Raw genomic sequence first — 288,358 nt, 5'->3', positions numbered from 1 at the left:
CGGCTGTTGTGTGCTTTAAATACCTGCATCATGTACTTGAAAGTTGTCATCAATCTATCTCTGTCAGGTACCTTGATAATATCAAAAAATTCCAGGTAAAGTAAGCCTAATTGGAGAACTGTATGTTCACAGTGCTTCACTCTGTCAAATTCAATTTTCTGCACCTTCTTCTTCTGTTTTTGCTGGACAAATATAACAACTGTTGATCCGTTGGGCAATTTCAGTTGTAATGGTGTGGAAACAATCTGTTCATGCTCCTGAGTAGTAATAGTGTTGGCATCAGAATCCCTGGCCCACACATACTCATCAATAAATTTGTCCATAGTATCTTGAACCCATTTTTCTATTTCTTCAGCAGGAACACCATTTGGTATATTTTTTGTTGGCTCTCCATCCAAAGTTTCTAGGCCAAAGAAATTGCACAAAGCCTCTACTATGTACGCTCGGGGAAAACTGATGAAAGAGTCCTTGTCATGGTCATAGTGGTGTTGCACTTCCTTCTTAACAGTTTTCCTGGAGAGCTTGATTCTGGCCGCATTCATTGTGCCTTTGTCAAAAGACTTTTCATTATAAAGTGTATTAAAGATCAACAAAAGAAAATTCATTGCAGTGTGCCAAAGTTCAAAAGTGATGGGATATAAGTGGCTGTAGCGACCTTTATCTGTCAGACATCCAGCCCTCAAACTTTTGGCCCCTGAAAATCTTTCTCTAGTCAACTGGTCACCTCCTATTGGTATTTGAGCTATGGGTTCTCCAGCAGCTTCATAAATCTCACTGACTTTATCTTCATAATGGTCCAGTATTTGCACCACATCTGCATACTTCTGCTCATTAAGTGGCAACACTTGGAGTGGGACAGCAAGATTTTGTTTACTTAGTTCTTGGTTGTATTCTCCGAGAATGTGGGATGGAAGATTTTCAAATAGAAATTTCAAGTTGGGTAAAAAGTCTCTTGCAACCTGAGAAATGAGAAATCTATAATCATTCTTAATTCTTCTCTCATCTTCAGCTGTTGGAAGAAAAGCTGTCATTGGCAGATATTTAGGATCCCCTTGTGGGGTATCTGGCAGATCATCAAATGACTTTGTCTGCATGATAATAGCCGATGCAAACCAATTAAACATTGTGCCATGTTGTTTACTTCGCTCGTGTTTTACTCCTACTTTAATATTACAGTTATCACCAATAATTCTGAAAGTATTGTTGCTTTGGACCCCTTTGACAACTTCATTCATGTGGTGGTTCCCTATATCTTCCATGACAGAAAGAGCTCCTGCATATGAAGTTGTAACTCCAAGAACCTGAAGACGGTCAAATACCTAATGTGAAATACAAGAGTAAATTTTAATAAAACATGTGATTCATTTTCATTAAATCCTTGAAAGAGTTAAAGATGATGTAATGACTAAATACTGCATGAACCATGGAGCATGTCTGCAAATTAGAGTGATTGTAGTGTTCTTAAATTGTTTAGTGATATTTAATTGATATACTAGTACCCAGCAGTATATCTTGAAATTATATTTGAATGGTCACCTATAAATTCATTTACTTTAAGAAAATTGATTTTTACTTCCATATTACAACATATCAGATAGATATTGTAAATTTACTATTCAACTATGTATTTTCTTACCAACTCATCAGTAGAGTTTGTTTCAAATATGGGTAATAAAACTGATTTTGACTCCTTCATTGTACCAAATTACTTTGAAGTAAACAGGTGACAACATTACCATATCACTGAAATGCAGCAGAAAATACAACATACATCCCAAGAGACATGGCACTATTGCGCAAAACCATACTTTTTCATGTTCTTCCATCAATACTACAAACAATGTCTTTTACATTTTAAGATACCTCTTAAACAGAATGTAGGCTGCTGTAAACCAATTACTACTCTAACCTAATAAAGAAAATCTAACATCACAATCTAACATCATAATCTTCCTTTTTTAAGATTTAATACACACCTTTTCATGAACATGCTCATCCATTAAAACAATGGATAAAGTTTTCTGCAGTCTTGACAACTCGTGGAACCTTACTGCCATTAGGCTACTGTAAATAAATGAAAGTTTAGCAATTAAACCTTCCAGGTACTCTGTGGAACTGCATACTTCCATCCTTGTGGTAGGGACTGACACTGCTAGAAGACATTTCAGCAGGAAAGGCTGTTTCTCCATTAGTTCTGAAAACAGTTCCTTAAAAGAAAAGTCTCTGAGACTATGGTAGTCTTTTGGAAACAGATAACTTAATTTTGATCGAACACATTTAGATGCCGCATATTTTTCTATGTCAAATAGAAATCTGTTTTGTACCGCCAATTTCAGAGCTGGAATTTTAAATATACAATCAGCTATAGTGGTAGCATCAGAGTGTAGTACTGAGGTAAGTAACTCTGCACGGTCATCTGTACTTATACTTTCTACTTCAAGCCTAGACCTTAACATGTCTTGGATTGGCGATTTCTCTTGGTTCTTAAATATGTTTCCTGGAAGTAAGCTTGCCCAAAAACTGGTAGATGTCCTATGATAATTTTGAAAAAGACAAGAAAGAAATTTACAAATTAGGATTATATATAGATGAAATGTTTTTAACATGTTTATCTTCAGAAATTAGGAATTTAAAAAAATTAATTTACTTTTTGTTCTTGATTGGTAATGCTGGTAATGTTTGCGTTGGAAACACACACACTTTCTGTCTGGGTGCAGACTGATCTCGATGCTACCCCACCTTCAAACAGGGATTTCACTTTCCTGTACCTACTGCGGCACATTTCTCCTAAAAATTTAATTATCAATTTGGGTACAAAAACATATTAAATATGCTATAGAGATATTATCAGTAAATGGCAAACAAATCAAATGAAAACCTGCATTTCAAATAACAAAGAATTTTACCAGTTCTATTTGTTCCACAATGTTTGTTTAACTTAACAGCACAGTTTTCCCAAAATAAATTTGACCCTTCATTGGGAACCCCACCAGCTTGGTTAAGGAAAGTTTCTAGGAACACCTTTTCCTCTTAAGTCCATGCTTTCCTTTTATTTTCAAGGGACTATAAAACAATAGCAGAAATTTTTATAACATATTTTTCATTAATAAGTATCATAAATTTCTCTATAATTATATATGTTTCGTTATATGTGTAAAATGTTCCATATGAGCAGTCACGATGATCATGATGCATCTAAAACAATAAGCTTAAGTTTTAAAATCCTACACAAAATTCCTGTTTCTTCGATGGTTGCAGAGGAGTTTCTTTGGTAGGGGAACTCATATCCCTACCCCTCTTCTTTCTGGGAACCGCTGCATAAGAGTGAAAGGAGGGTATTCTTTCATCTCGTTCCCTGAAAGATATTTTACCTTTTATAAATATGAAAATTACAAGTATACCCTTGAATTCAACTCGTGTCAACAAGGTGTAAATAACCCTGATTCATATTTTTCATAATCTGCTTGTAGGCTAATATGAACAAAATCAAGAAAAAAAGTTACAAAAAAAGTCGTAAGTACGTTTCCTAATCAAAACATTACGTTTTTTGAAAGAATATGATCTGAATTAACATTTCTACACATCTGCACATTTATTCCAAACAAAATCTTATCAAATAATGTATTAAATTTTTGACATAGAGGAAATTCGAGCTATTTCATATGTATTTTCAGTCATGCAAACGTGGCCCTGCCGATTTTTCGGTGATTTCTGTTAGTGTATAGCTAAGGTAAAATTGTCAACTTATTTAGAAAGTTAAGCCATCCTTGGTTAAATAATTATAGATTGATATTTGATTCGGGGGGTATGTAAACATTGCAAAAAAACTGGGATAAATAAATAAAAGGGCTCTGACATATTTAAAAAACTACATTTTTCGATACAACTGATTCTCGTTTACACTCGGTAATGGTTGGTTGAATTAATTTTCATAGTCATAAGAAGATATTCCCGATTTTTTCTTCGGTGGTAAATTCCTACCTCTTTCCAGATGTGGAGGTCGCCATTTTAAAATTTCGTCGGCCTTTACCTGACCCAAAAACGAAGTGAAAGGCAGTGCCGGGGGCGGGTACCAGACTACCGAACACGTTACCTTGGACAAAAAGACATGTAGAAACACGTTGGGAACAAAAATAATATGACAACCACTTCACTGGCAAGGCATATCCAATGAATGACGAAACAAGACAGACTGAAATCCAGGCACAGATACTTCAAAAATCCTTGATAAGTGTAGACCGTTTCCCTGTGTATATTATAACATCGCACATGCGTAAACTACACACTGTGGTAGATTGAGCAATGTCAATGATCGCATGGATTTTAGGAACGGAGCGTTTTTGTAGGAACGGGTGGAAACGATGTTACGTTGTTACTTTCTTGGATTGACTATCATTTAGCTACTGTGTTGGATGTAATGCCGCCGGGGTTTTAAAAATGATGCAGACGTTATGCATTCTGTATGAACGACACACGTGTGTGATGTGCATGCAAAGTAAGGAAGCACTATCTGTGCAAAAAATTACGGATACCTTAAATAATTCTTTTAAAGAATAAATATATTTTGTATTTTTTTGATTGTTGTTTCCTTTATTATTTATTACAAACATTTTACTACATTGTGTAGTTCATGCATTTAGGTGTCCGTGCAACCTGAATGCTTCGATCAGAAAGCAACCGACCGTAACTTTCTCAACCGGTATATATACCCCAATGACAGTAGAGGAGCGATCAAAATAATACACCCCTACGAATGTGTTCGGAATGTTTTCTTTATCGTTGTAAAGTATGTAATAAATCCAGAGGTGCTCGAATGAAAGTTCACGAGACTTCACTGAGATTTGTTCAGTTCCTGTGAAATTTCGAGCGGAAGTATAAGTGTTCGGATAATATTCTCAATATACGTAAGTACTGGTCGATTTTCATATCATATTCTACTTTGATTTATGTTAAAACATCAACATCTTTTAAGATGTATGTCTTATTTCACCATCTAGCGGTTTTTAAAATTAAACGATGATATTCAGAAGAGAGTTATCGTCCATGTTCAACCACGTGCAGAGTGGTTGATAATATAAACATTGGGTTGCTTAATAAAATCATAGCCATGTTTGATGCTTGTGGTGTGCAATACCATGTTTTTAAAAAATTAATGGGTGAATGTTTTGCATAAAAACTTAGTGTATCGAGCCATTTTCAAGGAACATTCTGCATAAAATAGTACAGTCTGTTTCACTATTGATGTTATTACTAGGGGCGCGGATCGAAAATTAATTCTTAGAGGGGATCTCTACTACGCATGTTAATTGTTGCAACAGCAGAAACAAACTATTTTTTGTATTGTCTCGTTTATTTCTAGAACACATTTTATCCACCAATTAATGAAAATAGTTTAAATTTATTTTTGACTACAAGTACAGTGTACCTAGATTCTCTAAAATAGACTATGAACACGAGGCACGATTTTTACTGCGAAACAGAAAGGGTAAAATAAAACCACGTGGTCTAATAACCAACCTAGTTTTCTAAATATGCATCTACATTTAATAATAGACACCTCGCGATAGTATAGCGAACGAAGGACTAATTTATCGGAAAAGGTATGTTGTTTTTCGTGATGCATTTATTTAAAATATGAAAACACCAAACTTATGTAAGGTTGAACATTGAATGGTGGGGGTAATTTGTACTAGTTGCGATAAAATTTGCGGTAGGCTTGGAACATCACACATCGATTCTCCCAACTTGTGGACTCAAAACCGTGGTTTGCGACGATGGGAACATCCTAAAATACATGCATATTTATATTGTCTTAAGATTAATCAATCATACCAAGAAGTTAAAACAATCAATTGTTATCCAGTTACCGATAAAGTACTTCAAATCTAAATCTTGAGAAAACTTGTATTCAAACAAGAGTCCTTAAGGGCCACATCGCTCATTTGAGGAACAATGGACATGAAAAAATCAGCTAAAGGGAGTCATGAAACAAAATTTCTGGACAATGTTAATTTATGCTGGTACATGTACATGTATATATCTGAAAAGGTTTCGTCAGCATGTCCAGGGTATAATAAAGTATATAAGTTCCATAGGACTAAGTTTCGGTTGAGAAGGGCAAAGAACCATTTGATTAATTCGGAAAACATTGATGCAGAATTGTGGTTGATGTATAAATCAGGGATCTGTGGCTGAAGAAAGCCTGCTTATAGCTAGCACCAGCGCAAGTTCTGTTATGATTTCAATTTATGATTGTCTTAAATGTGGTCAAAACCACTTCCGCAGCAAATACCTGTTCCAATATTCAAACCACCCACAAAACTAGTACGTCAAAAAGATTTCCTACAGTGTCGGCCAAAAAGGCAATGCCAATCCTGATATGACTATATTTCAAAGGCCATTTCATCAATAATGATCCAGTTCTTTAAGTCGTTGGGATTTAGGTTACACCCCAGTCAATGTTTCTGCATTAACCATTTTGTTACAAAACTATCCAAACGAAACTGTAGCTGCTTCTACATGGGTATATTTACATTTTCCAGTGTCTTTGCCTGTGATAACACTACGTATCGATTTTGTACTATAAAACCCATAATACAAATGACGCCAAATTGAGGCGCCAGCGGGGTTTGCTTATTTATATTTAATCGTACGAAGGTTTAAAACTATATAAATATAAGTAATAAAGAATCATTCTTTGAATATTATGAGGTGATATTTTCGGTCGGGGTGTGATCAAATCTATCATAAAGCCCTTCGGGCTTTATTCGATTTGATCACACCCCGACCGAAATTATCACCTCATAATACTCAAAGAATGATTCCTTATTCCTTATTCACATTTGGTTTTTCATTGAATTACATGGGTCCTAAGGGTCGGTCCTCTATCTTGTAAAAATATGGTACCTGCTTCAGAAAATAAAGACCAATTGTTAACTAAATTGAACAATCTAAAAGCATTATAAATATCCATTTTTCCTTACTCTGCATTTGAACCAAGGGTTTGTATCATGTTAAAAAACAGCTTGATCAAATGATGAATAGTTGACACTGCAGATTTCAGGATCAATGAATTCATTAATACTATTTGCACGAGAAGCCACCTTGTTTCTTTGGTAAAACTTCTTTTTAAAGCTTTTAAATGGGGGACACCAAATGGGCCAGAAAATGCGACCTAATTCTATTTCTTTGTTCAATTTAGCCAACATTGGTCTTTAGAGTACGCTAAAGAGTCGCAAATAGCATCCAGAGTTTCTGCTACTAAACGAAAAGCTGCTATTCCTCAAAGAATATTATAGGGCATTTCCTGTGGTGTCCAGAAAGTAAGAAGGGGTGTTATTGAATACGGCCTGAAAGGGTATTCATTGTCTCTAATTTAATTTTCGGGAATATTTTTTTTTTTCGAAATGAGCACAGACTCATTCTTTAAAAACCAACTGCCGTGCATACTTCCCGGTCATCTTGCAACCACATTTGTCAGCATTAAATCATTGTCACAGATTGTTTGAACATTGATGGAAAAAATCCTTTTCTGTTTCGAAACAGCTCTACCATGTCACCTCCAGGTGATTGTATTGGGTTATCGGTGCAGTCTATTGCTCCAACTACTCCCGCATCACCACTATGGTTCACAAAACCCCTTTTGATTTCAGTTAGTTTATTTCCCAATGGGAATACCACAATTACTCTCATTAAAACTGTATGTATCATTATTCAATTCTAAAGCTTCACAGCTCTAATGAGATGCGGGATGATATTGCATCTTCAAGGAAATTAATCAAAATCATGTACTAAAAGAATCCATATTGCATTAATGTTCTTTTGCTTCTTTTCTCAAGGTAATTTTTGTAACCAACGCATCGAAAATGTTGTATCAATCTCCTTATCCCAGGTATGTTATCTTACCTAAAAGCATAATTTATCGAAAACCATTTTCAATTAATGTTAAAGTTTCTATAAAGGGACATCTCACTAAACCATAAGGCTTGATAACTGTTTTTAAAAGCGTACGGTGTTTTCAAAAATTATTAATTTTTTAACTATTGGTTTTTAAAGGTGTCCATTTTGATTGAATTTTTTTTAAACTTACATTAAAATAAAAATGAGGACATTCCAGCTATTTGTTACCTTTTTAGCTGCAATATGATCTTACAAGTCTGGCTTGTACAAATTACTATGCCTTAATCAGGTTAGCAATTGAACGTTCTGTCGTTCTGTTTTATAAAACAGTTTGCATTATTTGAAGAAAAAAACCCATTGTTTAATTAACAGTTTTTCTTAACAAATGAGACTCAGGAGGTGTTCTTTCTTGATTAAATGATTAATCCTGAATAACAATTTAAAAACCTAAAGATTAAGCAGTCACTGAATTGGAAAATTTGAATTAAGTATCGACTTGGTCATTCCACATTGCACATGATATAAACTTATATAATTAATTTTACACGTCAGATCAATGGAAAATATCTTTTAAAGAGGTTTTAAAACAAGTCTAGACGCTTCAAAATTCAAACAATCATAGCATTGAAACATGTATGACTTATACAACCTGGGACCAAAAGGTGTTTGGTTACACCGTTTAACAATGAAATATGCATTTTAAAAAATGCTTAAAATGACATCTTTTGTTGTGCCCATTGTACGCGCAAATATTAAATCTTCTTTCAAGGGTGTGGGAACAAACCTAACTCCAACTGTTAATCATTGGATCTAATCGTGTGTTTGTAGATAGAAGTGTGATTTGAGCGACATAATAAACGGAAATACTTTATATATTTATTTGGTTCCAAAACGCAGGTGAGTTATAATTTATTTTACATTCTACAGAAGTTCTAGCTTCTACGACTACGACTGACATACTAAGGAGTAATTTAAAGTTACGACATTCACAAACTTAATCAAAGTACTGAACTTACTGAAAGTACTGATAAACGGAGGCATCAAAAATGAAAAATTACACAATACAAATAAAAAATTATAGAATACAAATAAAAAATATATAATACAAATGCCATTTGAACAATGTACATTGAAAACTATAGAATACAAATTGAAAATTATAGAGTACAAATTCAAAATTATACAATACAAATGAATATTTATGCAGTACAAATGGAAAAGATCGAATATTGCAACGTTTGACATGCCGTAATAATCTATAAATTATGCATTAATAAATATCTATCCTTTATATTAAAACTTGCATGTACCATAATTATTGTTTGTATGTACATGTATCTACTGTCATTGCCATTAGGTACTTTGGCAATATTTCAATTGTTAAGTAAATTTTACTTGTTATACAAATAAAAAGGAGGCTACTGAATGTTGATATGTTCATTCATTGTAACGAATTTCAATTTATTTATATTATCTTTTTTGTCAAAACAAGAGTTTAAATGTTTTTCATTCAAAGCTATTTATATTCGAATAAAATGTAAAAAAAAAAAAATGTATTTTTGAAGTGCTGTTTAGTTACATGTACCATGGTAACACTATTATGCTATTCATTTGCCCATAAAAAATGTTCAATAATTTCAAAATTCAAAATATTTTGTATGCGATAGTTGTATTCTGTATAGCTGAAACTGCCGCAATATCTTACAATGTGTGTTCAAAAGAGCTTAGAAGGACCATTTATTTATCAAAGGTATTTAAACATAATTTATTTTATCAAAATTATTTATACATAATTTGGAAACCCATTTGAGTAAAAATATATAAATAAAATATGTTTTTTTTCTTCTTATTCAATGGTCAATATACATGTTTTCCTGTCAATTTGTAATCAAATAAAAACATTCTTACGATATGTAAAAATCAAATAAGAAAGACATTGTGCAGAATTATCATTTCAATGTGTTGTTAGTGTGTAGCCACCTTAGTTTTCTAAGCCTTTAAATTGAACAAAAAGATTTAAAAAATTCATCTGGATCTGCGTTTGTACAGGCTACCACTTTTTCCTAAACTTTGATTATATTCTGTACTTAACATTCCTTGATTTCTTTACAAACATTCGACTTTCTCATGCCCAGATAGGCACTGACCGCCCCGCTGTATATTTAGTCTTTAAGCGCTAACTCACTTTTTCAAGGGGAGGGGTAGTGGTAACATAACACAAAGTACTGAAGTACTGTCGGGAGTTGATTTTATTGATTATTATCAATTTTAAAATCAACGATATGTTATGCAAATTTTTATAAAATGAATTCTCGAACTATTCCGATAAGAATTTCGAGAAAACCCCATAACAATCATGTTGTGTAATATTTAGAGATAGAATTAATTCCATCAAACTGTGTATCAGTAATCGAAATGTTTCTAAAAATTGTACACGTCTGGATCCAAGCAATGTTGAACTCTAGTCTCGTTCAACCAGACGCTCGGCTGTCTCCGTTAATCTCCGACTACCAAGAGAGACTCTCTGCTTGTCGGAGATTTACGGAGACAACCGAGCGTCAGGTTGAACGAGACTATATTGAACTCTAGCGTAGGAATACATACAACTACAAAAAGCAATTGAATCGTATTATATAAAATCTGACTATTTTTAAGGTATTTATAGATACTTTTCTTTTGAAAAACAATGGTACAGCATACAGTACACCGAATTTATCTATTATTTTCAAGATCTACGTCTTGTCAGCGGTGATGATTTGTGCTTAGGTCGAAACACTGTTTCACTTTCGGTTTGCCAGAGTAACTGCCTAGGAGAGTTGATTGAAATCAACTCCCAAAAATCAGTCTATACGTGACTTTCACCCTTTATATAGTCAAAACTTTTATTTAGCAGCCGATGCATCGTTTTCAGTTTACAGCCGGTGCTTACAATCCAATATTTCAAATAGCAACCGTAACTTTTCAAATTCGTGTGTATTCCATAATTAAATTTCTTTTAAAATATGCTTTCATGTTCACTTTGTCTTCCTTAATTCATGAACCAGAAAAGATTTTCACGGGTCAAAACCAATACAGTCTATTTTCGAAATGAAAATTTAGCGTTAAACCTTGTTTAAAGTGCATTTTGATAAGTCACCCGCATGAGAAATTTTTCTATATTTGGTTACTTATTATGTCATTAAACAAATTACACTTATTATTAATTACAATATTTCCTTACAAGTTGCGTGTATACGGATTGTTTTAAAATTTTCTTGATTTTGGGAGACTTTTCTTTGATTTTGTGGCGTGACCGATGAAATCTATATCGACTAGCAGCTGGTTAATTTTAGGATAGAAACATCGAACGCTGTTTTTACCGATTGTTTTGTATGTTTTCTCAACAATGAAAACAGTCATCTAAAAGAGAAGTATAATTCATATTAAAGTATCAAGAACTTGATTGTTGAACAATACATCAAACATATAAACTATAAATGAGTGCACACTATATAGGATAGCATATGTTTAAGACAAAGTAAAAGTTAGAATTTCTACAGATTTGACTTGTGGTTTAAAAAAATGAATATGAATTTTGAATTCCGGATAAATCTTTAAAGGGTAGCTGCAGTGCCGGTCAGTTTTTGATATAATGGAGAGCTATGTGTAAAAACATCATCCTGAATATTTTACAGCGATCGCATAAGTAGTTTTTGAGATATTTGGGGAAAACACGATTTCACACCTGAACGAGTTTTGAATCAAGCCGATTTGGCGCGAGATGAACTGTGACGTCACGGGGTCATCGCCGCTGTAAGAGAAACAGGAATATCGTGTGAAAACTGTTCGTTTTCTTGCATTGTTTTATCGATAAATGATCATTTTTTTCTGTGGTTTTATTTCCATATCAACCCTAGATGACTAAATATACTGTTGTATGAGTTTAAACCCGTATTTTATCGAACAAAAATGCCGATTTCGGAAAATTGTTTGCTTCATGAATTTAGTCAAATGTGTAACACGTTTTTCATATAAATGCACACTATATGTAGCAAAATGACAATTAATCAAAGCACTATTGTTATAAGAAACATATTTTGTTAATAATGTCATTCTTTCGAATGTTTTTTCCGTGACACTATTAACTGAGTAATAATATTGATAACACATATTTCGTAAAAGGTAACGCGGGATCTATTCCTCGTAAAAGGCATAAAATTACAAATGATGGCGCCCGATTATTCAAAAATATTGATATCGGACCAATAACAATCAAAAGAGTATTTATTCTTTAACAAACAAACAAACACGGAATTATAAACGGATCAATACGAAAGTCCAAGATGGCTGCATGATTAAGTCTGTCTCGTACGATAATGGAATTTCATTTTACATTTATTTACATCACTTGTCAAAATGTTCAAGTTTATTCAGATTTCATAATTAATCGTTGTCAGTACAACAATTTAAGCTACATGTATATGGAGTTAAAGCGTTAAAATTCTGACCATACATGTAGCGCTCGAAAGAAAGTTGCACTTTATTAAAAAAGAAATTATAAAGACCAACGTAATTACTTCCGAAATAAATACTTAATCACAATATAAAGGTTTAAATTGCTGAATTGTAAATTTCAATTGGGTCATTATTTAAGTGATTAGATAAGTAACAATAAAGGCATTTACTTCGAACATTAGTTTTACTATTTGATAGTCTCGTGCATGTTCTTTAATCACTGATTGACGGACTATACACGTGTATTAGCTTATGAATGCTTGATTTTACACAGTCTAATTTATTTTTCTGTTTTATTATTTAACAATTGAGTAGCTAATTATACAAATATCAATTTACCAGTCTAGAGGTGTGAAACCCTCTCTTTGTTCACCAAACTCATGTACCTTGTGAATACATACCCCAGATACACATGTGCCTGGAGCAGTGGCTTCGTTAGTTTACCTGTTTACCTGTGTCATTGTCTCGGATCCCTCGTGTGTGAAAGGATATTATGTAATTAAAAAATAAATAATGAACACAAATCTCCCCATGCAAGCGTTTTAAGATATCGTATTCATCGGTAAAAAGCGACGAGAGTAGCAAATTTTAAATTCCTTTGGAAATCTGATTGTAATAAAATAATTACGGATACAAATTACTAAATCTACAATACTTAAAATATCTAGATACGTCAAAACATCAGACCTATATCAATCATTTTGGCTGAAAAATCGAATTTAATTTGTATAGCTTTGTAAAGAAATTTCCCTTCTGTTGACCTCGTGACGTCACTTCCGCTGAAGCCTCGTTATCGCCTAATTCTGTTTTCTCTTGATTAGATTTCCAAAAGCAGGTAAAAATAGCCACTTTGAAGCGGCGTAACTCCGTTATTTTGCACCGATTGCGATGCGGTTTTTTGCATTAAATTTAAGTAAATAAACTCTTTGACATATGTTTCACATCGCCTGGGCTGCAGAAACCCTTTAAGATGCACATGCAAGCTTATTATTGCAGTAGAACGATTCAATATTTTAGTACATTCAAGACTTCTATTCTTTTCCTAACTGTGTTTGATGGTTTTTTTTGTTAAAGCTAATTTTAAAAATAATATACTTGTTTAACTTTTAACACCCTCTTAATTCTTTTTTAAGGGAAAACATGTACATTATGTCAAATGTTTTAACACTTTTCAACGTACAATACTCGTATCAGCTTGTAAAAGCACACCTTCATCCCAACTTACTTTGCAACCGACAGCGCTGGCCAGACATGCAGGATAAATCAAGCCTCACCTCACGTGGCCTGGGTACTTTTTATAATTATGCACCCACTGACAGGATGTTTAATTCATTTGTTTCATTATCCCTGTAGTAGGTTTAGTATCCATGCCAAACGCTCTACTGATTACAGGCAGAATTAACAAAAATAATCGTATAAATTAAGTAAAGTAAAACTAAACGTAAATATGCCATACTACGGTCACGGTTGACAGCACTTTGGGGAGGGATATATTCAAGCTTTACATAGCAATGGATCAACTTGTTGAATAGTCATGTTAACTGAATCGATGCCAGTGGTAGGGGTTGGGGTAGCTATACCTAAAAAATACGTCTCTGCAGGAGAAGTTACATGTATATACGACACAGACAAAACACGCTATGTTTATCCATCAAATCTCATAATTAAGGTCTTCTGTTTCCAACGGAAGACCTTGTAGTTTTCGTACGATTTCTTATTCTGTCGTCACTTCCGGTACCGATTTTTCGGCTATTTTGTACATTTGTACGACCTATTTTGTGCAGAGTTGATCTCAGAAACTATCAGAGATATGAGAATGAAACTTTCAGGATAGGTAGTCTATAGTTTGAAGTTGTGCACTATTATGTTGTTTTACGCTAGTGGTGCCATTTCTTGTAGCTCGCCTAGGCTTGAAAATTGGGAACGAATTTTGTTTCAGCATTTTTATACGTTATGATCTGTATCTATTTATTAGTTGATATTTTGTTAGTATATAGAACAAAAGTGGTAGATAATTAAAAGTTTTTTTCAACAAAATCAAGAAAAGGGGGCTGGCCCTTTAAATAAGTGGTCAAGACACTCGTAAACTCTATTTCAAATAACTTAAAAATGATAAAGATTTTGTAATTCATTATAGAAGCAAAGTTGTTGCTCGTAACAATATCTATCAACAAAAAACCATTGCCACGTCCATCTATTACGTAATAAGGGATTTGTAGGGGTCAAAGTACTTAATCTTTGACGCAATTTATCTAGAGAAGGAGACATATTTTGTTTAGCATTGTAGAAGACAAAATGCTTACATTGATGATTTTAATCGATTCCATTAAACAAAACACCAATGTCTGTCCCCATAAAGGATCTAAAGGGCTGGCCCCTAAAATATTTCATCATTTGTATCTCAAAAATGAACAACAATTTTAGATTGGTGTAAAAACAAAAAATGTTGGTATTTTGAAGACCTTTTCAAGGAAATCAAGAAAAAGGGGCTGGCCCCTTAATTTAGGGACCAAGACACTCGTAAACTCTCTTACACATAACTTAAAACTGATCAAATTTTTGTAATGCAGTATTGAAGCAAAGTTGTTGATCGTAACAATATCAGTTTGTAAAACTCATTTTCACACCCATTGATGACGTTATTAGGGATTAGGGAACTAATATCTTAAATCTTTAATGTGGTGCATGTGAAGAAGCAAATAACTTTGTTAAGCATTGTGAAGGATATTGACAGTCGTATACATTATCTGAAAGCGAGGGGGTTGAGGGTGAATTCTAAAATTACATTGATATCTTAATGGCATCGATTAAAAAATTGAACGGGAGACCTACTCGATACTCGTAACGAGAACGTATCTAGATATTCAATATTTTTGTCAACACTAGCTGGTTCTTGAGGAATCCTCATTATTTGACGTCACGGACAGAAAGCTGTATAAAAAGTTTTAATAACCACTATACACCACTGCATGTGGACCCCAAAAACATCATTTTTTTAATTTGAAATTATATGAGTAGCTATATAATTCAAAACCAAAGTCATGTTGCAGCATCTTTTGGCAGTTTTTTCTTCTGATTAACTAATAAATTAGTTACAAAATACATGAACAAAGCGCGATGCTTGTGATTTTGTAAAATGTTTTATTGATATCACGATTTCCAATCTGATTAATCAATCTATCAATATCTAACAAATATCTAACCTTTGGTTCAAGTTTCTAAGATACACCTAGCCAAATATGTTTTTATACAAAAATTTTAAGTTTGTTATTCACTTAATTTTTTCTCTCTTTATTTTAGACTTTTTCACGGTACCAAAAAATGCGTGATCATGGACAATGTAAAGGGCCAGCTCATTGATGAACCTAAAATCATTACATATATACAAACTAGTTATGATAATTCTGTATTTGATCATGACGTGGTTTGTCTGAATGATGAAAAAGTATGGACGAGTGGTATTGGCAGTGTAATAAGATTATACAACCTGCATGGGGAAGTATTGGATTCAATTGACATCAGGTCGGGGGAAATGCCAGAAAAAATAGCAGTGACAAAAGATGGTGACCTTGTTTATGTTGATGTAAAGGATAAAGCTGTGAATATGGTGAAGAATAGACAGACAGAGACAGTGATTAGACGCCGTGGATGGAGTCCAACCAGTGTATGCAGTACTTCCTCTGGTGACCTTCTGGTAATAATGATTAGTGATGACATTCACCAAATAAAAGTTATGCGATACTGTGGCTGCACTGAGACACAATGTATTCAATATGATGACAGTGGACTGCCTCTCTATTCATTAGGTGGAGTTTTGAACATGAAACACATCTGCGAGAACAGGAATCTGGATATCTGTGTATCAGACTACGACAATGGCGTTGTAGTGGTGGTCAGTCAGGCCGGGAAGCTCCGGTTTACCTACACTGGTCCACCATCTATGGTCAAGAAATCATTTCATCCAGTCGGCATCACTACAGACAGCCAAAGTCGGATCCTGGTAGCAGACATGCTAAACAACCGTATCCACATCTTGGATAAAGATGGGTACATAATACGCTTTATCAGCAATTGTAATTTACGCGCTCCACTTGGCCTATGTGTAGACACGAAAGATTACCTTTTTGTGACCGAGAGAGACACTGGTAAAGTGAAGAAAATTCAATACTGCATTCCATCTACAACATGTAAGGTCACCAATTAGAAAGATGTTTATAAATTTAATGTATGATAGAAAACATGATAAATTTCTTCTAATAATCAAGATAATAATGCATTTTACATGTCATCGGCAACTAATTAATTGAATTTTCAATTAAATGTAAATATTGCATCTGTTTTAATAAATTACGTGAATGTTCACTAATTAGGTCTTTCCACCTTTCAGGTGAAAGACCTTTTGTATTTCTTTGGTTTTTTATAAGGTCTTTCCACCTTTCAGGTGAAAGACCTTTTGTATTTCTTATGTTTTTTATTATTATTATTCTTATTTTTTTTCTCTTTTTTTCCAGGGACAGCTTTTTTATTTCAAGCGATATTGAAATTCTTTCTTTATGTTATTGGCTATTAAAAGTTATGGTCCCAAATGACCCTTTGCTCGATAGCTCCCAGAACTTACAAAGTTATTGCCCTTGTGAACGAAAGGCTTGTTATCGCTACTATTCTGAAACCATAAGAGATAGAAACTCGGAACTTTTACCAATGTCTTTAGTACACTTAGAGGATTCTTCAATCTTTTCATACCGAAAGGATCTGAGCCCCCCTTCTAGTAGTTATTGCCCCTGAAAGTATTTACATTTCTATAAAATCACTTCCAACTTTTTAATTGTTTTTCATAGAGACTTCGGACCACTTGGGATGGAAGCGTCTACCTTGGCCAAACAAAATGACATAAAAGTCAAAGGTCAAGGTCATTTGGAAATTTCTTAATTAATGAGTTTTTAGATCTCTTTTGTTTAGTGTAGTAAAGAAAAAAACTTTTTCATGGATGTAATAGGACATCTTAAGACATTTAAAAATATATTCCCTTGACTCCTTCCTTTAGATAGTTACAGACTTATTGCCCCTATTTACGAAATGCTTGTTATCGCTACTCCTCTGAACCATAAGAGATAGAAACTTGAAACTTGTACTGATGTCTTGGAAGTTTCCCTAGTATTTCTTTAAAAATTTAAACATGTTTTTGAAACCAAAATCGATAATTCCTTGCATATGTATAATCACTTTAATATCCTAATATAACCTACAGTTATATTATGGTAGAATCAGTAAATGAAAGATGTCTGAATGTCTAGAATGCCTCCAGTTTCTCCAAAACGACATTTTACAAGCTCTTTACTTCCTTTGTAAAATGATACTTAATTGATAAAACTAGTTATCCCATGATTTAATATAGAATGTCAAGAAACTATTTCACTTTTTTCATTATTCCCTAAAAGCTGTTAAATGCGGGGGAAAAAATTACAAATCAATTATGGCGTCGTAATGATTATAGGACCAAAAAATGACACTATGAAATCTTTCACTAGATCTTGTCCTTAATTAAATATTAAACAAATGTATTCGTAAACAAAAACAAAAACGAAAATTTTTAGAAAAAAAATATTTTTTCCAAGCCAATTGCTGTTTAAATTAAAACTAATTCCAATTAGAGTTATTTCAAAACTGGTATGAAGTTGAACGATTTTCTAATAAATGATTATTCAGTTCAAGAATAATTAGTCGACAATATACTCTGCTGCGAAAAGATTTCTGATTTATTCTCTGACTTAAGTTTTTTTTATTCTTGTTGTGAAACCATAATTATTAGATAATTATATTACTGTGAATGGATTTTTCCATTTTCCCGACAAAGAGCATACGGCGGGTGTGACCGGTCAGCAGAGGATGCTTACTCCTCCAAGGCACCTGATCCTAACTCTACCTTTTTAAAAGGGTCGTGTTTGCTTCGCTCCTGTTTTATATTTTTCCTTCGGATTTTGATTGTGAGCACTTCGTTATCACCACATGTCATGTGAATCGAAAACGTACCTGATGTTTTTTTCTGGGTTTTTTTTCTGTTGTTTGTTTGTTTGTTTGGGGTTTTTTTTTTGGGGGGGGGGTTTGTTTTGTTTTGTTTTTTTCATTTGTTTGTATGTTTTGCACTATTTTGTATTGTTTGGTTAATATGTTTTTGCTTTTGAATTGATTTTGCTTTGCTCTTTGTTGTTTATTAAAATTTGGTTATTCTTTGTTGATATTTTAAAGTTTAAGGCTTGATTAAGATTTTCATCAAAATAGCAAGATCTTTAGCGATGGTTATTTGATATGTCTTCATGGTTTCCTATAGTTATGTCGTCATCTTTGGTTAAGGTTGATAAATTTTATGTGCATTTTTTATCGTATACATCAATGTATGCAGAAGTTAACGGAATGCAATCTTTTTGCATATGAAGTAATACGGTAAATGTTTCAAAGATATATGCTAAGTCAGTGAACTGAAAATGAATGAATGAATTGTTATTTAATTAGATATTTCATGAAATATAAGGTATTGAAAACACATCCAGCTATTTTTTCTGTTGATAATCACGTCCTAAATTAACAGAAACCATTACTATATGCTGAAACATTGGTTTTGATTTACTAGATATCTTATGCTTGGATTTGTAAAAAGAGGACACCAAAAAGGGAGGAGGGGAAATACAAGTAATTTTACGTATCCATAATCAAAACGGTTTCTTAAAAAACACTTAGACAGTTACCGCCCTTTTTGTATGAAATGCTTGTTATCGCTTCTCCTCTGAAACCATAAGCGATACAGATCGAAAGTTTTACCAATGATTATAGTTCACTTAGAGTCTTTTAAAATCTATTCGTGCCGAAAGGACCAAACACTCCTTTCTAGCAGTTATTGCCTTTCTTAGGTTCTTGAAAAACAATTACAACTTTTTACTACACTTCGTACAGACATCAGACCACTTGGGATCCAAGCGTTTGCCTTGGCCGCAAAGAAGGACATAGACGTCATAGGTCAAGGTCATTTGAAACTAAGTTGATTAATGCGTTATTATATTTCTTTTATATATGTTGATATTGAAAAACATTTTCTTGGATGCAGTAGAACTCCTTAAGACATTTCAAAATGCAACACTTTAGCGCCTACTTAAAAATAATATTAAAGTCATTGCCCCTTTTGTACAAAATGCTTGTTATCGCTACTCCTCTGAAACCATAAGAGGTAAAGAATTGAAAACTTTGCCATTGTCCTCAGTACACTTAGAACCTCTTTCAAGGGTTAGGGTTAGGGTTAGGGTTAGAACGGTCCGATGTCCAGTTCTAGCAGTTATTTGTTTATTGTTTATTTTAAACTGTGATAAGTAATATAAACAATGAAATCTCGATGCGCCGTCTTAATATTTTTATATCAACTGATTACAAGCAAACATTATGCAAGTTAATTTTATTCTGGCTTAATTCAGTTAAATAATTATATTTAACTTAATTATTAATACCGGTTTGCTTTTATTGATAACACGATGTTTTAGATTAACTTGTATAATGTGTCAATGCAATCAAGATGTTGATCCCGACCTAAATTTGACTTCAGTGAAATAAGTTCTTAATAAAAGGTATCTATAGTCTGTCCCAAGTTATTGCTTCCATCGCTTTTTGATGATTTTTAATAAAATTACACATACCTGTGAAAGAAATATAGTTGAAATCGTTAAAAGGGAATATATCCAAGATATCTTCATTGAACAATTATCCCTTTCCACTCAGAAAAATTCACAGGAACGAAAACAGATTCCTTACGGAGATTTATAATGGGGAATGTTTACATCTTTTCTCCATTCGGAATACACTCGGAATACATTGCGCAATTTTTTAACATAATCATCCGGGCTTATTAATGGCTGTTGCAATGCAAAATCTCCGTAGACTTTCAATTTCGGGATGTATATTGAAACCTGAAGCGGTAGAGGGGGCGTTTTCAAAACAGATAATCTGGACATTTTTTATATTAGTGGATGAACGTAGTTTGAGCACAAATGTATTTACTATTATTGAAATATCATGCAAAAAGTGGTGGAAGCAAAAACTCGGGACAGAGTTTAGATAGGATTTTTTAAAATCAACTTAGTTTTTCTCGAATATTTAGTCAAAAAATTATTCGATAAGGGCAAATATTCGTTACAGGTCTCTTAAAATGGTATTGTTAAATACGTCTAGCTTGTCTATAACACCTTTGGTTATTAGACAATTTAAGACAAAGTTATAGCACCTTTAATATTTTCTAATTTCTTTTTTGGGGGGTTTAGTTTAAGCATATTGTATTTTAATTTTTTCGTGTTTATTTTTGTTTCTATAATATCCTCTCTTTCTTAAAGGTTCCCGTAAGCAAATATCTGCTTCACTTAAAATGTCTTGCTCGATTCTAATAATAGATATGTTCTTGTTCTTTATTAACAATATATGTTTACAAATATAATTTCTAAATTCTAAATTTACAAAGTATTTTTTTTCATTTTTCTTCTTGGTCTATCGAATTTACTTTTGATCGTCTACATTTACCTTTAAGCATTTAGTATTAGTATTACTAATTTCTTCCAATTCATTATGTTTATTATCAAGTTGTTGAATGTGATCTTGTATCAATGTTTTTTTTCTAAATTTACATTTAAAGCTTTTCCTTTTATTTAATTTTCTCAAATAAGTTGAGTATGAAAGAGTTTTCCTTCTTATTTCCATGAGGAAGGTATCTAAAAACAAATGGTTTACTGTTTATTATCATCGGGACGGATGATACATTGTCTTTATCATAAATTGTTTATCACAAAGGAGGGGCTTTGTTTTCTAACGTCTAAAACTATTTGTTTAACTATTTTGATATACTCTTTGTCAATAAATAGGAAATTATTAAATTTCAATATTTCTTATTATAAATGCATAGAACAATAGGAGAACGATCTGACGTATAACTATATTCTATTTTATTAATTGAAAACATATTTTGTAATGTATCTAAGATTAAACAAAAATGAAGTGTGGCTTATTTTACTTGGTTTTTCCTTCTTTTTTAAACTTTTTTTTAAAAATTTGGATTGCTTACGAGAACAAATGTCTTTTAGGTTAAACATTTCGATATGTCTTAATACGTCAAGTCTCGATCTAGGATCATTCAGGCTATTGTAATTCATTGAATCTAACTCTTTATCAAAAATTAGATAACAATCACTGCCGATTACATTATGTTGATTCATAAAAAGATATTCAGTATGCTAAAAGAAATTTGAAAAGAAAGCAGGTGTATCCAGATTTAAGCCATTTATTGGGAGTTGATTTTAATCAACTTTCCTATGCAGTTACTCTGACAAACCGAAAGTGAAACAGTGTTTGGACCAAAGCACAAATCATCGCCGCTGACAAGACTTCCTTCTTGAAAATAACTTATAAATTCGATAAAATGTATGCTAAGCAATGTTTTTCAAGGAAACTTATTTATAAATAAATGTACCTTGAAAATAGTCAGATTTTAAATGGTACGAATAATTTAGATATTTTTTTTGTAGTCGTATGTATTCTTACGCCAGAATTCAATATAGTCTCGTCCAACTCGACGCTCGGCTGTCTCCGTAAATCTCGTACAAGCAGAGAGTCTCTCTTGCTTGTTGGAGATTGAACGAGAGTTCAAAATTGCTTAGATCCATAAATTTTCCAGATATATATCTATCACTGATACATAGTTTGATTGAATTAATTCTACCTTTAGATATTACTTAACATGATTCATATGGGGTTTTATCATTCTTGTGTCGAAAAAGACCAAAAATTCATATTATAACAATGTCATAATTCAAATACAGATTAGAAACTACCCCTTACTTGTAATGCAAAATAAAATATCATTGATTTTAAAACAAATAAACATCGATAAAATCAACTCCCGTCAGTTCTTCGGAACTTTGATTTTTTGTTAAAATTGTTGTTGTTGTTAAAATGAATTGCTACACACCTTGAGTTTGACTTAAAAGCCTTAAAACCCATTTGTAATTTAATCATATTTTCTTCTTTTTCTGTAAAATAAGTATGTAGTAGTCAGTAAATATAATAATGGTTTGAAATGGTCTTTTCTATGTTCATCACAAAGACCCTGGCAATTATCTGTAATTTTTAAGGTGGTTTTTTTTATGTTTGTTTAGTTGTTGCACTATTGTAAAAGAGTAAAAAATAATGATGCACTTCTTCATTGTGACAATAGAGGAAGGAGTGTTAAACATAAAATGCACTTACGGATAAACCAGATAGCACGATGTTGTTTTAATTTTATTTTTTCTTATTAATTGTAAATATGTGTTCTTGTTACTTTTATTTTTTAGATTTAAACACTAACACATTGCATGAAAAACTTGTTTGATATATTAATTCTCCTGTTTAAAGAGAATAAAAAAAAGTTGTCTGCATAATAAATAAAAATTTATGAAAACTGTCACTTATTCAATATTACAGCATTTTTCTTTCTTTCTTTTTTAACAAAATATGAATATTTTACCTCAAATACGAGATCAATTTTGTTTAAAGCTATCTTCATTGCAAAATGAAAATGTATGGTTACACTGTCAAAAAATAGCATGCATTTTAAAACAAAAATCATTTTTAAAAAATCAAAGTACTGATAGTACTGAAAGGCGGAAGCATGATTGCAAGTTGTCAATGTCATAGTGTTATTAGGGTCTTCCGTCTTCAGCGAAAGGCCCTTCTATTATTCTATTGTTTCTTTTTCACTTTTCTTCTTATTCTTCTTTTTTTTTCTTACCGATTTTGTGCAGACGATTTCTCGGAGATAGCTCAATCGATTTCATTCAAATTTTCAATATTAACGCGATTTTATCTGAAGTGTATTGTTTTCTGTCCATTTTGGAAAATACACTTCCGGTCGGAAGTTATCGTCCGTTTACGAATTTAAAAAGTCAATTTTGTCTGTCAGGTTTCTCAAAAACGAGTAAACATACAGGGCTGAAATTTTCAGAGATGATAGATCTACCGTTTTTCTGGTGCACCTGGGTCAAGAAAGTGTCCGCCGTCACTTCCGGTCGTCACCGGAAGAAAATTTGAAAAATTGAATTTTTCGACTTTTTTATTTTTTAATATTTTTTTTTTTTTGGAAATTTTTACATTTTATAGAGTCTCTTACTGATTCAGAATATGTAATTTGTTTTAAAATCAATCAAGGCATTCTCGAGAAATTAAGCGTCAAAGTTCTGAAGCGAGAGTCTGAGTAGCTCAGTCGATAGAGTCGTAGATATGGCCCAGGCGACCCGGGTTCGAGCCCCGAGTGCCGAATTTTTTCCCCCTCCTTTTCTGCTTAGATCTGATTTTTTTATCTTTAAAATTATTTTCCGTTTTGATTTTGTAAAAGAACATACAATAATAGCGCTTTTCTCCGTATTTGAGTATTTAGATCCATAGCTATGTATTCATACTGAAATAAAGTTAACATGTTGAAAAAAATCAAAAGTTAACCGTTTAAAACAACGCTTATACAGCGTTTTAATATATGCATTTTATTTAGAATTTGTGTAATATGTGACATTTAGAATTTAATATTCTGCGTTTAAAATAGAAGTCACCGACCGACCCCCCCCCCCCCCACCCCACCCCCATTTATAAAATCATTTAATTTTTCTGGCCCGATTTTACTTGATCTTTGATCTTGGACCATAAATATCAACTTAGTACCATTCTAGATTACTGTACTAATTACCAGACCAATTCGTTCATTATTAACAAAGTATGAACTTTTTGGTATTTGAGTTTCAATTGTCGTGTTTGACATGTACTGTAGAAAAAAAATCTAGTTCCCAAGCCCTTCACTCAATTCTAATGAAATTTTGTGTAAATGTACCTCGGACCCCATTCTTATTGTCTGCCAAATATTCAGCGGATTGAACAATTAAGAAGAAATTCCTGAGATCAAGCGGCGAATATAGCCTGTACGGGGAATTAAAATTTACACAGTGCAAGGGATATTAGCAGCCGCGTATTATTTCTGTTGCATGTATATTTCTTGTTTTCCGTTTAGTCTGTATCTACGATAGCGTGTGAACTATTTATGAATGTTAGAACTGTGGAAATTACTGTCAGCAAATTTTTACCGAATAAATTTACTTGTTACTGATTTCGTTATTTCTACATTTATAAAGATTTTATCAATCCTGTTGAAATAAAACAGTCAAACACAATAGTAAACGACACGAAAAAAATCTCAACATAGAAATACATGTGTAAAATGCATCAGTCATTGTTTTAGGACTTTACTTCCTGTGATTGTCGTTAACCGAATCCGAAATCCACACCTCAAAATTCTACTTTCGATTTATTTACGACAAAAAACAAGGAAGGTCTCCCCCCCCCCCCCTCCAGACACAAAGACGCATCAATATTTCAAACGACCTCGCACTGTTACCAAACCTGAGTAGTCAGACATCACACACGTTGTTTTTCATCTCATACAAAAATTCAGCTCCAGTCCCGCGCGGAAACGCCCCAAATACAAAGAGAAATTCGGGAATTATTTCGCGTCAGCCATGTTTTGACGTGAACCTTCGCTGAAATACTGTTATGACACCTGCAAAGGCTGTGTGTTCTAATCTCGCCGGACCCTAGATTTCTTTTTTCTCTCTTTTTCTTTCTCTCCATTTTTAGGGTCTTCCGTCTTCAGCTGAAGACCCTTCTATTATTTTATTGTTTCTTCTTCACTTTTTTTTTTCTTTACAATTTTTGTGCAGAAGATTTCTCGGAGATGGGTGGTTTGATTTTTGTTAAATTTTCAGCATCGATCTATTATCATCTAAAGTTTATATACTTTTTTTTATTTTGTAAAGATAACTTCCGGTTTGGACTTATCCGCCATTTTGTCAATTTTTAAAACGTTCTTGTCCACACATTTTCTCAAAAACGAGCAAAGATAGGAAGCTGAAATTTTCAGAAATGATAGATGACATGCACACCTAGCCTCACGAGGAAAATCTTAGCCTGGAATTTCCGAGTACGGAAGCTAGCTGGGGTCAAAATATAGGACACGTTTTTGACGAATACTTCTTGACCACACATTTTCTCAAAAACGAGCAAATATAGGAAGCTGAAATTTTCAGAAGTGATAGATGACATGATCATCTAGCCTCATGAGGAAAATCGTTGTCCGGAAATTCCGAGCACGGAAGCTAGCTGGGGTCAAAATATAGGACACGTTTTTGACGAATACTCCTTGTCCACACATTTTCTCAAAAACGAGCAAATATAGGAAGCTGAAATTTTCAGAAATGATAGATTACATGACCATCTAGCCTCATGAGGAAAATCATTGTCTGGAAATTCCGAGTACGGAAGCTAGCCGGGGTCAATATATATGAGACACGTTTTGGACGAATTCTTTTTATCCATGCATCTCCTCAAAAACGATTTAAGAAAAATAGCTAAAATTCTACAGATTGGTAGAGGATATACAAATCTAGCCTCACAAGAAATATTATTGTTCGGAAATTCCGAATATGGAAGCTAGCCGGGATCAAAACATAGGGCACCCTTTGGATGAATATTCATTGTCCACACATGTATTTTAAAGTTAAAAAGATAGAAAGCTGAAATTTTCAGAAATGATAGAGGACATGATAGTCTAGTCTGACGAGAAAAATCGTTGTCTGGAAATTCCGAGTAGGGAAGCTACATTTTTAAACTCATATTAAATGTGTTAAAATGACCTCAGACTAATTTTGAAACATAATATCTAAGTTGCACTTTTAATTCTGCATCTAATAAAATCTTTTTGATATTGATGGGATGAAATTTAAATTTTTTGAAAATTTAAAATTTAATTGAATCTTGTTAAAAATACCTCAGACTAATTTTAAAACAAGATATCTAAGTTGCGCTTACAATTCTGCGTCTGATGACATCTTTCTTGAATAGATTGGATGAATTTTAAATTATTTAAAAATTTAAAATTTAATTAAATCGTAATAAAATCATCTCAGACTAATTTTAAAAGATGATATCTAAGTTTCACTTACAATTCTGCATCTAATAAAATCTTTCTCGAATTGACGGGTTAATTTTTATAATTTAACTTTTAATATAATTTGCACTTACAATTCCGCGTCTGATGGCATCTTTTTCGAATTGATTGGATGAATTTTAAATTTTTTGAAAAATTTAAATTTAATTCTATCGTGTTAAAATGACCTCAGACTAATTTTCAAACATGATATCTAAGTTGCACTTATAATTTTGCATCTGACGACATCTTTCTCGAATTGATTAAATGAATTTTAAATTTTCTAAAAAAATTGAATTTAATCAAAACGTGTTCAAATTGTCTAAGAATAATTTTAAAATTGGACTGAAGACCCACTCGTTGCTCGCAACGAGATCACATCTAGTTATAACTATTTTCTTTATAAGAAGTAGTTTGATAACAGAAAACACTATTCTAATATGTCAATTAAGATATATACATGTAGTAAATGTGGAAATACTCAGTTACTGCATCAGATTAGTCTGGATCATGATTTAAATAAAGATCAAATTAGAAAAGCAATTTAAACATCAAAACATTTATTTTTTTTAAGTACATTCGTATAACAGTTGATACCGATATGCAAGCTGAAATTACAGGTATACATTTTCATTTATTATGCCGATTTATTAAAAATGTTCATTTTGACATCAAAATGATGAAAGGATATTAAAGTATTAGAATTAAGTAAACTGAACTTTTGAATCTGCAGTATTTTATTCTTTACATTAATGTTTCACCCCAATACAGAAGTTACATTTCTACATCACTTGATTACAGTATTTACACGATCAAATAGTCTGTGTGTCATTTTCCTTACCTGAGAAGCAATAGCCATTGATAAATCAGCTTTATAGAATAATACACAAAATATCTGGACAATGTGTATTAAAAAAAGGTAATCAATAAAGAAATTGTGATGCTTTCTTAATATATTCTCAAGTTTAACAGTAACATGATGATTTCAAAGTCATTTTATATGTGGAGAATTGCAGACCTCTAAATGATCCTCAGATTGCAGCTCATACATTTTGTTGACAAATGTTTAAAACATAAACAGTGTATTTACTTGCTGTACTGTATACCAAACATATTTTACAAAGATCAAACATATATGCAATACAATGTGTATTACAATACAATGTAAAAGCCCAGTAATTTATGGATAGCTATAGATTGATATTCAATAATGTACAAATTATGTGTCCTTTACAATTGCTCCATGTTGAACTGTCAAATCACAGATCTCTAGTACTGAAAACATTTGAACTTTTAACTTTTAAGCTTTTATTTTAATACTAATGGAATCTTCAAGAGAACTTCCCCCATTACAGAACATAGACTTCCAAAGAATCCCTTTATGGCTGCATGCCGTAAATGTGTTTTTGGAAAGCGTGTAATCCTTGAGTTTGCCATTTGTGGTAACAACAATTTCAATTCACTAGTGTTGTCTTGTATCCATTATACCATTATACAAATGACAACTGTCTTTTTCAGCAGGATATTCTAAAATGAAAATTAAAGAAATATAATATAAATGTAACCATATAAATGAATATTTTCAAAGGAATTTTTAGTCACTTTCATTATAGAGTAATGATAACATAGTTCCGAGATACGAGTAAATACAGTAGGTAAAAGGATAAATCATATTAATGTTTTTTAAATGTTCAATTAAATATCTGTATAATAGCGTATCTGGAATATTTATTATATCAACCAATCAACTGCATCTTCTATGATATTTAAAAGCTACATTTGAGATATTTTAAAAGAAAATCCATATGTATTATTCATGAGTCATTTTAAAACCAAGCTGAATATTGTAATTTTTTGTAAGCAAAATGATTGAACCCTACATCATACAGTGCAGTATGTCACGTATTATAAAATCACCATATGAACATATAGATCTGCAAAGATATCACAAAATTTTAAAGGCTTAAAAAAAGGAAATGTTATCTTCCTTTATATGCGATTCAATTGTGCTAAATTTTATTCTTTAAAGAAATCCTTTACGCCTCGCTTTCTACAGTATTCATAACTATAGACCGACATTTCAGAATTATCGATGAATGCCTAACACAAACAATATAAATTCTTTCATAAAATTTATGTATTTATCCAAGATTTCTCTGATTTTAACCCCCGCTTTTATATGGTAGCAAGTCTCCACCGCACGTCACATTATACAAGCGGGGATTAGAGTCAGAGGAATTGCGGATGAACAATGAACCAGCTCCTCGATCAAGAAAACGTTATCACCATTATTTAAACATGAAAATCAAAACGATGAGGTAAACGTTTATACAATGAGAAATAACAAATTAGTTACCTAACTTACCTTAGGTATGTCTAAGATGGACAGTCATCATTTGTTCTCAACGTGGGTTTGTTGACAAACATTTTACACTGCAGTATTGTCTGAGATTACTACGCAAAACGTTGGTATGTTTACAAATAATTTATAGGCATAGTATAATTCTAATAATCTTTTTTAAATATAGTTATACACACCGTTGTTTAAAAAATAACATTCATTACCTGTTTCCCTATTAATTTTTCCTTCTATACTCAAAAACACACAATTTTAAATTCAACTACTTTTTCCCTCGCAATTTCATCTACAGGCATCAGACTCTGTGCTTATCCTTTGTTTATGTCGCATACCATCGCAAGAGTTATCGTTCGTTCGTGTACTATCAAAAAAGTTAACTCACAGATCTACCACTTGCTATCTTGCTATTAGGCATTTTCAATGGATAATTAAAAACGATAAAGTTAAAAGTTAGAGACATACCGCAGTTCTATCATCAAAAACGGGGGGGGGGGGGGTAGATAGTTGTATGCCCTTAGTTTAAATAACATCCGATAGATTAACCATAAAAAAGGGCAGGAATTTGACCTTTGACGTAGAAGGTCATGAAAGCAATTGCAATAGGCGCTTTTCCGCCTAATGATTGAACCCAATTGATCTTCTTATTGGAATCATAAGACATTTTCCCTAATCTCCTTATAAATAACTCATCATAATCACTATTTTTACGGGGTTTATATTTTCCGGAAGAATCGTATTTTTGGTAGAAACAATGTCGTTTATATTTTTCAAACGTAATGTAGATTTTCTAGTTAATTCAAATTTGAACACTTTTGGTTTTCGTGATATTATATTTGGTAATTGCAAGCGTACCCAAGAGGAATTAATTTCAATGGAATTCATGAATAAGACTAACCAGATTCTTAAATTGAGATTCAGATGTGTGTATTTTTGTATGAGTGATCTCTCTTTTTATCCTCGGTGATGTAAAAAAACGTATTATGTCAAAATACCTATGTCTCGCGGCGAAACAGGTTAAGAAGGAAAACAACTAACGCTTTTTTACATTCAATTGCAGATGAAGTGTGTCAAAGTATAAATTGATAAATGCCTCTTTGCCTTGTATCTTGATTTGGACTTTAAATCGAAACTGTATGATAATTTAAAGTTTATTATGATGACCTTTCATTCAGAAACAGCTAAAATTGGTACACTGTTCCAAAGAAATATAAGCTACAATGTATTTAATGTTAATTATTGTAAACTTTCAAAAGTATATTCATATTATGCTAGCTAGTTAATCTCACATAAGTTTTTTTTACGTAAAAAAGAAATGGCAAACTGATAAATGCTACTGTAATGATCTATAGTTAAAAAGTTAAAAGTACTGAAAGTACTGATAGGCGAAAGCATGATTGCAAGTTGTCAATGTCATAGTGTTATTAAGGTCTTCCGTTTTCAACGGAAGACCTTATTGTTTTTCTTAGGTTTCTTTTTCCCTATTATCAAGGTCTTCCGTTTCCAACGGAAGACCTTATTGTTTTCGTACTGTTTCTTCTTATTATTTTTTTCCACAAATTTTGTGCACGCGATTTCTCAGAAACTATTCAGCCGATTTTGACAATTTTTTCACAGATGATTGCCAGAGGTCATAATTCTAGACGTTTTTTGAAATTTTGAAATCGTCACTTCCGGTACCGAGTTACGGCGGAATATCTATCTTTTTACGACCTATTTTGTGCAGAGCTGATCTCAGAAACTATTAAAGATATGAATACGAAATTTTCAGGATAGGTAGTGTATAGTTTGAAGTTGTGCACTATTATATTGTTTTACGCCAGTGGCGCCGTTTTTTGGAGCTCGCCTGGGCTCGAAAATTGGGTACGAATTTCTATTCAAAATTTTCATACGTTTTGATCTGTATCTTTTTATGAGTTGTTATTTTGTTAAGACATGTATAACAAAAGTAGTAGATAATCATGAGTTCTTTCCAACGAAATCAAGAAAAAGGGGGCTGGCCCCTTTTTTTTGGGGGGGGGGGGGTGGCAAGAAACTCTTAGAGTCTATTACAAATTACATCAAAACGATTAAGATTACGTAATGCATTATAAAAGCAAAGTTGTTATTTGTAGCAATATCTATCTGGAAAAGTCATTGCAACACCCATTTATTACGTAATTAAGGATTTGTATACATTATCTGAAAGTGTGTGTGTGTGTGTGGGGGGGGGGGTAATTCTAAAATTATATCGATTATTCATGGTATGATTAAAAACAGAAATCACAAGGAAGACCTACTCGTTACTCGGAACGAGATCGTATCTAGTTAAGGTCTTCCGTTTCCAACGGAAGACCTTATTGTTTTCGTACTGTTTCTTATTATTATTTTTTTCCACAAATTTTGTGCACGCGATTTCTCAGAAACTATTCGGCCGATTTTGACCATTTTTTCACAGATGATTGCCAGAGGTCATAATTCTAGACGTTTTTTGAATTTTTGAAATCGTCACTTCCGGTACCGAGTTACGGCCGATTTTCTATTTTTTTACGACCTATTTTGTGCAGAGCTGATCTCAGAAACTATTCGAGATATGAATACGAAATTTTCAGGATAGGTAGTCTATAGTTTGAAGTTGTGCACTATTATGTTGTTTTACACCAGTGGCGCCATTTCTTGGAGCTCGCCTAGGCACGAAAATTGGGCACGAATTTTCATTCAAATTTTCATACGTTTTGATCTGTATCTTTTTATCAGTTGATATTTTCTTACAACATATATAACAAAAGTGGTAGAGAATCAAAAGTTCTTCCCAATAAAATCAAGAAAAGGGGACTGGCCCCTTGATTTAGGGGCCAAGACACTCGTAAACTCTATTACGAATAACTTGAACATGATACAGATTTTGTAATGCATTATAGAAGCAAAGTTGTTGATCCTAACACTATCTATCAGAAAAAAATCATTACCACGTCCATTTATTTCGTAATTATGGATTTTTAGGGGCCAAAGTACTTAAACTTTGACGCAATATATCCAAAGAAGGAGACATATTTTGTTAGGCAATGTAGAAGAGAAAATGTTTGCATTGATGATTCTTATCGATTTCACTAATCAAAACACCAATGTCTGTCCCCATTAAGAATCTAGAGGGCTGGCCCCTAAAATATTCAATCATTTGCATCTAAAAAATGAACAACAATTTTAGATAGGTGTAAGAACAAAAAAAAGGTAGTATTCCTAAGAGCTTTTCAGCGAAATTATTTTCATATTCTTTAATACTATTTTATCGCGGTAGTAGGTATTTGAAACACCGATTATTAAACTGTGCCTATGGTGCTCAGTGCATGTTCATCATACTATTAATTTATTGGGGTGAGTATACATTTTATAAAAATACTATACTCATATACTCAAATATGATTAACGCATTATAAATATTTCAAAATTACGCAAAATATATTATATCCATCATGTTCAACACATTTTTAAAGTAATTAACATCATGTCAGATAGTCCGTTTCCGTTCCGTCCCGTTTTCCTTCCCGCGTTTTATCAACAACGCAACCCATTCGAGTTGTAATTATAATACTTTATTCATAACAATTTATTGTAATGTACTCGTAATTAATTACGCTGTTCAACAACGTTCTGTTGGTCCTTGCTTGTGTGATCTATGCATGCCAATATACTCTGACAAATTAGATAACTATAAATCGTATTTCATAATACGTACATGTTGTACATACATGGAATATTCTTTTAAAAAGTATTTCTTCACTTCTGCAGAACAAATTATTGCAATAGATTTATTTTTTTTGTAAGCATAAATTAAATACATAATCCATTATAAAATGTTGTTGAGTTGATAAATGTACTTATTTTTAGTTTAAAATTTTGCTATTTGGGTTCATTTGGGTTAACCGGCGAATCGGAGAATTAGCCAATGAGCGTTACGTATCTATATTTGGCTTTGTTTACAAAGATCTGTAGCTGCTTGAGAAGTTGAACTTCTTTTCAATCCCTTCAAAGTGTAAAGACTAGAGACATACGCATCAATTATCAAAGAGAGTGTGTGTGTACATGACAAGAATTCAGTGTAAGTATAGCAGTAAGTGCATGCATTTGGGATGCAGTTAATGTTGAATTTTCTAACAAAAGTGAATCGTGGGTATTCATCGATTGCATGCGCCATTTTGTACTCAAGGGCTTCAGCGGATATAGTTTGATGAAATCATTAAAAATATTTCAACACACAAAAATTGGAATGGTTGAATACTGTGTTGTGTTATAATTAATTATGCTGATATAATTTGTTAAAGTAAGATAGGCATATCTGCAGAGACATGACTATAGACAGGTCCAGCGCAATCTCCTGATTTCTCCTGTATGTGTAGCTCGAAAAAGCTATTCAGAATACTCAATAGGTGCTGATTAGGGACGTAAATACATTCCTGGTATGATATATATTTCTTAAAACGCCAGTTATGACAATTGACATGCACTTATGTAGAGATCTGCATTTTGATTAGATTGCTGTCATGGCTACATGTATAACTTGTCCTGTTAGCATAAAATTTTAGTTATTCGAAGGAACAGAGAGTGTCTCAACATTCAATAAGATTTCTCAAGGTATGTGGTAAGAGCACACGTACGTGCTATCACAGACTGGAAATGTAATGTAATAGTTATAAACACAGGGATGTCTGATTTTCAATGTACCTGTCTGAATTATGCATTATTTGTGTTCGAATATAGACAGTCTACCTATACATCCCTGCGAATGTTATTGTCATTTAAATTTGAGTTCTTGTGGTTTTATTTCACCCTTTCACTTTTGCAGTAAAAATCATGCCTCGTGTTTATAGTCTATTGCATAGAATCTAGGTACTTGTAGTCAAATATAAAATCTAGAGGTTTATTGATTTTAAAGATTATCTTCATTAATTGGTGGATAAAATGTGTTATAAATAAATGCGACAATCATACTTGCCAACACCCGATTTTTCAACCCTCCACCCGATTATTTTTTATGACCCAGCGGGTCATGCTTTTCACCCGATTTTTGTCGAACAACCCGAAAATCTCCCGATTTCCGGATTTGGTTCTTAAATTACATTGCGCGTTTGATTTCCAGTTATGAACCCAAGCTGACTTGGATTTACGTAACGCATAAACAATGCCGATGGCTATAACAGACACATTAAGTGTAATTATTATCGTGAGTTGTTTTGACTAAGCGAAGGTTTAAATCATTAAGTATGATGGCTTCCAATAAGAAAAGGTCTTCATCGGGGCCAGCGGAATCAAAACCAACAAAAAGAAAACGATATTTTTGTACCTATCAACATATCTGGGAAAATGAATTCCCATAGGTAAAACAAAGTAATAGAGTACACAACGAGGCTTTTGTGTTCTATGTAACGCACATTTGAATATTGGATTTTGGGCCCTAAATGATCTGACTAAACATTAAAAAACGCTAAATCATGTATAGAATGCTTTTTAATACACAAAAAACTTCCAAGTCACTTACAACTTTCATGCCATCATTTACAGAGTTCAAAAGCAAGGTTAATGTAGCAGAGACTCTTTTTGCATTTTTTTTTAGCTGAACACAACCTTCCATTTTCTGTGTCAGATCACTTTACAAAATTCAAAATCAGCAACTGCATGTTAGTTAAAATGCTTCTTTGCAATAAAGTATTACACATATTAAGTTTTAACACATATTTCTATTGTATATACCTATGAAATGCATGGTAAATATGTCGTGAATGTCGTTACGCGCTATGACCAGATTTTTTACTTTTCAAATCTGGTCATGACCAGATTTTCACATGTTGGAGGTTGGCAAGTATGGCGACAATACAAAAAATAATTTTTGTCTGCTGTTGCAACAATTAACATGTTTGTAGAGATCCCCCCTGAGGATTAATTTTCGATCCGCGCCTGACATAGTAATAGCATCAATAGTGAAACAGATTATACTATTTTATGCAGAATGTTCCTTGAAAATGGCTCGATATACTAAGTATTTATACAAAACAGACACCCATTATTTTTGTAAAAACATGGCATTGCACATCACAAGCATCAAATCAAACATGGCTATGATTTAATTAAGCAACAATGTTTATATTTTCAACCACTCTACATGTGGTTGAACACGAACAATAACTGTTTTGAATATTATCGTTTAATGTAAATAACAGCTAGATGGTGAAATAAGACATACATCTTAAAAGGTTTACATGTTTTAACATAAATCCAAGTAGGATATGATATGAAAAAGACCAGTACTTACGTATTTTGAGAATATAATTATCCGAACACTTATACTTCTTTTTGAAATTTCACAGGAACTGAACAAATCTCGGTGAAGTCTCGTGAACTTTCATTCGAGCACCTCTGGATTTATAACATACTTAGCAACGATAAAGAAAACATTCCGAACACATTCGCAGGGGTGTATAGTTAGGATCAAAAGCGCATATGATATTTATTGTTGCCTTCATTTAATGACGCTTTATTGCAGAAACCAAATTCCTTTGATATTTTACTTTTTCTGAAAAAGGCTACATGTATTAAGGTAGCTTATTACACTGTGAAATAGTTTCAAATCAGCAGAAAATTACTTGATTTATATGATAGATATCATAATGGACAAGAATTATTTAAGTATGATAGGCATAGAATGTGTGCACAATTATGGATGAAAAATTACACATGTTCAAAAATTTAATTGTTAACATGAACAAAAGCTCTAGGCCGCTTCGAACTCATGATCTGTGGTTCAGAAGCCCAATACTTTAACCACTGAGCTACGACAATATACAACCCAATCAAAATATTTAAACAGTTTAACAAAACATTTAAATAGCTATCTTGTGACGTAGTGTCTTAAAAAGTATAAGTGTAGGATTAGTGAGGTACGTTAATACTTTACATAAAATCGTATTTATTTATAACTAAGGAGAGGGGGGGGGGGCGGCCAGACAGTACAAGTTTAATGAGTGAAATATTGAGGGGAAAGTATACAAGTTGGAATGCAGCGCTTTACTATCAATAAAGGAAAGCTATTTAATGAATACTATCTTAGAAACCCTCCTCTTTCTGATTCTAATTTTAAAGTCATCAACTTTTTGATCCTATATACAAAACATTATATTTTTCAATGTCTGTACAACAAAAAATTCCAATATTTACAAGTCTGCTATGTCATTTAAACATTAAAATAAATATGAAATTGAAAAATGTGTTGCTATCACTATCAGAAACTCTTCTTATGATAAACATAATGATAGATGGTTTGAATGGAAAAATCTTTTTCTTAATATTTAATTCAAGAGGTTAATTCATTTCAATTTATGCAAAATTGTATCAACTTGAATAGTTTTCTATATTTATAAGATCATGACTTTTATGTATGTTTGAATGTGTTATATGTATTATTGAATGAAAAACTGTAAATCAAAAAAAATCTTAGAAACCCCAGTACTTTAAAATTTCTATTACTTATGTCGACATCAAATCGCGTAACTTTTGAGAAAATATGAAAACTAATAAGCCAAATTTTTGAGCTAGTCCATTATGGGAGGTAAACACTTAAGATTGTTGTTATTTTTAACTTGGTTTTCCATTGGATAAATCTGGTTATTCAATATTGAAATGGTAGGGCAGACGAGTAGGCAGCTGGCTTCCAAAAGGGTACCCTTATGGTATGGATAACTCCTCCTACAGTGTTCAAGATAGGTAGTTGTCATTTTGCAGTTCAATTGTTCATATATAAGAGATATGCATATTGCTAGGATTTTGATTTCTAATAATTTATGAAAAATACCAGCTGTTGAACTTTTCAGTTTTTGGCAATATATTGCATATAGGGTACGCTTATTGTACAGATAGATCCTCATACAGTTTTCAAGATAGAAAGTTGCTTTTGAAGATCAATTGTACATAATTATGTAAAAGGTGTGTATATTGGTAGGATTTTGATTTCTGATAATGATAAAATTACCAGTTTTTAGCTCACCTGAGCTGAAAGCTCAAGTAAGCTATTCTGATCACTTTTTGTCCGTCGTCCGTCTGTCCGTCTGTCCGTCTGTCTGTCCGTCTGTAAACTTTTTACATTTTGAACTTCTTCTCTAAAACCGCTTATCCAATTTCAACCAAATTTGGCACAAAGCATCCTTATGGGAGGGCGAATATAAATTGCAGAAATAAAAGTCCGATCTGTATTCAAAGCGGAGAAAACCTTGAAACTGTAGAAAAAGGGGGTGCATTTTTAAAAATCTTCTTCTCAAGAACTACTGATTCCAATTCAACGTAGTTTAGCATAAATTATCCTTACGGGAAGGAAAATATAAATTGCAAAAATTAAGGTCTAATTCTGTTTCAAATCTGAGTTATTACGAAAATAATAATAAAGGAAAGGCGTGTTTCAATCAGTTTAATAGCCTCGGATTCGGCATCCGGTAAAATGGGTAGACAAGACTTGGCCTGGGCAAAACAAAAGATAAACAGTTATTAATCTGCCAATCTCATTAAAATTTCAGGATATTTGATGGACCAGTATATTTGTATTTGCTGTAAATATTGCTGCAAAATAATGCGTATTTGGAATTGACGATTGCCGATCTGCCCCGGCTTTTATTTTGCCAGGGCCCGGTTTTGCTTACCCATTTTACCAAGACTCGTATTCCATACTTCTAAAACGAGGTTCTTTGTTTAAAGCAGCCATGACATTATACGAAAAAGGGTCGATCTGACTATGATGAATTTGCTTGTTGTGCAACAGTTCGCGTATGAAGGGAAATTTTTGAAACATGAAAAATATATTGGTGCCGATTTTGTGAAGTAAATTGAGGCTAAATATTTCAATGCGTTGACAGTTTTCACACATGACGTTGATGTTAGCTTGTTCTGATTTTCGTTTCGTTTTCATTATTTATGCTTTGTAACCTGGAAACTGTCGTCTGTATTTTGTGATTTTTACGTATCAAATCAAACAGAGACTTCGGTAAATCAAACAGTTACGTTAACTGTTTACCTGCGCAAATTAAGCAAAATCTGATGTAGGAGTACTGAAATACAATTCATTCTATCGGTAATTCGGCATTATTTTTTGCGTAATGGTAGATTAATCCAATAGGTTTTTGTTGAGATGCTCGGCATTTTCTCTAGTTTATTCAGTTTAAATAGAGTTTGATATCGCTTACGGAAATATGTAGGTATATACATGTATATAAATGATTCATTTCGAAAAAATAAATTGTGTTCTTTATTTGTTATACATGTAGTGCATGTTTCTTGTGTTTAATTGTTAACAATTTCTATTTACTAACCATTTTTGTGTGTTTGCTTCGAATTATAAGCAAGATACAGAGATTTGCTAACAATTCTATGTTTGTACACAGATCTTAAAAGCTAAAGATTAAATCAAAGTACTGATAGTACTGAAAAGCGCTAACCCAGCTTCTGTATGTATATAACAGATAATTGTATATAGCATTTCAGCTTCTGTATACGCACTATATTTCCTCATCACTGCATGACAGTCCCTGCAATGATGTATGTAAGCCCCGTACATTAATTTCTCAATAACCCGTAAATTAGATTCACAATAGCCCGTGCAGTTATGTGCATAAACCCCTGAAAATGGTTCCCTAACCAGTTTAAATGATGTATACTTTTGCTTATAGGGGGCGGTTATTCGATGCACCGGAAGTTGAAGTCTAACGACAATAAAGGGCTGAGCTATGCTTTAAAAAGTAAAAAAATTGTCAATATTTATTACGAAAATTTTCAAAATCTGTTCTTCCAGAAACCAACTTATTGAATTATAAACTTAACCTTTTTAGCTCACCTGAGAATGGGGCCACAATGGGGGTCGAAGTTTAACAAATGAATATATAGAGTAAATCTTTAGAAATCCTCTTCTCAGAAACTAATCGGCCAGGAAAGCTGAAACTTGTGTGGAAGCATCCTCAGGTAGTGTAGACTCAAAGATGTGAAAATCATGACCCCTGGGGATAGGGTGGGGCCACAATGGAGGGTCGAAGTTTAACATATGAATATAAAAAGTAAATCTTTAAAAATCTTCTTCTCAGAAACTAATTGGCCAGGAAAGCTGACACTTGTGTGGATGCATCCTTATGAAGTGAAGATTCAAATTTGTAAAAATCATGACCCCCGGGGGTAGATTTGGGCCACAATGGGAGATCGACGTTTTACATAGGAATATACACAGTTAATCTTTAAAAATCTTCTTCTCAGAAACTAATCAGCCAGGAAAGCTGACACTTGTGTGGATGCATCCTCAGGTAGTGTAAATTCAAAGTTGTAAAAATCATGACCCCCGGGGGTAGGGTTGGGCCACAATGGGGGATCGAAGTTTAACATAGGAATATATACAGTAAATCTTTAAAAATCTTCTTCTCAGTAACTAATTCGAAGGCAAAGCTGGAACTTGTGTGGAAGCATCCTCAGGTAGTGAAGATTCAAAGTTGTGAAAATCATGACCCCTTGGGGTAGGTTGGGGCCACAATGGGTGATTGAAGTTAAACATATGATTATTTACAGTAAATCTTTAAAAATCTTCTTCTCAGAAACTAATTAGCCAGGAAAGCTAGAACTTGTGTGGAAGCATCCTCAGTTAGTGTAGATTCAAATTTGTGAAAAGCATGACCCCTGGGGGTAGGGTTGGGCCACAATGGGAGGTCGATGTTTTACATAGGAATAAACAGAGTCATCTTTAAAAATCTTTTTCTCAGAAACTAATCAGCCAGGAAAGCTGGAACTTGTGTGAAAGCATCCTCAGGTAGTGTAGATTCAAAGTTGTGAAAATAATGATCCCCAGGGGTAGGGTGGGGCCACAATGGGGGGGGGGGGGTCAAAGTTTAACAAAGGAATTTATAGGGTAAATCTTTAAAAATCTTCTCAGAAACTAATCAGCCAGATGATTCTTTATAATTGTTAAGACTTTGGCCCCAGGACAATTCTTTGGCCTCACAAGAAGGTTGAGAGTTTACTGTACATTTATATCCCATATATAAACTATTGTTAGGGATCTTTTTGAGAACTGCAATACTCAACACATGATATGACTATAAAATCATCCTGTTAGAAAAGGGACTAATGATTATAAACATAAGAATATCCAGGGGAAAATGGATTTTATTTATACAGGATTTACATGAATTATTGTATATTGTCCAGATAGTTTGTATTATGACTCCATTGAGCTGATTTTATCATACCTATTGTTCCTCAGGTGAGCGATGTGGCCCATGGGCCTCTTGTTGAACTTACCGTAGTCATTTTATGCATATAGTGTATCCCTATTGTACTGATAACTCCCCCTACAGTTTTCAAGATAGGAAGTTGTTCATATATATATGTGTGCAGAATGCCAAGATTTCGATTTTTGATAATTAATGAAAATAAAAATAGCATTTGAAATTCGTCATTTTTTGGCAAAAAAATGCATTTAGGATGGGGGGGTGTCTTGTACTGATAACTTTTCCTACAGTTTTCAAGATAGAAAGTTGTTCTTCTGAAGATCAGTTTTACATATATCATAGGTGTGCATATTGCTAGGATTTCAATTTCTGATAATTAATGAATACAATTCATATAAAAGAAAACCGGGTTTGCTGTCGCATTGACAGTTTTTCATTTGTTTAATCCTGCTTTCCTATAAAAGCTACTTTACTTTACCTCTGCATTGCTACATTTTATATCCTTTTGGCCACACCAATATAATTTTCTTGTTCATTGGAATTTTGTGTTTTAATAATAAAATGATCATTTTTTGTAGCCAAAATATTTAGGTGGTATATAAATGAATTTGAGCGGACAGTTATATTTCTTCTACTTGTTTTTTCATTTATAAATTAAAACTATTTAAAATGGAAAAATAGAGGGGAAAAGAACATAAAACAGCACAGAATTTCCTGAATGCGTAAAATTATTAATAATGTTAAATATTAAGTTCTGTAAGCTCACCTCAGCTGAAATCTAAAGTGAGCTTTCTGATCACATTTTGTCATTCGTCTGTCTGTCTGTAAACTTTTCGCATTTTCAACATCAGCCAGGAAAGCTGAACCTTATGTGAAAGCATACTCAAATAATGAGGATTCAAAGTTAAGAAAATCATGACACTCCCCCCCCCCCCACCCACCCCCCCGGTGGAGGGTGGGCCACAATGGGGGGGGGGGGTCAAATTTTTACATAGGTATATACAGAGTAAATCATTAAAAAGATCTTCTCAGAAACCAGTCAGCCAGGAAAGCTTAAACTTATATGGAAGCATCCTCAGGTAGTGTAGATTCCAAGTCGTGAATATCATGACCACCAACGGTAGGTTGGAGCCACAATGAAAGGGTCGAATTTTTACATAGGAATATACAGAGTAAATCATTAAAAATCTTCTCAGAAACCAATCAGCCAGGAAAGCTGAAACTTTTGTGTAGGCATCCTCAGATAGTGTAAATTCAAAGTTGTGAAAATCATGACCCCTGGGAGTAGGGTGGGGCCAAATGAGGGGGGGGGGGGGTCAAATTTTTGAGGAATTTTAAATTAAATTTTTCAATGTTTTTAATTTGAGGAATTAAGCACATTCACTCTGGTGCATTAAGGTTCACTTTTCTTATTTCACATATAGGATTTTTAAAAACTAAAATACAATAACTAGTAAGTAGTGGAGGGAGAAAATGTACCTTTATGCTCTCATGTATTTAAATCTTTTTATAAAGTGATGGGGGGAGGGGGCTAAAATAAAGAGAACTGGAAGTTAACTGTGAACAACAAATGAAAATTTTGTTATTTTTATTTACATCTACCAAGTAATTATTTCCTCTATTTCTTACGAAAACTTACAGTTAATTCATAGCTCTATAGAAACAGCCAGGCTGAAATGTACATGACTTGTTTATCGATTGGTCGAAATATACAGTGGCTGAAACTTGAGAAGAAATTGATAGGTCTGAAATTGACAGGCCCTGTTTATCGATTGGTCAAAACCTACAGCGACCCATAAAACATCACGGACTGCATACTTTTGTACATTAACAGTAATTTAGTGAATTTTACTTACTTTTCATAGTCAATTTATTGATTTGTTAAAAGAGAGATGTTAATATAAACAATAACATGTTTTCTTTGATGATTCATGCGGGTTATGAAGAAGCAATCATTGCAGAAAAAAATTACATAACCCGCTAACGCAGGTTATGTATTTTTTCTGCAATGTCGCTACCTTCATATCCTGTATGAATCACCAAAGAAAGCATTTTATTGTTTAAATATTGCATATAATCTTTTTTTTTTTTGGTAAAAATGGTATTCCATAAAGGTAATTATGTCAAAGATTAAGTATATGCTAAAATTAGTGTAAAATTCGGATATTCATTTTTGGTTAATCAACCGAGGGGCCACATGGCACAATATCCCTTCAACGACCATATAAAGCCAGTGTTGCTCAGGTGAGCGATATGGCCCATTGGGCCTCTTGTTAACTGAGTTATGCCTCTTGAACTTAGGAGAAAATGGAAAATTCTTTGTTTCTGCTCTCTAACTTTTAAAGTGATGCATATATAAAATTGATGTTCCATATGAGATTAATTTATAAGAAAATTTAGGTCTAATTTTAATTTTGTTTCAGTCTTAAGATTTTTGACATAGTAATGCCTCTTAAGCTTAAAAGAAAATGAGTAATTTTCAGGGATACTGTACATAACTTCTTCTGTAAGCGAACAAATGTACTACTAAATTTGGCATTATAATCATGGGCCTCTCAAAATGGTTGATTATGGAAATTTTATCACAGCACTCAAAGCTAATTAGATGAGAAGACTATTTAGAACTGACACAAAATGGGTAAAGCTTTAAGAATCAATTTTGAAAATTAATATTTCTGAAATATAGAGAAATGGTCCAGATTATTCGTACCTTCAATGTAAAAATTTAGAGAACTCTTTTTGGAAAGAAGTGCTCCTCAGCTGGTTAAAAATAATTGAGCAAACTCCACTTAGTAAACCCCAAATTATAAATGATAAAATATGGTACAATCCCAAAATCACTGTACACAAGAAATCTATATCTATTTGAATCTATATATCTATCAAAAGTTATGTTAATAAAGGATTTATTTTTGTTAGTGATCTACTTAATATAGATGGAACATTTATAGAAACACATTAATCCAAAGACAAATTTTATAGAGTATGCAAGTTTAAGAACTGCAGTTACAACCAGACTGCATACACAAGATGTACACTTACCAAACTTACAGAACACAATACAATATGGACCAATTATCCCTAATCATATTCTATTGTTTATTAATACTTGTAAAGGTTGTTAACCCATATACAACATACTATTAGACAAAAAAAGAGAAATATGTACATCTACCTGGTATATCAAAATGGAGAGTAAAGGATTACAACAATTCACAAACTTCTTGGAATAAAATTTTTGAACTCCATTTTAAGTGTACACAAGAATCAAAACTACATTGGTTGCAATAACAAATATTTCATAGGATTGTTCCTACAAATAAATATCTTTTTAATATAAAAAAAAGGCTGAGTCTGCTGTATGCACCTTTTGTAAAACATATGAAAAAAGTATTAGTCATTTATTTTATGAATGTACTATAGTAAAAGAATTGTGGTGTAATGTTGAAGAGTGGATTTTTACACAGTTTGAATTCTCAATTACATTTGATATTCAATCAGTTCTTTTTGGAAAATATAAAAATAATAAAGAAAGTTATAAATTTTTTAACCTGATAACTCTTATTGTGAAGCATTAATTTTTTTCATGTAAATATAAAAGTAATCCGATACCAAATATACATGCTTTGAAAAAGGTCATAACAGAGAATCTTAACTGAAAAATATTTGTTGTTGAAAAGATGTAAATATAAGGAATATGAAAGCCACTGGCAGAATATTTGTGAAAATTTGTAGTTATGTAGACAAGATTAAGTTTTCTGGTTTTTTGTTTTTTGATCTCTGTGAACCCTCATATCTTTCATATCTTTTCAATTGTCCTCAGAATAGTATAGTCTATACATGTATAGTAATCCACCTGCATAATCTCTCTCTCTCTCTCTCTCTCTCTCTCTCTCAAAATCAGCTTCATTTCCTATAAATTATACAAAAGTAGAAATAGCTTTAAGATTATGTAATAATACTACTAAGTAGAAGTAGTTTAAAGATTATGTAATATGTTTTTAGAAATGCTCCAATCACCTATTATGTTATATATGTACATATGTTGTAAAATGAAAAACCCAATTTAAAAAAAAAAAAATTTGGCCACCTGTTTGGGCATGCGTGGCATTACAACACATCTAGTCTTAATTAGTTCATATAATGAAACATATTATACCGTAGTTAGAAATGGTACTTCTGCAAGCATGTGCTCGATTTTTTCCAGTCGCATAACTGTTAAAAATCTCCCATATTTTGCTCTCGAACATTGATTTGACAAAATAGGGCAATCTTCATGATGTCATTTCAGCATTATGACATCACTATAGTGATAACCTTATCTACACTTACATTCAGTATTTTTCAACCATCCTTAACCTCATTTTTAGAGCTCATTAAAGAACTTAAATTTTTGGGGCATGAAATGCGTAATGCCGTCCGCTCTTAAGTTCTTTGCTTAGTTATAGGTGAAGGTCAAAGCAAAATTATCTGAAATGCAGTGTACAAAATAATCATCTCTTTTGTTTATGCAGGATATGAAAATGTTTATTGTCCATATTTTTTAGATGCCAAAGAGAAAGAGCAAGGGCATGAGTGAAAGGGTGAAACGCCTAAAAAACAAACAGAGAATGAGGGATGCAAGGCAGAAGCAGCCGATCCCTTCAAACGAATTAGATCAGCCACTTGAAAGTTCTGCTACCTCTTGCGGGGTAGTAGATGGAGCTGTCTCAGCTCCCCTCGGTAATCTTCCGGGGCAGGTTTCCATGGGGTTTCCTCTGGAGGAAGAAAAACCCCTGGCCAGGATGCAGGCCTCTCTTTGTGAGAAAATGCATCCAAATGCCCTGAGTTCTGCATCTTCTCAGGGAAGTCGTCTGTGTGCCCAAAGCGGCGGCATGGCACCGTCCCCTGACTCCCCACCGTGGGTTTGTACCTCACCGAGGGTACCTGAGCCGAACACCGTGCACGTGTCTGGCTCAGCAGGTCAGGCGCAGCTGGGTATGTCATCCTCCTTTAGTGGGGATGAGTCCAGCAGGATACAAATTGATGCACCCAGAAACTTAACGAGAACTAAAAAGTATACTGAAAGGAAATTAAATCATGATACTGTGTATATGAGAAATGAATGTAATAACAGTGATGATGATGATGATGATGATGATGATGATAGAACCAAAAACAACAGCATGTCAACAACAAATAAGGTATGTGTTTCTGTTCAAGGGTCTTATCATCAAGCTGACATTATTTTTGGTGATAATGCAGGAACGCAGTGTGTAGCAAACTGTCTTGCAGCCGTGGCATTTCAGAGGATTAAGGATGCTAGTTGGTGGGAAAGAACAGACATGAACACTGTTTTAATTACAGGGAATGAGTTATATACATACTTACAACGCAGTTCAACAATTGTTAGTAGATACCTTTTGGTCGATGAATTGCCGGAGTTTTTAGAGTGTTTTAGGCAGACATTTGATTTCAAAGCAAATGAATCATTACCTACTTTGATCAATCTATCTATAGGTGAACCTCAGTATGATGACTTCAATGCATTTCCACTTATCGAGGCTCTTCAGATTGCTCTTGCCAACACAGATGGATGCTTTGTTTGCTTTGGCGGAAATACGTTTTTAATAGGGAAAAGAAATGAAGGGTATTTTACGTTTGATTCCCATTCTAGATCTATAGAGGGATATCTGAGTGAAAGTGGAAAAAGTACAAGAATTCTGTACAGGACAATCCATGAATTATTCAGTCATATTGTGACTTTGGCCAGGTCGATGGGGTATTCTGAAACTGTGCAATGTGAAATTACCGGAGTGCACTGCTCAGTGAAACTATTTCAGTGTAGGAAAATATCTGTTCCAATGCAGCAAAAAGGAGAATCTATAAATATTGTAGAAAACGAAAATACTTCAGAAGTGCAGGTAGGAGAGAGTTGTGATGCTGTATCAAATACTCATTTATCAAGACATGATGACGTTGAATATGTTTGCAGTGAAAATAATGAATTTAATTTCATGCCTTTGTCAGATGTGGAGAAACGGAAGTTGAGTCAATTCATTGGAATTTTTTGTTCATTTGTTGACAGTTCCAAAGACGTGCCGGTTGAGATATTAAACATGGAAAAGCCAGTTGAGGTGAAAGCCATTGATAAGGATGGAAATTGTTTTTTTAAGGCAATTTCGTTTATTTTGACGCAAACACAAGACTATCATGAGGTAATTCGCTCAGCGGTTTGTCATCATTTACTTCAGAACCAGTTGCGTTTTAAACCATTTTTAAGACATGATGAAGACTCTGTTGAAAACCATATTTTAAACACTCGTATGACTGAAAATGGAACATGGGCAACTGAAATAGAAATTTTGGGAATTTCTCATTTGCTTAAGACTGATATCTACACATATTCAGACAATCGGTGGGTTCTTTTTTCTGGGCGAATGGTACATCCAGATATAGATATTGGAAATCTGGGGTCAATTTATTTGCACCACAAAGACCAGAGTCATTATGATGTTGTCACAATGGTGTCAAGTAGGTCAGCTACTTTACAAAATCAATCTGTAGCATCAAGTGATGAGAACATGATTAGATATAAAAAGCAATTAAGGAATAGAGAGAGAATGAGAGAGAAACGCAACGAATTGTCTGAAAAGCAAAGTGAAGATTCCTTGAAACAAGTAAAAAAACTCAGAACTTCAGAACAGGTACTTGCTAAGAAAAAAATGCGGTACATGGATGATGAGGCATTTAGGTCAAAGACTAGAGAAGCCAGTAAAGAAAGGTATCTGAGGAACGAAAATTACAAGGCAAATTTAAAACAGAAGAGCATTGAAAAGTACAAGACAGACGAATCTCACAGAGAGGACGTGAAACGTATGAGTTTACTGAAATACAAATTAGATAGCACGCACAGAGAAAATGTTAAAAGAAGAAGTACAGAAAAGTATAAGTTACAAGAAGACCACAGACAAAATCTTAAAGATGCAAGCAAAGCAAGTTACAATTTGAACTCAGAGGCTAAGCGACTAAAGCAAGAAAACGTTTCGAAGAATAGACAAGAACGGATTGACAAGCTGAAGGTTGACTGCGAAGTAATGAACTTATTTAAAAACATCGTCAAACAAGGACCAGAGTACACATGTTGTTGTTGTCATCGTTTGATGTTTGAAAATCAAGTTCGTGGATGTTCACATGAAATGTATTCAGTAAAACAACAGGCAAAGAATGTGGCAGATCAGTGTTTAGATCGCAAATATGTTCACCAGTGTGGCGTGTCGTGTCCAGACTACTGTCAAAAATCTTCAATGTGGGTGTGTTTTACATGTCACAGAAAAATTATGAGTGGAAAAATCCCACAAGAGTCTGCAGCTAATAAAATGTTAGTGGAGAAAATTCCACCAGAGCTCAGTAATTTAAATTCCCTAGAACAGCACCTCATAGCTTTACACATTCCTTTCATGAAAGTCATGGCTCTTCCACAAGGTGGTCAAAAAAATGTGCACGGACCTGTAGTGTGCGTTCCATCAAATATAAAGAAAACAACCAGTTTGCCACTGAACGTTGATGAGAATCTTTTACTGAGGGTAAAACTCAAACGCAAGTTATCATACAAAGGCTACTTCGAATACCAATTTGTAAGTCCGCGACACGTAAAGACTGCTCTTGAATTTTTGAAACAAAACAATAAATGGTACCAAGACTTTTCTTTTAACAGTAATTGGACTGATAATGACGATCATTGTCTGTTGAGTGATACTGTAGAAAGTGATGAAAGCAATCAGGAAATGTCAGATATTGAGAAAAATCACAACCAGGAAGTCGCAACTGACACATGTTTACAACCTATGGACATTGCACAAGAAGTCCTTGATCATTATTTTGATGATGTCTATAATATTGCGCCAGGTGAAGGACAAAACCCTGTAAGAATGTTACAAGAAGATGGAAATGAAGCGAAGTCATTCCCACATTTATTTCCATCTGGCAGATTCTCATGGAATGAAGAACGAGATGAAAGAATAACGCTTTCCAGATATTTCAATAACAGACTTATGAACGCAGACAATAGATTCGCAAAGGACACAAATTATATATTTTTTGCGCAATTTATGTCAGAGCTAAATCAGGTGATTGAAAAAACTCAGATATCAATACGGAAGTCTTTATCCAAAAGTAACGATGGAAAGTTGGTGACATCAGACATGCTACAAGACCCGAACGTGCTTTATAAACTTCTCAGAAATGACGAAGCCTTGCGATTTATGCAACCAATAAGAGGAACACCTGCGTATTGGTCAGCAACACAGAAAGATCTTTTTGCAATGTTGCGACAGTTAGGAATCCCTACATGGTTTTGCTCTTTTTCTGCCGCTGAATTCAGATGGAATGAAATAGTCGGTTGTATTTTGCATCAAGAGGATACTGATAGAAATCCGTCTGATTTGGACTGGTCTGAAAAAAGTGAAATTCTTAGAAGAAATCCAGTCACAGTTGCCAGAATGTTTGAGCACAGATTCCATGCTTTTCAAAGAGAAGTCATTCTAGCACCAGCTAACCCATTAGGTAAGGTTGTAGACTACTTTGTAAGAGTTGAATTTCAACAAAGGGGTTCTCCTCATATGCATTGTTTGTACTGGGTCGAAGATGCACCAAAATTTGGGGAAGATAGTGAAGAACGTGTATGTCAATTTATTGACAAGTATGTGACATGTTCCTTACCATCCGAGGTTGATGACCAAGAACTAAGGCAGTCTGTGTTAAGTGTTCAGCAACATAGCAAAAACCATTCTAAATCATGTCGAAAAAAGGGAACAGAATGCAGGTTCAACTTTCCAAGACCACCATCAGAAAGAACTTTCATTGCTGAACGATTTGAAGAAGATGCAGAGAGTCTTAACACCGATCTGCAAAGGGACACATCAAAAGCTAAGGATACTTTACTTACGGTGTGGAATAAAGTTCTTGATGATAATAGTGAATATCAAACAACTGAGGAGATATTCAGAGATATATCTCTATCGCAGGAAGATTACGAGATCGCACATAGAGCACTTACGTCAAAAACAACAACTATTTTGAAACGTAACCCAGAAGAAATGTGGACAAACCAATACAACGAATGTCTCCTTAAATGCTGGGATGCCAACATGGACATTCAGTTTGTTCTTGATCCATTTAGTTGCATTGTGTACATTATGTCTTACATCTCAAAATCAGAACGAGAAATGGGCATGTTATTAAAACAAACAAAACTTGAGGCAACTGAAGGGAATCTTAGTGCAAAGCAAACAATAAAAAAAGTAGGATCGGCTTATTTGAACCACAGAGAAGTCAGCGCACAAGAGGCTGTATACAGAGTATGCAATTTGAAAATGAAAGAGTGCTCAAGAAAAGTTGTATTTATACCTGTGGGAGAAAACCCAACACGCTTAAGCAAACCTCTTTCACAGCTGAAAAGAAAAGGGAAATCACAGTCAGACGACTTCGATGAGGATGAAGATGAGGAAGACATTTGGATGACGAATATTGTAGAAAGATATGAAAATCGCCCACAGACTGACTATTTCAATCAAATGTGTCTTGCAGAGTTTTGCTCGGAGTTCAGGGTACTTGCAAAATCTCAAATTCCACAGGCTAAAAAGGAAGGAGTATACGAATTGCGAAATGGAAAAGGTTACATCCAGAAAAGAACGAGAGGTAAACCAGCTGTCATAAGATACCCAAGATTCAATGCTGAAAGTGCCTCAGAAAAGTATTTTCAATCTATACTTCAGCTTTATCTGCCGTACACGAGTCAAAGTCAGCTGAAACCACCAGGGTTTGATCTATATGAGTCATTCTATAGCAATGGGTTTGTCAGAATAGGTAGCGATTTGCAAGCAGTGAAGGATGTGGTCAACGACCATCGAAATCAGTTTTCTAAAAACGAGCAGGCAATTGAAAATGCCGAAGAAATGTTTGAAATGATTGGCGAGCCTGAAGATGCGTGGGCAAATCTTTGTCCAGAAACTGAAATGAAGCGGGAAGAGTGTTTAATTCAGAGATCAAAATTGGGCTCAGAAAACGATATGAATAAGGAAGAAACTAAAGAAATTGAAAGTGAAGATCCTTCAGATTTTATATATCACATCAGGGAAGCTTCGAACTCAAGACAAGAGATGCTACCATTGCTGCAAAGCTTAAATGATAAACAGAAAGAGGTATTTTATTCAGTGCGCGAATGGTGTCTGAAAAAAATATGTCAAGAAAAAGCAGAACCATTTTATATTTTCATAACAGGTGGAGCAGGAACAGGGAAAAGTCACTTGATCAAAGCAGTTCATTATGAAGCCTCAAGGCTTTTGGGAAAGACATTGCCCATACCAAATGCTTTATCTATTCTTCTTACTGCTTTCACTGGAACGGCTGCCTTTAACATTGGAGGAAGCACAATTCACCATGTTTTCGCGTTGACAAAAGCACTACCTATTCCATATGAACCCCTAAAGGAACAAACGTTAAATGCAATAAGGTCCAAATTAGATAATGTGCAAATCTTGATCATAGATGAAGTATCCATGGTCTATAAACGTCTATTGTATTACGTACATGAACGACTCGTCCAAATCAAAAAATGCAAACAACCATTTGGTGGTATTTCGGTCATTGCTGTAGGTGATTTCTACCAACTTCCCCCAGTTAAGCAACGAAAAGACGAGAGATTGTATCAGACAAATGAAACATACCCTGTTGACTATTGGTTAGACTTCTTCAAAATCATTGAGCTGGACGAAATAATGCGTCAGAAAGAGGATGCTGTATTTGCTGCTGTTTTGAATTCTCTACGTGTTAGAACATCTAAAGAGGAAATATCGAACGAAGCTTTGACTGTTCTGAGAGATTGTATAAGAGAAGGCCCGGATGACGTGTTGCATGTTTATTCTACAAACGAAGAGGCAAATGTTTTCAATCTCGAAAAGTTGCAATCGTGTTGTGTAGATTTGATAGAGGTAAATGCAGAGGATTACCAGAAAGACAACACAACAGGAAGGTTAAAATTACGTGACAAACCATTGATCAGAACCAAAACCGATGGACTCTTATCTACACTGCTTTTAGCTGTGAATGCAAGGGTTATGCTTACAAGAAATGTTAATGTCGAGGATGGACTTGTAAATGGTGCGATGGGCTATATTTCGCATTTCGAGTTTGGTGAAGATCATCAGAGAAAATGCATTAAAGGAATTGGTGTGATTTTTGACAGTAAAGAAGTTGGGAAACTTCATGGAAAAGCTACCTCATATGGAAATCAGATTGTGATTCAAAGAATTCAGGAAGATGTAAATGAAAAGAATAGCAAAAATGTAGTTCGACACCAATTTCCCTTAAAACTGTCTTGGGCGTGCACAGCACACAAAGTGCAAGGAATGACTACTGACAGGGTAGTAGTGAACTTAGATCGGACTTTTGCTGCTGGTCAGGCATATGTAGCCATTAGCAGAGTGACATCAAAGGATGGGTTATACATAGAGACCGCAGATGAAAATATATTTAAGAAGAAAATTTACGCTGATCCAGATGTTAAAGCATCAATGAACGTCATGCAAAGATTCGTCCAAGACGGAATGGGTGAAAATCGACCAATCCAGGATGAACAATTCAAAACGGTCCTTCTGCTTAATGTACAAAGTCTAAGGGCACACATACAGGACTTAAAATCAGACAACAGACTTTGGAAAGTAGATATTATTTGTTTAACAGAGACGTGGCTGAAAGACCAGGATGATTTTGCAGACTTTGAAATTCCGGGTTTCACCTTTTATGGCATTTCAAGAGAAATGTGCTATGATGTTTCTTCAAACATTTTTCGAAAATTAAGCCAAGCTAGAGGCGGTGGAATAGGTGTGTTCTATAGGAAAAAAGAAAATGTTCGAGTTCACGAACTTCCCCTAAAGAATATTGAGGGTATGGCGTTGCAGCTTTGCAACCAGAACATCATTCTGATTGTTATTTACCGACCAGGCATCATTAATACTGCTGGTTTTTTAGAAATTATTCAGAATGTTGTAAATGTGTTCCAAGAACAAGAATATCAGTGCGTTATACTTGGAGATTTCAACGAAGATGCCAGATCAAAGGGGCCAATTGCGTGTTTTCTTCAGTCAAAAGGATTTGAACAAAGAGTTAACTTTTCAACAACAGAAGGAGGGACTATCCTTGATCACATTTACATTACTGAAAGAATGTCCGTTAAGGTTGAGAAAGTCCCTGTCTACTTCAGTTATCATGATGCTATCAAGGTATACCTTATTATTTAAACGAAACCTTATGAAGAGTACCATTTATCCAAAGATATTTTGTATAAGATATTTTCCCTCTCAATATGAGGATGGCATGTTATAAAAATCAAAACAATCTAATAGGTATAGCTGAGATGTGAAGAGATATTAACTTCGTAAAGTCGCTTTTCCCATTGGAAAAAAGTTATTCCTCCTATTTGATTTGTCAAAAACTTAATAAAAACACCTGTTCCTCTTTAAGAAATCATTTAAAACATTTTTCTTTTTCAATATCACAAAACTTTTCCCAGTGAAGAATTGTGTTTTAAAAATATTTTGAAACTTTGCACATATTACCAGATACAACATATAAATTGCCTTAATTAATACTTTTACCCATCACATTAAAACGTATTAAAGAGGCGAATCCATTTTGCTTTATATCATGACAAGGAATCAAAAATCTTTCTTTCTTTATATTATTTTTATCATTTTCAGTTTATGAAAATTGATAGCTCTTAATGTTGGATGCAATTTCCTTGATTGATAACGAAAATTAAGAAATCGCATATCTTATAGCAATTCAAATTCGACAACAAAACAAACACACTCCACATGAAACAAGTTGTTGGGGTTTTTTGGTAGCAATACATGTAATCGTTAAGAAAATCATGAACCCTAAATTGAAAGGACATTCCCTTTTCCTAAAAACCATACGAAAGGTTTATGAATGCGAACATTTTAAAAATATGGATATTTAAGAGATCAACCCTGTGGATCAAAAATGGGAAGAGACTTTGGTGTTTTAAATGGTGAAATCGACTACAAACAATTATACAGTAATTACCTGTTCAAATATAAAAGATTAAGGATTTTGGTATCTAAAAATCCCTAGATAAGTAAAAAAAATGTTGGGCAATAACAATTGCACTGATAGATATTTTTACGATAAAATGCATTGCGATGTCTTGATAGTAAAAAAGTTATTTGTGTTATAGACTTTACGAATCTCATAACTTTTAATTTATGGGCCTGATTCCGTGTCATGATTTCGTTAAAAGAACTTTAAAATCTCGTCACTTGTTATATATGCCATAACAAATTATCAATTAAGTACGCATAGAAATATTAACTTAAAAATTCTGCACTATTTTCGCGCCGTATCAAACTTCTGAATATCAGGTCACTGAACCACATGACTCATACATTCGAACTACAGTCATTTTACTGGTAACGAGTATGTGCCAGTGTCAAATATTTCTTTAAAAAATTATTGGAGAAAAATAAATAAAAGGTTTTTAAACGGCTCAACCGATTTACGTAAAATTTTCAGTTCTGATAAGTATTGATCTGAACCTTGTTGGAAATTTTTTTTATTGATGACGTCACTTCCTGTCTTGAGATATCGTGGATTTATCTGTTTTTATAGGGGTATTTTGTCTGCAGAACTCCTCTTTTACCATTTAAGATACTATGTTAAACTTTTTAGGGCTGATAGACGAAAGACTGAAATAGTGTCTAATGGTCATTAAAGGGGCATGGTCACGATTTTGGTCAAATTTTATTTTTCTGTTTTTATTATTTACAATGCCTTAGAAATGCATTTCTTATGATCAAATTAAATTTAGGTGCCAGTCGATGTGTTTTCAATAAGATACATGACATACAATTCTTCGTCAAGTAAACAAGGCTCGTGCCCTGTTTTTGTTTACATAGGTTCAATATACCAGTGAAAAACTTTCCAAGCTGATTTGTCTATCTTCTCATTCATTTTAAGCATAAATAAACAGTTCCTAACGATTAACACATTCGCGTGAGGTCTAAAACTGGAATTTTCACTTCAACATTCAAAATGTAAACAAAAGCTTTGTTTACATACCGAAGAATTGTAAGCTCTGTAACTTGCTAATAACTCAACGAATGACGCTCAAATTTCGGTTGCCTATTAAATGTGACCTACTGAAGCATTGTAAACATTAAAATCGTAAAAATAGTTTTTGACCAAAATCGTGACCATCCCCTTTAATAATCTATATGTCAAACAGCGCCGAAGCTCGCCCGGCCGAGCTTGATAATTAAGATTAAAAAGGCGTCGTGATTTTTCTTGGTTTTCTTTAAATATCTAAGAACAAACAAACTTAATTAAATCAAGAGCTTTTATTTGAGATCAAGAAAAGGGGGCTGGCCCTTCAAATTAGGGGCCAATAAGGCTCTAAAGATTTTCATTGATAACTTTAAACTGAAATATTTTCTGATATGTTATAGAAGCAATTATGTTCATCGTTACGTTGTTTATCTATACATGATAATTGTTTGCTCCTTTGTTACGTAATTGAGATTTTAAGGGGCCAGAAGTCCAAAATTTTGATCATCAATATCTCTAAATAGAGAAAAATTTTGAAATGCAATATTGAACAAAAGATGTTATAAATAATGTGCTTAACGATATGAAACCATAATTTCTCTTTTATCCAGCCCCTAAAAGGAGTAATAGGGTTGGCACTTAAAGCAATCTTTTCCAGATATCTCGAGAACAGTACACATTTTGATCTGTATCTTTTTTTCAGTTAATATTTTGATTAAACATATATAACAAAAGTAGTAGATCATCAAAAGTTCTTTCCAAAAAATTCAACAAAAAGGGGCTGGCCCCTTTATTTAGGGGCCAAGACACTTGTAAACTGAAAATTTGACGCAATATATCTAGAGAAGGAGACATATTTTGTTAAGTATTGTAAAAGAAAAAATGCTTGCATGGGTAATTCTAATCGATTCCATCAATCAAAACACCAATGTCTGTCCCCATTAAGGATTTAGAGGGCTGGCCCCTAAAATATTCAGTCATTTGTATCTCAAAAATGATCAACAATTTTGGATAGGTGTAAGAGCAAAAAATGATAGAATTTGTGAGACCTTTTGATTGAATTTAAGAAAATGGGGCTGGCCCTTAAAATTAGGGGCCAAGACACTCGTAACCTCTATTACAGATGACTTTAAAATGAAAAAGATTTTGTAATGCAATTAGAAGCAAAGTTGTTGATCGTAACAATATCTTCCAGGAAAAATCATTGCCACGCCCATTTATTACGTAATTAGGGATTTTTCGCGCCAACGTACAGAAACTTTGACGCAATATATCTAGAGAAGGAGACATATTTTGTTAAGATTTGTAAAAGAGAAAATGTTTGCATGGGTAATTCTAATCCATTCCATCAATCAAAACACCAATTTCTGTCCCCATTAATGATCTAGAGGACAGGCCCCTAAAATATTCAATCATCTGTATCTAAAAAATGAACAACAATTTTAGATACGTTTAAGAACAAAAATTGTTAGTATTTGTGAGACCTTTTGAATGAATTCAAGAAAAAGGGGCGGGCCCCTTACATTAAAACCAAGACACTTGTAAAGTTCTTCTTCACATACTTAAAAACGATCAAGATTTTGTAATGCGTTACAGAAAAAAAGTTGTTGATCCTAACAATATAAGTTGGTAAAACTCATTGCCACACCCATTGATGACGTAGTTATGGATTTTAGGGGACTTAACTCTTAAATCTTTAATGTGCAATATGTGAAAAAGCAAAACACTTCGTTAAGCATTTTAAAGGATATTGACAATCGTATACATTATCTGAAAGGGAGTGTTTGAGTGGGAAATTTCATTGATATTTTAATTGTATCGTTTAAAAATTGAACGGAAGACCTACTCGTTACTCGTAACGAGATCGTATCTAGTTATTATTTATTTTTTTCTTACCGATTTTGTGCACGCGATTTCTCGGAAACGGCTCAATCGATTTACGTCAAATTTTCAGTTCCGATAGGTATTGATCTGAATCTTGTTGGAAATTTTTTTGTTGATGACGTCACTTCCTGTCTTGAGATATCGTGGATTTATCAGTTTTTATAGGGGTATTTTGTGCGGAGAACTCCTCTTTTACTATTTAAGATATGATGTTGAACTTTTCAGGGCTGATACACGAAAGACTGAAATAGTGTCTAATGGTCATTAATCATCTTTATCTCAAAGAGCGCCGAAGCTCGCCCAAGCTTGAAAATTACGATAAAAAAGGCATCATGATTTTTCTTGGTTTTCTTTGAATATCTCTTTTCTTGAAAGCATTTTGTTAAAACATGTAGAACAAAAAAACCTAATTAAATCAAGAGCTTTCATTTCAGATCATAAAAAAGGGGCTGGCCCTTCAAATTAGGGGCTAAGGGGGCTCTAAAGTCTTTTAATGATAACTTTTTACCGTGAAATATTTTGTGATGCGTTATAGAAGCAATTATGTTTATTCTTAGGTTATTAACCTAATCATGGCAATCATTTACTCCTATGTTACGTAATTAGGGATTTTAAAGGGCCAGAAGTCCAAAACTTTAATGCTTAATATCTCAAAATGAAGAAACATTTTGATAAGCAATATTGAACAAAAGATGCTCAAAATATTGAGCTTAACAATAATCAACTATAATTTCTTTGTTATGCGGTCCCTAAAAGGAGTTACAGGGTTGGCCCATAACACGACCCTCTCAAGATATCTCAAGAACGTACAAAATTTGTAATTACTTGTTGAATAAAAAGTGTTTGAATTGACAAGAGCTTTCATTTGAAATCATGAAAAATGTGCTGGCCCTTCTAATAAGGGGCTGAGGGGGCTCTAAAGTCTTTTAATGATAACGTTTTACTGTTAAATATTTTGTGATACGTTAGAGAAGCAATTATGTTCATTCTAATGTAATGAACCTGTACATGGCAATCATTTACTCTTATGTTACGTAATTAGGGATTTAAGGGGCCAGAAGTCTAAGGCTTTGATGCTCAATATCTCAAAATGGAGGAAAACTTTGGAAAGCAATATTTAACAAAAGATGCTCAAAATATTGAGCTTAACAATGTACAACCATATATTGTTTTTATCTGGACTCTAAAAGGAGTATTAGGACCGGATATCAAAACGATTTTTCCCAGATATCTCAAAAACGGTAAATAATTTCTAAATACTTATTAGTGGTACACAAAAATACCTTTTGACTAAAATGAATGAATAGGAGCTGATCCCTCAAATAAGGGACACCAAAGGGATAGATAGTCTTTCACCCATTACTCATAGATCCCGCCTCCTTTTCTGGATATGTTTCGCTGATGAAGTCAAGAGTAAGGTCATTCCATATTCTAAAAATCGGACGGAAGACCTCCTCGTTGCTCGCAACGAGATCATGTCTAGTTAAAACTATTTTCTTTTTAGAATTAGTTTGATTACAGAAAACACTATTCTAATATGTCAATTAAGGTATATACATGTAGTAAATGGGAAATACTCAGTTACTGCACCAGATTAGTCTGGATCATGCCTTAAATAAAGATTCAATGAGAACAGCAACTTAAACATCAAAACATTTATTTTGTGAAGTACATTCGTATAACACTTGATACTTATATGCAAGCTGAAATTACAGGAATACATTTTCATTTATTATGCCGATTTATTAAAAAAGTTCATTTTGACATCAAAATGATGAAAGAATATTAAAGTATTAGAATTTAGTAAACTGAACTTCTGAAACTGTAGTATTTTATTCTTTACAATAATGTTTCACAAAAATGCAGAAGTTGCATTTGTACATCACTTGATTACAATATTTTACAGAATCAAGTAGTATGTGTGTCACTTTGCTTACCTGAGAAGCAATAGCCATTTAGAGATCAGCTTCAATCAGCTTCATAGAATAATACACAAAATATCTGGACAATGTGTTGTAAAAAAGGTATTCAATAAAGAAATGTTGATGCTTTCTTAATATATTCTCAAGTTTAACAGTAACAGGATGATTTCAAAGTCATTTTATATGTGGAGAATTGCAGACCTCTAATTGATCCTCAGATTGCAGTTCATATATTTTGTTGACAAATGTTTAAAACTTAGAAAGAATGTATTTACTTACTGTACTGTATACCAAACATATTTTACAAAGATTTATAGAATTACAATACAATGTAAAAGCTCAGTGATTTATGGATAACTATATATTGATATTTAATAATGTACAAATTATGTGTCCTTTACAATTGCTCCATGTTGTACTGTCAAATCCCAGGTCTCTAGTATTGAAGACATTTGAACTTTGAACTTTTAAGTTTTTTTAATTTTAATACTAATGGAATCTTCAAGAGAACATCAACCATTACAGAACATAGACTTCCAAAGAATCCCTTTATGGCTGCATGCCGTAATGGTGATTTTGGAAATCGTGTAATCCTTGAGTGTGCCATTTGTGGTAACAACAATTTCAATTCACTAGTGTTGTCTTGCATCCATTATACAAATGACAACTGTCTTTTCCAGCAGGATATTCTTAAATGTGTTGATGAATAATGGATATGTTATCAAGCAATATTTCATTACAATATACTTGACCTCCAATAAAGAAAACATGGATTTCAAAAAAATTAATCTATAAAATATTTGGAATTTATATGTGTTTTTTCTTGAATAATTTATTTTCAAAAGTATACATGTATTTTGCAAATAAAGGATGAGATATATAAGAAGATCACACAATATAAATTATCAATAATTGTAAGGTTATTTTGGTATATTACATACAAGTAATGGAAAATATAGTGATTGAACAATGAAAGTTTAATTTTTTTTCTCCCAAATTCAAGTTTTAATTGCATTTAGTACAAGCATATTTACTATATTATTAAAGATATGACAACAAGATATCTGTGAGTCAATACTCACTAGTGATACCCCTGCTCTGATGTGTATACAAAAAAGCATAGTTAACATTACATGTAATGGGAAGTTGACATCAAATATTTTGAAAAATCAATCCTCTCGAAAGGCATGCCTTAACAAAGACTGAGTTAAAATTTCAAGCATCTGCGATTGTTGCTGAGATATCTTTTGACAAAATTTGTGTTAAAGACAAAGAGACACACAAGGGTAAAACAATATACCCCCTCTCCTTCCGAGCATGGGTATAATTAGTTCATACTTAAACAAGAAAACCACGGGGAATATCGTATTTAAATTTAGTTGTATTTACTAACCTTGAAAATGGCGTTAAGTCCATTAAGATGAGGATTCCAGCATATTTCAGATGCCCTGCTTCCATTTAAAAGTTGCAAACGTGCAATGTTTGTTCCTCTAAGTCTTTAAAAGTGCTGAACTGGGAAGCCAACACCGCATTTTTATAGCATCCGTCTTTTTCTTTGTTTTGCTTGAATTTAGCTGTGCACCAAGATTTAGCAACTCTCCCCTTCACCAGAGATGAAGAATGATGTTGAGCTCTCATTGTCTCCTCTTGTCAGTTACTGTCGGTTTCTTGACATTCATCTGAAAGAACATATACATATAGAACAAATAGATATATGTTAGGTTATTATCTATAATCATTGTCAGGTATATAATTGAGTCTTTTATGGAATTGCAATTAATCATGAACATGGTAGATCAAAGATATACTGGTATATAGTCCAAGTTCTCATGAATTGGAAATTTTAAAATGATGCAGTCATCAAAATTATCATAAATTATGATGTAGAGAAATTTCCATAGGAAATTTTTGTCACTTTCATTATAGAGTCATGATAAGGTAATTCTGAGATAGAAGTAAATACAGTAGGTAAAAGGATAAATCATATTAATTTTTTTTAAATGTTCAATTAAATACCTTTACAATAGCCTATCTGGAATATTCATTATAGCAACCAATGAATTGTATCTTGTACGATACTTAAAAGCTATATTTGAGATATTTTTAGAGAAAATTCATTTGCTTTATTCATAAGTCATTTTTAAACCAAGCTGAATATTGTAATTTTTTGTAAGCAAAATGAATGAACCCTATATCATACAGTGCAGTTCGTAACATATTATAAAATCACCATATGAACATATAGATCTGCAAAGATGTTACAAAATATTAAAGGTTTAAAAAAAAGGAAATGTTATCTTCCTTTATATGCGATTCCATTGTGCTAAATTTTAATCTTTAAAGATATCCTGTAGGCCTCGCCTTGTATATTATTCATAACAAAAGACCGACATTTCAGAATTATCGATGAATGCCTAACACAAACAATATAAATTCTTTCATAAAATTTATGTACTTATCTCAGATTTCTCTGATTCTAACCCCCGGTTTTATTATTTATTTTTTGTGAGATGTCTCCTCCGCACGTCACAATATACAATCGGGGATTAGAGTCAGAGGAATTGCGGATTAAGAATGTACCAGCTCCTCGATCAAGATTATTGTAACATGAAAATCTAAGATGATGAGGCAAACGTTTATACAATGAGAAATAACACATTGATTTCCTTACTTACCTTACGTATGTCGAAGATGGACAGTCACCAGTTGTTCTCAACGTGGGTTTGTTGACAACAATTTTACACTGCAGTATTGTCTGAGATTACTACGCAAAACGTTGGTATGTTTACAAATAATTTATAGAAATTGTATCATTCTAATAATCTTTTTTAAATAGATTTATACACACCCTTTTTGTTTTAAAAAAGCATTCATTACCTGTTTCCCTATCAATTTTTCCTTCTGTACTCATAAACACGCTATTTCAAATTGAACTATTTTTTCCCTCGGAATTTCCTCTACAGGCATCAGACTCCGTGTTTATCTTTTGTTTATGTCGCATACCATCATACGAATTATCGTTCGTTCCTGTACTATCAAAAACGTAAATCTACCACTTGCTATCTTTGCTAGCTATAGGCATTTTCAATGTATAATAAAAAACGATGAAGTGAAAATTTAGAGACATACCACAGTTCTATTATCAGAAACGATTTTTAAACGGGGGTCGAACAGTGGGGGGGGGGGGGGGTGGGTATAGAGTTGTGTGCCCTTAGTTTAAATAACATCCGATAGTTTACCATGAAAAAGGGCAGGAATTTGACCTATGACGTAAAAGGTCATGAAAGCAATTGCAATAGGCGCTTCCGCCTAAAAATAGATCAGTTCATGTTTTAATTTAAATTTTTCTTTCTATAAGAAACTTTTTTAAATCGCAAAAAATGACTGACGCTAATCAAAAATGCTACTCATTTTTTTCCATTTTCGCAAACTTGTGACACGCGAAAAAAACGGATATCTTTTTAAATCCCAGTAATTGCAAGAAAAACAACTCCAGCATTATATATAAACGCTTTCTGAAGTTGAAGCCGTTATACGATATTTCCTGTTTAGTTTAAAAATGCGAAATTTTAACTAAATTAACACCTACTACTAGATTAGATGGCTACAAATTCCGCCTATGTTATTTAGCAAAGCATGTAGGCGTGCTTTAAATTTTCGTCGCCATCACCACAAAACAGATTTTATTCTTCTTTTTTAATTTGAGTTTCATTTACATATGTATTTATGTTCTATTATAAAATAATCAGTGATTGATGTACTCAAATATTTCTAGATAACTCTAGGTTATCTAGATATTTTGGTGCTACGCATCTCCTCCTCTACCCCATCTGCCTCTGTAATATTGCATGGATCGGTCTAAATGTACATGTATTAACATTTAAATTAAGAATGTTAAGGTACTTCACTACACCCAGACTTAAACCTTTTAAGACACTACGTCACAAGATGGCGATTTAAATATTTTGTTAAACTGTTTGTATCAATCGACTCAGATGTATATCGTCATAGCTCAATGGTTAAAGTATTAGGTTTGTGAACCGCAGGTCATGAGTTCGAATCCGCCTGGGGCTTTTGTTCATGTTAAATTGAATTTTTAAAAATATCATTTTTTAATCTAAAATTGTACATTTTTTCGCCTATTTGACACATATAATTCTTATCCATTATGCTATCTATCATAATCAAATAATTTTCTGCTGATTTGAGAAACTATTTCAAGGTGTAGTGAGGCACTTTAAAGATTAAATGTTCAGGACACAGTATAGAATAAAGAACCATCAAAGCTATGTTTTCATAAAAATTACTAGGTACATATGTTCATATTAACATATACATCTGGTGATTGCAATCAACTTCTACATGTAAAACTACATGAGACAATTTGATATTTTTGTTCAGCACTTTCATGTATGATAAAGAGGAGATGATTCAAGTTTAGTCTTCCTCCATTAAATGGATTCCCTATCCGTCATAATGCACCTATACTGTTGGCTAGTTATACCATGCAATGCTGCAATGTGTTATTGCACATGTTCCGGGTATGTTAAAATAAAGAGTAGTACATGTAACTGGTGAACATATACAAACTTTCATTTTAAATTAAACAGAAAATGAAAATGAATTTCAGCAGCTCACTTTCATTCTGACGTAACATCAACTACCCTTATTTTAGCTAGGACGTCAAAATTGGTTTAAGGGAGTATGGGACTGACACCAAAGTAATTAAAAATTTTCAAAGATTGGTTCAACAAATAGCATTGCATTTTTTCTAACAAAATATAACAATTTTTTGATAGGTTAATATGTTTGTTTCCATGGTAACGGTATCCAAACATGCCCTTGTTGGAAATACTTCCGTTCATCAAAATACACCACTTACAACAGAAATGAAGCAATGCTACATCGTTTATAGTAATTTTATTTCATTTTTCTTATATGCTATTTATAATACATTGACAGAAGAACAATTTATTAAAAAAAAAATTCTGAAAGCCTCCTCAGTATCATACAATGTGCGACCGAATTTCCTCTGCATGGTTCAAATTTGTTACTTTTTGTGTTGACCTTCAATGCAAAATGGTCAAAAAATCTGTTTTGATATAATTGGAAGTTTTATTTTTTAACTTAAACGAAATATACAAATGTTATGCTTTCACTGGAAAAGGAGAAACTCATATGTCAATGACTTAGATAAAAAGATATTGCAATCTGAATTTACTCTGGTCTGTTTTTACAATTTCGCGCCATTTTCACTTGATCACTATTCTAGTGTAGATAAAATAATCAATACCAACTTTTTGTTCAATAAACATTGAGTCAATTAATAATATCTTTACTACAATGCTGGTACTTTATAAAATTCAACAAAAAAGTAAAAAATTATTCATTTAAATCTCAATTTTCCTCTGCTTAACTTGAAATTCCTCTGCTAAATTACAAATTTTTAAACCATTTGCACCTTATAACACTATACCAGGTAGGAACAAAATAATTCTAGTAGGTATAAACAAATAAATATTTAATTTATGATTTGCTACATGTATTATAATTATTTTTTTCAACTCTGAAACATAAAAAAAGATTGAAATCAGCAATCAGCATTACATCATGTACAAAATGCACAGTACAAATGCCGAATATAATTTTAAGCTATTTTGGCAGAACAACGTCCATTACTGTTACAACCATATATTATGGTATGAATTTTTTTTTAAACTAATCAAGTTTATACTGGACATTTAACTCCTCACATGTATATGTACAATGTAATAGATCAACAAACTTATACAAATAATGCACCCAAATCAAAAGCCCTTTCAACATTGTTACATGTATTACCAATCTAGCATAACTAATGAAGCTGACAATTACCGCTCCAGAACGAACGCTATCAACAATTTTATTATATATCTATTACATAAATATTGAAGCAGACAAGAGCACATCCTTGGCTTATCCTTGCAACATCTGCTTTTTATTTGGGCAAAGATGTAGTATAAACATCTTTTGAGATACTGTATGACTTTGAAAGTTAAAGTTGTGTGTTATTTTTTCACAATATAGATGGTTCCTTAATTAAGATTTCCTTCACATGATAAGCATCCAATGTTTTACCAATATTTGTGTCAATGTTTGTCCGAAGTTTTGAAATCATTGTGCTATCTTCATCACCAACTATTGTCTTTATACAAATAGACCCATCATTCACATCCTTGACCATCTCTTCTATCATGTCACTCTCCATGGCCTTCATAGAACTTTCCGTTCCAGTTGATAATGCAATCATGTGGAGGAGGTGTTGATTTGGAATTGAGAGACAAAGTACATGTGCGACAGGATTTCGATCTTGTTGAAAAGTTTTCTATTTTTCCAGAAAATGTCCCAATCATTGATGAATGACCTGAAAGATGGGGTATAGCATCAACTTAAATACTTATACATAAAGAAATATCTAAAAACTGTTGTGACATTCAAACACAAGGATTTCTTAGGATGTACAATTTATGGTTCACAAAGACTAGGCCTCGGACAATTCAGGGTTTATTCGACTACATGTGGTTCGATTTCCATGGCATTCAAAAATTATATAATTTAGAATTTACTGATATAATAAACAAACGTTTTAAATGAATGAAAGACTTTCAATTGGCACACTCATGCTAGGAGTATTAAAAAGAATAAAATAAATGACAAAAAATATATTGCACAGTGATAATCTCTGGGACTAAGGATTCAGTCAAAATATATATGGAATAATGCATTAACTTTTACCTTACTGTATGGGGGCTTTAATTTGTTGATATGAAAGAGTATACCCTTGAAATCCATGAAAATTTAAACCAATCACAGTGATACACTGTACCAAACGAAATTACCCAGTAGTTTATGTACTAGTAATTTATCAAATACCTGATAAACCGTCATGACTTCACTCTCTCTATCTATTCTGCCAACCAGCATATTTCTATGTATAGCTCTTCTTCATTAGAAGATCAATACAGTCTAAAAATGGCCTCGACCATCGGGCTCTCTTAAATGCGTATCTGCTTACATCCCTAATTCCACCAAACTCCTCCACTGTCTCCAACCACAATCAGACATTTGGACAACTTCTTCATGGTCAACATCTGTAATATTAAGTTACATAATCAGGAATTTTTGCACCATGAGAGAATTTTAAATGGAACACCAGTTGGTTGCAAAGTTGATCAGTAAAAAAAATATATGCATGTGTACTTGATATTATAAAGGCATAAACAGACTCTAAGGTTAACTCAGATTTAACAAACATAATAATATTTACTAAGAGAGGAATAGTTAATATAAGACAATGACTTCTGAAATCTTTACTTTTAAATTACATGTTCTCCAATCAGATAAATGCAAATATTTTAACATGGAGAAGGGCATGGGGCTGTGAAAAGTAATTTTTGAGGGAGCATTATTGTGAAAGACTGAAAGTCACATAAAAGCTCCAGACACTGTACAGGTGTTTTAACGGGAAAAAAAGATACCATCTGAGGTTGACATTGTACTTGACATCTATTTCACACCTATTTGAAATTTATTTTGCTATCAATATGTAAATTATGAGTTAATGTGTATACCATAGTGTACATCATTACAGAAAGTGTTCAATCTGTCTTTCTATTTTAAAATACATCTCCAGACGTCATGGGTTTCCAATAGTCTAACTCTTAACCCCACACATAATGGCTGTCAGTTTACAATTTCTATCAAAACTAAATCATTTTTAACCTCACTCATATATAGCATCAGAAATTACTGATACAAAATCAAAGTCATCATCATTTGCAGTCTCAACTTGTAGCTTATAGTCTGTCCCGAGTTACTGCTTCCATCACTTTTTGATTATTTTTAATAAAAATACACATACCTGTGACAGAAATGCTGTTGAAGTCGATAAAAGGGAAAATATACAGGATATCTTAATTGACAAATTATCATTTTTCACTCATAAAAGTTCACTGGAACAAAAACAAATTTCTTACAGAGATTTATAATGGGAAATGTTTACATCTTTTCTCCATTCGGAAGTACTCCGAACACCTCACACAATTTTTCAAAGTTATCATCTGGGCTTATTTATGGCTGATGCAATGCAAATGCAAAATCTCAGCAGACTTTTTATTTTGGGATGTGTATTGAAACCCGAAGAGGTAGAGGGGGCGTTTCAAAACATATAATCTGGACATTTGTTATAATAGTGGATGAACGTAGTTTGAACTCAAAGGTATTTATGATTATCGAAGTATCAAGCGAAAAGAAGTGGAAGCAAAATCTCGGGATAGAGTATAAATATAAATTGAATGCCAGATAATTTGACTAATGAATATGCATAGAGACGACAGGAGATTTCGTATGTGTGGTATGACATCATTTTGAACCATGCATTGAAAATCGACTACTGGAAACATCTGATTATCTGAAACATGTGACGACATGATACACATTCTGATATATGTTAGAATTAAGTTTAACTATTTAAATGAGAGACATAAAGAATTCTACTGTGTTCTGATATGTGTATTGAACCATAGTGGCATACTGTCAAAGACTTGTATATATAATTATAATTATTTTTTTTATTATGAAATTACATCTCAGGTGCTTGGGGCTTTACTAACGAATATGTACGATGCTTACTTTGATAGGCATAGGTATCTTACATATCAATGCTTGCGCTTGTGCATTACAACGCCATAGCATTTATACAAGAAAAAATTAATGATGTCCATACCAATTTTACTTTTACTCTAGTCTCAGCAAGATTCGCCGAAACTGAAAATCTGAAAAAACGTCTATCAAAAACTTTCAGTCTCGACGAACTTAATCCTGCTGAGATTACAAATACTTTTACTCTATCAATGAATGTAAGTCAAACCTGGACATATCGCTTTTGCTGGCGTCGAGTCATCTTCCTCCATCTCCGATGAGAATTTTTCAGCTGTAATATCAAAATATGTGATTGATCTGCCCAATAGAGCGTCCACGTTCGCACTACACTATCCCTTTTTTGAGCTTTAGCAACCTTTATGTGGCGATTGGTCTTCTCAGCGTTCAAAATCAAATCCACGTCGGTCATACTAAAACACGCCTGCCGACGCCTGCCGAGGAAAACACGCCTGCCGAGAGAAAACCGCACGCCTTCCGTTTACCTGATGGATTATTTTAATATTTTCTTCGATATTTTATTTAACTTAACTAAATTAAGTATCATAATAACAAAAAGTTGACTTTATATTGATTATTTAGCACAAAATTAGCAAAAATGTTTAATGTTGGTAAAGATAGATAACTCTTACGTAGAATTCATACGCCTGCCGAGGAAATCTAGACGCCTGCCGTTTATTTGATGGATTATTTTACTTTTTTCTTTGATATTTTATTTCTTTTTACTAAATAGATGATAATAGAAATCAAAAGTTGATTTTATATTAATTAATTAACACAAAATAAGTAAAAATCGGGTAAGCTGGTAGCTCTTACGAAGAAATCATACGCCTGCCAAGAAAATGTATACGCCTGCCGTTTATGTGATGGATTATTTTAATTATTTCTTTGATATTTTAGTTTACCTAGCTTAGTAATTGATAACAGAAATAAAAACTTGACTTTAAATTCGTTAATTAACACAAAATTAGTAAAAATCGGTAAAATAGATAACTCTTACGCAGAATGCATACGCCTGCCGAGAAGAGTACATGCCTGCCTGTTATCTGATAGATAATTTTTTTTTCTTTGATATTTTATGTTTCCTAACTAAATACATGATCAACGAAATAAAAGGTTATTTAGTAGTCGCTGTTTAAAAAAAAATTGTATTAAAAATGTTCAAAGTCTGTAAAGAAGACAAAGAGTTCTTACCCTGCTTACGCCTGCCGAGACACTGAGTTGTAAGCCTGCTGATTTAATCATTTATCCATGTCTTTTATTTTTATTTCTTGAAAAACTTCAGCTTTTTACATAGTTATCGTTATACTGTATTAGTGTTTTCATACCCTTATTCTTTTGTTGCAATTAATTAAACAGAAACTGTTTAAGATATATTACAAACTCGAATCAGGGACATCTGTACTGTTATATGTATATGACTTTTGTATGTCTCTGCTCGAATTTTAAGATTAAAGATGGTCTCTAGTTTTTCGAAGAACCCTTAAAATATGCATGTATTTTACGTATAATCAAAATATCTTATGTTATATATTCATACGATCTAAAAGTGGTGTCTGAAATAAGAAGGAAAGTATACTGATGTGAATATATATAATTAATGCACTGTTATACCAAGTTCAGAAATACGTATGGAGTCAAACTGTAAATACTGTGTTGGGTGAACATGTAAATACAAAATTCAAGACATGTAATGGAAATTAATATTTACACCAACTCAATCAATTCAAAAGATGCAATTCGACAATTTCATTTCTTTAGAGAAGTGGACTAGCATAACCTTTATCCGTGTATGAAGGCTATATAATGTATTTCTTAAACAAACAGGCTAGCGTACTTAAATTGTGTAAGCTTTCCAGATTTTATAAATATGTATGGTCCTAAATTATTAATTCTAGTAAATGTATATGGGGAAATGTTAGACTTTTTAAGCAAAGTGCATTTACATTTTCGTACACAATTAGTTCTGTACAATGTTCGTAACTGTTTACATCTTGAAAAACTTTTTCATCTCAAGACTTTCACTGCCTAGTTCACCAAACTATATCTAAATCTCTAGATTCTGATTCTGTTTCGCTGCGTTTTCAAAATCAAATATTACACAGGACATTCATAAGCCTGTAGCAAAATTTTACTTTGCATGATATCAGTGTAGCGGATAATTATTCCATTCAAGGGAAAGAGGGGTAGGGGGTATCAGTTTGAATATTTAAAAAAAAAACCTGGCTTTTTCTAACAAGAAAATCTAACATAGACTCAATCATACCCCACTATAGACTTTTGAAACCCAATACACGCTTAACCTTCCAGTGATGACTTATTCTGTTCGTAGAAGAAAAAAAGCAGACTTATAGAGCATGCAGTAGAACTCTTTAGGTTGATTCAATATTCAACACAATCAATATACCGGTATAATTGTTACAGCTACATGTTCAGTATATGCTTTATTTTGAGGTTATCATTCAATATTAAGTTCGTTTAATATTTCCAAGCTGATGAAAATGTGACCGGGTTAAAACTTTACGATTTATGGTCTCAGTTTTTAATGGAGAAAAAAAAAGAACCCTGGTTTATTGATTAACGTTGTAAAGTGATTCAAATTATGTCAATATTCTTGGTTATAAGCCTGGACTGTCTCGTAAATAATAATGAATGATATTTTCCCCTACAAAATAAGTCTTGTTTTTCTGTATATTTTATAAGCTTCTCGAAGATATATAGTAACACAAATGTTTCAATGTTTACGGCTATGAATGGACTATACACGTTTTATGAAGAGACGTAAGTCTGACCAATTAAAAACTGATGGCTTATTAATCAGAAATAGTTTTTTTTTATTAAGTGCGTGTACATGATATATACATATATAAGGATAAAATGTTAGTATTCTTCAATTTCATATAGATTCATAAAAAATACAGATATAAGAGTCAGAAACCATGATATGGCGACCTTGCTCTATCAGTTGGAATAATTAAAGTGGACTGCAAGGTTTTAATAATACTTTTGGGTTAATAATTAGGTGCAAGTTCAAAGGCTATACATAGTATCTTAAGACATACTTAGGTAAATCGACTCGTTCATAACTATTTTTCTCAGTCACCTAAAACACACGAGAGAGAGAGAGAGAGAGAGAGAGAGAGAGAGAGAGAGAGAGAGAGAGAGAGAGAGAGAGGGGTGGCTTGTGTACAAGGTGTGTGCTTCACGGTCGTCTTCCAATATACAGGTAGGTAAGGTCTATTGTTTCTTAAGAGACAAAAAACCGTTCAATTCACACAGAATACACAAGAAACTAACACGTGTATGTATACACGTGTATCAGTAGAGCAACGATCACTAGTTATCTTTGGACATGTAGCCCCAACCCCGATTCGCCCAAAATATTATAGCAAAGAACATAATGAGTAAATTATTTTGTTATTAGTACATGATTTGTAATAAAATGAGATAAAAATACATTAATCTGTATGTGCATGTTCAGATTGTGGTCCCGTTTTTTTATTAACAAAACTGTGAGTGAAACTGTTTGAGGGATAGTGAAGTGAATGATATTGTAAGCCGTATCGTATGATTATATACATTGAAGAATCAATAATAACGAATGCATGCATTAATCTTTTTTTTTTATCAAAACCTCCACGAAGTGAAGTTCAAAGACAACCGATCTGCATAGAATATTGCGTTCATTTTTGACTCAGAAATTTTTACTCATGAAATAAATTAAAACCGAAAAAAACCACCACGTTCAGATGTCAAACATTTGGAATGTGAATGTCTTACGCTTACCGACTCGCTGCAGTTTTCTCCATATTTTATTGAATTTTTTTTTTATGAAAAATACATGTACTAGAACAGTTGAACGCAGGTGCAACTACATTTATTAGTATTTTTTCTCTTGATATTTGAATTGTTTCCGTTTATGAAGAGAGAAAGAAAGAGGGCAGTGGATGGAAAAGATAGAGAGGAGAGAGAGAGGAAGTGAAAGAAGGAGAGGAGACAAAGATAGAGGGAGAGTGATAGAGATGCAAGAAAACAGCTTAATTTCTTGCTTTAACACGCAAACAACTATATATACACATATGAACACGCCACGTTTCTAAAGCACTCTCTTTTCTCATAAAGGTTTCCGTATATAGCAGTGGCGTCGGAAGCAAATTGAAAGTGGGGGGGGGGGCTAAACTAATCCTCTGAAATCTTGACAAGGAAAAAAAACCAAAAACCTAATCCCCAATTCCCTAAATCATGAAAATCCTAATCCATGGGGGGGGGGGGGGAGAGACTATAGGTAAAAAAAAATATTCTTACCTACCAAAACCCCCCCCCCCCCACAAATCTTGAAATTCCTAATCTGTGGGGGGGGGGGGGGGGGGGGGGCTATTATACCTGTGACTCCAACATCTCAATATTTCAATGTTTCCATCTTTTCATTGTAAATTTCGCAAAAATTATCTTTCTTGCGAGAAAAAGTTGGGGGCTGAACCCTCTATGATGCTATGTACCCATTGGTTAGGTCTAACTTAGCAAAAAAAGTGTGGGGGGGGGGGGGCTCACCCCCCCCCCCCCCCCCCGGTTCCGACGCCCATGTAACCACTGGTATCACCATTTCTGTTGGTTTACAATTTTATAACACGATTTTTTATCCAGTATTTAGAAAAACTTTAAAACAGGATTGGTCTATAGACCATAAGATCGTGGAACACTATTATAGATCGACCCTTGTGATCAGTAAGCTGTTGTAGATTGGGATATTTCAATATCAATGTTCTTGCTAACAATGTTAGTATAACTCATTGGCGGATCCAGGGGGGGGGGGTCCGAACCCCCCTCCCCCTTCTCTGGGACATATGATTTTTTTTTAAAACTTGTAATTCCTATTTAAAGGCAATCTTTCCCATCTATAATATAATTACTGTAATTATCTCAAAGAAATGCTTTTAAAATTGCTTCTTTAAAGAATGTCTTACAACATACTGTAATTTACATGTATTTCTTATATGAAAAAAAAACCCTAATGATTTTTTTTATCGACAAAAAGTACTCCCCTTCATCATCCAGTGTTCACTTCCATAAGTAAATATGTGGGAAATAAAAAAAAAATACATAAACGTAAGCAGTATCGCTAAAAACACAGATTAAAATAACAACTACAATGTATTTTCTGCTCTATTTCTTTAAAAAAAAAATCGATCATAGTTCATACAGTTTTGAACTGACAAGCCATCAAGTAAAACGACGTTCAAGTACGAGTACATGCATTCGTTTTACTTTTAAAAGCTGCATTCAAATGTATTTTTTAGTTTATTAACTGAAGTAATTATAATAGAAAAGTTTTACTTCGTTTCATACGAAAAATATCTAAGAATTTTTCTTTGGCCTTGTAAATGATTTTCACTCATTCTTTTTATGAGTTGATCTACTCGGGGGGAGGTGGGTAGGGTTACCCCCCCCCCCTCGGTAAAACTCAAATTTCTTACGGAAGTGGGGGTGATGGAGTCCCCACCTCCCTTGGAAAATAATTTTTTTTTTACATACTAGTAAAATCACCAAAAATTTGCCTCGACAACCCCCCCCCCCCTCGGGACAAACCTAAATACTAACCCCCCCCCCCCCCCCCCTGAAAAAAATATACTTGATGCACACGTTTCGTGTTACGTTTTAATATCATTGAAATCTAATTGTTGTGTCTTTATTCGTTTACTTGGTAAAGTTAAATGAAATATGAAATATTGTTTGAAAATACCAGATTATCAATTTTTGCGTTAGGCGAAAAGTTGTGATATTGATTAATAGTATCCCTCTTTACAACACAGACAGTTTTATTTAATTCTTATTCTATGATCATGTACACAGTTGACTGAAGAAAAAAAAAAAAGGGGAAAATCATATCAGGCAATAATATAGGTATTCGACAAGCGTAAAAGCGTACACATGTATATTCCTTGGGCGTTTCGTATCTATAGACGTGTTGATAAATCTTACCCTGTATTTCTATCATAAAACGCTTCAGTGACAGGCGTAATAATCAAAATATTAAATTCTGATAGAAAACAAAACTTTGTCAAAGTTAAAAGGGATGACATACATATTATATCATACTCGTATCACCCGACTTCATATAATATGATGAATCAATAAGTAAAGTTATGAACATAATTATAAGGCAAAATGTTAAGTCTATATAATTATATTCATAAATTATTTTATACAAATAAAAATGACATAAATAAAATGGCAAGCGAGCATATTAAATTGACAGTCGTAAGATTTCTACATAAGAGGTCTCCCTTTATTTTTAAGCCATTTGCAATTTTTTTCCTTTTTATCTATGCTTGCTATTTAGTACAGTAAAATAAAATACTAACGTAAGAAAAATATCAAATCATCTTCAGGTAAACGGTAGGCGTATGGATTCCGCCTATATTTACCCATGGTTTTTTCTCATGTTGTGTTAATTAAAAAATGTGGTAAATTTTTAATTAATCTGATCATTTATCAAGTTAGAAAACATAAAATATAAAGAAAAAAATTAAAATCATCCACCGGGTAAGCGGCAGGCGTGTTCTCTTCTCGGCGGGCGTATACATTCTGCGTAAGAGTTATCTATTTTACCGATTTTTACTAATTTTGTGTTAATTAACGAATTTAAAGTCAAGTTTTTATTTCTGTTATCAATTACTAAGCTAGGTAAACTAAAATATCAAAGAAATAATTAAAATAATCCATCACATAAACGGCAGGCGTATACATTTTCTTGGCAGGCGTATGATTTCTTCGTAAGAGCTACCAGCTTACCCGATTTTTACTTATTTTGTGTTAATTAATTAATATAAAATCAACTTTTGATTTCTATTATCATCTATTTAGTAAAAAGAAATAAAATATCAAAGAAAAAAGTAAAATAATCCATCAAATAAACGGCAGGCGTCTAGATTTCCTCGGCAGGCGTATGAATTCTACGTAAGAGTTATCTATCTTTACCAACATTAAACATTTTTGCTAATTTTGTGCTAAATAATCAATATAAAGTCAACTTTTTGTTATTATGATACTTAATTTAGTTAAGTTAAATAAAATATCGAAGAAAATATTAAAATAATCCATCAGGTAAACGGCAGGCGTGCGGTTTTCTCTCGGCAGGCGTGTTTTCCCCGGCAGGCGTCGGCAGGCGTGTTTTAGTATGACCCATCCACGTTTCCTCCGCATTGCCGAAAACTGAACCGATATTTATATCGTAAAAAAAGAATTTTGGGTTAAATTAACTCTTATTATCATTTATATTCACGATTTATTATTTACAAAACCTATAAAACCCTTTCCACTATAAATTTAATTGTTTAATACCTTAGAATTGAACAAACAGATTTAACGACCGCGAATTGGTTTACGTTATTCAGAGTTGCGCGGTAGATTCAAAATCGTGAGTCCCATACTTCCTTAAGGTTTTTGTTATAATTTCTCGGGGTTTTGTAGTTTCATTGATAAAATAAAAGAAAACATGCATTTTATCTATTTCGACAAAAACTTATCAGCATCATACGGTTTTAATAGTGTTTAAGAAACACCAGATTACATATTCACTAAAATCCTTTTTTTCTGAAATCGGTGGATATGGGAATGTTTCAAATAAGATGTTTTTGATTAAATATTAGTAGTCCATATTGAGACTCTTGTTTATTAGAAATTTTAAAAAATGAGTCATGTTATATAAAAAGTAACTTTAAATCCGATAATTTAAAGCATAAATACCCCCCCCCCCCCTTTATAGTCACAAATAAAATGTATATTATTTTCAAGAAATAATTTAAATTAATCAACGTAAAAATTTGAAGTCATGAATTTGGACCTTTTGTTATTATAAAACGGGTCCTGCAAAATCATTTAAATTTCATGAGAAAAGGGGCTTTAAGATATTGAACAAACTGGTATGTTACATGTACTTTGGTACAATTCCTAAAAAAAAAATGCTTGCCGCAAACCTCACCTTTGTCGTTTTTAGAAAAAAAATGTTACGTATTTTGACAATGTTCACCATAACATATAAATGTGTTATAAACGTATACCTGAAACGTATAAACCAGGTAAATGTTGTGTATGCAAGTTGTTATCATGTTAGTATGGTTGACATTTGCATGACAATTTTTAATAGAGTATATTTAAAATTGATCAATGATTTCTACAACAATTCTATATTTCAATACTCGCTCTCGTAGGTGCGTTAAAATGTAAAGTGGTATGTTTTTCTCATACCCCTTTCCTGTAGGATAATATTCCTTTTTTCCTTTTTGAAAATATTTCAAAATTCAGGGAAAGTCCAACTATAGTATAAGAATTAAATATTTGAAAGAGTTAACTCAGAAATTTGACAAACCGCATTTTGGATGAGTATCAAATATGTATTTTAACATGAGCTGTCGCTCTTCATCCGTGATAATGTCTAAAAAAAATCAAAGTACTGAAAGTACTGTTAGACGGTGGCGCCGTTTGAAAGTGGCATATTACATGTATGGTATTTATTGTTGTCAAAATCCACAGCCAGTATCTCAAACATGTACTAATACTTAACGCTTACTCGCACAACTGGTCGTGAGTTTCCTACATGGATAATTCTGTGGAAATCGTAGTTGTGATCACAATCCACACTTTACAAATGTTGTGTCTCTTTATAGTCATCTTTTGGGGAAAACTCACAGATTTATCACAGTAGCCTTTGTAGTATAGAAGTTTGTATCTATATGTTTGTATCTATATCAGTTGACATTAAAACTCCGTTTTCGGTAATACATGTACTACATGTTTGTATTTTGATTGCCCCAGAATGACCCATTAAATATGTGGGTTGCCACCACATATTGAATGAATAAATCAAATTCAAAGAGATTTCATCAAAGTACGCCCAAATTGTATAAAGAAGGGGAATTTTGGTTTTTTCCCCATTTGACCTTTGGTTGACACCGCAAAGGAAAACAACTTTTGAAAAGTGTGGATTGGACTATTGTGCTTTAAAGTTATTGTAGATTTCTCAAAGTAACGAGAACAAATAAAGCTTTGGTATGATAAAAAACTTATCAGGTTTTTACTAAATATTTGGGCATACATGTAGTATGCTTATTGTCTCCTCAATTTCTTCACGGGGAAAAGGTTGCAGTTTCGTGGACCATCACACTTGCTTTTGTCCTCATAGTCAGTTAATACATTTAGGTGTAAAGAAAACGGAATGGTTTACAAGAACCTGTTTGATAAAAATGGTATTGCTTTTGGAATACACGTCATCATGAAACAGAAGAGTCAATCAATATTTTATCTTCGACTTTAGTGGATTATTTCCATTTGCTCACAACGAAAGTGAATAAAAATTTGAAAAAAATATCATACAATATATTCAGTCGCAGCAGTTTCATTAATCAACGTTTTAAAGTACATTTGTCCAATTGTACTTAGCTATAGATTTATTCAAATCATTTGAATGAATTTGGGAAAGTTTCATGTTTATTTCATCGCTTCTCAGTACACTTTAACACGCATAATTTACTTGCTACATTAAACTTTTCTAGTAAACTTACAACAAATATTGATTAATTATTCAAAATAAGTTTTTAAAAACACCAAACAAACAAAATCCAAGTTGAACGCATGTTTGCTGTGTATATACATTTCATTTTATTCTTTGCATGTATGTACTATACAATAGATTTAGGGTTCGCAAATCCCGGCAATATTTCCGGAAAGTTACAGTTCTGTAGCTCAGCAGAATACTACAGTCAATGATTGAAGCACATGTTTTGCCTTCATGTTTCATTATTTATCGCAAATATAGCATGGATGTATACGCTACCGCCGATGTAGCATTTCGTAGAGTGGTGACACTTTCTAACTGGTGTGTATAATTTCGATTGCGAGTCGCAACAAACTGACGCATTTATATAGGCCCACCTATTTGTAAATGGAAACAAATGTCGAAGAAAGCTCATAATAGAGTTAAAAGTTGTACTCGCGAGTTAAAAATTATTTGAGAACAAAAGGGGCGATATTTACGTACATGTGTAAATAATGTTATCTGTTAGTGAAAAAATCCCCCCCCCCCCCAAAAAAAAAAAAAAACCTAAAGAAAAGGTTCTCAAATAGCAGAGACGGGCGCATATGTTTTAAAGTCACAGATTGTACTTCGCTCATCAAATTGCGTTATTAAGTTTATTGTGGAAAAAATTCGTCAGAAACTGTTTAGTGAACAAAATTATTATATCTTACATTACCGTTCACAATGTACCATAAATGTATCTGGAACGTTGCATGAGTTGAACCGATTGTTTTTTCTCACAACAAAGCTAGTGTTTGCTTCAAATTAGAGATACACGAACTGACACACCGTGAAATCCATAAGACGTTTTACAGCATATGTCTTTAATCCCTTATTTGCAAAAATCTGCACTGAAAATCTTTGAAACATCGTAAAATGTGGTTTGTTTATACATGTATACATGTAAAATTGTAAAGTGGCGACTCGTTTTGCACGTGAATTTTACAATCCGAGGTTGATTGATTAGCGTGTCTGAGAGAAAGTCAGCAGCAAGTAAAGCGTCAACATCAGTAGTAAATATTGTCTGATGAATATTGAGGTGCCTTTAATAAAATTAATGTTCCTACAGACTGAGTGGGTTACACAATTAGGTAAATCACAGGTCAGTACAAAATTAAACACATTAATATATTTGTATCGTAAATTTTAAGTTTTTTCTGTGTTTAAAAACACATGCACACTTGTAGAAGAAAGTGTGCCATTGATCGGTTAAAGTTCAATAAAATGTAATTTATATAATATTCATTGTCAGTATCTGTTGTGAATTCTTTGGACTAAGCTACATAAAAATAAATATTCTTCCTTAACTAAAATTAATTCGTCGAAATGACTGAATTTATCGATGAAGCATAATTGCTGAAATATGAAATGCCAAACCTGTTTAAATAGGGTGTTTCTGACAATTGATTACATTATAAAAAAAAACAAGAAGCGATTATTGTGAGATCTCTTAGGTAATTATCGCAGTGATATAGATACAGAGTTTAAGGTCACAACTGGCAGTTGGTGCATAAATTATCGATACCGCGTAAGTAGACAAGGTAACGGCTCATTTAAAATAAAACACAATTTCATAAATTACTTAAATATATGTACAAAATAATTAGCAGCTATAATGCTTAAAATATCTGATAAGATTAGAATTAGTTCTCAAACTGAAATTGAAACATAAATAAAACACTGCGTGTAACACTGAATACCTCACAGAGTTATCGTTCCTTATCCGCTAGGGTCCCCGTGAGAAATACTCTTCCGGCCATGACCGTAGCAATAGACCGTGGCTATTTATAGCCACCGTCTAAAAAAGGTAAAGACAGAAAAAAACATAACATTGTATTGCTTATGTGCGGAACCATAAGTAAAAAGTGATTATTTTTTTCGTTCCTTTAGTTGAACTTTAACGAATCTAAACTATGTCATACTAAACCTACAAAACGTATTTCATCTTTTACTAGTATGTAGATCTAACATGAACTTAAGTACAATGGAAAAAATACAAAACAATAGTTACACAAATACACGATTCGCGATTTTGCCAAAACTGTTGGAGAATGTTGCCGTTTTGCCACCATTTTTTCTAACACTATGTCACTTTTTCTTTTTCCAAAAACTGAAAAGTTTTCTGGTTTCAGAAAATGGTTTCACAGATTGTATATATTGAAGAGATGTGATATTCATTTTAACTAATTTAGTCAAATGCTTTTAAAATTTCTTACACCCAGGCTTGGGGCGATTTACATTGTAAAGTATTGCATTATCTTACCATTACTTCATGAATTTGGGCAATAACTTGCCATTACCATTACTTAATTTTCTTGAAGTAATGAATTACATTACCATCAAATGAGTAAATTGCAATATCTTCCTCGTAACTTTCAAGTCTATTAATACAGAATTTTCTTGAAAAAATTAAAGATGTTTAATAAAATATACTAAATGCCTGTTTCTTTGATCGATATTTCTTTTTCATGCTTTAATCAGTTTTAAAGTTCAAAGAATTATCTTCTTTGCCTCTTTGCGAGTGAACTGTCATTTGGTTGAAAATCCTGAAATCACTTGACCAATGTTTAACCTTGTATTGGTTTGTGTCTGTGTTATTCTTGTTTATATCACTTGCTATCCAGGTGAAGATGACAACGCGATATGTATATTTGTAACGAAGACAAAACCGGAAACTAAAAACAAAACTGTCTATCTCCCTTTCATTAAAAAAACTTTTATTTAAATTCTTGCTACAAACTTAAATCTCGTGTGATGAGAACATGTTTTAATTTTTTTAAGCGCAAGACATTAAGTCATAAGGAAGTTCAAGGCAAGGTTTGACTGGCTGATACATCTGGGAAATATATCGCCTCCAATTTCGTTTATGTGATATAGTAATGCACGTACACGTCTCTTGAATCTGTCATCACCAAAGAATATATCGGATAGCATTGCTGCAAATCGTTAAATTAATTTTTTTAAAGAAAATACCATGAACACAATCTATTCATTTTCCCCTGTGAGTTTCTGTGCACTTTGATTATTATGGAGTATTTAAGTTAAATATTTGGTTTATTGTGTCCTTTAATATAATAGCCAAATGTCGATGTTCCTAAAAGCTTGGACCTTTTAAGAATATGTGGAAGAAAAAAACTCGAAGATTGCATGTGAACGATGACTTAAATATAAATGGCTGAGCAGATTTATAATCCTTCATTGGACCATTTTAGTAAGCATGTTAAGTTACAGTTCATGAAGCTATGCTAAGCCAGTCCCCATTTAGCTCATTATGTTCTGTAAATTAAACTTCATGAAACGACCTGGTCTGACATAGAAGCGTTGACACATCATAATTGATATTAGTAACTTTTTCGCTAAGGATCGGTAAGACATAGAGCCGTTAAGAACATAAAGCACACGTGAAATCTTGGTAATAGTAACAAATGCCTTAATTTGTAAGAGTTGCCAAGTTGACTTGTTGTTGTAAGCCGTTGATTTCAAAATCGTTTATGAACCAAAATATTGCTTTACTTTATAAAGTGATAGCTTTCAACATTTGATTTAGAATGGGTATATGTAGGTAACTTATTCGAATATATTTTTTTTTGCATATTTAAGCAATTTCTTGAAAATGACAATACTAGTAATGTAAAAATGAAAATACAGTTGAAGCGCAATGATTTGAATTTATGCAGATGTTTAAATAGGCCTATAATGAATTACTTTACGATTATTATTAATTTCATATATTATTGAATCGATCATTAACAATCAAATTCCAAGTAACTATGTGTATAATTCACAATTTAGAAATTACTAAGAAATCAATCTGTGGGGCCTGTAAGAAAAATACCTATTCATTTTTTTATTCAAAAATGTATTACGGTTAAGTATGAATTTAACAATTATAAGTACATCTTTCTTTATTAAAGTAGGGCAGTACATGGATCTCTCCTTACTTTGCATGTGTAAATATGTCCTTAAGGTATCCCACTCCTCAATGTTGTTGTATCAAGATTGTCTTGAGAAGTGTATCATTGAAATCTGTAGACAAAACAAACTTAAAAAATACAAAGATAATGGGGGATCAGTATCCATCCCTCTGAGTTATGGCCCATTTAATTTCACCTTTTTGCACCTAAAATGCAATTTCATCCTGATTAGGATTTGTTGTCAGTATTTTTGATTAAGCAAACTTATTTCTTCAAATATTGTTTTTAATTATGCACAATGGTCACACTGAATAGAGGGATTACGAAAAAAAATTGTACAAAGCTGCATAAATTTTTGTGTGACCTTTTTGCACGTAAAATAGACAATTTCTATAATAGTTACAATTTAATTTGAAATAAAAACTTTTTGAATATCAAGAATTTTATAAGATTAATCCAGTTTGCCTAAATATGTATTCAGTATCATTTTGACATAATATAACATGGGGGTCAGTGATGTCAAATTTTAGATATAGGGCTTTAATTAAAGGTAAAATTCTCGCAAAATCTGGCTTAAAAAAATTCAGACATGTTCTATATAGGCCTATATATGCATGATTTTATGCTAAACGGCTATCATATTCTCAAGATTTGATTTTGTACATGTCACACAGAACCTATAAAATATGTTACAAACATATCAAATGTTAAAAATGTGAATAATGAATAAAGTATAATAAAAAGAAAAGTATATTGAAAATTCATTAAAATTGCTTGTTTCTGTCATTTTCGTCTAAAAAGCCTTCCGCACGAAAAAATAGTTCCCCAAAAAACTTGTTTGTTTCTTGAATTAAAATGGATTTTCTTTATGAATGTTGTGTAATTAAGAAATAATAATCTATCTGTGATGATTAAATTAATAAAATCATATTCATTTTAAATATAATGATCATCTGCGCAATGAAATCAAAACATGAGGAGTGAGATACCTTAACTAAACTAATTCTGAAGGACGTTGGATCCTGCTATCAAAATCTTTAAGTTTTTTTTTTCTAAAGTATTTTTTTTTAAATCTACGCACATAGCTTAACCAAAATTCGAAACAAAATTTTGGAGTCTTTATGGTTCATTCGACATACCAGCAACACCCTCTTAGTGTCAGAGTGGATTACAGGTAATGTGAAGAAGTATAATAACCAAAAACCTTGAAAATAAGCTGTATTTGATTATAATTCTGATCTAAAAATAAACCCCTTTTTCCTTGAAGTAAAAATAATTTTGAAATTGAGTTAATCATTCCAATGCCATTTAGGAAATATTTTTAGCTAAACAGTATTTCTTTTTTGTAGATGCAAGATATTGAACACAATATTTGTTCAGTACTTTATTTCATTATCATTTACATTTTTGATTAGATTCAAAGTTAAATGTCTAAAACGTTGACACAACTTCCATTTTACTTTTACAAAATTCAACCAAACTTCTATATTTAATTTATGATATAACAATAGTAAATGATTATGCTCTCGTCCCTTATTGTTATCTTGTTTGGAAAATAAGCCACATTTTTTCTGGCGTATGGTAATAATGCTGAACAGTCTTTCTTTTAATTTTGACATGTACATGTAGTGTAATTGTTAGGATTGTGGCATGCATTTCTTTGTTGCCGGCAAAACGCCACGGTCAGCACAAATGGTGGGCGTTTTTCGGCGACATATCTTTAATGGGCGCCTGGATTTAGCGAGCTGCTGACAAAAGCAAGACTACATGCTTCTATGTGGGAAAATCGACGGTAGTTTGAAACAAGCTCTAACTGTTTCCACTACATAAACTACATGCTGTCATTAGACAGTAATACCCGCACCAAGAGTTTGCCCCTAAATAACACTGTTTTGTACCAGTTTAATTAAAAATGCAGGCCACATGCAAGCTCCGGTAATACATTTAAAAATCATAATTTTCATAACTGAAGGATGAGATCCCTTTCCATATGATAATACACATCGTGACATGAGCAGCACTTTATGTGCAATTTTGGGTAGAACTGTTTGCAGTGAATTTTCAGTTAATCAATAATCTTAACATTTCATGTCATAGAAAGTATAATGTTCTATATAATTATTACAAACAAAATTAAAAATTAAATTATGCCCCATCCCCGTGGCTGTTGCCGGTTTTAGATTTGCTTCTGTGTGCCTACATGTACATCATCGTGTGCACAGATTTAGAGAAGGGGTGGGAGTGAGGAGTCCAGACCCCCCCCCCCCCCCATGAAAATTCATTCATATCAAAAATACACCTTGGACCCCAATACTCTTACAGACATGTAAACGCTCTAACCCATTGCTCTTCAATGTTAGGTAACATTATTTTGGGGGTAAATATTTAATTGATATTTATACTTTATTGTTTATCTCAATACTAGGAAGTATACATCACAATATGCAGGTGTCCTGCACCACCTTAAAGCTGTTATTTACCTAATAAAATAGTGCAAGGGGTTTTGAAGAATAGGTCATAAAAATACATGCATGTTACAAATGTTACAAATAACTGATCTTTGTCTGAAGTTACTTACACAACACAGGTCTGCAGGTTTCATAAGGGGGTACTAGTTTTACCCAGCTCTTCAATTTGATGGTTTTACGTGTATACATACGAGGGTTGTTCGGAAATTATTGAGACAACACGGATATTTCCCTTTCTAAGTGACGAATTAGGGTGAAAATTGGCATGAACATTGAAGAAACCTTAACAAATAATTTAAGAAAGTAATATTCAAAAAATGTTTAATATTTTGTTTACAACGGTAGTTAACAAATCGGTGGTCGGGGTACCCGGCGCAAGCATAAACTCGGAGAGTAAGAAAACTAAAACATCGTCTATCTAAGTGTCAGCTTATACTAAAAGATGTTCATTTTGCTATTTATTGTGACTAACTTTTGATTAAGTTTCATTGGTGTTTGAGTTGTAATACGGATATGGTACAGATATATTTACCAAGCAATAGGAATTTGAAAACGACGGTATATGGAAATTTGACGTCAAGGCGGCGCAGCGAATATACATCAAATTGATGGAAATTTCGGAAAAAGACCTAGTCTTTTTTACTAATTGTTTAGCTAGAATTCAGACAAAGTGACTAAATATCAATTACTTCTTACACACTAACTGATGTCAATAGTTCTAAAATATGTACACAGAATCACTGTAGGAGACATTTCACAGTAATTTGACTTTCGGTTAGAAATGAACCGATTTTTTTCCACAAAAATCAAGAATGGAGGGAATATACGAATGTTGACATCTTGAAATGTAAACAAAAGATGAGAAATGAAGAATTTATTCTAATTTCACTTTGTTTGTTAGGTGTTTAAAGCATTGGATCAATAAGAAGCGTTAAAATGACGTTGCAGTAAGTTTGCGGTTGCGCCGGGTAACTTGGCGATGGCAATTTGGTCAGTTTACCAGGAATGATCTAATCATGCTATGAACAATAAATTTTTTACATTGGTAAACTCTATCCTGGTGTACGTTTCGGTGAAATTTCAAGGGTTTATCTTTTTTCCCAAGAAAATAATAGTAAATGTCTCAATAATTTCCGAACAACCCTCGTACATGTATGTGTTTCCATGTGCAGAAAAGGATTAGTTAAGATGAGCTAAAGGAATTCATTATTGTGCTTTAATTGGATTATCATTATAATGCTGACCAATTTAGGTAAGCATAATACATGTAGTAACAGTAGCACAATATAATGAGATGCAGGAGTAGAATAATGAGATGCCAGCATACATAAGTTTTACTTTCACTTTCTAATGTGATCTCCCTTTGACAGCATACTGTATCATCATCTTTTTAATATCTAAATAAGCTTATCGATACCTATCTTATCGCATTTGTAAATTTTCTGTCTTTTTAATTGTAAAAGTTATTCTTTTTTTCATTTTCAGACTTACATTATTGACCCCATATTGACCCCGTATAAACAATTTCGTTTTAAATTTGTGTATTACATGTGAGTAAGTGTAGACACTTATCATTTTTATATGAGTTATAATAGGAAGGAAGGAGTATTTCTTTCTTAATGAATTATAATGCATCAAATACAATGTAGGTCATGATCTTATGGGACTGTTCTGACCCCACGAAACAGGAAAATACAAAATATCTTCAGAATCTTATGTCCTCATGATGCATCAAATGGTGTAGAGTACATTTATGACCCCCAGGTATTGTCTTTAACCCCCCCCCCCCCCCTTATGAAATGGGAAATGATGATACACTGTATATTTTGTTAACTTCTGATATCCTCATTCTTGCTCTTTGTGTCATTGCGCGTCAAATTGTATATAGGTTATGCCCCCTTGGAGACACTCTGACATTCTAGAACTAGAAATAATAAAGTATTTTATCTTAATATTCATATGTAGTGTTTGATCCATGTGGGTAATTTCTAGCCTAAAGATGGCACTGCTTCGTTTAGGAAACTTTACAATTGCCCCAAATAGGTGAATACACATGCATATAACATTTTGTTTATAAATCTTAAAAATTTAACTCAGCAATTTCCAAAATGTTAATGTGCATCAGGAGAGAAAAAGCAATCAAGAAATGATTTAAAATTTGGTACTGTACACATGTAAGAATGTATTAAGAAGACTTAATCTTTAGAATCATGTTAGATTTGGGGGGGGGGGGGGGGTGGATGTGGAGTATAAATATTTATAATTTGAATCATTTATTGTTATTAATTTTAACTTGTCAATGAATATTAGTATTTGATCCCAAGCTAGAAATATGACCTCTGATCAAATCTCAATAGATCATTTGTCAATTATGCAAAGGTGTTATGTAGTTTTTTTTTAAGAATAACTTTTTTCTACCAGTTTATTAAAGTTTTTAGACACCCAAATTATATTTTGATTTTAATAGATCATTCGACAATTAAGGGGGGGGGGGGCAGTTTACATTTGAGTTGGAGGTGGGGGTTCCAGGTCATATATTTGACAATTTTTTAAAGTAATTTGAAATAAGACTAAGCCATACTACAGTCATGAACATGAATAGTAAAGAACAAAACACAAACTGATACATGTATATATACATAGGAAGTATTACAAAACATAGGTGATTGATCTATATCTGTTCTTAAATTGAATCATATATCATGTACATATCCAGTTGTGCATCCTGGTTTGATTTTTCTCATTTTGGGTTAGACAACCACTTTTCGGGGGGGGGGGGGGTCAAAAGAGTGTGGGTTTAACATTGAACCTTGAAGGTAGAATCGTAGACTCTATTATAAATGATAACTTGAAAACAAAGATAATAATATAGGGTTTTCATAATCATATACACTGTATTGACTGTTACTGACAATATATATGGTTTATTAGATCTGACCACTGGGTTCACCCCCACCCTCCCAGGAAATTGAAATTACCATATATCTCAGAAACTGTTATAATCATGTCCCCTAAACCATATATATTCATGTTTCTAATGTCAAGGGGCATCAAATGTTATGTAGGTCATGGGCCCTGTGGGTGGTCCTGACCCCATCAAACAGCAAGTTCCTTAATATCTTCATAACAGTTGATATTCCCACCCTTAAACCATATATATTCTTGTTCCTTGTGTCAAGGGGCATCAAACGGTATGTAGATCATGGGTTCCGGGGGTGGTCGTGACCCCCCTCGAACAGGAAGTGCACGTATATCTCGAAAACGGTTGAGATCCCCACCCCTTAACCATATATATTCTTGATCCTTAAAAGGCATCAAAAGGTATGTAGTTAATGGGTCTCACGGTTAAATTTAATTTTTCAAAACCGTAATGCACATTTCTGGAACAGTTCCTATCGTATCCCAAGATATGATGTGTCTATCCATCAAATCATAAGAGGAGTTATAGGATCTATGTTTTATTTGGAGTGATAAACGTCACTTTTCTGCTACTTTTTGACTCCCTGGATGAAATTTAATTTTCTAAAACTTTACTGCACATCTAGAGAACAGTCCCTATCATATCCCAAGATATGATGTGTCTATCCATTAAATCATCAGAAGAGCTCTTGGATCTATGGTGTTTTTTTTTAGTGATAAACGTCAATTTTCTGCTACTTTTTGACTCCCTGGATGAAATTTAAATTTTTAAAACCTTATTGTACATCTATAGGACAGCCCCAATTACCGGTATATCCCAATATATGACGTAGCTACTCCAAAAGTTGTAAGAGGAGTTCTGGGAACCATACTTTTTTGCAAAAAAACGTCATTTTTTGTTGCCCACTGATCCCCTTAATAAAAAAATATTCTGAAACCTGACCACACTTCAAAATGACACCCCCAATCATATTCTAGAAGATCATTTGGCTACTGCCAAAAAAATGACGTTTTTGAAACCAGTTTTTTTGTAAACAAAAAAAAACAAAAAAACGTCCCCCAGGACAAAATTGAAAATTCCGAAACCTTATTGCGCATCTACATGTATAGGATACCCTAAAACATATTCCAAGAGATGAATTGTCTACTGTTGAAAATGTAGGAGGAGTTCGAGGAAGAAGGTTTTTGTGAAAATACGTCATTTTTTATAAATTATTTGACCCCCAGGACTAACAGAGAATTTTTGAAACCTTTTTACAAAACAACATGATACCCTAAATCAAACTCCAAGAGTTCAGTTTGCTGGTTTATAAGATGTAAGAGCTGTTTGAGAAAGTAAAACGTGACAGACGGACGGACGGAACAGGGTAACAACAATATACCCGAACTTTCTTTAGAAAGTGCGGGTATAATAAGCTCCAGCTGTATACATGTTTCCGTATCTTTGATCTGTATTGTATGTCTTATTTTATCTGAATTAATCAGCTTATTTCAAAGAACATTCTTCCATACACATCTGCAAATGAACTGTCATTTCTATGTAAACACCGGCCTCTGTTGACCGTTGATTGACCTTGTTTTAACACTTGATATATAGTTACAGATTAAAAACCCATGCATATAATACCAGTAGTAGATACGAAATATTGCTAAGAAAAAAGCGAGCCTAGTCACGATTCAACATTCCTTCCACATCAGCAAACAAACAAACAAGAAAACACAAGTCTAAAAAACCTATGATATATGTTTTCATTGGATCCGTATTCATTTTTCGGTTTCGATGGATTTTTAGGCATACGAAAATTATAATGTTTAATTGGTCAAAGGTTAAGCAGTACACAGATCTACTTTGTAGCCTCTAATGATATGGTATCGATTAATGATATAACGTGGCAGTGGCCAGATTCCTAACCATTAATAGTATTATATTATCATTATTGAACTACCGAGACGTCCTATGATACTATTATAAAGTTATATCATGAAGGGTCAAAATTGGCATCCACTTATGATATAAAGTAAAGACCCAAAATAAGTACATGTTCAGCATTGAGTGTCACTGAGTATAAGGCTATCACAGACCTATGTATAAATACTGTAAATGATTTCAAACAAAAATGCTAAGACCTTGATAACAACATCTTGTGTAGCCTACAAGTATGTGAAATGAACTTGGACTTTTTGTTTTGTTTTTATTGTATTCCTTTATTCGTTTGAGGATTTTGTGTTTTCTGGGTTTTTGGGGTTCTTTTTTTTAAAATTTGTTATATTAGGTTATTTTTGTTTGTTTGTTTCTAGGGGGGGGGGGTAATTTTTTTTTTTTTATATTGAGTATCACCGACTGGCAGGGAGTAGATAAATGAGGTGCAATTTTAATTTTAAAAGTGCTTAAAAGCGTAATTTTTGATTTTTGACAAGACCTTTGATTGTAAGATGATTTCGTCTGAACATCACAAGCCTTAGTTATCTATCGTTATTAAACCTTTGCATCAAAGTATATATATAAAGACTGCTGTAACATCGATCTTATCTGTTGTTTATGATTACGCATTTTAATTACGAGGTCTCCTAATTTGACATGACTAGAAAAAGACGATGGAATTGTTTTTCATGATAGGATTAGAACTTGATACGTCAAACGTCTACGACGTGACAAGAAAGTATTCCTGTGAGGCTATTGACAATATGCAGCTAGGAGCGAGCTCTGCTTTGGTTTCGATATACATACGGCGTAATTGCATTTTAATTCATATTTTAAAAATATTTCACTGTTTGTGAACTTTGAAATATCGAAGCTTATTCACTGGGGAAATTTTTTGTCTTGTATTTTGGTAAAAATTTATTTGTTAAAAAGTGATTATAGTCTTGATAAATTTATAGAACTGTTATGGCCAGCTGTTATTTACAGTGAGCATTTACATGGCTTCAGAAGAGGAGGAGTATATTTTTTAACTGTTAAACTCCCTAGCTTCATCTGTCATTTTAAAAGTATTTCGTTGCTTTAACAGCCATTTATTAAAAAACAATGTATACCCCTTGCTATATCCGCTATTTTTTTTTACTGATTGGCGTCCCTTGCTTTATTCGATGTTTTTTTTTAACTATTGAACGCCTCTTACTTTATCAGACTTCTTTTTTATACTAGTGGGCGCTATTTGACGTCCCTCGCTTTTTCGACCATTGTGTTTGACTGTTGAACGCCCCTTGTTCTATACGCCATTTTTTTCAAACTATTGTACGCGCCCCTTTCTCGATCTTCCATTTTTTTAACCATCGTGTGCCCTTTGCTCCATCCGCCTTTTTTGGACGTCCTTGCTCTTTATGCAATTTTTTTTATTTAATTTTTTTTAAAACACCGGCCTTCTACAGATGTACTATATGTACAATTGCGCAATTAACGGAAAAGCCATTATCTGACAAAGATACTGCACGACGTTATAAATACATATTAATTATTATAGAGTTTGATTTCATTTCGTTACTCGATTAATATAACCGTTAGTATAAAATTAGATTAATTATTTAAATTCATTTTTATTGTTTTAAAATATTTACGACAGTGAAATGTTTATAAGCGTGAGTACAATACCAGGGCGTGATCCGGTTTGAAGTCGCAGAGTGAGGCAGTCATGATCTGAAGAAATATTATTTAGAATGAAGATTGTATTCATACGCACCTGATTTAGTGATTCGGTTTTCTGTGTTATGCATAAGTATAACTCTAATCGATCAATGTTTTTATATAAAGAAATATCTTTTTTCTTACATATTCTAATTAAGATAAAACATGATACAGTACTAGTTTAAACCTAAAATGATGAATCATTTGGTATGATTTAAGGAATAAGGAATTATTCATTGAGTAATATGAGGTGATAGTTTTAGTCGGGGCGTGTTCAAACCCAATAAATCCCGAAATACTTTATGATAGATCTGATCACGCCCCGACCGAAAATATCACATCATAATATACAAAGAATGCTTCCTTATTACTTATATTTATATTATTTTCAACCATCGAACGATTAAATATTTAAATATAATGAAGCAAACCCCGCTAGCGCCTCAATTTGGCTTCATTTGAAGTTATGGGTTATATGGTACAAAATCGATATGTAGTGTCATTATAGGCAAAGACACTGAAAAATGTAAATATATTTATTTAACGTATGATTATGTTACTTCCTAAAATGGATGTTGCTATTTTGAAAATCAATTAGAAATCAATCAATTGAATTAAAAAATAACCCCCCCCCCCCAAAAAAAAAAAAACCAAAAAAACTGTAGCTTCTTTACTTTTTGATTACAAACGTCTCGCTATGTTAAGTCAATTGATATGCTTTCTTTTATAGATAACTATGGACAAAAATGTCTGAAATGAAATTTTGTAAATTGTCAAAATGCGGATACCTATAGAGAATCGAATATTCATCCAATTATGGAAACAGGGTTCTCTGTTCTTTGCACAAATCTGGACATTTTTGATTTACGGCTTTGAAAAACAATATTCCCTGAGGATACGCGGAAAATTTGTGTGCTTGTTAGCGCTAATAGGAATAGGTCTACGTATATCTTACAGCGCACCCAGAGCTTGTTAATTCTTTCTGGCAGTAACTCTGTCTGTCTATCCGTCTCTCTCGACCAATCGAGAGACACAGAGAGAGAGAGAGAGAGAGAGAGAGAGAGAGAGAGAGAGAGAGAGAGAGAGAGAGAGAGAGAGTGTGTGTGTGTGTGTGTGTGTGTTAAAAGGTGATAAGATCAATTTTAGATTTGGCACATTTCTGAGTCTCACAATTGTCTTTATGTATAATCAGAGGTACGTGACATTTAACGATACACCTTTCATTTGATTTAGCGAAAGCTGCATTACGCCAAATTCCGCTAAATACACAGCCTAATGTGTAATGTTAGCTGAATTCATGTTGGTAGGTTATAATCGGTGCACGGAAAAAGCTCGTCCCATATTTGAATATGATAATGAATTTGTACGTGTATTTTGAAACATTAATTGGGTGATATCTCTAGATACTGTCATCGAGAAAGGTACTGTTAGGATCAAACACATTGTAATGAGACAGAAATGTCTGCATTATGTCTGTAAGGTCTGGCCTGTATACTTAGTCTGACGTTAATGATACAGGGAAAGAGAGGCTGAACTGCATTCAGCTAATCCAGATTATTAATTGTCAGAAGAGAGAGAGAGAGAGAGAGAGAGAGAGAGAGAGAGAGAGAGAGAGAGAGAGAGTATAACATAAGTTCATTGTGTCCCACAGAAATCAACTCAACTGTTTGCTGTTTAGGGGGACAATAAACTTACTAATTGTCCTCATAACACTAATGTTCATGTTTATATCATTTAATATTCCCGTCAAGTTTCCCTTCTTGATACTATCAATTTGACAAAGTTTCCAGATCTCACACTGCGGGTGTCGGATGCCATATCATCACCTTTATCACTGTGAAACTGATGACGTAGTACACATTATAAAATGTCTGTATTTTAGCGCGGTTTAAAAAGTTCAAAACAGTTTTTTGTATAAGAACACGTCATACAATTAATTTTTAAATGGGAGCTTTGTTATAAAGACTTTTGAATGAATCGGGCAATTTGACGTGAGCCGATCTTTGGGATCATCAAGCTACTATCATAATAATAGAAATGTTTAGCAAACTAACGTGTACGCGTACCTGTACGCGTAGAAAGGAAAATATGTGCATTAGGTCATCAGTTTTTGAAATGACGAATTTCTACACGTATGTACCTGAATGAACATACGTGTAAATTGTACAGTACCCGTAAGGTACAACTTGTAGCTTCTGTTTTCCTATTGGACATTTATTTTAACAAATGTGTTTATTTTTAAGCATGAGTATTTAATGCAAATACTAATATCAACAATCACAAATTTTCATTAAAATTTAGTAGGCCTAAGTTATTTCAGTTTGTACACGAATCACTTCCACCAAAACGGCCCTGTTACAGTGTATTTCATTCATATGTGATAAATAAAAATAAACATATATAAAATGATATTCCACAGAATTAATACAGGCAGTTCTCAATTTTCGACTGTGACTAAACATTCTAAGATTAGTAGGAGAGAAAAATTATCTAGAATGACATTTAAAACGTTTACACGTACAGGTGCACGTTACAACTACCAAACAAAAAAAAAGTTATGTGAACGGGTACTTGTAGTTCTAACTTGTTACCTACGCTTACAAGTACGCGTACTTGTTGGCATGCTAAAACTCTCTACTATATAATTATTGATAAAAATTTGCAATCTATTCCCTGTAAACAGTCATAAAGAAAAGAATAATTGGATTTTAAGACGATTTTTGTATAAATCTGAAAACTGTTATTAATCTCAGTGGCAGATCACCTCAATGATAAAATAATTCCTTACCCTTAAATTTCATTGAGTTTGTTTTCGTCCTTGTTGATGTCAAAAGCAATGGGCATTATTACTTACCTTAAACATCTATTAGTACCACATAGAGTACTACAGAGAGGAAACAATAGGTATTTAAACGACGTCGTTTGTTTGTTGGTGATTACAGAAGACCACACAGCATGCAGGGGATAGGGCCGAGGCACGAACTCATTTTCTCGAAGTGATGTTTGGACCACAATGGCTTCCAAAATGGTTATCTAGCAAAACAACGAACGTATTTTGAAAAAATGTGGTAGATTTTTTATTAAACGCGGTAGGCGGGAGACAGGGTTAAAAGCAAATTAACATGCGTGGAGCTGAGAGTCTCTACGCACTACACAGTATTCATACTTAAAATATTTACATGACATGTGGTGATACCTAACAGTGTTCAAAATCAGTCCAAGGAAAAAATACAAAAATACATATAATTTATATAATGTAAACTATGGACCGATGACCGTCATAAAGCATGCAATTACTAGGGAAGTCTAGTTACTAGTTACAAAGAGTAGAAGAAAAAAGGTGCAGAAAAAGAAAATACATTAATTTTTAATTTTAAAAGAAATGGTAGAAGATTCAATTTGAACGTAATTATTGGATAAAGTGGCAAACATTTTGACTGATGAGTGATAAACTAGTTGACTGACTACTTTTAGCGGCACCGCCTAAACAGGCAGCATCGCCACATATGATCCACATACATATGTGACTCATATGTATATTGCTTCATATGTTCCACAACATATGTGACTCATATGTATATTGCTTCAAATGTTCCACAAACATATGTGACTCATATGTATGAGAAATGACAATAACAAATTGTCAGCCATCTCATAAATCCAAAAGGCTGTAAACAAATTCAAAGCAGAGCAACACGGACTTCTAAAAAGATAGAGGTGGGATCAGGTGACTGGGAGGAGTGAGCATCCTCTGTTGACAGGTCTTTCGCTTCGTATGACTTACATACACAAATGAATCATATGTATATTGCTTCAAATGATCCACATGTGTGAACATATGTAAATTGCTTCACATGATCCACATATGTGTGTTCTTCTGATACTCATCTGATTTTATCCACATTTAAAGCACACATGATTTTCATATGGTTCACATAAATTATATGAATGGCAATGCATCATAATAATATCACATGAACATGATTGTATTAAAATTCCCGACAAGCAATATTTGTGACGGTAAAGTTTTGAAAAAAATTGATTTATAATATTTAGTAGAATAAATAAAAAATAAGTGCAGGACTCCGATAGATGAGATGTGGAACACTTCTATGGCAGTAGAAAAATGTAGACCCGCTGTGAACTTTAGGAATCTGACACGACACGGACGTTTTCCACTTGATATTTATTTATTTTTATTTCATTCATTTATATCTAGACAAACTCAAATGTCTCGGGAGATCTTAAATGCAATAGTTTCTCCATTATTCGGCAAATACCCGTTTTGATTGTTGAGTTGTTTGGTTAAAAAGATTCTTATTTTCTACTTCAAGCAACACAGTTTATATAATTTCTTTTTCTTTGGTTTGATAATCATTTTCTGCTTGGGTCAGACTGGCTTTTCTATCATACAAAACTAAAGCTACAGTCATAGATTATCACACTGTGCCGGATAAATATGCCAGTGCAGAGGTGGTATTTTTGCACCCGCTCAAGATGCAGTTTCTGAAAAATCCATGCATACCAAATGATACACTATTGTCTAGAGAGTATATAACCATTTTTGTATTTACATGTAGTATGTTTCACCTGACATGTGAGATATTTACCTTTAAAAATTAATATCCCATTGGAAAATGATAATTCCCATAGGAGAAACGGTTCTCCTACAGGAAATATTGACAATCCTAGAGGATTTTTCAAAAATCCTATAGAAATTATATTTCCTATAGGAGAAAGCTAATTCCTGGAGGAATTTGATTCAGTCAGGTAGTTTTCTTTTAGAAAATTAAAATTTCCTATCGGATTTTTTAAAATCATATCGGAATTAAAATTCCCATAGAAGGTTTTTGTATTCCGATAGGAAATTTTTCAAATTTCCTGTAGGAAAATTGTTTTTCCTATAGGAAAAATTATTTTCCTGTAAAAATTTAGTTTTGAAAGGGAAATATCTCACATGACAGGTGAGATACAATGATAATAAAGGCGATTGTAAACTCTTTAAGCAGTGGTAAATAATATCATAATGGCATATTTGAGTTTTTTGATATATGCAGCTTGAACGGGTGAAAAAATGCCACTTGACACTGGCATAATTATCCGGCACAGTGTAATAAGTGAATAAGCTCACCTGAGCTATAAGCTCAAGTGAGCTTTTCTGGTCACATTTCGTCTGTCGTCAGTTCGTCCGTCCGTCTGTCCGTAAACTTTTCACATTTTCAACATCTTCTCAAGAACAACTGAACCAATCTCAACCAAACTTGGCACAAATCATCTTTAAGCAGAGTGAATTTAAAGTTATGAAAATTAGGAGCCACGCCCTTTTTCAAGGGAAGATAATTAGAAATGAATGACAATTTTTGAGAAATATTCAAAAATCTTCCACTAAAGAACCATTAAGTCAGAAAAGCTGACAATTATGTAAAAGCATCCTCAGGTAGTGTAGATGCAAAGTGACCCCCGGGGGTAGGGTGGGGCCACAATTGGGGGTCGAAGTTTAACATAGGATTAAATAGAGTAAATCTTTCAAAATCTTCTTCTCAGAAACTTATCAGCCAGGAAAGCTGAAACTTGTGTAGAAGTATCCTTAGGTAGTTTAGATTCAAAATTGTGAAAATCATGAGCCCCGGGAGTAGGGTGGGGCCACATGCAGTTTAACAAAGTTTAACATAGGAATATATAGAGTAAATTTTAAAAAATCTTCTTCTCAGAAACTAATCATCCATAAAAGCTGAAACTTGTTTGGAAGCATCCTCAGGTGGTGAAGATTCAAAGTTGCGAAAATCATGACCACCTCGGGGAAGGGTTGGCCACAATGGGGGGAGGGTCGAAGTTAACATTTCTATATATAGTGTAAATCTTTAAAAATCTTCATCTCAGAAACTAATCAGCCAGGAAAGCTGACACTTGTAAGGAAGTATTCTCATGTAGTGTAGATTCAAAGTTGTGAAAATCATGACCCCCGGGGGTAGGGTGGGGCCACAATGGGGGTCGAAGTTTTACATAGGAATATATAGACTAAATCTTTAAAAATCTTCTTCTCAGAAACATATGAGCCAAGAAAGCTGAAACTTGTTTTGAAGCATCCTCAGGTAGTGTAAATTTAAAGTTGTGAAAATAATGACACCCCAGGGAGTAGGATTTGGTCAAAATGGCGGGGGGGGGGGGGTCAACGTTTTGCATAGGAATATGTAGAGTAAATCTTTAAAAATCTTCTCAAAAACTAATCAGCCAGATGATCCTTTATAATTTTTAAGACTTTGGCCCCAGGGCAATTCTTTGGCATCACAAGAAGGTTCAGAGTTTGATGTAGGTTTATTTCCCATACATAAACAATTGTTAAGGATCTTTTGTGATATGACTATAAAATCATCCTGTTAGAAAAGAAACATAAGAATATCCAGGGGGAACATGGATTTTATTTATACAGGATCTACATGTATTATTGTACATAATCCAGATTGTTTGTATTATGACCCATTAAGCTGATTTTATCATACCTATTGTTCATCATGTGAGCGATGTGGCCCATGGGCCTCTTGTTTATAAATCTTGTTTATCATTTGAGTTCTCCAATTGGTTCTTTATCTTTAGGATAATAAATTTGAGCATTGGATCATTTTTGGGAATTGATTTTAATCAACTTTCCTATGCAGTTACTCTGGCAAACCGAAACTGAGACAGTGTTTGGACCTTAGCACAAATCTTCACCGCTGACAAGACTTAGTTCTTGAAAATAATCGATAAATTCGATGTAATGTACGCTAAAGCATCTTTTTTAAAGGAACTTATTTATGAATACCTTGGAAATAGTCAGATTTTAAATAGTACGAACAATTTAGAAGTTTTTTGCAGTCGTATCTATTCTTACGTTCAATATAGTCTAGTTCAACTATCGGCTGTATCCGTACATCTCCGACAAACAGCGAGTCAGTCTATATTTAGAGGTCGCGCCATCAAGTTATCACGTGACCTGGTATCTCTTGATATTAACGGAGACAGCCGAGCATCTGATTGAACGAGACTAGAGTTCATTATTGGTTGGATCCATACAATTTTTTAAGTATTTTAGAATACCGATACATAATTTACTGAAATCAATTCCATTTTCAAATATTACACAACATGATTCATAAGAGGTTTTCTCGAAATTCTTGTCGGAAAAGTCCGCAATTCACATTATAAAAATGTCCGTAATTCAAATACAAACAAGAAATCATATTGACGCAAGCGTCAAATGGGCCGCAAAAATGTAATTGTTGTATGAATCATCATTGGTTGTTTACATTAAAAAAACACACCACAAAGAATAAAATAACGAGTTGGTTAACGTTGTAATATTTAATAAATTCTAACTACTAAATTTTCAGCGACACGTTTTGAATATAAACATTTTACTATTATTATCAAGAATAGAGTTCGTTACTGTAAGCATTTCTAACGGTAGTTGTATGAGCATTGCTATAGTATGAAGTAATGGAGAACACATTGATTTGTACATTATTCTAATACAAAGTTCAACTCATCCTTATTCTCTTGAAGACTGTGTATTTCAAACCATCTTGATTTTTTGTTGCATTGTATTGAATTAAAACTTAATGCATTAGTTTATATGTTTTCACGAGACCACATAATAAAATAGAAATGGATTATTTTAAAGGTACATGTAAGATCATACTCATCCGGTAGAATCTGCACAATTTTAAGGGTAAAAAATAAGCCGGATAATCTTTTTTCCTAAATGGAATTATAAATCTTATCCACACTTCAGTTTGTGAAGATAATCATAGTTATTTCAAAAGAACTAAAAATAAATCTCATTCAGGTTAGCTCAAATTTTCAGGTCAATTCAAATTTCAGTTCTCTCATATTTTTGCTTAAATAATTGATATGGATGTCATTTTATGATATATATTTTTCTACCGCATACCACATGGAAATATAATTAATAGACAGACAGAGTTCGTTTTAGACGCAGCACATAGAAATTCAAATACATCATTTACATAAAATTTCATGTCATTCAGGTCTTTAGTATTTGAGGTCTTTAGTATGTCCCGTATACCATTCCCGATACATGTTTTGAAAAGAGAGAAAAACTCAGAAACTTTCCGAAGATTAATATTAAACGCGTCTAACACGACAGGCTATGACCAACTTTTCATTTACGAGTAAAACAAAAAATATGTAATGTTTTAAAAAGGCATTAAACATATTTCTACGTGTAAATTTGCTTTTAAAATAAGCATAATATTAATTCAATAAAAAAAAAAAACTATCCCGCAGAAACGCAGTTACAATATTTAAATGTGTATCAAATAACGGACCGCCTCCTGGCGGCCCGTAATTACAAACTTCTTGCCAAACAAAATAACATATCGTTGATTTTATGATTAATAATAATCGATAAAATCAACTCCCGTCAGTACTTCAGTACTTTGATTTTACAATACAGTCTCATAGATGCATCAATACTCAATTTGTATGCACACATCGCTGCAGTTATGAGACTGTATCTTTCAAAATATATTGATTTAGCTTATATTTACATTTATTTTTTTAACGTTTTGTCTTGACTGCAAATGTGATTTATACCGTTAAATTCCTATTTTATCATTAGGGTAAGTTCATAATAATGGAAGAGATACTGCGACAGCCACAAGCGTGAACTTTGATTTTCGCTTGTGACGTTGCAGTTTACAGCTATTAACGTTTCTGACGTCATAATAAAATTCGTCATTTTAACCTTTGAGTACCCTGTGTGTGTTACTTAAGCAATACATCATTATTTTTTGAAAGATATTATTACTTATTTGGTTAGTTACTGACTCACTACGGAAATATATTGGGTTGATCAATCTCATAGATGGTGAGGCGAAGCCGAGCCGTCTATGAGATTGATCAACCCAATATATTTCCGTAGTGAGTCAGTAACTAACCTAATAAGTGTTTTGTTTTCCCGAGGACTATTAAGCGACATATTTATTCACAAATGAGTAACGCGCGCTAGCGCGTTTAAAAAATGTGTATGCACACACCGCTGCAGTTATGAGACTATATCTTTCAAAAAATAATGATATAATGCTTATATTTACATTTGTTTTACTTCTTGCCTTGTCTGCAAATGTGATTTATACGTCAAAATTTCTGTTTTAAACAGAAGGGTAAGTTCAAATTAATGGAAGAGCTACAGTAACAGCCACAAGCGTGAACTTTGATTCTTGCTTGTGACGTTGCATTTTACAGCGTTCAACGTTTGTGACGTCATAATAAAACTAGTCATTCTAACCTTTGAGTACCCTGTGTGTGTTAGAGTCTTATAACTGCAGTATCTTTTCACACACTTTACATGCAAAACATATTTGGAATGTATATATAGTGTTATGAATGCTGTACGTGTATCTTTCAACACACTTTACAAGCAAAAATTAAGTGGAATACAAATATTATACAGTTCGCCAATCGCAGAGAAAGTGTTAACTTATAACACCTACTTTCTCATTTTTCATAATCTATCCTTGACACGAGATAATGCATGCACCGCAAGATTTAACCATTTATTTTATATTATATACAATGTTAAACTTACTTTATGGTATCTAACGTCACTTGCACACTAATGGAAGACGTAGCTGTTCAATCTAATTCATTTTTATTTCCAAGAAAAAACTAGTACGAAGCTGCAGAACTGTAGCTCCACGGAAAATTCCGAGCTGACGGACCGTGGAGTTACAGGCCCATCCATACAAAGACTGTATATCTGTGGCGCTCAGAAAATTGTGTGCGGTTTGGACTAATAATCCTAATTAAGAAATACGTTTATTCTGTGAAAATAAATGCTAAAAAAGACATTTTACTACTGAATCACACAAGTATTTACTTGCCTCAAACGTTTTCCTAAACATCCTAACCGACCTTGGAAAGTGAAGTCAATAAATTCACGTCGGAATCAAGAGCCGCCTTTTTACCTGTATACAAACCACGCCATTTTAATTTACAATACAAGGGAACATGCTTGCATTTAATCAAAGGCAGATTAAAATAATGATTTGATCTAATAAGTAAGTTTGATTGTGGCCCTACACGTAGGACACAGTTTAGGAGGTCATGGCAGACACGCTACCTTAATGGTTCTTTGATTTCTTTGATTTATTGACATGTACGTATAAGAACTTTCCCTTTCCTAATTTACACGAAATGTAAGGGGCCAGTGAATCTATTTTAACCTGAGCCTAGCATTTGGGTGGTTGTGTTAAATACCAATGTGACGAAGGCCTGTCTATTTCATTGCTGGCCACTCAGCCATTTCTCTTTAAAATCAACAAAATGGTCTTGCTTTTAAGCTTAGACGAGGCAATATGTGCCTATTTCAAAGAGCGTCATTTTAAATTGGTTACATCTTACCGCAAGTATTGTAAAATGTCTTCTAAGAACGGTCACTTACTTCGAAACCGACATTGGATTTATTGTTTTAATAGAACTATTTTCACATTATTTTTTTAAGTATATTTATTAGTCTTCAATATATATTTTTTTTAAATAAGTCTAACATGCATTGCCCCTTTGCTGGTATAATTGACAATTAAAATGTACGTGCTTCCGACCAGGGGATCGTGTGGAGTGGGTATCGATCCGTGCGGCGTGTTGTCTCTAGTCCCCTATATGAGTTCTGTAGCGATAGAATCGTTCCCACTCTCTCTCATGACCCACCACTGGAATAGCCGGATATTGAGTATCTAGAATGAACTATGAGAGGACTAACACACACTGACCAGGTAAATTATTTCATAAATTTAAGAGGTGGGTGAATTTTGTTTTTCTTTTTTATTGGCTTCATACTTTTTTCTACATGAAATTCAACTTTTATGATAAAAAAAATTAAGCGAACAAAAAATTAATGGAAAATTTAAAGAGAAAATATAAAGTTCATTGCATCATCAAATAAGTTTACATATATTTTACGGTTGTTTGGGACACCTGTCAGAATTAAAGTAGACAAAAGTATATTATAATTAAAATGCTTTCACAGGTTAAGATGTCATTTTTTTAACAATATTTAAGGAATGAATTCAATATATATTTGTTTTATACGATATAAAATGGTTTGGGGCAGTTTACGCTTTATAAACCGCGAAGCGGTTTATAAAAAAGCGTAAACTGTTTCAAACCATTTTATATCGTATAAAACTAATAAATATTGAAATCATTGCTTATAATTTAATTTTTTACTCTTCAGTTTACATAAAAACGGTCATTTGACCTTTTAAATGACGTAAAATTGTACAAAATTCAAACGTAAAGTCAGGCGTATTGATACGTTTTTGACGTTAGTCTTACTATGACGTAGGTAACATTCTTTATACGATTTAAACTAATTGTTTAGCCAATCAGAAAGCGCGTTACAACCAGAATTAAATTATTTGACCAAAAAGTATGTTAATAAAATGATAGATAATGTAAAAAAAATAAATAATAATAAACAACATCGGGAATCGAACTTTAGATTTTCATCTTTGTAATTTATGCTCTGACCCATTGTACTCCGCTGTTGAATATCTATTTTGGGGAAGAACACATTTTTTTTTTTATGAAATGACACTTGATGTTACATGCATCATTTATTTCGATATATAGGAAGTACATTGCAATACGGGGGTGTCCATTACCACCAAAAATCACTGAGTGTATTATCATTTCAAGATCAGTTCCCAGGTGTCGCTAAAGAACATTATACAAAATACTAGTAGGCTATAGATGTATTATTGAATGAGTTTACTCTATCAATGTATATTATAAACCTAACTATTACTATATGTTAAGTTAAAAAACTAAACTTGACCATGTTTAAAGTTAAACAGTTTGTATACGGGCCGAACTCGAAGAACAAGTGAATCTGTTTTTTCGTATGATCCAAAGGTCACTGATATTTGTTCTGTGAGTGTTCTGTGAATTCATCATCTAAGTCTGATAAAAAAAAGGTTTAAATTGTTGTCGCTGTGAATGAAAGGCATCATTACAAATCATAAATACCGATGAAAGTGTTGTGTTTATTAATTTTACACGAATCTGAAAAATTACGGCTATATCAGACCTTAATCGTGATTCCGGCAATGAAAAATAATTAAACTGTGCTATTTTAAGCTACTGACAACATAAAGCATACTGGAAAAATATGAGACACAGGGCGACAAAATATATTTCAAGGGAAAACATACATTGTTAAATGCATACATAGAGAAACAAACACTAAAAACACACATTTATATACACATATCGCAATCAATATTTTGAAAAGTATCTGGGGTTTTTTTAAATAATAAAATAACATGCTGTAGAGCGAGGTCAATGGTCAGCGAAGAACGGTGCTTGAAACTGCTGTCTAGTTATGATTTCCATGTACACTCGTGCGATTGAACAGTAAATTGGGAATTTGAACGCGTACAGGCGCCCCTCCCCGTTAATCATTACCCCCGTTAAGTGGTCTGGTTATGTCCGTCCATTGATCAATGGAATCAATCAGGACCGTATTGATGTCTGATTGAACTCACCACCAAGCTTCCGTCTGACCGCCATAACGAGGCTTTGTCAAGGGTTTACTAATCGCCCGATAACACCATTATCCTTCTGTCTGGTGTCCTCTGAAAAAGCTCGTCAAGTGATCGTTGCTCATTTTGTCTAGGCCGTAATGTTAAGTGTAGAAAGTTCTCTTATTGAAATTATAAAGAAGGAAAATATTCATGAATATTGAAATGATACAGAGTTTATAAGTACTGTAACGATTTTTGTTTTATTTGCGCTTGAGATTCTATTCTTAATTCCAATATTAATATTTTAAATTTGATGACACAAATAGGATTAATCAATCACGGTTTTTGCATTGAGGGTGATAATGCGAAATATCTCAATATAGAGTGATAAGATAGCCGAGATATGTCTACATGAAATAAAGCTATACAAGAACATATTGCAAGATATGATAAATGTATTATTGGCCAGGATAATTAAGGAATGCATTTTCATCCAGATAATACATTTTCAATCTTTTGATGGAGAACCGAGTTCGAATGCCGCTAATTAGATTATTTTGCAATGACGCAGATCGAAGCACGTGCATATGACTGCCATAAAATCAAATAATTTTCTTTAATTCCGTTTAAGTTTATGGCTCGAGCAACTTTGATGAGGAATCTAATTAGATAAAAGCTTGTTAGCAGATAAATTACATTACTGTCGCTAAAGAAAGTAATCTTTTAGTTGGAATAATTATACGTGATAAGAGAAGCTATTCTCTGACATTTAGCAAAGCAAAAAAAAACGCAGTCCTTGAGAAATGAGAACTAGGTAAATAGCGCATACATTGTCAACTATTTTATTGTGTGGATCACAGTGCAGTTCATTTTCATGTTTTAGAGATGCCGGGGGGGGGGGGGGGTTACGTTGTTGTTTTCTCTTTTTTTCGTTTTTTTTTTTAGTCTCAATTTCCTAATCTAAATTTAAGTTAAAAAGTGCTTCAATTTTATGAGGGTTCCATGAAAGAATGAAATAACCACATCACACAGGCACGAAGCAACCTAGCTGGGTCTTCAACCCCCCCCCCCCCCCCCCCCTTTAACTTTTTCAGACATTTTTCTTACATTTACTTATAAAAAACCAAATTATCATGGGATTTGTCCCCCTCCTCCCATTTTTGGGAAGCAAGCTATAAATGAAAGAGAAAATAAGAGAATCATCAGTGATATTGAGCCCCTCCCCCCGATTAGGGTTTTCATGATTATGCGATCTTGTGAATTTCTTTGAGTTTTCTTTTTTATTTTTTATTATTATTTTTTTTTTTTGCCGATCAAGAGTTTCTGGATGGGGCTGCCCCCACCTTACTTTAAAAAACAATGCTCCGTGCCTGATAAGAAAAACCATGTTCTGTCATGTAAATGGTACGCAATCTAAAGTATCAAGATCACCAAATGCCGACGTATCAAATCTCCGATCGTGGCTGGTGTCATAAGCCAGCTAAGACTTCTCTAAATAACACAATATATTGATATTTTGTTTATGTAATAAACGTTTATATAATTTTTGAATATGGCAATTGTTTGGGGTGTTATAATAATCAATTCATTCCGTTCTAATTCTGTCCTGCAATAGTCAACACTAGCTGTAATGATGAGGTAGCGGATTTATATTGAGGTGGAATAATACTTGTTTCGTTATGTAAGGACAGTTTTGCAAAATCAATCTCTACTGTGGTCATATTTCGGAATGAAAGAAAATAGTTCATAATACGATATATTGAAACAGTTTTGGTTGATTTATAGTTGAACTTCTCTGTTCTACGTTTCTTTGTGGTCGTTGATATCTAAGCATGCATAGATGCAGACTTAGATTACTGCCGAGAATAGAATAATGATGCTCATTAGAAAGGCGCCGTTCTTTTATTTTCGTTAAGTCAGGTCCGTCAGTCCCAGGCTTCAGAGTATAGCCGCTTATGGCGGATCACAGGAATCTGTGAGCCTCAAGTGCTGCTGCGCTCAGATCGAAGCAATGATATCTCCCTTACAGCGGGCACATCCGTACAATCCAACATGTATGACGTGTCTCAATGGGTAAAGCAGGATAGCCTTAAGATGAAGACGAACTAGTGCGATATAAACTATATAATGAACCTTTTGTCCGTATGTGTTAGTGCATGATTGACAGGGTTGACAATTGTTACATTTATAAAGATTTGAAATTCAAAAAAAATGTGCAGAACTTAAAGTATGTTTATGTGAATTTATTTGTATAGCAAAGGTATAGAGTGATGGAATTTTAAGTTTAGGTCAGAAAGGTTCCACATTTTTGGGGGTGGGAGTAGGAAGGGGAAATATATTTGAGATAAGTACTGGTATGATCAGTATGAAAAAAATATACTGCGAAACACAATATCTTAAAATTGCTTAGCTCTTCAGTTTATACTTCATGGCTTCCGTAACTTGTGGGAGTATCGTTCACGTTCTGGGCGTGGTAAATATGTGTGCAGTCGTACGTTACCATTGTCCTCGACATTCAATACGTGTTTGATAACTCTTTTGGGAAATCATTTTTTTACAATTTTAATTCGATGAAGTTAAGGTGTTTAACAAATGTATATGTCATGCTGTAGGAACGACTCTCTTGCGAGCAATAGGCTACTGTGACCGAATTACCGATATTTCATACAATGGATTTTATTTATATTTTACCGAATTTACGCCCATACGCTTAAGAGTCATGTTGTATATTTTATTTGATAAAATGAAATACTTGTATATCACAAAGGACAATGCGATGGCATCACCGACGTCAACCACCGAAGGAGTTGATAAATATAAATCATAGTTAAAAATACGAATTATAAAATCGACATAATATATGAATTATGTGACAGTTATCTTATTCAATAAAAGTATTTACATATATAGGATTCTATGCTTTTTTGCACATATACCATGATTATAAGAAATTCCAACATATAAATCCATACTGTCTCTTCACATGTTTGAAAAGTAGATCTAAAAATTTACCCGAACTTACAATGAGAGGACATTTTACATAATTTGTTATAACCATGAGAACAGCATCTCCATCCACCTATATATTAACACCTCGGGTACTGATATTGATCGCTGGATTAACTAACAGGTAAAATCTAATCTCTTCGCCATTCATACATCGTAATGAATCCTCTCTCTCTCTTTCTCTCTCTCTCTCTCTATCTCTCTCTCTCTCTCTCTCCTAATTTACAAGACAGAGATTACGATTTGTCAGATGATGCAACTAATTGAAGGATATCGATAGACCCCCATTGCCGGGTCGTTAGTGCCTCGTTATCACTTGTACGGGTGATACCGGGTCCTTGATCTATCACGCGCATATTTTCAGGTGAGAATGGCTGCTCATCTGCCATTGTAATTACTTACCATAATAATATCGCCTTGGTTGTACCATTAGCCGCACTATTGTCTAGTCATTGTAAATAAACATAATGATGACAGTAATTAGAATTATCCACATCAAAAGAACACTCTCAGTTCATATAGGAAAGTTTCATGTTGTTCAACCGTCCGATAAACTGTTCATGGCAAATGTCTTTTTATTACATTTTTTCTTTTTTTTTGCAAATTTTGATTCGTCATTCCAACATAAAACTGTTTAGGCTTACCCTACCGAATGCGTGGTTTTACCACTTTAATTTTGCAGAATCACATTAAACAAAACGATCACTTTGACCAATGCATACCCATTAAAATGTTAGCGTTATGTAAACTTATACAAAAGTTGGTTTTAGTCGCTTAGCTTGCTCAAAGACGTGTCAATAATATTTTTTTTTTTTCAATTTTCTTGCGATCAGAAAAGTTTGCATCCGAGAGAATTTTACACAAAGGGGAGCATTTAGAGATTAATTTTAGCGATTAATCATAAATTATTCGGATGGATATTTTACGGAAAGTAAAATAACGTTGTTTTTTTTGTGCACACCTTATAATGAATAAATTATCCTTAGGGCATTTCAGAGTAATCATATACATATGTTGCACATCTCTCTTGACAGATTTCTGGTGTTATATTTAAGGTCTTCCGTTTCCAATAGTGATTGTAGTGTTTTTTTTCTGTCTTTGTTTCTTTGTTGTTTTTTTCCCCTTTTTTGTCGGCAGAATTTCTCAGAAATGGCTTAAAAGATTTTCCTGAAATTTTTAGGACTGATAGAGAATGATAATATCTCGAGGCTTTTTTCTCATTTTTTAAAAATTTATTTCCGGTCGTCCGTTTCCTGTCCCGCGTCAAAAAACCTTGTTCCCTCGAGATTTTAGAATCGGCAAATACTAGAACATCGAAACTTTGTGGATGATAGACCTTTGTACGTAGATGTGTTTAAACTATTTTGTTTAGTTCGTCGTAACTTCCGGTCGTCACCGGAAGCACTTCAAAAATAATTATCATTACGCATTAATTTTTTTTTCCATAAAATAAATTTTTTAATATAAATCTATAAAAAGGTTAACTATGCAATGTCAAATCAACACTAAAATTCTACTTCCGGTGAGATATCTCAATTACCTCAGGTAGCTTTTTAAAAACACATTTTGTACCCGTGAGATCTCAGAAACTATAAGCGATCAAGACACGAAACTTTAGTGGGTGATAGACATTTGATTGAAGATGTGTTTTACCGGTTTCATGTTGCCTTCCGTCACTCCCGGTCCACACCGGAAGAGTTCAAACAAATCGAGCTGTTTATCAGTTTAACTGTTTTCCTTTGATATTTTTAGTTAGATAAATGAACAATAATGTACAATAAGCAAGTATACAAGAAATATTTAATACAATTGAGCACTTCCGTTTGTCCGTTTCCTGTCCCGAGACAAAAAACCTTATTTCAACGAGATCTCAAAAACAGTAACGATTTGAACAACCAAACTTTGTGGGGTGGTAAACCAATGTTTGTACATGTGTAAACACTATTTTGTTTTATCCAGCGTGACTTCCAGTCGTCACAGGAAGTATATCCAATTTTGTCTTTTTAATATACATGTATTTTGGTTATTTAGCATGGAAGTAACATTTTAGCAATAGAAATATGAAAGGTCATCTACACATGGTAAAAAAACCAAAAAAAGTTCTACTTCCGGTGAGACATCTCAAAAATCTCAGGTAGCTTTCTTTTATAAAAACAAAGTTCCAACAAGATCTCAGAAACTGTGAGAGATCAAGACACAAAATTTATATGGATAATGGACATTTGATTGATCATGTCTTCCAAGGTTTTTATTTGGTCGAACGTCATTTCCGGTTCTCACTCGAAGCGTTCAAGCAATAAAAGTTTTCCTTTTTTAAACTTTATATTTTTGAAACATTTTTTTTCAATTTGATGAACAGTAACGTACCGTAGGTAAATGCACTTAAATATCTACATTTAATTTCTTTAATAACTTCCGTTTGTTCGTTTCCGGTCCCGAGTCAAAAACCTACAAAAACCTTTTCTCAACGAGATATTATAACTAACAAAAACTTGACATCCTAACTTTGAGGAAAGACAAAACAATGTATAAAGATATGTTTACTAGGTTCTGTATAGTCTGGCGTAACTTCCAGTTGTCACAGAATGTACTCAGAAATTGACTTTTTGTCTTTTTCTTTTGTTTGTTTCTTGGGAATTCCTGTACAGTATATATTATATCCATTTTCTGTTAACAAGAGAAATGGTTTTTTGTACAGAATTAAACATGAGGAACGGAAGACCTTTTTGTTACTATAGCAACAAGAGTCTAGTTAATTTATATTTTTTCTTGTTTGCACCATATATTTATCTAGTCATTGTAAACGTGTAGGCTATTTTTAGTCATTTAGTTATTTGATGGTCAAATGAAAAATGACAAAAACAAACTGTCAACCATCACAAATCTCAAAAATCCATAAAACGAAATACAAATTTAAAGCAGAGCAACACGGACCTCTAAAAAGATAGAGATGGGATCAGGTGCCGAGGAGGAGTGAGCAAATCTGATTAAAATTAGCCTTTATGATACGCTACCGTTCGAGAGCGGTAGCGTGGAAGAAAAGGCCGGTTTTAATCAGATTGTTGATAATCAATCCCAAAATATAACAAACCGAAAAAAGTAAATTCCTTCGTAAACATTACATCGCTATTTCCGTTCAATCATTGTTGATTTTTGACTGTTGATAGCCTAATGGTGGTGTTTTTGTCGACCCTGTAAAATCTCTGCTATAATGGAATATTTCACGGTTACATATTATTTACGATGAATAGATTGTCGCTCCCTTGTGCCTACTCAGTCCTGCGTTTCTTCGCTAATTTGCCATTTTTTTTCTCCGGAAAATTCAAAATGATTGATGTGTTTTGAACAGGAAATTCCAGAACGCAGCAAAGTCGTAAAGATGAAGGTTGTGAGCTGGAATTCTAGGTAAATAACAGACACACTGCCGTTTGATGTCACGAAGAAGTCACTGTGTTGGGATATTACCTAATTGGACCCAACATCTAACTGACCTAGATACATGACGCGTCCCCTATACGCTGTTCAAAAATCTCTGATATGTGTCTCTGAAATACTCACATGAGTATGTGTCTCTGATATACTCACAGGTGTATGTGTCTCTGATATACTCAAAGGCGTATGTGTCTGTGATATACTCATAGGCGTATGTGTCTCTGGTATAATCACAGGCGTATGTGTCTGTGATATACTCTCATGCGTATGTGTCTCTGGTATACTCATAGGCGAATGTGTCTCTGATATACTCACAGGCGTATGTGTCTCTGATATACTCACAGGCGTATGTGTCTTTGAAATACTCACAGGTGTATGTGCCTCTGGTATACTCATAGGCGTATGTGTCTCTGATACTCTCACAGACGTACGTGTCTCTGATATACTCACAGGTGTATGTGTCTATGATATACACACAGGCGTATGTGTCTGTGATATACTCACAGGTGTATGTATGTCTGATATACTCACAGGCGTATGTGTCTCTGATATACTCACAGGCGTACGTGTCTCTGATATACTCACAGGCGTATGTGTCTCTGATAAACTCACAGGCGTATGTGTCTCTGATATACTCACGGGCGTATGTGTCTTTGATTTACTCACAGGTGTATGTATGTCTGATATACTAACAGGCGTATGTGTCTATGATATACACACAGGTGTATGTGTCTCTGGTATACTCCCAGGCGTATGTATGTCTGATATACTCACAGGCGTGTGTGACTCTGATATACTCACAGGTGTATGTGTCTCTGATATACTCACAACTGTATATGTCTGTGGTATACTCACAGGGTTAAGTGTCTGTGGTATACTCACAGGCGTATGTGTCTCTGATATACTCACATGCGTATGTGTCTGTGATACACTCACAGGCGTATGTGTCTGTGATATACTCACAGGCGTATGTGTCTCTGATATACTCACAGGTGCATGTGTCTCTGATATACTCACAGGCGTATGTCTCTCTGATATACTCACAGGTATATGTGTCTCTGATATACTCACAGGTGTATGTGTCTCTGATTTACTCACATGTGTATGTATGTCTGATATACTGACAGGCGTATGTGTCTATGATATACTCACAGGTGTATCTATGTCTGATATACTCACAGGTGTATGTGTCTTTGATATACTCGTAGGGGTATGTGTCACTGATATACTCACAGACGTATGTGTCCCTGATATACTCACAGGCGTATGTGTCTCTGTAATACTCACAGGCGAATATGTCTCTGATATACTCACAGGCGTTTGTGTCTATGATATACTCACAGGCGTACGTGTCTCTGATATACTCACAGGTGTATGTGTCTGTGATATACCCACAGGCGTATGTGTCTCTGATATACTCATAGGTGTATGTGTCTCTGATATACTCACAACTGTATTTGTCTCTGATATACTCACAGGTGTAAGTGACTGTGGTATACTCACTGGCGTATGTGTCTCTGATATACTCACATGCGTATGTGTGTCTGATATACTTACAGGTGTATGTGTCTCTGATGTACTCACATGTGTATGTGTCTCTGATATACTTACAGGCGTATGCGTCTCTGATATTCTCACAGGTGTATGTGTCTCTGATATACTCACAGGTGTATGTGTCTCTGATATACGCACAGGTGTATGTGTCTATCATATACTCACAGGTGTATGTGTCTCTGATATACTCACAGGTGTACGTGTCTCTGATATACTCACAGGCGTATGTGTCTCTGATATACTCACAGGCGTATGTGTCTCTGATTTACTCAAAGGTGTATGTGTCTATGACATACTGACAGGTGTATGTGTCTGTGATATACTCACAGGTGTATGTGTCTCTGATATACTCACAGGTGTATGTGTCTCTGATATACTCACAGGCGTATGTGTCTCTGATATACTCACAGGTGTATATGTCTCTGATATACTCACAGGTGTATGTGTCTATGATATACTCACAGGTGTATGTGTCTCTGATATACTCACAAGGGTAAGTGTCTATGACATACTGACAGGCGTATGTGTCTGTGATATGCTCACAGGTGTATGTATCTATGACATACTGACAGGCGTATGTGTCTGTGATATACTCACAGGTGTATGTGTCTATTATATACTGACAGGCGTATGTGTCTGTGATATACTCACAGGTGTATGTGTCTATGACATACTGACAGGCGTATGTGTCTGTGATATACTCACAGGTGTATGTGTCTATTATATACTCACAGGCGTATGTGTCTCTGATATACTCACAGATGTATGTGTCTCTGATATACTCACAGGCGTATGTGTCTATGACATACTGACAGGCGTATGTGTCTGTGATATACTCACAGGTGTATGTGTCTATTATATACTCACAGATGTATGTGTCTCTGATATACTCACAGGCGTATGTGTCTCTGATATACTCACAGGTGTATATGACTCTGATATACTCACAGGTGTATGTGTCTATGACATACTGACAGGCGTATGTGTCTGTAATATACTCACAGGTGTATGTGTCTATTATATACTCACAGGCGTATGTGTCTGTGATATACTCACAGGTGTATGTGTCTATTATATACTCACAGATGTATGTGTCTCTGATATACTCACAGGCGTGTGTTTCTCTGATATACCCACAGGCGTATGTGTCTCTGATATACTCACAGGCGTGTGTGTCTCTGATATACTCACAGGTGTATGTGTCTATAATATACTCACAGGTGTATGTGTCTCTGATATACTCACAGGTGTATGTGTCTGTGATATACTCACAGGTGTATGTGTCTGTGATATACTCACAGGTGTATGTATGTCTGATATACTCACAGGTGTATGTGTCTGTGATGTACTCACAGGTGTATGTGTCTATGATATACTCACAGGTGTATGTGTCTCTGATATACTCACAGGTGTATGTGTCTCTGATATACTCACAGGTGTATGTATGTCTGATATACTGACAGGCGTATGTGTCTATGATATACTCACAGGTGTATGTATGTCTGATATACTCACAGATGTATGTATGTCTCTGATATACTCACAGGCGTATGTGTCTGTGATATACTGACAGGCGTATGTGTCTGTGATATACTGACAGGCGTATGTGTCTCTGACATACTCTTAGGCGTATGTGTCTTTGATATACTCACAGATGTATGTATGTCTGATATACTCACAGATGTATGTGTCTCTGATATACTCACAGGTGTATGTGTCTCTGATATACTCTTAGGCGTATGTGTCTCTGATATACTCTTAGGCGTATGTGTCCCTGATATACTCTTAGGCGTATGTGTCTTTGATATACTCACAGGCGTATACGTACTGGAAGGGTAGGATTAAAGAATAAACCCTGTTTTTTAACTTTAGGATAGTAAAAAATTTTTTTTATCAATATAGGGATATTAAAACAGTTTGGCCTCGTGACCTTTTGAAACAGTTTTGCTGTAATATAAACAAATAAAATAGGGGTATATTAGGGAAAATATTTAAAAATGTAACTGTTTTGTTAAATCTTTTGGTTTTTATCAGTCGATATGTCATAGATTGAACTAAAAATAATCAGATCTAGATCCTCTAAACTTTAAATCTCGTCTTTTAAACATCGTTATTTTTTTAAATATAATAAACGAAACATATTTAATCAATATGCCTTTTTCCTTTTATTGTGGTTTTATTTTGTTTAATGTAGTGAAAATAAAAGCAATTTTAGGGTTTTTTAATAAAATATTTATATCTTTTAATGAAATAACGGTCGATTTCGCCTTTCGTGAATCTTTAATTGTTTCAATGTTATAAGACATACATTTTTCTACTTTTACTTTTTTAACAATATTAGCATAAAACTGTCGACATGAAAAAATTAAATTCATGTTAACAATTGATTTGCATTATCTTTAAGATTATTAGTAAGTTATTAGCGCCTATTGATTTGGCATAAGTCAATCGAAGAAACGGGGAATATTAACGATTACAAAATCGAGTTTTCCTGTCCACTTTATGATTCTGCACGGGTTTTGCCTTCTGGTTTTTTCTATCCCAAAATATAATTATCTTCATTTATTACAAATATCTATTTCACTTGAAATGAGACTAACTCTGCAGCCATACGTTTGTGAGAGATTATAACTGTATATGCCGAAACATGTATTCTGATAAACAAATATATTCTTCTGTTCATATACAAAAATGGAAATAGCAATTCTGTCCGTAAACTGTACCACATTGTTGAACGATAGCGAGAAGGGTTTCTCTGCCATAGGAAACACTCTAGGAACCATCTAACATTGTAAGCATAAATAATGGAGATGATTGGTTTTTACATAATTTTACCCCCGATCAGTAACTACCCATTTTAGATCGTTTATCCCCTCATCAGAGATGTGATATAACTCGCTAAGTCATTGTAAACTGCGTCTGTAAGGGCAGGAAGGTTTTAGCATGCATGTGATAGTGTGTAGTAAATCGTGACAGAACAAAATATAGCATGCTGGTGTGTTTGTAGTGATTTGTGAGAAACCAACTGTTCGCAAAAAAACACAATGACGGAAAAAACCATTAGGTAGATATTGCAATTCAGAGAAATAGAATCGATGTTTTTCCTGTGTTTCTTGTTGTTCACACGGGAAACAATTCGTCACTAAGTGTGTTAAACTAAGTAACTCTCTGACCAATCAGATTTATTATTCTGCTTACTCAGTACATTTGATTATTTATTCTAGGTCCTTTGCATTAAGAGGACGTCAGTTTGAACCGTCAAACTTTTAGAAAGAAGAGACTGCAGCCACAGCTATGAATTCCTCTAATAACGACAGCTTTGTGGATAACGATCCAGAAGATGTCGTCAAGATATTTGCAAAGATCCAGAAATTTTCGAACCCGTTGTTCTGTTTCGTGGGGCTGATCGGGAGCCTGCTGGCATTGACGGTGTTCCTCAGTAAGTCCCAGCGCTCCACTTCCTGCTGTCTGTACCTGGCCGCGCGGTCCGTCTCCGACATCGGCTTCCTGGTCTCTCTCATTATCGTCTGGATCACTGACGTCTGGGACGCGTCCATCTTTAACTCCCAGGGAACCTGTCAGCTGACCATCTTCCTGTCGTACATCTGTGGTTTCCTGTCTGTGTGGTTCGTGGTGATCGTTACTGCCGAGAACTACATCCGGATCTGCCATCCCTTCTCCGTGAAGAGATACTGCACGGCCAGAGTATCCAAACTGGTGATTAGTGTGTTCCTCTTGCTTGCTCTGGCTGTGTATAACTTCCCTCTGTGGACGCTGGAGATTTACCAGGGCCGATGTACCGGGAAACGCCGCTACGACGAACTCTTCCAGATGTTCATCCACGTGGACACGATCCTGACTCTTGTCCTCCCGGCTCTTCTCATAACCTTCTTAATGGTCGCCATAACATTTAGTTTATTCAGAAGTTATCATCGGCTGCGGAGATTGAAGGGAAAACGACTGGAGAAGAAAAAGTCGAGGAAAACCAACCACTCCAAAGTGACGACCCTTCTGTTCACTGTGTCTCTTGTGTTCCTTGCACTGAACCTTCCAAGTCACGTGATAAGAACCATCATGACTCTGTCGAGGTACATCATGCATCGTTCCCAATTCACGACCACCGAAATGGTGTTACAGAAACTGTTTTACACCTTGTATTATTTGAGTTATGCTATAAATATATTTATTTATCTTTTATGTGGTACACGGTTTCGTAAAGACTTTTATAAAATGTACATCGAATGTTTCGCAAAAAGTTGCAAGGGGAAGAAGTTAATGAAAACGGACTCTTCCTGTGCTCAACTTCTGAACAAACATTCCACAAAAGTAGATCTCGCCTCCAACGGTACAGTGGTCTAAAGGGAGCTCAGAGAGGAATACATATGTAGGACGAACTTGTGATTGGTTTGAGAAAAAAGAGGGGTTTAACTTAGCCTCCATTTGTGTGATATGCTTGTAACTTAATCATCGGAATAGTGTTGTTCTGGCATACCGTAAAAATGAACGAACAACAATAGAAATATGTCTTTGGTAAGATATAATTATTGTCTTCAGGAAAGATAATTTTAGTGACGATTTATTATTGAGAGTAAATGGGTCATTAATTTTCAGGTTGTCATGCCAGTCAATGATTTTGTTCTTATTACATTTCAAAACAGAATGAAAAAACAATGATGTAATTTAGGAATAATTGAATCTGGATGAATGTCCGACAACTATAACAAAAATGTGCTTGCTTACACGCCCTCCTTTCAGGCAATAACAGAAACTAACGTCATTAATGTACACGTGCGATGATGTGTTATCGAAATTCCAAAGATTTCTCTTGCACGCTTTCTAATTATCGATGGCCCCTTTGTATATTCACAAAGAAGTGGGCGCCTCGTTAATATGATAAATAAGTAGAAAATCAATTTACCAAGTTTGCGTAACATTAGAACCATTTTAACAAGAGTTTGGACAGGGGAGAATGCCTGTCTATTTCATTGTTGACCACACATAGCTTATTGAAAATTGAAATTAATAAGATATGAACGAAAGAAACAGACAGCTACGTCCTAACGAAAATCCAAGCTCTTGTTAAAATGGTTGTAACGTTACGTAAAGGTTAGATTAATGATTAAATTCAGAAACGAACAAGGCCGTATGAATTTCCGCACAGTTATACTACTGGGTTTAAATAAAAGGGGAGTACGTTATCAACGAAAATACATTCATGTAATTGCGTGAAGCATTTTATGTGACTTAATCTCGAATTTCCTTCTTTTTTTTTCTATTTATGATCAGTGTTTATCTTTCAAATTTTCTGTTGGAAGTATATATTTCAGTTTTGTATTTTATGATAAGTTGTTTCATCAAGCATAATTTCATTAAATTCGTTTTATGTTTTAGAGTCATAAGTAAAATTTATGTTGTTACCCCCCCCCCCCCCTCCTCCAATTAAAAAAGAGTATTAAAACTTGGTTTATTATCAAAATAGTAAGTTTGATATAATACAGAAACGTGTAATCCCCACTCTTTTAATTCATTGGTAGCCCGACTTAAAGAACGAAGGCGTGGTCGGAAATGTTTTGTCCATTATTTGGAGTCCATATATCTGTGAATTAAACATGCCAGAGAAAATCTATTTCTTACAATTTATTTTCTTGCAAAAATAACAGGCCATTTACTTCCAGTATGTGTAGAAAAATACTTTATTGTCTAGAATGTGTAGTAAAATTTGTATATATATTTGATACTTCTCATATGAAAAAATATCCCATTCATTCACACTCATATCAGTACAATGTATGTTATTGAAACGTGATGTATGATATTTGAAACTTAGCTAGATTATCATTCTGATGATTTCTTACAAGATCTATTCTTCTATATACATTTTATTTTAAATACGAAACATATAATTAACAAAACTAGCTGAAATTAGTTGTCTGATTATGATTTCGTTTTGAAAACATCTCTCTTCAATTAGAATGCAATTTTACTCAAAGCTTGTTCATTAACTTCATTTATTCCTACATGTATCAGTAACAAACACTTAATATTTTCTACTTCTTCATCAGTGAAATTTGGGAAGCCTAATAATACAGGTTATTGTGTCTGTAATTTTGTGTTCGATGAACGGTATACAATGCTATGGTGGTCCCACGTGGTCCTTGTGTACTAAACAATTACTTATTCCATCAAGGTTTTCTATACGTTTTGTGTATTAATTCAATCAATGCTTTGTCTATATTTGGTATTCAATCTATTGTCATACATTAATGGCTGTTAATCTTATTCTTTTTATTGGTTGTCGTCATTTCTTATAACTGCAAATACAAAATATTTTTTTGCAAATAAATTATATTCCTGAAAATTGTGGGTTGTGTTTGTTAATTATCAACGATATTTCTACCGTTTCTTGTACTTGATGCATGCTCGGAATTTAACCCAACTTTCAAAACATAATTAATGTAAGTTTATTGCGCTTAAAAAATCCCAAGAATATTTCATAAAATAAAATGAAATAAAGTTTTTGAAATCAAAAATATGTGTATGTACTGGTTAAGATAAACAGAATACTTCTTTAGCTAAAGTTGATGTAACAGCTGCGTATAAATCGGCCCCAGCCATATCACCGTTTTAAAAGATGGGCGGGAATATAACTCTGCACCTTTACAAACTTAAAAGGGTCATGGTGTGTTCAATGGTCGCTAATTAAACTTTTGATCTCTATATCTGGGTTGCAGTTATTTGTAAAAATGAGAATTAATTGTTTTCACGGCATCTGAATTACAATGTATGTACAATGAAAATCGCCATGCCCGTTTTGGGGGGAGTGGCAAGAGTTTGGACCCTTCCCTTTAAAAATTTCAAATTTTAGACCTTGGACACCATTGGCTAGCTGCAGGTATGTAGTTCCCGGTATGATCTAGGAGCTACAGTGCCACCTATATGCGTTGAAAAAAAAAATTCTTGTACAGAAAACGTCTGCTAGTTTTGGACTGCTAAACCTTATTTATACACTGGTGGCACTATACATGTATCTCCCAGGTCATCCATCCGATTTTTTTTTTCACACCAGAGGTATATTCGTTTGTTACCTCCAGAACTGGACCTGCAGATCTCCAGCAGAGCTCCAATGTCTACCTGCTATTTGGGAAGTAGACAATGGAGATATATCAGAGATCTCCATACTGCAAACGAGCAAATTAGGATTACTCTTGCAGCTCTACACCCAGAAACAGACCTCAGCTAGCCCCTGGCAAACCTACACATTCCTTAAACCCCCTAGAAAAATGGTGTTGATCTGCGATGCAAGGTTCACTATGTACATGTATAACCAATAAACGTAAAGCAAATCAATATAATTATTTATAAATTAATGAGTATTTTTCTTATAAAGTCTATTACAAGCCCCTATCTTAAACTTAAAAAAATTCATGGGGTAAGCTTATAGCATTGTGCTTAAAACCATCCTAACAAGAGCCCGGACTCACATGTAAGGTAGTTGTGTCAACAAAAGACGTATGTACTTGTGTGTTTCAGGACTTGCCACTCTAAAACCAACGAGATTTGTCTTGTTTATGAGCTAAATCAATATTAAAAAAATATGCATATTTCACTAAAAGCCAGCGTCATGTCATCATTTTTAGCTTGTTTTGAAGCAAGAAAGAAATAATTTCGTTCTACCGGAAGTACAAGGTCTTGTTGAGGAGTTTCTTATTTGTCACAGACATTCCTGTTATGGTTCTGTGGATATGAAAAATTAACAATTCATATCGCGCGTTAGATGATTTAGGGCGAAACGATGGAATTAAGGAGAAGAAATAAGACAATTAATTTGCAATGAATATTTGATGAAACTAAATATGGAAAAAACAACCTGAAGCTGTTTCAACTCCTGTATTATTAACATCATAATGTCTTGAACACACGTCATGTAGAAAATTACATCATTATTGTAATACAGTATGTACACGTTCGTATATACACTGAATGCACGCACGGTTATTTGAGTTTGCCGGGGGGTGGGGGGGGGCGCGAAGCATATTTAGGTAATTTTAAAATGTGAATTTAAAGGAATTTGAATCTTGCAAGTGGGAGTTTGGACCTCCCTGACACCCTCCCCCTTCTAGATCCCTGCATCTAGAATCCACTCCAAAAAAAAAAAACAAATGACGTGATACGCTTGACGCTTTACAAGTCAAAATGTAAACCTTTCCTACTAACTCTAGTCGGCAGGACTGTAGCAATGAATGATTTTGGTACAAACTGATTGAATGACACAATATTTTAAAGTTTTCGACTATACTCTGTCCCGAGTTTTTGGTTCCACCATTTTTCGGTTGATATTTCGATAATCATGAATACCTTGTGCTCAAACTACGTCCACCAACTAATATGAAAAATGTCCAGATTAACTGTCTTGAAACGCCCCCTCTACCGCTTCAGGTTTTAATACACATCCAAAAATAAAAAGTCGACGGGGATTTTGCATTGCATCAGCCATTTATAAGCCCGGATGGTAACGTTGAAAAATTGCGCGAGGTATCCCGAGTACTTCCGAATGGAGAAAAGATGTAAACATTTAACATTATAAATCTCCGTAAGAAATTTGTTTTCGTTCCTGATACCTTTTATGAGTGAAAAATAATAATTGTTCAATGAAGATATGTTGGATAGATTCCCTTTTATTGATTTCAACTGTATTTCTTTCACAGGTATGTGTATTTTTATTAAAAATCGTCTAAAAGTGATGGAAGCAATAAGTCGGGACAGTCTATAGCAGGACGGAATGATTTGAATCATTATTTGATTTTATTACACATCTTACAAAGAGTGATCCTTCATCGATTCCATGTTTGTGATTATACAAAAGAAAGAAAGAAAGAAAGAAAGAAAGAAAGAAAGAAAGAAAGAAAGAAAGAAAGAAAGAAAGAAAGAAAGAAAGAAAGAAAGAAAAATTTTAAAAAACGAATTAAAAGCCAAAATAATTTAGAAGTATGTGCAAATATGCGTTCTTGTTTGGCATGTTGTTCATGCGTTTCTCTAAATTATTATTTCGGTAAGTACACTTACTTACACATTTCCAGACTTTAGGATCGTGTAATAAGTTATCACTTGCAACAACAAACAAAGGTGCAACTAATAAGCTTCATTAACAATTCTCTGTCAAAGAGGACAAGTAGTTAGTTTTATGATTGAACGGTGTACTCTTCGCTCCATAAAAATGTGATAATGTCCAGCCGTTCTACACAAGATTGATGATTCTTGTAGGTAAACGATATCCGAATACTGAGAAAGACGGACTCTTTGTAATAACTGAACTAAAAAATATTACTATTAATAGATTCGACTTCGTTTCATGCACAGATACATGGTACCTGTATTATGGTTATAATCATCGTAATCAACCCTTGCTGTGAGTAGATAAATGAGTACATTTTGAAATAAATTCGCATCATAAAAATTTCCCCAGTCTGGGGGATAAAACAAATAATGGTCATCCTGATGACATAAATGTATAGTGTTAGTCTCCAAACATGTATAATTATAATGAGTATATAATGAGTATATAATGAGTATATAATGAGTGGGCTCGATTTGTTGTTTGATTGTTGCCCACTCAGCCTACATGTTGCTTCAGAATTAAGTGATGAGAGACCACGAAGTTTTTCTACTGAGGCCACAAAATGACATTTCAGTAATACATGTAGGTCTTTATACTATTGAATGAACCTGAAAAAAGTTATTTTCCCTCAGAATTATCGTCCATAAATACATGTTCTAGAGATCTTTTAATGACACAGACGTACCGATCGAAATTTTGGGCGGATCACTCGATTCTAACTGCTAGGTGTACGCAGATAATTACAGTTTTAATATATGGAACGCCATAGCTGCCTTAAGGTCAATTTCATATTATATGAATTGGCATTTCATTTATATGCAATAGTAATATCATTATATGCAGTGGTAACATCATTATATGCAGTGGTAACATCATTATATACAGTGGTAACATCATTATATACTGTGATTTCGCCATTATATTCAGGGGTAAAATCTTTATATGAAGTGGTAACATCATTACGTTATGTCGTAAGATCATAATGTGCAGTGGTTTATTCATTATATGCTATGAATAAATCTTTATATGATATGATAAACTCATTTCATACAGAGCTAAACTCATAATGAACTATTGTTCAATCGTTATGTTATATGGTACACTCTTTATGTGCAGTTGCAAACTCCTTTTATGCAGTGCAACTTCTTGACATTAGGTGATTAGTTCATTATATGCAGTACTAACATCATGTTATGGTGTATTAAAACCAGTATGTATGGTGGTAAAACCTTTATGTATTGTGGTGAAAGCTTCACATGCAACTGTAAATCCTATATATGATGTGACAATTTCATAAAGTGCCGTTGTTGAGTCATTATATTATGAGGTCAGTTCTTTACATGATGCGATCATTTCATTATATGGAAGGGCAACTTCTTTATATGCAGTCGTAACTCTTTATGATGAGGTTGTAAACTGGTTCTCGCTGAAAAGTTTTAATGGGGAAGAGGTCCAGTTTTATTTTGAAAAAGATGCCGCGTTCATTGTGACGATGTACATTTCCTGGTCAACTTGTCGTTTGTTTGGAAGAGAGAGAAAGAGAGAGGGAGAGACTAAGAGAGTTTATCTGTCCTTTAACATCGATATCATAATATCAATCATTGAACCCATTTTGTGTGAAAAATTGAATGTATTATTATAGAGCATGCTTTTAATTTAAAAATAAAAGAAAGTACAAAAAATCAAGCAATCAAAGTCAAAAGACCTTTGTTTCAATGAACTAGGTAGGTGCTGCTCCTCGCTGATCAATGCCCCCAACTCAAAAGGAAAAGACAGATTTTGATTCATAGACATATATAAAAATTCGTTTTCATTTTTTTTTAAATTAATTTGATTTTTAAGAAATAATAAAGAAATTGGTTGATGTTAACCTCTTTAAATGGTAGTTTCATCCACTGTATAAATTTTAAGCTCACCGGGCATGTTTTTTTGTATTTTAAATCCTACAAAGAATGTGTTGCAGTTCCTGTGCTATTTTCCATAAAGCTGTTGCAGATATCTTCATATCATTTTTATAAAACCATTTTATACGCGGATTCAGAAAAAAATTTCCGGGGGGGGGGGGGGTTGCAATATGAATACTGAAGTTTGCCGAAGGAGTGGGGGAGGTGGGTTCGAGGCAAATTTTTGGTAATTTCATGGGAATTTAAGAAATTTGAATTTTTCTGGGGCGGGGTCCTCCCCGCGACCCACCCCAGCCCCGTTCAAGACCCCCATGCATTAAACAAATTGTAAAATGGTTACACTGAAAAATGTGACTGGTTTTATGGCATATCCGATTTTTGTTTCAAAGAGGCATATTTTTAACAATTAAACTTCGTAAAAAAAACCCTCCGAAGTTAAAAAATGGTGTTTTAAATCTTCGCAAATTACAGTATAGCCGAGTGGTTACGCAGGATGGCCGAATAATCACCGAGACTAACTGCTTGGAATTTCTAAAATTAATTTTTGATCGCACGAAAAGGTGATACCCCTATTCCGATGGTTTTGAAAATAATTAATGTCCGGTTAAATAAGTTTCAAAACGCTTGTCATTGTAATATTTTACATGTGTGCTGATTTTCTTCAACGTTACCGACTTTGTTCACATTATAAACATGAATTGTAATCATTTGCTGCGGAACGAGGGGTTTTAAAACAAAGTAACGCATTAATCGATAAATTTAATGTATCTTTTTGTAAAATATGTCGTTTTCAAAATGTATGTACATATTGTTCGACATCGTTGAAAGCAAGCCGTGCAAAAATTTATGAATCAGCAAAATACGGATAAGTTTGTTCCAAGCGCCACGGTTTATATGGATGGTATTAAAATTATTTTAAATAACAATCAAGAACAAAGTATCTCAATTTAAACGTTTTTGAATAGACAGAATTAGATTAATTAATTAAGCTCCGAAGAATTACATGTATATTTTAAACACGATAGCAAGTAGAAATCAAATTGTTCTATGTTAATATCAAAATACATAAAGTGATCTACCTAACTGTATGCGCGGATCTAGAAGCAGGGGGGGGGGGGTATTAAATTTCTACACAAAGTACAATCATTTTTTGAAATTTGTTTTACTTTTAAAATTAAACGCGTACTCTACTAAAAATTCATTCGATTTATCACACATCGATGTATCAAGAACAGAGAAACTAACTATTAACTCTCTCTCTCTCTCTTTCTCTCTCTCTCTCTCTCTTTCTCTCTCTCTCTCTCTCTCTCTCTCTCTCTCTCTCTCTCTCTCTCTCTCTCTCTCTCTTCAAAACAAACGACAAGTTGACCAGGAAATGTGCATCGTCACAATGAACGCGGCATCTTTTTCAAAATAAAACTGGACCTCCTCCCCATTAAAACTTTTCAGCGAGAACCAGTTTACAACTGCTGATAAAGAAGTTACCACTCCATATAATGAAATGATCGCATCATGTAAAGAACTGACCTCATAATATAATGACTCAACAACGGCACTTTATGAAATTGTCACATCATATATAGGATTTACAGTTGCATGTGAAGCTTTCACAACAATACATAAAGGTTTTACCACCATACATACTGGTTTTAATACACCATAACATGATGTTAGTACTGCATATAATGAACTAATCACCTAATGTCAAGAAGTTGCACTGCATAAAAGGAGTTTGCAACTGCACATAAAGAGTGTACCATATAACATAACGATTGAACAATAGTTCATTATGAGTTTAGCTCTGTATGAAATGAGTTTATCATATCATATAAAGATTTATTCATAGCATATAATGAATAAACCACTGCACATTATGATCTTACGACATAACGTAATGATGTTACCACTTCATATAAAGATTTTACCCCTGAATATAATGGCGAAATCACAGTATATAATGATGTTACCACTGTATATAATGATGTTACCACTGCATATAATGATGTTACCACTGCATATAATGATATTACTATTGGATATAAAAGATATACCAATTCATATAATATGAAATTGACTTTAAGGCAGCTATGGCGTTCCATATTAATAACTTATACAACGCCAACATATCATCACAGATCTTGAAGAGCATGCATGGTCAAAATAAGTTTAGAAACGACTTATTGAGCTATAAGCTATCACTTAGAAATGAGAAAATTCGTGTATTTGAGATTTAGAAATCGAACGTTTTGCCATATTTTTGCTACAGAGCTTTTCTTCTTAAGATGACAAAAATAGTGTAAATATGGCCACAATTATCCATGGCCAGTTCTCTTAAATAAGATTTGTATTTTAAAAAAACCACACAAATCATCTGGTATTTTGTTTTCTGCTCCACCAAAATAAATCAGTCGGGATGGCGTGAAATTCCTTTCCTGGAAACAAATGGACAGCAATGGCCTTTGAAAATGCACGATCACTGCTCTACAAGCACGAGAAATTAGTCAGCGGATTGGTTCTACTCGGCAGGGGGTCACATTCGGAGCAGCCAACGTAGGCTTTGAACTCCTTTTTTTAGGATTTGTTTGAATTCACTCAAATGCTAGGTCTGAGCTCTTACTGAGGAAATGAAAGAGAATCAATAATTGGCTGTCGTCACTTATAGCAGTGGAGGAGCCACAAGCATTGATCTTGTATTAATTATGTAGGACTTTCTTATCTGTTCCTAATTTATATATATAGTGTGTGTACTTTTCGGAAGAAAATTACTTCACAAAGTAATGCAGTGCACAACTGCAGTTTAATCTCAATTTTACAGAATTTTAGGCATTCCATTAGGCATACATATAATATTTGAATTCTAAACTATAATTATATAAAACAAATCTATAATGAAAAAAAAGGAATCTTATTTTAAATCGTTAATGTTAATGAGCCATTTAAAATGTGTGTGTGTGTGTGTGCGTGTGTGTGGTTGGGGGTAGATAAGCTGTTTATAGTGAGTACCTTCAATAGGTGACAGGTTGGCAATTTATCTGTTGGACATCAATTGAACATCAAAAGATCATGAGTAGGAGCCTCGTCATTACACTAACACAAGCTGCTTTTGGTCATTAGCTTCTTCTGAGACACTTAAATGAAACAGTTGAGAACCAGAACGTGGTAACTAATTATAGAATAAGGAACTGAAAAAAAGTCATTTAGCGTTTTTTTCCTTCTATCAAACTGATTCAATCTTAAATCGCATAGATATTCAATGCTTGTTATATGTGGAGAAAAAAGTGGGAAAAAACATGTAAAGGCCTTCAGAATTTTTTTTTCTTGTATTGTGTTTACTCAAACGAGAATTGCCTGCCATGTTGGGTGGCTGACTCTGTGTGGATTTTGACGTGACTTCATTATGACAGCATGGATTATCCGTGCAGTTTTAATGAGGACGCTGGCGACGGATCTATGTTATTATGAAGGTCACGAAAGATTTACACGATTTCTATAGCGTCTTTGAAAATGATTCAATCTATGGTTGTAACACACTTGCTATTTAGCCATTCAGTACGACAACAAATAATGAAGAATAAACAAAGAATTACGTGCAGAGTTTTCTATATCCTATTTGGAAATTGATATAGAGCTAAAACATGTCATAACGTTTTTTTGTTTAGTGTATGCGGATATTGACTTATCCTTAAACCTCAATTCTCATTGTGCATTTATTTGTTTTGTTTTCTTCTATAAATTCGTATTTTTTCAAATTTTTAAATAAGTCAGAAATCCTTATGATATGATATCGATTTAATGATATGTAATACAATTAGTTGGTGTTCTCTATCAAAATTTAAGTTTCATACTTTTCATTGTTAACAAAGCATTATCTTCAGCTCTATCACCAGTGCTTTATTTCTAAGTGATAGATACATGTATCTATGGCATTTACATGTATCGTAAAATCTGACCACCAAAAATCAATTCGTGACGTTTCTCTAAGGAGTAAAAATGGATCAGACTATTACCACGGAAATTGTGATGGCATAAATTATCAGTGAGAATCCTAATACCACTGTGTTGTTTACGGAGTATGGCTTTACATATATCAAACATAGAGGAGGCTTCTTGTCCCTGTTGTCGACCTTCAGAAATTGCGGATCTGTGGTTGTCCGAACAATCTTTAGGACAGAATTGTCAGCCAGCCACGTGACTCCCTACACGTGATGGTCGTTCGAATCCCCATTGACTCAGAAAAAGATAAAATATGCACAGAAAAAAAGCAATGGAACACAGAGAGCGCATTGAAGGCCGCATTGACAAACTGCTATTTCTAGGAGCGCTAATTACAAACAGAGATCCGTTTGTGGGCCTCACAGTCATCATCAACTTGTCATGTCGTACGACTAAAATAATATATTCCGTCAAAATAAGCTTAACATACGGAATCGTCTTACACGCGAATGTTACAACACGTGTACCAAGATATTAGTATAGGATGTGCTCCTACCGGTTGGGTGATAGGATTGTCATTGGCTTTATTTTTTAAGACTAATTACAGCTACATCCGGGTACTACATGTACTTTATCAATTTTAATACAAAACCAATCGGATCAAAAAAAGTATCTAGTATTATTATTCCATTGAATCTTAACCTATAACCGTTATATTATTTGACTTTTCGACTTTATGAAAATAGTTTCACTTTACAGTTTGGAGCAAATCAATAGCACATGACGATCAAAGCCCGACATGTTATTGTTGTCTATATAGAATACAATAACAAATAACCACTTTTGTGTTGAGTATGTTTCACCTGACAAGTGAGATATGCGTGAGTTATTTATCTTACTTGAAAAACTCCCCCCCCCCCCCCCCCCCCCCACTGGACGTCAAAGAAGCTTTGACCCATTTATATATCCAGCAGTAAAAAATACACATTATCCTAACCAAACACGCCTTTTGTTTATGGACCAGTGAACTTTAAAATTGGTGCTCATGATATAGAAAACCATTCCTTTCTACTTTTTAGACATGGATTTAGATGAAGGAATTTTTAAACCAAAGTAAATATAAATAGAAAATCAGAATTATGACGTAAATTATCGGACGATGTTTTGTTAAAATGTGATGGGATTCTTATGGCGTAATAATGCGACAATATTTCCAGTATATATTATTAGAACCATTTTATCAAGAGCTTGGACTTCGGGTAGTTGTGTCAAACAGCAAAGTGACGAACACTGGAAGGTCTGTCTATTTCATTGCTGGGCTCAGCCTGGCTGTTTGAAATCAACAAGATTTGTCTGGCTTTTGAGCTAAGACTACACAATCCGTGTTTATCTCACTCGAAACCAGTGTCGCTTTAACTTCTTTTGACACAAGAATTGATACATGTATTCATGCATGTCCTACTGAGGTCGTGTTAAAATGGTTCTAAAACTAATTAAAAGGAGTGATAGAGTTGAAGGTTTGAAAAAGAGGTCTAAAAGTGTTACATGGAAGTGATGTATGTGATCCCATAGCTATTAATTAAGAAAAGGAGATATTTCTGTTAAGATTTCATTTATGACTCATCAGATACATCTATGAATCTGTATTAATAATTGATATAGATTTAGTTTGTAAATACTCGTTTGAACATTTTGCTATATTTTTTTTTCATGCACTGTTGTCCAACTGATGGGTGGTGGGATATTTTTATATTTATTTAAAAAACTTCTATGACGTTACCCATTGTATTTAGTCAACGTTTATTTTCACTATTCAACCAGCAGGTGTTGGATATATAAATATCCAACTGATAGGAGTTGGATATTTTTAATATCCAACCGTCAATCAGTTGGATATTCAAATATCCAACTGGGCATTAAACAAAGAAAACTGAAAAAATGTTGAAACGTGTATTTCCAACATAAATTCAAATTTATAAAACTGAATTTTGTCATCCATAAATGTATATCCGATAAGCCACGAATAATTTTTTTGCAGAACTATCTCCTTTTCTTAATTTTGATAGATTCGGGATCACATATAAATCACTTTCATAAACTTTTAGACTTCCTCTTTGAACCTTGAACCATATCACTCCTTCTAATTAGTTTAACAATATAGGAAATATTGTCGCACTATGACTTCATAAGACTCCTATCAATTTTTTAGATAAATCATCGTCTGTTAATTGACGTCAAAATTCTGATTTTTCCTTTCTCCTTGCAAGTTTAAAATATCATTCATTCAAACGGTATCCATGTTTTTCCAGGAATTGTGGATCTCTATATACATTGTACAAGTGTGTACTTTGCGTTAAAAAATTCATCTTCTAAATCTGTCTGCTCAGTACAGCGGTATGGTTTTCTATAACATGCGCACCTGTTCACTCGTCCATGATTAAAAAGGTGTGTTTGGTTAGGCTATTGTGTATGGTATTGCTGGAATTATACTTTTGTATGACATCACAGTTGGATATATGAATGGGTCAATGCTTCTTAGAGGCTCAAATGGGGGAATTTTTTTAAGTAAGATAAATAACTCGATAGTGTTGAATAGTTTAGAGAAAACATCCCCTACTCGGGCCTTCGGCCCTCGGAGGGAATGTTTTCTCTAAACTATTCAACACCATCTCGTTATTTATCCATTACATATCCAACAATTACTGATTGAATAGTTTAAAAATAAACGTTGACTATATACAATTAGCGACGTCATAGAAGTTTTTTTAAATATACCTTTTGTTTAAAAATTGATATCTCGAGGAAAATGATAATTCTTTTAGGAGAAATAATTTTCGTACAGGAAATATTGAAAATCCTAAATGAATTATATTCCTGTAGATAGAAAGTATCACCTGTAGGCTTTTGATTCAGAATGGTAGTTTTCCTGTGCGAAATTAAGATTTCCAATCGGAATTTAAAATCCTATTGGAGTTTTTTTAAAATCTTATCGTATTCAATTCCTATAGGAAATATTTTAATCTGGTAGGTAATGCCATGTATCCTATAAGAAAATTGTTTTTGTAGGAATTTATTTTATAAAAGTGTGTATCTGACGGTTACGATACCTTAACACACAGGTGGTTATAAACTCCTAAGCAATGATCTGTCATACGGCATATTGAATTCAATATTTTGATACTTTTGACCGGTGCAAAAATGCCAACTTTGCAATGGTGTAATTATCCGGAACAATGTTAATTTCAAATTAAATCTGAAGATTATAGTGCATAAAAAGCGTTTCCCCGTACCTGTTCATAGTAGAAAGATCTCAACGTATTCTTTATTAATTGCCAAAATTCATAAACGAATCGCCATATATAGTCCTGTACTTTAACCACAGAGGCCTACGTATGTTTGAACTTCTGTGCTTAAATTACTAATCAAGTACTGAGGCACTGACGGGAGATGATTTTATCGATTATTTATTTTAAAATCAACGATACGTTATTTTGCATAGCAAGTAGTTTCTAATCTGTATTTGAATTACGCAAATTTTTATAAAATGAATTCTCGAAGTAATCGAAATATTTCTAAAAATTGTACACATGTCTGGATCCAAGCAATATTGAATAAGACTACCAAGAAAGACTTACGGAGACAGCCGAGCGTCTGGTTGAACGAGACTATATCGACCTCTGGCGTAGGAATACATACGACTACAAAAAATATCTAAATTGTTCGTACTATTTAAAATCTGACTATTTTCAAGGTATTTATAAATAAATTCGAGTTTATCTATTATTTTTAAGGTCTAAGTATTGTCAGCGGTGATGATTTGTGCTGAGGTCCAAACACTGTTTCACTTTCGGTTTGCCAGAGTAACTGCATAGGAGAGTTGATTAAAAGCCGTTTTGTTTTTGTTTGTTTGTTTGGTTGTTTTTTTGTTTTTGTTTTTTTTTTGGGGGGGGGGGGGGTGCGAATGCAATAAATAAATCTAAGCAATAAACATTTTTGTGATTTTTGGATGAACACAAATATGCATGTCAAGCATTATAAACCTATAACTTTTTCTGAGTATTTTTTTTACTTTCCCCTTTGCATTCAATTTTCGTAAACCCTGATACTTTTAAAAGTAAATAGCATTCTATTGCCGAACGTTTCAAATAACGTGACAAAATTTGCCCCCAGCATCTGATTGGTTATCCAGAAAGTTTTTGTACATGATCCTATGCTTGGATATTTCTATTTGTGTATATCAGAACCATTTTAACAGGAGCTTGGACTTTGGGCAGTTTAATCAAACTACATTGTGACATAGGCATGCCTATTTCATTGCTGACCTCTCAGCCATGGCTCTCTGAAATCAACAAGATTTGTCTGGCTTTTGAGCTTAGACTGTGCAGTCTGTCTATATTTCATTTGAATCCATCGTCCTATTTTACTTGTTTTGAGGCAAGGAAAAGACATTTACATCTTACCGAAAGTCCAAAGTCTTGTTAAAATGGTTCTGTGGTTATATATAAATGATATTGTGTGTCGATCGACTCGAGCAGAGTAACGGTTGAATTTTAATTGATTGCATGTGATTATTCAAGATTGATGAAAAAATGACAATAAAAAACCGTCAACTCATGTGAATTCATAACATGAATCTTGATAACTAGCATGTTTAAAATCGAATAAAAAATATTTGAAAAAAAAAAACCCAAACGCAACCTCGCATATCATTGGATGTTGAGAATAAACTATTCATGGTGATGATAAACTGGTCTTTGATGTTGTATAATAGTAATATAGTAAAGTCTAAGTAGTAGTAGCGTATTTACTGTTTTATCATATCTGATGTTTACGTTGGATTTGGTGTTGAACTTCCAAGCTTAGGGTCACTAGTCGTACAATTGAATTAGACCTCTTCTACTCCTGTTTGTCTCACCTTCTTGTACTTAACCAAGCACAACCACGAGTTCTTCTTGTGGAAACTTGTATGGTATCCGTTCTTATCTAATTGTATGCTGGACAGACCCAAAGACGGCTTCTCTCCAAATCAGAAGAACACACAAAAATGTTAGAGGAGGTGATTACTTCCTTCAATAATTGAACGTAATGCAATATGACACATCTCGTGTCTTCTTGGATGACTTTATAGATTTGTCTCTTTGTTCGGCCAGTGATAAACAATTGAATTTTGTTGACGACTATTCAGATGCTGGTTGGAAGCAAAACGTCCAGAAGATAAGTTAACTGGTCTGAAATAATAGATTTCCGGGTCTTTACTCTGTTATAATGCGTATTACATCCAGTGCAGTGGCGTCGGAAGCAAATTGAAAGATTTTATCAGAAATCTTGATCTTGACAAGCAAAAAAAAAAGGATTATGGGTTTGGTTATGTATATCTTTGCAAAAACATTGGGGGCCCTATCCCCCCCCCCCCCCCCCCCCCCCCGGCGGTTCCGATGCCTATGCTGTGACTGACAGCAGAGCAACACTTCTGTGTATGAACATTAAACAAAGAGTGTACTCTAAAATCATGCAATTTTTCCCTATTGTTTTAAGTTTTTTTTTTTTTAATTTATTTTGTTTCCTTTATTAATTATAACCTCTCACGTGTATTTAGATGGCCAGATAGTAGTGTGTATTGATAAACCGTATTTATCTCCGTAAAAAGAAGAATCATGTAAAAGAAAAAAAAAAGATATTGGACAAGGCTAAATTATTATATTCTTTTTTTTGCTAACTTGATAAACGTGTAAAGCTTAAAGATTTTGTCTAAAATTTAAAATAGATCTGGTAGCTAGTCTGTTGACTACCCAGTCTGTTGACTACCCAGCCATCTTAAGTCGAGTTGATAATAAGAAATTTGAGACGCTGTGGCCATTGTTCTGGTCTAGGGTTTATAAAAAGACAAACAGTAAACTCGTTAAGATTGTTCACTAAAACGGCTAAACGATAGCGACAGTCGATCGGCAAATTCACAAAACGCAATTCAGTTTTAAAGGTTGGTGAGGATGATGTGTAATAGATTTCTGTACAACGTAGTCCATATTACATAATGGACAAATTTTGCGGACATTTTCTCATTGATGAAACAATCTTTTTGAGGTATCAACTTTAATAATCTGTCTGAGCTTATTAGGGTTTAACTTAATTATATTTTACTGAAAAAGACATACAATGTATCAGTATTTTCAGAATCAGCAGCATGCGTGTTTTTTCTGTCCTTATTGTTTTGATGACTGTTTGAATATTTAGAATAAATTCTTTTCTATCCTTATTGAAAGTGTTTGTGTAGGGTATTCTGAGCGATTACTAAATTACCATAACTTGACGTCAACTTAATGCCAAGGTCACATTTTAACCGATGTTCGGGCAAACAAATTTTCCTTGGATCGTCGGCTGAAGAAACACGATCACCCGACACTGGTACCAGACGACGCGGAGCAGTCACGTCAATTTCTAGGAACACCATTCAAAAGTTTGAATATTTATTGGTCGGTGAATTGGCGCTCGATCATCTTACGTTGAGCAACCGGTCGGCTGATTACATAAACAGTTTTGCCAGTATCCACGTGTGTATTGCTTTAATTTATTGACAAAAGAGTCTGCGGCATGGCGTCGTCCGCCTGGCTGCCGCTTACCTACCGACAGACGGTAAATGATTACAGAAAAATCCAAATGCCTAAATGTGGACCGACCGACGACAGACAAGAAATATGTCGGACGATGATCAACAGTTTCTCGACAGGCTTTTCAATGACTGTTTCAACGAAAGACATCGGTCACCGACGCATAAAAAAATTATACCTTGGCCCGCCTGACACAAAATGAGTCGGCCGACGAAAAAAAGAGGTTTATATCGGGCAAGACAACGGCTGATGAACTGTCGACTGTCGCCCGGATAATTCCGTCGGCCGTTGGTCGTTTTAATTATCAGATTAATTTATCAGATAGATTAAATAAAGATCTAAATTCCATGAATATACATGTATAGTAAAAACTATACCAGAAGGAGTACTTCCAACTTTCAACACAAAATCAGATTGATTCTAATACAAAAATATTTTGTTTATTGAAAATTATTAACGACAACGCTAAAAGGTCAGTCGCTATCTGCGTTGTTGATGTTTCCTAGTCCCGGGGATATATTGTTAGGAAAAGAACACGTTTGATTTACCAAAGGAAAATAACGCGGTAAAGCGAGACTCAGATCAAAGGTGGGTTGGTCTAATTTTCATTGCCCCTCAGTACACGCTCAAAATATGTTGATAATCCAGAAGACCTGACGGCTGGCTCATTGCTGACCTAGAGCATTTCATTTGATCATCCTAAGAATTGTATGGCTTAACATGTCGTGATTTATTTAGTGCTCCGTACATGTCTATTTTTGGAGGGAATAGAAATATTGGCTTAGATAAAGATATTTACGATATTATAAAGACGCGTCAATATAATTAACAATGTCATAAATATAAAAAAAAAACGTGTAAGTATGAAAATAACTAAAGCTTATATTTACTTAAGTTAACATCAAAAACATACGTGTACAAAAATAACTAAAGCTCATTGTGTATCTGAAAATAGATTTTAAGGAAGTTGTTGCATAATAAAAGAATGTAAACTTACTCAGCTGGGGATGCTTGGTACCTCTATAACATTTAGATCAATATTTAATGCTAGGTATTTCTTGCTTTTGATCATTTTTGTGATACACTTAAAAGTGCTAGACTTAACAAACCGATAATTATTAGTATTCATTACCTTAAAAACAAAAAGAGAATATTGATTAAAAATCAATAAATTTAACATAATCATTTGACATGAAAAGAAAACACAATAAACATACTTGATATTTATACATACGTGTACTGTGTCGGTGTGTATACAACAAACTTTAACAAATCAATTCGAAGTTAAAACGTAGTCAAATGTCTTTTTCTTGAAGAAAATTAATTTTCTACAAGATCAAAAAGAAGCTCATTGTTTCTGGATTTTCTTTAATTCTTGCGCAGATGTAAAAAGAATCAATATTGGCCTGTTACTGCTCTCTAAAGAGAGGAATAATTCATCAAGTACAGATTAAACATGCCCCACGTGACTAATGTAACCTTTTTGTACTCAACTCTCTCTCTCTCTCTCTCTCTCTCTCTCTCTCTCTCTCTCTCTCTCTCTCTCTCTCTCTCTCTCTCTCTCTCTCTCACGCATAGCCTGTTATATTGGGTAACTAAGTAATTGAAAGCCAACAGTCATTTTGTCATTTTGATTTACGATAATTTAAATCAAACTTTTGTTTATTGAGTATCAAGGTAGGCGCAGATCCAGGAGCAGAATAAAAACAGATTAATTCTTTTATCAAAGCTTTTTGTGTGCTGGGGAAAGGAGGGGGCGAATTTCAATAGTAAAATTTGCCCCCCCCCCCCCCCCAATAAATAAAAATTATACTTTCATAAATGATGGCGGGAAATAAATGTACTGCATTTATTATTATACTAACTTGTAAATATAAATGAGAAGTAATTGTAGAGGGCTTGTCTCAAAGGTGTAGACTAATGGACTGCTTTCATCATATCAAGAATAATTTACACATATCACATGTACTATCATTCCTACTCTATTTCGCACAAGACAATTGTACATCTCTTTAAAGATTCAGCAGAGAATTCAATACATTGCTGATGTACATTTCACAGAATCAATTTCCCCGACAAAGTTTACCATAATTCTCTGTAATTGATTCACTATGATTTCCTCGGGATTATCAATGAGCATGGATTTGCATATTTTTTTTGTGATATGTAGATGTTTCATATCAATGGCACTATTGTCAACTGTGTTGATTTATGATTTTTAACTTTGAGTTAAATGTCAATGAACTTTGTAAAAGTCTCATCCACTTGCAAAGATTTTACTATAATTATCCAATTCAAACTCAGTTGAATTAAATATACCATACATTGCTTAATTGCTACAACATTCCTAAAAATCAAAGGGCTTTTCATACTACCTAAATTGGTATTTTTATTATTTATTTATTAGAGTGAAATTTCAGTCCGAGGGAAAACAATTTTTAATATTTTATTCTATTCAAATATACCTTTGTAAACTCCATTGTGTGATTTGTAACCGATATCTGTATTCAAAAGATTTAATTATTAGTGAGCCGATGGCATTTTTCAAAAAATTAATTACTGTACAGTTATCGATGCATGCAGTATTTTTTTTTATTGAGAATCTTAATTATTTAGAAAGCAAGCGTGAAAATTACATTTTTGTTGCTGTTAATTATGAAGGAATAAAGAAATCTCATTCACGCTTAATCAAGCCAAACAGTTTGATACGTCTTGTAATTTGCTCTCAACGATTCACAACCAATTCATATTGGAAAATTGTAATACCTTCAAAAGTTTTTACTATTACAGGAGTTCATATTTTGCTAAACTGTTTTGTTATACTTTCATGTTAAATACTGAAATCTGATTGGTTAAGACGCAGTTCATAATCTTTTCTATTACCCTCAGCGTTAGCAACGCACTTAGCAACGGGTAACATTAAAAATTGTTACATGCGCGAAAATTATGCGCGTACGGTTCGCTGTAGAATTCACGTTATTCCTATATAAAAGCAGTAAAATTTTCTTAAAAATTAAGACATTCAGTATAACAAAATAAATAGTGCCTGTTTGGGAGGATAACAGTTGAAATTGACACCCCTCTAAAACCATTGTCAACCTCCGCTTCGCGTCGGTTGACAATGGTTTTCTCGGGGTGACAATTTCAACTGTTACCCTCCCAAACAGGCACTATTTATATAATGCTGCATATGTATTATCAGGTTATAGCTTGTGGGACGAACAGAAAAAAGACTCTTCTTGAAAAGAACAAAAATGATGAGTAATGATTCAAATACTTAGAATGATGTTGTGTCATTAACAAGCTACTTTATATACATTGCTAAGTCCATCAAGTTGTCATTGAGAACAGTCTTACACTGGGGGATTAAACTGCGATGGATTAGCATCTTATCCAAGGGAAAGCTAATAAATCTGATCCCCAAGGGTACCACTACCTGAGTGAGCACCGACTCATTGCGCCGCGTGGCTCGTAGATGGCTTTAACTGGTGAACAGACTGACATACGATCTTATACTGCTGGTGTTATGTTGTAAATCAAACAGAACGAGGCCTTATTGATTGTACGTGTATTACAAGCAGTAGATGGCTCGTATCCTAATACTATCACCAAAAGCTCTAACACTTCACTATGTGTTTTAATTGCATTGATATCAAAGCATAAAAACACCCAACAATATATCAGTAAAATATTTTCCCTTTGGAATTTATTTTTTAAAAGTAAGTATCTTACCAGACAGGTGAAATACATAAAGCTTAATAACAAAATGGGTTATAAACTCTTTAAGCAATCATATTTGATCTGTCATATAGCTTATTTAAATTTTTTCATACATGCAGTTTAAGAAGGTGCAAAAATGTCACCTTGGTACTGGCATAATTATCGGGCACGGTTTCATTGCTTGTTAACTTTCTTTTGTATTAGTGCATTCCTGAATAAGCATTGCTAGGTCATAGATACTTATAGTTCTTCCTTTAATACCCGCACGATCATGTATTATTTATCTTAATGTCCCCAAGTCCCAGCTAGCGAAGAATTTGATCGTCATTGATATTTTATTGATATTTAATGTCACAATCTATTTTAATTATCCATATTTTCAGAAATATAGTTATTGATGACTGTAGTTGATAACTTTATATACATGTAGGATGTTAGTTAGATGCAGGTCTGTAGCTCCCGGTCTGATGAATTTGGATGAACGACATGGGAGCTACAGTGTCACCCATAAAAAATGTGTATTTATTGCGCTTGTTTTTTTTTTTACTGATTAACCTTATTAATACGCAATTTCTGTAAAATTCAATTCGTGCCATTAAATTTTGTATGCAGTTTAGTACTGATACCGTCTCCTTTTTTTTTTTGCCTCTGATAGTCTTTTAAACATCATCATCAGTTACGTTAAGTGAAGTGGTGCAGGTTTTTTTTATGACTGTAAAAAAGGCGACTCTCAATCTCGATAACATACTTGAATTTCCGAGGGCGGTAACGTATTCCGGAGAAAGTCTAAGGCAGGTAAAGAGACGAAATAAGTAGTAAATTGCAGGAAGAATTTAATTGTTTTTACAGAATTTGCGTATAATAAGGTAAATCAGTGCAAAACTAGCGCACGTCTTCGTGCGCAATAAATACACATTTTTTCAATGGGTGTCACTGTAGCAGACCGGGAGCTACAGACCTGCAGCTAGTTACTACGATTACTCACCAATATGAATGAAAATTAATAAATCCGCTGGTGCAACTGGAAATTACGTAAGCGTATAAGTGCCACTTTGTATTTTTTTCTTTAAAATTCCAACTTTAAAGTTGGAATTTCCAACTTAAAAGTTGATTTTTCCAACCTTAAAGTTGGAATTTCCAACTTTAATCTTGGAATTTCCAACTTTAAAGTTGGAATTTTCAACTTTAAAGTTGATTTTTCCAACTTTAAAGTAGGAATTTCCAATTCTAATCTTAGAATTTCGAACTTAAAAGTTGATTTTTCCAAGATTAAAGTTGGAAAACTCAACTTTAAAGTTGGAAATTCCAACTTTAATCTTGGATTTTCCAACTTTAAAGTTGAAATTTCCAACTTTAAAATTGATTTTTCCAACTCTAAAGTTGGAAATTCCAACTTTAATCTTGGAATTTCCAACTTTAATCTTGATATTTCCAACTTAAAAGTTAGAAAAATCAACTTTAAAGTTGATTTTTATTATATTTAAATATATAGATATATACTATGATTTTTTGTTCAGTGTGAATTAGGCTTTACTCATAAAAAGAATGGGGAGGTGATTCGCTTTCAAGAAGAACTCAATATAATAATACAAAAACTCGAACTCACTGGAAATAATAGAACACGTCATAATCATAATTTCAATTTTATTTTTTGAATTAAATGAAAACAATAACTATGTCATAATCAATACATATATGTGTATAAAAGGTTGCTTGGTTGTATCATATACATATAAAATAAATTTTAAAAAAACGTCAATGAATAAAAGAATTAAAAGGATTAAGCATTATGAAGCATAGTACTGAAAAACATTTAGGAAAGTGATTAAATGTAAACATTAATCCATTCTGCAATTTTCAACAAAGAATTTTCTGTTAACACATACATATACGGTAGTATGTACATGATAATCTTGAACAATGAATAAATATGTTTAATTGAATTCCAAGATTAAAGTTGGAAATCCAAGATTAAACTTGGAAATTCCAACTTTAAAGTTGGAAAAATCAACTTTAAAGTTGGAAAAATCAACTTTAAAGTTGGAAATTCCAATATCAATGTTCGAATTGATTAAAGTTCCAAGGAAGTGATTAAAGGAAGTGATTAAAGATTAAAGATTAAAGTTGGAATTTCCAACTTTAAAGTTGGAATTTCCAACTTTAAAGTTGGAAATTCCAACTTTAAAGTTGGAAATTCCAAGATTAAAGTTGGAAATTCCAATATCAAAGTTGGAATTTCCAACTTTAAAGTTGGAAATTCCAAATTTAATCTTTAATCTTTAATCACTTCCTTTAATCACTTCCTTGGAACTTTAATCAATTCGAACATTGATATTGGAATTTCCAACTTTAAAGTTGATTTTTCCAACTTTAAAGTTGATTTTTCCAACTTTAAAGTTGGAATTTCCAAGTTTAATCTTGGACTTTAAAGTTGGAAATTCCAAGATTAAAGTTGGAAATTCCAAGATTAAAGTTGGAATTTAAAAAAAGATATGAATATAGAGTGGCACTAATACGCTTCCGTAGGAAATAGACTTCAAGAAAGTTATTACAAAAGAAAAACATACTAGAAACTTAATCAGCAAGGTCACTATGTCTAAATACATATGTACATTTGATGGGAAATCAGTATTTGGAACATAGTTTTTACTTTTAAATTGCTATTCTATTCAAAATTTATTTTTCATTTTCGGCATAATGACTGTTGTAATTGTAGGCAGGTATTGTTTGAAACGTGAGGGTGCTTTAATTAGAATATACATATTGTTAAAAAATGTCTTTACTGTAAATAGCGACAGAAAATCAGAAAAGTCTAAATGATACATTGTGTGGGATATTTATTTATAAATACAAGTAAAAAGAAAATATCTCTTACTCAAAACATTACTTATAAGACATGATGTGTTAATGCACAGCTTTTATCTTCCAGAGTATCAAATTGCTTTAGTTTAATATGCTTCAAAATTTCCTCTACTGTATTTAAAAAAAAAGGATGGTTTTAAAGAATTATGATGTATTTTTCTTTTCAAAGGTGCAGGGATGTGGGCTTTTTATCACCCTTAAAACTCATTCATATATACTACCTATCCCTTTCTCACTATGAATTGTCAAGCTAAAAACAATTATTCTCTCTTTATATTCAGCAGAGAATTTTGTAATGGCCATGTTGATTTTAAATTGACAATCAAGCCTAAACACATTCAGTATTTTTCTTATTGAGTGCTACATTTTTTTTCCATGGGATTTACTGAGAGAGAGAGAGAGAGAGAGAGAGAGAGAGAGAGAGAGAGAGAGAGAGAGAGAGAGAGAGAGAGAGAGAGAGAGAGAGAGAGAGAGAGGGGGGGGGTATTTATGATGACTGTCAATTTTACTGTTATATAAATATACACGTACATGAAATAAATTTTTACTGTTAATTGAATGTTTGACTGTATGTAAGACTTTGTAAGAACGTGTAACACAACATTGATTATAATGCAACCCCATTTCTTAAGGTGATAACTGTAGTCTATTCTGTTAAAAATAATATGATAGCATGGAATTCGTTGATTAGGATATTTGCATTCAAAGTTCTCTTTTAAATAAGATCTTTTTAGGGATGGTTAATTTCAACCGCTCTCTGTAACTCTTCGTGATTCTTAGAGAATTTGTGAATGGGCGGGCATGTTTAGATTTTCCAAGTGAATCGTGTTTTTTTTCCGTTTAAAATGGCAACAAAGATTGTTGAATGTGTTGAGTATTTCAAAATTTTCCCATTCTTAAATTTTAATTAAGAAATTGAAATTGAAGAGAATTTAAATTAAAAAAAAAAGTTAGAACCAGTTGATCATTATCAAATAAATTAACATGAGTTAGTATTTTAATTGCATTAGATAAAATACATCAATTTTGACACTATTTTTCATTAGACTGATATTGTCTGTATTCAAAGAGGCTCTTTATTTGAGAGCAGATGGCATGCACCAAATTCAATTACTGACCGGGGGTCCAAGCACATCTTAAGTGTGGTAATGTTTTTTGAAGCTTTTGTCTTCATCACTTTCTTGGTCGCTTTAGCTACTTTTGAAATGCAATGATAATATTGTATTCTCATTCTCATATGCCAAAGCAATGTATGTTTATGCTGCTATTTTCTGATTAGAATCGTCTAATTATTGACAACCAAATTAACATTAGAAAAAGGTTTATCAAAGAGTTTTCTGACAGTGTGTACTTTTATCAAACTGTTGAATAGTTTGCAATTTTCAGTTTACACAGTTTATTCGTCAAATATATAACGAGATTTTCTGCAACGTCCGGAAATTGAAGTCAATAGTGACAAAACAAAACTTGAGGTGTTTTGGGGAGTGTCTTTTATAAATTCAATCGTTCATTACAAGGAATAGGAAATTGTAGCTGTCAAATATTGCAAGATCTAGATCGAAGATTGATTCCCTCATTGAAACCAAGTAATTATATATGGCCCGAGCGTGCAAGTATAACGCCGCATGGTATTGTAGTATTTCGATGACCAAAAACATTTTTTTTTCATCGAATAGCTGTGATATTCCGGTAATGCATGTTTCTTGAGTGTTAAAATCGTGGTGTACTTTGAAGTTTAAGTGAATGAGAGATCGAAATGCGTTTTCGTAAATATTGCAGAGTAATTTGATTTGTACAATCAATCAATTTTATCATATTCAGTATCGTCATTCAGAACATTTTCAATAATTAAACTTTGGCATTACAAGATGACGAGTTTTAACTCCCTTTTTAAAACTGATTTCCCCCTTGACTTTATATAAAGATCACATATTTCATTAATATTATCAAAATATCAGAAATTTAAAGCGATTGTTTGGTAATTTTTACACACAAGGCCTTCTTATAGATGTTAAAAATGATAAATAATATAATTGTGTACCAAACCAAAAACATATCAGAAGTACGTGTACTGAACAGCAATTCAATAACAATGTAACAAATTAGCACTTTAGACAAACAATTTAAAGGATTTTAGCAAACTTTCTTGTAAAAAAGATTTTGCAATAAATTAATTAGATTTCAAATAGTACACCAACTCATCAACAGAAACACTCCGTCAATTCGCAGCGCCTACGATACATGTAACTGTTTCAGAAGAGACGCAGTCCGAAGCACCACGCTTGGATTCTCCTTTTTAGGAGTTGGACCGGAAGTGACGTAGATCCTTGGAATGACCATTGTAAAGTATCCTTTACATCCAAATATGTATTGAATCATAAGTAATGAAAGTTATTTCTGGTTCTTTTTATCTTTTTATCATATTTTGGTTACAACAACCTGGACAGTGAATGTAAAGTAAGAAAAAAAGTATTTTGATTCTATATGTATTGCATTGTCTTATAAAAATGATAACACCAAGCAAAGATGCGGAAAATAATTCTTCAAGTTAAAGTCTGGATATTTTGACATGTTTACAAGCGGCATTCGAATTTTAATCCTTTAATCCCTAACCTGTTAATTTGGTCTTGCCCCTGTTAAGATATTGTAGACTACATGTAATTAGTAATTTTACGGTACTGTGGAGGGCAATATTGCACAGTAGCGGTGCAGTATTGCCCCGAAGCTTAACACTAGTAGCATTGCCCTGAGCTTGGTTTGATCTAATCAAGTGATTTAAATATCTCAAATTATTAAAACGTTTTACGGTCAAATAATTTTATTATTGTAAGATGTTTTAATAAAAAAAATATCTTTAGAAACAAAAATCAATCAAGCCATATATTCAGAGCATTGTTCGGTGTTTTCTTTCTTGTTTAAGCCATTATCTTAAAATATGTTTTTTTTATTCATTTTTTTTTTGGTAAGTGGTTTGCAAAATAAATTATACCTAGCCTATTGATGTTTAGAAAAATTCAATATTAAAAATCGTTATTGGTATAAACTAAGCCCGAATATACCTATCCAAAAATGTTCTGATAATTAACTATAATAAATCTTTAGGGAGCATAGAAACAAACATAAATACACTTGTTGATACATTACGTTTTGTTGAATGTAAATGCATTACAAGATAAAAGAGCTCTGGTGAACTACCGTTGCTTTCTAATGTCTATGTTTCAAATTCATCTAAATAAGCCATTTAGTAGAATATCGAATACCTTGGACTTTCAGTAGGACGTAACAATCTATTTCTTGCGTCAAAACAAGTTTAAAATGACACTGGATTCAAGCAAAATATACATCGATTGCGTAGCCTAAGCTCAAAAGTCAGACAGATCTTGTTGATTTCAAAGAGCCGTAGCTGAGTGGCCTGCATGTAACGAAATAGACAGGCCTACGTCACATTGCTGTTTGACACAACTACCAAAATTCCAAGCTCTTGTTAAAATGGTTCTATTACAATATATAATCAAAGCACTGAAGTACTGTCGGGAGTTGATTTTATTGATTATTATCAATTTTAAAATTTACGCTATGTTATTTTTCCTGGCAAGTAGTTTTTAATCTGTATTTGAATTTCGCACATTTTTATAATATAAATTCTCGAACTTTTTCGACAAGAATTTCGAGAAAACCCCGTATGAATCATGTTGTGTAATATTTAAAGATAGAATTAATTCCATCAAACTGTTTATCAGAAATCGAAATGTTTCTAAAAAGTGTACACGTCTGGATCCAAGCAATAATGAACTCTAGTCTCGTTCAACCAGACGCTCGGCTGTCTCCGTTAATATCCGACAACCAAGAGACTCTGAGGCTCTCTGCTTGTCGGAGATTTACGGAAACAGCCGAACGTCTGGTTGAACGAGACTATATTTAACTCTGGCGTAGGAATACATGCAACTACAAAAAACAATTAAATTGTTCGTACCATATAAAATCTGACTATTTTCAAGGTATTTATAAATACGTTTCTTTTGAAAAACAATGGTATAGCAATACAATACACCGAATTTATCTATTATTTTCAAGATTTACGTCTTGTCAGCGTTGATGATTTGTGCTTAGGTCTAAACACTGTTTCCCTTTGGCGGTTTGCCAGAGTAACTGCATAGGAGAGTTGATTAAAATCAACTCCCAAAAAAGAGGCAAAGATTCACTGACAGAACAAAATGACACTGAAACCATTGTTAATGCTAGAGATTACATGTCCGAGTCGAACTGAATATGTTGATTTACATGTACCTTATCATATAGACATTAATTACATTTAGATACGATACTAGTATACATATTATCTTGTTAGTTGGACATTCAATGAAAATGCGGGCAAGCGATTAAATACATGTAATAAAATTATTTTTTTGTTGGCAAAATCGCTAAGCGGTACATAAATAAATGTGTGCAGACGATTATATTTCTTCTACTTGTTTCTATATAATTTATAAATTAAAACCTTTTGAAAATACGAAAACTAGAGCGGAAATAGAACAGAAAACAGCGCAGAATTTCCTGGATGCGGGAAAATATCTATAATATTATTTGTACAGATTTATTAAAATAAGAGCGTGTAGGATCCGACGATCAAGATATTTTATTAGTGTGACATAAAGGTCTGTAAATCTGGCTCATCGGTTTTTCACTTGAATTCATTTCCAACCCGGTATGGGCACTCCTCTGGGCAGCTTCCCTGCCCTGGTTCTTTTATACTGGTCAGTGAACAATGAACGAATAAACAGATAAGCGTCTTGCTTATATATGTATACATTTTTTAAAATTATGGCATCAAGTAAAAACCCAATGCGCTAAATAGTAAATATTTATGAAGTGAAATACTTCAATCTAAGTTCTTTCATTCTCTAAATTGACAGGGTAATTTTACGAAAAAAAAATGATCGCACCATACATCAAAATCAATTTACATTTTATTTAGTTCAATAACATATATGTAATTTTATTTGAAATAATATTAAATATGTCTATCATTCAATCATTCTATTATTGTTCGTTACCACCACATTTCATCCATTTTCGTGTCCATTTTGCTTCAATTTGTTAATTTACTGATAATCAATACAAAATCAATATACAAAGAAGAATAAATTTTGAAGACAAAAATGAAGAACTTGGCCTAAACATTTTTAACGCAGATTTAAAAATGGAAAAGTCATTTGAAGTCACTCGGAATGCCTCACGCGTTTTCTTATCATTATCATCCAGGTACTTTCATGTCTCATTACTTCAATCTAAAGTCTTCGTAGACATTTATTTTTAGCTGTGTATTGAAAAGAAATTTTCAGTTTTACTCAAACAATGTAATGAACTTCGTTTTATTACTAGCAATTAATTCAAGAGAATTTACTGCATAGCTATCTCTGAACAGAGTAATAAAAATATTTATCTATCATAATAATGTAATTTTTACATGTATGTTTTCCTCTATTAGTTAAGAAATTTTTAATATCATCCATATAAAATTAGAATGTGTAAACGATACTCAGTACAGTATCTCCACCGAAAACATTTTTTTTAATTTTTGTGCCTTTCAAAGCCTAACAGTTTTATACATTTTTGATAAGAAAGATTGAAAAGTGTATAGTTTAGAATCATCAAACAAGGAACAGAAATGAATGTGTATGAAATGTTAGGAACAATCTACATGAATACATGACAACTTATCAATCATAAAGAAAAATCAAGATCAATATTGTAAGTCATGTCTTTGTTCATGTACATCATATTTGCTTAAATATTATAATAATAACACTATATAAATAACAGAATCTTATAACAAATCAATAACATTGTAAAAAATTAGCACTTTGCGACAACAAATTTGGTAGGAATAATACAAATAGCTGTAACTCATAGAGGATAACAAATCGTACAACATTTTACAATATGATTTCATCAAATAGGAAAACTGTCATTTTTTACGATTTGTCTGCCTGAAACCAAATGTAACAAACTCAGCACGGTAGATGTAATAAGAATACATATTGTTTAGCTTGATACACTGCGATGTCATGTAGAAAATTCTGTCATTTCACAGTGCCCTCAGATAATATTATCATTTCCCAATCAGAAGAGACGCGATCCGGAAACACGACGTTTGGATCCTCCACTCCAAGACTTAGACTTGGACCGGAAGTGACGTAGATCGTCAGAGTGATCCTTGTGAAGCATCGGCGTGTATCCCATGGGCTTGCACAAGTTCTGATAAATAAAACAACACATAGATATGAGTGTTTAACATCATTTTAACTATCAAAATTCAGATCAGTCATATTTCTGATAAATGAAAATATCATAATTCCATCATTTAATACTATGACATGTACTGTGCATTATTATTGATCTAAATGCATCATCATATCATTTTAACTTAAAACAATGTGAACAATAAAGAAGTCTTGGTAGAGAACATAAAAATAATACTTATTTGTATATATTTGAGTTTTTGTACGCTGTGTAATGCGTATACATTTTACCATTATAATATACATGTACGTTGTTTAAGGTGCATTTACCTGGTGTGTCTGGTAGAAGTCCTTGAAGCCGTTATGCATGACGTAGATCTCAGGAAAGTTCAGGAATGGGTAGCTGTCCTTGTTCAGGTCACGGTCAGCTTTCCTTACATTACGACACCTGGAATTCAAACGGCGTATAAATAAATAGGTAAAGATATCAATAAACAAAAACATAAATGCATTACATAAAAATTATTCTTTGTTCACAAAAAATATATCGATGTTTAGGTAAAAGAAAACGTAGTTTAAAACCAAATTGAATCTTTATTCAAAACTTATATTGAATCAAGAATTTCTTATCAGGAAACTTACATCCTTGGTCCTCGCTCAGAAGAAAACTCGCAGTAGAAGATGACGATGTGGCGCTTGTCGCTGGCTGCAGTGCGCAAGCTCTGATGTTGACTCAAAATGGAGGGTATGTCTTCTGGTCGATGAGCGTTAATGGCGCCCTGTAAAAATAAATCACAAATAGTAGTTCATTATTATTATAATATATAATTCATTTAGTAGAAGAAAAAACTTTTTAAAATTATTCAGATTTATATGAATTGTTATAACTTGTTTACAAAACTTACCGGAACATGGCCGCCATTGTATTCATACGGGTATCTGCAGTCCACGATGAGGAAGCTGCCGATGGTGTCGTCATACTTTCCGGAAATTACGTCAACAACCTACAAGCATCAGGTTAATGTTGGTGCATTAAACGATTTAAATTGTAAGTATTTGTTTTATATTCGAATGTTGCAATATTATTTTTAGTTGTTCATAAATAATTATATTCTATTTTCAATTTCTTACCGTTTGATTGGTGATGCTCTTCAGATCCTGGTGTTTTCCGGGAATTGTGGGAAGGCTACATGTCTGACTTCCGTCTCCAATCAGGTTGGACTCCTCTACCATTCGTCCCACTACATCTTTGACTTCCTCTCGGTCTCCTAAAGGTTTATCCTGGAAAGAAAAAATCAATAATATCGTTAATGGCAATCTTTGAAATAAAGTATCTATACAATATTTTGAAAAATAGATCTACACTTTAAAATACCCTTGGAAATGCATGTATTCAACTTACGCCAAATGAAAGCGATTTATGGAGAGTCTTTCTACGTTCGGCAAACCTCGGGCGTTTTCGTGCAGATTCGTCCATCGGTTCCATCATTCTTTCGGATCTCTTCTTTGGTCGTTGAATCTCCATTGGAGAGAAGCATGCGAATGGTCTTTCCAACTGAAATTCAAAGAGAGTTATCTTAAATATTTGAAACATTGTAATTACCGGTATAAGTTTTTCTAATAATTATTGTTTATTTGATTATTTTCTTGCCAATGTTTGATTTTCTTTATTTCTTTAAGAATTCAAAATATAACTATTTATAAAGTTTAATGAAAAATGTTCATACCAATGAAGCGATCATAGACGAGCTGGTATCCTCATCTGATGTCAAATCTACAGCACACTGAAAAACCAAAACAAGAGATTACAATTGGCATTTCTCTCACATGTAATGACTATGATAAAAGTTACGGTGATATGTAGATGCAATGTTAAGAAATGCCATGAGGAGCTGGGACTTTTTTTTCTAATTTTCAAAATAAATTTCATTTTCCATAGACAGTTTCTTGTTAATTTCGGGAAGTTTGGGTGTATTATAATGTATCAAACACATATTTTCTAGAACAACTACCTCCATCCCTAAACCAGAATCGTCGTCTTCGTTCAGCGTCTGTTTGTCGTCGGCAAAAAGTGTACGCTTTGGTATCGGCAGGAAACCGAGGCCGAAGTCCGAGTCCATCACTGCATCCAATTTACCAGGGGTATACATGCTGACTTCTTCTACAAAAGAGAAAAAGTCAAATGTTATCGATCTGAATTCAATAACAAATGAGTAAATCGTGAACTGCTTTGATGAATAGATAATGCAAATAATAAATTTATATCTATTCTTATTTTCTTACATTTGCTCACAGTTTCTTTCTTGAAAACGTTTTGAAGAATTATGATTTTTGCAGGAAGCAGCGTGTATATATGCGATTTTTCCGCCAAGCAATGATGCAGAAAAAACTTCTCCAATTAAAAGTCTGGAAATTTTGACATGTTTACAAGCGGCATTCGAATTTTAATCCTTTAATCCCTAGCCCGTTAATTCGCTCTTGCCCCTGTTAAAATATTGTAGACTAATTAATAATTTAACGGTACAGTGGAGGGCAATATTGCACAGTAGCGGTGCAGTATTGCCCCGAAGCTTAACACTAATAGCATTGCCCTGAGCTTGTTTCATCTAATCAAGTGATTTAAATATTGAAAATTATTAAAACATTTTACGGTCAAATAGATAGAGCTAAATCAAAAACATACGATATACCATTACATGTAGGAACTATTAAGAAAAATAATGCATGAAAAGAGTGAGTCAATATTGGCTTTCTTTCTTGTGAATTGCCAATACTTTAAAGTTGTAATAGTAAATATTGATGGGTTTTGTGCAAAAATATTTATAATACATAACTTAGTATATACTAGTAAATATATGTACAAAACACGGTAGATTTTGTAAACACACAACAATTTTTCTTTGTAACATAGCTCAGTTATCAATGTCTACACCTTTACATTTTTGTTTTTTTAAGTTTGTTATATTATATTATATTATATTCCTTATCATTTGTTGCATTAAGATATGCTTCTTTCAATTTTGATCGAGATATGAATTTGGTCAAATCTATTTTTGTGTTGTGACTTATGGATCTCTCTGGCTCGGGATTAATTTTTAACAACCTTGTAACACACGTGTCAACTGCTTGTTTGACTTGTTTTGAAATGTACCAAAAGGGTTAGGGAGATATCGTATAATTTCAGTAAAACTGGTTTTGATGACATAGCAGAACCAGCCTTATTGCACGTCGAACAATACTTGATAGACAAGTAAATGTGTGGCAATAACAGGCTTCCCCGGGATATAACATTAACAGTGTTTTCCTTAATTTTTTTTCCATATTTATCATTTTACTTTCCCTATTTCAACCCAATGTTTTTTTTAGAACGTGGTGATATTAACGTTGAGTGTATAAATGAAATCTAATTTTTAATTATAATGTAAATAACGAATTTCTAGCTTAACCAAAAAAAAAAAAAAAAAAATAAAAAAAGATAATCGGATTTGATTACATGAAACTAAAATTTTAGATACAGTATACTATGCCTATGAATCCAGGTCTTTGTACGTGCAGAAAAATTTATTGTACAAATTTGTAAAGAGTGAAGCACAAAATATACATGAAAAAATGGTAAAACGAATGCCCACCCACAGCATAAAATGACATTAAAGCCTGTAAGTTATCACAGTGTTCAAAAATTGGGTGTGCATAAAGACGTTCGATTAGAATAGAATCTGCTGAAGCATCAATTTATTTCACAGATTTTAAAAGTATTACAAATCGACAAATTGATAATATATATTCATATTTCAAATATTTGCGATATTTACTGTTTAAGCGGGTTCTTTGATTATTCGCTTTTAAATCCGACATGCTTTTGGTCCTTAATATCTCACCCATCCAGGCGAGTTCTTCAGAACAATGTAATTTTATAACATCCGATCCATGAACTTACATTTCTATGCTTTATTCAAGGTTTCTCTTACTTATTTTTCATCTTATTTTTGGTGAACTTGAAAGGTTGAATATTTGAAATAGAAATATCAAATTAAAGAGACACAACAGCTCATATTGCGCTAATACATGTACCATGAAATGAAAAATTTTCCATGAATTTTGCTGCGAAGTTGAAAGTATGAACATTGCTAAAGGTATGCTCTGTAAAATATGAAGAATCTCAATTTATCGCTAAAATAAATAATTCTAGACGGCCAATAGAATAAATATTGCAAGCTTAGCCTTTCGTTCAACAGTGCATGGGCATATATTGTAAAAATTGCGACATTCAGTGTGAAAAGAACAGTAATCTTGACAAAAATGGAGACAAAACTCCAGTGCGAACTATTTTTCTCGTAATACATTGTTAGATATATTAAATCTGGTATGTTTGCTTCAGTTGCCATTGTATTCTAAGTATTTTACGTTTCATATTCCTCAAATGATTTCAATACATTTTTACCTCAAAATTTAGATAACAATAAGCGTATATAAAAGTCGGTGACAATATTGAGGGGTGCCTGGATAGCGAACTTATATCTCACACCAGACCACACCAGACCATGTTGACACGGGGGGTGGGGGTGGGGGCCACATCGTTCACTCGCGCGCTCTCATACAGACACTGGGGTCCAAGCGCAGGGGAAGTCACTCAATAGGTTACATGTACGAGGGTTGTTCGGAAATTATTGAGACAAATCGATTATTTTTTTTTCTAAGTGACGAATTTTGGTGAAAATTGGCATAGACACTGAAGAAACACCAACAAATAATAAAACAAAGTAATATTAAGAGAATATTTAATATTTTGTTTACGACAGTAGATAAAAAAGTCGGTGGTCGGGGTACCCGGCGCAGCCATGAACTCGGAGATTAAACAACTTAAACATCTACTTTATAAGTGTCCGTAGAATTTCAGTTAATGATAAAAGAAATCAAATTAAATATGTTCATTTTGCTATTCTTTGCGACTAACTGTTGATTAAGTTTAAGTGATGTTCGAGTTGAAATACGGACATGGTACACATATATTTACCAAACAATAAAAATCTGACAACGACTTTACATTGAATTTTGACGTCAAGGCGGCGCAACGAAAACCATTAAACTGGTGGAAATCTCAGAAGAAGACCTTTTAAAGCCACGCAATTGCGTAAAAAACTATACGATGACAAGACAAGGTATAGAACTTCAGTTCATCATATTTTTTTTCACTGATTGTTTAACTAGAACTAGGCCAAAGGGATTAATTAACAACCTTTGACACACTAACTGTTGTCAACAGTTCTAAAATATGTAAAAAATGACTGCAGGAGACATTCACAGTACATGTAATTAGACTTTCGGGTAAAAATAACTCGATTTTTTCTCTAAAAAAACAAGAATGAGAGATAATGTAAATGATGACATCTTGAAATTAAAACAAAAGATGAGAAATAAAGAATAAATCTTATTTCAGTTCGTGTGTAAGGTGTTTAAAACACGGGAGCAATAAGAAGCGTTAAAATGACGTTGCGAAAAGTTTGCGGTTGCGCCGGGTTACAGGACGAAGGCATTTTGGTCAGCTTACTAGGAATGATCTATTAATGCAATGAACAAGAAACTTGTCACTTTGATAAACTCTATCCTGATTTACGTTTTGGTAAAATTTCAAGAGTTTATCTTTTTTACTAAAAGAATAAGAGAAAATGTCTCAATAATTTCCGAACAACCCTCGTAACAGTGTAACGAGGTGATAAACAAGGGGTTATAGAGCGGGCAAACTATTCCTTATGTTATGATAATGTTAAAAAACAATGTATATTTCGTAAAATGATACGAAGCAATAAATATACATGTATGTATAACTGAACTTTTTAAATTAAGTACATGTAGTTATGTGGAAATACGACGTTAAGAAATGTATTCCATAATACATGTACATGTAGTAAATATATTGACAATGTATATTTTCCTTTGTTAGTTGAGAAAATTAAAAATGTCTTCACTATGGAATAAGGTTTAATGAATGTTACATTTTATAGCCACTCTTATCTCAATCGACAAACCTATTTTCTTAATTATTACTTATAGTGCCTTTCAGTTAATAAGTTCACAATCAGCAATAAATGGAGGAAGAGATGGGTTCAATTCACAAACACGAAAACATTCAGAATAATGCTATAAAATGTAATCCTTTCCTCTGATACTATATATTTATTGGTGCTAATATTTCACACTTTGAAAATATCAAACGCAGCATTATAAGTCATAGTTTTATTATTTATTCATTATATACGCATATAAATATAATAAATAATAACAACAAATAACAAATCAATAACAATGTAATAAATTAGCACTTTGTAGAAACAAGTTTGAAAACAACTGAATTTAAATACAATGTACAGCGGTTCTCAAATTGTACAACATATACAATGGGTTTTTATCAAAGAAAACTCTTCATTCACTCACAGCGTCTTTGTAAATACATTTAGCAAACTCAGGACATTGTCTTGCGATAACAATACAAACATCTGATTCCAAAACAAACTACATGAAACAGCATGACATCACCAATAATTCACTATTAAACAATTCGTCCCTCAGATTGCTATAACGTATTAGGATCAGAAGAGACACAGTCCGGAAACACGACGCCTGGATCCTCCACTCCAGGACTTGGACTTTGACCGGAAGTGACGTAGATCCTCGGAATGATCCTTGTGAAGCATCGGCGTGTAACCAATGGGCTCGCACAAGTTCTGGAAAAAATCAAAATAACATGAATGTCAGTCATTAATGAATAATTACATTTTCATACATTATTTTCTATAAAAGTATGTATAAAACCATGCATGATACGAGCACTTAAAATCAGTTTTCCTGCAATATTCGCTCATTTTAAATTGCATTTGTATATATAATAAGCGACATAAAAGTATATCTAATCCATTGTTTTGACAGAAATAGGTTTTCGACAATTTGACAACTGAATTTACCTGGTGTGTTTCGTAGAAGTCCTTGAAGCCGTTGTGCATGACGTAGATCTCAGGAAAATTTAGGAATGGGTAGCTGTCCTTGTTCAGGTCACGGTCTGCTTTCCTTACATTACGACACCTGGAATTCAAAAACGTATATATAAGTAAAAATATCAATATACAAATGATTATACATGTATGCATTACATAAAAAATTTTCTTTGTTCCACAAAATATTTCATTGTGTCAAAGAAAACGTAGTTTAAAACAATCTTTATTCAACACTGATACTGAATCAAGATGTATATCTTATCAGGAGACTTACATCCTTGGCCCTCGCTCAGAAGAAAACTCGCAGTAGAAGATGACGATGTGGCGCTTGTTGCTGGCTGCAGTGCGCATGCTCTGATGTTGACTCAAAATGGAGGGTATGTCTTCTGGTCGATGAGCGTTAATGGCGCCCTGTAAAATAAAATCACAAATAGTAGTTCATTTTATATAATTCATTTAGTAGAACAAAAAACTTTTAAAAAATTATTCAGATTTATATGAATTTTTATAACTTGTTTACAAAACTTACCGGAACATGGCCGCCATTGTATTCATACGGGTATCTGCAGTCCACGATGAGGAAGCTGCCGATGGTGTCGTCATACTTTCCGGAAATTACGTCAACAACCTACAAGCATGACAAAAAAATCATGTTAAGGTTGGTGCATTAAACGATTTAAAATTGTAAGTATTTGTTTTATATTCGAATGTTGCGATATTATTTTTAGCTGTTTATATATTATTTTCCATTTTCAATTCATTACCGTTTGATTGGTGATGCTTTTCAGATCCAGGTGTTTTCCGGGAATTGTGGGAAGGCTACATGTCTGACTTCCGTCTCCAATCAGGTTGGACTCCTCTACCATTCGTCCCACTACATCTTTGACATCTTCTTGGTCTCCTAAAGGTTTATCCTGGAAAGAAAAATCATTTATCTTGATAATGGCAATCTTTAAAATAAATTTTCTGTACAAAATTATGAAAATTAGATTTACACTTTAAATACCCTCGGAAATGTATGTATTCAACTTACGCCAAAAGAAAGGGACCTCTGGAGGGTCTTTCTACGTTCGGCAAACCTCGGGCGTTTTCGTGCAGATTCGTTCATCGGTTCCATCATTCTTTCGGATCTCTTCTTTGGTCGTCTAATCTCCATTGGAGAGAAGCATGCGAATGGTCGTTCCAACTAAAATTCAAAGAGAGTTATCTTAAATATTTTAAACATTGTTATTATAAATTTTTCTAATTGTTGATTTGATTATTTTCTTGCCAATGTTTGATTTCTTTTTCTAATTTCTTTAAGAATTCAAAATATAACTATTTATAAAGTTTAAAGAAAAATGTTCATACCAATGAAGCGATCATAGACGAGCTGGTATCCTCATCTGATGTCAAATCTACAGAACACTGAAAAACCAAAAGAAGAGATTACAATTGGCATTTCTCCCACATGTAATGACTATGATAAAAGTTACGGTGATAAATGTAGATGCAATGTTAAGAAATGTCATTAAGAGCTGGGACTTTTTTTTCTAATTTTCAAAATAAATTTCATTTTCAAAAGACAGTTTTTTGTTATTAATAATTTCGGGAGGTGTGGGTGTATTATAATGTATCAAACACATATTTTTAAGAACATCTACCTCCATCCCTAAACCAGAATCGACGTCCTCGTTCAGCATTTGTTTGTCGTCAGCAAAAAGTGTTCGCTTTGGTATTGGCAGGAAACCGAGGCCGAAGTCCGAGTCCATCACTGCATCCAATTTACCAGGGGTAAACATGCTGAATTCTTCTTCAAAAGAGAAAAAAGTCAAATTTTATCAATCTGAATTCAATAAAAAATGTGTAAATCGTGTACTGCTTTAGTAAATAGATATTGCAAATAATGAAAAGCGTCTCTTATTTTCTTACATTTGCTCACAGTTTCTTTCAAACGTTTAGAAGAATAATGATTTTTGCAGGGAGCCGCGTGTATATATACTATATTTTACGCCAAGTAATGATGCAGAAAAAACTTCTTCAATTAAAAGTCTGGAAATTTTGACATGTTTACGAGCGGCATTCGAATTTTAATCCTTTAATCCCTAGCCCGTTAATTCGCTCTTGCCTCCGTTAAAATATTGTAGACTAATTAGTAATTTAACGGTACAGTAGAGGGCAATATTGCACAGTAGCGGTGCAGTATTGCCCCGAAGCTTAACACTAGTAGCATTGCCCTGAGCTTGGTTTGATCTAATCAAGTGATTTAGATATTGAAAATTATCAAAACATTTTACGGTCAAATTGATATAAATAATTCAAACACATACGATAAATAATTAGTAACTATAAAAAAAAAATAATAAAAAGAGTGATTCAAATATTTGCTTTCTTTCTTGTGAATTGTCAATATTTTGAAGTTTTACTAGCAAATATTGGTGGGGTTTGCGCAAAAAATATTTATAAACAGTAATACATACATATAACTTAGTGCACACTATTACAAAATGTACATATACATGTACATGTATATATACAAAACAATAAATTTTGTAAACATACAGCAATTATTTTTTGTAATAAAGCTCAGTTATCAATGTCTACACGTTTACATTTTTGTTTTTCTTAAATGTGTCATATTATTCCTTATCAATTGTTGCATTAAGAACTGTTTCTTTCAATTTTGATCGAGATATGAATTTGGTCAAATCTATTTTTGTTTTGTGACTTATGGATCTCTCTGGCCCGGGATTAATATGTAACAACCTTGTAACACACGTGTCAAATGCTTGTTTGACTTGTTTTGAAATGTACCAAAAGGGTTAGGGAGATATCGTATAATTTCAGTAAAACTGGTTTTGATGACATAGCAGAACCAGCTTCATTACACGTCGTACAACACTTGATTGACAAGTAAATGTGTGGCAATAACAGGCTTCCCCGGGATATTACATTAACCGTGTTTTCCTTAATTTTTTTTTCCATATTTATCATTTTACTTTCCCTATTTCACCCCACGTTTCTTTTAGAACGTGGTGATATTAACGTTGAGTGTAGAAATTTTATTTTTAATTATAATGTAAATAAGAATTTCTAGCTTAACAAAAAAAAAGATACTCGGATTTGATTACATGAAACTAAAATTGTAGATACAGTATACTATGCCTATGAATCCAGGTTTTTGTACGTGCAGAAAAATGCATTGTACAAATTTGTAAAGAGTGAAGTAAAAAAAAAATACTTGAAAAAAAATGTAAAACGAAGCCCCACCCACAGAATAAAATGACACTAAAGCCTGTAAGTTGTCGCAGTGTTCAATCAAAGTACTGAAGAACTGACGGGAGTTGATTATGTCGATGTTTATTTATTTTAAAGTCAATGATGTGTTATTTTGCAAGACAAGTTCATTTAGTTTCTAAATTGAATTACGCACATTTTTATAATTTGAATTTTTGGACTTTTTCGACAAGAATATCGAGAAACCCCCATTTTATAATCATGTTAAATAATATTTAAAGATAAAATCAATTCAATCAAACTATGCATCAGTAAAAGAAATATTTCTAAAAAATTGTATGGATCCAAGCAATATTGAACTTTTGTCTCGTGCAACCAAACGCTCGGCTGACACCGTAAATCTCCGACAAGGATTTACGGAGACAGCCGGGCGTCGAGTTAAACGAGACTACATTGAACTTTGGCGTTTGAACTATTTGAATTGGAATGCATAAATGATATTCAGTTTTTAAGCCAGTACGTTATCTCTGCCGCAAACATTTTTGTAAATTGTTGTGCCTTCCAAAGCCTATCAGTTTTGTATATTTTTGATAAGAATGAATAAAAGGGTAAAGTTTAGAATCGCGAATTCGAAACAGGGAAAGAGTTGAATGAGTGTATCAAATGTTAGACTATCTCCATGTATTCACGAAAACTTATCAAACATAAAGCAGAATTAAGCGCAATAGTGGAAGTCATGGCTTTATTCATGTTCATCATATTTGCATAAATATTATAATAAATAATAACAATATAAATAACAGAATCTGATAACAAATCAATAACAATGTAACAAATTAGCACTTTGTTGCAACAAAGTTGGTAATCCCAGGAAGGTACCTGGCGAAAGGAAAGGAACAAAACAAATAGCTGTAACTCATATAGGGTAACAAATCGTACAACATTTTACAATATGATATCACCAAATAGGAAAAGTGTCATTTCCTACGAAATGTCTGCCTGAAACCAAATGTAGCAAACTCAGCACGGTAGATGTAATAAGAATACATATTGTTTAGCTTGATACACTGCGATGTCATGTAGAAAATTCTGTCATTTCACAGTGCCCTCAGATAATATTATCATTTCCCGATCAGAAGAGACGCGATCCGGAAACACGACGTTTGGATCCTCCACTCCAGGACTTAGACTTGGACCGGAAGTGACGTAGATCGTCAGAATGGTCTGTGACAATCACTGTTCATATCGAACACACCCGATTTTATTTTTCCCATCATTCTTTGCAACGTGCTTGGCCGACCCTAACAATAGGCGCTAAGATATACCCGGCCGAGCTGTCCAGCAATAAAGACGTGCTTAGTGTGTGAAGGGGGTATCGTGTTAGAAGCCTGTGTGGCATGTTTTAGTTTCACAAGTTCAGCATTTGACGCGGACACGGATAGCTGACCGTGGTAAGTATTTTTTTTAGTTTGGTGTAGTTTATTTGTAAATTTTTGCCTTTTTATTAGTATTACGCAGTCGTCCTATAAAGTCACCTTGACCATTGTCCACTGTAGAGTTACCTGTGTGTTCACTGATGTGTGACTTTAGCGAGAGTGTTTAAATGGAATTCGTCTTTTTCTATAGTACAGTTTTTGCTATTGCTGTATAAAGAAACGGTGATTTAAAGGGCTATTTTCTATGCGTTATTTTATTTTACAATTTATTGTCACTTTTTCCACTTAACTACTTGGGCGGGAGTGCGTCACCGGAAGTCTCAGACGCCATATTGTTTACTGTAAACAAATAACTTAGTTACCATATACTTACAATATTTTGAGATGTTGCCTTTAATATAATACTATTTATACATTATCATAGTTTGATACTATCAGTGAGATACTTATATGATGTATTATACAATATTGTTTTTATTATGGTGTTATGGTGTCACTTGTACACTTATTGTAGTGTCATATTGTTGATGTTGAGAAGATGATGATGTTATGGTGAAGTCGATGACGATGCGATGTTCATGTTGATGACGCTGATGATGTTATGGTGATGATGACGACGACGATGATGATGGTCATGTCGATGAAGATGATGTAGATGATGTCGTTCATGGTGACGTCGGTGATGATTATGAAGTAGATGATTATGGTGATGACGATGATGTCTATTATGATTATGGTGTTGTATGCGATGATGTTGGCGATAGTGTCGATGATTATGATGGTGATGATGATGATTGTGGTGACGAAACTACTCTAGTTGTAGTTGTCCGTAGTTGGTCCAGGACTACAGCCCCGGAGATTCGGACACTCTTCTAATTTATTTTTGGTCATTTGTATAAACATCATATTTTTTCTTGTTGAGTGAAAGGTGTGTGAGTGTTTGTGTGGTTTAGTGTTTATATTTCTATCTTTTCTTTCTTTCTCTTATTTTTTTTGTTATTAAATTTCGTTAAATTTAAGATGTCTTGTTGTTGTTTGGAGTAGCCTCCGCTCATCCCGTTACATGGTCCTTGTGAAGCATCGGCGTGTAAGCTTGGGGCTCGCACAAGTTCTGATAAATAAAACAACCACAATGATATGAGTGTTTGACATCATATAAACTATCAAAATTCCGATCAGTCATATCTCTGATTAAATGAAAATATCATAATTCCATCATTTAATACTATTAAATGTACTATGCATTATTATTGATGGAAATGCATCATCATATCATTTAAACTTAAGACAATGTGAACAATGAAAAATTCTTAACAAAAGACATTACTTTATACTTCTTTGTATTTGAGGTTTTGTACGCTGTGTAATGCCCATACATTTTACCATTATGATAATACGTTGTTTAAGGTGCATTTACCTGGTGTGTCTCATAGAAGTCCTTGAAGCCGTTATGCATGACGTAGATCTCAGGAAAGTTCAGGAATGGGTAGCTGTCCTTGTTCAGGTCACGGTCAGCTTTCCTTACATTACGACACCTGGAATTCAAACGGCGTTTAAATAAATAGGTAAAGATACCAATATACAAATAAATTAATGCATTATATAAAAGTTATTCTTTGTTCAACAAAATATATTGATGTTAAGGTCTAAAAAGACGTATACGTAGTTTAAAACAATCTTTATTCAACACTCACACTGAATCAAGAATATCTTATCAGGAGACTTACATCCTTGGTCCTCGCTCAGAAGAAAACTCGCAGTAGAAGATGACGATGTGGCGCTTGTCGCTGGCTGCAGTGCGCATGCTCTGATGTTGACTCAGAATGGAGGGTATGTCTTCTGGTCGATGAGCGTTAATGGCGCCCTGTAAAATAAAATCACAAATAGTAGTTCATTATTATTATAATATATAATTCATTTAGTAGAACAAAAAACTTTTAAAAATTATTCAGATTTATATGAATTTTTATAACTTGTTTACAAAACTTACCGGAACATGGCCGCCATTGTATTCATACGGGTATCTGCAGTCCACGATGAGGAAGCTGCGGATGGTGTCGTCATACTTTCCGGAAATTACGTCAACAACCTACAAGCATGACAAAAATATCAGGTTAATGTTGGTGCATTAAACGATTTAAATTGTTAGTATTTGTTTTATATTCGAATGTTGCAATATTATTTTAGTTGTTCATAAATAATTGTATTCTATTTTCAATTTCGTACCGTTTGATTGGTAATGCTCTTCAGATCCTGGTGTTTTCCGGGAATTGTGGGAAGGCTACATGTCTGACTTCCGTCTCCAATCAGGTTGGTCTCTTCTACCATTCGCCCCACTACATCTTTGACTAGTTCTTGATCTCCTAAAGGTTTATCCTGGAAAAAAATCAATAATCTTGTTAATGGCAATCTTTGAAATAAAGTATCCATACAAAACTATGAAAATTAGATCTACACTTTAAAATACCCTTGGAAATGCATGTATTCAACTTACGCCAAATGAAAGCGATTTCTGGAGGGTCTTTCTACGTTCGGCAAACCTCGGGCGTTTTCGTGCAGATTCGTCCATCGGTTCCATCATTCTTTCGGATCTCTTCTTTGGTCGTTGAATCTCCATTGGAGAGAAGCATGCGAATGGTCTTTCCAACTGAAATTCAAAGAGAGTTATCTTAAATATTTGAAACATTGTAATTACCGGTATAAGTTTTTCTAATAATTATTGTTTATTTGATTATTTTCTTGCCAATGTTTGATTTTCTTTATTTCTTTAAGAATTCAAAATATAACTATTTATAAAGTTTAATGAAAAATTCAAAAATGTTTGCATACCAATGAAGCGATCATAGACGAGCTGGTATCCTCATCTGATGTCAAATCTACAGCACACTGAAAAACCAAAACAAGAGATTACAATTGGCATTTCTCTCACATGTAATGACTATGATAAAAGTTACGGTGATAAATGTAGATGCAATGTTAAGAAATGTCATGAAGAGCTAGGACTTTTTTTTTCTAATTTTCAAAATAATTTTCATTTTCGATAGACAGTTTCTTGTTAATTTCGGGAAGTTTGGGTGTATTATAATGTATCAAACACATATTTTCTAGAACAACTACCTCCATCCCTAAACCAGAATCGTCGTCTTCGTTAAGCGTCTGTTTGTCGTCGGCAAAAAGTGAACGCTTTGGTATCGGCAGGAAACCGAGGCCGAAGTCCGAGTCCATCACTGCATCCAATTTACCAGGGGTATACATGCTGAATTCTTCTTCAAAAGAGAAAAAGTCAAATGTTATTGATCTGATTCAATAACAAATGTGTAAATCGTGAAGTGCTTTGATGAATAGATAACGCAAATAATAAATTTATATCTATTCTTATTTTCTTACATTTGCCCACAGTTTCTTTCTTGAAAACGTTTTGAAGAATTATGATTTTTGCAGGAAGCAGCGTGTATATATGCGATTTTTCCGCCAAGCAATTATGATGCAGAAAAAAACTTCTCCAATTAAAAGTCTGGAAATTTTGACATGTTTACAAGCGGCATTCGAATTTAATCCTTTAATCCCTAGCCCGTTAATTCGCTCTTGCCTCCGTTAAAATATTGTAGACTAATTAGTAATTTAACGGTACAGTAGAGGGCAATATTGCACAGTAGCGGTGCAGTATATTGCCCCGAAGCTTAACACTAGTAGCATTGCCCTGAGCTTGGTTTGATCTAATCAAGTGATTTAAATATTGAAAATTATCAAAACGTTCTACGGTCAAAGAGATATAAATAAATCAAAAACATACGATATATAATTAGAAATTTTAATAATAATGTATGAAAAGATTGAGTCAGTATGGGCTTTCTTTTATTGTGTATTGCCAATACTTTAAAGTTTTAACAGTAAATATTGATGGGTTTTGTGCAAAAATATTTTTAATACATAACTTAGTATATACTTGTAAATAAATGCACAAAACACGGAAGATTTTGTAAACATACAGCAATTATTCTTTGTATAATGAACCTCAGTTATCAATGTCTACACGTTTACATTTTTTTGTTCTTAAATGTGTCATATTATTCCTTATCATTTGTTGCATTAAGAAATCGGTTTTTTTTTTAATTTTGATCGAGATATGAATTTGGTCAAATCTTTTTGTGCTGTGTCTTATGGATCTCTCTGGCCCGGGAATAATATTGAACAAACTTGTAGCATACGTGTCAACTGCTTGTTTGACTTGTTTTGAAATGTACCAAAAGGGTTAGGGAGATATCGTATAATTTCAGTAAAACTGGTTTTGATGACATAGCAGAACCAGCCTTATTGTACGTCGAACAATACTAGATAGACAAGTAAATGTATGGCAATAACAGGCTTCCCCCGGGATATTACATTAACCGTGTTTTCCTTAATTTTTTCCCATCTTTATCATTTTACTTTCCCTATTTCTAACAACGAACCCCCACCCCCAACGTTTTTAGACCGTGATGATATTAACGTTGAGTGTAGAAATCTAATTTTTAATAATAATGTCATGTTGTAAATTTTGAATTTACTGGGTGGGTGTAAATACAAAATTTACAACTTGTAAATTTTGTATTTACACCCACCCAGTAAATTCAAAATTTACAACATGACAATTATGTAAATAACGAATTTCTGGCTTAGCCACAAAAAAAAAAAGATTCGCGGATTTGATTACATGAAACTAAAATTTTAGATACAGTATACTATGCCTATGAATCCAGGTCTTTGTACGTGCAGAAAAATGTATTGTACAAATTTGTAAAGAGTGAAGTAAAAAAAACATACTTGAAAAAAAAATGTAAAACGAAGACCCACCCACAGAATAAACTAACACTAAAGCCTGTAAGTTATCACAGTGTTCCAAAAAATTGGGTGTGCATTTAAAAAGACGTTCGATTAAAATAGAATCTGCTGAAGCATCAATTTATTTCACAGATTTTAAAAATATTACAAATCGACAAATTGATAATATATATTCATATTTCAGATATTTGCGATAGTTACTGTTTAAGCGGGTTCCTTTGATTATTCGCTTTTAAATTCGACATGCTTTTGGTCCTTAATATCACACCCATCCAGGCGAGTTCTTCAGAACAATGTAATTTTATACCATCCGATCCATGAACATACATTTCTAGGCTTTTTTCAAGGTTTATCTTACTTTTTTTACTGAAGCCAGATCATAGGGCTGGCAAACTATTCCTTATGTTATAATAATATTAAAAACAATGTATGTTTCGTAAAATGATACGAAGAAATAAAGATATGTATAACTGAACGTTTTATAGCAAGTTCATGTAGTTATGTGGAAATACGACGTTAGGAAATGTATTCCATAATAATTAATATATTGACAATGTATATTTTCCTTTGTTAGTTGAGAAAATTAAAAATTTCTTCACTATGGAATATGGTTTAATGAATGTTACATTTTATAGCCACTCTTATCTCAGTCGACAAACCTATATTCTTAATTATTACTTATAGTGCCTTTCAGTTAAATAAGTTCACAATCAGCAATAAATAGAGGAAGAGATGGGTTCAATTCACAAACACGGAAACATTCAGAATAATTCTATGAAATGTAATCCTTTCCTCTGATACTATATATTTATTGGTGCTACTATTTCACCCTTTGAAAATATCAAACGCAGCATTATAAGTCATAGTTTTATTATTTATTCATTATATACACATATAAATATAATAAATAATAACAACAAATAACAAATCAAAAACAATGTAATAAATTAGCACTTTGTAGAAACAAGTTTGAAAACAACTGAATTTAAATACAATGTACAGCGGTTCTAAAATTGTACAACATATAAAATATGTTTTAACAAAGAAAACTCTTCATTCACTCACAGCGTCTTTGTAAATACATTGAGCAAACTCAGGAAAGTTCTTGTGATAACAATACACACATCTGATTCAAAAACGAAATACATGAAACAGCATGACATCACCAACAATTCACGATTAATCAATTCGTCCCTCAGATTGCTATAACGTATCAGGATCAAAAGAGACGCAGTCCGGAAACACGACGCCTGGATCCTCCACTCCAGGACTTGGACTTGGACCGGAAGTGACGTAGATCCTCGGAATGATCCTTGTGAAGCATCGGCGTGTAACCAATGGGCTCGCACAAGTTCTGGAAAAAATCAAAATAACATGAATGTCAGGCATTAATGAATAATTACATTTTCATACATTATTTTCTATAAAAGTATGTATAAAACCATGTATGATACGAGCACTTAAAATCAGTTTTCTTGCAATATTCGCTCATTTCAAATTGCATTTGTATATATAATAAGCGACATAAATGTATATCTAATCCATTGTTTTGACAGAAATAGGTTTTCGACAATTTGACCACTGAATTTACCTGGTGTGTTTCGTAGAAGTCCTTGAAGCCGTTATGCATGACGTAGATCTCGGGAAAGTTCAGGAATGGGTAGCTGTCCTTGTTCAGGTCACGGTCTGCTTTCCTTACATTACGACACCTGGAATTCAAAAACGTATATATAAGTAAAAATATCAATATACAAATGATTATACATGTATGCATTACATAAAAATTTTTCTTTGTTCTACAAAATATTTCATTGTGTAGGTCAAAGAAAACGTAGTTTAAAACAATCTTTATTCAACAGTCATACTGAATCAAGATTTATATCTTATCAGGAGACTTACATCCTTGGCCCTCGCTCAGAAGAAAACTCGCAGTAGAAGATGACGATGTGGCGCTTGTCGCTGGCTGCAGTGCGACTGCTCTGATGTTGACTCAAAATGGAGGGTATGTCTTCTGGTCGATGAGCGTTAATGGCGCCCTGTAAAATAAAATCACAAATAGTAGTTCATTTTATATAATTCATTTAGTAGAACAAAAAACTTTTAAAAATCTATTCAGATTTATATGAATTTTTATAACTTGTTTACAAAACTTACCTGAACATGGCCGCCATTGTATTCATACGGGTATCTGCAGTCCACGATGAGGAAGCTGCCGATGGTGTCGTCATACTTTCCGGAAATTACGTCAACAACCTACAAGCATGACAAAAAATTAATGGTAATGTTGGTGCATTAAACGATTTAAAATTGTAAGTATTTGTTTTATATTCGAATGTTGCAATATTATTTTTAGTTGTTCATAAATAATTATATTCTATTTTCAATTTCTTACCGTTTGATTGGTGATGCTCTTCAGATCCAGGTGTTTTCCGGGAATTGTGGGAAGGCTACATGTCTGACTTCCGTCTCCAATCAGGTTGGTCTCCTCTACCATTCGTCCCACTACATCTTTGACATCTTCTTGGTCTCCTAAAGGTTTGTCCTGGAAAGAAAAATCATTTATCTTGTTAATGGCAATCTTTAAAATAATGTATCCATACAAAACTATGAAAAATAGATCTACACTTTAAAATACCCTCGGAAATGTATGTATTCAACTTACGGCAAATGAAAGCGATTTCTGGGGAGTCTTTCTACGTTCGGCAAACCTCGGGCGTTTTCGTGCAGATTCGTTCATCGGTTCCATCATTCTTTCGGATCTCTTCTTTGGTCGTCGAATCTCCATTGGAGAGAAGCATGCGAATGGTCTTTCCAACTGAAATTCAAAGAGAGTAATCTTAAATATCCTAAACATTGTTATTATAAGTTTTTCTTATTGTTTATTTGATTATTTTCTTGCCAAGGTTTGATTTTTTTTTTAATTTCTTTAAGAATTCAAAATATAATTATTTATAAAGTTTAATGAAAAATAAAAAGTTTTTTCATACCAATGAAGCGATCATAGACGAGCTGGTATCCTCATCTGATGTCAAATCTACAGCACACTGAAAAACCAAAACAAGAGATTACAATTGGCATTTCTCTCATATGTAATGAATATGATAAAAGTTACGGTGATAAATGTAGATGCAATGATAAGAAATGTCATGAAGAGCTGAGACTAATTTTCAAAATAAATTTCATTTTCAATGGACAATGTTTATTGTTAATTTCGGGAGGTGTGGGTGTATTATAATGTATCAAACACATATTTTTAAGAACATCTACCTCCATCCCTAAACCAGAATCGTCGTCCTCGCTCAGCGCCTGTTTGTCGTCGGCAAAAAGTGTACGCTTTGGTATCGGCAGGAAACCGAGGCCGAAGTCCGAGTCCATCACTGCATCCAATTTACCAGGGGTATACATGCTGAATCTTCTACAAAAGAGAAACAGTCAATTGTTATCGATCTGAATTCAATAACAAATGTGTAAATCGTGTACTGCTTTAGTAAATAGATATTGCAAATAATGAATAGCTTTTCTTATTTTCTTACATTTGCTCACAGTTTCTTTCAAACGTTTAGAAGAATTATGATTTTTGCTTGGAGCAGCGTGTATATATACTATATTTTACGCCAAGCAATGATGCAGAAAAAAACTTCTCCAATTAAAAGTCTGGAAATCTTGACATGTTTACAAGCGGCATTCGAATTTTAATCCTTTAATCCGTAGCCCGTTAATTCGGTCCTGCCCCTGTTAAAATATTGTAGGCTAATTAGTTATTTCACGGTACAGTGGAGGGCAATATTGCACAGTAGCGGTGCAGTATTGCCCCGAAGCTTATAACACTAGTAGCATTGCCTTGAGCTTGGTTTGATCAAATCAAGTGATTTAAATATTGAAAATTATCAAAACATTTTACGGTCAAATTGATATAAATAAATCAAACTCATACGATAAATAATTAGGAACTGTAAAAAAAAATAATAAAAAGAGTGAATCAAATATTGGCTTTCTTTCTTGTGAATTGTCAATATTTTGAAGTTTTACTAGCAAATATTGGTGGGGTTTGCGCAAAAAATATTTATATACAGTAATACATACATGTAACTTAGTGCACACTATTACAAAATGTACATACACATGTACATGTATACCGGTATGTACAAAACAATAAATTTTGTAAACATACAGCAATTATTTTTTGTAATAAAGCTCAGTTATCAATGTCTACACGTTTACATTTTTGTTTTTCTTAAATGTGTCATACTATTCCTTATCATTTGTTGCATTAAGAACTGTTTCTTTCAATTTTGATCGAGATATGAATTTGGTCAAATCTATTTTTGTTTTGTGACTTATGGATCTCTCTGGCCCGGGATTAATATGTAAAAACCTTGTAACACACGTGTCAACTGCTTGTTTGACTTGTTTTGAAATGTACCAAAAGGGTTAGGGAGATATCGTATAATTTCAGTAAAACTGGTTTTGATGACATAGCAGAACCAGCTCTATTACACGTCGTACAACACTTGATTGACAAGTAAATGTGTGGCAATAACAGGCTTCCCCGGGGTATTACATTAACCGTGTTTTCCTTAATATTTTTGTCATATTTATCATTTTACTTTCCCTATTTCACCCCACGTTTCTTTTAGAACGTGGTGATATTAACGTTGAGTGTAGAAATTTAATTTTTAATTATAATGTAAATAACGAATTTCTAGCTTAACCAAAAAAAAAAAAAAAAAAGATACTCGGATTTGATTACATGAAACTAAAATTTTAGATACAGTATACTATGCCTATGAATCCAGGTTTTTGTACGTGCATAAAAATGTATTGTACAAATTTGTAAAGAGTGAAGTAAAAAAAACATACTTGAAAAAAAATGTAAAACGAAGCCCCACCCACAGAATAAAATGACACTAAAGCCTGTAAGTTATCACACTGTTCAAAAATTGGGTGTGCATAAAGACGTTCGATTAAAGTAGAATCTGCTGAAGCATCAATTCATTTCACAGATTTTAAAAATATTACAAATCGACAAATTGATAATATATATTCATATTTAAGATATTTGCGATGATTACTGTTTTAGTGGGTTCTTTGATTATCCGCTTTTAAATCCGACATGCTCTTGGTCCATCCTGGCGAGTTCTTAAAAACAATGTAATTTTATAACATCCTATCCATGAACATACATTTCTATGCTTTATTCAAGGTTTCTCTTACTTATTTTTCAAATTCATCTAATATTTAAAATAGAAATATCAAATTAAAGAGACACTACAGCTCATTTTGCGCTAATACATTTACCATGAAATGAAATTTTTTCCATGAATTTTGCTGCGAAGTTAAAAGTATGAACAACGCAAAAAGTATGCTCTGTAAAATATGAAGAATCTAAATTTATCGATAAAATGAATAATTCTAGGTGGTCAATAGAATAAATATTGCAAACTTAGCCTTTCGCTCAACAGTGCCTGGGTACCGGTATATTGTAAACATCGCGACTTTCAGTGTGAAAAGAACAGTAATCTCGACATATATGGGGACAAAACACAAGACTTTTAATTAGTGCGAACTATTTTTCTTGCCATACATTGTTAGATATAGATCTAGTATGTTTGCTTCAGTTGCCATTGTATTCTAAGTATTTTACGTTTCACATTCCTCAAATGAATTCAATACGTTTTTATCTCAAAATTTAGATAACAATAATAGTCGGTGACAATGCTGAGGGGTGCCTGGATAGCGAACTTATATCTCACACCTGACTATGTTGACACGGGGGTGGGCACATCGTTCACTCGCGCGCGCTCTCACACAGACACTGGGGTCCAAGCGCATTCATTCATTCATTTTTTTTTTCAATTTCAACACCATTGCACAATGGTACACAGAGATTATAATAATACAATATGTGGTATTTCTCAATAATTAACAATGCATGCGTAAGCGAGAGAGAGAGAGAGAGAGAGAGAGAGAGAGAGAGAGAGAGAGAGAGAGAGAGAGAGAGAGAGAGAGAGAGAGAGAGAGAGAACATATACAACTCTGACTCGTTAATACAAATGTGAAGTATGGGGGTTCTAACCTGGGGAGCATTTTTTATTTATTTTTCTAAAAGCACATAATTTCCTCATAGAACATTGTTTTGTACTTGCCATTATAAATTTAAAACTAATAGCATTTTTTATTTTCATATTTATATTTGATAAGCATTGATAGCGTTCTTGCTGCAGCGAGTTACAGCTAATTAAGTATGTAGTGAAATTCATCTCCTATTTCGCACTTATTGCAATGAGCACAGAATCTTTCACGTCTGGGAATATTTGCCCACCGTCCACTTTCAATGGGTAGATGGTGATTACATGTTCGAAATCTACAAAAAGTAATTGCATCTTTTTTTGATAAATAGCTTTTGGGGATGATTGTAGAATAGATTGCCAATTTTGTTTGAATTGGTCTACCAACGTGAGTTTTATTTTTGCCTTTAGCCATTGTGAGTTATGTATAGTTTGATTAATCCATATATTAGATAAACCGGAGTTATTTAGAATATGTTTGATGTTTTCATACCAAGGGATGTTCCCCCCAATTTCGCGATTCATACAAATTCCTAGATCATATATTAACTTTGTAATTTTTTTATCTTTTCCGGTAAGTATTCTTGACCAATAAGAAATAATGCGTGTTTTAATTTGAATGTCAAGTGGGTATCGACCAAGTTCACCATATATCATGAAATCTGGAGTTGATTGTTTTAAATGGAGTAGAAGTTTACAAAATTTGAGATGAATTCTTTCTATGATAGCAATATTTGAAAAGCCCCAGACTTCACATCCATATAACAGTATAGGTTGGACAAATTTGTCAAATAAATCTAGTTGACACTGTACTGATAGATTATGAAATCTCCCCTTTTTTAACACTTCATATAATGCTTTTGTAGCTTTTTCGGCTAATTTCTGTATTGCAATTTTAAAAGATATCATGTTCTGCTAAATACTATTCCCAAGTAGTTAAAATCAGTAACAACTTCAATAAATATATCGTTTTATTTTATCTACACGTTTTCTTTCTGCCTACCTTTGCTAAATATTATTATTTTAGATTTATCGATATTTATTTTCAGGTTCCATTTTATGCAATAAGTATGAAAGCAATCTATCTCTCTTTGCAATTCCTTGGGAGATTCAGCTAACAGTACACTGTCGTCTGCATATAATATAGCAAATAATTTGAAAAAAAGATCTAACTTATTTTCTACATGTAACATGTCAGTAATAGTTGGTAAACCTTGTACATCAGACTCATTTTAAAAAGTCATGTAAATCATTAAGGTACATAGAGAATAAGAAGGCTGACATATTTTCACCTTGCCTCACTCCGTTTTCACAATGAAAAAAAGAAGGGGTTTCATTATTATAAACAATTCTTGACTTAATATGACTGTACATATTGAAAATGATGTTAAACATTTTGCCACAAATATTATGGGATAATAGTTTAAACCACAGGAGAAGTCACTCAATAGGTTACATGTAATGTGGTGATAACGGAGGGGTCATAGCGCTGGCTAACTATTCCTTATATTATGTTAGAATAATACTAGTATTAGAAAATAATGTAAATTTCGTAAAATGATACGAAGCAATAAAGATATGATTCACTGAACGTTTTAAAGAATCAGTCAGAATTGATCTTAGTTTAAATATCTTATTGTTCTAATGACCATACGAAGCTATTTTATACGGAAATGGTATGTGTCGTCCGAATTTTCTCTAAGCACACGTGTGTAAAGCACAATTGAAAAAATGCAGTAAAATAATTCTGCTATAAAAGTATAACTCAGTACACTGTGTTTAGCACTTGACATTGTTTAAAAAGTTAATTTTAACGATTATAATAGTATAAGAAAAACATACGATCAGTAAGAATGTGGAATGTAAAGACAGTCATTATACGTCGACAATTAATGAAGTTCGTTTTCCATGGAGTGACGTTTACATACATCAACTTCTTACCAGTAAATATAGCTTTAGTAGCATATTGTACGTTTGTTGTAAAAAGAAAATTTTATATGTTTTGGAGCTGTCCATGCATTTTTGTGGAATTTATTAGGTCACACACATTCAACATAACTCAAATATAAATTGTGCGTATTTTCAATCACTGAATAATTATTTTTCATAATCAATTTTAATACTGGTAATGTTTAAAAATCAATTTTCAATTCCCCCCTTTAATACATGACGGAGGATATCAAAGATAACGTTGTTAATTGCTAGTAAACAGAAATCCGCGGACCTGGCAAGATCACGCTCGGACGATCACGTCAATCAAACTGGGTGCTATTGTTTCAAACAAACTTGATTGACAAGCGGCATCATTTTGAAGTTTGTACAGGTAAAAAAGGGGGCGTTTGTAAAATTTTCGGCCTTTAATTATTACTTATAGTGCCTTTCAGTTGAATAAGTTCACAATCAGCAATAAATGGAGGAAGAGGTGGGTTCAATTCACAAACACGGAAACCTTCAGAATAATGCTATAAAATGTAATGCTTTCCTCTGATACTATATAGAGCCATTTTAACAAGACCTTGGACTTTCGGTTGGACGTAGCTGTCTATTCCTTGTCAAAACAAGTTAAAAATGACGCGCTTTCAAGCGAAATATGCACCGATTGCGTTGACTTAGCTCAAAAGCCAGACAAATCCTGTTGATTTCAAAGAGCAATTGCTGAGTGGCCAGCAATGAAATAGACAGGCTTACATCACATTGCTGTTTGACACAACTACCCAAAGTTCAAGCTCTTGTTAAAATGGTTCTATTTATTGGTGCTACTATTTCATCCTTTGAAAATATCAAACGCAGTATTATAAGTCATAGTTTTATTATTTATTCATTATATACACATATAAATTATCTAATAAATAATAACAACAAATAACAAATCAATAACAATGTAACAAATTAGCACTTTGTAGAAACAAGTTTGAAAACAACTGAATTTAAATACAATGTACAGTGGTTCTCAAATTGTACAACATATACAATATGTTTTTTATCAAAGAAAATTTCACATCGTCTTTGTAAATACATTTAGCAAACTCAGGACAAGTTCTTGCGATAAAAATACACACATCTGATTCAAAAACGAACAACATGAAACAGCATGACATCATCAACAATTCATGATTAAACAATTTGTCCCTCAGATTGCTATAACGTATCAGGATCAGAAGAGACGCAGTCCGGAAACACGACGCCTGGATCCTCCACTCCAGGACTTGGACTTGGACCGGAAGTGACGTAGATCCTCGGAATGATCCTTGTGAAGCATCGGCGTGTAACCAAGGGGCTCGCACAAGTTCTGGAAAAATTCAAAATAACATGAACGTCAGACATTAATTAATTAATATATTTTCTATAAAAGTATGTATAAAAGCATGCATGCTACGAACACTTCAATTCTGTTTTCCTGTAATATTAATTCTTAACCCTACAGAATTTCATTTGTATATTTATTAGCCACATAAATGTATATCTAATCCATTGTTTTGACAAAATTAGGTTTTCGCCAATTTGACCACTGAATTTACCTGGTGTGTTTCGTAGAAGTCCTTGAAGCCGTTATGCATGACGTAGATCTCGGGAAAGTTCAGGAATGGGTAGCTGTCCTTATTCAGGTCACGGTCAGCTTTCCTTACATTACGACACCTGTAATACAAACAGCGTATATAAGTAAAAATATCAATATACAAATGAAAATACGTGTATGAATTGTATTACAAAAAAATTATTCTGTGTTCAACAAAATATATCAATGTTGAAGTCAAAGAAAACGTAGTTTAGAACCAAATTGAATCTTTTTTCAACACTTATACTGAATCAAGAATATCTTATCACGAAACTTACATCCTTGGCCCTCGCTCAGAGGAAAACTCGCAGTAGAAGATGACGACGTGGCGCTTGTCGCTGGCTGCATTGCGCATGCTCTGATGTTGATTCAAAATGGAGGGTATGTCTTCTGGTCGATGAGCATTAATGGCGCCCTTTAAAAATAAAACAGAAAACCAATTTTATAATAACAAATTTAATCATTCATTATGTATTAGTTACCTGTGATTATGTTTATAGAAATCATTAAAAGATTATTTAGATTTAATTTTGCTTCTACCATTGAACTTACCGGAACATGGCCGCCGTTGTATTCATACGGGTATCTGCAATCCACGATGAGGAAGCTGCCGATGCTGTCGTCATACTTTCCGGAAATTACGTCAACAACCTACAAACATGAACAAAATATTATGTTATTGTTTGCACATTAAACGATCAAAAATTGTATTTGTTTTATGTTCGATTGTTGCGATATTATTTTAAGCTGTTCATAAATAATTATTATGTTCCATTTTCAATTCATTACCGTTTTATTGGTGATGCTCTTCAGATCCGGATGTTTTCCGGGAATTGTGGGAAGGCTACATGTCTGACTTCCGTCACCAATCAGGTTGGACTCCTCTACCATTCGTCCCACTACATCTTTGACTTCCTCTTGGTCTCCTAAAGGTTTATCCTGGAAAGAAAAATCAATAATCTTGTTAATGGCGATCTTTGAAATTAATTATCTAAACAATATTATGAAAAATAGATATACATTGAACACTTTAAGATATTCTCAGAAATATTCAACTTACGCCAAATGAAAGCGATTTCTGGAGGGTCTTTCTACGTTCGGCAAACCTCGGACGTTTTCGTGCAGATTCGTCCATTGGTTCCATCGATCTTTCGGATCTCTTCTTTGGTCGTCGAATCTCCATTGGAGAGAAGCATGCGAATGGTCTTTCCAACTGAAATTCAAACAAACATGTAGTAACCTTAAACATTTTAAACATTGTTAAAGACTTTCTTATTTTTTCAGGTGATTGATTTTCTTCCTTATATTATATTTGATTGAATTTTCTTTTGCTAAAAATTGATTTATTTTTTTTGAATTTTTATAGGAATTTATAACAAACTTGATCAACAATTGAATGAAAAATTGAAGAGTTTTGCATACCAATGAGGCGATCATAGGCGAGCTGGGATCCCCTCCAGTTGTCATATCTACAGCACACTAAAAAAAACAAAATAAGAGATTACAATTGGCATTATATTGAAAGGATGTAGCACAGAAAATGATGATAATTGTACATGCAGGGAATCTTATTATTTACTTAGAATTGGATTTTAGGGATTTTTTTCTCTATTTTTATAATCTTTTTTTACTCAATGAACAGTTGTTGTTCCATTTAAGAGGGGTGTATAAAGTTTATCAAACATTTGTCAAAGTTGTATTACCTCCATCCCAAGACCAGAATCGTCGTCCTCGCTCAGCGCCTGTTTGTCGTCGGCAAAAAGTGTTCGCTTTGGTATCGGCAGGAAACCGAGGCCGAAGTCCGAGTCCATCACTGCATCCAATTTACCAGGGGTATACATGCTGAATCTTCTACAAAAGAGAAACAGTCAATTGTTAAAAATCTGAATTCAATAACAAATGTGTAAATCATGAGACATTTTGATGGATACAAGAAGTTAGTTGTTTAAACATTTTTTTCGTACATGTGCTCACAGTTTCTTGAATAGGTTTTGATGAATAATGTTGTTTTCGTGGAGCAGCATTTATATATACGATATTATCCGCCAAGTAATGATGCAGAAAAAAACTTCTTCAATTAAAAGTCTGGAAATTTTGACATGTTTATAAGCGGCATTCAAAGATTAATCCTTTAAACCCTAGCCCGTTAATTCGTTTTTGCCCCCGTTAAACTATTGTAGCCTAATTAGTAATTTTACGGTTTGGTAGTGGGCAATATTGCACAGTAGCGGTGCAGTATTGCCTTAAAGCTAATTATCATAGCCAGGAGCATGGTTTTATTTAATTATTTTGATCAAAATATTGCGTACTTTAAAGTTTAAATATTTTACGGTGGAATGAATAACTCTTAATAAAAAAAATTGAATAAGAAAAAAATGATAATGTATGAACAATTAATTAGATAAATGCTGACATTCCTTATCGTACACTATCATTATTTTAGAATGTTTTCATTGTTAATGTAAGTTAGGTTGGTGAAAAAAGTAAAAAAAAAAATCTTCATATAAACAAGCAGCATAAACTAGGTATGGTTTACTCCTCTTCCTTAGGCCATTAAAAACTTGAACAAATTAATAGTTTTAACAGTAAAGGGCAAATTTGGCAATATTGCACAGTAGAGGTGCAGTGGTGTAGTATTGCCTAAAAGCATTAAGCTAGCAGTATTGCCTTAAGCTTTATTTGATTTAATCAAGTGATTTGAATATCAAAAAAAAAATTAAAAACCATTACGCAAAATAAATTTAAACCTAATGCATACTATTTAATTCTTAGGATTCCTTAAAGACAAACGTTAACTAATTAATTTAGACATTTTTATTGTGTATTGTGATAAAGTCATTTCATAATGTTTCTTTTATTAAGATTTGTTGGTCTTGTACAAAAAATAATATATTGTATTATAGATATGAATGTAGAAAACCATTTTTGTGAACTTCAGTAATGAGTATACATTATACTTGTAAATGTTCATAATTTTACAATTCTTTTTTCTCTTAGGTGTCAGATTTATCACTATAAACCATCTTTATAAGATGCATTTTATAATATTTTAATCAAAATATGAATTTGTTTTAATTTTCTTTTGTGTAGGGACCCATGGATCCGTTTTATCGGGTGTTAAATTTTAAAAACATAAAACACACGATTCACTTTCATAGATAATACTTGTTTGTTTGCTTTTTTTTTAATTACCAAAAAGTTTTTCGTATCGTATAAATTTCCAGTTAAACTGGTTTTGACGATGTAGAAAAACCTGTTAAATTTCGAATTCTATTACATGTATTTACATTCAGATACACTTGTTTGTCATGTTAGTATTTCTCATGAGCAGGCTAACTTTAGGGTATTACAATAATCATGTTTCTACAAACTCTCTCTCTCTCTCTCTCTCTCTCTCTCTCTCTCTCTCTCTCTCTCTCTCTCTCTCTCTCTCTGTTTCACGCATGAACGAATCTAGATATACATAACAATATGCGTTTGGGTTAACAAAAATTTTAGATGTCAAACTAAATTAAAGTATTTGATAACCATTGTTATTTTTATTTTAATTCAGAAGGTAACTTAAACAAAATGAAAATATTTCGTTACCTTCACACATTTCATTTTTTTATTCAAATCAAAAATTATTTTTAATCACGCTATTCATTGTACGTGAATTAATAGTAACTTCTTTGCGTTATTATTTCCTTTTTTTTTGTTCATTTGGCAAAATATGCAAAATCTAATAAACAAAAAGGGTTCATCTTTAAGGGGAAATTTTTGTGTTACCTTTAGCACTGTAAAATGATATATTCATCCCTAATTTCTTTTTTTTAACATTCATTTTTTGGGAAAGTAATAGAGTGTTAGGCTACGTTTAGCTACTTTGCTTCAGTTGTGAATGTATTTAAATACTTAACTCTCTATAGTTATAATTATTTTCTCTAAAATTGATACGATATATTTTCAAGAAAAAAAAATCGCAAAATCTATAAACATGTACATATATTGTAATAATGAACTGTATATACTTACACCTAGATCTCCGTCGGTGACAATGGTGAGGGGTGACTAGATAGAGATCTTATATAGGTGTCCACTCTCTCACACCTTACCCTGTTGACACGGGGGGTGGGCTCATCGTTCACTCGCGCGCGCTCTCACACCACTTAAACAGACACAGAGGCCCAAGCGCAGGGGAAGTCACTCTAACCATGAATAGGTTAACACAGTTCAACCCCCTGTTGACAATCGTTGAGGAGAGCTAACGAGATGACAATAGAGGAGTAATAGAGCTGACAAACAATCCATTATATTATTGTAGGGGCTTATAGACATTCACACCAACCCTTGTAATTATTACTTTCATTGATGTAATGTCTTATAATATTCAAAAAATATCCGAGCATCGGATTTTGTTTTAATTAGTATTGTGAGAAAATACATCATGAAAGTCTATAATTTTTGTCATTAAAAAGTTAGTAAAAATTTTCATTTATATTTCAAACAAATGTATTCTTCAATGCTTACCATTTACAAAAAACATGAAGTTTATAAATTTGAATAAACATGTAATGTTTTTTTTTTATTCAGATAAGAGGTTATAAACTTTTGATATATTATGCAAGATAATGTACACGGTATATACATGTACATGTAAATGAACTTTTTGGTTTTTAATGGCTATACATTGTACATGTAGCTTAATAACTTAACAACATTCCACTTCATTTAATTTATAAATATTTAACGATGTGTACATGAGTTTATTTCGTATAATCTGGACTCATTTTGATTTGTTAATTTCTTAAACAACTATTTTTTTTTTTATAGACTATTACTTATCAAAAACCAAAACGCTATTTAACTGTTGAACTCTTTTACGTGAAAATGACATCTGCAATTAATTATCGTTTTTTGCTCGCTTCGGTACAACACATGCATGTATAAATGTTCGAATGATTTGATTTGAATATATTTTATTGCATTATATATTACAATGGGATTGGGCACAAATTATAAAAACTTAATTCGCCCTCTCCCTACATGTTGAGAAACAAATACAAGTTTATTGCAAATACGTATAAATTTTCGCTATATATATATATATTTTTTTTATATAAGTAAATGGTTTACCAAAGCGGCATGTGTTTTGTAGACAATTACATAGACACGTATATTATGTTATGTCAATAGGAACAAACACCCGACCATTTCACCTATAAATCACTTAATACACGAAAATACAGTGCCATAAATTAAACGAAAAAAATTTATTGTTAATTCAAATAATATTTAAAGTAATAATCAATCGAAACTCGTTTGAAAAGGGGAGGGGGGGGGGGGGTAATCAAAATACACTTACATCTCGGGTGATACGTTTGGGGGTGAGAATAAAAAGAATGATGTCGAATGAGGTTGTTGAAAAGGTGGGGGAAGGTGGGGGGGGGGGAGGGGGGGGGGGGGTAGGCAAGGGTTAAACAGTTATCATTATTGACGTACATGTAATTACATCTGTAATCATTTTTTTCGATCAAAATAGTACTCTTTATTGTTGTAAAAAAATACTTGTTCATATTGCAATTATTCATTATATGCATACAAAGTTTTTGATTATCAAACTAGATCAACATTAATAGAACGTTTAGTTTTAATCCCCGAACTTACAATTAAAGGTACTAAATAAAGGAAAAGTTGATATTAATATCTGCAAATAAAGATTAAAGCTTTATCCTCTTTTTGACGTTTACAGATTTTTAACAAATGTCGACTATGTATGGATATATCTTTCCTTTAAAATTTTATTTATTCGGTGTAAAAATCAATCCGCTATTTTACACACATACTCCAACAAAAAGAGCAAGATGTATGAATTACATTGGGAATTCGATAACAACAATTTATACATTCTCTTTACAACATATATTTATTATTAACTTCATTTTTTTTATTCATGTAATCAATAAATTCATCTTCATCTTACAGATGAGTTACGAGAATTTTTCTGATTCATAAGGTATACATTTAACAATAATCTTATCTTTGGTGTATATATTAAATTTTCAAGCATTTTATCTGTATTGAATTTAACATATTTTATTGATTAAATCAAATGGATTAGACACAAGTTCTAAATAACTTAGGTAGTCTTCTTATACCAATACATATTTGTTTGATATTGTCAAAAATATATTTGTAAGTATACCTGTACATGAATAAGCAGTCTACTACATATATAACATCAAATTATAAATTTGAACATTTTTGGAGAAGCTACAACATTCACTCAAGAAAATTTTTATAGTCTTGAAAATTTCAGTGTTTTGTGTATTTGTCAAAGATTTATTCCCCCATAAAAATGAATGTGTATCTATAATTTTGCATACTTTTTAAAGACAAAAATCATACGACGTACTTTATACAGAGAGTTAGAAAAAGACGCATGTACATATTTATTTTTTGATAGAACTCAAATAAATAAATGCATGCTTATTCGTAATGTATAAAATAGAAAGAAAAAATATGATCTATTGAAGTTACATGTGTTTCAATTCAACTACATGTAAAAATTCTTTTCAAAAGGAAAAAAAAAACTACAACTACATGTACTGGTACCCCAGGGAAAAGGGGGTGGGGTGGCTTAATTATTTTCTTTACGTTATCGAAACATATGTACCTGCAAAATAGGGCTTTTAAATCTACTATGATGGATATAGAGAAGGGGTTTAAAACAATTTCTTATGAAACTAACTAATACTTATAACTAAGAGAACAGTACTTACAGTTTTGTGGCTGCCCGATGAGTATCTACAGGGGGGCCTTCTGTCACAACTTTCCCACCAAACGATCGCGTGGAGAATATCAAGAATCTAAAAGAAATGGAATTAGAATATTTCACGCGAGTTTTTACAGCAGAAAATAAGGAGACGATGATTTGGAGAACATAAACGGTTACTCTCGTATTGTTTAACAAACGCACCCGACACAAAATGTTAATTGGACTGCTCAGTAAAAGTTTATATAGGCCCACATGAAAGGGGGCCGCGCCACGTGCTGTTTTTCCCTGTTAATTACAGGTAAACGGTGGTCACAGATTGTAGAGGGGGTCGTTTACTTCTTTTGTTTTTACAATTTACAAAAAAGCGCCGATTATTGCAACGGTTAATATTTGGAGGTCTACCTAATTAGGCTAATTACACGTGCCCCATTTGCTACTATACATTCGAACTTCAAGTAAAACTTCTAGGGAGATGTTAAAATAACAACGACATATTGAATTTTAGTCATGTGATTAATAAAAAAAAAAGTCTTATTATTCAAATTTAAACTTCTACTGTCTTTTTAAAGAATTAATATATATGTTATTATTACATGTAACATTATATTAAAAAAATTCTTGAAAGTTAACGTTATTAATTTTGTACAATATATTTACATGTATGTATGCAACTATGTAAACACATGTGTTGAAACCAACCAACAGTCGTGGACTTTTTCATTCAATCTGCATGATATTTCTTTCTCATAAAACATTTATTATTTCAATTCCATAGACTAATACGACAACAATATCTTGAACTAGTCATAAGTAAACTCTCTCTCTCTCTCTCTCTCTCTCTCTCTCTCTCTCTCTCTCTCTCTCTCTCTCTCTCTCTCACCTTTAAGGTGTCGTGAAAATTAGTTTGCGTGTAGTAAAAAACTGTTTAGCTTTTTTGAAATTCAACCGGTAGCGGAAACCTTGTCGAAAGACAACTCATCAAATGCACAACTCGCCGACGAGATTCCTCTATGTAATACAACTCGTGAAATTCATCGAAAACCATGCACTCTGATATCAATAAGCATAATTTTTTAAACAAATGAATAAGTCTTTCCAAAACACCAACCTACCAAAAAAATGTACCTAAAGAACAAATTAAATACATCTAATTATATTGTAACATAGAGAAGTATTATGTAATAAAAAATCGTTTTAGGATTTGTTCTCATTAATTCACCTTCAAATGTACTGACAAAGTATAAGACCACTCCAAACTGTCGCCATCATAATACAACAGCAAAATATACTCCTCAATTAATAGATTCTTGACACATTCAAAATTCATTGTGAAAATTAATCTTAATACATGAAATACCACCACTGTGGAAAACGTGTGAGGAAAAAATTAATTTAGTATTTATTCAATTATATCGCAAAGAGCGTTGAAATTCGTGCGAAAGTGTTTAAATTTCTCAATGATTAGACAAAAACCGTATTGAGGAGACCGTTAATTCAACTAATGGGAGTAGATTGACACCGGGGTCTCAGACTCGGTGGCCGGGGAACCCCCCAAGCGGAATAATTTAGGTGGAGGTGATGAGAGTCTCGAGTTTTTCCTGTCCTGTCAGAGAAAATTATCGTAATTTGTATTTCCTACTTATGATATGAGATCGAAATTTTTGCTGTAATTATTAAAAATATCAATATATATAGACCAAGAACAAAATAGGAGGTAAACAAATCACATCTCTTAACCTCCATACGCAGTTGTGAATATAGTGATCGGAATTTGGAAAATATTTAATCCAAAAAGTTGTCATTTTGAAGGTATCGGCGATAAACGTAAGTATATATTAATTTATCTATTTTGATTATTATTTAATTAATTTAAATATAAGTACATCCAGCATTCAGAGATATTTAATCTCGTCCCCTTTAAAAATTGATCATTGATAACATTATTGATAAATCTTATAGGCTTTTTTTTATTTGTGGATTATAAATCTTCCGAGAGTAGTGGAACTGGTTCCGAATACCCAGTCGTTGAGATACATGTATGTACAGGTTGTAGAACTTGTAACGATCTGAGATTACCGCTGTTCTCAGGTCCTGTTATACAGGTTTTAGGCATATCTTGTTTCAATGACACATATTCTGTGTTAATCCTGCAATCTTTGTTCCTTACGTGAGGAATTTCTTGTTCGACAACTGGTTTAGGAGATGATTCTAACGCCGACAATGTTACTTTTGTCTTTTTTACATGACACAGCATTGCTTAAATTAAAAAAAACAACAACAAACAAACAAAAACGAAAAATTAAGGTTCATAACATGTAATTTTCATTTGTGATGCGATAAAATTGTTTTCAACTGTGTGAATTCAGCCGTATACTATTATACATGTACAGTGAAATAAAAAAAATCATATTATGCATGCTCAGCGATTGCACTAAGATATTTTTTTAGAAACTTGCAGGACACTACCTATTGTCCCTGAATTTATAAAATCTACAAAATTAATTTTGATTAGAGAATATTTTAACTAGGGCATTTCATCATTATTTCGTTATGATAAGTATTGCTTATTTTTTTCCATCTTTAATTTACAGTTTTATTACTTGGGCCAAACAAAATCTAGCTGTCTTAAAATGTACAACAATTGCCTTGACATGCTATACAACGAGAAGATATAAGGCAATGCCTGTCTACAAATACTAATTAAGATGTCTTTAAACTAAACGGCGGATATACTAAATCCTACGCATTTCAATAATTATTGCAAGTCATGATCAATACAAAATATTATGACCAGGACTACTGTACGATGAAAATATACATGTATGCGCGCCGAAATTTTCATTTAACACCAGGCCACAGAAATTAAATATTTTGCATTTTTTGATAATTATTTAATGCTAAATAAGTATACTAAGGTAAACACAACATGTATTATATATATAGACATAAGTTGTATTATGATAGAACTTTTTTGAAATTAAAAAAACATAAGATTAATGAATATATGATAGAAGGTTAAATCAATGTCTAAATTCGGATGGAATGTACTGTAAAACAACGGTATTGACGGGTATGATGCTTATCTCTAGAAATATACCTGAAAGGCAAGGTAATAATCGATTTTTAATATTTCACGACAGCCCTGGTGTTCAACAAGGTTGTCCATTCCCGCTATTCTCTTTCATACGTTGTCCGAGACATTGACATACCGCCTCAAGTGTCGAAACTTTCTACCGTTAGGCACAACTTGAATTTATTATCAGTTGATCTCCTTCAAAATATTGAGGAATATTTTTTTCTATAGAAACGAATTTAACAGTTTATGATTTTGAAAGAAATTGAAATACGCTCGTTGAAGTGTCAATTTTCTCACACAGATGAATAGATAAGGCGTGGTATAATCCACGGGTATATAAGTCAGTGAACCACTACTCATTGGTATTGTGTGTAAGTTACTGCTAGTGGATTCAACGAAGACGTCAGAAGAGGATTCTTGATTTAAAAATGTAATATATACCGGCCTTTGTCAGAACTGACTTGAAATTCTGAAGAGGGAATGAATAATTGGGGACTAGACTATGTTTCGTTGTTTTTCTTTTTCCTAAGAATAATTGATATAAAGGGTATAGTGGTAAAGTAGACAGTATGAAGGTGACACGTGGTATAATTTTATTGTTAAATCAAAATATGTCAGAAGGACAGTAGCGAGATCGGGTTTTGCTCTAGGTTTCTGTGTAATAATTACATTTTCTATGTTTACAGGTATAGAACAACAAGTACACCCGTGTCATCAAAAACCAAAGCAATGGAACAGGTAAATTCACGTGCATATAATTTTATAAATATATAAAAGATATAACATGCCCACACACCGCTTACCACCTGAAATTAAATATCATGAATTTTCAATTTTATTTGCACCATAGAAAGTTTTATTTTATTCTATTTGTGTTTCAGTCAGTGATGAAGGAGATGTCCCCCTTCCGGTTGGCACAACTTCCGTTTGACCTGGATGACCTCAGTCTCAGTCCCAATGACGTGTATCAACTAATGACCCCAAAACATGCCCCGAGACCCGCACTGCTGGACGAGGACTCCGGACTGGGGATGGACTCTTTCGATGTAAGTCAAAGCACGTGTAAAGAAATACACAAATATTGGAACATTTTGTGCAAAGTCACTCATAAACCATGACGCAAATAAACATAAACTTTGTATTGCTTACAAAGATGATTATGCATGCAACATAACATGTGGGCATTTGAAGAAGCAGTTCCTCATTAAATTAAATAACATTGAATTTAATTAGGTACAGTTACTTGTAGCTGAATAAATAACTTGTTATTGTGAATTGCGTATTTTGATATTCAAGAAAACAATATTCTTTATATAAACGTACAGGATCCCGAAATCAAGTTTCAAGAAAATTCATTTTTGCGAAATATATCAAATTAGATCGATTTGATTTATATTTACAATTGTAATGAAACACTTTTAGTGTTCTATAAATTGATAATAACAAAATCTATTTCCGATGTGATTATTTTTTATAGCGAGAAATAAAAATATTTTGAAGAAACGATGAAAACCTTTATGTGATTTAGATTTGATAACAAAATTGTCAAATTCCAATAATAACTAGCGTGGGGGTGGGTTGAGGATGAAATCGCGTGAAAAAAAATAGATAAAATATGACTTCATGCTAGATAAAAAGCAGCACCGCCCTTTAGTTAACTGTTTACAATCAAGGGATAAAATGGTCACTAACTCTACATGTATATCCCCTAAGTATTGCACCAATCGTAACCTAACACACTATTCCCCTCTATCCCCCACAGACAATACAAGAAGAAAACACAGATCAAGAATTGTTGTCAATTGACACCGAGACACAGTTAACAGACACGCCCTGTTCTAGAAGGTCTTTGTTTGGTTTCCAGAAACGCCAGCGACGAGACAGCAAAGGGTCGCCATTGACCAAGCGCCGGAAACACGTGACTCCCAGCCGGAAGCGCATTCAGAAATCTCTGTCTTTCGGGGTAAGTTAACTTTTCAGTGTATTTTTAAATAAAAGAACACGATCAACTAGTATACAGTATAGAATATTTCTAGTTTAACATCAACGCATTCTGCATTTATTTTTTGTATTTTTAAAAGTACAATATATAATTATGATAATTGCGCGTTATTTTCAAAAAATGCCTTCATATATGTTGTTAGTTACTTGTATCGCGAGAGATTAATTATCCCTTTATGTAAAACCAGGAATGCCCCACCCTGGAATCCCAGTCCACGGCTGAACAGAACGAGGTGGTAGAGTTTATAGAGCGGGTCTCACAGGAAGAGGACCTGGTTGGCGACGGAAGTACATCTCATTCTCTACCCACAATTCCAGGAAAACATGCCGATCTGAAGAGCATTACAACAGACACGGTACGTGTCATACAACTGTTATTCAACTAATACTTTGTTGCATTAAAAATGAGTTTGAATCAAAAGAGTGTATCATGATCTGGAACATATCTTCTGTTAAATGTGTAATTGTGTACACTGTTTCACGTTTGTCTTTCAGGTATCCAAGCTTCTGCGAGGAGACTATGATGACGTCATCGGGAGTTATCAGATCATAGACTGTCGGTATCCCTATGAGTACAAGGGGGGCCACGTTAAGGTATGTACTGCACTGTGAAGCGTCTCATTAAGTATTTGAAGTTACTCTCTTTGCCAATATCAACGAATTTAATTACAACTGACACTGGTTACAAAATGAGAAGTTTTTCTTGATTAAAACATAATGAAATTCTTTTCGAACACGTGTATAAAAAATAATATTCAACATTCAATTATGGTTATTTCAGGGCGCTGTAAATTTGTACAAAGAAATGGACGCAGAGACCATTCTTAACTTCAAGGAACGCCAAGAGGAGAGCGAAGGAAAGAGACACATACTGATCTTCTACTGCGAGTTCTCCTCCGAAAGAGGCCCTAAAATGTATGTATCTCACTGTCCTCAATAAAGCTAAACATTTCAAAAGTGAGTTCATGAAATAATATTTCAAGATAACACTTTGGAGTCCAATTTTTCACACCGCTTTTTTTAATGCTTTAGGTATAGAAACGTGAGAAAAGCCGACAGAGCCCGGAATCAAGACAACTATCCCAGACTCAACTATCCGGAAATGTACCTCATTCACAACGGATACAAGTGCTTCTTCGAGACACAGAAGGTAAATGTCACAATAACACGGAATCATAATTTAAACCCAAAAGAATTGCTTAACTTTAGATGTGAAGTGAATCAGTTGTCTTTAATGCGTTTTAATTCGAATTTTTTATTCATCTTGCAGACTATGTGCGAACCACAGAAATACAAACCAATGCTTCACAAGGAGCATGCGCAGGATCTACGTCACTTCCGTGCCAAATCAAAGTCCTTTACTGTTGGAGAGAAAAGGAAGAAAGCTAGTCGTCTCTCGTTTTGAAATATTTGTTTACCAGATGTTGATGTTTTCTAGAGTCTATTTATTGGAACCTCTGGGTTCTGTCGTTATTAATTTATTGTGTGATTGTGGCGACTGTTTGTTGTTGTGAATAAATGTGTGAGTGTTATTATTGTGATGATGGAAAGTAAAATAAACTTTTAATAATTCAAAAACTTGTTTAGTTCATTTGAGACGATATTGATCAGAGAGAGAGAGAGAGAGAGAGAGAGAGAGAGAGAGAGATAAGTAGTTGAAATATTGAAATATACCGGGTATCTCAGATTGAATAAAACTCACAAAAGTTAATTTGACGGAAATAGTAACGTTATTACTATCTTGCATATCATAATGCATACTTATTTTATAATATATAGTATATATTCTAACTGCCATACGAAATAATGGTCCTAGGCAATATCTAAAAGAAACCAATGAATTATTTTAATTTTTCAAACTACTTGATTTGCGTACATGTAATACGGTGTTATGTTTACAATACTAACAAAATTTAGTCTGTTTTTTCTTTATAACAATTAATAAGTTAAATATAGTTAAATGAAAAATGCCCCGCCCCCTAATTACTGTATATTCCTTATAAAACGCGAAAATCAATATTCGCGTTAAACAGCGAGAAGCAATCTTCGAGGATTCAAAAATGTCGCTTTTTTTGCTAAGAAAATCTAAAACTATATAAAATGATAAAAAAACCTCGCGAATTAAAGTTCTCACGATTTAATACTAAACAGCGAAATCACAGAATTAATTAAGTATAATAATAACTTACAGGAAGAATGTTATTTTCCCTCTTTATCTTAATTCTTTATCTTAATTCTAACAAAAAGTAAACACAAACAAAATGTATTTTTCTTATTTCGATTTATTCCTATACACCGAAAACTAACTTAAACTTACTTAGGACGGTGCTTTACACTATCGCGATCCGGTAAACTCGTGGTCACGCGAACACCGCGAGGACAATACCGCGACGATGTATCGCGCAGAGGGTAAAAGCATCATCATAGGGTCGCGGGAAAATACGGGTTTGCTTCGGCTATAGTGTTTAAATGTATTATCAATACCGTATTACAAAAGTCAAAAGTAAATTATGAATTTTTATGAATAAATAATGACACACAAGTACTAACTCTAAAACTAAACAACCAAAAAACATATGATATGGATGTATAATGCTGTACATAGATCTAAGGTTATGAACAGTTAAAAAAATGATAGAAATATTCAGCATTTGTTGCAGACTACGTCACCTTTCGTTTCATGCATTATTCCTCTAATACAATGTTGAGTTTTCAGTTGTTAGTTGAATGGTGACATTTTATTTCATTCACTTTAACGTATTTCACAACATCCTAGCAGGATCATATATACCATAATTCCAAGTGTTTTTGCAGTAGTTAAACACTTTGACAAGACCATAGAGGTCACTCACTCACAGTTTAGATTTATACAAAGAAATGGACCATGGATGTATTACTTCATTCTCTGTCAGTAGGTATTTAATAAACTCTCCATCAGGACTCAAAAGATGAAGATGACTGTTAGCGAAGTCACAAACAATGATATTACAGTGTGAGTCACACTACATCAGTTTGTTTAAATCCACATGCCTGGTTAAGTCCCTGGTATAGTGACTTCAGAGATCCAAAGGAGGATAGAATCACCAGTTCACCAGAAGCTATATCTGTCCTGTTCACGACACAGATGTCAGTGTTACCGTTCTGTTTGACTCTGTATGGTATAGTAAACAGCCTGGTCTGGCCGTCCTCCTGGTACTCGTACTCACGGATGACGTCACCGGTCAGTGTCATGTGTCTGACAAGACTTCTGTTGTGCGAGTCCATTTCACATCTATTTGAATCACCATCGGTCAATGTGACCAGCAGCCCACCTTCTGTAGATTGGCAGATTCCCTCTGGTTTTAGAGGAACTGTGCTGAAATTCGCAGATACTGAGTCTGAAGGGGACAAACGGACAATAGATTTGTTTTTATATTGAGTGACATACACATCACCATTGTCTATTACACATACATCACTGACAGATATATTGATTTTTTCCAACCCCATTCTCTTTATAAAGTTTAACAATGTAACCCGAAACCGAATTTCCAACAAAACATGCATCATCATCATCGATTGCCTCCATGAATGATGTGCAACTATTGCAATGTTGAAATGAATTTGTCTCAGTAAAAGTAATGTCATAGAAACCAAAGGCGTGTCCCATCATAGAAAGAACACACCCCTCACTGATGTCCACTTTTCTGTATCTTAGCAAATGTGTAATGTTCTCTAAATCATTGTCCCTGTAAGTAATGAGCCTTGTTAGGTCTCTGAGGTTGTCTATAAACTATAGTCAGACACTGTACTGTGTTTTTCTTCCAGGAACTTCATGAGATCCGTGATTTTTTCTCTTTTCTTTTCTAGGTCTAATTTTTTCCAATTACCTCAGCATTTTTTTCCTTCAATTGCTCTCTCAGTTTGGTTTCAAATATCTTCTTGATTTCATAAGGTTTTGACACAACCGCATCAAAATGTTGTTGAAGCTGAAATACCGCAGCTTCACAACGTTTTTTGCTATCCTCCACTCGCTTGGATTCTTTCTGTATCTCCTCATATATCTCTTTCACATCTTTCTCCTGTATCTTACTCAGAGTCATCTTGAGCTCTCTTCTCTTTAGGATTCCCGCTGTGAATATAGTTTTCCAGTTGTGGTCCTTGTGGTCTGATTTGGCACATTGCGAACAGAAAAACTAATCACAGTCCTCACATGTTATGTTTATAATCAAACTGTGTTTCTTACACATTGGTATGTGTTCTTGAGCACACACTAATTCAAGCGGGTATGTGGGATCACTTGTCGCCATGTTTCTGTATCAGTATATACCTACTAATGACCTACATTTCAGTGTCATATTTCATACAGATAGATAACACACAATTGACTTTGATAGGGGTGCTACAGGTTGGTTAAACATTGAAATAAATATTTCATTTTTTGCACTACACTCTATTTTTCTATATTAGACACCATAGATATGTTTAAGAAAGCAAAGACCATAACATCAACTGTTTTAAAAATCAAAACGTTTTATTTTTAGAATGCTTAAATTTTAGAAAACTAATGATATGTTACTGTAAAAAAAAACCTGTACAGACTTTTAAAGCACAAATGTAATATATAAGGAAAGATACTACCTTCAGTAGTTAAAATGGGTTAAGTGACTGTGTGTATGAATGAAAAAATAACAATAGCAAACTGTTAACCATCTCAAAAAATCCACAAAACAAAATACAAATTCAAAACAGCGCAACACGGACCTCTAAAAATCTAAAAAACAGAGGTAGGATCAGATGCCATGGAGGAGTAAGCATCTGCTGACCAGTCATATCCGCCATGTGCTCTTTGTCGTATCGGGGGAAAACGGAAAAGGCCGAAGACAATTATATCAGAGGGTTTGATTAGATAAAGCGGAAGATCTTAACCTGTGTCAGTGTCACATTTTCCATTTTAGTCTTACTTGTGACTTAATAGTAACTAATAAAGACAAAAAATCCCCCCAAAACAGCCTAACAGTATATTTGGCTTTCATTGCAGTACAGAACGAAAAGAAAGAATTTCACCTACGTATACTTATACGAAATTGATATCTGGTACATTCTTTGTTCAAAGTTCAAAAGTTCAAAAACACTGAAAATGTTGTTAAAACCGATCTGTACTAGTTGTTGACACTTACCTTGCATTAACTGCAGTACTAATCATGTAAAATAAGTTTTCAAAAATGTTATACTCAAATGGGTATACATGTAATAAACAAGACTTTATGGATTTACTAATATTATGCAAACACAAGATCTCGAGATTTGCAATGTTGATTGATTTATGTCCAACGAACTGATAGAAACCACTCGGCTATTCAACAAAATTCATAAAACATGTCAAAAATAGGAGTTTTTTGACCAAGATTTTATCGTTTTTTTGTTTAACTTCGATAATTTTTTATGAACCCCAAAGTTGTTGGCAAAACGTAGTTACTACGAGATGTCAAAAAATTTTACGTATGAAAAAGTTAAAGGTAAACAATCAAAAAATAACATTTGAGCAAAGTAACATCAAATTGTGAAGAAAAACATATATATTATAATTATAACTGGATACTTTCAGATAAAAGGTTTTGTAACTTTTTGAATCTGTCATACCACTTAAAGCTATGTGTAAGATTATTCAAAAACCATGTAGCCTACTAATACATAGTTTAATATGAAATATTTCTTGCATGAATGATCTCTATCACATATTTTAACTAAATATGTGATAAAAATAGCATGTCATACGCATACAATAAATTAAGCATATCTTATACGATATACCCCATAACATAGCATTTTAAAGTATTTTAAAGCTCATGTCATATCTTTAGATTCTTGATTTCATGGTTGTACTTTTAAAAATATGTGTTTGAATTGCAGATAAGTGTTAAACTTTGATTTTTATTTTCAATTTTTTACCTCATCTGTTAGGGAGGTGTTAGACTGTTTAGCTCTCATAGCATAGCATTGGGTCTATCATTCATATTTTTGTGGTAGCATAGCATGAATATTTTATTCCATTGCATAAAAATTTCATAGTACATCATCAAAACATCATATTATTAAAACACCACATCAAAGCACATCATAGAATTGCAAAAATATACGTATGAAATGGCCTGAACGTCACACTGTTGATGTGTGGGAATTATTCTTCTGTTTATTTATAAAACCTTTTTTCTGCAATTATAAATCAAAAAAGAAACTGAATAAATTTATTTCTCAAAGAAAAACTTATCAATATATTATGAAGTGTCGTGCATGGGTTTAAGGAAGTTGCCATAAAGAGGAAGGAAAGCCAAACACATACTTTCTTTATATATATTTAATAAAGTAGTAAACTTGTCACATGTAGTCATGTTTTTTTTAAAAATAAACTACATAATTAAGCATATATGCACGTTTGAAGTAAGAGAAATCGTATTTACTGGATGCTAACATCATATTTTGACGGTACATAATCTTTTCCACTTTGGTTTACATATAACCCTATGCAATGTACACAGTTTTCTTAATAAAACGCTTCATTGTGCCTTTCTGTTACTCAAATAATCAACTAAAGAAAATTGATAGTGTTTAGGTTCACACGTGTATGCAATTCCTATGAAATAAATGACGGCTGCTAATCTCCTATTAATCTAAGTTGAAAATAGCCTCGAGTAAATTTCTATTCCAAGTCATGTTTTTCGCTAACAAAATAAGTATGTTACAATTGTGATCGGGTGTTTGAATAATTTCTCTAAAGTTGGAGCGGTCTCAAGTCGATATTGTTTCAAATTTTCAAGAACTTGTCTTCTAGAGCATAAATATGTTGATGAAACAAACCGGGAAAGATGAAGTGACGTCATAGATTAAAGTTCAATGGCAGCTCCCAAAAAATTTAAATTAAGCGATCGATTTTCATGATTTATTCATTGTTCCGAGGGGCTTAATGAAAATAAATACGATTTACAATTATAGTACACATAATTAATTGATTTATTGTACAACATGTTATTAGTTTCCTCTCCCTTTAATATAATACATGTAATATAAGTTTTAACGGTTGCCAGCTACGTTAACGTTTGTCTAATTTTGTCCATTAGTAATGCAATGTGGTTAATACAGGTTTTAGTTCAATCAGATATGCGATTCTAAGTTTTATAGTTTACTATAGTACTGAAACACTTTGAGAAGTCCAAATGCATTACCCATCCACAGTGTGGATTTATACAAAGACATGGAACATGGACATGTTACTTCATTCTCTGTCAGTAGGTACCTCATGAACTCCGCATCAGGACTCAGGAGATGGACCTGGCTGTTTGAATAATCACTTATAATGATGTTAAAGTGGGAGTCACACACTACATCAGATGGATCGAATTGAGACTCCTGGTTTTCACCTCGATATACTGACTTGATGGATCCTGAAGCAGATAGAATTACCAGTTCACCCCCACACATACTTATCTTGTTCATTACACAAATATCAGTGTTACCGTTCTGTTTGATTCTGGTTGGTTCATTAAACAGCCTGGTCTGACCGTCCTCCTGGTACTCGTACTCACGGATGACGTCACCGGTCAGTGTCACGTGTCTAGCCAGACGACGGTTGTGTGAATCCACTTGACCTCGTTCTGACTCAGCATCTGTCAGTGTGACCAGCAGACCTCCTGCTGTTGATTGACAGATTCCTGTTGGTACTAGAGAAGTTGTATTGAATACTGTAGAGACTGAGCCTGATGGGGCAAGACGGACAATTGATTTGTTCCTATGGTCAGTGGCATACAAATCACCATTGTCTGTTATACAAACATCATTTATATCGATGTTGATTTTTTCCTTCTTCTTATTTCTGATGTTAATTCGTTCAAGATAATTTGACTTAACATCACGCAAAACACATGTATCTCTACTAATTGCCTCTAACACAGAAACACACTCCTCTCCATATTGATATGAATCTGTCTCAGTTACAGTGATGTCATCCAAATCAAACATTTGTCCCATAATTGACTCTAGTGATTCTGAACTAACGCCTCCACTTCTGTATCTCACGGAATAATCCTTTTTTTCAAAATCACACTTCGTGTTTGACCTCAGGTTTGTTAAGTCTCTGAGGTTGTCTATCAAACTATAATCAGACATGTTGTTGTGTTCTTCCTCCAGGAACTTCACAAGATCCTTAATTTTTTCACTTTGCTTCTCTAAGTCTTTTTGTTTCTCTATCACTTCTGCATTTTTTCTCATCAATTTTTCCCTAAATTCAATTTCAAAACTCTTCCTGATTTCATCGAGTTTTGACATAATCGCATCAAAATGTACCTGGAGCTTAAAGACCTCAGAATCACAACATTTCTGGTTATCCTCCATTTGCTTTGATGCTTTCTTTATCTTTTCATCAATCTCTTTCACATCTTCTTCTTTAACTCTACTTAGAGTTTCCTTTAGCTCTCGTCTCCTTAGACTTCCTGCTGTGGGTATCGTTTTCCAGTCGTGATCCTTGTGGTCTGTTTTGGCACATTGTGAACAAATAAACTCATCGCAGTCCTCACATGTTATATCTATATTCAAATCGTGTGTCTCACACATTGGGATGTGTGCTTGAGCAGATCCTAGTGGGTATTCGGGAGCTCTTGTCGCCATGTTTCTGTTTTAGTATACATCTATTTTTGACCCATGTTTGAGTTTTGTAGAGACGTCATGCAGGTACATACTTGTGCAAAATATACCGGTAAAAGGCATGCTAAAGGTTTGCACAAAAGTGAATATTTAAGTGATATTTATTTCCAATCGTTTTTTTTTTATAATACATCATAGAACTGTTGCATGGAGTATAAACATAACGCAAGTTGTTCGATCAATCAGGACTACATTATCGTTTTAATGCCTTGGAAAACTGATGTCACAGTACTGTATAAAACTGCGAAGACTTTTAGAACACTTCTGTAATTTGAAATGAGACTATTTTCAGTAGGACCAATAAATTTTAAAAAATGGGTTGCGTGTGTGTATTTAAGATAACATACTTTTACCTGGTAAAGCGATTGCTTATCATAAGATGTTTTTGGTTTCGATTTAATAGAGAAGTAGATCTTTACTTTAATCCGGACCTTTACTCATTTTTTGTTTTTTTTTTGTCTAATTATTATTAAAAAGACACACCAAAACACACATAACAAATTATATGAGAGCATATAGGTACATCTTCTCCCTCAGTTACTCACTAGTAATTGTATTTTATTTTTTTAAAAATTCCAATATGTTAAGGAGGAAAATTGTACCTCAATGCGCTCAATTCTCGAATCCAAATCATTCAAAAATTTAATTGGTTTTCCATTATAAATGATTGTTGTTTACCTAGCGTGGATTAATTTTGTATGACGTTTCATAACGTTACTCACTTGACTGATGAATAAACTATAAAACTGAACAATGTTGTCACGTGATAATTCTAATCAATGTATTGACAGGCATATCGCTCTATTGTACTAGGGCCCATCCATTATTTTCATCTTCATTAGAAAAGAACAAATTGCAACAAACAAAGATGCTTTTCAGCTGCAATATTTTTTAAGAACAACGAAAATGCTTTTATCCTCAAATAAATAATGTGTCAAAACTATGGCAACTGTTTGAAAGCCTTCGTTTCTAAAATTTCAGCGTCAATTGTAGAATTATAGGGAAGATACATACCTTGGTTTGAGTCATGTTTTTGTTTACATGAATTAATTACATTTAGTTTAAGATTCTTAAACTTGGTATTTCTTATTCAGCATTTAAAATATAAACAAATTAAAGTATGACATCAGCTCTTTGACAAACATACATGTAGTATTGTGCTCAAAGCTCTGTATCTTGCTTAAAACTCGAAACTTGACTCTTAGATAAGTCAGTAAATAATTGAAAATTGTAAACAATTAATAAAAAAAAATGCACCAAAACAAAGAAAGAGCACAATTTATTTTTCATCATATATATACTTTAATATTTCTAGCAGTGAAAATAATCTCCGTTTAGACTGAAAATGCTGAGCATCTTAACAAATCACGTTGCATTATTCAACCATTACGTAGAGGTTGTACCGAATTATGAATCAAATGAATAGTACAAATGAATTGTATTTTAATATATGTTGTTAGTGTTATCAGATTATGCTCATTTTGCGCAGGTAAACAATCAGATGTCTTTGTTTGATTTGATACGTAAATATTTTAAAATACAAGCGATAGTTCCCCTCAAGTTCAAAGAATAATTAACGAAAATGAAACTAAAATCAAAACAAGCTAAAACCACCGTCACAAGTGAACATGTCAACGCATTGAAATATTAAACCTAAATTTACTTCACAAAATCGGCACAAATACATTATGCAAGTTTCTTATATTCTCTTCGCACGTAAACTGTAAAGGTGTTGCACAACAAGCAAATTCATCTTTGTCATTTTTCGTTCGTCGAACATGGCTGCTTGGTTTTCGATGGGATGGTGTAAAGTCCGGGACATATGTCGAATTTACACTTTTGGGGAAGGAAAATTGGCAATTTTTAACTTATTAGTGTTTTATATGAAGCACAAATGATACAATCGACTAAACTTAATGATGCTTTTTGATATCTGATTAATGGTTTTTTGATTAACAATAACTGAAAAATAATTTCGACGGGAAATAGGCAATTGGGACAGCGCGGGACATATGGCCCGGACTACTTTTACATTGTCCCATTTCGCCTCTACGAAATACCGAACCCGAAGTTATAAACTGATCGATCCCCATTCTTTCTTTATTATTATTTTCGCAAATTACTCAAATTTGAAACAGAATTAGCCCATGACTTTTGCAATTTATATTTTACTTTCCATAAGGATTATTTTTGCTAAATAACGTTGAATTTGACTCAGTAGTTTTTGAGAAAAATTTAAAAAAATGCACCCCTTTTCTACAGTTTCGAGGTTTTCTCCGCTTTGAATAAAGATCGGTCTTTCATTTCTGCAGTTTATATTTGTCGTACCATAAGGATGCTTCGTGCCAAATTTAGTTGGAAGTGGCCAGGTGGGTATAGTCCACTAATGTATTTTCCATAGGCGGTAATGTTAACGTTATGATTCATAGCTCCGGCCCTAATTTTCGTTCAGCAACGAGGGACCTCTTGAATGAAAGCTCATCAAATTGTCTCTTTCCTGTTAAAATTTCGTGGTTTGAGGTCAGATTCGTTTTCCGGCAAAATGCGTCTGTATTGAAAAACTCTGAAAATGAAAGTAAAAGTAGGGAATTTCTCAGTTTTGGAAAACAATTTCAATTCATTTCTTCAAATGATAACTCAATTTTGACATTTGTTTTTAAAATTGAAAATCCTCTTTTCTGACATGTATCAAGCATTCTGATTTAAAATGTTCCAATAAATGTATATACACTCTGAAAGTATAGGGACTAATTTGCTTAATGGCACTACTTTGTTGTCCTACCGATTCTAAAAATAGTTAGAGGGATATACCCAGGTGGTTTAGAGAAGAAGTTCAAAATGTAAAAGTTTACAGACGGATGGACGGACGGATGGACGACGACCAAAATGTGATCAGAAAAGCTCCCTTGAGCTCTCAGCTCAGGTGAGCTAAAAAAGGAATTTCATTTAATATTTTTTGGTATTCAATGAAAAAAACCACAAAATAAACCAAAAAGTTAAAAATAAAGATATATTTATTACATTTATACACTTGTTGACACTTACATTATGTAATATATTCATAGCATTTACTGTTTTCTACACCTATTCAGTGTTATGGTTATCGTTAAGGAATCACTCGTTGAGAATTAAGAGATGATCAAATACGTTCGTGAGATACCAAATCAGATACAATAAAGTAATGTAATAACATGTAATTATATGCCGATTGCTTATTTATTTTTAGTCGCTGCTGTTAAACTGGTTCACAACTGTTGACACATTGTATAAGTACCTTGTTAAATAATGTTATAATATGTAATCACTTTCCTGTTTCTCATTTCCTTGTGTTCATTGTAGTGGAACTGCTTTACATCTGGTGAGACACCCCATTAATACCTTGTAAAATAATGCTCAATAATTGTGTAAACATTTAACCCTCATATGATTCAAATAGATACTTTGTAATGTTTTTTAAAAGTTTATTTCAACAATTAAATAGAGTTTTTTAAATCTTTTTTATTATTTATTATTGAAGCTATTATACTATTTCACATGTATGGTGTAAAGAAATAACAAATATACTATTTGTAAAATAGTTATATTGGAGAGAACGAATGAAAAAGAAAGAAGGACAGAAGGCAATAAAATCAAGTACAGCATACATAAAACAACCATGTAAATTTATACCTATCATCATAGTCGTAATGTATATAAGGCTCATCGGCACCATAACTGGCTAATATATATGCTACGGACTCACAACTCACAAACTGTTTCTAATCTCTTCCATATTCTTATTATTTGCATTTTTTGACAGCTTTAATTTCAATACACTGTATATTTTGTTGCTCAAGAAAATATCGCCAGAACTAAAAGTATATTGATAATGAAGTATGAGTAAGTGCGTGTACTTTGCGTGGTTATAACTCCATTGTAATGTCACGTGATATGTACGTCCTTGACAACACCGTGCTGTCGTCACTGTCAGAATCTGTTAATGAAGGGATAGTTTAGCTTCAACCACAGTCAGTCAGCACATCTTAATTAAAGTGATTTCACAGTTTAGACATACATGTACAGTGATTCCAACATTAAACCAGTTTAATCTGATGAATGTCAAGTACTATTCCTGTGAATTATTTTGTTTCCAGTTCCACCATCTGTGAATTCTTTATAACAATATAATAAATAGAGATGTATTTAAATCAGAATATTTCTTCATTCAATTTCCTTTCGATAAAATCAAATACAAATGCATTTTGATTAAAATTTTTAAGCACATCCAACGGTTTATTTATGGCACGGACAAAATATATATTTTATTTCTAAACAATAATTATTTTCGTTAAAAAAGTTGTGACGCTAACAATTCTAAATTTTAGACCGTTTACTCAGCCACCCCAACCACTGATAAGCATATTCTGTAAGGCTATCATCTCTGATCCCACCGGTAGAGCGTTCTAATCATCCTCATACTTTATTTATTAACAAGATATCTGTGAGACAATTTTCACTAAAATTACCTGATGTGAATGTACAAAATAAGCAAAGTCAACATTTCCCACGAAGTTGACGTACGATTGGTATAAAAAGAAATCCCAAAAAAGAGTGTGTTAAAATTTCAAGCATCTGCAATTGTTTGAGAATTCGGGCTAAAAATAAACAGTTGTTGTTTAACAGGAAGTTGTCTTTCGATTGGTATAAAAATAGATACCAACATAATGCCTAAATAAAGAGTGTTAAAATGTCAAGCACCTGCATTGAAGATATGTTGAGAAAAATGCGACATATTTTTTTTTTATGGACTGACAAGACGGACGGGCAGATAGACATACAAGGGTGAAACTGTCAACTTCCTTTTGCTTCGGAGTGGGGGTATTATAATTGAACACATGCAAAGCTACTAGCTATAAGTTTAATTTGAATGCCCTCTGTATACTTTTAAATTTTCATCCCGTTTCTTTCTGACAAACACAGTGGTAATTAAAAGCAATATCCTAAGCATATAGGTTGATATATAAGCATTCCTTTAAGTATTTTCACGACAAATGACCTTTCAGATCTTCAGAAAAAATATTTAGGATTTGTGTTCTATTTATATCTCAAATCTCAACTTTGAACCCCTGCAGAACCTCTTCGTGACTCCTAGGGTCATTATTTAAACAAATTTAATTCTATAATAATAATTTAGATATTACAGGTTAATTGTTTTGTAAAATACCTTATCCTATTTTAACTCTTTTTCTAGTATTCCCTATTTAAAGAGGGTCTCACTCTTCAACCGAAAGTTCATTCCCCCAAAGTTACTTTCTGCCAAGTTTGGTTGAAAATAGCCAAGTGGTTCTGCTGAAGATAAAAATAGGAAAAAAGGACAGCGACGACGACAGCCATCAAAGTTTGATGCTTACTTAAGCCTTTGGCTAAGTGAGGTAATACATAAATGACAGTGATCATACAATTTGTAATTTATTCACAACAAACATATAGCTTTTAAGTAAAATACACAACAAAATGGCCACTTAAACAAGTATCACAGATAATCGGAAATTCAAAACGTCCTGAATTTTATATATTAATGATAATTTGTTCACTGATCAATCCCAGCCATTGCTTCAGTTTTATTTTCAAACTAAAACATAATGTAGAAAACAACATGTATCCGCAATCGTCAAAACCAATGTAACAGATTCTGTGGCTACATGCTTGAAACAGATTAATTGATCTGGGAAATGTAGGCAATAAGGAAATTCATGCATGGTAAAAGCACTATTCATATAAGTTATAACTTTAATATGATAAATTCCACAAACTGTAATAGAAATTGAGAGGAAAGATTAACACTTGACTGATAACAATCTGGGATTTCGTGTATAGAATACTGTGCAGATTATAATAACAAATATAAACTCTGAATAACAGACTCCCACCTTACTCAGTATCACAAAATCAAGGGAAAGTGAAATACAAAAAAAGAAAATAAAACAATAAACGCCAGCACGTGCTACCTTAAGTGTAGAAGTGTTAACACAGCACTGAATGAAGGCGTGTAGGCTGACGACGTCCATCGCCTGACACAAGTAACAAATGACAATTAACAATGGTGACGACAAGAAAGATGTCATCGTTCTAACAGACATCAGAGAAGCCTTGGTTTTAGATAAGCAGTGAGTTATTTAATATACGTATATAATGTACAAGGCAATCCAACAGCAGTATAACATATATATGTAGAAATAGAGCTCTGTAATACAGATATATAATTGGCACATGATTAAAAAAATATACATAGGCAAAATATTCTCTAATACAAGGATCAAATGTAACAATTATTTTTTTTCGTTTCAAAGAAATTGATGTAAATTTACCCTAAAAAGCACTTGGGCACTAATGCTGGAAGTATTAAATTCACCATTTATACATATAGTATTACCTGAGAAAAGTACTCAAAAGCAAACCTACAAAATGTTTGAACCAAGAAGTCGACTTAGTTATTGTAATGCTTGTACATTTCAGTATAATGAACACTTTTCACCAGAAAATCAAGAAAAAATTAATGCATTTAACAACACAACAACAAAGCAACATTGACAACAATAAAGAACAATAAACAGATATCACAGTATACAATGGCACACTAAGAGCTGTAACAATGAACAACAATATACCTATTAAGTCAGGTGAATGACCTTTAAATATGCATCATATAAGAGTACACGCTTCACGCAAGTCAAAGAGTTGTTTCCCATCAAAACCAGAGTATTCAAACAACACAACAGAGGCTAATGTAGACGGGTGCAAGCTTGAGCAAACTTTGGATGATATCAGAAATATATTCAATTCGGAATTTTATTTTCTTTGTGTTATTGTGTTTAGGGGTTAATATAAAGATTTTCAGACTGGTGTTCTTCTCAGGATGATGGAAACATCACAGCAAAGGTGGCATACACCGGGCTGTCCAACTTCTCCATTTTCAGGCACTGTCAAAAAAGAATGAAGAAGTACAGTTAGATTCCTTTTTAAAAGAATTTATCCTTACGTTTGAAAATTATGAAAAAAATATATCTCTTATATTCATAAGTGATTTTTTTATTAAAATTACTGAACATGATTTGTTAAATATTAGTATCATTCATTGATTGACACATATTTCAAACTCTACAGTGGGTTACTTGCAAACAAAACAATTTTTAAACATTCTTTTAAAACAACTAGTGATAGTCGTATAAAATAATAAGATCCATCTTTGAACAAAGTTTTTTTCAGAAATGATACTTTATCGACCCTCCCCCCCCCCCCAAAAAAAAATACTCGATGTTGCATTCCAGCTTATATATAATTTTAAATTGAACTATAGCTACAAAGTGCGACGCCTTACCTCCGATCGGCTAGTTTTATCTCCCAGTCCAAACTTCTGGCTGACGATGCCAGTGGTCTTGTAGGAGTTATCTCCCTTCTGGTACTGCTGTACAGTGATACAGTAGCGAACTTCTCGGTCCGGACGCATGGAGAACGTGTGGCGTTCACATTGACGGAAGCTCAGGATCGGATCACCAGGCTTCAGACGCTACAAAAAAAATCAAATAGAAATGGTTCGCCGTTATCAGCTTTTAGCAAAATAATACTTAATAATCAGGATTAAATCGTGTAGTCCTAACCGCTGAATTGGATAAAAATTATATATTATATTTAAAACAACCAGAGCATACATAGAAACATTGAAAAATAGATATACAGATTTGAATCATATTTATGTTTCTTATATTGATGTACAAAATACATGCTTGATTATTCACCTGATAGAACAATTTTTCGCTAAAACTTATTCTAATAAAAAATAATCTTTTTTTAACTGATATTAAAATGTTTTTCATTCCTAGATTACTTAATACATATTCAAATTAACGTCTTCATATAAATAGTTTTACCTGCATGTAAAAAGCAACATGTCCAGCACTACTTCTTACAGCCTTCAGCTCAAAATGGAAGCCGTGAAGGGAGAGAACTTCGGAGTGGTAGTGGGGCTCCTATATCATTGCAGACAAGCAGGTGAAAATGTTAACTTCAAACAGCTTTCTTAACATTAAAAATCTTTCACAGTTTTCTACTTGTGTATATGACAAGGCCTTCTTCTTCATAATAAACTTAAACATTTATTAAATTTTCTCTGCTTTGACTTTTTTTTGCGAGTAGATTTTTGAGATGGTTGACATTTTTTATTGTCATTTTTCATCATAATTCAAAACAGAGTTAAACTTGACCATCATGTTGACTTTTGTTAGTGCTCGATAGTAAAATCTTTTTCGTTTGCAGAATGAAAGTGTGAGTAACTATACAGATTAGGCTTAAACTGCATTAACAGTACTGTGTAATCATTTTTTATTCGTGGGGGTCAATGTTCGTGGGTACCCAAAGTGTTCTTGGTTCGTGAGGACGTAATTTTGTTGGTAATAAGTTCTATTTTGTAAATTTTGTAAATTTATATTAAACATGTGCCTGCATATACGTTCGTGGGGATGTAAATTCGTGGGCAAGGGTTACCCACGAAATACACGAACATCGGTCCCCCACGGACATGATTCCACAGTATTCGTGGTTAGCAAATTCTTACGTCATCGACGATGAAGCCCTGTCGCACGGAGTAAGCGTTGAAGTTTCTGAGCGAGCCCATGTCTCCGCCACCCTGAAGCTGTAAAAGTCACACACAATCTCACCAGCCCACACCGCAGCATTACACAACAGTTAATTACTAATTAATCTACTAAAGTATGGGATGTTTGGAAGGTTTTTATTTTAAAGGTGTAATTTTGAGAAAAAAAATCTGATATCGATTGCAAGGAAGACCAATATCACCGCTAGCATTCCATCAAAAACCCCATACTATGCATAACTTGATCATAAATTTTTGTTAAAATAACCATTTATTTCCCAGCTGATTATGTATTCAAACATTTGTTACTTTTCATCATCCAGGTTTAAAGTTGTTATTTCTTAGCATTATGAATTTTTTTGACATTTTTTAAACAAATGTCTAGAATACAAAAACAGAAACAACCACCTAAATGTACTGATGGAAAATTATTCTTGTGGATAAAAAGGTAAATTTACGACATTGTTTTGAAAAATTTCATTCCACTGTAAAGTCATCTTTTAATATGGATGCAGCTATATTCATAATATTTTTCCATCAGCACAAATTCATAATACCACTATGAGCAAAAACTTCACCTATACCATTAACATCACTATAAACTAACCCGTTGTACAGAAGGGTAAATATGGACTAGAATCCCTAAGGCAACTTACATAACTGTCCAGTACAAAGCCCTGCCGCTTGGCCAAATTTTTAAATTGGTCTACATTTGACCTTGAACTATCCCCGCCATTTTGAAGCTCAAAAAGATTAAAGTAAAATCTATAACACTAAGTTACAAATTAGCAATTTGTTTTAATCGGAGTAAAATCGATAATAATATCTAACAAATTAACTAACTCATGCAAACGTATTACATTTAGCGTGTACGATATTTTACAAAAATATTTCATATAACTCAATGCAACTTGGATTTGAATCATCATTTCAGAATTCATATTTTCTTATGAATATATGGATGACATAACGCTATGTATTTGTTTTAGCGGTATCCGCTTTTCGCTAAAAAGATAAAAAAAAATCATAACTAAATGCAATGCGTTTACATTATAAACACACACTAATTTGTTTAATAAACAACAATACAACTGAGTGATTCAACCATTTGTTTGTTTCATACTTGTTTATCATTTGTTTGTATCGTATTTATTTCCATTAAATAAAGTTTATATCCAAACGTCCTTTCTTAATATTATTGTTCTCTAAACCAACCTAAATTATCTACTATTATTGCTCTTTACATCAACGCAAATTGTCTTAATATTATTGTTATTTATACCTACTAGGATCTTGTTTCTTTTTTAATAAATCAAAATATTCACACGACAATGTGAATGATTGACAAAGGCTTGAACCTGTTTATAGCAATTTGTTATATATGTTGATGATCTATAACATTGATGTGTAAATTGTAGATTTCTAATTAAAGCTCGGAATTAAAATCACAAGGAACAAATCTCACATATTTTAACATCTCGCCTTTATTTTTCTGTAAAATCATAATAAAAATTAGGATCTCACGATATTTCATAGAGAATAGAAAATCCATTAATCAAGTACTTGGGTAAAATACGAATCTACAGTAGTGCAAGTCTGGTATGGCTTGGTCCTTATAGTTTCGAATTCCTTATTACTAAGATTTCTTTATTTTCTTACATTTTGAAATAAAAAATTGAATGTTAAGGTGTTGGACTTTGCCTCATTTCATTAAAATTTCAAGAAATTTCTTTTAATTAGATTTCTTTGACAAAATTTATGGTTTTAGTTCTTCTCAATCGTCTTCTTAAATGGTTATTAACAAAAAACGGTTAAGATTCTAATTTCTAATAATTTTCCATCTATTATCGAGATTTCGAGGATTGTAGGGTTTTTCTCTCTATAGATGAGATTTCTCTATAGGACTATCCAATCTACAGTGAAAATATCAAAGGTCTTCCTAACCTTATGAGTTAGAGTTTGTTAATTGTTCTCTAAAGTTACAATTCCTATACTTTCTCCAATTACCAAATACACTAAAAATATACATACTGCGTGGTAGTGTTGAGAAAGAAGATCAATCAATTGTGACGGGGGCAAGATATTCATCATCTGCATATCCTGGATATGGTTGGCTGAAAATCAAATTACATATAGTGAATATGATATGGTGAAAAATGAAAAAACTAATAGATACCAATATTATAATAATACACGTACACAAGGTCTGGTACAATGATATATTATCATATCTTTAAAATTACACATATAATGCTGTAAAAAAAATAACAACAGCGCAGCTCATATATGTTTTTAAAATAGAAAAGAAACAAAACTTTATGGAAATCATTACAAAATCCTGAGGCCGATGGTTAATGTCTCTAATTTTGTTGAACAGTTCTTTTTTCTTTGTTCTCCTTTTATATTAATATATAACTCTGCACTAAGGTTTCCTGTTTATTTCGATTATAAACATCTCCAAAGGAATCATGATATGAACAAATAGAATCTACTTTTTTATGTAAACATTAGGATATTGCACGTTTTCTTTGATTTTTTTTTTTTGTTTCTTTTTGAGAAGATTTTGAACCTTCTCTTTTATAATTCGTTCTCTGAAATTGTCTTCCTTTGAAGGAGAGGCTGGACACTGAAACAAAAGACCTTTAAAGGATGTTTCATGTACAAATTTTGGTTGAAGTTGGCTAAGTGTAAACATGTAAAAATAAGTTTACAGATGAACGAACACACAGAAAAAACAAAATTACACCAAACAAAATGTGATCTTAAAGCTCATATGAGCTTTGAATCAATAAGTCAGGTGAGCTAAAGATGAAATGAAATGCTACACATTAAACAATGATAAAAGAACAAACTGCAGTTTGTTTTTTATAACTAAATCAAAATAATGGATTTCTGACCTTGATTTAAAGATTTTAAATGATAAACAAGTTTGATAAATATACATGTTTTAATTGTTGTTATGGATAAGATAAATGAAGACAAATAGATCGGCTAGTAGAACGTTTTACCTTAATTGACCCTGTCAATGAAAAGCAATGGAGAAAAAATTGTTTACAAACTAAAGTTTCATTGCAACATATCTCAAAGAAACGTCATTCTGAGTGTAAAAAAAAACAAATATAGACTTTTTTATTATAATTATAAAATTTATAAAATAGTTACAAACAGGTACATATTCATTTCATTCATAATCAAAGTGTAAGCGAAAACTGGATTCGATGATTGATAGCCTGTTCATTGTTTTATTTCTCATCCAGATTTAAATTAAGAAGTATCATCAGATATCAGAATGCAGGAAAAGTTGTTTTGGATTTCAAAAATATTATATTTTTTATTTACTCATCTCGATAGAATATCTAAAGAAACTCTATCAATTTTACAACATGTGTGGAAATAAACTATAGTATATCTAATGAAATAAAAGAATAAATGTTATTTGAATTTTTGTGCAATATATCAATAAATGGTGACAAGTAATAAAGATTCTATTCCATGCAATACATTTTGTTTCCAATGCATATATAATATACTGAAGAAATATAAGCTGTCTAAAAAAATTGAAAGTAAATATTGTACATTACAAAAGTTTGAAAAATTGTAAAAAAAATAGGAAATCAGATGAAAGTCCTTTATAACAGCAAATTGCTGTTTAGATAAATAAGGCTTTATGGCATGTGGTGATAACGAACAGCATTGAAAATCAAAAGTCCAAAGGAAAAATACAGAGCAGAGCAAATGCAGACCTCTAATTTACATATGAATAATTCATTTTGATCAGCAAATAATAATAGTTTTGTTTTCTTTCCATTTATGTCTTTCTTTTTTTATTTTTTTATCATTTTTTACAAACAAACATGCACCAACAAAGTAAAATCAAAATGTCAATGATTCACTTGCTACAAACTGTCAAGGTGGACTTGAAAATGATATACACATGACCCCCCCCCCCCCCCCCAAAAAAAATATTGTCGATTCTTCGGTCGACTAAATAGTACGGAATTTGGATGTGGTCTGCCTAACAACAGAGCTAAACCTTTAAAATGTTTTACCTTACAGAAAAGTCAAATGATTAAATGATTAAGGTGCCTGTAAGAAAATATAGAAAATAGTTCAGATCTTTAAAATTTGCCATGCATTTTGACACAGAATGAAAATTGTGAGCAAACCTTGTCATTTTTTGTCCGATATTGCTCTGTCTAAAGAAAAAAAAGGTTTTCTACTTTTAAGAAAGGGACAAAATTGTTGGTCAAACATTCAACCGATGATAATGAAATAACGAAATGAACAAAATTTATTTTTGAAAATTGGCAACAATTAAAATTGTAGATATGTTTTCGAAAAACTAATATAAGACTTTAAAAATTCATAATTATGATTGTAGATACTGTAAGTAATTAACATTCCCTTACACAAAGAGAAATTTCTGTCAGGAAAAAATGATTTCGTGTACCTAATGCAGACAGATGGTTTGTTGCAACAAGTTTCTTTTTGTGCAGTGACTTAGACACATATAAATTGTAAGCAAGACTACAGAGTCTTACCTAAACATCTATCGACGGGAAAAAACAGACTGAGATGTTTAACGTGAATTTACGAATACAACATATTTCATCTAATCTTAAATCAATTCATAATTTATTTTATATAAAAGAAAAAAGATCATTTAATATATATTGTACATGTATATATGCATATGATGGTTCAAGTGATGTATGATACAGGCACGTAGCATCGGGGGGGGGGGGGGGGGGGGGGGGGGCAGGGGGGGCCTGCCCCCCCCCCCCCCCCCCCCACTTTTTCTCGCAGCCACAAATTTTTTAAAATTTACATATAAAAAAATGAATTATAACGGGAGTTGGCCCCCCCACTTTTTTGGAAGTAAGTAAAAAATTGATATGAAAATAAGGAAAGAAGGAGTCAAATTGAAGTGTCCCCCCCCCCCCCCCCACCCCCGGATTAGGAATTTCCTGATTTTGATGGAAACAAAATTTTGGTAGGGAAATTTTTTTTTTTGGAAGTATAGTTTAGTCCCCCCCCCCCCCCCCCACGGATTAGGATTTTGAAGATTTTTGGAAACTTTAAATTTCCTTTTTATTCTTTTTTTTTGTTTGCTTGTCAAGATTTTTTGGATGGGTCTGGCCCCCCCCCCCCCCCCCACTTTCGAAAACGATGCTACGTGCCTGTGATAAAGTATGATATGAGGGTATTTCTATGGATAGTCAGGGAAATGTACATTACAATGACACAGACAACACCTTCACACTCTTAGCAGCAACAACCTGATATAAGGAAAATAAATTTAACAATTTTTTGCGAAACCTATTTTCAATTCACTTTCTGACAAAATCGTACATAAACCAATGGCAAAAAAGTGGATAATTGACGGACATGATAATAACAGAATAAGCAACTGTCATTTTACGACTTCGTTAGGAGCTTTCAACTTATTTTTATATTCGGATTAGGATTATTTCAATCAACGTTTTTAGATATTTATTTTACTTTTGATCTTGATCAGTGACCACATCGGAAAAAGATCTATATGATATATATCTTTTGTTCAAAATATGCAGTTTAACATAATAAAATATTCTGTTTTTTTAAATCTTGTGTCATAAGAAAAAAATTTTGTTTAGCTTTATCGTGAACATTCTATGTAAAGGTCTAATGAATAACAGTAATAAAATTGTTTTTCTTTGGTCCTTTAAATATATCCTATAACTAAATACAATACTGTATATACAAAAGAACCACTTACTGTCGGTGATACCGGTCAGACGGACCGCCGAGAACAAAGGGGCATAACACTGTCCCTCATCCTTCTCAACCAGAGCACAGTTCTTTGGAAGACTGAAAGACAATGTCAAATCTGAAGAATCCTTACATGTATCAAATTCAAAGGACGGTCTTTCTCGTAATAAAAATCAAAGTACTGAAGTACTGACCGGAGTTGATTTTATCGATTATCATTTATTCAAAATCAACGATATGTGATTTTGCATGGCAAGATTAAGTATCAGTAATCGAAATGTTTCTAAGAAATTGTATGGATCCAGGCAAGATTGAACTATTGTCTTGTTCAACCAAACGCTCGGCCGTCTCCGTTTATCTCCGACAAGCAAGAAAGACTCTGTTTTGTCGGATATTAACGGATCGAGACAGCCAAGCGTCTGGTTGAACGAGACTACATTGAACTCTAGCGTAGGAATACATACGACTTTAAAAAATATCTAAACTGTTTGTACAATTTAAAATCTTACTATTTTCATGGTATTAATAAATATGTTTCCTTGAAAAACAATGCTTCAGAATACATAGCGAATTTATCGATTATTTTCAAGAACTAACTGTTGTCAGCGGTATTAATTTGTGCTTAGGTCCAAACACTGTTTCACTTTCGCTTTGCCCGAGTAAGTGCATAGGAGAGTTGATTTTAATTAAAATCAACTCCCAAAAATATAAACTTTTGAGTTTATCATAAGAAACTTTGACTATGGATTATAGACTGTTGTTGTGCCATTAAGGGGAGATATGTGTGATACCTGTTGTAGTAAGACAGAACGGTACTGTGCGAGGGCATCAGTTGAACTTGAGGATTGAGTTGTAGGAACAGCCAATAGGAGAGGAGGCGGTAAATACTGTACTCATTGAACGTGAACAACCTGTTAAAACAACTAGCGAGTGTGAGACAAACGTCTACATCAAGTGTATTAGGGCTACATTAATTGATATATCACTAACTATATTACTTTATAAAGTTGAGAGGAGGCGGTGGATACCATACTTATTGAATCTGAACAAACTGTTGAAACAAACAGCTACAAACTAAGAGACACAAACTTCAGGTATTTAAAGATCATTATCACTTATAATTTATCATATAAATATACATTTTACTTTACACAGTGTGATAGTTTTATAACTGTAGGAAAATTATTTTGTGTTTTTAAATCAAATACCTGTGAGACTTCAGAGTTTTCTGGAGAAGATCCATTGATACTTCACGGAGCTGGATTTGACATGACATCTAGAGAACAAAAGTGTTCGTAAGAAAATCTTTCTTTCTCTAAATCTTTTACTTTTTCTCCAAAAAAGTGAAGCATCAATTGAGATTCAAAAACATTAACAAAAATAACATTTTCATAAAACATAATTGATCTAACATATTTCAATTTTTGTATCTTTTCTTTTTTCTCTTTCAAAGTGGTGAAAAAGGTCCATCAAGATTTCAAAGACAATTGCATAAACAAATAATAAAAATGTCAAACTTTACAAATTCCAGTTCATTACCTGAGGAATCAGATTGAGTTCCAACCATCTCTCACATGCCAGGACAACCTGTTCCTGTTGGTACTGAAAAATACCAAGAGTTATGTATCTTAGTCAGTCCAGACCATTTTACGTTTACATTAATGTGTTGACAGGAGTGATATAAGTGTTACCTTGGAGGCGGCCAAGTGATATTTACAGACGGTTCTGTGGTTGATATTCTCCAGCATCATTTTACCACAACTAAACAGACAAGAAAAGTATTTCTTTCAAGAAACCCGTAAGTTATTAGCATTCATTGATGTTGCTCACATGAGAATTGATTTTGGAATCCTTGTTTTTTTTTTCATTTAAATTTATCATTTAATGTGTTCACTTTCTGTTCAGCTTGAACAAATGAAATTAACATTTTGTTCATAGCTGTGATGGGAAAATTAACTTCAGGTTTTTTTATTACTTTACCATAATTTTGAAGAAATACATATGTTTTAACAATGGAAAAGAATATTACGTATTCTGTAACGCTTTGAATCCAAGGACTGAGGCACAAGCTAACACATTGGCGACATCCTCAACCTCTACCTCAACCTCATCGTGGTAAAGATTCCCAAGAGCTACAGCCATTGCTGGAAAAAAGGAACTCTCTCATGATTTATTGACATTGAATATGAACTTAATCACTGGTAAAAAACGCGATATGAATTACATGTTAAAGAAAACATCTTTGAGTCTATCCTAACGTCACTCCCGCTCTGATGTAAGTAACAAATAAAAATTTCTACATTCAAGAAGACGTTAGCTATGCTCAGAAGTGAATCCTACAATATGGCATACCTAATCAAAGAGTGTGTTTAAAATTTTAACCATCTGCGATGAATAATTGCTTCGCCGAAAATCTGTTCGCAAAACATGAATAAAAATAAAAACAAAGTCGTCTTAAAACTGAACGCTGAGGTCTGATTGGTACAAAACTGAATCTAACGATAAGGCATACATTAAGAAGTGTAATAAAACTTCAACCATCTCCAATAGATAGTTGTTGAGATATCTTGATGAAGAAGCATGATTGGTACAAAAATGTATCAAAAAATATGACATACCTATTACCTATTGAAAAGTGTGTGAAAATTTTTACCATCTGCAATAAAAAGGACCTCAGAAAAATGTAACGTTAATAGTATGCACATTCTAGCATTTTGCTTGAATAAGAGAAAAAAGTTTTATCAATTGCTGTTGTAAAATGATTTGCCAAAAAAATTGTTGAAAATATTAGTAAGTCCACCAATTCTGATGTCATCTACATCTTACATCTTCAGTACTTTGATTTTTAATTAACAACCTACGTATCACATAGACCCAGTATCAAAATCAATTGAACGTGTACACTACCATGTTGATTGACACAATTATTTTGAACTTTTGATTGGTTTTGAGTAAAACATTTGTTTCCATTTAAATGATGAGATTCTTATTGTGTCCCTAGAGAAAGTTCATGATGACAAAGGAAAAGACTACAGGTATTAACTAAACACTGTATCATCAGTTCTTGGTCAAGTTTTGTATTCCTTACAAATGATACCTGTACCTATAAATTTATTTTTCTGTCTAAATCACTTGTCTAATGACGTGTCCTTAATAAGATTTAATGAATTCAATCCAATCAAGGGAGGTAAGCTGCAGTATCCATTGATAGAACCAAGCGATATTCTGCCTCCCAAAATAACTTACGCACTATATACTGCCAGCTATTTTTGGAAGTGATTGCACACTTATGTCTATATTCTAGGGTTTTTTCTCTCCTTGATTTGTGAGTGTAAGTATCAGTAGCACAGAAATAGTTTTCCTTCTTTGTGACAAGTTCCAGGAGAGTCCATTGTTCACATCAAAATTCAACTCCTACTTTTACAAATTAATTTTAGAGTGAACTCTTCATCATTAGTCAAAGAGCTGCCTCTAGAAAAGATTATTTCTTTCCTCTGTTATTAAAACATACGTGATTAAGACTGCCTCATTTAAAAATTTCATTGGGATTGGCTAACCCATTTCGACATCAATAAAACCTGAAGTTATGGCCGACTCAATCTACTACATGGCTATCCCATTAATTAATGATTATGACACTCCATTCATTACAAATACCTTGTTCATCATGTACAGAATGAGTCATTTAATATGTACACACATATATTTTATTTCACTGCATAGTCAATGCTCTTTTTAAATATTTAAGTACCCGTACATGTACCTCTAATAAGTTTTAGAATTTGATGTTACATCAATTTTCATAATCAATGCTATGATTCTTTCTTTCTTGTCTTTTTGCTATTCATTAATTTTGCAATGGGTAGAAACATATCTTCTTTTGCATAACTCTATTCCTAAAGCATTTTAGAAATAATGAATTTAAACATATTCAGTTAAACATAATGAATATCAGTCCACGTTAAAATGCAAAAAGCACATACCCCAGATAGACTTTGAAATTTTACTGTTATTTTCTGGTCCTTGTAAATATTACGATATTCTTTCTAAACTGAAGGAATCGGAAAAGAATTTACCAGTTTATGATGTAAAAATCAATTGTCAACATAAAAAGTATTAATTTACAGTTGTATATTACAGGTATTTATCATGCACCTTAAGGGCAAGGAGAAAACCGACAGTGGAAAATGACATTAATATTACATGTATTTATCATGCACCAGAAGGGTTGGGAAAAAACTGAAAATGTAACATCTTCTTAGAAATACATCAATATTTTGACATCGCAATATCACACCAAGAGCAGGGAGCGGTACTATTAACAGATTCTGTGATGAAGGGATTGCTTCAGTTCAAACTGGTCGTAGCATTGCTGCTACTAGCTACCTGTACTTTAAACATTGATTAGGTCCAGTAATTAAAATCTCGCCCACACCTAATGGACCAGGTGTGTCAGACATAAATTACAATGCCGATAATTGTCACAAAGATGGCCAGCTTCACGTCTTGGAGTTAAACTGGCAATAGTTTTTCTCGCTACTCAAACGCCTACATGTGAAATGAATCCTTGAAAAAGATTCAAAATACCAAGTCAGAGAGAAGACTATAAAAAAGGAACTAATTGATCACAATAAAAATAAATATATATTTGCATTGTAAAAGTGATGGACTTTAATGCTGAGGGTGACTTCTCAAATAACCAATGCGATAAATTAACGCTTTTGATAGATGGTTCTCAAAAGCCATCATTAAAAATTTTAACACTGAGTTGAAAGAGCCAGCAAACAAAATTAAAAAAAGGAGACATGTACTCTTCTATATTTACTAGTTAAACATATTATATATTTTTTTTTTGATTTGAACATTTTAACCTGAACACTAAAAAGGGACATTTAATGATATATAAATATGTCATCTGTTTTAGGTTAGATGACTGGTTCCAGCCAAGAGATATCAAGGTACAACTTTGTGAATAACAATAACGTAACTAGTAAAGGAAGATGCATTGTCATTGATACTGCGTATGTCTACACTTTAGGGAGATGGGGGAGTAAGTAGAGACCAGTCTGCATGAGTACTTCACAATGCAATAATTATTAGGACGCTTTATAAAAAATGCAAAGAGAAACCTTGAATGAAATGAATTAGCAAAGCTTTATTGATTTCTCCCCTTCATCTTAACCTGATGAACTTGAAATGCACTTCACATTATTGATCAGAGCACACATTTAGTGGGAGAGTCCCTGGATTTTTCCAATATTTCACATCCCCAAGCCTTCATTCATTTATCCGTCTTTCAACACAATTCGTGTCAATAAAACATGACTTGCCAGAGTTCATCAGCAACTGCAGCCATGTTTTAGATCATATACTCCCATTTGTCACCTAAATCTTATTCAAGTTTACTTTGCAAGGTGCATTTCCAGCTAAAATCTGTCATCGGTTATGTAGTGTGTGTTTTCCATTGAGAAACAAAAAAATCTCCTGTTTGGCTACAAATTGTACTCAGCTGTCACAACATGTATTGATTATCAATATCCATTTTCATAGCCAGATAACAATCAGAAGCCTAAGATGAGTAACCTTGAAAAGAGTCATTCAAACATTCAGGGAGTTTTCAGCATTGACAAATATTTTATAGGGTTTGGTTTTCATTCATCTAAAGATGGAAATTGCCAAGCATATAATGAAACAATATATATATGTTACTTCATCTTGCCTGTAATATGCCAGATAAAATGCTAGCATCAGATGACAAAGCAAGCAAGTATTCATTAAAAAGACCATTACGTTCTGACTCAGTCTCATCCCAACAATTGAAGAAGAAAAATCTCATTTCTATCAGGATAAGTAATCTACAAAGGATTACAGCCTAGTCCCCATAAATCAAAGAGGATTATAGGAAAATGATACGACGGAGACACTGGATCATGTTACACATGTAGGCTTCAGCTTGTTCTCGGCAAATATCTGACAAATCGACATACAGAAATATCTGTGGCATATATTGTCCAAAGAGTGGTTTTTATATCAATAAATGACTGATATTTTATGTTGTATTTGCTAGGACAAAATAGCTATATACGTATAATTCTATATATTGAGGATAGTAGTTTTTTTCTTTGACCAACTAATTAATTTCAAAATGATTGAACTTCGAGGGGGAAAATTTGTTTTAACATTAAATGACGAATGATAATGATTCAGTAGTAACTGAGTTTATTTCTTCCGTTAAATTTCCTTGTATTCATAATATTTAGTAAAAACATTATCACAACGGTGCATTATTAACATATAATTCATAATCACCGCAGTATTCTTTCTCTGGGGTGTAAACAAATTTTGGGATGGTTAGTGAAGAAGAGAAAGGAAAGGAAAATGTGTTGCGGTTTATTTAAGTGATGGGGATTGGAGGAGGGTGGGGATCTGGAAGCAGTTATCTGTCATCGACGGGGGAAGACCAGGTTGTCACGGAAAAATTTGTGTACAGTGTCCAAATTCCAACTAAATGACATTATGGTTAAATTGGGATTTTTTAAAACATCATACAAAAATGACTTTAATATAAAAAAAAGAAAAGAACAGGTCTCAAATGTAGAGAGAAAACTTAATCATCAAAGTTTGAGCATAAATGACTAAAATAATTCTTATTCAGATACGTAAAGAAGTAGTATTTCCTTGTAATACTATTATCTCCCCTCATTGTGCAAACAAAATTGTAATGAAAAAGATTGATTTATTTATTGCATTTTTGGTACCATTCACATTATCATAGTCTAATCTGGGAAGTAAGTAACGCCAGCCTTGGGGTTGGAGATTGGGTTGGTAACATACATGTACATGTATCATGTGTATTTGTAAGGAGGATATATCAGTCAAGTAATATGGATATTTGGTTGGAATGAGAAATGAAGGTGGGGATCGCTTTCTGGAGAGGGGTGGTTAGTCAGTTACCTGTTTTAGTGAGCAGTGGGTCCTTACAGTCCAGTTTGATGACAGTGACACTGTTGACCCGTTTCTCGGACACATGAGCTGGGTGATTCACTCCTTTAATTTCTTCTTCCTCTGGGTCCTCCACCAGACTCAACCTTCAATGTCAAAATATCGCTTAAACAAACATGCATATGACTGTGACATATTACCTCTCTATTCCTACATTGTAACGGTTTCAACTTTTAGTGGTTAAATAACTTGTAATTTCATTTTATTTTAGTTAATGTCATAGTGATCATTGACTAAAATTTTCTTAGTTGGTTACTCTCCAAGAAGTTAGTAAAATTGGGAACATTTGGTTTTATTTTTAAACGCATAAGTTTTTTGGATACAAATAAAATCAAATCGCTTCCTAGGTCAGTAAGTAACAGTCTTTCCGGGATATGTTTTAAAGCAACTGGTTTATCAGAGTTCAAGAACCTTTTCTTATCTTATACGAAAACTTAAAAAGTTAGCAAAAATACTTATGTATACAGTCATGTATTTGGAGAGATAGATTTTTTCCCAATTTGATGTTTCTTTTCATGTTAAATATCAATCAAAGCTATGTAAGTAATTTTTTTATATCATTAATTAAGGAGTTTGCTTTCAGAAATAATAAACTTTAACTATTGATTAGGCAAGTCAATAATTAAGATGGAAAAAAAAACATCTATGATGTCACAAAAAGAAAGGAAAAACAAATACGGTAATGGATATTAATAAACAATACAAACTACAAGAAAATTTGAAATTAAAACGATTTAGTTCATAGTTATAATCTATTAAATATTGTTCCTTTAAAGTGTAAGTTTCACTATAATTTTGTTCAAATTATTCAACTACCCTTCTACTAAATTCATTGTTCATGCATGTGGGTTTTTTAAATTTAAATTTTCTTGTGTTTTTCTTGAATGTCATTTATTTCAAAATTTAATCATATCTTTCAAAATAAATGATGTAAACTTAAGTCTTTGGGATAACAAGGATGGTCTTTGGTGTAACCTTGATATTGTCTTTTACACAAACATTATTTACTGTCATACTCTCTTCTATATCTCACTGATTGATTCCCCTTGTCTACATCATTGTTTGTTTTAGACACAAGTCTTCTCAAATCTCTGAGGTTGTCTATCAAACTAGAATCAGACATAGTACTGTGTTTATCTTCTAGAAACTTACAAGATCTTTGATTTGTACATTTTTCTTTTCTAGGTCTAATGTTTTCTAACTTACTTCACCATTTTTATTACCAAATATTCCCTTAATAATGTCTATAAATTCTTCTTGATTTCTATCTTTTTTTTTTTACACAATCGCATCAAAATGTTTCTGAAGCTTAGAGACATCAGAGTTGGGGTTTTGGTTAGGGTTAATCACGACGTTTCTTGTTGTCTTCCACTTGTTTAAATGCCTTCTTTATCTTCTCCTCCATCTCGTTCATATTATCTTCCTCAGCCTTATTTAGATTCTTCTTCATAGCTCTCTTCTCCTGCTGTGGGTATAGTTTTTCAGTCGTGATCCTTGTGGTCTGTTTTGGCACATCATTTACAGATAAACTCATGACAGTACTCACATGATATATATATTTTCAAATCGTGTTTCTTAAAGTGAGGTGTGTGTGCTTGAGCAGATCCAAGTAATTGGAGCTCTGGTTGCAATATTTCTTTTTTCTGGACATACATACTGTTGCCCTTTTATCACATTTAGTAGATACTTGTGCAGAATTTAAAGACATGCTACAGGCTGGTGCAAAAATGCACATTATACATTTTAGATATATTACAGGAGGTGGAAATCATAACATAAGCTGTTTGAATAATTAGGACTCATTATTTTCCTAAATGGTTAAACCTGATAAGACTGGTGTCACAGTACTGTGAAAAAAAGAAGCTGGATAAACTTTTAGAATACCAATGTTACATGCAAAGAGACAACTTTTAGTAGGGCCTTAAACTTTTAAAATGGGTTTTAAGGGTAAGCGTATCTATGATTACAGAGTATTATGTATCATATAAACGTGTAAGGTGATTGTCTATTATAAGTTACCTACAGGTGCGATTTGATAGAGCAGTGATGTGGATCTTTACTTGTGTCTGTTACCCTTTCGTGTGTACTAAGACTCACAATAAACACCAAATATCAAAACAGTATCTGTCTAATTCATCCACCTATATTGTGTAATTCATTTATTACAAATACATTGTTGACAACTACCCTGTATAATATATTAATTACATTTACAGATGTTGACACCTACGTTGAGTATTTTCTTACATTTACAGTTGTCAAAACTACCTATATATATGTGTGTGTGTGTTGACAACTAAATTGTGTATCAATTTGTTTTTTTGTTTTTTTACATTTTCAGTTGTTGACAACTACATTATGTAATATATTTATTACCCTAAGTCTTCTACACTTCTCTCGTGTTATATGTGTAGGTATAAAGAATCAATCAGTGAGTATTATGAGGGGATCAAATGGTCGAGATGATCAAATTCAATAAAGCCCGAAGGACTTGAGGGGCATTACATGTTTTGAATTTTATAACCTCTGACTGCATTTGATTATCTCCTAATATTCAATTAATAATTCTTATTACTTATGTTTTTATAATGTTCAGCAATTTTACGATCTAATATCAGACTAACCAATCATGAAATATGTTGGACTAAACGTTAAAAAATGGTTTGTAGTTATATCACAAAAATTCCAGAAAAAGTAAATACAGCAATGTATTTTTCTGGTAGACCTTGTGCTGTACAACTGTATATAGTACATAATTTTGACATCTTAATGTAATCATTTTATTGCATTTTTATCGTAGTAGTAACCATCTATCGTTTTAATAGTTGTATTACATTTTTACATTTACCTACCTGTCACTCATCTCATTGTAGTTGTTGCAATATAACTGTTTTTGCAGTTGTTGACACAATGCAATAATACCATGTATAATACTTTAAATTTATAACATGGAATCACCAACCTCTTAAAATCTCATTGTTCTTATATAAAGGAATTGCCGTTGAATGTAACTGTTTTTACAGCTGTTGACACGTTGCATTGATACAATGTGTAATAATGTTATAAAATGTAATCACCGATATGTTATTCATTCCTTTTTAGTCATTGCTGTTATACTGTTTCTACAGCTGTTGACAGATTACATAGATACCACGTGTAATAATTTTATTACATGTACTCACCGACATATTATTCATAAAATTTCTTTGTAGTCATTGCAATTATGCTGTTTTACAGTTGTTGACAGATTACATTGATACCATGTCTAATAATCTTATTACATGTAATCACTTACCGGTTACTCATCTCCTTGTAGTCGTTGCTATAGAACTGGTTCTTTTTAATGTAGGTGTCTAGTGTTTCTGAGGCAGGACTTCTGTAATACTTGTGGAACTTTGGTCCATCCGCGTCTTTCACGAGGGCCGCTAGGACCTCGGCCTTCTGGAGGAATGGACGATGGAGCTCCCAGTCCATGTTAAGGCATTTCAACACAACATCTACAGGTACAAACATACCGTAAGTAAATTTGGTGAACTTAACTATTTTTTTTTTCAGGGGGGGGGGTGTATTATCTAGATTTTTTTTTATGTTTTCCATTTTAAATAATTCAAAATTTTTAACATATTTCTTAAATTTTAATATCTTTCATGATTATAAATACCTTGATTGAGTATATGTATATTTTTTGATACTTTTAAATGATATAAAATGATTAAATCTAAAGCTAACACATCTTTTATTACACAACCAAATTATCAAAATATTTGTTATTTCAAAATAGATCTTTTTAATGCAGATCAAAAAAATATATATACTATAAATATCAATACGTATAAATTATTCATTTTAAAATCTACCAAAAAAAATTGACAGAAGTAAAATTATGATTTCTCCATTAATTTATTTTGTATTATTTATGACTTGCACTTAAGAAGTAAAACAGATTGCGTGTCTTCATTCTAACATAAAGGTCATCTCCAAAAAAGTTGATTACTTTATCGACTGCAGCTATTAAATATTGACAAAGAGGTTAATTGAAAAACATGACTTCATTCCACAACAACAGCTTATTTCTTTCTTGTAGAAAAGGTAAATTAGAAAACAAATTACAAAATATTTTTTTTTTTTTATAATTTATTTATTTTTTGAAATACAAGCATACACACAATTACACCCTCAAAAACCACACACAAACACACCAACTCACACACTCACCATCATATTTTAAATAATAAACTTTTTTTAATTGCGTTAAGCAGTGGTTACTTGCTTGAAAAAAAAAGTAATAACAAATAACAACAAAAAACAAAAAAATCAGGAAAAGAAAAAAATTGTTGTAAAGTTCATAATACACAAGAAAGAAAAAACAAAACATAAAACAGATAAGAGACAAAGAGAAAAGTTAGTAGTCAAATATTTCTTTCCAACTATCCCACTGTTTTTCAAATTTATGCACTTTAGAACTTTGAATTGCAGCATATCTTTCAACATTATATTTTATCTTTAAATGACCAAGAAAACCAATTAGTGTTGGCACCTTGTTCAACATCAGACAAGAAAATAAGTATTGTTTCATAGATAGAATAATATAATTAATATATAATATAAATTACAAAATATTGACTATGTGGAAGTATTTATGGTATTCTTATATAAACTGTCCATACATATCACTTTCATTAGATACAAAGGCACACAACAACTCGGCATATAACACAGTGTAAAAACATCATTCATATCAACATGTTAATATAGTATTTATATAATAGTATTTCTTTATAAAATCCAACGAGCCAGCACCTCAAAGTGTGTAACCTCATTCCTAGGTTAGTTCAAATCTTCTTTATCAGAACCCTTCTAACAATGAATTGTTTCTACATACCGGTATTAAACAATAAAACCCCACAAAATAAAACAGGTTAAAACCCCAAAGCACAAAATACATTAAATATTTAACAAACCATATTTTGATAATGGTCCCACAAACCCTACAATAGTATGATAATCATCTTTATATGAAACGACGTAATTGATTTCTTTGCTGTACCAGGCAACCCCTATATAGTGACAATCAGTGGGATAGACTGCCTTTTTGTAAATGGTAATTACAAAAGGCAATTACAATAATTAACTCTGTTTAATACTTTTTCAGTAAAAGTCGACAACCAAAGAAGATGTAGGTATGGCAATGTTATTGAAAGGGATGGTATGATCCCCATGTGGCTGTACTAAAATTATATCAACATGTTACAAGTTTTTTTTGTTTTTTGTTGAGTTTTTTTTTGCATTTTTAAGCTGTTGACAAAAATTGCAAACAACTGTTGTCAACAAAAATAAACTCTGCAACAGTTCATTTTTGACATGATTTGAATACACTTCATTCACTCCTTACAACAGTACTACTAGTACTAAAACTACTGAATGAAAAACGGGGTGTGACAAGGCAAACATATGACTAACTGTAAAAAGGAAAATTCTGAGCAGATGTTAATATGATATGTGAATAAACTACACAAATGTTGAATGAACATATTTATCATGAATTGAAATCGTATATGGGTTGGGCACAGTTATGTACATATAATATCTTATATATCAATGATAATGCCTATTAGTTGTGATAGATACCTGATAGCACAAAATGAGCAGATGACAAACAAGATATAGACAGGAAATACCGGATGATGATAAGGTCGTTCACTTAGTGAAATGATCTTTTATTTTATATATATATATATATATATATATATATATATATATATATATATATATATATATATATATACTTTACTCTAAAACACACTTACCACCCTGACAAAATGTCTTCTAGCAATAAATATTCACCATCAAATCAGAGCAACACACATCCAAGCCATGTACTATATATATGATTAAATAATAGGTTTATATACCTCAATAGTTAGTTATACTAAAAAATTAGTTATCAAAATTAAAACTGTACCATGATTACATATACAATATCTAGGCATTTTATACATCTCTAGGAGGTTTTGTTACTTGACAAGTTGACAAGTGTTATGTGTATTATATTTTGATCTACTTTGGTATAGCTATACAATTTATGATACACACATTATATATTTAAATCTATAGTCATCACCAAATTAATAATTATATAAATTCTGTATCAGCATGCTTCTATTTAAAATGCATGAGATTCACTGTTAGCACTTAATAAAATATGAGATTTAAAAAATCAGAACCATTCTAATAATACATGTAGGAGATGACATGTATATTGTTAATCAAGTCCATGCATAAAATAAGACCAAATTTGATTTTAGTTTCTATTTGTTGTATTTCTTATGATTTTTTAATGAGAAATTCAATATGTTAAATTGTTATTCTGAACTTTGAAAAATGCAGTAAAATAGAGTTTGATATCTGTCAGTAAACATCTTAAATATTCACTAAAATAAAATAAAATATGTAAAATATTTAAAATAAATATAATGTAAGGATTCATCATTCAAAGAGACTCATTAACCTTGAGAATAATGCTGATACAGAATATATCCCATAATTCCTCTACACAATAAAAGCTAGTTGTCATGGTTACTGGCATTCCTACTACAACTCACCGAAATCAGGGACTTTTTTACCTACACAGCATATGTGATAAAATAACGAAATCAAAACATAATAGACAACTTGGATATACCAAAACTGACTGCATTACTTAATTCATGATGAAAGTTTATCATAGTTTTTTTTAATTAAATTTCTCCGCGTTAATTATGAATCTATTATCAAATCATATTTCCAAATTATATATACAAAGATAAAACAAATTCTATTTTCATAATTATTATAGTGATAACATCAGGTATATCTTCAAGTACATGCAGCATGAAGTCTTTTACTGTAAACCAGCACTTATATATTTGGCAACTTTATTTTAATGATTATCAGAAATGTACTGGTTTGAGGCAACTAATTTTTGCCATCAAGATGTGGATTATCTGGAAATTTAGATCCACTTTTGATGACTGGTTCACAGTGAGAAATATTTGCAATGATGAGGCACTTGTGAACCTCTCAAAAAATACTTGCATGTGATTAAGGTGGTATGGGACATCCGTCTCTATTAATGTGGATTAAAGTACATTATAATTATATTAAAATACTTTCTCTGGTTTAGAATTTTCAAATTTTACAAAATTTAACCAAAAAATAGCTTTTAAAAATATCTAGAGAGGTAAAAATTGTAAAACCCTGAGCGGGATTTAAACTCATGACTTACAGATTCGTAGTAAACCCTCTAACCCACTGCACTACGCTATTAGGTGACAAAATTGGCAAAGAAATACGTAATATGATTACACTTCATTTGGTTGTTTATTTCGATTAACACTGTGTCACAACTGGTAAGTGTTCCATTCCACCTTAATAGACGGTTTACAAATTAACAATGAATTTGTCTGAAAAAGAACAAAACCGCACACACTTAAAATTGTCTAATCAAAGCCAATATAATAAACATATACAGGAAAAGTTTTTCACTTTTAATTACTGAAAATTATGATGTTTCATACTGTTATTTATCATAATGTCACCAACCTATGTATCAGACAAGTATTCATTAATACGGTTAATAATTTGAAATGCAAAGAGGCATTTATTTAATGATGGGTAAAGGTAGGTGGGTTTTTGGAAACCACAACAAATCACAAATTTACATCAGCACAAACATGTGCATTAAATAGAGGTATTTTATCTACCAGAATGGTTACCCCCAAAAGTTCCCTCCCCTGATGTCACTGCAATTGTTTAACAATCCATGAATACTTTCGTGATGAAAGGATTTCACAGCATAGAGAAATTTTTTATTAATCATAAAAATCATTAGAAGTCAATTATATAATAAATCAAGATCAGAGGAGATAATCCAAACTTTTGACCAATTCTGTTAATCATGATTTGAAATTGTTAATTAAATCTTAATTGGACATTGGAAGTCAAGGCAATATGATACCATACCAGACATGAGTGACCAGGTTATTTGATCAATCTAGCTGAGTTAAACTTAAGGTACTTATTCTTCTAATCAAGAAGACCGATATCATATTAATGATGAAGTATGATTAAGCGGGTATAATGCTGTGATAATGAATCCCTTGTACATGTAATGGCACGTGTCCCGACTTTGTCCTTGACTAGCTTGTGCCATCTTTACATTAGAAGTTTCAGCTGTGTGTTAATTACAGAGATAGTTCAGCTGCAAATCATAATCATTGCTAGCAAATCTTCATCAAAGTGATTTCACAATTAATACATAGTTATTAAAATAATTATGTTAAGACAGTTTTGATCTGATGAATTTCAAATATTTCTCCTACATTTGAGTTCAATATGTAAAGTTTATATATGATTCTTTGTCTATTAGTATAAGCTATAAAAATGTATTTTTTTATGGATGGATATTTCCTTTACATATAGCTCTTAATAAAATTAAATACATATGCATTTCAATTAAATATTTAAAGCATATCAGATTTATTTATGGCATGAACACAATTTTCTTTTCTTTCTGTGTTTACACTTTTAATGTGCTTTGAATAGACACTTTTGGTTGAAAAACAATTCAAGAGATATTTTTGCTAATTGACGAATATTAATAACAATAAGTAAAGTTTTACCAGGTCCCAGTAGGCTATGGCTTTTTTTGGAGTGATAGAGAAATATATCCTTGGGGGTCGCTGGTCGTGCATTGGACGGCACAAACTTCCTGATGGGGCCAAGAGGGGTGGGGGTACTACAAAAATAAAAAACAAATTATACCATCACAACCCATACACAAACTTCCTGATAGAGTTAAGGGGGCTGGCCTACTACAAAAAAATCAAATATACCATCACAAGTCAACCATTACACAAACTTCTGATGAAGTGTAGAGGTGAATGAGCACAAAAAACGTTATTTAAATATCATAACACTGTTGGTGAATCCTGGACATCAATAGAACTCATGAACGTTTAATGATACACATATATATATATATATATATATATATATATATATATATATATATATATATATATATATATATATATATATATATTGATTGACTTCATTTAGTCACCAGATAAAAAAAACAATACGGCAGATTAAGAAAATTAATTTTACTAAAATTGGACTACTTTTAAGTCTTTGAAGTAGTCCAAAATGAACAGAGAAGAGTTTTGGGTTGATTTTAAGGGGTTTTTTTGGGAATGAATAATAAAGAATGTCTCCATTGGGGGAATTGCGGGATAAAACTGATCACTGAATCAGAAGGAGCTACACAATGCAATAATCAATCAAACTGTAGCTTGATGATGGCTTTGAATACAAAAGATTTCCCAAATTCATGCCTTCAGGGGCCACCTGAATCACAGAATCACATATGTACACTGTCCCAAGTTTTACTGGACTATTTTCTGAATTTCATTCCAATTATGCTGTCATTTTCAAAATTTTGATGGTCTTGCACTTTACTCTCTTATTTTTCCTTGGCAGAATAAACCTTGATTTTTTTGTGTTGGACTTATTGTTTGGTACATACTGAACACTTTTTTAAAGGTCAAAGAAAACCCTTGGTCTTATGTAATAGTTAAATCTGAACTAGTTTAATTCAACAAAGTACCAGTACAGTATGCATGTATTGTGATTACCCTCTAATTCTGACAGATGGGGAGGATACTGGAACAGCGAAACTATCTACAGACACCCTCTGTGGGCTGAACGTTCTCTCAGGCTCCGTGAGTGGTCGATCATCCGTCTGACGGAACTTGTATGGTCCACTGACATCCAGGTTCATATTCAAAACTGGGCTCTCCGCTGTTAATAACATACAGTAGTAGACTAGAGCATTATGTGGACAATATCATATTTAAAACATGGCTTTGACATTTTTAACAAAAAACACACTGCTATTAAGTTCGATTATGATATCATACTTTAAAAAAGCTAAAAAAAAACAGCTCTTACAAGAAAATATGAAGAAACAGTTCAGTATTACATGCACATTAAAATTTAAAGATCTGTTATCTAAAAATGTTTCTGATATCAAGTTCAGAGAGTAAATAGCAATATATTTTCCATAGTTAAAGCTTGTATACTTATAGATTGTTAAGCTACATGTATTTACCAGTCTATAAGCTACATGTATTTACTGTTCTATAAGCTACATGTGTTTACCAGTCTATAAGCTACATGTATTTACCAGTTTATAAGCTACATGTATTTACCAGTTTATAAGCTACATGTATTTACCTGTCTATAAGGATCATGTATTTACTGGTCTATAAGCTACATGTGTTTTCCAGTCTATAAGCTACATGTATTTACCAGTCTATAAGCTACATGTATTTACCGGTCTATAAGCTACATGTATTAACCAGTCTATAAGCTACATGTATTTACCGGTCTATAAGCTACATGTATTTACTGGTCTATAAGCTACATGTATTTACCGGTCTATAAGCTACATGTATTTACCAGTCTATAAGCTACATGTATTTACCATTCTTATATAAGCTACATGTATTTACCGGTCTATAAGCTACACGTATTTACTGGTCTATAAGCTACTGTACATGTATTTACCGGTCTATAAGCTACATGTATTTACTGGTCTATATAAGCTACATGTATTTACTGGTCTATATAAGCTACATGTATTTACCGGTCTATATAGGCTACATGTATTTACCAGTCTATAAAGACGCATTTTACAGTTCTGTATACTGACCAGTGATGATGTTGACCAGGCTGTTGTTATAGTTCATGTGGACGGCTTTTATCGCCTGGGAACTTCCTAGGAGGTCGCTCCCCAAGGACTCCGGGAGTCTCCAACGATTCGTGCTACCAACCATTTTCCTCACTCGACATCTGGGTGTGACCGGGTGCTGAAAGATAAAGGTTTAATATAATGATAATGTAAATCTACGTTGTAAATTTGTATTCATGAAAGTAATCACTAATTCCTCTCTCTTTCTTTCTCTACTGTAACCTGATTCTTCATTTTAAGTTCCTTCTTTTCTTTTGTAAATTTAAACCGATCTCTCATTTAGGAGGGTCTGATTTTCCAAAAAGGAGTACACTGTGTACACTTTTGTACATAAAGTGCAGCGGTGTAGTTTTTAGGTGTACATTGGGTGTACACTTTTGTACACCGAGTCAGGGGCTTGTGTTATTGAGGGCTAATTTAGCTCTGAAACCAATATGGCGGATAAATGTTATGACTAGAAACTTGACAAATGATTTTAAGTAATATAACAGATTAGAAGGTGCATGTAAAATGTCTTTGTTATGAAAGCCAACAAATTTGTACTAACACGTAAGTTTTATTGTATTTATACCAGAAAAAAGCCTTAGATTGTCACTAAAATCAGATTCTCTGCAAAAACTGCATCCTTTCAGAATTTCTGCCATATTTATTCTTAATTTCCCGACACTATGCAATTACACTATGCAATTACACCATGCAATTACACCATCTAACTGCACTTAATATACAATACAAATTTTTACACTAGTGTATACCAAATCAACAGCATGCCTATTAACAACACACTCTCTATCTCTCTGCTTCTCTCTCTCTCTGCTTCTCTCTCTCTCGCTCTCTCTCTCTATCTGCTTGTCTCTCTCTATCTCTCTGCTTGTCTCTCTTTCTCTCTCTCATCAATTTCATGAATACTACAATGATATTAAATAGCAGAAGAGATCCTTTGTGTAGGACATCAATATGCTAATTTTTAGAATGTCATATTTCCATTCATATTAATTCTCTGCAGGAAAAATCAATAGGATGAAATGTACTACATTCTCAAGTATGCAAATAAGTACTGAGTTTAGTTGACTATGACTATTCATAGCTCAATGACATCAGAGTATAGTGACCATTCAGCCATTTTGGGAGAAAGCTATGTCACAAATTTACATTTCTGTATACCTCACTAATAAACGTGACCATTGCGGGTGAGAGACAGAGGAGGATCTCATTACTTATAATTAGCAATGATGTAATATCAGCAAGTCAAATCCATATTCATTACACTGAAATCTTGGCAGCTTAGTAAGCTACTATGCTGTGCAACATGAAAAATAGTTTTTGACCTTGCTAAGAGAATATTATACTGTTTAAAATGAAAGAGATGGGAAAAAAAACTTAGGACTTAATCAAAACAAATCTATGAATCTTATATATCTGTTGTTTACCAAACGTTTCAATTTGATACCAGTATTACAAAAAATATATCCTTTTTAGAGATTGAAATAGATTTAATTAGTTTTGTATCGATTTTTGTATCATTCCATGAAATCAAAAAATAATTTTTTTAAATAAGCCATTTACTTAAAATTTGTGAAACGTAGCCCTAAATTAATGATATGATGTTCACAAGACTGGAGTGTTATGAATTTAAGATGACATACAATTTAGGAAATGTTCATAAATGAGGAGCATGTTTCACCCCCCCCCCCCCCACCCCCGTCATTATAATTCTTCAGTGGATGGTCGTCTCACACTGTCAGGTCAAAAGCACATCCTTAGTAACTTTAGAGTGATTTATGTTCTCTAATTGTATAAATAAATTAGCCTACCATAACAAGACAAAACTCAGAAATTTTGGTGATGGAATCTATAACTCTTCTTTTGTCTTTACTATTTAAATGCAATCAACTTTCTGAAAAAAGCTATAACTTAGTCATAAAATATTTCATTAATCAATGACGTTTGATAAAGAAAATAGTTTCTAAAACCATTGCAAGAATCAAGCATTAAGGGCAACAAAGTTTAATGTAGTCGGTAAAATTTCAGTTCAGATGATCATAAAAAGCAAAAAACAAAAAAACATGTGGTCAGTCATGTGTGGATCTTTGAAAGGGGGGGGGGGGATTCCCGAAAACAGGCATTGGTCCTCCCCCACCCCACCCCCTGGAAAATTTTTCTGGATCTGGGCATGATGGTACTGCCATAAAATTCTCTAAGGAAATGGTACTGACTCTTTGCTCAAAGTAATGCTGTCAATTTAATTATTCTGTCGATGCATTAGGACTGTCAATGCTTTCAAATTTACTTTTATTACAGATATAAAAGTTCTCTTCTCCATTATTCATGAATACATTTGCTTATTTTATTGTGTATATTTAAAAAATTCAATTTCTAGCATTACTTTACATTTAGAGTTGGCTTACATGAAGCAAATGAAAATTATGCATATGTTATGAAAACTGCTTTGAACATTTTGTAGGCATTTGAACTTGATCTGTTGAATCACGATCTGAAGCAGAAACCATGCAATGATATAGCCCCACTTTAGTGTGAGCTGATTTACTCAGATTTATAGAGTGTTTAATGACAAGCATAATATTCAGGGTAATGCATCCGCTGAAGAAAATAAACATCACATATTCCTCGATTTTACTTTACAACTTTTAAAAATTAAAAAATATATTTTTTTTTTAAATCAAACTCCAACTAAACATGTAAATACTTTTTTTTTTTTTTATTCAAACTTTCATGTACAAGTTATTCACATCTTCTTATATATTTAGTTTACAGTGCATACACATCACATATTCACTTCATTTGAGATTTAGAATATAAGTATAATATAGACACAGTCACATACCGAAGATAAAAAAGCACATGTACAGACAAGTGTACTACACCCACAGACAGAAAACATGTAAATACTTGATAAAAGTTTTTTTTTATGCTTTCATATCAAATTGAACACGACATCAAATGTTACTGCACCTATTATTTTACCTAATATTAATTATCATGTTAAGTCAAGGATTAGACAAATTCATCAATGATCGGGGAGAACAACTATTTGAGACAAAGTAATTCATACTTTTTAATTTAATTAACTTTAGAGGAATAATGATTTAAAATTTGGATCAATATTGTTGGAGTTTAAGGAGGCTATTTTTTCTTAAAAAGGAGATATCGAACTATCTAGTGGTATATGTACATGTATCATGGTCGCCCAATATTGATCAGCATTTATATTAAAGAACTAACATTGACTTGTCAGAAATCGATATCCCTCTTAAAGGAACACTCGTCTAACAATACATTTCTGTGTAGAGATCCGACTACCTTACACTTTGAGAATTTAATCTTCTCAACTCGAGTTTTAGTGATCTTAAGTGTGTACACATGAACTTGAATACAAACTGTTGAATCGATTAAAGCTCAATTGGTCCACACTTTCTAAATGACTAAAGATATTAAGTTTATACCTGAGTAAATTGTTAGCTGAAAGTCCATACACTTCACTCAAAAAAACCAAAAAATAAACCAGTTTGAGTCTTCATACCAATAGAGATATATAGGCATAAGTTTGATATATTATTCAACATTTCAGATACATCAAAACTTTGAGATGAAAATTTAATATTATGGAAAGTATTTAAAAACACCTTGAATTGAAATATGAAATAGTCTTTATGACATAAAAAGATTGCCCTAAATATAGAGTATAATGGTAAATCAATACTGAATAGAAATTTTGCCAAATTAAGGTTTGATGCAAGATCTGATATGAATTTGACGTACACGAATAGGAACAATTGCCAGAAATCAGCGCTATTCAAGATCAGTCGACAGTTCCATCTATTCCATTTGTGTACACATCAGTGCGACCATATTCTCGTATAGTTTTTTGCAATGTTCAGATCTATTACATGTCTTGTCTAATTCTAATTGACTATATACCGATATACAGTCAAACCTCGTTATCTCGAACTAGATGGGACAGGTTAAAAACTTCGAGATATCCGTGTATTCGAGATATCAAGGGTAAAATAATAAATTTTAAGTGTTTGGAACCTAAAGATCACTTCGATATATATATCCATTGTATTAAGATATCGGTGTTGGAGACACCGAAGTTCAACTGTATGTTGCCATTATTGCATAGTGCATACAGAGTAAGATCGATGCCTTGAACACATCAAACTAAATTTGAGACACTGTGCATCGAGTTTTCTTAAGAAGCTTTATAAAATCCAATCAGTCAACACTTTGAGAGACCCAGTTTTTTTTCCTAATGATGTAACCGTGTGCGTCCATTCATAGTGATGTTGGAGCTCTAAATTACAAACTTCAGAAATATAAACCTAACATTCTTTAAATACAATCATGTAGTTGGCTTCTGTAATCAAAATTTTGAAACATTCTTTAGATATCCCTTTTTATTTCTGCACATAATAATTCTAGTGTGAAAGTGAAAACCAAACTCACCTGTGCTCAATCTTTTGTTTATAAATTTTGATTTATTAAAATTGTGACATTTTAAAAATCGTTTCGCCAAGAAATAATTAATTAGAGGATTTTCAATTTTATTTATTTCTGATTTTGAATTCATGAATCAGAGTGGTTTAAGATTTTTCAACATGTTCAATGAAGATTTATCAAACATTGTTTCAAATTCTTGTTCTTCATTTATTAGATCTATAAAAACACCTAAAATACATTTTCCTTGATGAGCCCACAGCTTATTGACATTTGAGTGATCACAAAAAGAGGAAAAAAACAGAGGAAGAACACATCAAACAGAGATGATAGAGCTTTTATGAATCCACAATCCATAACTTCTAGTGCAAATATTTAATTTCAACTTTCAACACCAAATTCAATACTTTCGACTGATGCTAGCTGGCAGTTGGTAATTGTTTTATCTGTTGACAATTCAACAGGGACTGGTTTTTTTCTTTTATCAATGATTTTGCTTCATTAATTTATTCTGCAGATTGTATAGGGTAGGGAGTCTAAAGGCTTGGTTTTATTGTGTGTGTATTCCCTATTAGCACGTCACTTGGTGCAACCATTAAGTCAGTGTTGATTCAAGTATATAAAGTTAAATCTTTTATGAGATGATCAAACGTGCAGATAATTACACTCCATTATGATCAATTCCAGAAAATTTTTTTTTATCTAATTAACAAGGAATTTCTTTTATTTCCCAACTTTTTAGAAATTGAAAATGCATGCATTTGGGATTCCTGGTAAATTCTGATCGAGGCAAATGAGTTTGCCGAGTATGTATGTACTACCAATCAAACTATTGAATACACTCCACAGAGTAAATATCAAATTTATTAAGCTGTTTTTATTTTGTGAATATACAATATATCACATCATTTGTGCGGTTTAAAATGTACTGCATTTTGTAGCTCTCAAACCATCTCCCCTTTTAGTTTTCTTCTCTTTTTTATTTGGGGGGGGGGGGGGGGCTTCAGATGAAAAAATAATATTGAGCTGCATTATTGCAGCGTGTTCAAAATATAATGCACTTTTATTTTTATTTTTGATGCTGTAGCCACTGGGTGCCTTAAACTTTGACCATCCATAATATACAACATTTACATGTAGAAGGTTTTAAAAAATATGATTGCTATAAATAAAAATACATTTCACTTGGAATACAAATTAAATGTAGTAATTCCAAAGATCAGATATATTATTAAAAAATTCTACAAATTTTGGAATGAAAATGAAAGATTTGATTGTGTTTACTTTTATCAGTGGATGAATACAATTGTTTTCATTCACCACTGAGTAAATCAGTGGATGTATAATTATAGACTAGAGCTATAACCTCTCTATATTGTTGAATCAATGCTAAATCAGGGTGCTGTGTTCCCAGGGCAGCTTACATTGGGCATAAGTTACAGTATAAAAAGAAAACTTCGTATTGCTTGAAAGTTTCACAAAACTGGTCATAATGTTTTTAGTTGGACCATATGTCCATACCAATTTTTTTTGTTTTTAATTTCATTCAATTATGAATTTTGACGTGACACATCTATATTGTAATTACATGTTTATTGTGAACTTGTATTCATGGAGAGAACAGAAAAAAACTGAATGTTGTTTCCTTCACAGAAATAAAATGTTAATCTAAAAAGAAATAGAATCCTACCCGTTCGGGAATCCTGGCGTCGACTACTACCCCCATCAGTGCGGAGAACGGGGCGTCCTGGACCGACCTGTAACATTGTCAGAATTATATAGGTGTTCATATCATATTGTTTACACAACAGAAGCGATATCAAAATGAATAATCAAATTCCTTTTTTGAACGTATAACATGTTCAGTAGATGATAATCAAACAGGTAATGGAGATACATGTAAAACTATTTAGCTAACATGACTGTTATATAGAGCACTATGTTGATATAATTAATCACTTTATACTTGGCAATGGTTAATTAATAAGTCGGAAATAAATATTGCAAATACATAAAATTCTTAATTAATACAACTTGTAATAATAAAAGTATCATTAAAACAAATTTTTAATATGTACATACATGTATGCTTCATACTGCTACTAAATAAGCTTTGATGCATACATGGTAAATGAAAGCAAACTGATTTATGATGCTGCACATAATTTTTTTTAATCTGGATTAAAACTGATGATTTCTGGATCACACGTGCCATCGTATTGAATATTGATGGTATACTTATAAGCTTTTATCTTTATTCAATCTCCTTGTTTGTATATTGTTCTAATACCTAACTTATTTCAAATCCTTTCCTGCCAATCATGAAATTGCTTATCAATTCAATTTGCAGTTTTTGTTTCATTTGATCTCACTTGAATTTCTTCACGATATGATATTAATAGCAGTGTGGAGAAAGAAAACCCTGATATGTGAAGTTGCAATACGTCTGACAAAGTAGCCCAACAAAATATATCTGTATGTAGCATCATGACTTATATTATATAGTCTCAATCTTAAATTCTATTCATTTTGTATCACTTTCAGATTTAAAGCAAAATATACACCCTCTACCTATAATAACTTTCACACTCTGTGGACAAAGATATATGCACAAGAAAAAACGGTCAAGTCTCCTGAATAATATATTGGGATCTGATCATCACAGAGGGATGATGCACTGATACTCATTAGCATGATCTCCGAGACTCAGGACCTTTGAGACTGGCTGGGATCTCCGCGCTCTGTGGACCAATTCACAGGACTGTTAACTGATACATCTTAGAATGAGTTGGGAATAGTGTCTAAAGGATGCTTCAGCACCAATTTAAGCAATAAGAGATGTACTTTACTGTATTTTTATTGAAACAGGCTGACATGCATGCATCGAGGAAATTCGAAATCCAGAAAACGTTTTCGACACACGTACACACAACATAAGGTTTATAACTGGGCAACCTGGTGTTAGTAATTAGCAAATTAAATCAGTACCTGCAGTAAGATATTGTTGCCTTTGGTGCATTTGGTGGAATGGAAGGGAAATAGGACTGCGCTGATTCTGTCATTTTGCTGAACTGTCTCCTTTAAATCTGGTCGTGTTCAATCTTTTAATTCTAACTACACAATGCTGCTACTGGCGTTTAAACAGCTATACCATGTTACATAAGACTTGATCACCTATATCCCCTCTGCACAAAAAGCGCGCTTACTCGCCGTACTTTCCACAAATGTTACTATGGACGCTCTGTGACGTCACAACCGGTGTAAACATTAGCACGTGTTTATTCCATTTAAAATGACGAGACGAATAAATTGATACGATCAAATCTTTATTTCACAATTTTTGAAACAATGTAAGGAAATGTTAAATATTTATAGTCTGGAGCAAATCTAGAAAGTTACATGTATGTGTGTACACTGTAAGATGTTCATTTAACTTGAAAGGAAAAGATGTAGATAGAACCCAATGTCCTATATTTATGTTATTTGGCTCTCTGTGGCTCAGTCAGTTTTTAGCGAGAAAGAAGTCATCGACCTATCAAACTACAGAGTATGTAGGAGAAGCCTCGGCAAAATCGGACAGCTAGCGAATAGAACTTCCTCCCACGTTTCTGGCCCGATAAAGAAGATTATAAAGCCTCGACGCCTGTCAGTAGTGGCAAGGAAATTCTACGCCATCAACAGATAACTCGGAGAGCGTCGCAAATTGGCTCATAAATTCTGTCTCCTATCTGTACATTCTTTTCTCTGGTGAGGGCAAAAGGAGAGAGAGAGAGAGAGAGAGAGAGAGAGAGAGAGAGAGAGAGAGAGAGAGAGAGAGAGAGAGAGAGGAGAGAGAGAGAGAGAGAGAGAGAGAGAGAGAAAGAGAGAGAGAACAAAAATGAAGGAGAGCTAGATAGAAGATAAGAGATAGTGAAAGAGAAGATAGAACGAAAGAACACAGTTTGAAACTTTCTGTTTCAGCTTTAGGACAAAGTTTCTAACAACATTTTTTCCTCGAGCAAACAGAGAATATGTCAACACATGAAACATTGTGGGTTACAACTCCGCTGTCAATTTACAACTCGACAACGTTTAAAAAGTTATGTACAACAGTTTGGTGATGACTCATTATCAAGTTCATTCATTCTTTAAGTGGCCAAAAGTTCAACAAACCTTCGTACGGGACGAGTTATGTTTCAGCGCAATACAGGGTCGTTAATTTGTTGTCTTCAAAATCGTTCAACTCCTCCCAGTTTTACTGAAATGCCCCGTTTCTCAAAACCACTCTTTGATTACGTGATTGAAGGGTGTCAGCAATTTATCCGAAATTGGCTTGAATATTGCTTGTAAATTATATGTCCGTTGATAAATTATTGTTCATATTAATTCCCTCTCGCCTCCCCCCCCCCCCCAACATGAGGAAGAAGAAGACAAATATCTATCCTGCTATTTTACTATCTTTTACAAATATAATGTAAATTCCACAAAAGCAGATTAAGTACATGCATAGTATGGTGCTTGATTTTTCGGTTTTGGTTTTGGTGTATATATATATATATATATATATATATATATATATATATATATATATATATATATATATATATATATATATATATATATATATATATATATATATATATATATATATATATATATATATATATACAGCGGTGTTCATCCCCGAACAATAAACGTTAAATTATTCTGATCGATTTTCTACCCTTTTGACATTATTCCATGTGTTTGTTTTCATTAGCCTCGTTTTGTATCGTACATTAATTGTATCGGAATCAGACACTTCATTCAACCGAGAATCTAATGAACTGCGTCCGTACCTGGCGTGTAAGCAACACCTATAAAGGGATCCAGTACATTTAATCATCTACTGGTATACCAGTTGTACTACTAGAATCACACCACAGAACTGTATAATGCGCCACTGCGAATTTACTCCCCTCAAAACCTCATTCATTGGGAGACAATGATATCATTTATTTTAAATAAAATCACCCAGCTTAGGCTAGTGCCCATTAACTCCGGCTCGATCTCATCCCTAATATTGACTCCATAAAAGTCGCACGGAAAGGTCCTAGATCTTTTGACACTTGCGTTTGGACTGATCCGGAAAAAATCCATTCTCCCATGCATCGCCCACGCTACAGCTTTTATACACAGAGAGAGAGAGAGAGAGAGAGAGAGAGAGAGAGAGAGAGAGAGAGAGAGAGGGGGGGGAGTGTTAAGTGTGTTTTAAGGAAAACGTGCCAGCTATATATAGTATTAAGGGCAATGACCTTTGCCATTGCATTGTACAAGTTAGTAAATTGTGAAAGGATAGGCCCTTTCCAAAATTGGTCCGATCCATGTCTTTTTATATGTACATGTGCATTAATTCATCTTACATTTTGTTGCAACCATTAAAGAGCTGGTTACATATAACACTGCACGATAAATGCAGTAACGAGGACAGCGCTGACCCAAAGGTCGTAGAGCTTGCATAATAAACAGAACAACCGTCAATTAAACAGAAGAGCCTGTCACCATTAGATGTCGGCGACAATCGTAGCCTTCTCTCGCTAACGACGACTTCAGCACTGAGTCAGATGCGTGGGAGGATAACAGATGCCGACAACACATCGCTTTGTGAAACGAATTTTATTGAAATTGTAGTATCACAGTAGATTTTCGAGAGACATGTTTTGGTAAATGTTTGTATAATGTATGCATATAAAAGACATTTATAAGGACATTAACAAAAGGATGAACTATAATCTGAAAAGATATAGTGTCATCTTGGATAATTGAACACGTATTGTACACATAACAAAGAAAACATGTCACACATCATTCATACAATGTATGGCTACTGTACATAACAAAATGAACACACCAAATGCATATTCATCAAAATTCCGATTGTCTTTAATTTAGAAGAATATCAAAAGTTATTCCTCGATAACTTTGCATATCTTTGCACTCTCCCTTATCGCATGAATTTTGCCAAAATGATTTCAAACTCGACAAACTTCAGCTATGAGCTCTGTATAAACACTCTGTCACTTGTACTCAAAGGAAAGTTTTGTCACCAACGGCAAAAGAGCGCCTCAATACCACACAATGGCGCCACTTCTGTGTCTGCCTCACTTCCACTGGGGTTGTGTCGTCATTTCCTGTGCGTCACGAGGTCTGTCAAGTGAACGCCACCATCGGACTGGTCAGGGCTGTGGGGGACGAGAATGGCGTGGAGTAGGGGGAGGAGACTCCGGTGTCCATAGAACTACAGAAACTGGAGGAGACGGAGAAAAATCGACAGGGCGGGGAACATGGCGGACTGAGGGGACTAAGGGGGGACAGGTGGCGCCTCTTGTCTTCCTGCTCTTTTTCAAACTCCAGCAACTGGTGCATGAAGCCTGCATTGGGCGAAATCTCGCTGCGACGGGACTTGACAAACTCAAACGCTGTATCCAGTGAGGCGTGACGGCTGTACATGACGTAAGCGATGCAGATAGTGGCTGATCGGCTGACTCCAGCGTGACAATGGACCAAAGTCTTGCCGCCCGCACCTTTCACTTCATCTACAAATAAACACCACATTGTTATTGGCAAATTCAATCATCAAAAGCCGCTTTTTTCTACCATTCTATTTGATGGTATGGCGTCACGCGGCAGTAATTCCACCATATTGCTTTTACTATGACAAATAACATGATTACAATGGCGCTACGTGATGATTACATTTCATACGATAATATAAAAAAGTCGGGACATTATGGACAATTCAGATCTTTATTGCGATTATTTATAGGTTCTTTCTACCGATTAAAGTCACGTCCCTTTATACCATTGACTTGTTTATTTAATTACGAAAAGTAACCGATTTTTTTTTTCTACGGCGAATTATCATTGACTGAATCACATTGATATTGGGTTTCGTCTCAAGAACAGAGTATCATCGTTAGAAGGGTCAACAATCTTTCTCATCAAAGAACACAGGCCAGTCAAACAAAATGAACCAATTTCTAATTTTTTATATGCAAGTGTGTGTAAATCCCTTTAAGGCAGTGTAGCAATAGTTGCAACAGTTTAACCTGTATATACCGAACTTCCTTGTTATCAGGTTCATACATATTAAGACTTACCTATGAACGTGATGGCGTCTGAGAACCAGTTGGAGAGCAGTGTGTTATGACTGTCATCCACAGGAATGTTCTTGTACAGGAAATTAGAGGTGAAATGGTTCTTGCACGTGGAGGACACGTTCAGGATGGCGGTGATGCCGAGTCGCTGTAGATCCTGCATGCAGGCGGCCGTCAGGGCATTACCTAGGTACAGGTGGGGGAAGATCTCCACCGGCTCCGTCTGTGGGGGAGAGAAAAGAGCGGGAAATTAGTGTGCGTATGGGGAAGGGGTGGGGAAATTAGCGCACCCCGTAAAGACATTAGCTGATCTAGAAAGGGTGGCTAGGTACCTAGACCCCCCCCCCCCCCCACCTCATCTAGAAATGCAAAGTCTAAGTTAAAGGATCCATAAAGAACGGTTGCTGAAGATAAGTCTTGCATGGACCCCTCCCCCCCCCACCCCCCGAGGGTTTTTTTTTTATCTGCGTATGAACGAGGAAGCGACTCTTCTTAATATGAATTCTTCTGCGTTGTTAATATTTTGATGGGCCGCTAATATCGTTTCATGTCCTTGTTCATTAATATCATAAACAATTATGGTCAATCCCTGGAACAATTTTGACACTCTGTTCTCAGGCGATCTCATAGTATATACTTGTTTTAACATGATTGTAAGGTAGATACAAATATTCTATTACACTTCTTTTTTCGGATTATAAGTTCTGTTGCAGTTTAAAAGTAGGTACTTATATTTTTAGGTATGATACACAAAACATTGTTTTCCCTTATAAGGTAATCCCAGCTCTGATCAAGTCTTGCATACATACACCACTAGACAAGTTTACCTGTCTGTATTTGTCGATTTATGGACGTAGGATTGTCAATATCTACATTATTTCTAGCCATCAATTTAATGTTGCAAAGCTTCAAGTGTTTTCAATAAGAATGAAGCTTTAAGCATTGCGTAAATAAACAGGTAAATACACAGGTAAGTATATTTACAGAACATGAGACACATTTGTTTGTTGTGGCTGAGGCGATACGCATTTTGTTGAAAAAAATCCGGTTAGAGCAAGTTTTTCTTTCTCGGAATTTAAATAATATAAATATTTTTTTTCCAAACATATTTAACGAACGTACATCATTATTTTCATCAGTGATTTTATCACGGCTCATTTCCGCATTTTCATTTCATTTTTTATCGATTTCATTCAGTTCAATTCAGATGTTTGATTTCCATCTCGTTATGTATTTCGTAGATAAAAGTTTGTCATTAACTTTTTTTTGGGGGGGGGGAAGTTCATGATTTATTATTTTATTTATTTTGCCAAAATGTGGCGACCACTGGATGACCCATAAGCTGGCATGTTCATTTCAATTCTCTTTTGATAATACAGGGTCTGTAAATTGGTTTTGAATAGTTCACATACCAGTGTAGAATTGGTTCTGAAGAGCGCGTGCCTCTGTGATTTCTCCTGGGCTGAGGGCTCGGCCTGGGGGGTGAGGATCGGGTTGCTGCCCACGATGGTACACTGGCGGGGAAAGCTCTGCATAAACTGGGCGAAACCGCCTGTAAGTAAAATATTAACATTAGGGTACGTTAGCTGCACAATAGGAACCCCCTCCCACCATCTCTACGGATTATACCGCTCATTAAGAAACACATGTTTCCGTGCGAAGATCCGACTAATGTTTTTGTCTAATTCAAGAATCTCGAACATAACTGCCGAGGATTTAGTGTATCTTCTACTCCCTCTCTCCTCTAGCTTTAATGTTTTTAATGATCCATTTCCGCTATCTAGTTTCGTGTTCAGAAACAAATGAAAAAAAAAACAACCTCTGTTGCCAAGGTTAATTCCCTGGTTTTCAAACTTATTTACACGTATCTGCACGCGTGACATATTAAGAAGGAAAGTAAAACATGCATGTGTGTACGTCAGCTAATTACATGTGTGCACGAGTGACTTATTTCCGGGAAATGTTTAAAGCACACGAAATATCTTTATCCCGGAAACACAATAGTTAGGGGGTGGATAATGAGGACAGAATGCAGATTTCATTTCTTCCCTGTAATTGTTTTTTTTTTTTATTTCCGTATTTTCTTTGGTAAAAACTTATGACAAAATTTATTTCGAGGAAGAAGCGTCTGAAAAATGCTTAATTATTAATTATTATATTTTCATACATACAACAGAAATATATATTTCTTAAAATGTTTGTAAATCTGTTACTTGTACAAGCAAGCATCTCTCTCTCTCTCTCTCTCTCTCTCTCTCTCTCTCTCTCTCTCTCTCTCTCTCTCTCTCTCTCTCTCTCTCTCTCTCATTACAAACATCAAACAATTCACGTGAAATAATCTTTCTTGAATGTGTTTCCTGGATGAGTAAAATTGCACCTTTGCACGTGCTTCAGGGGTAAAGCCAACACGCTGTGTACATAGCTATTACATCATTTCCCTTATTGTCCACCCTTGATCTCCTGTGCATTCCCGCAACCCTTCCAGCTGTTTATAATATCAATTAATTTTTTCCCCGATAATTAAATCAATTTCCGGCGTTTTAAACCCATAGCTACGTCCGGCAGAATTCCAATAATTAGCATCAATACCTCGGCCCTTCCTGCAGCTACAGTAAATTGCCTTAAAATTACTCAAAAGTAACAAACTCACACATTCTAAATTAAACGCGATCCAATTTTGCCTGACCCGAGGTGATAAGGTTTTTGTGTCATAAAACAATAAGTCTGGCGGGGGTAGAAGAATTCAATGTTTATCAATTGTAATTAGTGTATTTTAATGTAATCTTTTTGGAGAGTTAAAGGGAAGGTGTGGACGTGTCCATGTAATCCGCTCACCTGTTAACTGTGTGTACATTTTATGTATGTGACTGCGTGGTGTGTATTATACACGTATAATTAATTTTAAGGCTTATGAGGGATAGGCCATGTCCACACAGTTGTTGAAGGTTCAAAAACAGAACACGATTTGACTGGGGGCTCGATTCGCTCGTCCACAAGGATATCGCAATATATACTTATATTCACGGACCGTTCATAGATAGATAGATAGGGATATTTCAGCGAGCGTTTATCAATTCTGTTATTTCTTATGTAAAAAAAAAATGTTAACAAACCACACTTGATGTTAATTGTAAATATTTATAAGAAAGTTGTCAAAATTTGTGTCAAAACAATAATAAATAAATATACGCAATAAAATGTATTCAAAACAATAACACAAGATATGTAAATTTGGCACAATTAGCAATGAAATCATGTGCCATTCAAATATTTCATATTTCCTTCCGGTTCACTTTGATATTAATATGTACCAATAAAAAACAACAAAAGCTTCATTCAAAAGGTTTTGCTACGTTCGTTTTCCAATCAATCAAAACGCAAAGTTTAAAAGATGTTTGTGTTACGTTTCTATAATTAACTTAATCGGAAATTCTTGCGAGGTCTGTGTGGTTTTAATAACTGCATCGTTGTGTATACCGTGACTCTGAATTCTTAAAATAGAATCCAAACATTTTCAAATACTTTCTTCGTGGCAAAACCATTCAATGTTCAAACGGTTGGATTTTTGGGAAAATACAATTCTATAAATTTTATCATAATGTATAGATAATATTAGATTATACACATACTATTTTTAATATGGTAATTTTCTTTTTTGTGACGTATTCATTTATTGAAAATTTCTAGAGATACACGACAGTTAACAATATTTTTACCCAAATATACGTGATGAATTCCTCTTTAATTAAACAGAACAAAAATGAAACAATAAAGTGTCAATTTACATTTTTTTTTTAATTTGGAGCAATATATATTTATATATTAATTTAATTTAAATCATTCTGCAGTAATGATGTATTTGTTTCTTATTTAGATTCAGGAATTCACGACAATTTTGTAATGATAAAATGAAAAGTTTTTTAACAACATAATTTTCTTGATTTCTGATCGTAATCTTTTCCGAATAGATTTTTTCTCCTATTTTGACAAGACGTACAACAAGTTTATTAATAGTGACAATTAGAACGAAACCCTTCCGCCCACAAACATATACACCAACAGCAGTGTAGATGTGGAATTTTAATTTTTCTAAACCTGACTTACAACAATCTGGTAGAATTCTAATAAATAGCTAAAGTTTAGAAAGATAAAAAACAAATACAATTGAACGGGGATTATTTCTAACATTGTTAACTTTTTGATTAACGAAAGCTGTGGTTGTAAAACATAAATATACCTTTCAGAAGTTTGCATATTCCCCCGAATCCTAGCTGCTTTATGGAATGCCAGACGATGTTCATGTTGCTGTCCGAGTGAACGAGTTCCTCCTCACTCTCCCCGTAGATGACAATTTGAGAGTAGCCCCCCGACACCAGCCTGTGTCGCACGTCGCTGTCTAACATCTTCTCCAGATGAAGTTTGCCTCCATTAACAAATCTCCTTTTTGAGATTGGAGGGCAGTACATGTTTTTAGCCCCGACAATATGTCCATCGTTGTAAGAAATGTAGGGCCGTGAATCCAGAATCAAAAGACTTGTAGAATTATTGAAGTTGTAGTGAACTATCAGATGATGAAAGTCGCTGAGGGATATCGTTTCCATTGCTGCAGATATAGTGCGTACGACTGAACATTCCATTCATAAATGATAGTAACCATTCACCGCGCGTAGTAATATATTCTCCGATTAGGCCTTCCTCTGAACCAATGAAATTCGTCAAGGTCAATAGGAGTATCGAGTAAGACTACGCGGTCAGCATATAAATCGTAAAGAAAATGTAAGTAGATCAGCAATTTGAACAAAAGTATCTAATAAATGAAAACCCAATCTTCAATAGATGTAACAGTATTCAAAATGAGTGTATTAGGAGAAATCTGACCTCATTTTCTCCAGATTTTGGCTGAGAAAGAATTCAGAAAGGTCCGCCCTCTTACCATATATGGATAATTATGAAAACCACAATCGGAGCGGAAGTAAACAATTGACATGCGATCCACAATTTCATTCATTCCCGACCGTTCACACAACATCTGAACGGAAATCGATAGAATAAGTCATTGTTTAGAAAGTTGTGAGAAATAATTTCAGGCTGCGCGGTCTTAGCCAGCACTGCATCAATGGCAGATCTTTGACTGATCGATCCCGCCCGTATCGACGAGATCAATGAATGGAGACCGAGAACACCGCGGGTAATTGTAGGGATGAATGGACGATCTGTGTGCGTGAAATATGAAATTGAGGTCACGTTCACCGTTGACACTTTGACACCCCGACATTTCTCAAACGTAAAAATACGTTTATCGCATGAGGTGGAGAGTGAGCCACAGTTAACCTGGATCAAAACAATGATAAAGGATTAGGGAGAGGGCTAAAACAGGCTGTGTCTGCTGCCTAATCACATTCAATATATTATATAAGATAATATATTGTTTAAATTTTTAAAAAATGATAAAGATATCCTGATATTCTTAAATGTACGGATAGAAGGGCTGTATTGACCGCACCCGGGGGGGGGGGGGGGGGGGGGGGGGTTAAAGCCTACACTGTTAATTCACTGTATATTCAAATACATGTTATATTACTTCACATGAAATTAAGATATACCGAATCATTGATTGTTGAATGAATATTAGATTTAATACAAGGGATATGCATGCACGTGGTTCATTAGAATATATCGAAAATGATTTAAATTAGCAGTTTATGTGGATTGAAATCAAGTATCCATTCATAATATATTAGAATGTCATTATGAGTAAGTTTTTTCCCAGTAAATTTATAGATAGACGTTCATAGATATTTATAATGTTATTTAATTCTCGTATATACACAGCATGCATCGGAATCAGGTGCATGTTATTTACCTGGAGTGGCCAGGGATAAACGCTATACAATGATATACCCTAACGTAAACGATTTTGGAAATTTATACACTATAATTTCGTCCATATTCATCGTTGTAAAATTCATTTTGAAAAAAATATCAATTCATTTTCATTCGTTATTTTTCTTGATATGGGATACAATTCACCTGATGATAAATGGGTGCTTCTGTTTTAGCTAATTGATTACCTATAAATTATACATGTTGCAGCGATGACAGAGTTAATAGTTGTTCTACTTTTACATGTAGAATACATTTGGCGTTAAGTTACAGTCTAAAATCGTTTGCGGGTTTTTTTAAAGATAAAATTATGAACTTTGTCAAAAAATGACATTCATTTATTTTCAGAAAGAAATGGACAATCACAACCATGTATAGTGCAATACATGTATATATATATCTATCTTTTGGCATCTCATGAACATTCATATATTTATTTATTTATTTATTCACCAATCAAGGGCCCTCAGGGGGCATATACATTAAAAAAAAATATCATGATTATAACAAATAATGAATAGAGAATTCGAACCTGAATAACAGCTGTAAACCGTTACTACATGTATACGTTACACATGTACAGATGTACTGGAGCGTGTTAACATGGTCAGGATTTGAGCTTAACATTTCTGATGTCATTTTCATATTTACAATGCGTTATCTAATGTAATAGAAATGATTTAAATAATAACATGAATGGCACTTGTCAAATACAAGTTTCTCATCTTTTTAAAGCCATGTTTTTAGTTGTAAACGTGGGTTATGCATTGACAAACAGGTTCATTTAAATCAATTTTTTCTAAAAATAAAAAAAAGGTATAATTAATTTTTTTTTAATTTCAAAACAGGTTTTGGAAGCTTGTTCTTCTATCTTATATTTACATTTTGCTCGGGGAATTAGAGCCCACTACATTGTAAGACAAAGAAAGCAATCTGCCTTTGTGCAAAATTTGTATGCAGTGCATCAGCATGCTTAAATAGAGCTCTGTCATTCTTAGAGCATATGTAACATTAATGTACAAACGTTTTCTTCATTATAATTTCCTATTATTGTACGATTGACTGATTTTCTTTATGTATTGTAACTTAAAGCCAATCTGATTAAAATTAAATCTTTGATCCGCTCCTACATGTAATAGAACGATCCATTAGGAGCGGATCAAAGATCTAATATTAATTAGATTGACTTATAGCGTGATATCTCCACAAGGGGGAAATAAAGATTGAATGACTGAACGTAACAAAGGTGTTTTACTTGCTTGTAAATCTACAAGGTTAATTCAAATTCTGGTTAAGCATTAGAAAAACTTAGTTGGGCCTTCTAAATAATGAAAACATTAAAAAACGGAAAAATTTTGCTCAAATCATGAGAATGGCTCTTGAAAGAATGTGGACAACGGTAAAAGAAATACCAAGAACTTGAAAATTGAATGAGAAAAAAAATCATGGATCCGCTTAAGATTTCGGCCGTCTGTTGAGTAGAATACGCACATGTATACATGTACAATATGTATAAACATTAATTCATCCAAAACACGCACATTGCTTTTGTATCATGATCCAGAGAGAGAGAGAGAGAGAGAGAGAGAGAGAGAGAGAGTCTTAATTTGAATTTTACAGGCACAAATTTTATATCACAATCTGATGGAATTAACCCAATCTGATGGAATTAAACCTACGGTTTTTAGCTCTTTGTTTCTCTCACCATCACTCACTTTATGTGCACGTCCGTTCATCCCAATCACAGTTTGGTCATTGTTGATGGAGAGATCGAACGGAACGAACTCGTGAGTTTCCGATAACACTCACCCTCACCCTTTTTTCACAGTTTGTTTCTGGTGCCAGACAAATATTTCACATGTATAATATATCTTATATTGGTAAAAGTACAATCTCTTACACGAGACAATTATTAATAAGAGTACATGTAAACTGATGACATATTAAATAGAAATGTGGATGAGATAAATCGGACATATACACATTTGCAAGGAATTATCCCCGCAAAAAGGGAGTGTGTAATTTTATCAATTTCTCCAAGGAAGTGTGCACAGGTAGGGGCCAAACCCGTTTTGACATTAATTTCAGTGTATGCATGGCAACATTGAAAGTAATGTCAAAACGGGCTTGGTCCCTGTGGGTCTATGCTTTGAAGAAACTTCGAATTCATTTTTAATACGCACATTTTTTACATGTATATCAATTCCTGACAATATATCATCTATTCCCCCCCCCCCCCCCCCCCCAGAAAATGGTCATTCTTTTGTTTCTAATTAAGAATCAATTAAGATATATCTACATTGTCAGGAAACAGTGTTTTAATTAATATATAGAATATGAAAATGAATTGAAATTTAGAAAAAAAATATTGTATTTAATGCCACAGGTGCTTAAAATTGAAGATTGAGGACCGGACTGGACTCCTTTCCAAGATAAATACCCTTTTTTCCTTCAAAACCTATCTTTTACGACACATTTTCATCAAATTTATACCATTATTCTGAAAAATTTCTATCACAAACAATTCTATAAATATCGTTCCCATCTACATCTACATATGCTCTTTGGAAGTAATTTAGGTAAATGAAATAAGGAATGACAATGCATTGTATTGATAAGCATATGGAAATAGTACAAAATTGCTTTTTTTTTGGAGGGGGGGGGGGGGCACCTGGGTGGGGGTCTTGTTATTTTTTTAAAGAGTTTTGATAATGCAGTGCTGTGTAAATTCTAAAATTATTGATTAAATATGTTGCTACATTGGTACGCTACATATATACATATCGTTGTCATTAGACGTAATGCACATAATTTTTTTCTAGTCAAATTTTTTAAAACTATTTTTACTAATAAAAACAAAATTCTTGTCCCTCCCTATGTCATGCAAGGGACAACCAATCAATGACCGAATCCTTTCTCCTATACAATGGATGTCGCAAGTTTGGTTAGAACTATATAGTCCATTGACATTATTTTGTCTCTGAGAATATGTGTACTAATTCTAAAAATGCATGTAAGATCTGAAGATCAGATAAAAAGTTGGCATTTACGAGACTGCAGGTTGCATATAACAGGTCGGCATTTGACACAACGTTTTTAGCTCACCTGAGCTGAAAGCTCAAGTGAGCTATTCTGATCACATTTTGTCCGTCGTCCGTCTGTCCGTCCGTCTGTCCGTCTGTCCGTCTGTAAACTTTTTACATTTTGAACTTCTTCTCTAAAACCGCTTATCCAATTTCAACCAAATTTGGCACAAATCATCCTTATGGGAGGGCGAATATAAATTGCAGAAATAAAAGTTTGATCTGTATTCAAAGCGGAGAAAACCTTGAAACTGTAGAAAAAGGGGGGTGCATTTTTAAAAATCTTCTTCTCAAGAACTACCGAGGCAAATTCAACATAGTTTAGCATAAATTATCCTTATGGGAAGGAAAATATAAATTGCAAAAATTAAGTGGAAATTTTGTTTCAAATCTGAGTTATTACGAAAATAATAATAAAGGAAATGCGTGTTTCAATCAGTTTAATAGCTTCGGGTTCGGCATCCGGTAAAATGATTCCATACTTCTAAAACGAGGTTCTTTGTTTAAAGCAGCCATGACATTATACGAAAAAGGGTCGATCTGACTATGATGAATTTGCTTGTTGTGCAACAGTTCGCGTATGAAGGGAAATTTTGAAACATACAAAATATATTGGTGCCGATTTTGTGAAGTAAATTGAGGCTAAATATTTCAATGCGTTGACAGTTTTCACACATGACGTTGGTGTTAGCTTGTTCTGATTTTCGTTTCGTTCTCATTATGCTTTGTAACCTGGGAACTATCGTCTGTATTTCGTGATTTTTACGTATCAAATCAAACAGAGACTTCGGTAAATCAAACAGTTAACTGTTTACCTGCGCAAATTAAGCAAAATCGGATGTAGGGGACGGGTACTGAAATACAATTCATTCTATCGGTAATTCGGCATTATCTTTTGCGTAATGGTACATGTAGATTAATGCAATAGGTTTTGTTGAGATGCTCGGCATTTTTTCGAGTTTATTCAGTTTAAATAGAGTTTGATATCGCTGACGGAAATATGTAGGTATATACATGTATATATATATGATTCATTTCGAAAAAATAAATTGTGTTCTTTATTTGTTATACATGTAGTGCATGTTTCTTGTGTTTAATTGTTTACAATTTCTATTTACTAACCATATTTGAGTGTTAAGCTTCGAATTATAAGCAAGATACAGCGATTTGCTCACAATTCTATGTTTGTACACAGATCTTAAAAACTAAAGCTTAAAAAAGTAAAATATTTGTCAATATTTATTAAGAAAATTTTCAAAGTCTGTTCTTCCAGAAACCAACTTTAACAACTTATTGTATTGTAAACTTAACCTTTTTAGCTCACCTGAGGGTGGGGCCACAATGGGGGGTCGAAGTTTAACAAATGAATATATAGAGTAAATCTTTAAAAATCTTCTCCTCAGAAACTAATCAGCCAGGAAAGCTGAAACTTGTGTGAAAGCATCATCAGGTAATGTAGATACAAATTTGTGAAAATCATGATCCCCGGAGGTAGGGTTGGGCCACAATGAAGGATCGAAGTTTTACATAGGAATATATAGAATAAATCTTTAAAAATCTTCTTCTCAGAAACTAATCGGCCAGGAAAGCTGACACTTGTGTGGAAGGATCCTCAGGTAGTGTAGATTCAAAGTTGTGAAAATCATGACCCCCGGGGTACGGTGAGGCCACAATGGGGGATCGAAGTTTAACATAGGAATATATAGAGTAAATCTTTAAAAATCTTCTTCTCAGAAACTAATCAGCCAGGAAAGCTGAAACTTGTGTGAAAGCATCATCAGGTAATGTAGATACATAGTTGTGAAAATCATGGCCCCCGGGGGTAGGGTGGGGCCACAATGGGGGATCGAAGTTTAAAATAGGAATATATAGAGTAAATCTTTAAAAATCTTCTTCTTAGAAACTAATCAGCCGGGAAAGCTGACACTTTTGTGGATGCATCCTCGGGTAGTGTAAATTCATAGTTGTGAAAATCATGACCCCCGGGGGAAGGGTGGGGCCACAATGGGGGATCGAAGTTAAACATAGGAATATATAGAGTAAATCTTTAAAAATCTTCTTCTCAGAAACTAATTGGCCAGGAAAGCTGACACTTGTGTGGAAGGATCCTCAGGTAGTGTAGATTCAAAGTTGTGAAAATCATGACCCCCGGGGTACGGTGAGGCCACAATGGGGGATCGAAGTTTAACATAGGAATATATAGAGGAAATCTTTAAAAATCTTCTTCTCAGAAACTAATCAGCCAGGAAAGCTGAAACTTGTGTGAAAGCATCCTCAGGTAGTGTAGATTCATAGTTGTGAAAATCATGGCCCCCGGGGGTAGGGTGGGGCCACAATGGGGGATCGAAGTTTAAAATAGGAATATATAGAGTAAATCTTTAAAAATCTTCTTCTTAGAAACTAATCAGCCGGGAAAGCTGACACTTTTGTGGATGCATCCTCAGGTAGTGTAAATTCATAGTTGTGAAAATCATGACCCCCGGGGGAAGGGTGGGGCCACAATGGGGGATCGAAGTTAAACATAGGAATATATAGAGTAAATCTTTAAAAATCTTCTTCTCAGAAACTAATCAGCCGGCAATGCTGAAACTTCTTTGGAAGCATCCTCAGGTAGTGTTGATTCAAAGTTGTGAAAATAATAACCCCTGGGGGTAGAATGGGGCCACAATGGGGGGTCGAAGTTTAACATATGATTAAATAGAGTAAATCTTTAAAAATCTTCTTCTCAGAAACTAATTAGCCAGGAAAGCTGAAACTTGTGTGGAAGCATCCTCAGGTAGTGTAGATTCAAATTTGTGAAAATCATAACCCTGGGGGTAGGTTTGGGCCACAATGGGAGGTCGATGTTTTAGATAGGAATAAACAGATCGAGTAACTCTTTAAAAATCTTCTTCTCAGAAACTAATCAGCCAGGAAAGCTGAAACGTGTGTGAAAGCATCCTCAGGTAGTGTAGATTCATGGTTGTGAAAATCATGATCCCCAGGGGTAGGGTGGGGCCACAATGGGGGGGGTCAAAATTTAACAAAGGAATATATAGGGTAAATCTTTAAAAATCTTCTCAGAAACTAATCAGCCAGATGTTTCTTTATAATTGTTAAGACTTTGGCCCCAGGACAATTCTTTGGCCTCCCGAGAAGGTTCATAGTTTGATGTACGTTTATATCTAATATATAAACTATTGTTAAGGATCATTTTGAGAACTGCAATACTCAACATATGATAAGACTATAAAATCATCTTGTTAGAAAAGGGACTAATGATTATAAACATAAGAATATCCAGGGGAAAATGGATTTTATTTATACAGGATCTACATGTATTATTGTACATTGTCCAGATAGTTTGTATTATGACTCCATTAAGCTGATTTTATCATACCTATTGTTCCTCAGGTGAGCGATGTGGCCCATGGGCCTCTTGTTTTAATTGTCCTCTCTCTTCACATGGTTTTCAAACGAAGAAAACTGCAACGAATTAAATTCCGGAATCCGCATGCATACTGTTGTGTTTGCTTTGGTTTTGCATTTTATAAAACTGCTTACGCTATTTACAAAAAAACATTATAAAGACATTTTAACAAGACAAATTGGTGATTATATTCTAAAATAGTTATCACACATAAATTAAAAAAAACCAATTAGTTCTCATTTGATGAGTAACGGCTTGCCTTTTCTCCTGTATTAATTATTTTCATTGGTGTATGAGGTAAAAATGGCGGATGGTGATGCTGGATTACGAAGAAGAAAAAAATTGAACGCCGAAAACCTGTCGTCAGGAAAAGAGCCAAAGAACGCAGCAAATGAAATTGATAAAAAGACAGAAAAGACCCTAGAGACGAACACTTTCTGGCTAACACGCATCGTCTTACTGCGCTACATCGGTTTTATTTATTGTATGTCCAAACTAATTTGCAATTCATCCGAGACATCTCTGATTCTGAGCCATGGCTCAAAGTAATCTTTAGAATGAAGTTGCCAAATGGCTACCGGCTTTGATTTATTGGGGTCATTTTCATATTTGTATAATGTGTTTACAGTATGACAGGTTGGAGGGGAACAGGGGAAAACCAATGAACTCAGTCATATTTTCATTCTCATATACATGTAATGTGTAATAGTATCAGGGACATATGCACTTCACTGACAGTATACACTGATTGAAAACGTGCACAGGTTGATCTAGCTGCAATAATGTAGCCCTTTTCTGATTTTTTTGGGGAGAGGTTGATCTGCTTTTCTATTTATTCATTGCGCGTGATAAGTCTGTATGTCATATGACATTATATTAGTAGACCTCACTCGTCAGTCGACTATATTCGTTGTAGTGGTAAACCTCTGAGAAATATCTTTGAAAGAAGATTAAATGAACAATATGCAGAAGAATGCCATATTTTGATATCTTTTTTACCAATCAATATTTTCAAGAAGTTTCTCAATTTAAAATGCTTTCATTTTGATCAGACCAGAAAAAATGTCTTTAAACAAGATGCGGGCATGAGAATCAAATTGGTGAAGAGTATAAAGGGCCATTTTGAACTTTGATTTTCAAGTTCTTTAGGCATAAGGTTTTATCTCTAAAATGGTCACTATTATCACGTACAGGTGTTATTTATAGGGAATCTCAGCTTGTTCTTACGGGCCCTTCGGGCCTGTAACAGCACTTTGCTATCTAATAATATTAAACTGCTGTAAGAAAGAATAGGAGCCAGCAATCATGGAAATGTTTTATTTCATGCAAGTCACATTATAGATTTATTTGGAGAAAAAAAAATTATCATATTGGCTGTTATGTTCACAAGTGCTCATCACAATCTTTTTGCATTCTTACTCTTTGACCACTTCTACAGTAAAAAAAAATAATTAAATTTAGTCATGCTGATGCACTCATACATTTAATGCAGAATGTTTCCAACACTAAATAAATTTCTATTTCAGTTGTGGCTTTCCTAGTGGCTCTTCATCAGAACAAGGAACTCTGTGGTCAGCATGGACTTATACCAGCTCAGAAGTTTCTCAAAAGAATACAAACTGAATCCAAAGGCAGCACCCTGGAACTGTTTACCAGGATCCCCAGTCTCGTCTGGCTCATCGACTATGAGAATAGCTTGGACCGTTTCCTTGACTACACAGCGTGGGCGGGGCTTGCCCTGTCTCTGTTTGTGATTGTTGTGGGTGGGGCCAACTGGTTCATTATGCTGGCACTGTGGACTCTGTATCATTCCATTGTTAATGTTGGCAGCACCTGGTAAGTTCACAGTATTTTTCTTCCTCTTTGTAAATTACAATTTGAAAGTTCTATTTTATAGCCAGATTGTATATTATTACATGTATTAATAAATTTCCATTTTATGGTTATGATAAAAATTTGACATAAGAAATAGTATAGATCTATGTATGTATTACATTAAAAAAATATATTTTCAATGAATGGGTATTTCATTGAATGTTTTACTGCTAATTTAAAAACAAAGAGAACTCTTTTCTAGGTATGGTTTTGGTAAGTCTTTAGTTCAATATTTTCATAAAAAGAAATTAAAAACATTGAAGATTTTTTATATTTCTAATAAAAATAAATTAGAAATGAAAGTACTTTTAATGAAAAGCACCCATGAATTATTTTTTTTTTTTGGTACCTTTAATAACACAGTAAAAAGTTAAACACATCAAATATACCAAAATCCATTTTTTCCAGGTTGGGAGTCCCAGATCCTAGAGACGGGATTTCTGGCCACGTTCCTCTGTCCTGTCTGGAATCTCCGCCCCGTCCCTGAGGACACTCCAACATCCAAAATTGTCATCTGGGGATTCCGGTGGCTCATCTTCCGAATCATGATTGGGGCTGTAAGTCTATTTTATAGTCAAACATGATCAGGGCTGTAAGTCTATTTTATTACATATAGTCAATCATGATTAGGGCTGTAAATATACAGTCATGTATATAACAGTCAATCACATCGTCGTAACCCACAGGTTCTCTATCCGCTACACTGCTTTCAAATGTTGAAAGCAGCGGCGATGAGTAAATCATTATTGGGGTTGTAAGTCTATATTATAGTTAAACATGATTTGGGCAGCAAGTCTACATAATAGTCAGTTCATCATGATTGAATCCACCAGTCTATTGTATATACTCAAATTTATGCTGAAAATGTATAACTAATTATGCTTAAGATAGAAAGTCTATCTGATGGATTAAAACTATTTAAAGTTTTTTGTAAAATCGAAAAAGATAGATTTTTTTTAAATTTGAAACTTTTAGCATGATTTATCTCTCTTTTTCTCTTTGCCTCACGAAAATTCTTTTATTGAATTTCATACTGGTTTTTAATTTGTGTGGTCATCTTTACGTGTACATCTGTCTCAACAGAATAAAGATTTATGTACGTTATTTCTCTGACCTATGAAGTTATGAACTGTCAATGCTGTGAACTGTTTTATTTTTTTTGTTTCTATCAGGGACTGATCAAACTCCGAGGCGACCAGTGTTGGAGAGATTTAACTTGTATGAACTACCACTATGAGGTAAGATTGAATTGATGCTTCTTTATATGTATATTCAACAATGTTATGGAGTATTCATTAAACCATGGTGTGTCAGACAGATAGAATGGTGCAATTTTTATGACAATGTCAGGAGGCCCGCTTGTCCACAACACGTTATGGATAGGTTTATCAAATAGATAAGAAGATTTTGATCAAGTAATTTCAATTTTTTAAATACAAAATCCCATGCTGTATAAGATCTTTTGATTTAAGGGTCATTAGTTCAAGGCTTTATCCATTGATTTAGAAAAACAAATCTAGCCTAACATAAATAATTATAACATAAATTATTGATAAGATTTCTGTCAAAAAAATAAGATGTGAAGTCATCTAAGCATTAACCTCAACAGACAGGGAGCACTGACTGACTGATTTATTCGTACAGACTCAGCCAGTGCCTAACCCCATCAGTTACTTCATGCATCAGTCACCCGAGATCTTCCACAAGTTTGAGACGTTGACCAATCACTTCGTAGAGCTGGTGGTGCCGTGGTTCCTGATTGGACCGCGGAGACTTTGTATGATTGGTGGCACCATCCAAATCCTATTTCAGGTCAGATGTTGAAACAGAGGTTATGGACAATTCAGTGTGATTTGAGTTGATTGATATTTTGTACAACTTGAATGGCATCTGCACAATATCAATGTATTGTATTCATCTTTTCTACATGAAAGAATCATAAAAATTAGCTTTGATATTGTAAAGATGGATAAAAGATGCTGTCTGATTACTTTATATTTTATTTCAGATCACTATCAAGGCCAAAAAATGTTTAGTTTCTCAGACACTGCTATGCAATAGTAAAAAAGGGGAATAACTCAAAGTATCTAAAATGAATTTATTATCGTTTTTGATTTGAATTTGCATTCTGTTGGGAGGATTGATGTAATAGAAAAACATCAATGCTTCAGAAAACAGCATGGTTTCTCAAGATGATGACTTTTATTTTATAGTAAATGTTGTCTGAAAAAGAAGTCATTTTGATTGAATGTTTGTTTATTGAAGCTGTAGAAATGTTTAGAAGTTCAATGCAATTCTTTACATTATTACCAGAGTGATGTAAACAGGTACAGGTTCCTAGATCTAGTCTCTAGATTCTATCAATAACATCAATTACAACGTATCACTTAGTTGTGTATTTTGACCAGGCATGTACAAAATATCGGAGGGGGTGTGTCAAGCTTACGATCTATTCTTGTAAACGGATTGCATTTGGCTGTGTATTTTATTAACTAAAGTTGAGATGGCTGTGTATTTTATTAACTAAAGTTGAGATGGCTGTGTATTTTATTAACCAAAGTTGATTTCATGTAACTACTAGTGTGTAAATAGATCGATTTATTCAGATATAGGCTAAATCAAATCCAAGCTATTAGAATTGAAAAATCGATTTTCTGCCGATTTGAAGTATCATACATCCTAGATATGATATGTTTGCATTATCTTTAAATCTCTAAACATCAGTTTGTTTTTTCATGATGATTGATCAGATGGTTGTCAGCTTGTAAGTTTTAAAATCAAATTCAGGTTGTGTTTATCATCAGTGGGATATGATTCTCACAACAATGGTTGAATCACCTGCGTTTTTATTACCAATGGTGCTGATAGTCAGTGGGATGTTGTCTAACAGTGGTGGTTATTACATTTATTATATGTATTACATTACAAGTTTTGATCGTCAGTGGGATGCTGTCTAACAATGGTGGTTATTGCGGAATCATCATTGTTCCTGGCTTTCGTGGGTAACCCTTACCCATGAATTTACATCACCATGAACCTATGCACAATTATTTGTTTAATATTCATTGAAATTATCCTTATTACACTACCAACAAAATTACGTCCCCATGACCTAGAAAAAGTTTGGTTACCAACGAATATTGACCCACACAAATAAATATGATTCCACAGTATTACATTTTAGGTGGCGCTGATCAGCAGTGGGATGTTGTCTAACAATGGTGGTTATTACATTTATTACATTACAGGTGGTGCTGATTATCAGTGGTAACCTGAGCTTTTTGAACTGGCTGACCATTGTCCCCAGCCTGGCCTGCTTTGATGACGCTAGTCTGCGCTGGATGTTCTCTGGTCGGGCAGGGTCGGTCAAAGACAGAGTATACAGACTCCAGGGCAGGGCCAACCAACAACTCAAAGTGGGTAGGTCACCTCAATTATTGATGTCATCTTTTACCTATTAAAGGGGCTTGGTCAAAAATAAATTTTCTGATTTTAATGTTTACAATGATTCAGTAAGACATTTTTATTAGGCAACCAGAATTTGAGTATAATTTGTTGAGTTTTAAGCAAGTTACAGAGCATACAATTCTTTGCTATGTAAACAAAGCTTTGTTTACATTTTGAATGTTAAAGTAAAAATTCCAGTTTTAGACCTAAAATGAATGTATTAAATGTTAGAAACTGTTTATTTATGCTTAAAATAAATAAGAACATAGAAGATGTTTATAACCAAAAATTGGTGATCACGATTTTATATTCTCTCAAATTGATACAAAACAGCGGAATCGCAGAATGAAGAACCCACATTTAAAAATAAGTAATTTACAATATTGAGTAGTTGTCTTGCTTGGTCTCTGCCCAGCATGCTAAAGTAAATAGAAGATGCAGAGACAATATTATACCCTTCTGCAGATCTTTATAATATGATTACAGGTAGCTATAAAGGGCATGTTTTTAGCATCAGCCTGGGCGGTCTTTATTACTGTTGATATCTGTTGATATTTTACAGGTAGCTACATAAGGCGGGTTTTTAACATCAGCCTGGGTGGTCTGATCGCCTACCTCAGTATACCAGTTGTCCAGAATCTCCTCTCTCCCCGCCAGGCCATGAACACCTCGTTCGACCCCCTCAGGATTGTCAACACCTATGGAGCTTTTGGGAGGTGAGTCTATCAATGGCAAGCTGTCAGTGTCATATCATAATATGGCATGAGTTTGGGTTTTATCTCATGAGCTATTCTATATGAATATCTAATGTTGTTTTTAAAAACTAAATAATTTACCTATTTGTCTCAACCAACTCATATGGGGCTGTAATGTGATTATGTACATGTAAGAGTTACAGCAATAAACAACTGGATACATATGACTTTATATCTCTTTTGTATTTTCCTTTTTGGGAAAATGAGGAAAGAGTAAGAAAATTCTGGCATGCTGATAAATAGCTTGATGAAGTCGCACTGTCTTTGTCTGAATTAGTGTCACCAAAGAGAGAACAGAAGTTATTTTCCAAGGGACCTACGATAACCCCCACGAACCTAGTGCACGCTGGGAAGAGTATGAATTCAAATGTAAACCTGGCAATGTCACAAGGCGGCCCTGTTTAATTTCTCCTTACCACTACCGACTTGACTGGCTTCTCTGGTTTGCAGCATTTCAGGTAATTAGTGGTAGCATTTCAGGTAATTTGTGGCAGCATTTCAGGTACATGTAATTAGTGACAGCATTTCAGGTACATTATGTACATAATTCTTTGTTTGTTTAAAAGCTTTATCAAATGAATTGCAAAAATTCAAGAACAGTATGCATGTAATTTTAATAATTATTTCTCTATATCATTAAGACTGCTTTTTTATAATATAAATGATTGGTAATATTGCTAAAAGAACAATTCTCAACATGTATATTAAGAGATTGGTACATATATATTTCATTATTATTGATTTTTTCAAAATTTTTTGGTCACACTAGAATTATCAGTACAACCCCTGGCTGGTCCATCTGGCGGTCAAGCTGATGTCCAATGACCCTGGAGCAGAGTCCCTCATTTCCCACAATCCATTCCATGACAGGGACCCACCAAAGTCAGTGATCACCATAGTAACACAAATTGTTATACACTTATAAATATCCTTCTTTAGTAATAACCAACTAATGTTCCTAAAAATGAATGTTCATTCAACCTGTTGAACAATCTTGATGTGATCGTCTGTTGGTCCAACGTCAAAATTGTTTGACCACTTCATCACAATTAATTAATGTTCATCCGATCTTGGCAGAACAGGTTTAGTTGAATAGCTCTTTGACATGAATAGCAGGTTGCTACGTAAAGTGGCATAGTCACGATTTTGGTCAAATTTTAATTTTTTTATTTTCATTGTTTATAATGCATTAGTAATGCATTTCTTATGATCAACCAAAATTTGAGCGTTAGTCAAGTTATTAACAAGATTCAGAGCTCGTATTTCTTTGTTATGTAAACAAGGCTCATGCAATTTTTTTTTCTTACATTTATATTGGTTCAATATACCAGTTAAAGTTCTTTTTTAATCTGCTTATCTGTTTTGAACATGAATAAACAGTTCTTAGTGTTCGTCACTTTAGGTCTAAGCCTGGAATTTTCTTTTTAACATTCAAAATGTAAACAAAAACATGTCCTGAGATTTCTTTACATAACAAAGAACTGTGAGCTCTGTATCTCGCTTATAACTTGATGACCGACACTCATATTTTGGTAGAACAATAGAAATGCCTAATTAAATTTGTGATCATGCCCCTTTAATTGATCTTTTACTTGCATCTGTAGTTAAGGGTTGAAAACAGTTACTGACTGTTATTAGAGCAACATGCTCTTGTAATCTTGTAATAAAGAATTAACCCTTTAGATCAGTTTGTACACTATCACTATTTGTTTGACCTTCAGGCAGAAATGTGGCCTTTAGCCTTGGGCAACATTTCTGTCCTCTGGTCAAACAAAGCATATTTTGCCCTCATACCTGGTCCGCCATAGTGATACAACATGAGGGAGCTAGAGCAGAGATGGGTATAAAAGAGTGATGTTCTTATATAGAGTCTATTAGACCTTTCTCTCAGGATGAAATAAATCTATATTATTTAAGTTGAGATCATTAAAGAAATGTAATTCAATTCATAAGTGGCAATTTAAAGCTTAAAATGGTTAAGAAATACTAAAGTCAATAACATTTATTGCATACATACACAAGTGAAGAACTAATCTGACTAGCCTTGAGGGTCATCCCTACCTCAAGGATTATGAAATAATTAAAATATATGTATCTTTTAATATAATGAAAAAGAAATATTATAATCATACTAATATGTAGATCATGATTCTCACGTTCAAGTATGCTACATTAATCGCCTATCTTCATTACATTTACATCTTGTTTTCCATGGATTTCAATTTTTCTCCTAAACTATGTAGTACTGCCTTTGTAAATATGGGCTGATTGAAGATTTTTTTCAGTAATATACCAACTTAAATCAATTTTGAATTATTTTAAGATGATTCTTTTCCCAGGTACATAAGAGTGGAACACTACAGATATATTTTTACAAAGATTGGCAGCAAGGATGCCCGACTTGGTCGATGGTGGAAGAGAAGTCATGTAGGCAACTATTTACCTCCAATATCGCTGGACTCCGTCAAAGCGTTCATGAAAAACATGGACTATGAATATCCAAGAATACGACGGAGGAAAAAACATTGATCTCAATTTAAGTAGAAAATCACAATTTTATTTCTATTGTATTAATTTTTTATGAAAAACAAGCAATTGTTTTTGAATTGATTATTTATTTAATCTGAACAACATAAAACTTTACAATCTTTTAATTACCTTTACATAAACTGTATGAGAGAAAGTTCAGAATCTCAAACAGGGTGTTTTTTAAAGTGTATAAAATTATATAGAGTACAATGTATAATTAAACAATTAAAATGAACTATACTCATTATTTGTTAATGTTATGCAGACTTTATAATCACATGCAGCTTTATTTAATATGCATTTAATAATAAGTCCCACAATTTATAAAACAGCATGCATAACTATTTGGTTAATGCTAGGTATAGCAGCAGAATTGTAGCTCTACGAGATAATTCAGGTTGACAGCCCATAAAGCTTCAGTTAATCTTTGGTGATTCATGCCTGTATGAAGGTAGCGAGCAATGCAGTAAAACACATAACCCGCATTGGTTCTATTTTTGTTATGATAATGTGATACATGCTAAATAGTTTAATAAGTGGTGTGGTCTTAGTAAAATCTAATCTTATAAATGACTTGTGACAATGAAACTAACATTTTGGCATAAAAAATATAGATAAACGACACATAAATATGGTGTTTAAAAAAACAAAACATACTAGTAGTCAATTCTAATGAAAAAATTGTCAATTCATAAACTGCAAAATAAGTTCATGTCATAGATACACTTTTATGTGAATTCCTCCATGAATATGTCCTCCCAATGTTTGATATCGACCATTTGATAAATATATGATCTCAGTAGTAAACCTAATTTTCTTTAAAAAAAAAAATTAGGATGAACAAGCCTGGCCAAGTAAAGTATGCATATTTTGTGAATAAATATCTCATCTATAGTACTGAGCACATGCAGCTAATCGTATTGACATAAAAACTACAGTTACCACATAATAGTTCAAAACTTACAAAGAATAACAGGTCAAACAATATAAAGAAGCAACATTCTAAGAATTTTCTTAAACGGGCATTGTATATTGATATACTACTTGCACACGTCACAGAAACATTGAAGATTTTCATCAGGATCGTTCAATCATTAATTCTGATCATTTGTTCAACTTTAGAAAATAGAAATAGGGAAAAATACGAATCCGAGTCAAAAATGTTATCAAAAATGCTATTCCTTTGCAATGTAAACCCCCTGTTTTTATAATCCTCGTAAGGATCAATTGGAAAGGAATTAGGTCCAGAGTCATTAAAAACAGAAGTGTCTGCGCCACATTCTAGTAACATTTGGACGATTTTGCTATGTCTCCATGCAAAAGCCACATAAAGAGGGGTGATTCCGTTCTTCTCGCTTAAATTAATGACTGCACGTGCACCATTATTCAATAAAAGTTGTACAATGTTATCATGCCCTTTTTGACAAGCTTTAAACAGAGGACTAACTCTGTTTTTATCACTTAAATTAATGTCTGCTCCTTTATTCAGTAAAAGTTGAAAAGCATTTTCATGTCCTTCTTGACATGCGATATAGAGAGGACTGGTTCCGTCTTCATCGCATAAATTAACGTCTGCTCCTTCGCTCAGTAAAAGTTTTACAGTGCTTTCATATCCCTCTTGACAAGCTATAAATAGAGGGCCAATTCCGTTTTCATCGCATAAATTAATTTCTGCTCCTTTACCCAATAAAAGTTGTACAGTTTTCTCGTATCCCTCTTGACAAGCTACAAAGAGAGGACTAGTTCCGTCGTTATCGCATAAATTAAATTCTGCTCCATTACTCAATAAAAGATCCACGATACTGTCGTGCCCTTCTTGACAAGCTAAAACAAGGGGGCTAGTTCCGTCTTTGTCACATAAATTGATATCTGGTCCATTTCTCAGTAAAATTTGCACAATAATGTTATGCCCTTCTTGACAAGCTATAGAAAGAGGACTAGTTCCATCTTCGTCACATAAATTGATTTCTGCTCCATTGTTTAGTAAAAGTTGCACTGTACTGCTGTGATCTTCTTGACAGGCTACAAAGAGAGGACTGATTCCGTCTTCATTGCATAAATTAATCTTTGCCCCATTGCTTACTAGAAGTTGTACAGTGCTATCATGTCCCCCTTGACAAGCTATATAGAGAGGACTGGTTCCATTGGAATTGCATAGATTGATTTCTGCATTTTTGTTGAGTAGAATATTTATAGTTTCGTTGCGTTTTGTTTCGCTTGAATTTTCTCTGTAGTTTTTGCCGTATTCTCCTGTTTTGTTTGAAGCTGCTAATATCAGTGGAGTCGACCTACCGATGTTGCTAGTTCTAATATTAGCAGTATTGGAAGACGTCATACTCATATTGTTGTCTAAACTTATCAACTCACGCAGTATTTCAAAATTATGAAACAGGGATGCAGTGTGCTCAGGATAGAAAGGGCCCCATTTTTCTGTCAAAAAAAACTTAATATTCCAGTCTCCCCAAAACGTTTTGAATAAATCCAATGATCCATTACAGCAAACAGAAGAAAACAGTAAATGTCCTTTCAGATCTATTTGCCTGTTTTGTAGAGCATTTAAACAATGCGTTGATATTTCTGTGTGACAAAAGACTATTAGAGCATTAAGAGGCGTTATTTCTCTAACTATATTCAAAAAATTAAGTTTAGAGAAAGTTATACCTTTTGGTTTTGTATAAAACTCTCCTTTTTGAATAAGAGGCTTTATTTTTTTCAGTAACATTTCTAACTTTTCTGGATTATTTTCTAGTTCTTCTATAAAAACCTTAATAACTTGATCATCTCTTAAACAAGGGTTAAGAATAACATCTAATAGCCTCTCTCCGAAAAGATCAGTGAAAAGTCTTTTTCCAAGATCTTTATGTTTGTGTTTCAAATATATGATGTGCGGATCGTTTTGTTCATCAGAATTTTTAATCGTTACTCTGTTCCTGAGGATACCAATATCAGCATATTTTATAATGTCTGAAGGAAACTCTGACCCAAACACAAAAGTGGTAACTTCCATAAAAAGGTCGTGATAAAAATGAAAATTGTCTCCAATTTTTTTCACAAAAAGTCCATTCAAAGACTCCAAGGAGTCCTTTATGGTAAATGGCGACGCATACGGAATTCCACAAAGTTGCAGAGCACGTTGAAATTTTTCTTCCGAAATGTATGTTTCAGGTATATCGGTGATACACATGACGTTGTTATACAGAACAAGAAGAACAAGAGCACAGTACTTTTCTTTGCATGTCTTCTGTAAACTGCGTATTTCTTCTACAAAAACAGCGTCAACTTCTTTGAAAAATCTTAATCCCATTTTTTGATATTTCTCATTGTCAAAAAATATTTTGCACAATAATGGAAAATACGCGTCAATCTGGAAAAGTCCTTGTAATATCTCAAAATGTAGACAACCCTTGTTTGACGCGTGACTACTCCAGATACTAATTTTCTCTTGGGAATTTAATTTTAATTGGTCACTATTGATATCTACGACGTTGGCTTTATCTTTTAAAAGTCCCTTTTCTCTATAATTGCTTAAAACATTTTTTCTACAACATATCAATAGTTTGACGTTCTTTAAACAAATTTTCAATTGCTCTTCATGTATTCTCCATGAACTAATGGCAATTTCGTCTAAAGCCTCCTTGCCTATTGGGTCTTCTAGTATGAAAATGGTCTTGTTCTCTAAAAATAGGTTTGACGAATATACATTTATAATTTCCGCTACTCCTGTCACCAGTTTCACAATCCAATCTTGACGCCTATATTCAAGAGCTATGTGTTTAATGATGGTAGACTTTCCGTATCCCGAGTGACCTGCTACAATCACTAAGTTTTGACTTTTTACTTTATTTTCAACCTCTTTACATGCTCTTGTTGAAACGAATAAAACGATGTCATCTTGCCATTGTTTAAACGTGTCTCGTTCAAGTGTTGATTCTAATAAAGCAATGAAATTATTTCAGTTGTTTTTATCTTATTTTATCAAATAGCACAGTTATACGTTATGCATGTACATGTAATTGATAATGTCATTGTACTAAATAATGGAATCTGTAAAGTACTCCTAAATGATCGAGAAACATTGAGAAAAGATAGTTGAAATTTTAAATGTTAAATATATAGCGATCGAGGGCAATCCAATTGTCATATATATCCTATACTTGTAGAAACTATCAAAGACACATCATGTCTTGAATGAGTATCAGGCTTGGGCAATGCAGGAAAGTAGCATCGGGGGATGGGGGGGGGGGGGGGGCTGGCCCCTTAACTTTTTATCGCAGCAGACATTTTTCTTAAATTTACTTATAATAATTTGAATTAATATGAACTTGGTCAACATTTAAGGGGGGGGGGGGGGGTGTAAGCAATGGGAGTGAAAATAGGGAAATAAACATTGAAAACTAGGAGATACGACTTATTATCAATAGATAAGATTTATTATCAAATATTATATAACTTCTTCAGTAGTTTTTACTACACAAGATTAATTATAGATAACTGTACCCATTGGACACGCTGGCTCGACCATCACATGCTTTTTTATCTGTTCTACTTCCTCTGCAAAAAATGAAGAAAATGAAGAAAACATAAATTAATCAATTTGGTTATCTTTATTTTTATTTCGTTTTACATGTAACAATACGTTTGTAAATTAAACCGGGTTTTGTTACAAAAAACTTTAACTCCACACATGTTTTAAAAAAAACTACATATTAAATAAACCGAAATGAATAATTAAACATGAGTCGATTCATGTTTTTATGTTAATTAATAAAATAAGCAATATAGAAATACTTAAGTTATAAAAAAATATATCTCATATAATATTGGCAAAACTTTTATGATTAGTTTTGTAACACCATCTTATCTATTACCTTTTAAATTGGTAAAATCATTTTCTAATTGTTCAACAATCAACAATTTTTGTATGTAAAGCTCTATTGAATCCGGATCCATACAGCAAATCTTCAACTTCTTCAGGGCGTCCTGGTACACAGTTGCAGTTCCAAGGTAACCTTCCAGATCCTTTACAATTTCGAAAATATTTTTCCAATTTCGTTCAAAATCTGGCTCCGTAAGAGATAAATCTGTTGAATGCCCCCATTCGTTTCTTAAAAAACGAATTCGTTCTACGTTTGCCGACAGACTTTTATCAGATGGATCTGGAGGGGTTCCCCATCCCTTTGGATGGGGAGGAATTGAACAAGTGTTTCTTAAGAGAAAGTAGATCAACGAAATGTCAAATTTTGAGTAATCTCCGTTATTGACGAGCTGTTTTTGTTTTTGACTGATTGGAGGTGTTTTGCAATTTAGAAGGTATTTGTGAAGTTCCCTTTTCAATTCTGGAGGAGATATCTCTTTTGTGAGAACATCTCGCAGTACATCAGCGCAGGGACCTAAAATAGCACGGGCAATTCGAGCAAAGTTTGTAGTCTCCCGGGTCGATTCGTATTTTGATAAGGCCATCCTCCTCCGCAAGAAGCATTTAGAATTTTCCTACAAAAAAGTTATTTATGATAAGATTTTCAAATATTTTCTATAGCTCAAATACCTTTTTATAAAAATTGAATTAAATTATAACAAAAAATGATAAGTCATCCGTCCGATTTTCAAAAGGTAATATATGATCTTGACTTTGCTATTTGATAACTAAACATGATCTTGAAAAGAAGGGTGGCTGAGTTTTCATTTAAAGAGTCATATACATGCTTGAAATATTTCTTGACACAGAATGCCTTTAATAATTAATCAAAATTAATGAAGTTCAACATAACGTCAGATATCTTTGCAATTATCGATTATATCACACTTACCAAACATATTTCCAAATATAATCACTGTAAAATTTAAAGTTCACAAAACGACGGATCCACTTCTTGAAAAATCACTCATCTGCATTTTTTCACCTAAACATAAATGATTTTGAGAAATTATGACACGAATCGGTAAATAACCTGTTAACAGATCAAAGAAATACTAGTCTTTATTTAAAAAAAAAAATTATTTACATTCCTCATATTTTTTGCTTGTAAAGTGTGTCGAAAGCTACGACAATTTTAAAAACACTGTAATGTACACAATGTACTCAAAGGTTAAAATGATGAGATTTATTATGACGTCACAAACGTTGAACGCTGAAAACTGCAACGTCACAAGCGAAATTCAAAGTTCACGCTTGTGGCTGTTACTGTTGCTCTTCCATTAATATGAACTTACCCTTCGGATAAGAAAGGATTTTAAGGTATAATTACAATTGTAGACGAGGAGAAAAGTTAAAAAATGTAAATATAAGCATATATTTACATTCCAAATATTTTTTGCATGTAAAGTGTGTGAAAAGACACTGCAGTTATAAGACCGTAACACACACAGGGTACTCAAAGGTTAGAATGACTAGTTTTATTATGACGTCACAAACGTTGAACGCTGTAAAATGCAACGTCACAAGCGAGAATCAAAGTTCATGCTTGTGGCTGTTACAGTGGCTCTTCCATTAATTTGAACTTACCCATAGAATAAAACAGAAATTTTGACGTAAAAATCACATTTGCAGACAAGGAAAGAAGTTAAAAAACGTATTTATTAAGCATTGAATCATTATTTTTTGAAAGATAATATGTTTACGGTGCTACCGTTATGGCGAGCGCAGTTAAAGACGTGTCCAGGCGAGGATCTAGAATTTTTTTTACAGCGGGGATGGGGTCGAACCCTTTCACAATAATTAATAGTAATAACTAATTTTTCATAAAATTGTCATTTTTTTTAACTTTGCGAATTCGGGGGGGGGGGGGGGGGGGTCCGGACAACATCTCTCGTTCCGCCCATGTGTGTTCATAAACTCAGCTTTTAACTGTATATTGGTAGTTTACTTTGGTAGGGGTTTGAACTTGGAAATGTTAAGAACTTCGACAAATTTTATACATCTGATGCATTCTTTCTTTAGAGTTGCCATTTAGGGAGTTTGTTTTCACTAAAATTAAACATCCCTCCCCCAGTGACCGCGCTGTTGAAACAGCAGTTTCCGAAAATTAGTGATTGCGATTCACGCGCTATAGAAAAACACGTGATCCAGGAAAAGGTTTACGCATGCTCACGGAATGCCATGCGGAAGACGCGGGGAATGTTGCCATTGTTGTTGGACGAAATGGTTCGCGGTCAAAATGGTAGGTTAAAAACTATTTAGTTTACAGGGAAATCTTTGCAAGTATACTGATAAGAGTCAAACATTTTTACTGCATTAAGTTGGAAGAAAGGACTCACCGTTATCTGGATACGACATTTCTCTGAATTCCTCGGATTTGTGTTCAACGTAACTTAACATGATAAACAAGCACAAGGTAGCAAATAACAACTATTTATGTACAAAAAATAATAATAAACATTAAAAGTGGTCATTGTTACAATCAGGTAGGGACAAGGGAAGAGATATAGTAGGGAAGATTCAAGAAACAATGTAATAATATTTTATGATAAGGCAAATTGTTTTATACAATGCGTCGAGACTATTCCATGTTCAGTTAGAGACTGGCATGTCTCCCACCGATCAACAGGAACAGCTACAGTAACCCATATTAAATTTAATTTTTAGGTAGGAAATACATACTTATCATAAGCATATCATAATAGCACTGATCCAAGAAATCATGGAAATTTACTTGAAATAATACATGAGAATACTTTCTCTCCTTTTTAAACCTTGATGTTAATTTCACTTTCAATTTGGCTACAACAGTCCAAAAGTAATATACTTTTAGATTTTGCGTTTAAAGTCCCATGTGTCCTCATTAACCCCCTCCTCCTCCTCATCCTCACCAGAAGTGTTGCATTTCTCACAATCATTGATATCAAAAATTAGTGCATTTGTTAGACGTAAAAACCATTTATTTGCAAGCTCTGCATTTGGATGGACCCCATCATAAAAGTTATCATATTGAAAATTTTGAACTTTTTTACGATTGCCCCCATTTCTGCCCCGTTTTTTTGTAGAAAATTTTGTGACATCTTTGTCCAGACGAATGGAGCTTGTACCATTCAGTGTATTTAATTTACAAATTTCTACATTAATTTGAATGATATCATTCTCAAGGGATTTTTGTTGATATGTGATTTGTTCAAACTGATGAATACTTTTCAGTAAATTGCCTTTCTTTTGCTGATAATTGATATAACTTGTCAATGACACTGGGGATATTGTTGCATATTGTACTTTGCAATTGAAAGTCTGAAGCTTCTGAAAAGATTGATTAATTGCCTGAATTGTGTTTTGAACTTTTTGATATGAATGATAACAAATTTCTGTCCCAAATTGATGATTAATTTTTTCAGTAAGGTTGCAAATTCCGGCAAAAAACATGACATTTGTAGATCGAGAATTATTTTCCAACTTAAGAATATTTTCTGTTTCTCTTGTCAATTTTTCTATGGTTGCTCCAGGTCTTATAAGAAGGGATATTTTCCAATGTAACGGAAATGGCTGATGACTTTGAATATATTGTGGAAATCCTCTTCCTCTAGAATCGCTGGCTATTATTATATGCATTTTCTAAATACAAGAAATAATCAATTTAAGTATCTTGACCAAATTGTCATTCAAAATTTGATGAAGATGATTAATATAAACAGTAGCATGCTAAATGCTTTTATTTAAGGAATAAGGCAAAAGGCGTTACGATAGATTTGATCATGCCCCGACCAAAATTATCACCTCATAATATTCAAAGAATGATTCCTTATATTTATATGATTTTAAGCCATTGTATGATTAATATCTAAATGTAAATAAGAAAACCGTGCTGGCACCCCAATTATATGTCCTTTGAAGTTATAGGTTATATAGTACATAGATACATAGTGTTATAGGCAAAGACACTGGAAAATGTAAATATACTGCCATTGTTAAAACTGTTAAAACTTTTGGTGGGAATAAGATAAGTATATCTTCTAATAGGAACTGCTTTTAACATTGTATGATAAATATACATTAATAATAGATTTATCAATTTGACCAACATTTCAATGATATTTCCCAATTTGAAAGCCACTGTCCCCTTTTAATAGATTTGAAATTTACTGTTATACATGTTCAGTTAGAGACTGACACGTCCCCCACCGATCAGTGTATAAAAAAGTAACAAATGGTGTGTGCGTGCAGCAAGCATTGAAAGGTGAGAAAAAGAACAAATTGTATATATTCCAGGACAATTGTGTACTTTCCTTTAATATTGAATGGTGCAAGCTGTTGGATGTTAGATGGGTAATGGTATAAAAAGGCAAGTTTTGAGCACATTATTTAATGTGATATATTTTGACAGACTGTGATATATTTTGACAGACTGCTGTATTGGAGGACTATTGCTGGACTGTCAAAATTGTTAAAAACAAAAAATAATAAATAAATAAAAAACAACTTATAAATATGATAAATGTAATTGCTTAATAATGAATGTGTCTGGTTTTCTTCAGATCTAAAGACACTATTTTGTCACTATGACACTGAACAATGTGCAGAAAAGTACAAGACAAATAATTAAAGGAAAACTAAAACTGAACGATGACCCAAATCCCCCCCATCCCCCCCCCCCCCCCAAAAAAAAATTCAACCCTGTTCAACATGAAAGAACTGGAGGAGAGAAAAAATACCTCAGGAGTTCTTAAGTAAATGATGCTTAGAAAAAGCCAGGTAAAACAAGTGGGATTATTTGATAACAGAATGTGTAAAGAACCTTTTTATGATTCCAAGATATGAATAAGAGAACTTCAGAGAAAATCAGTTAGAGACTGACATGTCTCACACCGATGACCTCTGAATCTGTAATCTTAAAGAAAGAAAGCACTACTCTTCTGTTGCATTTAACAAACTATGTAATAATTTTTTCAGATTTGGTTCCTCTGAAAGATGTTGAAATGTTGATGCTGTCTCTTTGGCAATGGACTCAATTCTCAAGATCTCCCTGTTCCTTGCGGTTGTAGTTGGGGTATTTACACAATGACATATCCTGTCTTCATTTACCAGAAATGAGGGATGCCAAGCAAAGTCAGGATCAGTATTATTTTTTCCTGTGGATTTAGCTCGGGAGAGAGCAACAAAAAGAGCTCCTGGATTTCTGGACTCAAATGCCCTAGTACCGGGGTTGATAACAATGTATCTATTGACTTCCCCATCTCCAATTGTCATACCTTGACAACGGTGAATGGTGGTTGCCCATCCAAGACGAAGTGGAAGTTGTTTCCTCTTACAGAAATGACATCTACAGTCAATTTTACGTTCAACAGGAAGAATAGGAACAATTTTGGGGTACTGAGGTAAAAAAGGAGGGCCGGTATAATTGGGAATATTAACCATAACAACGTCTGGCAATGCAGGAGGTCTTCTACCATTGAGATATATAATGTCCTCAACAATGCCTATAGCACCATTAAATAAGCCGAAACGTACAGACAAATTGACAGTAAGCATAACTTTTGATTTTTTAGTAATGTAAACTGTATTTAAAAGACCTCCAGCTTTATCACTTTCTCCAATTAAAGAATGGGGACCCTTTGAAACAGCTTTTACTTGGGCAACAGGAAAAGATTTGTTCACTTCTAATAATTTAGATTTATTGTGATCCCATTCTTCTTTATGGGTGGGGAAAACAAAAAGTCCATTAGTAGACATTCTGGATAGCAATAAATCTCCATTTGTCTTTTTTAAATTGTCCCACTGAAATTGCTGTAACCATTTGGCTTGAGATGGTGATGCCTTGTATGCTCTCAGATTAGTAAGAAGATCCCTAAGCTCTCTTTCTTGCTCTCCTTGTCGAATTATTGTTTTTAAAGAAACAGCTGTATTAAAATCTTTCCAGACTAAATGGCCATGCATTGATGCTGGAGATTTATTTTTAGGAGTAATGTAAACAGGGAGATCGAGAACAGGAGGAAGTTGAACATCATCCCCAAGAAAGACCACTACTGGAATTCCACCCCATGACTTGTCAGATATGCCTGTTCCACATCTGCTATGAAATTCCATCCATCCAAGTGTGGTGGAACCAATTAAGGATCTTTCATCCACTAAAATTGCATGGAGATTAGAACAGTTGTCCTGGAGAGTTTTCCCCAGTGATCCATCTGGTGCAGACATATCTTTTCCACGATATTGTGTTGGTACTTTAAGAAAACTATGTAATGTAACACCCGAAATTAAATTTGCACTGTTGCCTGTTGGACACAAAATTTGAACTGATTTATTAGATTTAAAGAATAGACGAATTGCTTTGACAAGGCATTTAATAAGAAAAGATTTCCCAGAACCAGCTGTACCCGAAACTATCATTCTCAAAGGCTTAAAATCATCATCTTTATTTGTAAACTTAAACAGAGTATCCAAAACAATATTAAATGCTAAAAGTTGATCTTTGTTCATTTTAGTAAGGTCTACATCAGGAATGTCCAAATGTTGGTTTGAACTGGCAGCACTCTCCAATTCGTTCCACCATTCTTCACCAAGGTCTTCAGGATATTGGATAGACGTCTCAGCCCAGTCATGTTCAGGTCCACCATCATCAAAATTAAAATCTTGAACAACATCATCAAAATTTGAATTGGGGCGAATTGCTTCCATCCACTCTGGTTGGTCAGTATAGTTATTCTCAGGGGGATTTTCTTGGGATGAATTTTCCAAATTTTCACATTGCTTAAATTTTGCTCGTTCTATATCGGCTTTAACAAAATTGGGGCATCTATCAGAATCTAAAAATTCAATAAATTTCTCTGTCCAAGAGGCATCATCAGACTTTATGTCAAGAGTTGTTCTCCAATTTGGCCAATGAAGTAAAAGAGATGTTCTGCAATATTGTTCATTGAGTGGCCATGTAGCTTGAGTTTGTGCAGAAATTACTGGCACTTTGCCATTTCTACAAATATATTGATATAACGAGCTATTGTCATCATCATGTCTGGATAAATATTTATCCACTATTGTACATTTTGTTACTGTGTTTATTGCAGATTGTTGGAGCACCCTGCAACCTGTTAAACTGACATTTTGAAAAGAATGACTGGAACGAAACAAAGGGATGGATGAAAGCTCATAACAGGCTTCAACAGAGGAAACATCTCTTTTGACTGTATTCATTAAAAGTTTAGTACAGAGAGAACCTGCAGATTTACTAGTGGAATCATCAGCACAGTTCACCATATCAGAAAAAAGATCAGAAATGGCACCAGTTGGCTCATTGCCTTTACAGGCGTAACCTGTGATATATTTTTCGGTTGCAAGGATATCATCAACTGATGGATTGGCAGAACCACCTTTGGAAAGGATGAGGGATATATCTCCATTAGCTCTCCAGCCTTGCGTGTGAAATTTTGAATGTTGAACTAAAACAGGGTGATCTCTCTCCATTTCTAAACGTAGTGAACCATTTCGGTCTTTAACTATGGCTGGTGAAGATCGAGTAGGCTTAGGAAATTCCATCCTGCACTTTTTCAAGTTTGAGGTTGAATTTGATTTTGAAGAACGTAAACAATAATCAGAACAGCGATGTAAATTAAAACGATTGGATAACATTAAGTGGTCTTCCAGTAGGGTTTCTTGAGTCTGACTGACATCCATGAGAAGTTTGTACAAAGGGTTGTCTTCCTCTGGAGGTGGGGGAGCAGAACCTTCAGGTGGGGGCCACAATTTTTTATTTGGATTACCCAATTCATCTTTACCAGCTGGATGAGAAGCAGTTAGGCCGAAGTTTTCTGCTGCCCAAATAGAAAGTTTTTCTGCACATTGCTCATCAGAGAGGCCATTGACAATAGCATCATGTATCAAGTTATGGGGCTGTTTATCTGATCTCCAACACAGACCATGCCAGTGAACCATCCCCTGGATTTTGCAAACTCTTGGCGATACCAGTATGTGTCAACCCCAAAGACAGGACCCATAACATTTTTAAAATAGGACTGTGTTCTTAAGTCAAAGTATTGTGCTACAATGTGTGCATGATCCTGAAGAGTTTTAAATAGAATATTTTTGTCATTGAGATCTACAGATGAACCAGTTGTTTCTTCAACATAAATAGAAAGTAATCGTCTGAGTGGCTTAAAGTGGAATTCTGCACAGCTGCCAGTGGTAAAAAAAGAGGGCAAACCCATTCCTTCATTTATTTTGAACTGCACTAAAGCCCGTAATTCTTGTGCTCTCTTCCCCCAGTACTGTGTTGTGCCCCTTATAGACCCCCCAAAATACAAAATTTTTTGACAAATTGAGGTATCGCCGTTTTCTATTAGCTTTTTTAAGTCGCTGATGGTGAAATGTTGATCACCCAATTTTTGTTTTACAATAAAACTGCTATGTTCAAGGACTTTTTTTCTCATGATCATATTGTGCAAAACAAATTTAAAATACGGATGCTTAGCAAATCTGCCATCATTATACCAAAGTAAATGCTCAGTCCAGTCTCCCATTGAAGAACATGTGTTTGGCCTATTTATGTAAAAATCACCAGACCCATATGGAAAAAGGGCAGGGAAGGCTAGTGTAAAAAAGTATTGTGTTGTGAACTCTGACACTGGTATATTATCTCTTGTTGGCCAGGGAATGGTAACTGTTCCCCGCTTATTGACAGATACATCCCCATGATTGTCCCCAATAACATCTTGTAAAATTGATTCCACTTGTGATCTGATATTTATGTTGGAATCTGGCAGCTGTGCACCAGAATTGGTGAAACCTTCAGACACATTCATTTCTGTTTGTTCTGATGCTGGGCCTTGATCATTTGTGTGTAGAGTATTTTCTGTAAATTGTAATGTTGTGATGTCTTGCAACTCGCCATCTTCAGGTAGCGACTGCAAGCGATCATTACTAATGTATATATCAGAATATGCAGGATTGTTGCTTTTTAGCCACTGCAGTGATTGTTGAATTTTGAATCTACGAACCCTAAACTCTTTGCTTGAATTATTTTTGCCTTGTTTTTTTACTTTTATGATATTAATTTCATGTGGTAAGCGTGGGAAAATTTTTGCTGGCTCATTAATTTCTTGAGGAAAAGTAACGCAATGACCAGAGGAAGCAATGCCGCCATGGTTAAGCATATGTACATTTATGCAGGGTGCAATTCTACAGATTAATTGCTGCTCTATAACAGTTAAATTAGATAGTTCTAGTGGTACTTCACCTGGATCCATATTGTTTTCTGCAGAAAACATTTTTATGTGTTTTTTATCTCTGATGCAACGATGACATATTCCAGGTGAAGACATTTTCATTTCAAGCCGTCTTTCCTTACAAATAGTACAAAATTGAAAAGATAAAGACAATTGTTCAAGTTCGAATGCTCTAATGTGGTCCATTGCTTTATCATACTGAGAATTTTCAGTTGGAGGGGGGGGAGGTGGGACTTCATTTTCGTTAAGTGAGCACTTTTCTTTCTTATTATTTATGTATCTGTTTAACCTTTTTTTCCGAGCATTTCTTCTGAGATATGTTTCATTTTCTGCAGGATTTTCATACTGCACACCAAATTTTCTGCATAGATATTTCAGATGTTTTTCAATTTCAGTTGCAGAATTTTCATTTTTTTGTTTTTTGTTATGTTTTGAGGAAGGTGAACTGTTTGTATTTAAATTTGAAGCATTTCTTTTCTGTGCGCTAAAGTTATGTCTACCAAAATAAGAGTGAACATGGTCATTTTGTTTTTCTGATTGAGTTTCATTTTGTATTTGTGTAGAAGCATAATTGTGCTCCAATTCTAAAATATTTTCACCAACATTTTGATTTTGTAATTGGTGTGCATTTTGCACTGGTGTTTGGTCAGATTGAGATGGACATACACATGATTGACTTGAATAATTGTTGTTTGTGGTCAATGTACTTTCTCGAATATTTGAATTTTTGTTTGTATTATTCGAAGCATTTCTTTTCTGTGCGCTAAAGTTATGTCTACCAGAATGAGAAGAGTGAACATGGTCATGTTGTTTTTCTGATTGAGTTTCATTTTGTATTTGTGTAGAAGCATAATTGTGCTCCAATTCTAAAATATTTTCACCAACATTTTGATTTTGTAATTGGTGTGCATTTTGCACTGGTGTTTGGTCAGATTGAGATGGACATACACATGATTGACTTGAATAATTGCTGTTTGTGGCCAATGTACCTTCGAGAGCATTTAAATTTTTGTTTTTGTTTTTTGAAGCATTTCTTCTCTGTGCTCTGAAGTTACGTCTACCAGAATGTGACGATTGAACATGTTCATTTTGTTTTTCTGATTGAGTTTCATTATGTATAATTTGTGTAGAAGCATAATTGTGCTCTGAAAAAGTTCCGTCTTTGGCTAATGCACTTTCATTAGTATTTAAATTTTCATCATCATTTTGATTTGTTGCAGACTGGTTTTGACACATTGAGTCTTTGAAATAAACTTTTTTCACTAAAACTGGGCTTTTATAATGTTTATCAGTTTGAGTCTGATAATAAAACTTTGGTATCAGGAACTGATAATGCTGGTTTTTCAAGAGAAGATGTAAAGGGGGGTGATTCAAATTGTCAGGTTTAAAATTTGACCGAACGTAAGAAATGTAACCATTTTGATTTATGCATTCAAGCCAAACATTGATTTCCCTACAGAACAACTTGGAAGCGACTTCTATTTCGCACGAGGAAGCATATTCTTTTCCAAGAATCATGCTGTTGAAATAAGAGAGGGGTGAATATTGTCCAAGTTCAATATTGTCACTGAAAAACTCCCAGTTTCTAAGTATATAACCACAAATTTCGTTTCTATAATTATCTGACATACTAAAGTTGTCATGCATCGATAAACTCAGACAATGGAAAAAGCAGTTCCCATCGCCAGGTACGTTTTGGACACCAAAAACCCACCTGTTGTTTCCTTCAGTCAAGTTAATATCTTGGCAGTGCATGGTTATAAATGTAAGCCACTTGTTTTTCTACCGATAATTAAACCTAAATCAACCTCTCTAATGCAATAAATGATTAAACTGTATAATTAAACAAAGTTCTATATGTTAAATTTGCTACCCTGTGCTCGTTCTTACCAACCGGCTTTTCTTCGGCGATGTGTTGACAAACACAGCAGACGACCCGGAACGACCTGCGATTTCATTGGTGAAAGAAATAATGTGTCGAAATAAAATTGTTAAGTATATTATATTTATATATTTTTACAAAATACAATTAAAAGAAGCAAGATTAAATTTAATCTTTTTAATTTGAAATCTACGAGAATAGTATTCTTCCTAAGTGAATGGAATATTGCCAGAGAGGTGCCGAATAATGATCCACCTCTTATTTATTGCGGGAAATATAGCGCGAGGGTACTGTGACGTCATCCATAACTTTTTTCGTCTTTGTTTACGTATTTCGACTCAATACGAAGGTATGGAAGCATTTAACAAATTTCTTTGGTCTCTCCAAAGCTTGTGCGGTACTCTTCAAACCTTAAGACACCGTAAATTACGAGTTAAAAGTCAGCCATTTTTGGCATAGCACCACGGGTGAAAAAATTAGAGAGCATTATGGGACGTAGACAAAAAATTTTGTTTGATGAACTATAGGTTTTGCTCGTTCTTTTTCCCGCGCACACTGGTTCTTAGAGCTCGCTTCGCTAGCCGGCGCTGCGCGCCGGCGAGCTGCGCTCGCTATAATCTCATAACTGCGAGTCAGTAACTAACCTAATAAGTGTTTTGTTTTCCCGAGGACTATCAAGCGACATATTTATCCACAAATAGCGATGATCTACGCAAAGCCATATACAAGATGCCTAACACCTCGTCCAATTTAACTCATTTAAACACTTCAAAATTTTCAATCTCATCTTTCAAATACTCTTTAAAAATCTTTACTTCACCCATGTTTATTTACAATGTTTTGTTGCTATTCAATTTTAAATGTTTTCTCTCTTTCCTCTGCAGAGATTTGAGCAAATGTCGACGCTGCCATTTTGTTCTGCTCCAGGCAAAACAATGTGACGTCAATATTCTAAGGGCAACTACTCTAATGTTAAAGAATTTCAAAGGGCAACTACTCCAAATACTATAAGAACTTACGGCATGCGGTTTATGTATTAAACACTATGAAATGTCGAAATTAGTAAGCGAAGCGTCGACAAATGACGTCCATATTGCCTAATATTATTTCTCACAGAACAAATATAGAGATATATTTGCATATCCATTGTTCTTTCCTACTGTTAGTCCATACGGAGGAACTGCAATTATTTTTCTATAAACCCAATATGCTCTGTCTGCATACTATGACGTCATAAAGGTGTGACTGATACTTTTTCATGACGTTATAGATTCAACCCACTATACGATACATCAAGTGTTTTTCTCCAACTTCATAAAATTGATGTATTTAATTAAAACATGTCTTATAATAACATTTTAAAGGAATTACTATTATAACATATCATTGATTTTCTTAACAAATCTATGTGAATTAAAAAGATAGATTACAGTCTGAATGTTTATTTTTGACGCAATAGCTAAATGTCAAGGTCTAGGCTAATACAGGGTATTTGCGAGTGGTAAAATGCAAATATAAGTAATAAAAACGATTATTTAGTGAACATGGCGTTATGAATAGCAACTGCTCTGCTGGCATATTTTCCATGATATGTGCTAGCGCGCATCATGGAATATGCCAAGAGAGCAATTGCTATTCATAACGCCACGTTCACTAAATAACATTGTTTATTTCTTAAATATGAGGCAATCACGTGCTATGTTTAAACCAATGAAAATGTGACATTTCAGTCCAAGGGAAAATAAAATATTATATATTACCATGATAAAATTATGACATTGTATCATATAATAAAGATCTTACATCATTCGAAAATATAACACTGCTGGGAATTACATCAAAAGAATATTGCCATAATGTCACTAAATCGCGTCCGATTAATAGATTTGTAGACGGTGACGTAAATAAACCTTTGCAACTTAAAACAAAATGACGTCATAATAAGCATTTAGTCAATAAAGAAATATACAGCAATTTAAAAAGTTCACCGGGATATGAAGTTGGTTGGTCACGTGATCAAAGCCTGTGAAGACCTAAGGGCTTCTCAGTAGATTTGATCACGTACCAACCAACTTTATATCCCGGTGATCTTTTTAACATTGCTGTTTATTACTTATATTTATGTTTGAAATAGACAAATCGTCCAGAGCTTTTAAAATTATCGAGATTTTATGTTTACAATAATCCAAGCGACAAGCAATAAGCGCTTACTATGATCGGTACTGTATTTGATTAAGCATCACCCGTTTGATAATGCAATTAAAGGTTTATCACACGGGTAGTATACACCACACATATTAGATAAAGTCTCATAACTGCAGCGGTGTGTGAAAATTTGTATGCACACACCGCTGCAGTTATGAGACTTTATCTTTAAAAAATAATGATTTAATGCTTATATTTACATTTTTTAAATTTTCTTGCCTTGTCTGCAAAAGTGATTTATACCTTAAAAATTCTATTTTATCCTAAGGGTAAGTTCATATAAATAGAAGAGCCACTGTAACAGACGCAAGCGTTAACTTTGATTTTCACTTGTGACGTTGCATTTTACGATGTTAAACGTTTGCGACGTTATAATAAAAGACGTCGTTTTAACACTTCAGTACCCTGTGTGCGTTACAGTGTTATAACTGCAGGAGCTTTCCACACACTTTGTATGCAAAAATAAATCATTTATTGCTTACATTTGCATTCCCTTATTGATGAAATGTAATACTTTGAAAAATCGGTAAAAATTGCAGATCACGGAGGGAGTAAGTTAGTAACAACAAGAGCTGTTTCTAAAACCAGTTAAAACTGGTTTCACATAGATTGTTGAGATGAGCCTTGAAAACATGAACATTTTCTCCTAACAATAGAATTAACTTTACCGTTGAATGTTTGTAAAACTTGGTGTTAAACAACATGTATGAACTATAGTTTTAAATCAAACCGATAACAAAGAAATCAATGTCTCAATAATAATTGTGTAGTTTCCATGTACATTCATACGCAGTGATTGGGTTGCTGCATTTAGAGGCATTTAAAAATCACCAGATATACTGGGAAAACACAGTAGTGTGTAAATATAGCTATTTACTAGCATTACAGATGGAAGGAGTTGCAAATTATTGGAGAGCAAAATTAGTCAGAACATATGTAGCATAATTCCCGCGAGTGGCGGTGTATCACCAAAGACCGTTTGATGCTTGGGATATTTAGGAAATGGCCTGGATGCAAATTGTTTTCTAGAATTTTATACCGAGCTAAAAAAAGTTACGGCATTCATGCTAGTATAGTGGAAATATGATTTGTTGTAACTGAGATATGGTCATCAAAGGTCACCTGCTCCAAAAACTAATTAGTTCCGAAATCTTAACTTCATCCAGCATCCGAAACCTATGTCTCAGACTCAGCATCAAAGTCTGTTGAATGCATCAATATTACAAGACGAACCATCCATGACAGATTGGTGAAGATAGAACCAACAGAAACTTAAATATGGTAATCAAAGGACACCTTCCCGCATGACTTTTACCTGCTCCCAACACATAAACCTATCCAGCATCTTCCAGCATCTGCAATTCATGGCCCGGATTCAGCATCCAAGTCTTTCAGGTCTGTAAGTAGGTTCAGATGCATCATTCTCGCAAGTCTGTTGAAGATAAGACAATAACTTAGATGCCGAACCTGCTCTTAAAACTTTAATCAGGTCCGGACACCGACACCAATATCATCCCCTGTCCCATAATTTGCCATAAATGCTAAACACATCGTATTATTACAAAGATAGGACAATCAGACATCTTACACTTTCTTTTTATTTATCCCACGAAAAAGATCACCTGCCCCGGGCAAAACATCTTCGCTAGCCAAGAAATAGAAAAGAATCCAAAGCACAACAAAAGTTATAAAACTACATTAAACACCTTTGAAATTGCTTGAGGAAGGTTTATCACTCGAAAAATATATCACGCCAATCATCTTCAATGTACTGAAAACAGGAAGATTTCGGATCACAGAGTATATTTTCAGCTGTAATTTTTAGGTGATGAAATTGAGCATACCATTGAGAAAAATTCAAACATTTACTGCGCAATAGCAATTTTGACATGAAAAAATAACCATTTTAATCATATTTTACCACGCAAAAAGATAAGTTTGAACAGTAACATAGTATGACAATGCCGGGTTATCTGATGCAGCCATGAAACCGTCTCTGCGTTATTGTCTCTTACCTGAATTTTTAAATGCATCGATTGGGGTTACGTAAAGAACACACGCTATTTAATTATTTTGTATAAAATATCCGCTTCTCTATGTAACTAATTAAATGACTGTCCTTTCCAGTATTAGTTGAAAATTTATATCACTTTTAAACTATCAAATTGTAACACACGATAACGTAGATTGTGTCCTTTGAAAGTAAATATTTACAAATACAACAGAGAATGATCAAGTCTCCGTGTGCATTGATTTCCGCTAAATCTAGTTTCAGTTTCTATTCTAACTCCGTTAGATTTCAGAAAATACTTGATATAACAAGGAGAGACACATAGGGTGGTGTTTATTTTTAGATCTAGCTTTGTAGGATGTAAAAGTAAACACTACAGACAGCCTCAATCAAATTGAATCGTTCCAATAATCTTTAAACAGGTATTTATTTTGAAAAGAGAACGGATCAGATAACACCTATAGAAATTGGTTCTTTGGAAGAGAGAATTGAAGAGAGAGCGACACCGACCTCATTGCGGATGTCCGCGGTATATCAGGTGGCCGTTATTGTTTGCCTTATAACCTATTCGTTTCGATTTGCATTAAGAAGTTGGAGTTCCATTCGCTTTTTGCTACTCACTATTCGAAAAGCGAATGGAATTCTGTGGTCGGTTCGCTAGTCAAATTACCGTTAACATGCTAATAAACGTAAATTCAAAAGCCCATATAAACTTCCCTTTTTAATTAAAAGAAACAGTTATATAGTAAAAAATATTACTTGCTGACCTGAACATTGACATAGTAAGAGGCCTAGCTAGCCTGGCAAAAATGAGACATTTCGTATAATACAGTTCTAATGGGATTTCTTTCAAGGGGCTGGCTAACACCATATATCCCATATTTGGGCCTTCATATATGGTGAGGATGGTGCCACGGGATAGCCCAGTCGACCCTCAAAAGGATCTTGGTTTACACGACCAGTAAGAGGCTTAGCTAGCCTGGCGAAAATGCGACATTTCGTTTAAAAAAAGTTCTAATGTGATTTCTTTCAAGGGGCTGGTTAACACCTTGTATCCAATATTTGGGCCTTCATATATGGTGAGGAGAGGGCCCTGGGGCAACTCAATCGACACTAAGAAGGAATTGGGTTTACATGACCAGTAAGAGGCTTATATAGCGAAAATGCGACATTTCGTTTAATACAGTTCTAATGTGATTTCTTTCAAGGGACTGGCTAACACCTTGTATCCAATATTTGGGCCTTCATATATGGTGAGGAGAGGGCCCTGGGGCAAGTCAATCGACACTAAGAAGGAATTGGGTTTACATGACCAGTAAGAGGCTAGCGAGGTTAGCTAGACTGGCGAAAATGCGACATTTCGTTTAATACAGTTCTAATGTGATTTCTTAGCCCGGCTAACACCCTGTATCCCATTTTATACAAAGTTTGTATGATAGTCTAAAATTAGCTGTCGATATCACGTGACAGATTTGATAGTCATAAGGAGGCACTACTTTTTTGGCAAGAAATTAACTATTTTTTATTGTTTGGAATTTGATATCCATGCGCGGATCCAGAGGCATATTTTCGCAATAATTTTACTATGTAAATTTAATAAATTTTCATTTTCCAGGGGGGGGTCGGGACCCCCCCCGACCCCCCCCCCCCCTCTAGATCCGCGCATGATATCTATATTATGAGATCGAATTGAATATTATAAGTAACAGCATAAACGTAACTTTTTGTATGCAATAAAGCACAAGCCTTTCCCCCGTCATTTGAAGTTAACGCGAAAAAAGGCTTGTATAGCTGTACTGTTTTAAAAATTCAATGAAATACCACATGGACATCAGAATTATGGCCAAAAAAACCGCAACGCACTTGAAGTGTAATATTATTAAAGAAAAAAATTATGCAGTGATTTTAAATTAAAAAGGAGGTATGCAATCAGGATTGGTAGTACACAAAACAAAAATTACAAAGAGTACCTGTAAAATGCGAAAAGAAATAAAAAAAGAAAAGAAATGAAAAACGAACCGATATCAAGCAAAGCAAAATCAAAAGAAGAGGCTTATTAGTCACATCGCTCACCTGAGGAACAATAGGTATAATAAAATCAGCTTAGTGAAGTAATAATACTTATTATCTGGACAATGTAAACAGGATGATTTTATGATTTTATAGTCAGTAAAATCATATTGAGTATTGCAGTTTTCCAAAAGATCCTAAACAATTGTCTATATCTGGGATTAAACCTACATCAAACTCCAAATCCTTGTGAGGCCAAAAAATCGTCGAGGGGCCAAAGTTGAAACAATTGTATTGAAATACCTGGCTTATTAGTCTTCCCATTGTCACAAATTAGATAAAAACAGACCAAAAATCGCAGGGTTCCTAAAGTCTTACTTTGTGTAAACAAGTATGATTACAAATGGATTGCCTTAAGAACCCAAAAATGATTCTAGTAACTTGAGATTTATATTTAGTTACAACTAGTCTAATGTTTTTGTTTTGCACAGAAATGAGGAATAACTTTTAAAAGAGTATTCCACTATTACATTTGCGCACGTGTAGCAATGTGCTAAGTCTTTTTATCTTTCATCATAAGAGACTTATTTTGCTGGATCTGATACTTACGAAACAAACACTATATAAAAGTTTTGTATCTTAAATTTGAATTGTTACATTAAAAATTAATTTCATCGTTTTCTGTATTTTTTTTTATTTCGTTTTGTTTTAGTTTAGTTTCGGTTCGTTTTTGTTTCGATTTGATTTTGCCGCTTTTTTTCGATAGATTTCGTTTCGATTCGATAGATTTCATTTCGTTTTAACTCATTGTGTTTCTACTTTGTTACGCACTTTATAGGTACCTAATTTAAAACTATATTAGATAATTTATAATTGATTTTAAAAAGGTTTGTCACTTGGTAAAACAGACAATATTTCCATCTTAGATTTAATGAAAAGTATTGCAAACAGGAAATTTTCGGAACACAAAATATCATTTATTTTTTCAGCTATAATTTCGAGACGATGAAATTGAGCATAGCGTGATTAAGATTACAAATATTCTATTGAATTTTGACATGCAAAAAATAGTATTTTTAATCATATTTTACGCCGCAAAAAAGATACATTGAAATGGTAACACAATATGACAATTACGCGCTATCCTATGTAGCCATGGCACAGTCATTGAATTCTTGTCATTTGACTCTATTTTTTAACGCATCGATCGGGGTAACGTAATAAACAGACACAATTGCATTGTAATGTATAAAATTTACGCTTGCAGAAACTGTTAGTAGTACATATAATTTGGTAGACCTAGGCTATTCCAGAACAATGAATTTCAAATTTTTCGAGCACCAACAAGCATATCCTGTCAAGTTCAAGCAATCGGTAACACCCCCCCCCCCCCCAAAAAAAAATACAATATTTTGTTGCTTAAGGTGCAATGAATCATGAAGTCATGGAATGAATTAACTTGTAGGATTGGCGAGAAATCACCTGTAACGAACACTTGTTGCAAGGTTTTGTTTCTTGATGTTTCTTGATTACCTAGTTAAATGATATATCTTAGGCAATGATATAAAAATACTGCCATTCGTAGTTAAGTATGCAGCAATGCATTTATTGTTATGTCGGATAAAAACCTTGAAGGGCAAATTCTTTAAAAAAAACCTTAGACTAATTTCGTTGTCATTTATATTTAGTGATGGTTTACCGCGACTTAAAAAACAAATATACTACTTACCCATTTGAAATAGAATTAGAAACAGCATCAGGTATATTCCTAGAGAAACAAAACATCGCATTTGTTGTTACATCGTGTTTGTTTCATAAAATGTTTTTATCAGTATTTTTCTAAGCAACCACTATAATTACAATCCAATATGTAACACTGTTCGTTATCACCACATTTCATATTTATGTAAACACACGTTTTCTCAATATCAATGACAAATGTCAATTGTGCAGGGTGTCCAATAATACACAATGCCATTTTTTCTTTCAAAATCCCAAAATCAAATTTTTAGAAAACAAACAAATTTAGGAAATTTGATTCTATACATTTTGCTCAACAAATTTTACAAACATACATATTTTTTTACAAATCAAATCACCTTTGATTAAGTGCTTCATATGACGTCCTTTTTTTTTATCAATGACAAGAATAAGTCAATATGTAAAATTACTCTCAACAGCTGCTGTATAAATCCTTTTTTCCCAATCTTCTCACATTTCAAAGAAAATATTGTTTGTTGAGTTGTTTATTCCCAAGGTAACATTTTTGCATGACTTTATAACTATAACTGGATACTCTGTTCCATAATACAATCTTAAAATGGAAAATGTCTGCTCTCTTGCCAAATTCACCCTGATTAAAATTCAGTCCAACCAAAGAAATAAGAAACATTGCTTATTGCATTGTTATGACAAAAATAGCCCGTTTTCCCAAACATTTTCTGTGGAAAAAAAGTATTATCGTGGGGGCGTCAAAGAAGCATTTCGCCAATTAAGCATCTTATTTTGACTGTTATATTCAAAATCGTGAAATTAAATAACTTTTTTGAATAAGATCAAAATCTTAGTATTATCCTCTAAAATAGAAGTCATTGGCATAAAATCGGGTAGTACATTACTGCCACATTGGTGCATCATCACGTGACAACCATAATTACCTTACGTATACATGTATTCCTTCACATAAATTGAAATAGAAACTATCCCGTGGTTTCGAAAATACAATAAGCATACAAAGTAAAGGCAAAACATCTCTGTTTGATCAAATACGCTGCTAAAATCATATTTTCTCTTAATTGAATATTTAGTCATCTGGTTCTAGAAAAACCTTCCAAACTTCTATACAGTTTGCACGGAAAACGGTAAGTTGCATCAAACAACACAAAGCATAGAATTATAGCAGCACTTTTCAATTAGAGCATTGATCAAACTATCGATAAGTATAAAATTTGAAGTTCAATATATAAAAGGTACAATGAAAAGTTGTTCTAGTCGGATTTTTATATCGTAAACAACGACACGGGAAAGCCTGGCCGAGAAATAATAGCAAATTTAGTTATTTACATATTTTGCAAATAATTGATAAAATTAACATCTTTCCCGGTATTCATATGTTCAGTTCTCAATGAATCACACTAAAATACTTTATAAGAGTCCTTAGATTACTTACATTTGAATCTGTTTACATTGCTCTCCGATCAAATTTACACGACATTAAACTTTCATATTTGAATATTTATTTAATTACTAAGATTTGTGATTTCAAAGAATTAAATGTAAAAGAACAGATTCCATATGCTTCTTTACACCCCCACAATTTTATCTATGCCACAATTAACAAGTTTTTACCAAATATCATTTGATATATACCGATTTTAAAAGGTTTAAGATTTTTTTGGGACATGCGTTCTAAGCGTTGAAAAGTAATATTTGAAAATGTTCAGCTAAAACGTGACCATACCTCGTACAATTGTTATCAATTTTCAATAGTTTCCTTAAGGAGAAACAATTTATTAGTGGAAAAAACACAAGATCAGAAAAATGTATTAATACACTGACAAAATTGCTGTCCTTTCGGGTTCAAAAGTATAACTTTAAAACCCAACCAACACATTTTACTATTGCTAAAAATAGGAATGATTGTAGAATATTTACTCTTAGTTAAATGGAAACATCTTTTTGGAGAAAAGGGGCCATTGAAAGTCAAAATTAAGTGTGAAACAATTAATAACTGTTAATGTACAGGAACATGTATAATCTTAAAGAAGTAAAACCAAAGTCAATTTTAATTAATTCACTTACAGGTTTAATGTTGCATAAAACTGGTCACGGAAACTCTCCCCGTTTCCGGCAATTTATCTGTAGGGCCCCCTCCCCCCGAAAACATCAGGAGTAAATAAGATTGACATTGATAACGTATCTTTAAATACAATCAATGAATATTGAATATTTATTATTCAGATAAGATTTTTTTTGTTACCTTAAAAACGCATGTTAAACAATGGTTAATAATTACAAGAAAAAAGTCACCATAAAATAAATTTTACACTTATTATGGATCAGTTATAGTGGAAATAATAGCGTTGCTTCTAATAATTACAAAGCTTTTGTTTAAAGATCTTTTTTACGTTTTGACTAGAAGATAAAACACACACACACACACACACACACACACACTGAAAACCGTACAACTTGTGTTATTTCCTTTTCAAGCTTCTCACATCAGCTATATAAACAGATTTTTCGTAATTAATTTATCTTGTATGTATTTCTATCTCATTTTTGTAAGCTACTAATACAATGACCGTCATTTCCGTGTGAAATTTAACTATTAAATTGTTACACAAGAGGGTGTAGATGGTGTCTATTAAGCGTAAATAAGTACAAAAAGCAAGAAACTTTTGCATTTATCAAGTCTCCATGTGCATTGATTTCCGCGTATATCTAGTTCAGTTTCTATCCTAACCCCGTTAGATTTCAGAAAATACCTGACATAACAAGGAAAATCATATAAGGTGGATATTTTTAATACCTGGCTTTGTATAATATATAATTAGTTAACATATAATATGAAAAGCTTATAATATGAAAAGCTTTCATCAAATTGAATAGTTCTTTTATTTTTATTCTTTTCACAGAAAACTGATTAAACAACACCTATAGAGATTAGAGAACATAAGCGCTGTTTATTTACTACTCTTTCTCACTTCAACGTTAAATGCCAATTGAACAGAGTGTAATGTATAATGCTAGTTTTTCAGAATCAAATTTATTTTACAAAACAATATGAATATATTTTTATGAATTTAACTACTATTCATTTCAGTCAACAAATTTCACAAACATCCATACGTTTTATACAAAATTAAACAAAAAATCACATTGCATTCGATTGATATTCTTAAAATTACGTCCTTTTTTAATCAATGACAACATTATATCAATACGAAAAATTCCTCACAGCAGCTGCTGTATAGATTCCGTTTTATTTTTAAATCTTCTCACATTTCATAGAATATGTTGCCTAAAACACAAAATCAATTGCAATCGATTGATGTTCTTAAAATTACGTCCTTTTTTAATCAATGACAACATCATATCAGTACGTAAAATTCCTCACAGCAGCTGCTGTATAGATTCCGTTTATTTTCAAATCTTCTCACATTTCAAAGAATCTGTTCCTAAGTTGTTTTTTTCTATGGTTACCTTTTTGCATGAATCTCATAACTATAACTGGGGATTGTTTTCGATAATACAGTTTTAATACGGAAAATGCCTGTTCCTTGTAATAATTCATCTTGAATAAAATTCAATCTAACCCCATAATAATATGATAGAATTTTGTTACATCGTAATGAAAAGAAAAACACAATATGTCCATACTTTATTGCGGAAAAGTTCAATAAAATCATTATCATCCGAGCAATAATACACATATTTAACCAAATATTGTTGAATTTGTTCGAATTTTAAATGGTGTCAGATATTTTGGGACATGCATTCAAAACATTGAAAATAATATTTGAAAATATTCAGTTCAAATCGTGACCATACCTCTTTTGCAAATTGAAACGGACAGGGGAAAATATTTTAATTTAAAATTTTACGTGAACACATCTTTTAAGCTATTATTTCTAAAAACAATAGTATATTTAACATTCTTTATATAATAATTACTTTCAAATAAAGACCGCCCCCTCCTCTTCCTTACCATATCACTCAAAACCGATAAAATCCGTATTAGTAATATTTCCTTAGATTTGAAAAAAATAATTCAATTTAGGATTTCCCTTACTTAGGGTTTGACTTTATACAAAGTTTAATATCCAATGTCAAACATTTGCATAAGCATACAAATTAAAATGTAAAAAAAAACCCAGATCCATTTTAACATGTTTTGTTTATTTGAGAAAATTATTATTCACTAGAGAGGTTTGTTTTGAAAGGAAAGTGAAATATATATATATTTTTAAAATGTTTTCAGAAGTATTATAATTATTTTTTGTATAGCTTATCTGGTGTCGGAATTGCTTGATATCCACAATTATATAATTGCAAAATTAAAGATTGCTAATAAAAAAAAAAAAATTACACTTTTATGTATTGTATTTTGACATCACCTACAACCAGGTTCATTTATTTATCCATACTGCTAGCTATTGTTTGCAGCAACGCGGTTAGACTCTCATTGAAAGCATGTGAATGCCTTAGAGATAGACACTCAAAATCGAATGCATTTATCGCTCTTTTTTTTCTTTTACTTAAATATGTCAGATTATTTTTCATTTTTTGCAATTCAAGCTCCTTTATTAAAATTAATGCAAATTCTACGCAAAAAAGACAGAACAATAAATTACTAAGAAGACACTTTGTTTGTTCAATATATGTGTGAATAACCTTAATATTTACGTTTACATTTTTGAGAAAAGGAATGTAAGAATGCTTCACAGTGTCTTTTTTGCATATTGCTTGTTACCTCTTTTCTTTAAATATTATACTGATGTGGCCTCTATATGGACATAAATACGTCCCAATAATTTATTCTACTGAATAGAGTAACTGTTGTCATCGAGCCCGCGATATTAGCGAGAATAGTATCAATAGAGCTTACCGTGTCTCTCCTATGCTTTTGCTAAGTAACGTATTTGTTCAGAAATTGAACGTTGCGTGCTGTTGGCATCTGTCAGTACTCGGCATTTTATTGGAGGAGAAACAAATCAGGATCGGCAGTGAACAGAACAAAAGTAAAACAAAAATTCAAAAGCAATATTTAGCACTATTGACATTGAATGACATAAGGTTTATAACTTGCAAACCATACCACGGTTATCATCTTTAAGTTAAAGAAAAGTGCATTGAACCAGTCTCCAAGTGCATTGATTTCCGCGTATATCTAGTTTCAGTTTCTATTCTAGCCCCTTTAGATTTCAGAAAATACATGACATAACAAGTAGACACATAGGGTGGTGTTTATTTATTTCTGACTTTGTATGAGATGTAATTAGATACTATGAACAGCCATATTTAGATTGAACAGTTCCTTTATTTTTTACAACAGGTTTTTATTTAGAAAGTAAACTGATCAAACCAAACATACAGATTGGAACTAGGTTATTTTGAAGAAGGTAAGCTTAGTTTTTTCATTATATATAGAACAGATTACAAAACGCCAAATTTTATTCTGTCAAACTTTCCTTTATTTCAATGACTCTAGCCGTTTGTACAGGCTGTCCCATTAAATATGATGCTATTATCGCTATTATCTTACTGAATAACGCCTGGGTAATGTTTTCTAAATAATAAAAATAATAAATGCAGTGAAATGAGTTTAAATAATGTAGATTTTCCCTAACCAATTTTACTAATATTTTTTTATATTTTTGAGAAAAACTGAGCACAATTTATTCAAAAGACATCACAGCAAAACTGTGCTTAAAATCACGTCTTTTTTAATCAATGACAACTTCAGTCATATATAATAATACTCACAGCAGCAGATGAAAAGATCTCGTTTTTATTTTAAAATCTTATCACATTTTAAAGAATCTGTTGAGTCGTTTATTCAAAGGAGTAACACATTTGCATGACTTTCATAACTGTAGCTTGAGATTTTGCTTGATGATTAAGAATATCTATCAAGTACGGATGTCAATTTACTCAGTTGGCTTAGTCGATTAATTGGAGCCTTTAGTCGAGCGATAGTCGAGTACTCGTTGATTTATTTGAAACTGTGTGTCCTTTACAAATCAAATAAAAAAAACCACTAAAACTTATGATAATACACACTAGATGTATTTGATTTCAAATAAATTAAAAAGTATATTATATAAATTTCCGTTAGCAATTGTCTTAGCTTTTTTTGTGACGCTTACACATAATAGAGCTCCATATCATCTTATGAGGCAAATCAAATGTGACTTGTTTCTTGTTAAGTCATTTTCCCGCACCGCACCAAATCAACAATTAAAGTTAATGAAAACAAACGCCTTGACTTAATTTTTTTAAAGTTTCAGCACTGGTGTGCAAGATTCAACTATTTTCTCAGCACATGGTTGTAGAAAAGACACCAATGAACCTTTTTTTCACATTTTTTCAGATTTTTAAATCTTCAAAATAAGTCTGCAACAGCGCAGTTCTCTATCTGTTTCAAATTACTAAAATGGCATTGCTCTGTTCTTGTACATGCGTCATTTACATTAAAAACAACATGTTATACCTTACATTTATTACTTTTTAAGTTTAGAAATCTTTGAAATTTTAAATGAAACACAAGCTTGGAAGAAATCAACATTTATTGTAAGACAAATTGATGTTCTTACTTTCTTTCCGGGAATACGAATGTGTTTTATCTTTTCTCTTATTTGAAAATAAAAACAGGCTAAAGGCCGCCCGATTGATTTCACAGCGATGTGTAGATACTTCATAAGATATGACGTCATAATTAACTTTGACGTCACGATCTGCTTTTCTTTTGATTGTTCTCAGGGAATGTGTCGTTACGTAATAAGTGAACCTTATTGTACATTATAAAACCGCTTGATTCTTTCACATAGACGCTGTTGTAAATACTAGTGATGCCAAATTCAATATTATCCATATTGAGTATCAACAAATCACCAGTTTTAAAGCTTTGTATTAGGTAAATGATTTTTTAAAATAAAATAATGGTTTTGAGACTCCCCCTGCTATGTGTAAACTAATGAATGAAAATAGTTAAATGCATATAAAAAAACAGCTTAGCGCAAGTGAAAGTATTATTTAGATCAATACAATCTTTGCATATTTTACCTGATATTGGGAGAGAAAATAAGTACAGTCATTTTACCGATAACGAATATTTGCCAGTATCGAATAATTTTTAGAAAAATTATTGGTGAAAGACGAAGTTAAGGTTTTAAAAAAATCCTAAATATTCTTTCAGTGTGTAAAGTTGTTTGACATTTGCACGATTATTTACCGAATTGTTTATAAATTACAAAAGGTGACCCAGATATAAGCTGCCGGAAGTGCAAGGCAGAAAAAACGAAAGTGTGAAAACATTAAGCCTAATAATGAAAATAAGTTTGTTATTGACCCATATTTGGTGGATAAGTAGTAATTAGTATGTTTTACGGTGTTACCGTTCTGGCGAGCGCAGCAAGAATTACACACACCTTGCATCATTGTCAACCTAGCTAGTGTTATTTAGGTATCAACGAACGTCTTAAAAATGGATCGATATGACAGTAAAGTATGACTCTTGCTAGTATATATTTATATAATCTCTTTATATTTTTTTTTAAATCATATGTTCAATGAGGCAGGTATCGCAGTCTATACTGAAATACCTAAAAACTCATTACAGATGTTCGATCAACTTCTACATTTTTCGCGGGAAATATAGCGCGAGAGCACTGTGACATCATCCATGACTTTGTTCGTCTTTGTTTACGTATCTGGACTCAATACGAATGTATAGAAGTATGTAACAAATCTTCTGAGTCTTGCCAAAGCATATACAGTACTCAGAACGTGTCTTCAAACTTTAAGTCACCGTAAATTAGTAGTTAAAAATCGTCCATTTTTGGCATAGGACCACGGGTGAAAACATTAAAGAGCTTTATGGGACGTAGACACAAAATTTGTTTGATGAACTGTAGGTTTAGCTCGTTCTTTTTCCCGCGCACACTGGTTCTTAGAGCTCTCTTCGCTATAATCCATTTAATAAGATAGTGCACTATATTGAATAATAACATATGGAGCTTTGAATGAAATTACGAATTCAAATAGAACCACGTGTAGTTTTCCTAGTTTCAGTTCACTGCGATAGAAGCATTATTTGGCTGGATATATTGATAGATATACGGGCAAAACAAAGGCAAATGACAATTACTTATCATCAGTTACTGTTATAGAGTGTTTTCATGAAAATTCAATTTTATAAAGTAACTTAAATGAAAACTGTTTAAGTCCAGTTTCAATTTGACGGGAAAACGGTATGATAAAAATAACGATCATATTATTTGTTTAAATGACATATGCCCACAATTATTTTTCTTTCCTCATTTATAAGTCTATTAACACGTACCTCTAGTACATTTTTGAAATTAATTCGCCTCAAAGTATTGGGTCAGAAGATATAGACGGCACGTGATTCGATACTGGAAAACGAATTCGAAACAAGGAAAATGGAGGGGGTGTTGAAATTACTATCTCCGTAATTCATCCTTTATATTTTCGGAAGGTTGATACTACATTTTAGAAGGACAAAGAAATGTGATTTAAACAAAAAATAAAAAACATTTGGAATTCCGATAATAATAGCGAGCGCAGCTCGCCGGCGCGCAGCGCCGGAGCGAAGCGAGCTCTATCGGCAAGGCATGTGTGAATAGAAAATTCGGACTAGTTGCACATTCATTCAACGGATTTTTTTGGCGTCAGTAAATCGGACCAGTAATGCCTTGTTTTAATCGTCCCATTAATTCCATGTAAATATGGTTTCCCATTTCACACTCTCACGAGAACAAGATAAAAGACTATGTACATCATGCATTGTAAATAAAACCATTACATAAGACTAACAGAGTTGTCGTTCCTTCGAGTGACGTCACAATGGATTTCTTGCACATTGATCCCACAGAATTTTTCGGCGTCAGTAAATTTCGACCCACAATGCAATATATCAATGTCGGACGATCTCCATTCTATATTTAGAGGTCGCGTCATCAAGCTAACACTGTCGATGTGAGGATCACGTGACCTGGTGTACACATTGGACGATCTCACTAGACTTGATTCCTTCTCGC

General features: G+C 33.3%; 14 protein-coding genes, 1 long non-coding RNA gene and 2 pseudogenes across 27 annotated transcripts; 6 read left to right on the top strand and 11 right to left on the bottom strand.

The window, feature by feature from the left end:
• The first annotated feature begins 15,724 nt into the window (after positions 1-15,724).
• Positions 15,725-16,597, top strand: LOC128180476 (uncharacterized). Its single transcript, XM_052848594.1, has one exon. The coding sequence runs from the start codon at positions 15,725-15,727 to the stop codon at positions 16,595-16,597; it is 873 nt and encodes a 290-aa protein (XP_052704554.1).
• A 30,110-nt stretch (positions 16,598-46,707) lies between these two features.
• LOC128180475 (uncharacterized) lies at positions 46,708-52,281 on the top strand. The gene has a single exon (XM_052848593.1). It carries the CDS (start codon positions 46,708-46,710, stop codon positions 52,279-52,281), a length of 5,574 nt encoding a protein of 1,857 aa, XP_052704553.1.
• An 11,233-nt stretch (positions 52,282-63,514) lies between these two features.
• Positions 63,515-66,946, bottom strand: LOC128179253 (uncharacterized; annotated as a pseudogene).
• A 32,826-nt stretch (positions 66,947-99,772) lies between these two features.
• LOC128180901 (C-C chemokine receptor type 7-like) lies at positions 99,773-114,631 on the top strand. 2 transcript variants are annotated; one of them, XM_052849091.1, is made up of 2 exons: positions 99,773-99,881; positions 112,850-114,631. In XM_052849091.1, the coding sequence occupies exon 2, from the start codon at positions 112,920-112,922 to the stop codon at positions 113,982-113,984; it is 1,065 nt and encodes a 354-aa protein (XP_052705051.1). In that variant the 5' UTR covers positions 99,773-99,881; positions 112,850-112,919; the 3' UTR covers positions 113,985-114,631. The 2 variants fall into 2 exon arrangements, with proteins under 2 accessions (XP_052705051.1, XP_052705053.1); XM_052849093.1 differs by having other exon boundaries at positions 99,814-99,906.
• A 29,256-nt stretch (positions 114,632-143,887) lies between these two features.
• LOC128179416 (M-phase inducer phosphatase 1-like) lies at positions 143,888-146,156 on the bottom strand. Its single transcript, XM_052846829.1, has 8 exons — positions 146,019-146,156; positions 145,734-145,790; positions 145,409-145,561; positions 145,138-145,287; positions 144,912-145,010; positions 144,649-144,785; positions 144,337-144,454; positions 143,888-144,022 (listed from the first exon to the last, which is right to left on the bottom strand). Exons 1-8 carry the CDS (start codon positions 146,154-146,156, stop codon positions 143,888-143,890), a joined length of 987 nt encoding a protein of 328 aa, XP_052702789.1.
• Positions 146,157-150,593: 4,437 nt separating this feature from the next.
• Positions 150,594-152,776, bottom strand: LOC128179723 (M-phase inducer phosphatase 1-like). Its single transcript, XM_052847263.1, has 8 exons — positions 152,639-152,776; positions 152,346-152,402; positions 152,029-152,181; positions 151,760-151,909; positions 151,525-151,623; positions 151,270-151,406; positions 150,966-151,083; positions 150,594-150,728 (listed from the first exon to the last, which is right to left on the bottom strand). Exons 1-8 carry the CDS (start codon positions 152,774-152,776, stop codon positions 150,594-150,596), a joined length of 987 nt encoding a protein of 328 aa, XP_052703223.1.
• A 2,521-nt stretch (positions 152,777-155,297) lies between these two features.
• Positions 155,298-158,902, bottom strand: LOC128181631 (M-phase inducer phosphatase 1-like). Its single transcript, XM_052850104.1, has 9 exons — positions 158,765-158,902; positions 158,477-158,533; positions 158,142-158,294; positions 157,874-158,023; positions 157,638-157,736; positions 157,375-157,511; positions 157,065-157,182; positions 156,718-156,758; positions 155,298-155,437 (listed from the first exon to the last, which is right to left on the bottom strand). Exons 1-9 carry the CDS (start codon positions 158,900-158,902, stop codon positions 155,344-155,346), a joined length of 987 nt encoding a protein of 328 aa, XP_052706064.1. The 3' UTR covers positions 155,298-155,343.
• A 2,785-nt stretch (positions 158,903-161,687) lies between these two features.
• LOC128179421 (M-phase inducer phosphatase 1-like) lies at positions 161,688-163,873 on the bottom strand. The gene is made up of 8 exons (XM_052846831.1): positions 163,736-163,873; positions 163,456-163,512; positions 163,131-163,283; positions 162,861-163,010; positions 162,623-162,721; positions 162,368-162,504; positions 162,060-162,177; positions 161,688-161,822 (listed from the first exon to the last, which is right to left on the bottom strand). The coding sequence occupies exons 1-8, from the start codon at positions 163,871-163,873 to the stop codon at positions 161,688-161,690; spliced, it is 987 nt and encodes a 328-aa protein (XP_052702791.1).
• A 5,807-nt stretch (positions 163,874-169,680) lies between these two features.
• LOC128179376 (M-phase inducer phosphatase 1-like) lies at positions 169,681-171,937 on the bottom strand. The gene is made up of 8 exons (XM_052846787.1): positions 171,796-171,937; positions 171,515-171,571; positions 171,153-171,305; positions 170,882-171,031; positions 170,645-170,743; positions 170,371-170,507; positions 170,055-170,172; positions 169,681-169,825 (listed from the first exon to the last, which is right to left on the bottom strand). Exons 1-8 carry the CDS (start codon positions 171,931-171,933, stop codon positions 169,691-169,693), a joined length of 987 nt encoding a protein of 328 aa, XP_052702747.1. The 5' UTR covers positions 171,934-171,937; the 3' UTR covers positions 169,681-169,690.
• Positions 171,938-179,743: 7,806 nt separating this feature from the next.
• LOC128179289 (M-phase inducer phosphatase-like) lies at positions 179,744-183,379 on the top strand. The gene is made up of 8 exons (XM_052846678.1): positions 179,744-179,764; positions 180,807-180,971; positions 181,790-181,888; positions 182,115-182,282; positions 182,422-182,520; positions 182,708-182,841; positions 182,959-183,076; positions 183,197-183,379. Exons 1-8 carry the CDS (start codon positions 179,744-179,746, stop codon positions 183,329-183,331), a joined length of 939 nt encoding a protein of 312 aa, XP_052702638.1. The 3' UTR covers positions 183,332-183,379.
• Positions 183,380-184,209: 830 nt separating this feature from the next.
• Positions 184,210-186,215, bottom strand: LOC128180474 (uncharacterized; annotated as a pseudogene).
• A 2,090-nt stretch (positions 186,216-188,305) lies between these two features.
• Positions 188,306-190,621, bottom strand: LOC128181789 (uncharacterized). Its single transcript, XM_052850318.1, has one exon. It carries the CDS (start codon positions 190,564-190,566, stop codon positions 189,079-189,081), a length of 1,488 nt encoding a protein of 495 aa, XP_052706278.1. The 5' UTR covers positions 190,567-190,621; the 3' UTR covers positions 188,306-189,078.
• Positions 190,622-196,034: 5,413 nt separating this feature from the next.
• Positions 196,035-230,490, bottom strand: LOC128180599 (BTB/POZ domain-containing protein 16-like). 7 transcript variants are annotated; one of them, XM_052848721.1, is made up of 21 exons: positions 230,223-230,490; positions 228,925-228,991; positions 222,738-222,894; positions 221,659-221,824; positions 220,645-220,760; positions 218,587-218,607; positions 216,946-216,972; positions 215,280-215,481; positions 211,937-212,070; positions 207,012-207,126; positions 206,674-206,743; positions 206,522-206,584; positions 206,191-206,258; positions 205,774-205,893; positions 204,990-205,081; positions 201,263-201,345; positions 199,888-199,974; positions 199,193-199,270; positions 198,510-198,608; positions 197,960-198,148; positions 196,035-197,561 (listed from the first exon to the last, which is right to left on the bottom strand). In XM_052848721.1, the coding sequence occupies exons 1-21, from the start codon at positions 230,294-230,296 to the stop codon at positions 197,493-197,495; spliced, it is 2,097 nt and encodes a 698-aa protein (XP_052704681.1). In that variant the 5' UTR covers positions 230,297-230,490; the 3' UTR covers positions 196,035-197,492. The 7 variants fall into 7 exon arrangements, with proteins under 7 accessions (XP_052704681.1, XP_052704686.1, XP_052704683.1 ...); XM_052848726.1 differs by lacking the exon at positions 199,193-199,270; XM_052848723.1 differs by lacking the exon at positions 216,946-216,972.
• Positions 230,491-232,852: 2,362 nt separating this feature from the next.
• On the bottom strand, positions 232,853-239,398 carry LOC128181975 (dual specificity protein phosphatase 4-like). The gene is made up of 4 exons (XM_052850559.1): positions 238,587-239,398; positions 235,762-235,901; positions 234,353-234,572; positions 232,853-233,788 (listed from the first exon to the last, which is right to left on the bottom strand). Exons 1-4 carry the CDS (start codon positions 238,984-238,986, stop codon positions 233,403-233,405), a joined length of 1,146 nt encoding a protein of 381 aa, XP_052706519.1. The 5' UTR covers positions 238,987-239,398; the 3' UTR covers positions 232,853-233,402.
• Positions 239,399-247,022: 7,624 nt separating this feature from the next.
• Positions 247,023-255,570, top strand: LOC128179757 (lipase maturation factor 1-like). The gene is made up of 11 exons (XM_052847331.1): positions 247,023-247,208; positions 248,251-248,560; positions 248,802-248,812; positions 249,008-249,156; positions 249,772-249,837; positions 250,244-250,411; positions 251,848-252,023; positions 252,613-252,762; positions 253,079-253,259; positions 253,571-253,683; positions 255,141-255,570. The coding sequence occupies exons 1-11, from the start codon at positions 247,028-247,030 to the stop codon at positions 255,328-255,330; spliced, it is 1,695 nt and encodes a 564-aa protein (XP_052703291.1). The 5' UTR covers positions 247,023-247,027; the 3' UTR covers positions 255,331-255,570.
• A 141-nt stretch (positions 255,571-255,711) lies between these two features.
• On the bottom strand, positions 255,712-275,784 carry LOC128179756 (uncharacterized). Of its 6 annotated transcripts, none has more exons than XM_052847324.1 (6): positions 275,569-275,784; positions 274,826-274,985; positions 261,138-261,230; positions 260,199-260,820; positions 259,828-259,881; positions 255,712-259,260 (listed from the first exon to the last, which is right to left on the bottom strand). In XM_052847324.1, the coding sequence occupies exons 4-6, from the start codon at positions 260,788-260,790 to the stop codon at positions 256,418-256,420; spliced, it is 3,489 nt and encodes a 1,162-aa protein (XP_052703284.1). In that variant the 5' UTR covers positions 260,791-260,820; positions 261,138-261,230; positions 274,826-274,985; positions 275,569-275,784; the 3' UTR covers positions 255,712-256,417. The 6 variants fall into 6 exon arrangements, with proteins under 6 accessions (XP_052703284.1, XP_052703285.1, XP_052703287.1 ...); XM_052847325.1 differs by having other exon boundaries at positions 274,850-274,985; XM_052847327.1 differs by having other exon boundaries at positions 274,869-274,985.
• LOC128179758 (uncharacterized) lies at positions 262,189-264,893 on the top strand. Its single transcript, XR_008243127.1, has 2 exons — positions 262,189-262,487; positions 264,787-264,893. It is a non-coding gene; the product is annotated as an uncharacterized LOC128179758 (long non-coding RNA).
• Positions 275,785-288,358: the final 12,574 nt, after the last annotated feature.

This window comes from Crassostrea angulata, chromosome 4 (genome assembly GCF_025612915.1).
Source record: "Crassostrea angulata isolate pt1a10 chromosome 4, ASM2561291v2, whole genome shotgun sequence".
Taxonomy (NCBI): Eukaryota; Metazoa; Mollusca; class Bivalvia; order Ostreida; family Ostreidae; genus Magallana; species Magallana angulata.
Note: the sequence above shows the minus strand (reverse complement) of the source record. Positions and strands in the feature narration are given on the sequence as shown.

Bases quoted from the DNA above. Each gene is read 5' to 3' on its own strand.
- LOC128180476 (XM_052848594.1), top strand. From the start codon at position 15,725: ATGGACAATGTAAAGGGCCAGCTCATTGATGAACCTAAAATCATTACA.
- LOC128180475 (XM_052848593.1), top strand. From the start codon at position 46,708: ATGCGGTACATGGATGATGAGGCATTTAGGTCAAAGACTAGAGAAGCC.
- LOC128180901 (XM_052849091.1), top strand. From the start codon at position 112,920: ATGAATTCCTCTAATAACGACAGCTTTGTGGATAACGATCCAGAAGAT.
- LOC128179416 (XM_052846829.1), bottom strand. From the start codon at position 146,156: ATGTATACCCCTGGTAAATTGGATGCAGTGATGGACTCGGACTTCGGC. The intron at 145,791-146,018 runs GTAGTTGTTCTA...TTGGTTTTTCAG, and splicing joins ATTCTGGTTTAGGGATGGAG to TGTGCTGTAGATTTGACATC. The intron at 145,011-145,137 runs GTAAGAAATTGA...TGATGCTTGTAG, and splicing joins AGAGCATCACCAATCAAACG to GTTGTTGACGTAATTTCCGG.
- LOC128179723 (XM_052847263.1), bottom strand. From the start codon at position 152,776: ATGTTTACCCCTGGTAAATTGGATGCAGTGATGGACTCGGACTTCGGC. The intron at 152,182-152,345 runs GTATGAACATTT...TTTGAATTTTAG, and splicing joins CGTCTATGATCGCTTCATTG to TTGGAACGACCATTCGCATG. The intron at 151,910-152,028 runs GTAAGTTGAATA...TTTTCTTTCCAG, and splicing joins AGAGGTCCCTTTCTTTTGGC to GATAAACCTTTAGGAGACCA.
- LOC128181631 (XM_052850104.1), bottom strand. From the start codon at position 158,902: ATGTATACCCCTGGTAAATTGGATGCAGTGATGGACTCGGACTTCGGC. The intron at 157,512-157,637 runs GTAAGTTTTGTA...TTTATTTTACAG, and splicing joins ACAATGGCGGCCATGTTCCG to GGCGCCATTAACGCTCATCG. The intron at 156,759-157,064 runs GTAAATGCACCT...TTTATTTATCAG, and splicing joins ACTTCTATGAGACACACCAG to AACTTGTGCGAGCCCCAAGC.
- LOC128179421 (XM_052846831.1), bottom strand. From the start codon at position 163,873: ATGTATACCCCTGGTAAATTGGATGCAGTGATGGACTCGGACTTCGGC. The intron at 163,513-163,735 runs GTAGATGTTCTT...TTGGTTTTTCAG, and splicing joins ATTCTGGTTTAGGGATGGAG to TGTGCTGTAGATTTGACATC. The intron at 163,284-163,455 runs GTATGAAAAAAC...TTTGAATTTCAG, and splicing joins CGTCTATGATCGCTTCATTG to TTGGAAAGACCATTCGCATG.
- LOC128179376 (XM_052846787.1), bottom strand. From the start codon at position 171,933: ATGTATACCCCTGGTAAATTGGATGCAGTGATGGACTCGGACTTCGGC. The intron at 170,744-170,881 runs GTAATGAATTGA...TCATGTTTGTAG, and splicing joins AGAGCATCACCAATAAAACG to GTTGTTGACGTAATTTCCGG. The intron at 170,173-170,370 runs GTAAGTTTCGTG...TTTGTATTACAG, and splicing joins TCTGAGCGAGGGCCAAGGAT to GTGTCGTAATGTAAGGAAAG.
- LOC128179289 (XM_052846678.1), top strand. From the start codon at position 179,744: ATGCTAAATAAGTATACTAAG. The intron at 180,972-181,789 runs GTAAGTCAAAGC...TTTGGTTTCCAG, and splicing joins TGGGGATGGACTCTTTCGAT to AAACGCCAGCGACGAGACAG. The intron at 183,077-183,196 runs GTAAATGTCACA...TTCATCTTGCAG, and splicing joins GCTTCTTCGAGACACAGAAG to ACTATGTGCGAACCACAGAA.
- LOC128181789 (XM_052850318.1), bottom strand. From the start codon at position 190,566: ATGGCGACAAGAGCTCCCGAATACCCACTAGGATCTGCTCAAGCACAC.
- LOC128180599 (XM_052848721.1), bottom strand. From the start codon at position 230,296: ATGACAGAATCAGCGCAGTCCTATTTCCCTTCCATTCCACCAAATGCA. The intron at 201,346-204,989 runs GTAAGTGGTTCT...TTTGATTTTCAG, and splicing joins TCTGACCGGTATCACCGACA to CCAACCATATCCAGGATATG. The intron at 199,975-201,262 runs GTATGTATATTT...AATCTTTTTGAG, and splicing joins TTTCTCAACACTACCACGCA to CTTCAAAATGGCGGGGATAG.
- LOC128181975 (XM_052850559.1), bottom strand. From the start codon at position 238,986: ATGGAATGTTCAGTCGTACGCACTATATCTGCAGCAATGGAAACGATA. The intron at 234,573-235,761 runs GTATGTGAACTA...TCTCCCCCACAG, and splicing joins TCAGAACCAATTCTACACTG to ACGGAGCCGGTGGAGATCTT. The intron at 233,789-234,352 runs GTAAGTCTTAAT...GTTTATTTGTAG, and splicing joins AGACGCCATCACGTTCATAG to ATGAAGTGAAAGGTGCGGGC.
- LOC128179757 (XM_052847331.1), top strand. From the start codon at position 247,028: ATGGCGGATGGTGATGCTGGATTACGAAGAAGAAAAAAATTGAACGCC. The intron at 249,157-249,771 runs GTAAGTCTATTT...TGTTTCTATCAG, and splicing joins TCCGAATCATGATTGGGGCT to GGACTGATCAAACTCCGAGG. The intron at 252,763-253,078 runs GTGAGTCTATCA...TGTCTGAATTAG, and splicing joins ACCTATGGAGCTTTTGGGAG to TGTCACCAAAGAGAGAACAG.
- LOC128179756 (XM_052847324.1), bottom strand. From the start codon at position 260,790: ATGGCCTTATCAAAATACGAATCGACCCGGGAGACTACAAACTTTGCT. The intron at 259,882-260,198 runs GTAATAGATAAG...CATTTTTTGCAG, and splicing joins TGATTTTACCAATTTAAAAG to AGGAAGTAGAACAGATAAAA. The intron at 259,261-259,827 runs GTACAGTTATCT...TTGCTTTATTAG, and splicing joins CGAGCCAGCGTGTCCAATGG to AATCAACACTTGAACGAGAC.